This window comes from Acanthopagrus latus, chromosome 9, assembly GCF_904848185.1.
Source record: "Acanthopagrus latus isolate v.2019 chromosome 9, fAcaLat1.1, whole genome shotgun sequence".
Lineage (NCBI taxonomy): Eukaryota > Metazoa > Chordata > Actinopteri > Spariformes > Sparidae > Acanthopagrus > Acanthopagrus latus.
In genome coordinates, this window is record NC_051047.1 from 5899396 (window position 1) to 6118962 (window position 219567).

Genomic DNA, 219567 nt, shown 5'->3' on the forward strand with positions numbered 1-219567 from the left:
TATGTAGGATTCAGGACACAATTGTTAGTCTGGTAATGTTCATGCTTTATGCAGGGTCACCTATGTTCGATTAGATACTTGAGAACAGATTTTATCAAAATGTTTATGTTGACCTGTCTGTGGAGAATCTGTCGGACTACTTCTGCATAGTGACACAACACATCCTGGCCTCTTTAACCTTTTCCTACAGGACTTCCTGTCTCATGAGCCTGAGGCTGTTGCGCTGACCCCGGGGTGTCGACAAGCCGCACCTCCTCCTGCCCTTCTGTCCGTCATCTCCCAGATAACCCCCCCATGCCTCGCTGTCATGTCCGCCTGGCACCTCGTAAAAAAAATAAACGGGACATGATAGCGAGAAAGGTCAGAGCACAGAGAGAGGCCCTCATGTCGGGCCAACAGTAAAATGCTGTAGTAATTTTAACCTTGAGGTTGGAGAGAGAGATGGTGGTCTTCTTGGTGCTCACATACATCTATAAGCATTTTCATAAAAAATGGATAACAGGGCCAACAACCCACAAGACATACAAGAAAGAGTGCCAAAAACATCTGTTATGCATCAAGAATCAAGATTCAAGTAATCTAACATTATACAGCACAGGATTGAAAAACAAAATGATGATCATAGTCCATGTGTTATTCACATATACAAAATGATTTAAATAAATGATTAAATAAGTAACTAAAATACAACCATTTCACTTGTGGAATGCTGAGGATGAGTTCAGGAGTCTCACAGCCTGGGGACTGAAGCTGCTCTGTAGTCTGGTGGTACGGCAGTGGACACTTCTGTATCTTTTGCCAGGCGGCAGCAGGACGAACAGACTGTGGCTGGGCCTTTGGGATCTGTGTAGATGACTCACTTCACCGATATCACTGATGCTTGCTGCAGAGGCCTCCTGTTTATGTAAATGGCTGCTCTGAATCAAATCAACTGGAAGTGTGGGAAAGAATGACATGCTGTTTGTCTAATGTGACGAAGACCTTGTCTCCCAATGTCAGTGTTGGACCTCGCTAGAGCTCTTGTGCAGTGAAGGAATGTAGCAAAGTACATTTACTCTAGTACAACTTTTAGATACCCTTTACAACACTGCTCTTGTCAGTGGATGGGAGTGATTCACTGCAGCTCGGTCCTCTTTTTTGGGGGGTATTTGCATCAACCATCTTCTGCACGCAACCGTGGTGCTTTAAAGGGTCAGTTCACCAAAATCAAAATAGACACGTCTTCTCAGGTCTCATGTTAACAAGTTTTGATTAGTGATTTTCTGCCATCCACATAAGCAAAAAACTTTAATTTAATAACCCCTGCTCATTTTTACTGTTTTCACTTTAAGGACAATAAAAGCAAACAATTAAAAGGAGTCTGGTTAGAAAATGAAACCATTTATTTAACATGACCGTATCAGCAGATCAGCCCACACACATAGCATCAGACTCAAGTCACAATCACTCACTTTCAGTATATACAGATAGGCACATTCACATTAGGCATTAAAGCCAGCCACAGCGACTACTGTAGGTCCAAACCCGTGGCAGGTTTGGTCACTGCCTCGGAGTCCAGCAGGAGAATCAGCCAGGGTCACCAGGGTCCTCTCTTCCTGTGTCAGGTTGAAGTTCCACAGTCAAATTTAAAAGGGGACAGATCTGGTGTCAGAAATCCAGACCTGTCCTCCCTCTAAATCCACTTTGTTCCTGAAATGTTATACTTCAGTTCTAGACCAACAAATGCAGTCAAGTGTACAAAATAATAGAAACACCTGCTCTGTAGATCTGTGGATTCACCTGACCATGATGGCCAGGTGAATCCACTTCACCCAGGAGCAGTGACATGGACCATGCTGAGACATTATGTTTCTGGTGGGTCAAACCCTACATCTGGAGGGTGTTCCTTATATTCTAAGATCTGGTTGTTTGGTGTCAGTTTTAGCCAGCTTTACATCTCATAGTATTGTCTCTATCAAGAGAAAATGATCAAGGACAAAGTAGAAAAAAAAAAAAAAATCAAAAATCTTCACTTGATTTTAACTTGAAGACACTTTCTCCCATTTATTTAGACAATCAGAAAATAAATTCAAATGAAACTCAAAAGGTAAAAAAAAAAAAAAAAGGGGGGGGGGGGAATTTAACCGTATTCATTAAAAAAAAAAAAAAAAGAAAGAAAAAGAAATTAATGGACTGTGTAGCCTGGAAAAATAAATGCTTTAAGTTTGTGAAAAAAGGAAACAAATCAGTCCCAATTCTTAACCACAATCTTGCTAGCACTCTAAAACAGCTGGGAAGAGTAGGGCACATACAGTATTAACAAGTCCTCAGTTTTCAATCTAAATCAATATTAAGTTCAAAAGTAACTGAGAAACACCAGGATAATACGAACACAAGGACAAAAGCAGGAAGGAAACATTCCAAAATTGTCTTGAGTTCTGAACAATCTGTGTCCTTCATGTTAAACAGGATCCTGGAGGATACCCTTTCATGGACCAGAGAGGCAGGGGTGGGTGGGGGGACTGCAGCAGGTTTTCAAAGAATGACGGTTGAGATGGAAATGGCACCCAGAAAAACCCAACCCCAACGTAAACACACGCAAACTAATAAAAAGAGAAATAAATAATCAGTCTTTTTAAAAAGGCTTTTTGGGAGGCGGGTTTTCAAGCTGAAGGTTTCGGTTGGAGGTTTTTTTTTCTTCCCCCCCAAACAGTGTCCCTCTGTGCCGACTCCATCTCAAATGACCGCCTTGTTTCAGAGATATTTACACTTCAAAGCAACCCAATCTGGGCTTAGTATGCATGTAATGCTACATCGCATGAATGATCTCCCAGCACCCCCTAAAGAAATGCAGCATGTTGGTAGGTTGCCTTTACCCCACACCAAAAGACAGTCAGGTCCGTCTGACGAGAGATGACAACGTTTAGTCAGTCCCGACTCCTGCTGCTCTGAGCTGAAGTCCTCTGTGGTGCAGCGGTTTTGCCTGAGAGCAGTACTGACAGAGGAAGAGCAGTGAGCAGGATGATAAGATGGAATGAAAGCAGCCCAGTTAATGGAGATGTGTCATACAGCTGAGAGGAAGAGACTGCTGGTCTTATGCTGCGTTCAAGAGATGTTGGAAACTCCCAACTGGAGGTTTTTTCATTACGCACTTTGACACAGCTAGTACTTTGAAAGTGAAGCTATGTAGGGCTAATGGGCATCAAAATTCACTTTAGACTAAGTTTAACACACACAGTTTACCAAAAGTTGTGACAAAAAATGTTATAACTGTACCATCAGCACTGTAACATGTGGGAAGCTAGAGAAAGATAAATTCTGAATTTTGTCTGTGGGGGGGGGGCGGTCTGTGCATGGCAATCCCATAATCGGTCCGCCAAATTTAGTGACATCAAAGTATTCCCTGCATAAATATGCAGTTCTGTTCTATGAACTTGGCCTACACAAGCCTGCTGAAAAGGGGCGTAATGTAATGTCTCTGATGATCAATAAATATTAACAGCAAATCACTTGTGTCTCAAAAGTGACACTGTTGGTGGTAGTTTAGCCCTGTGTTAATCTAATGTACACATCATCCCCAGTCATGTGAACGCTGACCTGCAAAATTTACTAAAGTAAATATTTGCTAAACAGAGAAAATGTCACTTTTGTGTCAACTGTTCACAGCCCATCAGTGGAGCAGCACTGGACAAGTACATTGTTAGAGATGTGAAGCTTTCCACCGACCATAAGTAGAAGATAGTCATTATCCTTTAAAACAGTTATGTGGAATATAAATTGCCACCATTACCAAGTTATTATTATAAATTATGTCCAAGATGGAATTTCAATCTTCTAGCTGGGAATTTCCAACTTCCAACTGTACAGGAATAGCATCCCCTCCCTCCAAGTAGTGGTTCTGGTTTCATCCAGAACTCCGGCCTGCATTCTTTTTAAAAGGAAGAAACTCTTCACAATGAGCACGCCATTCCCTCCGTCCAATCCACAGAGCGACCGTCATCACATCCTGTCCCTTCACCTGTGTCTGTAGCTCCTCCTTGTAGCCTGCTGGTGGCTGCTGATGACCTTTGCTGAACATGGTACAGTGCTGTTTTAAGTTTAAATATTTAATTAAGCTGCTTTTATAAACACACTAAGCCCTCAGAATGGTTGACAACGAAAATCTTTTTTCAAAATATCATGATAACTGTTAATACACTTTGTTTTCTACCTGATTTAACTTTGTTTGACCAAAGATGACAAATAACAGCTCCACCACCTCCATCTCTTACTCATCGTCCTTTTAATCTGAACATGTCCTCATCACACACCAGGACACATCTGTGCCCATCCCCCTCTTTATGACTGGAGGGGAAATTATTTCCTCTTCTGCCAGAGTACAAGTTCGGGCTGCTCTTTGCCACTCCTCGTTATCATCTCAAGTTCCCTGTTCTGGACGCCCCTCACCAGGAGGACACAGCAAGTCAGCGAGGAGGTGAAGGAGGACAAGACAATAAGACAGGGGAGGCGAGCACACACTAGCTATCCTCAGCTGAGTGTCGGAGCAGCTGCTACTCTCCCCCAGCTGCGTCACCCCTGTCCTCTTCCTCCCCGTCGTCCTCCAGGTGCTGTCTGTCTGTGTAAATGTCCCTGACCAGGAGGACTCTGGTGAGGAGGCTCTCCAGGATCCGTCGCTCCAGCGGTGTGGAGCTGAACCACAGCGGGTCATCTGGACTGCACGCTGGATCCGGCTGAACGTAGAAGACATCGAGGCGCTCCCGTAACAACGCTGGGCTGGAGGGAGGGAGCAGAGACGGACAGAAGGAGGAAGAGGGTGAAAGGAAAGACAAATGTGGAGGGAAAGAAGAAAACGGAGGAGAGTGAAGGAGAGAAAGAAAAGAAGGTAAGTCGATAAGAAAAGGAGGAGAAAAAAAATGTTAATCTCTTGTTTTGATTGTCCTCTTGAATAAATAAAGAAAAACTGACAGTATTTCATATTTCAAGTCCTCATATTTTAATAATCAACACTGAGGTTCAGGATGTGAACAGCAATGAGTTTAATCACAGGACTCAAACAGAATTTCAACTGAAGACAATTTCTTTAAATCAAACTTTCTACAGATGAAAACTGATGAATTATAGAATTTGAGGAAAAGCACTGTTACAGTTATCTAAAAGATACATTCATATCATTAAATGTAAAGTCTGGGAACTTGTGAATGGCATTTTCACCATTTTTCAGTATTTTCGCTCTTTCAGTTTTATGCAATATCACAGACTAAATGTTTCATAATGAACAGACCATTCATTGAGAAATAATCAGTTGCAGCCCTAGTTAAGATATCAAGATAAGACCATTAGATCATTTATTAATATATAAAAATATAAAGTATTGCTGCGAAGAAGACTGTATGTTAGATAAAGTGTATTTAAGTTGTATGTGGTCAGTCGCACCAGTATAGATACTAAACTCACCACTTAGATCTGTAGAGGTCATATAGGTCACACTCGTGCTTCTTAACCGGGCAGCGTACAGTGGAGCCTCCTGAGTCATTGTCTGATTCATAGTCCTGATCTCCGTCCTCCGACTTACGCTTCCTCTTCCTCGACTCTGTTTGCACTGAAGGACCACAAGACAAAATCAAACATTGTTAAACATTGTTGCTAAGATAACAGATAAACACTATTCTTTGAGTTTATTTTTGTTTTTAAGGCTGCTGATTAAAGAGATAATGGCTGGAGAAATCATGTCAACTCAGATTTACATTCTGTTTTTTCATTGTTCTGTCTCTACTCCAACATATAAGATTAAAAATGAAACAATGTTGATGAAACCAAAGTGCATTCTTTCAGGTTTGAGGGTGTAGCTGTCACTGAATTGTGAATGTGTGAATTAAGGGATCTAGATGTGAATTAATGGATCTAAGTGAAGCAAACAAAGTCTGGTGGATTGAGGCGGCTCATATCTATGACAGTACACTTTCATGAGAAGAAAGGGGACTGTTGGGCCTTGGTGTAGGTATTAGCTCTACATAGTGTTGTCAAAGTCATATTTGAGCATTTTAATCACAATCATACTGCTGCCTCAGTTTATTGGAGGAATAAAAATGACAATTAACCCATTCAAAATATATGGGATATGTCACCATATGCGATGGCTGAGGTACATCACATTACATGTTCCAGTATATACAGGTTTTGCAGGTCTCACCATGGTGATCCTGAGAAATGGAAGGCACGCGGATGCAGACGCTGGTCTCCTTGGTGACAGGATGGACGGTGTCAGGGCCATAGACGTTGGCGAAGGAGAGGCGGAGGTGCTGCTCCACGGTGCGCAGGCCGAAGTATTTGGTGTTTAGGTAAACCAGAGAGCGCAGCAGAGCGGTGGGACTCTGCTCCCCGAGCTGCCGGCTGCTCCACAGGCTCTGCTCCTCCACCCGACCCCACAGCGAGCCTGAAGAGGACAGCAACACTATAAAGTACATTCTAGGAAATCAACCACGCTTAGTCTGGCGCTCACACTTCACTAGCGAAGATAAAGAATGAAGAGTATTTTCTCAATTTTATTTGTTCAGGAAGAGTTTGATGACATGAATTTGTTTAAAATAAGTTGCCAGTAATTTTAGGATAAAGAATATTTCAATTCTCACTCATTCTTGTCATCCATTAAAAAACAAACACACATGATTCGGTCAATGGAAGCTCATTTTTATAGCTCAAAATGGACCATTTATAATCTTACTAATGTATCTTAACCAGCAACTCACTAAGAATTAGTTCCAGCTGTTTATGTTGAGACAGTGTCCTCATATTACATTAAAGTGCAATCACAGAGAGTCAGTATGTGAACAGCAGAAGAGTTATAATCATTGGACACTGCAGCACTACAGTCAACAGCCACTGGTGGGCGCTAATAAGCACACATAAGAAAACAGATCCAAACTGACCTGTGATTTTATTTGTTCAATTACTTTTTTGCTGTTGTCTGTACATTGTGTTTCAGGTGCTTTTAATAAATGGAGTGATTTCAAATATGGTGAATCAACGTTTATAGGAAGTCAAATTTGAGGCGAATTTGGACAAAAGCAACAGAACAGCAATTTGGTGTTGAGCAGACTATCATATCAGACCACGTGGCTGCACTCACCATCAGGAAGCACACTGGGTTGCCAGTCCTTCAGGACCTTGTTAAGCTCCTCTCCAAACTGCTGGTAGCATGGGTCACTAAACAGGTCATCCTTGCGGCCTCTGGCGTGGAGATGCTTAAAAACAAATACAAATTTGAATTAAAAAAAAGTCAAACAAACTCAGCCTGCAGTCAGTGGTTTCCCTGAGATTAGACTTTAGTGTCCTCATATCAAAAGATCATCACTGTTTTTCAGGATGTGAACAGCAAAGAGTTTTAATCACTGGACACACATATCTATACATTCAGATCAAACTGGGACACTTAAGTTTTTCTGGCTTGCTGTTAAAAGATCCTCCTCTGCAAAAAAAAAAAATGAATTAGCTTAATGAAAGTTCATGTTTAAAGAGTGGGGGAAGGGCACTGGCAATTTACAGCAGGCCCAGGAAGGTACAAGACATTTTCAAAATGTTTAAACCACATGACCAGATCAAACTTTACACAAATCAATACAATCTTTAAAAGTTCTTACTGATAAAATCAATCTTACGTGTTTCTGTCAGAAAAGCCACACTCCAGAGGCCTTGAGACCATCCTGCTCTCCACTCTGCAGCCATGCTGCTGCTACTGCTGCTGACATGTGAGAGCAGGAGGGAAGGCTGTGCACTAGTTATATTTGTCCCACTGGGAACACTCAGAATGAGATTAGTTCCTACCCCCATTACTTGAGTGGAGGGTTGGCAAGGCCAAAGCTTAAAAAAAAACCATTTACTTTGTTTACATTTCTATATTTCACTGTTGTTTTTATTTGCACTTTCAATAGTCAGTGTTATTTTGAATTCTTCCAAGAAATGTTAATTAGTTGATAAAAACAATGATACACAAATTTGAAATAATCCTGAGATGCCTTCCGTTGTTCTTATTTTCCTATTAATATTGTTATTTTTGAGTATTTTATAGTATTTTTGCTTTTACTTTATACAGACAGTAGTGAGGGGACAGTAAATAAAGGAAGAAACAAAGGAGGGACAGGAAACAGAGGGAGGGGGAGGGTTTAAAAAGGAGGACCACAATCACATGGTGCACAGCACGGTGTCCCATTCTCACAATGAAAAGAGACCCATATTTCTCACTGTGTTCTCCCAGAGTAAATAAAGGCAAGACACATTTTAAAAAAGACAATGACCATTTCACTGTAAATAGACTGTGATGAGTGTTATAACTTCATTTACATTTCTTAAAACAGTGTTTCCTGTTCTGTGATCCCAGATTGCCACATTCTTGATGCTTCACAAGACACAAAGAGGAGAACTGTCCACTCCGCAGGGCAGTACCTGTATTAAAGGACTAACGTTTCAAAACCATGTGCTTCTTCATCAGAGTCGAACAGTGCCCTGCTCTGAGAACACCAGACAGGCTTACAGCGCCACATGAAGTTGTTGAGACACACTTAACTCCGTACTCAGGTCAATTAATAACCTTTCCTTTCTTTACTCAAGATACTAGCTATTGGGTGTTTTTTAAGGAGCTGACAGAGTGATGCGGTCCCCAGCTGGGAGAACTGACTTCATCTATGATGAAAGGTAGATTGGCATGAAATTTAAGAAAGTGCTTTCATTTTAACACTAGAAAATAAATATCTGAAGCAGATTATACGTACTGTATGACTTGTGTTGCAATGTCACTGATCGGTGCTATACCCTTTTAACCTAACTTCTATATCCATGGTCTGATGGCTTACTGCAGAGGTGCTGGTGTTTTATTCTCTAGCTTGGTACCAACCTGCTGGATGCCCAGACAGAGGTAGAGGATGCTGTCTGGAGAGTAGCGCTCCCCGCTTGGCCTGCAGACCTCCCTGACAAACCGGGACAGAGCCATGTTCAGCTCCTCTGAACTCAGCGACAGCAGGTTACTTTTAGTCCGGGCTGCAGGAGCTGGGAACAGACACGGATTGCTCTCAACAAGCACATCCTACATGTTCTCAAATATGACTATCAACCATGGCAGCAGGTTACCTTGTTTGGATCTGTCCTTTCCTTTGGTGTCATCTGACTGGTCAGAAGAAGACAGTGCCCATCGTTTCCAGGCATGGATACCATAGTGGGCTTTGAGAGGCAGCGATCGACCTTCTGACTGTTTGCCTGTTGGATGTGAAGAGGAGGACGAGACTGGTTCGGAGCTCTCCTCGACTGCCAGCCTCTTGTTTCCCTGAAATACAAATACATCAATTACTACACCGTCAACTTAAGTTAACTACTACAAGGTATAAATATCTACACTCTATGTTTTTGTGTACATACTTGTTTCCTGGGCTGTGGTCGAGGTGTTGACTCCGCTGGCTCCTCCTTCTCCTCTGTCAGGACTGGAGGTAGAGAGAAGCCCATGTCTTCATCCATTCCCTCCAGGGCAGGAACAGGTTCCGAGGCTGTGACAGGACACAAAATCTGTACAATCAGTTTCTTATTCCAGTAGTAGGTAACTTAAGATTTAGGGGCTTCTACATTTTGGCATTAGAGACTCACCATTTAGTTAAATGACTTATTGTTAAGATACTGAGTGTGTCAGCATTCAGAGCCTCAGGTAGAGTGACACAGTCATAGTACATTTTTATGCTCCCAAGAGAGCAGCTTATTTAGACAGCCAGCTAATGCAGCTCATCAGACAAAACACAATAAATACGTGTACACCTGCAACTGCTCTAATCTGATCTCTCCTCTACACCCAACCTCAGAGACAGAAGGCATGGTGTCTGCCCTGATTAGCAGCACAGTGGTGATGGTTAAGAAATTAAAAACCTTGTTTGGGAAATCAGATTCATATTATTCACTAACCCTATGATAGAAACTGGTATCTCTTTAAAATGACATTTTAAAAACCTTGCAACAAAAGCAAAAATTTTGCCCATCAAATGGCTTGGTTAATGACTTGATACCCCACCTCTAGACAGTATGGCAAACCTTAAACCTTCTACATACTGACAGTGATGTTGACAGCAGGGCCAGAAATAACCAAACGGAGGAATCTGAATCTCAATTACAGAATTGATCCTTTTAAAACCCATGCAGTCAGATGTTGTTACGCAAGAGCTGCTTCACTGAACAGCATGAATAGAAAGAAAAAAATCACGCAGACTGAGAGAGAGAGACAAATTCAGTCGGAGCATTTCAGACAAATTGACTGATTTGAATTCAGGAGCATTTCTTCATATCAGTCAAATTGAGGTGGCACAGAATAAACGTGATAACATGTCATGAAGAGAATTTAAGTCCTCTTTCAGCAGCTTATCAGGAGTGACAAAGCAAAAAGGTTTATTGGCCTAAGAAAAGAAATGGATCCGTCACCTCGTAAATGGAAGGGCTTAGATTACCAGAAAATGTCAGGAATGACGTTTATGGAGTGCTGCAGGGGTGATGTATTTTTGAAGGCTAATCCCGAAGTTACCATTGCCCTGGTCCCCTCCACAAAAAGCTCATGGGAAATTTTTATTGTGTTTTGGATTATTGCATCATCTCTGTAGATTCATTAGCTACTTGTTAACAGCTGCCTTTTCTTACGATACATAGAAGCTTCAAAATTCACAACTGAGATATTTACTGATGTATTTTTATTCAGAACAAAACAGGACAATAATTTACACGTGTGTTAGCCACAGCCCCTTACATTTAACCAGAAAAAAAAACAAAACACACTGACTTCAAGGTGAAAGATCCAGAAGTGCAAAAATGTTGATTCTTCCACATTCTAGGACTCATTCCTGCTGCACCTGTTCAGATATATTGGTATGAAATGGGTGACATCTGTCGAGTTAACAAATGACTGTAACAAAAGGTGCAGCTAATTATTTAAATATAAACTTTACTGTTAATTAAAAAAAAAAAAAAAAAAGACTAAGTGTTTCTTCTCTGTTCTAGCGAAGTGTAGCGAAATATCTGTTTGACTTTGAACTTCAATCCTGTAAATACCAAACATTGCAGAACAATTATTACTCAGGGCTTTCAAAACCTGACAGTGATGCTTCTGACTGACACTTGGTCATTGGCCTAGTATGGAGGAGTATGAAGATCTAGAACTCCATGTACAGTCGGTATTTACCTTGAGGGAAGTCTGCCTCTAGGTCCAGGTCGGGCTCATACTTGTCATCCTCCTCCTCCTCTTCCTCCTTCTCCCCCTCCTCAGAGCTGCTGCTGGAGGACTCCTCCCCTTTACACTCCTTCTTCACCTTCACCGGCTTTACCTCTGTAACACAGACGGATCAGTCTTGTTATCAAGTGCTGCTTTCTTCACATCTTTTACATCACAACTTGGCTGAAATAAATCCTTAGTAATGGCTGTCATCATTGTTACATTTTGACTTATAGGAACTGGGTTTTCCCTGCAAATTAATTTAAGTAAACTTAAATTTTGCTCGTCGGAATTTCCTCAAGTATGAAGAGCCTTTGGTGTCAGATCTTTTCCTGATTTAAACAAATCCCAGTAAACTGCCCAATTGGTGAACTAGTCAGACACTGTAGCTTACACGGGCCCGTCTTTTTCTTTTTTTTTCACAGACCCTACGTGTTTATCGATCATTAGAGTCATATAACCAGAATAAAGTTTCACATTTATCGACCTTTAGTATAGCAGTCAAGCTAGTAGCTACATACACCACTGCCCCTGGTTGCACTTCACTATTACGGTCACCAACTGTTGGCATCATGAACCCCAAGTGTTGCAGTGTTGATTTGGAGAAGCACACAGAAGTGGCAAGATTGACATTTAATTCATTATAGGCTATTGCGGCTATGTGTTTGGTTAAAATTAGCTTGAGCTTACAAAATGACCCCACTGACAGACAAGTTGGTATTAGCCTACTACTTAATACATAGTGATGGTTTTTATAAGATTCTGTTTCAGTGCCTAATGAAATGTCTCCTAGAATACAAAGTTTCCAAACTTTCCATTCCAAAGCCCAGACTTGACTTTCAGAATCACCTGTCATTAAAAAATCAACTACGATCATTGTCCCTGTGTGTGCTTCTTTGACAGTTTTCAACATTTAGAACAATATTTGTCTCTAGATAACTCTTAGAATTTTCATTTGCGCTGTATTCCAGTCTCTGTGTTTTAATCCAGACACCTAACCCCCTCATGAGGGTACCTGGCTTCTGCTCCTCTGCAATCATCTCAGCCATGGAGAGCAGGTCGGCCTCTAGTGGGTCAGAGGGCACTTTGTTTTTTAGCTCACTGATGCTCTGGATGATCTGCTCCGCCCCCTGCAGGGTGGTGGGCAGAAACACAGGCACAGGGACCTGGAGAGGACAAGATACACAGCCTTTTGGTTATCAATCAGACAACTTTAGATTTTTAGTGTTTAATTTTGCTTGGGTGAGATTTGTTCTTCTGAACATCATACATTTTTCCGGACCATCATTTGTACTGTCAATTACAGTCATTTTAAAATGTATTATAGTAATAGAAATAACATCATCATTATTACTATCATCATTATTGTTATTATTATCATTATTATTGATTTATCTATGTTTACACCTTTGCAAACCTTGTAGTATGGATATCATGTATGTTAATGATCTAATGATTATGTCTTACCGGTACAGGAAGAGAAACTGGAGAAGGAGTGACCTGGGAATACATATTCATTGGCACGGGGATGAAAACGGGCACCGGTATGGGTACAGGGATATACTCCCTCTTCACACCATCGTCTACATCTGTGGACACAGATATGCAGAGTCAAAATATTTGTGTATTGGTGATTCATAAAGCAATAATAAGGACAAGCAGCCAAAGCAAAATAGATAAATGTGCCTCACTATAGCAAACTTGCTGTGCCTTACAAAGCTACCTGTGATCAGATGCTAGTCACTTGGCCCTGCACAACATCTCTGATTCAAGTCCAGCATAATCATTAACTGCATCATATAATTTGCCCTATACTGAGATTTAAAAGAGAAAAACTCTTTTTTTTGTCAATTACAAGCACTCTAAGTAAGATGCTGTCTTCACCTGTCTGTAAATGTTTGCTCTGCATGTGTGGCTTGCAGTATGTCGCCTTGGTCAGGGTGAGCGGCTTGCAGAGCACTGCCTTGTTCTTGACATCTCTCATTAAACCTCCACCTGCATATGCCACAGTACCCTGGTTCACCAACTGTAAAATGGCAGAGAAAAATACATTTAAATACATATATACCAACACACACACACACACACACATATCTATACATACACACACACACACACACACACACACACACACACACACACACACACACACACTGAGCAGGGCTGTAACGATACACTTATTGAAACCAAAATCGCGATACACAGATCCACGAACCACTCTTGCTGTGTGAGAAGGCAGAATTGCAACACAACTTCCAGTCCAGATCCAGCCCTATGAGCTATAAGTAGCCCCTTTCACACAGAGATGCCACATTAACACCACAGCAGTGATTCGCCAATTCTCCACCATTGGTTGTTCACACAGAGCGAAGCACCGCTGAATAAAGACGAATCGCTGTGTAATTCACACAGAAAGCCGGCACTGAGGCTCCTAAAGAGACGTGACATGATGATGGCGTGTGTTTTCAAGGCGTTTCCCTGGTGTCCCCCTCTCAATCTAAACCCATGGATAGTTTATAATCATATGGATGCTGTTTTAATGTGTCTTGATTGAGATCCTGACACACCAAACATCCTGGAAAGTGACAAAGTTATGTTTTTTGCTATAAATTGCATAATTACATAATCGCCATCAGTAAACAGGCCAATGTGACTTGGTCACTCACGAGGACAGAGGCCGTTTTCTGGGGGAAAGTTCACTGAGTCTCAGTCAGGAGGGCCAACCATCGCAGAGATTTTTTTTCATCACAAACACTCGTTGAGTTTTTTTCCAGTGACGGACGCTGTTTTTCAGGTAGAAATGTGACAAGGAGTCGGTAGGACAGGCGGGAGGACAGACGCTTCTCCACGTACAGCTGCGGTATTTTTTTCTTTGTTGCCAAAAACAGTTACAGTTACTATGTTACCTTAGTTTGGTTCTGTAACTTTGCTTTGTGGTACATTTCTCTTTATATAGTTGAGTGAGGGACCTGTGCAGATAACAGACCATCCGATAGACACACCCTCCATACGCGCAGCCGGCTCATCAATTCACACTGGTTCAGTTTGCCAATACTGCGCCTCTGATACTATCAGATGAGTTTCATACACAGAAGTTATTGAAATGTTACACAAACAATGTTTAATTTTTAAAAGTTTGGTGTATCGTTATACACAGGTTTCATTTCAAACAGAATGTGGCTTCAATTGTGGTTTAAAGAAAACAGAAATTAAACTTCCAAACTAATAGGTGGTAAATTGATGACATTTTTGCAGTTACTACAACACTTAATCAAATACAAAGTAAGAATTTATGTCTACTGACTTCAATACAAACTGTATGATACTGAAACCTCCTCAAATTCTTACTTACCCCTAGTTTGGCGCCCTGCATTTCAAACCCTGTAAAGAGGAAAATAAGAAAGATCACATTTTATGTCACAAAGAAATCTAAAGTGACACATAGGGTAAAATAAGCTGGCAAGTTTTTTGTATCATTATGCTGCAGATAGCATCATTCACTCCCTAATACTTGACCCTGAAAGAAGCACTGCATGTTACATAGAACAGTAAGCATGTAAGCGTGTTCAGAATTGCATACTTTTAGTACATACTGCAGCTGCCCTTACAATGTACATACATGTACTGTTGCAGGCAGTATGCATACAAGAGGGACAATCCATTTCGTCATGACAGTGCGCCTTGAACGTCTACCGTCCTGTTCCTATATCCATCACACCCTTAGCTTGAAATTATGGAGCAAAAGAACATAGTACTTATACTTACTGTCTTTGCAGTGTATATCATTGTTTGCTTTGTTTATATTTGTGTGACACACCATGACGTATTTGACAGATCTACAGCTGCACAGGAGGGGACTGTGGGTCAGAATAGCCAGAAAAGCATGCTGGCTTGCATACAGCAAAATGTGACTAGATTTAATAGGACATATTGGTATTTTTGGCACACCACATTTCACATATTTTGTATTTGGACATGCTGAATCTTTTCCTGGCATACTAAACACAGAAAACGTTTGTACCTAGGGTGGTGTTCTCAGGGCCTTTCTGTGTGACCATGATGGGCTCATTCTGCTGGCAGTAGAACTTCAACAGACACTCCTGATCACAGAAATGCTTCATCTCAGCTCTCCACATCACAGACTCTGTCAGGTTACCTTGCACCTTACAGCAGTCACACCTTGCTGCCTAGTGGCCACAAAGAGACAATTTCAGAACATTATTCATTATTTTTTGTACAAAAACATTTGTTTTAAAGTATCAACAATGAACGGACCTTGAAATACCAGTCGTTAAACTTTTTGGCACAGGTCTCGCCACAGAAGTCCCGTGTCATGCCGCCAAGCTGCCGGGTCACGGCTCTCTTACACAGCTGGTTGCAGTGGTTGCAGCTTACACACTTCAGACCCAATCGCCTGATAAAATCCTGCTTATATAACAGCTTACAGCCTGAAAAAACAAACAATAAATTCAAAGAGAATGATGAATAAAGTGGACAATAATTTTTGTTAAGACCTTAGATATACAAACACAAATGACAAACAGATAACATAAATGAAATGTAGCTAAACAACTAAAATCATATGTGAAAGAAAAAAGGCACTGAAAACCAATCAACAGCTAATCAACAATGTGACTTCTTCAAAACTGTCCAGAAAAGTGCTCAGATTTATTAAGTGTCCTTGAGAGGAGAGGAGATAAGTACCTTCGCTGCAGAAAGGTCTCTTGACCCCCGAGAACTTAACAGTCTCATGTAGCGTCTTCTCCTCTTGGCAGTACTCACAGAACGTCACAATGCAGTGGAGCTTCTTGTAGTCCTCACAGCATGCCTTACTACAGAACTGGTAGACCTTATCCTGAAGACAGACACAAAGATAAAACACATTGGGCCCATTCTGATTTATATACAACATGCTCTGCATGCTTTAACAAAAAATAAACATTGCAGAGTGATTTGTGTTTGAATCAAGTTCACTCTCACACACTCTCTCTCACCTGGTAAAATGCCAATCACTTTTTAATCAACTGATTATTCCTTTGGTTACACCATTAAATACTGAAAAATGCCCATTACAATTTCCAGGAGGCAAACATGTGCAAATGCTTTGTTTTATACCCAAAACCAAAGTTAATTTTCTACTGACACATTGTTCAACTCCAGGTAGACTTATCATAGTTACAATCTTTCTTCAAATGACTGTGAAGCATTACTTGTGAAAGGAAAGACATTAAGTGATATCCCACCTCCCACTCCAGAGTTTCGGGCTTCAAGCTGAATGTTCCGCGACAGTAGTTGCATTTCAGCTGGACTGTGTTGTTAGTTGTGGAGACAGGTGTCTGACCATTGGTGGCTGTTTGAAGAGTAGCATTCTGTAAAGAAAGCCATCATGGAGACAATATTAAAAAAAAAAGTTTCAAAAGCCCTTTTACAAGCATTATACTACAGATGGACTTGGATGGTATAATATGTACTAGCATCTTTATCATAAACGCGGTCATGGTAGTTTTCAAGAAAGTCTGTTTTCTCGTTAATATGCAACTTAAAAAAAAAAAACGATGCTATAAAACTAATCACATCATGGACTCCACTGAGGGAACCTGTGGTGTTTAATATTTGTGTTCAGAGCTGGTGTTTTTCATGCAGATCAGTCAAATGAATTGATGGTTTTATTTTCCCAACTTTGACCATCTTTTCAATCAGGAAAAATTACATATTATATAGAGGAATTCGACCACAAGGGTTCTGCTCCATACTACTTCACATTGGAGAGCAGGGAGCATTGGAAACACCAAACCAGTGCTACTAATTTAATCCCAACCATGGAAACGATTATTGCATGAGATTAGTACGTATACCCATTTTCAGCAACATCCTGATGCAAGTTCACAGCAGCTGAGATGCTGCAATTGGATGAAACAATTTGGTGTTTCATTCAATTCTATCAAAGACCTCCAGTGCTTAATAATCCAGAACACATCAGTTGATTACTTTTCTGTTGCTGTGACTGTAGTGTAGGTTTTTTGTAGAGAGGACCTATATTTGTGTCTTCTGGATTGAAATGACGAAAGAGTCCCCACCTGGAACTTGGTAACGCACTGTGAGCTGCAGAAGTTGAGGATGTTTCCCTCTGGCAGCGTGGCCTGGTACTGTGGTAATGAATTCCTCTTACAGAAGTGACACGTGGGCTCTGTGTCTGCACACACAGACATTAAATGTTAAGTCATATGAAAATGCATTTAATACACATGCTTGTGACTTTTTTTTTTAAGGTTTTTTTGACTGGAGTAACTGTTTCTACTTAAGCATTCAATGTACATTCAGTATTGCTTCTTGCTTTGCTGGGATAAAAGAATATGATCAGTGGACAAACAGGTTAACTGGAGCTTTTCTCTGCTGCTTTGTCAAGTCAGTTAGAAATTATCTGACCAAACAAACAAAAACATTCAGAGCGGGACATCATCAATTCCAAACACTAACAGTAGGCTTAAGGCTCATTCATGCTCAAAGATAGGTATATGGATATGGATGAAGCCCTCTTTCCATACACTGCTGATAAGGTCGGTGCAGCAGTGACGCTGATAGTTCAACCACAACTCAAACACACAACAACGAGTTAGGAAAATGGCAGAACTTTTCGAGGAGGGGTTATGTGTGCTGGTGAGAAGTTGGTGAGAAGTTTTAAACATCTGTATGATGTTTCTTTGGACAGGGTTAGGGGTTAGTGACAAACAAGTTTTTACAGTGCCGCTGGGAGGACATTGGAAGGGAATTATGTGACTTGGCGAAAGAAAAAGTAGAGGTCTGTACGGGAAAAATCTGACTGTGAGCGACACCGTCTGTTGGTTGTATTGCTTAACATTCATGCCAGCATGAAGGATGATTAGTGGTTCAGAAAAGCTTGCTTTTAATATTAGTTAGCTCACTTGCTTGTGTAGTCATAGTACTCACTGAGGAAGGAAGTTGTCGTGAGTTTGCCCTTATTCATGCAGGTGACGGAGCAGTAGGAGCCCATGGTGCCACCCGCTCCGAGGCTGTGGAGAACCTCGCCTGTTTTGATCAGTGTTTTGCAAGTCAGGCAGCTTGCAAGTTTACTGTGTGCCTGGGACAGAGAGGGAAAACATCACATCAAAACAGCAGCAATGTAATGTTCTACAAGACAATAAGATTAAGACACTGATAAAGTGAACAGATTAAACAACAAAAAATGTTTAATGTCAACTCATTTCAGTGTTCATGGTCCTTCAACAGCTCTAAAAAGCTATTAGGCCTCTATCAATTAGTTTCAAGCCATTTTATTCACAATACAGTCCACATAGACACATAAACAGAAAGCACTTTCATAGAAAGAAAATATCTGAGCATACATTATTATCAATGGTGGAGGAACAGTGCACCAAAGAGAAATAACAATCGTTTATAATAAACTGTGAAATCCTGATGGACCCTCTTCATTGAAAAAAAGAGCTTTTAATGTGTGTGTTGGGAGTCTGGAGAAATGTCTAACTTTTATTGAGAAGACCTTGATAACATTAACATCAACTGAGTAAACAGCACAAATCTCCTGTGTACTGTGGCCAATAGTCTACATGTCTGCTTTGTGATCCTTTTCCCACTGCTTGGCCATAAAGACACAGAGATGAGACTCTTTATCTGGTAATTAACACAGTGACTAGTAGGAGCAGCATCAGCCCTGTCCATCTATTGTCATGTTATTCAATATGTGTTGGAAGATGTTTTTTAAGGAAAGAATGAAATTAAGACACAAGAGCTGGTCACATACAGAAAAAGCATATTTGTATTTCACTCATGTTGTGATATTTAAGAAACTGAGCAGGCTTGTCTGCGATAGATCATTACTGGACACTGACACCAGCTCACAATGTTACTGAACAATCAGCCTTACACAGACCCCGTCGTTTCTTTCAGTTATTAGTGGAATGTCCAATAAGCTGGTGTTGCCAAGCAACAAATACATTTCCAGGCTTTAATTTCTGGCAAATATTTAATCACAACACAATTTAGCTGCAACATACTCAGTAAAAACTGAATAACGGAATTATTAGAGGTTTAACATCTCAAGGATGAGTGAGCCATATCTCATTAAACCCTGCTTTTCATTAGATGGGATTCATAGTCCGTCTACACAGGCTGGTCCATCAGCCATCATGATCAAGACAACAGCTTCGTTCTGAAAGAAAAACGCATACTGGACCCCACTGTGCAAACAAACATTTGCAGAGAAGAAAACACATATCTTCAAACTAAAATGCTGCCCGAACCATTGTTAATGTGAGCAGTACTTTTGTTTTCTGTGAACATTATGGAGATGAACAGGCTCTGGTTCATGTACTCTGTTCATTAAAGGAAAATTTGCTTTATCATTTGGATATTTTTCATGAGAATGAAAAATGTATTTACATTTAAGTTGCTGAAGAGGCAGTTTCTCATGGCTGTGAGGAGGAGGAGGGTTCACCACAGCTTAATTAAAAGCAGAACATGACTCTGACTTTGACATGATCTTGACGTGACTCAGAGTTCTGGCTCTAAAAGCAAAGCTATAATTTGAAATGGATATGCTTGAAGGAAATAAATGAATCAACCACATAGGTCCCAATGAGGAAAATTCTACACACCTGCGGCCCATAGTTGGGCCTACAGTACCTGTTTGTACTCCCTGATGCAGTTCTGGCAGCAGAAGCGTTTTTGTTGGCCATCGACCAGCAGGAAGTGGTTGGCTGTCGCTCGGCTGGGCAGGTAGTCGCCACACTGCTCACAGCAGTTCATGATCAAGCCGTTGGCCCTGCGGTAAACGTTGAAACATGTATCGCTGCAGATCTTATGGGTCACAGTCTTAAAGCTAACCTCGTGCCGGATCTGTAGACAGAAAAATGCAGAATTAGCAGCAAGAGCCTGATTAACTTAACTTCATCTACCTTTATTTGAAACGGCAAAAGACTTCTTAATCTGAGAGCAGAGTAGTTATGCATCGTAGTAGCTCAGCAGAATCCAACAGTGTTTCTCCATGTAAAAATGGAGGCTTGTAACACCTCCTGCATATATTTGCTTGTACTTTGAAGTTGTCATAGATTAATTAAAAATGAATTAATGCTAGATATAATTTGAGCTTGAACATACAACGCCACTAAAGGGCGCGTCCAACTATTCATTTTAATGCAAGTCAGACACCTCTGACAAACTAATGAGGGTGTAACAGACATTAAAATCATTTTGCTCTGTTTATATCATGTTCTTTGCAAATCATTTTAGAGGAGTTTGGCAGAGGCAGCTGTTGCTTTTACCTCTGCCAAGTAGGTTCACCCATGTCCACTTGTTGGTTAGTTTGTTTGCCAGTAGAAAATCAATAAAAACTGCTGAACCGATTATTGTTTGCTTAATTTCTTTTGACATTGTGAGATAGGGCATATTTCATCATTTTCTGTTATTTGTCCATTATTTTTGTTATTATTATTATTTTGTTGGGAGAAAAAAAAAAATCAGCTGGCTGGTATCTAAGAGCATTCACCATTTGATGCAGATCCAAATAAAAATCTAGATTCAACAGCCTAAAATCTTATTTTATTTGATATTGGATTAGGCTTGATGGAGGAATGCCATTCAACTACTTAAACTAAATCATAAAGGAGCCATAAATAATGATTTGCAGATGTCACAAATGTAGGTAGTTGTGGTTGCTAGGTGACAGTCATATTGGTTAGCTGTGGCAAGCAGTGATACAGGTAACAGCGCCATACCACAGCCTAATACTGAATGTGTGAGCAAGAAAAAAAGCTTGTCAAGTTATTAAATGCTCAGTTCATTTATTTTGGATACCCACAATGCTGATGGAGCAACGAGCATCTAAGGTATTACATAACAAATGAATTCATCACAACCACAAACTAACTAATGCTTCATTGTGAGGAGGGAGGAACACCTCTCAAATTTTGAGACAACTGTTTCTTCAAGTGGTGGTCATGGAGACTGAGGCCTGATTGAAAAGGGCCTTGAGAAGCCACATTGAAATGGAGGGATGGAGAAAACAAAGGACAGAAAGAGTGAACCCGAGGACAGCAAAGGCACATGAGGTACAAAACAGAGATAAATACTGAATGAAAGTGACCTGAGGAGGAAGCCACACAAAGAAAGAGGGAGAGAGGAAATGAAAGAGTGATGAGGGAATGTTCATCATTGAGTCATTGAGGATGAGGACATGTAAATAAAATGCAACAGGGCTTAGGCATGTAGAGTCAATTACTATTACTATCAACATTATCATTGCCATCATCATCATCATCATTATTATTATATAATTAATAATAATAATAATAATAATAATAATAATGATAATGATAATGATAATGATAATGATAATGATGATGATGATGATAACAATAATAACAATAATAATAACAATAATAATAATAATAGTCATTATTATCATAAAACAAAATCCAAGCCATGGATGTAAAAACTGAAGAGAAAATTGAGCCTTACTAGAGTCTACAGCCATGATAGCTGCTCTGATGCTCTTTGAAAGGGGCTGCATTACTCTACAGCCTGAGTAATGTTTTGTGCACCCAAAGCATTCCAATTAGTATAAATATTAGAGACATTAAGCCTTGATCATCCTTCAGTAGAGATGTGGACATTTACAGCCATAGACTTGTATATAGAAAGTAGACATGCTGCTATACATACAGCACTCCTTTGTATAATGCATTTAGATGAATGATATGAAAAAGTCAACAAAACAAAATGGTGTTTGCAATAGCTTAATGAGAAGACTCAAGATAAGGAATATAGTACATACAACATACAATGTATGAAACAAGTCAGGTTTTACATTTTCTGGGGTGTATTAAGTCGATGTGCAGGCGACATATTTTTAATCACGCAGGGCCAAACAAACACAGAAACCATGAATAGACCTTTATACAACCAACATAGGTGTAAACTGATACCCTGGCAAGTCTGTGTTTCCCTCCACTGTTACTTTTTATGTAGTGCTACTCAATTATTCATCCCTTTGATAGGAACATCATTTAGCTGTGAGTCTTAACTAGATTAACATACATGCCATGGACAATGGGAGTGTGATGTTCAGTGTGTCAGACATACTGACCTCTGTGAGCTTGCCGCAGACAGTACATTTGGTTTTGAGACCCGACTTGGGCGGGTTTTGCTTGTTTTCGTATGCACCCAGGCAGCCGGTGCTGCAGAACTCCTGGAAAGACTCACTGGAGTCAACCTGGGCCACAATGGTACCCTTCATATTTGTGATGTCCCTGTAAAACGCAAACACATCACAGGAAACTGAAACATTAGCATCTACAAAAGTAACAGCCATCGAGTTGTATTAAAACATTTTGCTTAGGACTTGCAAAGTTATCAGTTAAAACTCAATAACTGGTAAAAACAAATGATACAAAACCGCATTGCAGCTGACATTCACTCATTACAAGAACTTAACTCAACTCAGCCACAGATTTAGTTTATTGTTACAACCCGCAAAAATTAAAAATATAAAATGTCTCCTGTTGGTAGATACTCACTTTTTGCACATGGTGCAGCTCTTCTTGGGGGCGGGTTTGTGCGAGAAGGCAGACAGACAGGTGGTGGAGCAGAACAGGTGTGTGGAGCCCTTACGCTGGTACGCTGTTTGTCCTTTCTTCAGTGGCTTTTTACAGTTAGCACAGGTCACCTGGTATGAACAAACAATCAAATAATCATCTAGCAGGGCAGTTTTTACAATAGTAATAAGTAATCTATGACTTTGCTCTATAATCTGCATCAACTGCTAGTATCCTTCTGCACGTACATTCTGGTTCATGTAAAACTAAAATATAACAGATACAAAGGCTACAGGACCACTGAATATCTAACTCTGGATTAAAGAGGTAACCTAAAATAACATTCCCATTGGATGTCCCTCTTACTGTATCCACACAGAACCCCAATAAACAGAGCAGATCACCTTGACTGTCCTGGGTTGTGGCTGGGAGCCTGAGGAGGAAGTAGATGAGGAAGACTGGCCAGGAGGTTTGGGCAGGGAAGTGGCGGGTGACGGAGAGTCGACCCCTGTCTGTTTTTGGTTGCGAGGGACTGAAGCTGATTGGGAGATCCACGAGTCTGGAGGGAAAGAAAGACACAAAGAAAGACACTTGCTATCACACTAATCCATGTAGCCTAATGAAACACAGCTTCACACTTGTTGCATCACCAGCCAGATCATAGTTTGTTAGGTTTGTGGTTGTAAATCTGGTTAAGATTCTCTGCATCAAGAGGTGGCTGCTCAAAATCTGATTCTGTTGTCCTGACTTAAACTACAAACATGAAACTTTAAGACATCCCAAAAAATAATCCTCCAGCTGCCAGCAAAGTACCACTGCAGACAACAGCACCATCTGGAGTCTGTGTGGAGCTACACGGGAACATAAAACTGTCTTGGGCTCAGTCCCACTGTCCCACCTCATCAATTTAGTGACAATAAGTCTGTGATGGCTCGGGACTGTCTCACCATGAATTTACAGTGTCTGATGGCCCACTTTGGAACCATTTAATCCCTATATGGACACTCAACAGGTGATGCAAGTCTGCTGATTTTGCTTTTGGGGATTACCCAACACATATAGCTCTGATCTTAAAAACAAGTACGACAGGGGAAAGAGTTGCAAGAACAAGTTCACTGTGTCTGGCTCTTTATCTACTAAGGTATGCTGTCTTATTCTTCAAAGAGTCTACCAAACCCCTCAAACTTCTCTGCTTAGCACACAGGTGGAGTTTTTGCTTTGACAGCAATGTATGACAAAATGTATGACAAAGCCTGCCTGGTTCCTTGCAGTGTACATGCACTCTTGTAAAAACAAACAAACAAACAAAACAAAAACTGTTGTGATATGCAGAAAGATAGATGTGTCAACAAGCATTTTGATCTAGACCAGCACCAAGTTAAAAAGAACACATAATGGGGCTGCGTTGGCTGGGGCGAGACAATTCAGGTAAGACTGAGATGATGAGGCATAACAATCCTGGAAAGCCAGCTTGAGAAGAAGACTAAAGGATCATCAGACACCAGACACTGCACAGTGTGCTATAATTGCACTGTGCTTTGCCAGTTAACATACCATTGTGTTACAGCAAAAGTTAAATTGGTTCAACGGTTTTGCAGCTTTTGAATAAATGAGGGGGCTGTTTTTTCACCTGTTTGTGTTTCTATAAATTGCATTGCCCAATTAGGGAAAGCCTGTTTCCTGTTTGCAAAATCTAATATGTATAAAACATAGCAACTACAGAGAACACTGCTGAAGTTTGTTTGCAGCATCCATTTATGAGTATGTTATTGTCAAAGATGTATATACCAGTCAACACTGACTGGCAACTGATCGGCTGAGCATCATTACATAGCATTCAAGTTCCACTATTCTTCCTTTTCAGTCAAGTCTAGAAAGTCAAGAACCTATATTGTCATCGTACTGCTGTGCAAGAAAACAATACAATGAAATAATAATTAGGATTTCAGTTAGTATGTGTAGCTCTCAGTTCCAAAAGAGCTGGTAAATTAATATTAAAGCTCAACAGTAAACTTTTGAAACAGGACAAAAAAGGTCTAATTTTTTTTTACAAGTTCCAGTTAAAATCTCTTCTTGCTGCACAACAGATTCATTACCTGCTCTGTTGTGAGTCCCTGTGTCTCCATTCTGCACCAGCTGGCCCATGGGGCCTGAGCCCCGCCCAGGGTTGAAGGAGGCAGTTGGTCGACCAGGTGGGGTGTCAGGATTCAGGCTGAATGCACTGCTGATCTGCAGACCGTTTTCCTCTGCCTGGCCTTCACCTGCCTGAACAAATAAGCCACTTAGGTTATTCTTCCTCCATTGTGACTGAACATTAGAGAACAGGACAATAAAGAACCAAAAGGTACAAGTCGTCCGCCATACAGTCTGAATGAATATTGGCAGAAAATATTACTCTCTCTCCACAATCATTACAACAATATTGCATTCAGCAATGTCTACCAGCAGACAACATCAGGAGAGCAAACTTTTCCTGAAACCAATTAGATAGCAAGAACATTTATCATGCTTGACAAAACTAACAAAAAAACAGTATAGATGAATGTCAATGAGACTAAAGCAACAGAAGAAGAAGAGTACAAAATCAGTAAAATCACCCCTGTTTCAGATGGCGCACCACCATGCAGTGATGTCACAGAGGTTATCATCAGGTTCATGTCTGCCTGGATGTCTGCTGGATGTGGTGGAGTATTTGATGCAGAAACAGTGGAGCATTCTTTCTGGCCACTGGAGCCCAGTGTGGTGACACTGGCGATCCTGATCTCTGAATCAGGCTCAGTGCTGCTGAGTACACCTGGCGAGTGGGGGGTGGAGGAGCCTCCAGGGTGAGCTGGTGAGGAGGGGGAAGCGTCTTTCTGTTCAGAGTCCTCCTCGTCATCAATGACAATAGGCTCCACTGCTGTGGTTGGAGGTTTAGGCGGTGCTGCCACCATAGATGAGCTGGAAGACGCAGGAGAACTAATGGTCTTTGAAGGCATTGCTGCTGTGGACATGTCTACAGTTGTCCCGCTAGCAGCTGGCTCGAGGCAGTCTGTGTTGGGTGTGTCTTGGGAAAGTGTTGTGGCAGAAGGCTGGGGTGCCTCCTCTCCAACGAGAACCACATCATCATCAGTGTCCTCTGTGCCACCCTCCTTTGTGGCTCCATCTTCTGTTTCCATGGAAACTGCCTCCCCGGCCTCCTCTGAGGGGGGCGTGGTCTGCTGCTGGGGGGAGGGAGTGGCATCCATGGGTTCCACCTGCTCCCCTGGCTCTTCTGCTACGACAGGGTTTGGTTCTGACTCCCCGTCCATCGCTCAGGCAGCCACCTGGCAAAACAGACAAAAAGGCAGTTAGGAGATGAGCAGGTGAAAACAAATGTCTGTTTTATGATGTCTGACAGGTGTGCAGGAAGCACAAGTATCCCCAGAAGACAAGCCTTCTTCATATAGCTTTCCTATGGCTGGTGGAGAACTGTGCCATTGTTAACTACAACCTTTTCTGGGTCATCATTACCTGATTTCTGGTCATCATTAAACGCTCAGTTCACCAAAAATTTGTAACTCTAGCACTGAATTTGAGAAACTTCTGGGTTTCTCTGACAAGGGTTTCATGTATTGATCCCGGAGATACTTGATGACACACCAGTCTAAGAATTGGTGAAGGGAATTTTGTTTGTGAACCTCACAAATCCACTAAGGTAGCTAGATACCACCTACCACTAGATAGATGGAAAATGTTTACACTTTTTTGTAGTTTGATTGATCTGACCCTTAGAAACAGCCATCTAATTTCAACCAAGCCTGTCCCAGATATGAGCCTTTCATTTCAAACTGTGACCTGCTTCCTCCAAGAAGAGTGTCCAGTTATGATTTTACTGGATGCTTTAATTTTGTGTGGAGTCAAAATGGAGGCAGATGTGAAGCTGGGGTAGTCATGTGACTGCTGTGTTACTTCACTTAGATCAATTCAAATGAGTCTTTTTTTTTTTAAAGGTGACTTACAATAAGCAAACGTGCTACCAAGGGAAGACAAAGGGCAGTGCTGTAAAAATAGAAGCAAGAGAAGGACAACACAAGGATCCCTCAATATCTCCCCACACCTGGTCTGACTCAAATGTGAATCACATCTTGCCAAAAACAAAAACAAATTTGGAACCATGTTAAATTCAGACCTCAAGTTGATAAGAACAAATAAAAGTAGCAGTTACTGTGTTGCAAGTCTCAATGACCAATGACTTTCTTCAGCAGTCTCAGTACTCTTATCAAATAATTGGTAGAACCTAAAATTGAATCACAGGTGCAAGTTCATGCGTTTCCATTGCATTTTGTACTTTTGTTCAGATCAGTCAGCACCTCAAAAAAACTTGCAGCCTTGAAATCTTGAGTTATTCCAAAACCAGCTCATTCTATTTAGTCAAATATCGTCAGCTGATATAATGGTCTAAAATGATTCCAATATTGCTTTTGACAGGTACTATATTGATGGGACTGGGGGATAGTGGTGGGCTTAATGCAACAGTAGAAGCGATGTCTTCATGACTGAACGTAAGCACCCAAGAACTGCTATGTGCCTGCCCAGCAACGTTGGCAACTTTGCTCCTCCTCCTCCACGTCACGTCTCCTCCTCTTATCCTCCTTTTTCCTCGGTTTGTGTTCTCTGCACCTCCTTACCAACCACCCAGCACTCTGCTCCTCCTCCTCTCACCTGCTGCCTCCCTCTCTCCCCACCCCTGCTTGTCACTCTACACAGCTTCTCTGTTGTTGCCCCCGGCAACTGGTGAAGCTACACCTTGGTTGCTGTGGTAACAGTAAGGCCCACCACCATGGGGACTTGTTCTCTGTGCTCCACATCTGGGTGCTGACGAGCTGGCCAACTTAATTTTTAAATTTAGATATCAATCTTCATAATACTCAATAATTTACAATTAACAATCTATGAAGTGCTCAATGTTGAAGTGCATCCAACGGTGACGTGTTGATAGATGTGGGCTTCTGATGTATCGCTATAAATCCACAAGAGAAGAAATAAAAAAAACATATGATGTAGGCCGATCTGGAGCCACACTCAGGATCAAATAATATTCAAGGCACTTTTGGGGATGTCTGCACTTTCTATGTTGATCCGTTTCTGTCAAAATCTCCTTTTCATGTTACACAGCAATGAGGGTGGCTGTAAGCCACACATCACATCGCTGCTGACAGCTGCAGCACAGAAACACACACACACACACACACACACAGAGCTTACAGACTCACTTCAGAGCAGACAACGATCTTTGTAGCTCTGTGTTCTCACCCAACAGTCGCCCTGAACAGGAAGAGCCTGACAGCACCTGAATGCACATAACTGAGCATTCTATGCTACAGAAGAAGCCAAGTCACTGTCTTGACATCACTGCGGCGGCCATTTTGGCCCCAGTGCTACAGGGGAACATTGAGGTTTTCTTTATATTTTACAACCGAAACATAACATGGTTTAAAACTGGAACCGATCATGACTGGAGGAGATTCATAACACGTATCTCCAGATGTCTAAAAGTTGTTTAAAGTCATGTAAATATGAGAGTCTCATTATATATTTCTCCATAATTTTCCAGCATGTGCCATTCCAAAACATCAAGGCACTGAACATTTTCCAAAAATAGAGAGCTGATGTGCTACTGGTTAGGATTTTGACTGTAGTTTACACCGATCAGTCACGTCATTAAAATCCTTGACAGGTGATCTCAGAAACATTGATCATGTTCATTTCATTGCAATGTCCTGCTGAGAAACCTTGAATCCTGGCATTCAAGTGAATGCCACTTGACACACACCACCCACATCCAATGACCTGTGTACCAACTACACTCCCTCATAGCAGCAACACTTCCCAATGGCAGTGGCACCACCAGCAGGACAAAGTGCCCTGCCACACCACAAAATCTGCTCAGAAATGGCTCGACAGACACAGCAAAGAGCTCAAGGTGTCGACCCGACTTCAAGTTGCACGTTGCAATGTTTGTTTTTTTAAATACATACATACACACACAGTCTAGCCATATAATAATTGTAGGTCTGTATATATTTTTATACCAAACCTTACCTATATCTGTCTTGTAGAGTCAGGAGGAGTATTTCCTCTCTGACAGCCAAGCCGGGTCAAAGCCTGACTTTGCCGGTGTGTGGAACTGTATCAGTACAAGGGGCAGGGCTACACTGCACTGGTTCTAGGTTCAGGTTCTATGGCGGTAGGGTTGGTGACGGCATTTCGAGTTGTGACGCGATTTAGTGTTGCACTAAGCATACCTCTTCAACTCAAGGTACTGTCAATAAAACCAGATCCTCATCTTCGTGGCGCATTAAAGTTGGGATAAGCCACACAAGAGAAGAACATTCATGGCTCAGGAATAGAACACATATAATGCTGTGTTCAGACCAAACACAAAGTGAATTATCTGTGTGAACAGTCTCCATGCAAAGTCAAAGTTAAGATGCGCTTAGATGCAATATCGCAATGTGACTGCAGTGGTGGTGCAAAAAGAAAAAAAAAAAAGAACAGAACAAGAGCAACATTGATACTGTGTCACCAAAGCCAATCGTTCACACCGGCATCATGACATCATGCTGATGATGTCTGTACATTGAACATGAACAACAACAGAGAAGACAATAATAATCACTAATCATGGCTGTTTGCGGACCTTCAGCTAACACACCTACCACTGCCGAGACAGGACAACTAAGGAGCTGCAGTGGAGGGAAGTGGGTGAGAAGGTAAAGTTTTGGAAATATGTTAGCACAGCACAGCCCTGATGGAATTGAACTCCATTCAGGGAACAAGCATTTTAAAAGTTTGCTTGTCATGTGGCCAACAAACCTGATGAAGCATGCATTGAAGCTTTATTGATTGCCAACCATTTTAAAAATCAATTAATCATTTGAGTAATGTTTCAAGAAAAAAATACACATTTCAAGCTCTCTGTTTCCAGTTTCTTAAATGTGAACATTTAATGTTTTCTTTCGTCCTCTATCGTAGTTAACTGAATATTTGTGTTGCCAAAAAAACTTATCTGAGGACGTCATCTCGATTGAAATCATTTCCTGGCATGTTACAGACCTTATAAATAATCGATTAGGTTTAAGCCTAACCCCAACCCATCAAGAACAACAATCAAGAGATTAAAGCAACGAAGAAAATTCCTCTTAATCGCAGCCTTATTTATTACACGTCAAGTAAATACTGAAGTCCAAATGAAGTACTCATGCCCATACATAATAAAACATATAACACAAAGAGTGATCATTGACCATTTTCATAGCTGGAGGTGTCCAGTCAGCAGTTTCACCGACATAACTCTGACAATGGTGCTCTGTTGGTAAAATGCTATACTTGGCCAGAGGGACTTTTTTACTGCAATACCACAAATGGCCACTAGGAGAAAAAAAAAGAAGCAATGCTGAGCAGCAGTGCCTCATCCAGCTCTAATAATACATCAATGCACTGAAGCTGAAAGAGGAAGAGAGGTGCTCATGGTGACCATGTGACAGGAAGCACAAGCATGACATTCAAGATCAATAAGTTGCTCTCAATTGTTCAACAACAGGATGAGATTCTGAACCAGTCTCCACAGCCAGTGACTGTGCTGTGCAATCCAACTCCAGCTTGAATCATCGACCATATAACAAACCCCTGTGTGTGTGTTACGGTTCTAACACATCTCTCCATGACCATGGGGTTAACTGCTGTCACTGGTGAGTATTAAGAGGACCAAAGGCACCCCTCTCCCCATGTGCAACACCTCCCTGAAGCCAAGCTGGGCTGCAAAAAATGCATCACAGCTTTTTGGCCTGATATTACACCAACAGAGGGAATCTATGTGCAAAGCAACTGAGTAGTGCACTGAGGGGAAAAAATAGCCTGGTCTAGACTCTGTTCAGACTGCAATGCAGAGCTATGAGCCAGCCTGCATTCACGTGGACGAGAGGCAAACGAGGGCCCAGCATTAATGAGCTCTGACATGCAACCTTTCTCCCCACGTCAACACCAGGTGGACAGAGGTGGGCCGGGCTGGGGTGACACTGTTCAGCAACGCGCTCAGCAGAGAAGCAGTTAAAATCAACAGCTGCGCCAGACCAGCCCCGGCCACATCATCACCTTTCATAGGTGCCCCTCTACCTCTCCAACACTGTCAGTTTGCGCATACAGACAAGTTGACATCATTTTCCCCCGCAGGTCACGAGGTGGGAACATGCAGCTGTTTGCGCCAGTTGCGCAGAGTACGACTCATCACATATTCAAATCAAACGCCTGAGATTATTATATAAAGGCTTATGTCACTGAGAAGTGATGCGTAATGCGCAGCCACCAGAACACCCCCCAAGTCAGCTGATGGGCTAAAATGCAGTCCATTCCGGTTTACCTGGCAGCTCAATCCAAAACTAAACCCGGACTATTCTGAGCTCTGATGAGCCCTCCTCTGAAATGTTGGAAAATCAGCACAGAAGGACAGCCTGTACCACGCTTTCAGGGGCCGCTGGAGTCCCCCTGGCTGTGCCCTTGATTGTTAACACTGGCTAGGAGCTCAGCTCCATGACGAGGACCACCACAGCACCAAATCCGGTCCAGGCACCCGGTTACCGCGGTGACTATGACTCGACCTGATCCGAGCTTCCCTTCCCTTCTCCCCTCTTCTCTTTTTTTCAGCAGTAATATATTTGTCAAACTTGGCTATGGAGAGCAGGTCCAAAACTTTAATCAAGAGCATTAAACAGAACCAGCACTACCTGAGCTGCGCAACTCTTCCATAAATAACCCAGGTAAATGAGGGGGTAGGTTGGCTTCCAAGTTGGGATCCAGAAGAAACGTGGTTCAGGGTGTTCCGTTCCGTTCCGTTCCCACCCCTGCCCTTCCTGGCGCAAACAGCCATTGGATTAGCGGCGGATCGAGGGGAGGAGAGGAGACGCAGACTGCGCCGTTGTTAAAATACCAAGAGAAACACTCACTACTAATTCGCGTCAAAGGCGAGAAAATATGACCAAATGTTACATGGGATACACAGCGTGACACTCAAACACAACCTCTGTGTGGCTGGGGACGGGTGGTTTTTACTACAACACCCTGCTTCTCGTCCAGTTCATCTCGTCCAGCCATACACAGGCCAGGGACACCAAAAGACCCCCGGAATCCGAATAAAAAGCCCGATTTTTATGATACCTGTGACGCTGGGGTTTTAATTGGAAAGTTACCCTGCACGTCCACCCTGGCGCAATCAGTGGCAAATATACCCGACCACCGCCAGGGGCGCCCTCGCGTTACGTATCACATGAACTGCCTTCATTTGTGTCATGCGGTGGTAAACAACGAGGCTCAAATAAAACCAGGCACAGTGTTTACATGAGCCTGTCGGGAGGGACTGTGACCCAAAGCCGGGGATGAACCCGATATTTTCACAGCCAGATAGAATATGCCCCCCACCCCCCCTCCCTCCTCCCCCAGCGGAAAACAGCACTGCCTGCCGTCCGCCATTAGGGAGCCAACTGAACAATACTGGAGACTAGAGGCGGCAGCAGCCACAGCACACAGAGCAGCCAGAGAATCTCTTCAAATTAACTCTTTATTCTTCCCTAAATGTGTCTTCTCGCCCCAGCGTGACTCCTGAGAGAGTGCCCGGAAATCCGCCTGACGACCAGCGCAAGTTCCCGAAACTTTGACTAAGTAGGCGTAAAATTGGAATATAGAAAGCGTCTGTGAGGTTGTCTTACCGGAGTACAGCTCGGAGCGGTGTAGCGCCACTTTTGTGCCTTGATATTAATCCCGGGGAGCGCGTGCGCACAACATAGAACTTTCCACTTTCCGTCCGAAGATCGTCTAATGAGCAGATGACGCACTACGCATGCATCTTATTCGACGCGCCAGTGGTGGGGAGCCTGATTTATTTCTCAAATTCAGCAGGGAAGTTTGTACTAATTTACTAACCCTCATGCAGCTAATTGAAAGTACTATAAAAATATGTATTCATATTATTTTCAGCTTTCAGGGAGTTACATTTTTTTTTAACCAACATCAATCCTGATGATAACGACCGAATGTTCATTCCTTTTCAGGATTTGAACTCTGTAAATGCAAGTTTGTTTACATGGTGCCGCTGTTTTTATTTAATGACTATAAGAAAAACACAAATAATTTGTTGTTCCATTTACTTCATGAATGGTATTTTTGTGGCAGTTATGACATAGAACATTTTTTTGTAATTAATGTGGTCTTTTATCACTTGCATGATGGTTTATCTGATTTATCAAGAGGCACAGCCCCCTGAAGGACACAAGGGAAACAGCATGTAGCATATAGTAAAAATTACAAACACTCATCCAGGACCACAGAATGAATACCTGATAACACTGGATGCATGATTTCATGCCATAATGACAATGAATGAAAACTAGTTTTAATGGATTTTAATGGTTCATGATATGTTCTACATTTTTAGCAGCCTGTCTGTAATATACACAGGGCATTATAGACATATTACATGAGCTGAAGTTGAAATTCATAAGAAAAAAAATACAAATACCTTTGCCCAGATTTTATTTTAAATGTTACATGAGGGTGACATGTAAACAGTTACCAAAGATAATTATTATACTGTATAAACTAAGATGGCGGTTACAAGATAAATCTGAGGATTTAGATTTAGATTTAGGGCATTCAGCAGACGCTTTTGTCCAAAGCAACTTACAACAAGTCGGATGATAAGGATCGAGATGATCTGAAGAGCTAGAAAAGAGAGATAAACAGGAGAAAGAAAACATTACAGCTGCTGATGGCATGACTATACTTTCAAACTGAAGTTTGTTTGCTCTTAGGGAACATTTAACCTATTTGGGACTCAAAAGTTATCCAAATATGGCAAGAAAAATCATTTTAGGGCTATACCTGTCACAGCTAGTAGAAATATGCAAATGTGTTGCCTTGTTATAGGCCACAAAGAGGTTAGGAACTAGTGATGGAACCCAGTCATCACCCAGAACGATACCTTTGATTGAGGCTGTCAACTGCATGATTACTGTGGCCAATCAAATTCATGATAAGGATATTATCCTGATATGTACCAAAATCTGAACAGCTAGCAATCAAATCTATCTGTAACTTTGTTTACTATATAAATCAATTACCCTCAAAATACAAATGTAGGGAGGTTGAGAGAGTCTGTAACCATACTGCAAAAAAAAGGGTAGAAAAATAAGTTACTATCAACTACTTAATTACTAATGAAAATGCTATCAGTTGAACTCATCAACTAAAGATGCACAGGGCTGAACATCTTCGCTTCACAAGATCATGTGTTTTATAAACACAATAACAATATTTCATTTATTAAAATCACAATCATCATGACTACTGTAATATCAAAATGAAATATCCGAAATGATACAACATGTGTTGTAATTTATATCAGAAATATACAGCTGAATCATTCCAAAAACACTGGCATGGTCCTTTAAGCCGGAAGTCCTTCTTGCATATATGCTCACGTTTACTGCAACCGGAAGTGGAGACAGAGTGAGACCTCTCTCATTTATTATCCTCTCTGAACGGCATCCATTCGTAATTTCTAATTTTTTTTTTCGCCACGCAAGCGCACAAGGGGCAATCAGCGGTTGCATGGTTGGCAATTAAATTCACCATTAAGCTGATTTAAGCTCACTGACACGTTTCATGTCTCCGCTGTGAGCCGTGTCCAGTTCAGAGACAAAACACAGAGTTTGATCTCGACGGGCTGCTGTCGAAGAGCCGAAACAAGCTGCCTGAAGTACACAGCTCGGGTCCAATCAGGAGCACGGATCCGGGTTGACAGAGTTCATGTTCTCAGCTCGTCGGTGCAACACCGGGTTTCCTCACGTAATTTCATCCAGACATACAGGAGAAACTACACGGCCCGGAACATGAGTCATGATCCCAAAAGTGCTGTAAAAGGCTTAAACACACCTCGCGTCATGAGAGGAGCCTGAAGGAGAGGATGCTAATGTCACAGGAACATAACAAACAAAGAGCAACGTTACATTCAATATCACTTTTCAACTCAGTCCTGAGTACAACGAGCTGTTCGTGAGTCACAATAAAATATTATCAAAGAGCGTCCTTACGTCAGAGGCAAAAAAAAAAAGGTCGATTGAACTGATGATGACGTTTTTAATATGGCGGATCAGGTGCGTTCAAAGCGTGACATACACCGGAGGAACGTGCTGATCGAGTCACGTCACGGGAGCCGGCGAGACAGACACGGTCTCCATCTGTTCAGCCCCTCACACACGTCTGAAGTCAGCGGGGGGCTGATGGAGGACAGGACGGGGATACATGTCTCAGTCGGTCTGATGAAGTGAGCAGATCTTGTGTCTGTCCGCTGCTGACAGAAAGGTCGGAGGCTTCCACGTCCCGACACGCAATTCATCTGAATTCTGTCACGTAACGTGAGCCTGGATCCATATCTGAGAGGAGATCGACCCGTCCTCACTCCTCGTCAGCGCACACACACACACACACACACACACACACACACACACACAGCCTGTTAAATGAATTTATAGTTTGTATGCTTGTGACGCATTTGCTGATTTCTTATAATTTTCATTAGGCTCTGATGAGTGCACCTGTTACAATCCATCCATTTGCCTCTTTATTCTACCTTTGCACATATTCTGTTCATGGGAAATATATTATTTATTCAATGATACATGAATTATGAATTTATGAATTTCACTTAAGCATTGTACAAGACTTTAACAGTCCAGGAAAGTTTAAATGCTCAAGTTCCCTTTGCTACCTACAGGGGTATCCAGTGATAGTGTTACACCTCCATGACGTCATGGTACCTGCAAGAGACACAGGGTTATCAAAATGAAGGCAGCTGAGGCTTCTGTTGTCTCACTCGTGGGTCCTGGTAGCCTCTGGGTCAAGATCTCAAAACAATTGATTTGACATTTATCACAGTTCAGTATGATAGCATCTTTTGTTAGAGCTGTCCTGACTGGTAAATGTCCATGTGAACAGTCGGAGTACAAGAGCTGATAATTGTGCTTTTGTATAGACAACTGCACTTTTGGTCTCATCCCACAACTTGTGTATGTCTTCCAATAGATGTCATACTTTAACTTGAGATGAAATTGTATGTGTAAATGAATACTTGTGTTGGCACACTTGTCATTTGAACGACAAATGACTGAATCAAAAGTCTTCTAAACACCACAGTCTCAGTTTGTATCATGAAGCTTTCTGTTACAATACATAAAGAGTCACTATGTAAGTTTGACAAGAAATTCAAACTCAGACAATATTAATGAGGTAATAATACAAACTCAGAAATATTTAATTTAACCATCAGTGAATAAATGAGCTGTTCTGAGGGCAAAATATTGTCCCAGATCACTGTTTGAAGCTAGACAGGTGGCAGGGTCCGCCAAATATAAACAAAGTACAACAGTATAAATTGTGTTGTCCTTCAAGGTCAGGTTGTTCATTTAGTTTGTTTAGGTAGAAAAAAATCTTTCTCTTCTCGTTATATATCTCCTCCTCAAAACTACAGAGTGCAGTCTGGAGTTTTTAGAAAAAAGTGGACTTAGCCAGAATATTTGAATGCTACAGCCCCCAGATCCCTCCTCCTTCCTCTCTGCTGCCTGCAGCCCTGCCGTCAGAGCCCCTCCCCACAGAGGAGCCTGCTGTGCACCAGCAGGCTTGTAACCATGGTAACAGAGGATGCCAGATAACCAAGATGGTCCATTCAAAATAACAACAACATAAGTCCTGATTGTTCTATTTCTGATCAATACAATACACAATGATGAGTGCCTCATGCAGATCACTGTAGACATCCCGAGTAACAATCACTACTCCTCACATTGCGGTAGACGAGTTAGCAGCTAATTATTACCCTGTGCAACGCCGTGCTGCCTTTCTGAAGCATAAGTAGCATTATTTCTCTAAATCACTTCAGAGCGCCCTGAACACAAACTAACAGTATAACTGCCTGGTCACTTGAAAGACACTTTTGCTAACCAGTAGCCATAAAGGCAAAACTAAACACCGGAGTTAGCATATGAGCTAACAAGCCAGATTTAGCAGCAAGCTACGTAGCTCGACTGCAACATCATATGGCCATATGTGCTATTGCGAGTAATACTGTACTGTAACCGCTGCCACCATAGCCTTGTGGTAAAAACATAGGATGGAACTTATATCAAGCAGGGGTCCTTACTTGTCCAGCAGAGGAGCAGGTACTGTGCCTGCGCAGTGTTGCCAAATGTTTTCCAATGAAAGTAGCTAGCACTAGCTCCAAAAGTCACTAAAAGTTGCCAGGTGACATCAAACGGTCATTTACATATTGATGACATAATCACCTACTCATTTGCATAATGCTTACTGGTTGTGTCTGTTGCAGTGAGGGGGAGATGATTTTAAGCCATATATACAAAAGGTTGATAGAGAAATCTTTACCAAATATAATCACAAACTCACTACAGGGACAAATGTATTTGAGGTAAAAACAGTAAAGGGAGGGAGAAGATCAAACTATGTGCATTTTACAGGATAGAGGAGCATCCTAATCTGGAGAAAGGGTGAGAGAGAAGATCAAACAAACTACTGGTAGGCTAGGCTAGGTTAAGCTAACAGGGCAGCAGCAGGCTACCAAGATGGGTTCAGAATACATGTATCAGGTTTAGCGTGATGTAGACTCAGCAGCTAAAGGTTATCACCGGTAAAGTACCAGTGGAACCGCGAAAGACTAAGAAGTCAGAGAATTAACAGATCAAAACAGAGTAAACAGCAGGTATCCGGCCTCAAATCCACAGAGCGAGCGGCCATGGTGTCCTCTCCTGCCTGCCTCAGCCAGCCCTCACACACTCAGTCACAAGAGTGACTGACACTTCTGAGACACTCTCCTTGGCTCTGATTGGTTGGATTGACCCGGGAGCAGTAGATTCTTGCAAATCAAATTAGTGCCACTTGGTGGACCCACAAATAGTGGATTTCTACACAGGTGACCTGTATCTTATGCTACTGTCAGATAATAATGACAATTTTAGCAAATATAACCCAAAAATAGTGACATACAGCTTTAAGTTTCCAAGTCTGAGTTAAAAATAACCTGGTGACACCATCAGTTCTTTTTATAAGCACATTTAACTACAGGTGTTTCACAGAACGAGTTCTCCTCATGATGAGTAAACAGTTGTTGCACTTGCAGTTGCATGAAGTACACAGATTTGCAGTTTTGCCAATACATAAAAGACTGGAGTATCCAATTTTCTATATTATAAAACTGTGTGTCATAAGCCTAATAAACAAGACTAGGTTTTTAAATAAAACTTGTTGGGGATCACCAGCCATGTTTGGTTCTTATGCACTCAAGCTTGGCTGATTGTTTGACAAGTTAGCCAGATATTAGATATATCTATGTTAGATAATGGAGTGTTGAGTATGAGTTTAGGACCCTCCCAGACTGGGGAGTGAAGCTGCTCTGTAGTCTGCTGCTATGGCAGCAGATACTTCTGTATGTGTTGTCAGATGGCAGCAGGGTGACCATACTGAAGTTTTTAGCTTGCAAAACAGTGACTCTAATGATACTTGTTTGGATTCCTAGGCATCAGATCTCAGGACAGTATATAACAGCATATCAGATCGCAAAGTTTTGTATTTTTAATCAATTATGGTAACTTTCTATGAAGGTTCAAATATGGCTTCTGTTACAGCAGGGAGGCAATCTAACAGAGGATGTGCCGAGTGTGGGAAATCCCTGTAGCATTATTCTGAGTGGTTACAGCTGTACCTGTTCTCCCCTACAACACGTAGGGTGTATAAAGTGTATAAATGGCTAAAGTCAGAATTCCTTTATTGTAAAGAATCCTTTACAATAATATAAGATTTTCCTCTTCTTACATAATGAGTTTTTTAACCTTTCAATAAGTACATGTTGCTGACAGTTCTTGTTTAATAATTCATTTGAATCCTCTTCCTCATGGCTAGTGCAGTCTGTTTTCGTGTCATGTCTGTGTGAGCTGTGCATGTGAAGATAAAGAAAGTATGTACACAGTATATTAAGAGTGCCATCAATAACATAAAAGTATGCATTGTGAAAGTCTGTGTGCAGGTTGACTTTAAAAGTAGTGGAAACAATACAGAAGAAGCAGCAAAGAAATAAAGACATAAATGCTGCGTAGACATTCATACATGAGGATGACAGTTCATGATAATACATATGTTAAAAACCCAAATCCAAACAAAACAAATTGATCCATTTGTGCCATACTCTGTATATTTAATCCAGTTCATGAGTCAAACGTCTTCAGTCCTAAAGAGAGGAGTTGATCACGTTACTGTCCTCCCCCTGTCCCATGCTTTTGGAGACATAATCAGAGAGCTTTACAATCACAGCACCTCCCTCAATACCTATCAAATCTAAATCCGGAACCTACATTTTTTTTTCAACAATATTTGCCCTAAATCATGATATACAGGACAGTAAAATAGAAGGAATTTCATGCTCCACCACATTTAGCTTTCAGTGTTCACAGATTGTTTCAGCGTCAGGCGCTCCTCTGTATCTGCCTGTTCCAACATGCACTGGCAATATACCACATCTCAACTCTACACAGGGAGATCTCTGACGTTTGGGGCAATTATTCTTAACATTGTATTCACATCTGTTCTTTGTAAATAAACAGTAAACTTGCTCCACATCTCCTCATGCCCATGACTGTGAGCCTTTAGCCCAGGCTCGGTGTTTAAACTCCTCCACCTCCACATTTCTTTAGTGGAGATACTTTTTTTTGGTTTGTTTTTTACAGTCCACGCTCTTCTAATGAAAAAAAAGTCAGCGTAAAATAACAGCCCTCAGGTCAATATTTAGATGGTCCATGCACATCTGGACACTGCAACTTCTAGGCATTTCTTTGCTGTAAAACCGCTTAAGCTCTTATGAGCGGTCAGCAGTTTACAAGTTCTATCACAAATTCTGGCTTCGAATTCAGCCCAGCGACGGTGTTTGTCTATAGTCACACCTGTGTAGCTACAGCTCTTTGTTCTCCCGGGCTGCAGCAGGATTTCCTCCAGCATTTTCTCTGTTTTACTGAATTAATTATTTGCTTGCACCTACACAAACCTTCCGGGGCCTGTCGCAGAGAAGCATCTCCAGAGCATGATGCTGCCACAACTAGGGTTTAATGGTGGAGACAGAGTGTGAGCGTAGCGAGGCGCAGTGCGTGGATTACAGCATACGTACAGCAGGTAAAAAGGTTACAAAGTAAAATCATCTTCATTTGTGGGTGTTGTCTTTTAGTATCCTTTGGGCTTTGTGCAGATACCTCGCTTCCAGAGCGTCCCACAAGCCTTTTGGTATTTGTGGTGTTTTCTTCTGCTACAAAACGCTCACAGCTGAAGTATCGGCTGAACACTGTCATAAGTCTCTCGCTGGCCTCACCCACAACTTTCTAACACAGTCTAAGGATGTCCTCCACAAGACAGATTTAGTTTCTGCTGTCATGTGTTTGATTCCTTTTGCGATTGCTGTACTCTGAGGGAATCGTTCTTGTGTCCCTTCCCCAAAGGTGCTGCTGTCAAAATGAATTTCCCTTTCCAGACCTTTCACATCCAGCTGCACTGGACCAAAAATCAGATCTCACAGTCGTACCTTGAATATGCACAGGTGACCTCAATCCAAAAATAGTGTGTGAATTCTCTTGGCTGCACTAGTGATGGTTCAGGTGGATCATAGGGGAGTGAACACTTAATTATGCAATAATCTGGTACTTCATTTGGATCCATTTGTAGTGGTTTGTTCTCACTGTTTAAACACTGTTCAAAGGTGCTGTATCTGTTATTCTACCAACAGACTCGCCTCAGTATTGTAAACTACTACTACATTATTGTTTATTATTGTTTCTGTATTTTAATCTGTCTATCTATCGTATTCAGCTTAAGATCAGGCTTGACCTTTATGTGTTAATAATAATAATAATAATAATAATAATAATATTGGCTATACTTGCTATAATATATGCACTGTAAATGCATGATAGAAAACTAAATGTGAATGCATTACAGTGAGGGTCTTACATCTGCTAGTTATTGCATTGACCACACAACCCTTTAAAGCAGCTAACAGAGGCTTCCATTTTGTTGATTATGGCGACCCCTGTAGACAAAAGCGGTGTGAGCTATTTTCCTTTTTTAAACAGCTCTTTTCAGGTTGCATGGCGATGACCTTATCTTCCTGTTTGTAGCAATGTAAGATTAATAGCTGTGAGATATAGATGGTGAAACAACATAAGCTTTGTTTTAGAAATGTAACACCAGACTACAGCACAGCGTCTTTTCTCAGGCTGAGACTCATTAGTCTTGATTTATAAAAAACAGTTTTAATTTCATGACTTATCAGACTCAGATATGTGGTATTCCTGTTACTTCTAAGAAATGGCCAGCCCTCTCACAGATGGTCATGGTTGCTTTTGTAGGTCATGTAGGTGCATCAGCATTTTACTGAGACTCTTTCATAACCCCTCAAAAGTTCCTTTTAGTACATTTAATGTACTAACCTAATTTAATGGGGGAAGTTTCTTTAAATAACACTCAGGGATGATGTGTGTAATGAGTTAAAATTAGTGCTGCACGATATATATCGGACAGATAAATTATCTGCAGATGATAAAATTATAGACGATAAATAGAACAGATAATACAAAGCCAAGCCATTTTTGTTGACTTAACAAGTGCAGCATTTACACACAGTATGTGGTGGTATGAACCTTTAAAGTTGGTTTGCCAGCTGCCAATAAACACTGAGAAGAACAACAACGCTGTTGTCACGTTCATGACATAATTTCAGTGCAGACAAGAGCCACACATGTCATTGCTGGAGTGACCTTGAGACAACACATACCGTGCATCCCTAGTTATGATGCATTTTGTTTTTCCACTGATGTGCAAAGCTTTTATATTGCTAGAATGAGTTGAATGATGTTTGTAAGGTTCTCCTGAAAACAGAGTTCACTTAAGATAAATTAATGGAGCAAGACAAGGGAATCACTTTTATACAGGGTGCCAACATTTTTTTAAAAAAATATCTGTTCTGTGAAGTGACCACAGCAAACTAAACCAAAATATACATCAGCTACACACTTTTCTGTGAAAGAATCCCCAGAGACCCTCCTTCTTCATCTCTCACCTCTGGTCCACTCTGTCCAGCCCTTGAAAACAGAGAAAAGCAAAAACCTAGGAAAAAAAAAAAAAAAAAAGATTTTAAAGGACATATCTGCAAATGTACCACTGGATTAAAACCTCCCGATGGATGAATGAATATGGGCAGAGAGACCAGTGTGGAAATATATGTACACATTTTATTCAGGACAGAGACACAGCCTCGGGGGAGGAGCAGCAACTGGCTGCAGCGTCCATACAAACAACATTGAGATAATCCTTTCTCACACGTACATACGTACCTGCAGGCACATTCAGGGCCAATTATTTTCCAACAGCCCATAACAAAGGTGTGTATGGCAGGACAGAAGCGATGGGAATTGGCAAAGAAATCAGGAAATAATGAGGGTAAAAAAAAAAAAAAAGGAAAAAAAAAATCAGCACACAAAGAATCGAGACAAACTTGAACAGCCTCTTCACAAGTGTTAAACTTGACAACACATCTGAAGATTTTTTATTACTAATGAGTCATTCTTGAACGCATGCTCTTAATTGACTTTTCCTTCCTTCCACGTCGCCTGACTTCATTCCTTGTGGTTTACACATCTCAAGAAAGTTTCATGAGTCTGAATTAACAGGAACCAGTCAGTGTGTGGAAAGTAAGGAAAAAAAACAACAACATACAATCTGTGAAGCGCAGCTCAGCGATTTGCAGAATGGCTACTTGTCATCGCAAAGTACATCATTAATGGGCTTTAACATGCAACACCTCTCTTAGAGTCTGCTCTGGAGTCTTCTCAGATCATCTATGGATAGTAAAGAGCAAGTAATCCTCAAACAGCCCTCACAATTCCACAGTTAGGATCTTTGTTGTTTTAAGTCTAACACCACCATCCCTCACTTTCCCATCTTCTTCTGTCACTCTCCACCAGTTCTAACTTAACTACAGAGCTACCCAGATCCTACTCCTCTTCAAAAAACATCCACTCGAACGCAAACTTTTCTGCATACTGATTGGTCACTCTGTCACCAGACATGCAGGGTAGAAGATGAAAATGAAAACCATCTAAAGCCAGTTCTGATGTTGCTTTGGCTGCACTTTAAAGCTCCCCTTCCACTGAACACGGTCACACAGTCACACGAAACTGTGCTGCATGAAAGCGACAAATTAAAGGGTGGCTGTAGTTAGCAAGAGAGACTGACAAGAATATGGTCGGAGAGTGATGGAATGGCGGGAGAGGCTTTTCTCACAATGTACACACCAAAGCCTGTATCTGCGCAAGAGAAACAGAAAGAGATTACATTTTCATGCAAACAGCAGCGGGCGCAGGCGTCCAGACTGTCTCGTCTGGCTACAAGCTCAGCAGTTTGGCTCTTTTTCTAACGTTTTGTGTGTTGTCATTGAGACAAAATCACAGAAGAGGACGCAAGCTATTTAAATCCATGGATTAACAGCAAAAATCAGAGTTAGCGTTACATGTGTGCCACTGAGTTTTTGTTATTAATGTTTTTTTTTAATTAAAAATAACAACAGGGTTTAATAAATTCTTTACTTTTTACCCTTAATGGGAACGAGGAAGAAAAACACACAGTAAAAGTAAAAACTGTAGGTAGGTTTTAAGGCAGCATGGAGAGTCACCATCAGTTTGAAGTTTCTGACAGCAGCGGTGGTTCATTTAACACCGCAGATGTTCAACGCTTTGAAGACATATTGCTGCCCCGAGCTCCGAGTTCACAGGCAATATCACACAGCTAAAATCTAGGCGTGTTTCTCACAACATTTAGGTTCATGTCTTGATGGAGAGGGGCCTCCTCTAATATCCACTACACTTCTCAAATCCTAACGAAAAAGATTGTCGGAGGAGAGCGAAGGGGAGCGCTGACTTTTGATTGGCAGTCTAAAAGGCTTTTCAATTTAAAAACCCAGAACCTTTTATAACAGGGCTGTCGATCTAAGGCGACACCTCTTAGCCCTTCAAAGTAAATCGACACCGTTGCTTTTTACTTACACACTAAATAAGTTAACCCACTCTTACAGTGGCACGGACAACAAAAGCAAAAGTCAGTCATCAGCTGACCACTTTATAACAGTATGCATGTAGGTAAATATTTATATATAGTATATGAATATGTACAGACCAGAAAATATAAACAACAACTCCGTGCATGACAGGCAAAGGAAACTTTTCTTCATTAATTCAAACACTCGACATGATACTTTGAAGTCTTCTCATTCTAATGTATTAACTTTTGGTTTGGTTCTCCGGATAACAAACTGGTCTCCATCAAGCAAATGTGACACAAAGGAAATATCTGGGAACTAGAAAAGTGCACAAAAAGTATTTGCCATTTGTTTTCAATGGAGGACATCTGACATCCAAAGCACATCATAGCTTTAGACAAGAGTTTTGGCCTACTTTTCCACCATGACAGCACTAATAACTTCTTTAGGGACAACACACAAGTTAATACACTGAAAAGAATCCATTACAAAATAATGTGTCACCAAAAACACAAGTGGGAAAACATTAACTTGGTCCAAAAAAAAAAAATAAATAAAAAAAAAAACAGTACTGGAAAATTTCCTCCCTATATTCTTCAAATGCACCCAAAAAACATTCTACACACACAGGCTAGGTTTACAAACAACACACACATCTATCACATCCACTCAGACAGAAGGTGGAACTTGGAGAAAGGCACGACTCAGGAGGGTCTCAACCTGGGAAGTTACTACAGTGAGAGAGGAGAGAGTTTCTGAGTGCCTCCCTCTACCCAGAAGCTGCGTAGCGATGGCATCACAAACGAATGGACGGGCTGCTCGACGGTTACTGGAAATTTAATCGAGCTCACGAGATCCTCAGATTTGTGCTGCATATGCGGGCCAACTCAGAGCTGTGGCCTGGACAAGATTCAGATGTCATCAATGAGCTTCAGTCTTTGAGAAGTTGCAGTGACGTCAGAGGAAGCCAGTGCTTAATTAACTTCACCGTAATGACGATCCAACAAACTTTTCCTCTCTTAGAAGACAATGAGCTTCGGCAGAGTGTTTCAGTGTGTGGTGTGTTTAATTGTGGTTTGCTGAGCAGAGTCGGGATCACTGCAGCTGGACTCTGTACGCACAGATGAGGAGCTTGACCTGAGGAAAGAAAAAAGGAGCTGTTAGCATAATCCACAACCGCTTCATCACGATTAAAGTTCACCTTTTAGCCTCTTACACTTGGTGAGGCAACAATGTGGAAGCTTTGTTTTTCAAAACTTACACTGGCGGGTTCTACAACCCCTATTCCAAAAAAGTCGGGACACCGTGTTAAATGTAAAGAGAAAAAGAATATAACCTTTTGCAAATCCTTTTTCACCTATACTTGATTGAATGTAGTAAAAAGACAAGATGTTTAAACAGGAACTTCAGTGATTTTCCACCAATGTTGTATCACAACAATGTTAACAGTATATGCAGCAGAACAACGGTGAACTTAACTTATTGCCAGCACCCAGAGTCCCCAACTCTATTACTGTCAAATATGCTTCAAATGATGAAAAAAGCGTCATCTGGTGTTTTCTAGAGCTTTGTATAAACTACTGATTGATGTTCCATATTTTTATATGCGTGCATCCCCTTAAAGAGTATAGGCAGATCCTCACGCCCCTCACCTGTTAAAAGAAAGACTATCTCTCTCTGGAGAGAGGGGCGTCTCACCAAACTGATCAAACCTAAAACTGTATTTTATTGTGCTGTTTAGCTGCAATACCATTTGGTTGTTACCAGCCTACTTCCTCACTGTTTCCTGCTTATAAACAGACTACAATCGTAAACCAAGCACCAGCCAGTTCGCAGTCCCTCACCAATCAGGTGCATTCTGGTTGTTGTTGGTTTTCTACCTTTTCAGCAAAATACCTAACCTTTCATTCTGTTCTTTTTTGCACATGTAGCACCAATTAAAAATGTTTGAGTCGTTCTCCTGCAGAGACAGGCCAGTTTTATGTAAGGGCCATATATAGCACTGAAGCACTTATATATAAGAATAAGCAATATATAAGAATTTTACTAAAACATTAAAAAATAACTAAAATCATCACCAGAACGTTAAGAAACAATCCATTTGACATTATTGTGCTGCAGAGATAGTGAAGTTATCATGCTAACCAGTTGGCCTGTCTTGGTCCAAAGCTTCTGTGCTAGCAGTGTAAACACCAACACTTTCCCAGTGTTCTGTGCTCCCAGCCCAGCCTGTTAGCTGCCCAGCTAACAGAGCTTACCTGCTAACAGTAGCTACAGTTAGCTGTTATTCTGGTAATATACTGCCACAGATTGGTTTTGAGGATTTGGCCAGTTCTTTTTTCTGCAAATGTATGTTAATTATGATTTGATGCCTGCAGTATGCAAAATGAGAGGAGGAACATTTCACAACTTTTTGAGAATCAGGGTTTTGATGGTATTTTTGTCATGAAAGAAGAAATGTATAATCTAATGTCAGCTTCATCCTTTAACATGAAGTAAAATCAACCCTCACTGAAGAGAGAAAAAAAATGATGTTAGCGCAGAATCTCGCTTGCTGCATACAATTTCAATTTCAGTGAGAACGACACTTTGACAGATACATTAACTATACTCAGAATTTCTTTACTTTCTTTATACGTAGTAGTATTTATAATTCTATGATTTTACTCAAAGTATCACAGCAGAAAACATCCTCTCATGACAAACAAAGCGAAGAAAACTTGTCTGGCTTATACACTGTATTCCTTAATGACATTGCAGAGGCTGGATCAGGTTCAATTATCTTGCAGGAGGACCCCCACTGTGTAAATGCAGCAGTCTAATTGAAATGAATGAGGAAGCTGTGTTCTTTAATGCAGCAATAATAGAGGGGGTAAGTCACGCCCCTACTGATGGAGCTCATAGGACCATATTTTTAGCAAAATTTGGACAGTAGTCAACAGGGAACATAGTCAATTTGTAATCCCAAAATTACAAATGGATTTGTCGTGTTATCGTGCCAAAGTAGACCTGCTGACTGACGTAGCATCTGTGTTTTTGTGAAAGTACATCACCTTGGCTGTTGGTGCCTCTGCCAGACGAATGAAGAGTCTGTTGATGCCTGGAACCGGGCTGAAGGAGTAGATAAAGTGACTATCCTGAATATTTGAAGACAAGAAAACATACATTAAGAAAAATAAGAATAAAACATTTAATAAAATAAAATAAATTCAACAAACAGTAACACTGTTTGTAAATAAGTTCACATGTGTATAGTTTCCCATTTCATTACTTACACGTTATGACATTCAAATTTGTCTTATATATTTTCTATTTTCATTTTACCCCTCTGTATTCTACCAAGTGTTTTGTGTTCTAATAATCTGCTTGTTTTTGTTAAGAACCAACCAGGAAGATGGGCAGCTGGAATTTGTCGTTGAGCACCACGGCATGGACGCTGCAGGGTCCACAGAGCCTGGCTGTGATTTCATTCAGAAAGTTAGCGTGGAAGATGAAGAGGAGGATGCCTGATCCTAGAGCAGGACGGAGGGACAGAGGTATTGTGGGAGAGGAAGAAAATGAAAGTTAAAAGGGTACAGAGAATCTCAGGAGTCTCTCACAATGTCATCTACATAGGAGAGGTCCCAAACCTCAAATGGGTTAATGACAATGTTATCAGCTCAACAACATGAAACCAAACTGCATCGCTTATGTTATGTGACATGATAAAGATGTTTATCAGCTGTAAACAGAACCGATGAGCTCCAAATCAAAGTTTGTGTTTTACCCTCAGGTTGAGGCTGTGACTTGAAGCCAAACTCCATGGAGAAGTCTGGTCCTTCACATAGCCTGTGGCAGGCGAGAGGGAAGACGGGCTCCAGCAGCACCAGACGAGACTCAAAGTACGCTCGGATGGTGTCCTCCGCCACACTGGACAGCCTGAGAGACAGGGAGATGGCCAGAAAAAAAAAAAAAAAATTCCATTATAAAAATTCCATTATAAGCAAAAATACATGAGGACAGGAACACAAAACACATGTCAAAACACAGGGATTCGATTTTAAAACTGCTGTATAACCTTCTGTTTATTGGTCAGTATTGGTAGTATAGTGCTGTGTTCAATTTACTGTCATCACCTCTGATGATTTCTTACATTTTTTAAAGATTTTTTGCAGACATGCCACACTATTTCATTAATAAAATATTGAAATCTTTCTTTCGCCTCCAAAACACATTGTCTCTCCATCACTAGTGTTGAGTGAGGGCAGAAACTATGCTTAGCACTCACATGCTTATGTGGTCCTTGATGAGGTCATACACCACCAGACTGTTGCTGAGCTTAGCGAAGTACATGGCCGTGTTCTTGTGTTTGGACAAGATGTTGCAGTCGGCTCCATACTCCAGCAGGAGGCGCACTACGTCAGCGTTCCCTCTTTTGCATGCCTGAAGTGAAGGACGGGACACATTAACCAACACAACCCCAGTCCCCTGTACAGATCTGACCGCTGGAAATCACTATAGGTGAGAAACATGAAGGTACAATGAGTGTTTATATCACGGCTTGTCTCTTTGCATTGTTTTATCCCCTGTGAGCGAGGATAGATTTGCTATCAGTCTGAATGGTAAAAGTGTGTCATCCAACCTGGTATTTAACACGACAAGGATGCATTTTCTTCCTCATTAAATGTTTTCATTATGTTTACACGGCAACAGTATTCTTCTCTCCTGCCTCATTAATCCTGGTGCATTAATTAATGTCTTGGTGCATTCCAATTGAGTTCATTGGAAGAGTGTGACACAATTGTTAGGACTGTGTATCTCATTCATTTGTGGTTTAGCATAGCCGTCAACTTCATTTGGAGGATCAGGTCTTCTGTGTCAACTTGTGTGTGAACGTGAGCATTACCCTCATCAGTGCCGTCTCCCCGCCTAATGTCTGAGCGTTGACATAGGAGCCCGCCTCCAGCAGAATTGCAACAGTGGTCAAGAAATTCTGAGAGAAGACAGAAATAAATAAACAAATTAGTGAGGAAACAGGACTGTAAAATGTGCTAAAGTGAACCACCAGTGTTTGTAATTTCAAACCTGCATCAATATTGGGGCAGTTCAACAAGATTTAATAACAACACTGATATATCATCACGTTCTTAAGATATGAATGCTAATGTGTTGGCTTATTTAAAATCTAAGCAGAGGGAAGCAGTATTCCACCATGTAGTTCAATATTTAGTTTGTCTGAGCTGTCTTCACCAACTCCTGAGGGAAGGGGCTGAAATATCTACTCTAAAAAAAAAAGACCCGAACAACATCATGGTAAATTGCAAAATATAAGGTTTGAGATGTCATGTTACCTTGTCAGCAGCATGCATCAGGGCTGTGGTGCCATTCTTCTGCCGCCCATTCACCCTCACCCCCTTCTTTATCAGCAACCTGAGGATGTCGTCCTGGCCCCCCGCTGCTGCGAGCATGCTCAGGGACATACCACTGGCATCCTGTGGACAGAGTGAGAGACATGAAACTACCATGTTACAGATAAATAATTCTGTGTACTATTAAATGAAGAAATAAATGTATGCCATCTGATTTAAAAAAAAAAAATACGTAGACCGATGGGGGAAAATGAGTAAATGAGTAATGCCCCATAGGCCTGATTTTATTTTTACTAACCATGAATTATGTCCTAAAGAAAACACTATTCCCCAGTTGTACATAGTTCTCTTTAAATTTGTTTTTATTAATATTATAAAACTTTATGTGTGTACTTTTGAAAATGACTGTTTCCACACAATTTCCAAAACCAACTGGAAATCTTTGTTATGTGACGTGAGGGTGAGAGTGCTGAGTTGGTTTATATAGTTTTCTCTTGCTATAGAAGCACAAATGACAATGCTGATGTGAATATTAATGATAAGGTGGATCTATAAATGACTTGAGACATGAAGTCATATTAAATGTGAGAGGCATCAGGTGGGGCATTAGTCCTGCACTGTATAGCACATACAGCACTGTATGCTGTATAATCGGGCTGAGGAAACTGGTATCTTGTCACAGGGATGTCCATTCTATCAGAAACACAGTGAAAGTCATAATGCAGTCATTTCTCTTCATTGTTCCACAACCTCAGTTGTGTTTCAGGAAGCAAAAATGTCTGTCCCCCTCAGCAGAAACTGATGTGTGATACAATGTGTAGGTGTTCCTGCAAAATCAGTGTCAAATAATGACTGTGCACAAAAAGCTTTTGAGCAGTTTTGTCGCAGTTATTACCAATATTTTAAATATTCACAATCATTCTGAATTTTGATTTGCAGGCTTGCTGGAGCCAATCTTAGCTGACATAGTATACATCTATACCATGTACACTGGTGCAACCTGAACAGGTCGTCAACACAAACAACCATTCACACAATCTTGTCTACAAGCAATTTAGTGCTAACCCAAACCCTACACTAGGAGCAAACCCACAAAGGAACAGCGAGAACATGCAAAAGCTGACAGGTTAAGACCCAGAATCTTCTGTCAGTGATGTGATGTCCAGTGTATCAATCCTTACTATAGGTTTAGAGGTGAAACAACTTAGTAACATTTGTATTTTGCTGACATTCACAATGAGAATTCACAAAGCTTCAGTAAGTTTAAAAAATTTAAATTAAAAGAAAACACACAAAAAAGCCCAAAACAATACATAGGATTAAAATTAAATGCATCATGGAATAATTTTAGAAAAAACTTTGTATGGTAGTGAATGGATAGAGACAATTAATGTTTTGATCCCATCTGAATTGTGTCATGATTCACACGTTTCTCAATTTAAAAGATCATTTTTCAACTTGAGAAAATCGCAGTTTGTGGGAAAAACCCCCAAAAAACTTTCATTATAAAAGCTACCCAGCCAACAGTCATGTTAGTGATGCTGCCTTGTTGAACGCTCACAGAACTGACCAATTCTTCTTTCACATAACTATAGTTGTCAACATGACCAGATTCATTGTGATTTTCATCTCTTTTAGTGCCTTCTCTGTGCTGAGTTGGTGGCCATGTTGGTGCTGTTAATGTGTAAAGTGAGACGATGTATTTCACTGAGTGCTCCAACACGAAACTAAATATTTAACATAAATTATGACAAACTGAGTCTTGACTAAGAAAATGATTTTTTAAATTGACACACATCTTATGTGTAGTTCATGGCACAATTCAAAAAATATTTTTCTCTCTCCACGCAAGTTTTTTCTGAAATAAGGTCTCATGGGGTTTTGTCGGAAGTGGTGAGACTTCGGCTTGCAATACACTTGCAAGTTTAAATCTACTAAACATAGTTTCCTTTGGCACTTTGTATTAGAAAAAATAAAAAAATAAAAATGCAGAAAATGTGACATTCAACCCTGTAAGAACAAAGAAATAATATATTTTCTTAACAATGCAATGTTTTTTAAATCAAGAAGCATTTTATTGTACAAGCAGAAGTCATGAGTTTTTTTACAATACTTGGTAAGAAGCATTAACTGAAGGCATCTTAATTGCACCAAAATCAACAGTAACACGCACTGTGTGCTTATACAAGAGAAAAAAAGCTATCTACTTTACAGGGGAAAAAAGTGTTTATTTGCAACAACAAACAGCAATGGTAGTGTCTAAATGATCATTTATCATTTGAGGACCTCAAACAGCTTCATTTTCCAAACACTGATTTATCTGAGGTGTAGCCCTAACTACTGTATGAACTGTAATACAGATAAACCCCTTTCACATGGAAGAAACAACACAGGAAAAATCTGTTTCCCATTGATATGAATGAGTTAACATGGGTTATCTGACCTGGTTCTGCATCAGTCAAGATTCTGGGTCTGAGACCAATTGCTTTGGTATGAAAGGGTGAACACTTGTTACTCTACACAGGTTCACTACAGCTGCTACTGACGATAACACAAAAGATTTTGTCCTTGACAAATAGCAGCAGTGCTATCTAGAACTCTTAACCATAACTTCTGCTCCTTTTTATCATAAAAATAAATGAAAATCACTGTAGACTGCATGTTAAATGCAAATGAAGACATCTACAGTGCTGACTGACGCTTCCGAACAACATATGGCCCACACCCCTTGCTGAATATCGAGCATAAAATAAAAGCTGTGGTGTCCAATTTTTAAAACTAAAATGGGACTAACCTGCTTAATCAAGACAACAGTCACAAGTCTTGGACCAAGAATTTACTTAAAAGGGGTTCTATGAAACAATTCCTAGAAATGTGCAGATGGTAACATGACATGAAAAATGAGACCTTCCCCATCTCCTTCAGATGTGGACAATTTGAGTACATATTTTAGTGCTGCTGGACTGTGGATTTCTTTGCAAAGGAAATGTGGTCCACTAACTTAACCAATGTCAGGCTTCCATCACAAAATATAAGTTGCACAAAGGCCCTTTAAGGCCACTGTTAAATGTCTGTTTCCTTACATTTGAAAATATAAAAGGGATGCCATATTCAATTTTTAACATTTTTGATGCTTGTCATATATCAACTGTGTAACAACACTAAAAACAATAACAAAAAATTGTAACCTGTAGGTTTATGGGCCAAAGTGGTAAACAGCTCACAAAAGGTATCAGGAGCAGAATTGCTATGTTTCTGTAAGATGCAATCAACATGAATAGGACAAAGTGTAATAAAGCAAATTATCAAAATAATAAGGCAATCTGATCTTCAAAACTGGATATTAATGTTAAAAATACCCAGATAATAAAAGCTTAAAACAAGTAATACAAATGAGACCAATGCAGCGCATTTTACCTCAAATTAGAGTACATCAAACATGATCAAGTACTAAAATGTTCTACACAGTTGCATTATAGTGATATAAAAATACAACCAAACTTTTCAGCAGTTTGTTAAAAAAAACAAATCTATAAACGAAGATAATGCACATTTATCGACAGAATCCTCAAAAGAACAAAAAATATGTTTTCAATATTTAAGTGAGAGGTATACAAACAGAGCTCCTAAATCTCTAACATCAGCAAGGAAGGTAAGTCATGACTGCTGCAGGCTATCAGAGGCCATCTACAATGTAGGCTACTGGCTAAAGCAAGAATATTATATAATTAGGCCAGGCATTTGAGAATTATGTCAAGCAAGTCAGCACACATGTTGGAGGGACTAGCTGCAAAGATTTGCTGGTAGTTTTTCAATTTCAGTTTTGATTTCATCAAAAATTGATACAAATGCTACTGAAAACAGTACAGACAGAAATATAGATGTCCAAGTCAGTTTTGATGTAAATAAAAGTAAAAATCCCACTCAAAATGTACAGTCACTGAGGCTACCTTTGCCCAGTGCAGGGTGGGGAATGCCCTGTTAACGATGGCTGGGGAGTCCCAGACGATTCTGTTTTTACTTTCACCAGTTTCCCAAATACTGTGTTTGAAACTGTTTAAGTCTATTTGGGTTCCATGTTGGCCAACTGCCAGGGACAATTGTAGCAAATCGCAAATCCTGGCAAAATATTGTTCACATTTACTGAATGATCACACATCTAAAACACAAACATTTCTAGAAATAACCTGTGATGACCTGACAAATTGACAGTGTTATATATTTGACTATGTTACATATGTAGATGCAATCTAATCATACTCAACATTAAAATCTGCTTTTCTGACCCAAAGCTACAGTTCAAACACCCATGGTTCAACCTATTTTGTTTATATTCATGCAACAGCACACCAGGAGCTTGGTCTGATGGACCTGATTCTGAATATTTCAAGAGCTGCTTAAAAAGTGTGACCCAAGGAAAGGCAGGGCAGTTTGTCAACATCCATATGGCTAGTGAGACCAAGGTTCACTGACAGTACTACTCACATCCGTTGAATTCTTGAGCCACATATAATTTGAGGCAAAAGCCACACGTATCACACACATAAAATCTCACTGACCATGTATTGTCTTCTAACAAGTCCTTTTTACAAATATTTACAGGGATAGATAAACAGGACCATCCCACTCCGTGTTGGGATTAAGAGTCTCTGGTTCCTGTCCAATACTTTGTTTGGAGGCGACTGGATGCCCTCTTCTTTTCATTGACTGAATTGAGTTATGTACATAGTATTTGACTTCCCGCCATGTTCTGTTGTTCAGGGCAGGTTCAGCAGCTAAACATGCATCACAATCCTTTTTGCCTGGCACTTTGACCAGTTTACAGAAGTCTCCAAATTGACGCCTCACAGCTGCCTGTTCCTCCTCACTCCATAACCTCTTGATTCTCTTTTGAGGTTTGGCAGCTGAAGTCACCGCAGGGGACAGTTGTGAACTTTCCTGTGCCACACGTGTTCTGTCAGGAACACTGGGTCTATGGACTGTTGGGACAACCTGTGCAGTTGGAGGGGCCCTCGGTGGGTTCGCTGGGTAAGCTGGTGCACTTGAATGGTTTAGAGGTGTGAATGACGAAATGATAGCTCTAGGATTTAGAGTTGAGAATGCAGGGACCATTGGTGAGCTTGGAGTATTCAATGGTGTGAATGTAGACACCATTGAGGTACTTGGTGCATTAAGGGCGCTAAAAGTAGGAATCATTTGTGAACTTGTAGTGTCCTGTGGTGCATACACAGAAGGGGGCAAAATACTTGTGGCATTCTGTGTGTAAGGAGGAGACATTGGCATCATCATGTTCTCTGATGTGTATACAGGAGGCATTAGTGCATTTGTAGTGTTGTGCGGAGTAAATGTAGGAACCACTTGTGTATCAGTAGCATTCAATGGCGTGAAAGTAGAAATTAATGGTTGACTGGTATGGACCATGTCTGTACTAGTTGAACACAAAGTAGCATAAGTTGGAGTCAACTCTGTAGGGAATGGTGTTGATGATTCTCTCAGGTTGGTTTGTGGTGCCATTGTCATGCAACAATTTGAACTTAGGTGATCAGGATGCACTGTTGTCAGACTACAGACAACATTCTCGTCTTCCAAATCTTTCTTTGAGGTTTGAACTCCAGGCTTTGGACTCTCATCTACAGTCAGCTCAGACTTATTTCTCCTCCGTATTGTCTGTAGTGTGTTGTGAACATAGTTTTTGACATCTGTCCAAGATCTTCCACCAAGATCTGGTTCAGCAGCTATGCAAGCATTGCACTCCTTTTTGCCTGGAACCTTCATTGTTGTGATGAATTCACACAAGTAACGCTTCACTGCAGCCTGCTCCTTCTCACTCCAAGGTCTTCTCCTCAAAGCTGACTTCTGTGCAGTTCCTAAGAAGATAAAAGTGTATTAAATCATCATTTTATTGTAAAACACAATCTTCAATAAAATTACACTGCAATTCACCCTAAATTTAAAAAAATCATACAAAATGTAAACTGTTGTGTTTGACAGTTCATTTTTGACCATGGAAAAAGCTAAATTTTGTTTTGTCAGCTGCTATTTGCAAGACAGTTTGAAATTGTCAAAAAATCCTGAACAGACAATTAAGTGTATCTAGAGTGGGGACTGTTTGGCAACTGCCATTTCAAAGATCAATAATAAACTGTCAAGTCCTAAAAAGGTTTGGATAATGGTAAGTTTAAACATCTATTGTTCCATGTCAATGATAAAACTGCATCTGCTGATTAACAAGCAATTCAGTGTGCCTTAGTGGAGATTGTTAAGTAAAATTTAAACTATACTTTGAGAGCACTGGCTATTTGCCATCCAACCGTTGTAATCAAAGAATACATTAATGCAAAAGGATCCATAGGAGCAAAAGGTAATCACCGTCTCTAGCAGTACTGGGTGGACTTGATGGCAGTGTTCGATCTATCTTGAGAAGTTGTTTGCTCACTTCCTCCAGCTGTGATGCATTTTTTGAGAGCCTATAACACTCCTGGCTGCTCCTTCCGACCAGTTTGGCCACTTGATCCAATTCGTGTTCACTGAGGCTCATTATCTGCCAGCAGCTGGCAATTTGCTCTCTTAATGATGAAGACAGAAGTGCTTCTGGGTTTTTAACTCCACATTCCATTGCGGCCCGTCGGAAACAGTCCAATCCTCTAATGAAGGATGGGCCTTCAGTCCTTGCAAACAGGTATGGGTTATTTTTGGACACACCTGCTTGTTCTCGATTTTCAATGAGTAAATCAACTGACAAAACCATCCTTTCTGTTAGCAGAACCAGCATGTTCCTTCCATACTGACCTTCAAGTTCCAACCTGGTGAAATTGGCACCAAGGTCCAGCTCCAATTTAGTGCATTTCCTTATTTGATCTGCAGAGGGCACAAACGTTCCCCGACTCTTTTTGAGAGTATAGGTTTGCAAGAGTAATCTACCAATATTTCCTACCCTTCCTCTGTTAAACAGACACACATCTGCTAGAGTGGCCTCGCTGAGCTTTTTCCATGTTGACAGACTAGGACTTTCTCTCAGCTCTTTTCTCGCTTCATCTTCTTCCCTTGTGATAAACCTGTGGAGTTTTATTAAATCTTCCGTCACAGTTGATTTGTCTACTTCCACTTTTTTGACCTCTTGCTTGAGAGATAATGCAAGTGCTTTGCGTGAAAAACTCTCACTCCATTTTGTATCAAGAAGCTGTATGAACTTTTTCACTTCACTTTCAGTCTCACTGTCCTCCGTCATACGACTTTCCCCGAAAGCTATTTCTGCAGCTCTTTTCAAAGAGTAGCCAATCTTCGAGACAAGTGAAACCGTTTTAAATTTACTGGAACTGGGATCAAATCCACTCACTTTTTTGGCCCCTTCAACGGCTAATTCAAATCTGGATGGTAGACATACTTCATGCAAATACTTAACGCTCTTGTCAAGCTCATGTACAGCAAGCACAAATCTACCCAGTTCCCTCATCTTTTGTGCAATATATGCAAACTGAGACTTGTCATGGTCATACTTAGCAGACAAGGCATTGCCATATTTACAAATAAGTGGGTCGTTTCTGATATGCCTTGAAATGTCATCTTGATGCATGATGTGTATGATTTCCTCACAACGTTCAGTTAAGAACTCTGACATTGGAAGCAGCCGAGAGGCGGCACTGTGGACTCCGCTTCTTTTTGTCCTTTCAGATGATTTCTGATCTCCCTTTCTGGCTTTACATGACCTCTCATGTCTCCATAAGTCAGTTTTGCGATAAAAAGCAAAGCAGTGCTGACAAGGCAGGAAGTCACGTACTGAAATGCTGGGATTTTTCACCAGCTTCTTTGTGACAATTTCCCCCTCACCACTTTTGAGAACTTTGAAATTATGTTCATAGTCTCCTTTATTTCGGATTTGGTCAAGCAAAGTCTGTCTGACTTTGGAACCTTTGGGAAAGTGTATTGCATGAGCGACATCTGTCTCTTCTGCATGTTTCCTTTCCAAATGCTTTGCAAGTTGGGTAAAAGCCATTTTGCAATATAAACAGAAGTGCTTTTTGAATGACTCTTTTTTCTCATCATCCACTGGGGTTGGTTTTGTTTCAAGCACTTTTTTGCAGGTCCTTAAACTGGATCGCGTGGGTTGTTTCTTCTCCACAATTTTCCTGCGACGCCTTGATCGTCTTTTAGCAATCCCCTTTGTTTCTGACTTTAACAAAACTTGTTCTGTACTATCTGACAGACCTGCCACAACATCCTCTGCCTCACCACCTGACTCATTTGCTTTCTCGGGGGAACTTTGTATGTTAGCTACGCCATTTTTTTCTGTTTTGTCACTGTCCCTTGTCAGCATCCCTTCTGCATTTCTGGCTGGATTTGAATGATCAAAGTTCAAACTCATTTTACTTGATAAACCACCTTTTGTGTTGTCTGAGATCTTGTCTTCTTGTGCTTGCTTCTGGTCTTCCTCTCCTTGACTTTCCTGCACGGTAGCTGAATCACAAGCAGTGTATTGAGATTCAGTTATATCCCTCCCACATGTTTGGATCATTTCATGTTCCTTCACCATCACTTGCTCAGTGTTTGTACTGGCAGGGCAGCTTGGAATTTTTTCGCCATCATTTGGGCCATCCAAATCTTGTGGGATAATCTCATTTATTGATGGAGTACCCTCTTCTTTTTGTGCACTGCCAAGGTTAGGGGTCAACTTAAGAGCATCACTTGAACTCCTCTCTTCAATCAAGCTCCTCTCTCCTTCAAATGACTTCGTCTCACCAATAGTACAAGCCTGCAAAAGAACAAGTATATGTAAGACTCATCGCCAAATCAGACCTCATGAATATTTTGATTTGGTGAACTTATAAGACAGATCCATTAGAACATAAATGTGTGTGTATGTGTGTGTATGCGTGTGTGTGGTGAGGGTGGTTTGACTTTTGGTTGTTAAGCGGTGGTGATAAGCTATACTTTTTTGCTACTGCCTTGTCAAAATCCTGTGCACATTTTTCATTTGCTGTTTACACATCAGCACCTTGGCAATGCCCCATAAAGATTCAGGCTCATTCAAACAGAAGTCAATGTGATGGCCACACATCACCTTTTAGCCCAACGTCAGTATCAGAAGACCCCTGACAATTCTCGGATCGCCAGTACAAAAACCACATATGACCCATTCAAGAATAGTTAATGGCTTTATTGGATCAAGCAGCGTTTTGACATTGTAATTGTCTAACCAAGTATATGTCGTCATGGGGTGTTGGATGAAATGCTACATGGAGGGAACATAATAATATGCACTGACACTAGACCTACATTCATGGCTTGCAATCAAAACAAATTATATTACTTTTGATGGCACGTACAAAATATTTCAACTAACCGTTGCTGTGTTTTACAGTGAAATCTATGAAAGTGGTGATTCAAGACAACATGTCTTCCAAGTGGCTTAAAAATAAATGAAAAAAAAAAGGAAGAAGTTTTTATATTATATCATATAAAAAAACTAAAAAAATTATAAACCATTACAGATTCCAGGACCAGGCCAGGTACAAATGGCAAAACATGGGAACATTTTCATTGTGTCTGGCCATTCACAACATTAAGTTTTTCTTTTGGTTGTCATCTATGCTTTGAAACTTTTAATTGTAAGGTAAAAATGAAATAAAAATCCTGAATACATGGAAAGTTACTGTCGATGGGAGTGCACATGTTGTTCTATGATCATGATTATGATACATGTTCTGAAAGCACAGTATGTACCTGCTTCAAAAGGGTTCATCTTGTCCTGTTACTTCATGTGTTCAGTATCTTCTTCCACTGGCTTGTTTTCTGCAAGGTAAAATGACACCACAGTCTCTAATGTGCAATAATTATAATGAATATACAGCATGATGAATTCATATTACATTCAAGTTACGAATGTACACACAGTTACACCTAAATAAAATTTATACAATGACCTAGCTTAACTTAAGATGCTAAGAGCAATGAGTAAACAGAGTGGTGAGCATCTTAAGTCATCCAGAGAGAAGGAGTTAGATCTCATAACAGAACTCTGGTGGAAATGTTTATTAACTTTTCGCAGATTCTGCCTACAAACAAACATACAGATCAGGTTAAAATTAACCTGAATGGCCCTTTAATTCTCAATACATTACAGGCATAATTTAAGACTAAAAACTTGTAATTACAACACAGATTTTAAGCCTTAAGCAAACTAAATGACTGCCAAACAAAATATTTACACCATTACATCACTGTTGCTTAACAAATATATTTTTGAGGTCACACTCTTACCTTTTTGTAGAAGCAATGGTGCTTTGGAGTTGGACAAACATCTTGATGCGTTGAATTATTAGTAGGCATGAAGGATTTAGAGGTAGATCTTGACGAAACAGATTCTTTGGTGCGCAGTTCTATACTACATTTTATCATCTAAGTGTAGTATGGGTTAAATATTAAGGTGCTTTGAATGTGATAGAATATAGTCTTCTCTGTCTACATCATGTAGTCCTTTGAGCGATTCCCCTCATTTTTACTGTTCAGTATTTTCCCCTCCTGCTGATACTGATGAATAACTTGACCATTTAACTCAAGGGTTTTCTAAGATACCTTTGAATTAAATGAAGTACTTCCAAATTTGATCCAGTCAATTTACAAACAGATGATTGTATCCTGACACAGAACATTTCTCTACAAGCATCTTTTGTCTCACAATAAGTACCACCTTGACATCATTGTAATACGTCTGAAGACTGTGCTTCAAATTGTTAAAATATTTCTTGGGGAGACATTCCGCATGGGACAAAAGCAATTTCTGGATGACCACTGTTTATATCAATGCCTTTCAAATATTTCCAACCACTTCCACAAGACAAAGGATTGTTTTTCACCAGATGTTAGTTCCTGTTTATGAAATGCAGAGGATCCGGCTGGGCAACTATTCAGTGCTGGTGTAATAAACAGAACCGTGTGACACTTGTTATCCCAAAAAATTTATGTTTTTTCATACTGGACTGCACAAACACACCCATACATACACACTGGGGACGACCAAGGTGCGAGCTATTAAATATGTGTAATGTGTTTTAGAATTGAAAACTTAAGAAGGCTTGATATGGCTTTATAAAATGTACTAAAAATTAATGTTTGGAAGGGGACTGAACATACCTCCTGGTCCAGATTGTAGTCCTCTTTGGAATTAAGTGCCAATTTTACAGCCATGTAATTTCCATTTTTCACAGCATCCCGCAACTCACCTAACAGAAACAAAGTGAAGTGAAATGAAATGTAAAGAATGTATGTTATAGATCGCAATAACACATTCTTGAAAATATTTTTTTATTTCAATTTAAATTTTGTAATTGTTAAAATACACAGTACAATAAAAATGAATATTTTAGAAAATGTTATGTGTCCCTGTGTCATTTGTGCTGCATTTAAGGATGAATACATATGTACATTCATCAAATCACATAGGGATTTGCAGCACACTGCTTGTCAAAAACAACCACTTTGACTGTTAGCTTGTGGCTCATTGGAGACAGCAAAGCAATATCATGGGTCAGACCTGTGTGTGTAGATGCCTGTTGATTACATTTTAGTAAGACTGTGACTGTGATACAATTAGTTAATTTGATTCTTGTTTCCTACTCACCTCCTCTTGATTTAAGGTGAGGAGGTGTGGATTAAAAGCCAAATGTCCTCTAAATCCATATTCTTTCATAAAGGTTAGCCATGCCTATTAATTCAATCCAAATCCCTCACATCCTTATATCTACCCCACATGTTTGGAATTGGCCACATTAAAGTCAGGTAGTACATTTTAATGTACAACCGTGTGCTTTTTCAGGTTATTTTGACAAACTCAGAATTCTACTTCAGCTACTTCCTGAGAAGCTTCTAGATAGCAGTAGTAGTTGTAGACAAAAGTTGGCCATTTGTCTTCAGTGTGAATACTCACTGGGTGATAAAGGTGGAGCTGACAGGATCTCATCCTCCCCATTCAGATGTTTCTGGAAGTCATCCAGAGTCATCCAGTCCAGGTTGAGGTCCATTCCTAGACTCAAAGTGGCTTGGCCCTTGTCTGTAAAACATACAATGCAGAGAAAAATGCTGATTTAGTTGACAGACTGAAACCCTGAATACTGCAATCCAAATGACCTCTTCTTCCAATGTCTTGCTCAAATTCATCTTTCAAACCTCTGTTAATGTTGTTTCACTTAGGTCATATGTTAAAATGATCAGATATCAAGCGAAATGCATACCTTAATATGAAACAACAATCTGATATGCGGAAGCAGTGAAGATTAGCATGTGCTTAGCGGCTGGTCAGAAACATACCGGATTTGTCAGCGCCCTCTGGGGTGTCCTGGGTGTCCTGATTGTCATCACAAGCCATAAAGAGTCTGGGCTCACTGTCCTCTCTCCTCTTCCTCCTGTCATCTGTTGGGGTTCTCCTCTCCCAGCCGGGCCGCTGAGTCTCCTCTTGCCTCTCCCTCCGCTCCCTGGGTTCCTCTCCAGGCCTCTGCTTTGCTGCAGGTTCCTCTCCTTCCCTCTCCTCACTGTCCAGGTTGAAACCATAACTCTGGCCAGGCCTGGGGACTATAGGGGGAGTAGACAAACTGTCATATGAGACCCAAGACAGCTTTACATCCTCCATCACAGTCATCCACCAAACCTATAGACAACAGCAGTTTGTTTTATTTTCATGGTTGCCATTCACCTTTCCTGTTTGGTGAAGACTATACTTTCTTTGTCGTTTGTGTGTATCTAAATTAGGTAATCTCTTGAAGCAAACAACAAACAAAAAGCATCCATTATGCCTTTTTTCCACCTTCACGTGTGGCACCTAACAGGCCTAAGAGAATCAGGTCTCTGTGGTGTACTGTGACGCTACCTTATTGCAATGATTGTGCTTCACCTTCTGATTGTGCAGGAAACAAAGTCCCAACAGTCAGCTTTTAGCTACACTACAGTGTGATTTACCACTCACAAGTTGACGAGGAAAAGATGAATATTGCTACTGCTGATACAACAGTACTTACACTTCACAAAGACACACACAAAAAAGAGTAAGTATATGAGCCTTAGAAATGTAATAACTTTGTAGGGAGGAGGCAAAGCTTCTGTCTGATCGCTTTTCCCAGAGATAAAAAATCTGCCTCAACACCTCTGCCAAACTTTTCTATTTCATGGTTTGTGGGAAACAAAATAGCCCAAATGCAAAATTACTAAAATATTGAATCTCTCATTATGTAACTGCTCTCTACATTCACTACAGATGCTGTGTTGATGAATGAGTAGTCTGGACCACAAACACATCTGGGGTGATGAACAAACCAACTGAATATTCGACACAATCACGCATGCTGTTTGTTGTGCATTTCTTCTAAATTTTGCTTTGTGAGTATCTTGTTTCACGTAGCACCGATACAGATATTTCTATCAAAAAAATAACTATTTGGTTACAGATGCACTCAGTTAATATACAGGATTTATTTTCTTCTCTGCTTGTTACAACAAATGAAAATACATTAAATAAATATAAATAATCATCATTTGGTGTGTAGGACACAAATCCTCCACACTGGCACTGCCTCCCCTTTGTCAAAATGAAACTTGACAAAATATCAATGAAATTTGACAAATCAAACAATGAAACTTAGTTAACAGTCAACTTAATATCTCAATTAAACCTTTGCAGTCTCCACATTTGAATCAGTGTGATATACACTGAAGTAGCCTAGTAGTTGTATCAATGTCTGCATGTAATCAAGAACTGACTGTCAAATCATTTAAAGAAAGAACATATAAAAAATTTGACAATATTCATTGTCACTTAACATTTAATGATATGGATATATAATATTGTAGATATAGAGAGCGCTATGTTTAGTTAGTTAGCTGTCTTCTCTACCTGTGTTGCTCACTCGTCTTTCCGTCTCTCACTCGCTTCTCACCTCTTTCGGCTGTCTGTATTCAGAGTCGCAATGCATATTGCATGGAATGCACAGACATAATTGGCTGAGTAGCATCACATGGGATGGCTTATCCCAGATGCAATTGGTCAGTAGATTTCCTGATCCACTAAACCAGTATCGTAAAATTTAGAAAAGCTGCACCCCGTCAAAATTTCAAATACATCAATAAATTTAATGACTATAGGTCCAGGTCTGTATATGATGGCATCTGGGACGGGACCTGGACTGTGGTCTGCTTGTTAGCGACCTAGGCCCTAGACACTAAAATCGAAAATGACAAGCTGCCCTCTGATCACGGTCTTTATTTTTCATGCAATGTAGGGCCAAATGTAATAAAGTGGGATCAGCGCCTGTTATCGGTGAATTTTTGCGAGTGCGAGTATATGAGCACAGTATTGGCCTGATGCCCAACGCCAGTATCTGCATCTGTGCATCCCTCCTTTCTCTATTTGATTTATTTTCACCCGTTGTTGCTCTTTGGCAGAAGTCAGTCTGGGATGAGGTGAATACATGTTCAAATTAAGAAAATCAACAACTACATGTTTTATACATGTGATGTGTTGTGCATTAGTATCTTGCATACCATCGGATTGCTTGTTCTTCTCTGACTTCTTGGGCTCTGGTTTCTGCCCTGGAGAATCTTTGTTTGTCTTGGGGATCTTCTCAATCTTTCCTATTATCTATTGTTAGGGAAAAAATAAAAATGTTAAAAACCTTTGCTTTTTTCCAGGCAAACCACTGAGCAGCAGGGTCCATCAAACAGAGCAAACAGTAATGCATTTGACATGGTCATTCTGAAACAAATATGCATTCTGTTGATGTGATCATGTCATGTCCTGACTTTTTTTGATTTCCATCAATTATCTTTTATTAGAAATTAAGCATTCACATCATTCTATTTGATAAACTAAAATAAGTAAAGAAATTACAGCAACATCTAATCATATTCTCAGAGGTGCTTGCAGTTGCCTTTGGTGCTTTTGTGCAACTTCTTGAACATTTTCAGTTGAACCCAGACAGACATTTTTCATTTTGCAAAGACTGAGACCTTGAGTCTGGGTATCACAACTGCATAAGAGGAAAACTAGAATTACTGCCTTGCGATCAGCAGCCTTCACCAGCCAGTCAAGTTGCAGTTTACATACATGTTTGTCCAGACAGGGATAATACATGTAGTTAAGACTTTGAGGGAATATAATAGAAAGTATAAGGTGTATTTTTTAGGCAAAATGGAAGTTATCACTACATTGACATGTAAGTTTAATTTCTATTAAACATGCTGTCTTCACTTACAGACTATTTTTACAGGAGAGTACAGAGGACTGATAGAGAGCTTCATCACATGGTGCAACGACAATCACCTGAGGATCAATATCAGCAATATGAGCTTGCGCTGGTTAACAATGCTTCATATATTAATGTTATTGCAAAGAAGCTACTTATTCTGAAACACAAACGCTTCACACACATCTTCAGTCCGGCAGCACAAAAGATCTATACAGATTACAGAGCTGAATAATGGTCAGAAAAGTGTTTTTCAGATCATTATGTCACAGTGAAGTTGACTATGAACATGTTGTGTATGAAACCCTTCCCTTCTTCCCTTAATTTCATCCTGATGGAAACTTGTGTGAAATTCTGTTGCATGGGATAAGGGAAAATAAAACATTTTTTGAGGTCACAGTGAGCCAGCTATTCAGCTACTAAAATCGAATTAGTTTATCCGACAAAATGGGATTCCACTACTTTTTCTGCACTTTTGGCGAGTTAAATCAACATGTATCACACATTCAACTCCAACACATTATTGTCACACGATGCAAAAAATAAACACTGCACTAAAACTGTACCTTCGTGGATTTGCTGCTGCTCTTTTCTGGGGTGGGCTGATGCACTGGCTGCCTGCGGGGGGCGCGGTCCTTCGCTTCACAGTTTAACAGGAACTTTTCAAACAGGTTAGTGGAACCTGTGGCATCCTTCTGTCCCAAAACCTCCTCTTTAGCCACCTCTTCCTCCTTACCCTTGCCGCTGCTAGCTGCTGTGACCGAGGATGAGGACGACGAGGATGTGGAGGAAGACGGGACTTTGGGTGGCGCTGATGAGCTCTCCTGCCCTTTGCTCTTGGCTTTCCTATGTAAGGTGGAGCTATCGCTGGAGTCCGAGTGTGGGGCAGATTCATCTTTGCCTTTAGAGGTGAGGCTCTTTAGTTTTTGGAGGCTGATTTCTTTTGTAGCAGCGTCTGGCTTTCTGCTCTTTTTGTCATGGATGAGGTCCTTAATGCCCTGCAGCTTTACTTCCCATTTCCCCCTCTTTTGCCTGGACTCATCCAAACGTGCCTTATCAACTGACTTTACTGCAGCTTCCGTTGATGCAGTCACGTCCATTTGGGACTCTGATGGGCCGTCACTCAGGTAGTCTTCCAAAGGTGCAGCGGCCTCATCTTCTGAGGTTTCAATTTTCCTTTCCTTCTTCCCTTTTTTTTTCTTCCCCTCCTCTCCTTTTTCTTTCCTATGCTTTCCTCCCTCCTTTCCCTTGTCCTTCTTCTGTTTTTTGGAGGGAACAGGCTCATCTTCCTCCTCATCAGAGTCAACCACCCGCTTCTTTGATTCAGTCTTTTTCTCCTTTGAAGGAGAGGGTGGGGTTGGCGGTCTCTCTTCTTCTTCTTCTTCTTCATCATCTTCTTCTTCTTCTTCTTCTTCATCTGTCTCTGGTGCTGGGAGGGGCCTGATATCTTCCTTCCGTTTGTCTTTATTCTTCTTCTTTTTCTCCTTTGGAGGTGGTTCCTCTTCCCGGATCTTTGTCTTTTTCTTCTTCTTTATGGGTGACTCAGTTGGACGGTCTTTGTCACCGTCACTCTCCGAGTCGGCATCAAACACGTCGTTCTTTGTAGGCAGCAGTTTCTAAAAGGGGAACGGAACACGCATGGTCACACTTTTTTTGGGACTTAAAATACTTGAGCAAATGTTTTAAAAAGGAAGGAGAGGCACCCGACCCCGTCTGTTTGACCTCAAGGATACACACACAAACTGGTTTTGATGAGTAACACTGAACTTTGGCTTGTTTACAATAAAACTCTACCAGGTCCCTTAAAGTCTAATGGTCAGTTTCTCATTTAAAATCCTGGTGCTGTTCTCAAACTAATTTTCCCTCCTCATTCTATTACTTACACATATACAGATTTGACTATAGCATCAGTAATATTGGACAGGGTTTGCTTAAAGTTAGCCTGATGGCAAACTGCAGCATCAGTCTCATTATAGAGGACAGCATGGAAAACTATGGCTTGCATCACTAACAGTTCAGTTGATTAAACACAGACTCACTTATGGTTAGCCTTGGGGCTGCACAATACAGTTAAATATTATAATGCCATTATTCTGAGAGATGTTAGTTCAAGCTATATTCATTCATTCACAATTAGCATGAATGTTTTTGCCAGTGACAGTGGTTGGGGTCTGTAACAAAACAAACATGTTGCCTTACATCTTGTGACAAATTTTGTAGGCTGGGGCCTCTGCTGCATTACAGGTCTCCTGTTTTGTCACAACATTTACCCTTCAAAAACTTATGACTTCTGTTATTTGGATACTGAATCTATCCATCTTTACAGAGAACACTGACTGTGTTAGTATTATGAAAAAGATAGTATCTTGTACACCGGTATTATTGTTTTGGAATAAAGTATCACAATTGTTATGTATACCTGACTGTCACTTCAACTTACCACGGCCTTCTTGGGTTCTGCTTCTTTCTTGGCCTTTACTTCAGCCATGTTCTTCTTAAAAGACAAGAGGACCTCGCGACAGTCCTCCAAATGGGCCTCTGGCTCCCAAGTGTCATCGTCAGAACAGTAATTCTTCCAGCGGACTCTGTAGAGCACTTCACCCTAAAAACAGACAAACGAGATATGAGGCTGATGCCATCACCAGCCTGACACAGTAGCTGGTAGCTTTCAGAATTTGGCTGAAGGCTCTTTCACTAGCCAACAAAATCTGTTGAGCAATACAACATTTACATATAATAGCTGCCTGAATGCAAACGTAGCTGATGGACGAGATAAAATCAATAATAGTAGTATTTTGAACGGTGCACACTTTCTTTTCTTTCACATGTTGTATTCACAATATATTACATATTACAAACAAGACAGCAAGAGTTTATTAGGGAGAAGAAGCAAAAAAATAAAAGCTACATCATAAAACTACTGGCAAAATGTGAACATCAGCAACGCTCATTGCAGGTAAACATGTTACCTGACCTGAACCATGTTGTAATTATTTATACATTGGAAAACAAATGTAAGAAGCTAGGATGCATATGAAAGCGATTTAATAAAGCAGCTGCATCATCAATGTCTAATTGGGAGCTTCAGTGTCTCTACAACAACTACGTTTAAAGGACAGACTTCAAGACAACAAAGCAATACATATATACATATATACATATACATATATACATATATACATACATGAATAGCTTCTGTAGTTGGGACATTATTTTCATACAAGAGAACTTGTGTGAAGAGCAGTCAATGATTCCTGTGGCTTACATTTAACAGGTGGATTTGGTGGATTTAAAGAGGAGTGTTTTCATACAAACATTTGAAAGTGGCCAACACTTGAAGTCAAACATGCAGAAATAATAACAGGAAAACTGCACCAGTAACAAAACAGGTATCTGCAGCATTAGTATACGTGTCACAGTTACACAGTCTCTCCAGTACAGAATTTATCAAACAATACTGGCACTGTTCTAGTTCATTTAAATTCACGTTTCGTATAAGAGAACTGTTACTTTAAAGACTTGACTGTAATAGTGCTTTGATAAAGTTGAGACAACCGTTTTTTTTTTATTGTGGAAAAGTGAGGATAGCACTGTAGCTGGAGATTATTTTATTGTCAGTGTGAATTCGCCTTGAAACAGCTCACTGTCCAGCTAAGGAAATTTAGCAATTAAACCTTTGATGGGAAGATCATTATATTTATATGCATCTTCAGTATGTAAAAAAACTAAATTAAACCAATTAAATAATAATAATAATAATAATAATAATAATAATAATAATAATAATAATAATTCTCCATCATAAGTTCACCTGTATTAATCAGAATCAGAAATCATTTAACGTCCTGCAGTGGGGGAAATTTGTTTAACTCAGTGTTTCTGAATCTTAAAATCTCAGAAATAACATTAAGAGTTTCAAAAGCTAGGGTAAAATCTAATTACCTAATTTGATGTAAACAAACCAAGTGAATGTGAAGCCTGGCACTCAAAGACCAAAACAAACCCGACCCTGCAACACCTACTCTCTCACACACACAAAGGCACTCCCTCCCAGTCACTCACGTTAAGGACTAGTTATTATTTAAGTGTGAAAATGTGGTACCACCTTGGGATAAGGCATTACTTTGTAAACACAAATTAAGAGTATTGGGGGGGCTTTTCTACAGCTCGTCTGTTTAGTGTCCGGTTTAGTTTTTTTTAAACGTTTTTTTTCCTATGCAAGTTTTTATCTTTTTTACGCATCGAAGTGAAATCCATCTATCCTACTATTATATTTCTGTGAGTGATCTGTTTTTTTTTTATGTGGGTGAAATTTGTATGTATGTTTAAGCTACTGGATGTCTAAAACTTCCCTCGGGATGAATACAGTATCTATCTATCTATCTATCTATCTATCTATCTATCTATCTATCTATCTATGCAGGTAGCAGAGCAACACGTTACAACTGCCTTAAAGTGTGCTCACAGAGGCACAGCGTAACTTAAAACAATTAAAACCAACTGCAGTTGACTTTTATCCTCTACGGTATTTCTCTATTGATGCACAGAATTGTAAAATACAGGTTAGTCGGTCAAGTTTCTGTCATTTAAAATTATGGCGGCCACAATGGTAACACTAGCAGCCTTCGTACTGGGAATTAACTACGTTAACTGACTTTGTTTATCATCAGGGAACCATCAACCATACAATCTGTTTGATGCACAATGTGACTGGCATTATTTTACCCTATACTTGTTTGATCTAGCTATGCCGCTGGTCAAGAGCACCCGTGATATAAATATTTGCAGGTTTGCAAAGCGTCCGTCCTTGGCCCCAGCAGGGGAGAGGCGAGCGGACATCATGGGAGAAGTTGTACAGCAAACGATGCTGTGTGTGCACGAACAGTGAGCCCAGTCAAAAGAGTAGTGTCATATGACTGGTTAACTGACACAAGAGCAATTCGCTGCACCAAAATACACTTGAAATACATTGCAGAGAGGCGTTTTGATGACGGAAAGTGTCTGGGCATCGTTGTAGGTGGGCTATGCGTCGTGGGAGTGGAGTGAAAGCAATGCCAGCCATGTTTGCAAAGCTAGCCAGGCGGCTACGTAGCATATAGCTAGCTTTAACGTTACCTCTTCCACTCGCATGTCAATGATCCGCTCCACTTCGTATACATCTTCTTCCTCGTCTTGTTCACTGTCCGCAGGCTCTACCTTATCAGTCTCAGCATCCATGGCTGCGGGTTGGTGCTGGTTTGCTAAAATTAAGCTATTCAGTTACAGCACTCGGTAAGGCCGCTTTGGTTGCTTGCTCACCGAGGCAGGACGCTAGCGTACCTGGCCGTAGTTACTGCACTAGCGCCGCAGACCAGCTACCGCCCGCTCTTACAATGCTGCATTCACATGCTGCTCCCAGCCTCCCATTATTCTACTTCCAAGTCGTATTCACGCTTTTCATCAATTTTTAAATGTCGTGGTCGAAGTTTGTAAGCGGCAAAACTAATCTATGATTTACGGTACGCAACATTGATAAGATAACTTCAGTAATTCAGAAACACGCCATACTAATCAACACTAAATAGCGAACACCGGTATATTGTTTCAGCCTCCGGTATCTGATGTTTATTATGCCCGTTTCGAGTTTCTGCGAAAGACTTGTATTGACTATTTGGATGACGTTAGACACTATTGTAAAAAAAAAAAAGATTTTCCAACGCGTGGATGCCAATACTACTGTGCGTTGTTGTTTCAGATGTGAAAACCCACATCTCCGATATTCAGTAAAGGCAGCATGGACCCTCAGATTTTTTACGTACCGAGCAATGTAAATATGGCGGATTGCTCAAAGCAGACAGTCAGAGCCAGAAGTCAACAGATTAATCTGGTACAATTTCATACGCACTTATAATTTACAAACAGCATTCGAGTTATCATCCTATGCATACAGTTACTTTTAAAACATGAAACTAACTCAAAAACAAGTTTTTGTTTAGCCAGTGAAGGTAGGTGACAACGATTTATGTGTATTCTGAATACCTTACCTTATAAAGAGAACATTCAGTGTCCAATTTATATTTCAGATAAATAAAAAGCATGTTCAAAATATCAGATGCATGCATTCTTTTGTAGTTTAATAGTTTCTTAGCAGCGACTACTTCTGATTGCATTAAGTTTAATTCAAACCTGCCTGAGAAAATTTAAATAATGGCTTAACCCATTCCCTAACATTTTGAATTGATAAATCATTTAACTGACAAAGCAAAGGACATCATACATATTTACATATTCAATTATTACCTGCATTTATTTAAACATGAACACACATACAACAAAATAAAATAATCAGGTGAAAAAAAGGGGAAAAGGCAAATATTTGCTTCACTCCAATAATGAGTAAGCTACCAGAAATTAAAATAACTATGACAGAGGAAAATCCTCTTTAGAACAAGCAGCACAAATACATTGTAACATTATCTTAGATTTACGTCATTAATTACCTCAGTCTGATAAGATACTTCAGACCAACAACCTGAATTTTAAAAACTTGTATGAAAGGCTGTAGCTGTGGGCTTGACAGTGCTCCACAGCGTCTTCAGTTCTCTCCCATCTCAGACACCAAAAATGATTCTGAGATCTGCCAGAGAGAGTTTGGTGAAGGTGCTTCCTGTTCCTGACAGCACATTCTGAGCCAGCTCCTTCTTCTTCACCTGCAGGGTGGAAATCTTCTCCTCCACTGTGCCTTCACACTCAAACCTGGAAACACACACAGAGGTGTTTGGTAAAATTAACTAACAATGAAGATGAATACAGCTTAAGTTTTGTACAGTTTAATTTATTAGCCATTGTTGAACATTTTCTCTCATGAGTCTTTACATTTGTTGTTTCACTTCCACTACATAGACATTTGAATTGGATCTCCGTTTTAGGCAACTTTAACTATCTCAGTACTGTCCTTCTACAACAATATTGTATGATGAATACATAATAATAGTAGTACCCACACACACACACACACTGCAGCTTTTTACCTGTGGATTGTGACATCTTTAGTTTGTCCAACTCTGTAGATTCTGTCACATGCCTGATCCTCCAAGGCCGGGTTCCTGTTTTGAACAAAGTTAAAGCGCACATTTTTGCTGAAATTTGCACTTGGAAAACCTGTAAAAAAGGTTATAATGTATCTAAATAATGTCTTGTTAAATGTTCAATGGTAATAAGAGTCGAAACTGAAGCACTGCAGTGGGTTGAAGTGTCAGTTAAAGTGAATTTCAGTTGAAGGTAAAAAAAAAAGAAAGAAAAATAAATAAATAAATAAATAAAAAGCAAAATCACAAGAGTTAAAGGCCCTTTAACAACACCAGCAAGGCACAGCAGCACACAAGGAATAAAAATAGCAATAATTCAGACAAAGGACATGCTGTTTATACAAGTGGCGACATCACGCAGAGGGAAGCAAACACCAGCAATTATTCTCTCTTGGATTTTGCATGTCAGTGTGCGTCTCACCAGTGCAAGTCTATGAGAAAGAGGTGATTCCCTCCAATGAGATTGAGTCCAACACCTCCGGCACAAAGAGACACCAGCATCACCTTTGGCAGAAAATCCGAAAATTATATTTAGTTTAATGTTACACTGGTCAAAATCCACTTCTGGAGATTGACTCCGAGCAGCACTGTCGGAGGTCTTAAGTGCTTTAAATAGTGCGACAAAACAATGGAGTTCAAGGCATATTTCTGAACTTTTTCACGATATAGATTTGGAAAAAAAACAAAAACAAAACAAGAATACAGGTGTTTGTCAAGTGATCATTAGTGAAAATACTGGCCTGTTATACACGCAACAACAGGACACTTAACATTTTAATAAATCTTTGTGTTGTTGATATATGCAGTGAGCTACTAGCAGGTTTCAGTTATGTATTTTGTTGACAAGATTCAGTCTGAGTTTTACCTGAATTCCTTGAGAGTCAGTGTTGAATTCTTCGACAAGGTCCATGCGGCGTTTTGGGTTGACAGTCCCATCAATAACACCATATTTCAGGCCCATCTGCCGCAGATGAACTGCAACAATTTGGAGCATGCTGGTCCACTGGGACACGATCACGCTGCACATTACCAGAGGGGGTTAACATGGATTACACATGTGATAGCAACATTTAAACTGTTGTTGTGGGTCGATTAGGGTGACCACTTCCAGGTTAAAAGATGTTAGCAATTTACTGGTGAATGAATGTATAGTCCTATGAAAACTGCATCTCTATCTGGCGAGGAAGACTGTGGGACACAGTTGAGAGCTTCAGAATAGACCCAGGATTAAGAAATAAGTCAAACTGAGGAAGATTTACAACTCAAATGGATGAAAAACTGTTGAAGTGACTGAGATTTTTATATTTTACCTTTTCTGATCATCACTTCTTTGTTTGATTGCCTTCAGCTCAGAGATAATAGCAGATATCTGGAAAAAATGAGGTAGAGGAATCAACTCACTTGCGTTTAAAATGAACATCATTAAAAGCAGTTATACAGGAAAATTTGAAGATTTGCATCACACCCTGTCATCACACATTTCTCAACAAACATGTACATTTCCACGGGCTCTTGTCAACAACATACTTGAACGCATGACTTATAAAAGTTACTAAGATACTGTTACTGTGTGTGCAGTAATTATAGCTGAACTTTATGTCCAAAGGCACTAGCGTGCTCATATGCTGTCTGCACTCACCAACAATTCTTCTCTTCTCATACTTTTTCTCAACTTTTCTCAAACGTGTAATGGCGAGAGAAAGGCTAAACCAAGGTCATCCAAACTTCTGTAAACATCCTGTTAGACTTACTGACCTCTACAGAGGTCTAAAAACCACAGTTCTGATACAACCATTTTTATATCCAGCACAAAAAGAGAGTAGTCTCTCTAGTCACAGTAGAATACCAACAGCCTGCTGGACACATTCTCACATTCAGGGGGTTATTGTGGTGTTAAGGTGCTGAGAACAATGGTTGCCCACCTTGCTGCTCTCACTGGTTTCCTCAAACAGCTTTGAGGGGAAGCGGGTGCCATTAAGGGCCACAGTGTCTTTGGGGTCAGGGCCCGATGACGAGGAGTTGGAGGAGAGTGACAGAGCGTTGAGCTGCTCCTCCAGAGACAAGACGATCCCATCGCCCTGCAGCTCCGAGGAGTCGAGAGTCTGAGCAGTGAGGGGACAAGAGAAAGAAGGAAATCAGTGCTTGTGTTGGCTTGTGTGTATTTCAGTGTGTGATAATGCCAAACCCAGTGAGTCTTGTCAGAGCATGTGAGTGTGTGTGTACCTTCTTAAGGAGTGAGAGGTGACAGCAGCACTGTCGGAGGCGCAGCAACAGAGACAGGATGTGGACGGTGCTAGACGCCTGTTGGGGCTGCTGGGAACTCGACACATCAGGGTCAGCCTGGGACATACCAAACTCTTGGGCCACTGGGGAGCGAAGACAAACAGAGTTTCAGCACACACCAATTTGTTTCAACAGTACTGATTGCAAACCAGGTTTCATTTGAAAGGCACAGAATCTCTATAAAAACAAAAGACGAAAAGAGGACTTTTGTGTCAGTAGCCTGGATCCAGAGCACCTTTCAGCTTTAAATCAACATTTTAGTGTTATTTATTTTTGTTGAGTCCTGTGAATACAATGTCTATATTGTTTGTTGTTTGTATGAGTTGATTTGGTGGCAAATGAGTTTCTACATTAGGGATTAATGAAGCTGTCTAATGTAATCAAAATGATTTGTTTGTGTAATAATTTGTCAACAAATATAAATGATGTGGTTGTAAAACATGTTTGTCCATGCTCGAAAATGTCTAAAAAGCATGCTCAGGACCGAGGCACAAATATCATTCCATATAATCATAGCCACACCTCTCACAATAATGAGGGCTGAATTCATGACAAACTGCCCGATGAGGACTATAAAAAAAAATCAACCAGCTAATACCTCACCTTTGTCAAAGGGGTTACTACTGGATTTGTTTCCCTTGCTCACATCATTTCCTTCATGTCTCTTCAGGTAGTTCTGCAGGGTAGATCTAGAGGAAAAGAGCAAATCACCAGTCTAGTGTCTTTTTTTTATGTTTTTAATGATCCAGTCAGACATCTGGCATTTTGTCTCTTTTTTAAGCAAAGACACATTTAGACCTTGGAACTGTTGTAAGCATCCTTGATGGTAGTTAGAGTCTAGTTCAGAGGGGAACACTGGTTAGTCTTTATTTAATTCCTAGCCTTTTTTCTCCACACACTTAATGGAAAACATGATGGACAAAAAAAAAAAAAGAAAAAAAAAGATATAAAGTTGTTGCAAACCCTATCCCTAACCCCAAAACTTGATAATCATTCATCATAAATGGCCAAATTGTGTCTTTAATAAATTGACAAAACAAGGAATGAGAACATGTTAAAATCTTCTTTTCTTCCTTTAAGAATAATCCAGTGTTTCTGAAGCTAAAAGAGAACAGAACAGGAGGAGTGTACAAATTTTTCCACAGCATTTTCTTGTATTGGGTTTGAAACCAAAGAATTAAGTGAGTACACTGTAAAAGACAAACAGAGGATACAGGAGATGATTTCTCATAAAATGATTTAAATGGAAAAATATGACAGGTTGTTACGTTACCTGGATTGGGCAAAGACCACATCATACACAGCCTGTTCATCCTGGGACAGTTTGAGTTGATGCACCTCGATGGTCCGATCAGGAAGAGACACCTGAAACATTCAACATTTCACTTCAGCCTGGATCCACAGTGAGTGTTGATGCTTAAATCAGAACACCTCATTTGTAGATTGCAAAGAGTCTGATCTTTTTGTCAGAACAAACCAGCCGCACATTTTCTTTGTGGCCCTCATTATGAATGTCCTCAACGTGATGCTGCCATCCAAGGTGTGTGTGCACCTACCAGTGGTTTTCCTGTGGAGTCCAGCTGGTTTTTGGTCCGTCGGAGCAGAAGACTCCTTGTCAGGAGGTTGAGTCTCTCTCTGCCTCTCTTAGAGCCGTTGTCCACCTGAGCTTTCCAAAGTTTGTACTCATCAAATGGAGAACAACGCAGAAACCTGAAAGACAGACGGAGACAAACAGTGAAGAAACACCGTCGCATTTTATTAATGAATCATGTGGACTTCACTTGACAGTGAAGAGGTCAGTAAATTTGAAAACCACTGAGGGCAAGAAACCTGTTCTGTGCACAACCAGGAGAAATGCACCATTGCACTCAACAATATTTCTTTCTGCAGTGGAACAAGATGTTAACTCAGGGTCTTCATAGTGCCAAACAGGTGTACATCTTTAAAGCTGAACTTTGTCTTTCTCTAACTCTGAAGTTAGCACCAACCAAGTGATGATTCTGTTCCATTATATTTGGTTGTTAGTCTGATATTTCAGAGCTGAGTACTCAATAGACAACAGACCTTGAATTTCCTCCGGGATCAATAAAGTATCTATCTATCTATCTATCTATCTATCTATCTATCTATCAATCTATCTATCTATACTTCAGTGGAGTTTCTTAAGTTGAGGTTGATCTATTGCGCCATCTTGTGGCCACTTGTGTGGCACTCTTCATTTATAACTCCTGATCAGCAATGAAAAGCTTATTTTTCCCCCAGATTGTATAGGAAGATGGATCCATCAGATAAAGTCAGGAAAATGTCCACATTAATGGATTATAAATTGATTATCTAAAAATGCAAGCAGCTTCCATGGTTTAGTTTATTCTGTTATATTTTCCATTTCATTTTTTCCATTTACACTGATAATCAGTGCATCTATTATAAACAAAATGAGCATAAGAAATTAAGTCAACATAAATCTTCCAGTTGTAATATAAAATACTTTATCACACTTTAAGGTCAATAAAACACACTAGTTTCACTGGGAATAAAATACTTATATGTCAATCATGCAAACAAAACAGAATAAGTCTCTACCAGGTAAGATTTTTAAAACACTTGTATTTACTGAGTTTTTGGCTTACTTGAGCAGTGAGTACATGTCCAGCAGGTTGTTCTGGATGGGTGTGCCAGTGACAGCCCAGCGGGCACGAGCCCTCAGCTTACACACAGCCATAGACGTCTGCACTTTTGGGTTCTTGATGTTATGGCCTTCATCCAGAACCACCCGGGCCCAGGCCACTCTCAGAAGAGGAGCCGAGCGTGGTGGCTGAGGGGAAGCAAACAAACAACATTTGAGTTTTTAGTTTTGGTGCCCAAGATGATCATTTATCAGTTTTCAGATTGTACAAGAATAATTTTAAGCTATAGCACTGAACTGATGAAATGTGGTTTTACGTCATGAATAAATATTTCGCACCACATCATCAGAATCTTTGGTGGGTGTCTCAGCCTCCTCCTTCTGGACTGGGATCTCTTTAGAGACCAAACTGTATGTGGTCACCACCACATCATAATCTGCCAGCCTGAGGGACAGAAAGAGAACACTTCCTTCAGTTTGATCACATGTGCTTTAACGATCCTGGAATAAAATGATAGAATGAGTGTTAAAGATATTAAAAGGTCCGATCTGTAAGAATTCAGTTTTTGACTTTCAGTGAAAGGATCATGCTCTGTTGTTATTTTATACAATTATTGAATAATAACAAGACTCTTCTGGTGTTAATTGTGTGGTTATTTGTTGTGTGTAATACACGAAGTGGGCATCGTCTCTGCAAGGTTTTATCCAGTGTTGTTCAAAATTGCTTAGAAGACAGGCAAGTCGACAGCAGACCTGTGTGGAATGTATTTCATGGCATCTTTACAGATCTTTTTAATATTCAAATCAGACATAAAGGCAAATGTACCAAACACAAAACTTCAACACAGGAGGCGTTCCTTTGTGCCTGCATGCTGAGTAACAGAGACACAGTGTAGGAAAGATAAAACAAGAGTGGAGTGTATGTGTGCATGTTCCCCTCACACTCTGGCACTTTTCTCGCGGTTGGGGCCGTGGTACAGGTACACAGTCAGCTTGCCTGTCTTCACATGTCTGTCAATCTCTCTCTTCCAGTGGTGGATCAGCGAGGCGGGACAGATGATCAGGGTGCCTTTAGAAACCACCAGGCTAGAGTCTTGGATGATCAACAAACAAACAGAAATCAATCAAAGTGTGCTTCCTCTGAATAATCAATTTAAGACTGACCTCCAGAATTCAGACAAAACAAGAAGTTTTGATCCAATTTAAATCTGAATTGCATGCACACGGATGTTGACAATGTTGTCACCATCCGTGTTTATCAGACAAACCGAACGATTGAGAAGAGGTTTCATTTACCAGTTTTGGAGATCCAGCCCTCCAGCTTCTTCTCTTCCTTCTTTTCATCTTCCTCTTTTGCCTTCTTCTTCTTGGCCAGTATGAGAGCAATCATGGTCAGCGTTTTCCCTAGACCCATGTCATCCGCTAAATCCAAAAAAAGAGCGACACAAACAGGAAGGAGAAGCAAAGACAAAAAACAATTATAATTTGAAGCTGCTGAAACAGCATTTATAATAACACATCTATCTCACATTCCTGAAGATTCTTAATCTGTCTTTGTTTTTAATCTTTTTAATAACAATCATGTAAAAATAAAAAAGACGAACATACCCAAAATTCCTCCACATGGATTCTGGGCCTCTCTCCAGAGCAGCCAGGCCAAAGCTCTCCTCTGATGGGCCAGGAGCGTTACCTGATCAACCAAGAGGACAATGGCATTATTAGAGTAACATAGTAGACCTATCAAAAGAGTAGGTTGCTCTGTTTTCATAGCCAGTTTCAAGTGAGAACTTCTTTCTAAAAATAGCAAATACACTATGGTCAAAAAAAATGGTATGTGGACACCCAAAGGCTTCTCCCATACAGAATTATTCATCTCATGCTGAAACTATGAGCATCAATCTGCTCTTGTAACAGCCTCCACTCTTCCTGTTTCAGACTGTACACCAGATTTTAAGGTTTGGCTTACAGTCAGACTTTTAATTCATCCCACAGGTGCTGGACCGGGTTGAGATCAGGACGATGTGTGGACCAAGTTCTTCCAAACTGAGAAACCTGTCTCTTTATGGACTCAGCATTAAAATGCTACCACAAAGTTGAAAGCACAGATCAGCTCCAGGTCAGGTTACATACCAGCCTGAGTGCATGGGCGTCCACATACTTTTTTCATTATAAAAATATATTAGTATGAACAATGGATGAGTAATTTACTCATAAAGTAGTTTCAAATATTCTAAAGGCCTGACGAAAACCAGACTAGTGACTGAGGGGGTATCTAACCTTGATGCCTTTGGGGTCTGGAGCCTCGTCCTCAGGGTGAGGGCAGGACTCCAGGGATTTGTGGAGATGGTCGATGGCCTCACAGGTGGCATTTTTCACCGCCAGCAGACGGTCATCAGTCATCCTGCCACCGTAAAAAGCCTGGGCCTGTGGGTTCGCTGGACAGAGAAATGACTGAGAGTTCAGGGGTTTGCATGAGTGATAAATTAAGAACGAAATCCTATCACACAAAAATAAACTATAAATAAATGAAAAATAAAATCAAACAAAAAAGTAACAGGGGAAATATAGATGCTGGAAAGTCACATATTGCAACAAGCTAGATAGAGTCAAACAAAACTGGAATGGCCAGACAGAGTTACAGAACTGTTTCCATGCAAGGCCTACCTCCATACATCTGGGTGTAGCCCTGGCTCAGCTGGAGCCCCAGTGAGCTGCTGGAGGCCTGGTGCTGGGAGAGCCCCGGGGCAGGAGGGGCCGGGAGCAGGATGGTGCCACCCTGCCTGCTGAATGGGTTAGCTTGGCTGCTACCTGCACTAGCGTCACCGCTTTTCTGTCCAACCTGGGGCTCTGAAAGTCATTAAGACATAACAGCTGTAACAATAGTGTGATTTCTCAATCAAGCTCTCTTTGTTAATGAATTAAAACTATGCATTCATTTCTCCAACATCTATATATAATCTTCCTGCTGCACAGTGAGTTACCTGGCTGAGAAGCAGCAGTGAGGCTCAGAGACTCCAGTGCATCCTCCAGCTCTTTGACCTGAGTCCTCAGCCTCTCCCCTTTATCTGGCAGAGCCGCCACATTCACCACAGACAGAGTGGCCTTAACAGGAGAGGACAAAATGGGATGAGAGGATAGACAGAGAGATACATATGAAAATGGATGTATAGAAACGACAACCTAACTTTAAAGGAGGACATCTATTTCATTCATTTCAAAGAATTGAGTTTGTACCAAATTTTCTATTGCTGTGGTCTGTAGTACTAAACACGGTAGACTGTTCAGATTTCTTAAAGGTTTCAATAATTAATCAGCATTGCTTGTTCTGTTTTTTAGGTGGTTGAGACTCTCTCCCTGTCTAAAGAGTCAGAGACTAGATTAAGGCAGTGATACATCATTTCAACGTATTGTCACAATGTTTCCTTTCTTATTTTGTTTAAGACACAGGCCAGTTGTGGTCTCAGGTGTCGGGAAGCAGGGCATTCAGTTTGACAGTTTTGGAGTTAAACTATGTAGTAAGCTTATTGATGGAGAAGAAGAAGAATGGAGCAATATTCTGATTTTGATTCAATGATGCACACTAGAAATACATCATCATCATAAATATGTGCACATTTCCACCTGAAACCACCCTTCATTTCTTATGGAGACTGAGTTTTTTGACATATGCAAGAGCATCGTGTTCATAGCTTATCAAGCAACTATAGTCAGATGGCTAGATGAGGTATATTATGAGATTTTACGGCTTGTTTATCATTATCTAATTAAGCAATAAAAATGTTTTCTATGTGTCCGCTGTAGCAGTTACTCTCAGTTTCCATCAGATTGCAGCAGACAGGACACAAGACTGTGGCACTGGAGTCCAACATTACATCAGCATGGTTCAACATATCAGCTGATTTCAGCTTTATAATGACATTTACGTGTTTATGTGCTGACAGATCACAAGGAGTTGCAAGTAAGAAATGCTGAAGATATGTTTGAGGTGCGTATCTTGATCAGAATTCTTTATAACAATATGACTATAAGCCTAAAAATCTAGTATTTTTATCCCAATCGAATTGCTCCCAAAAGATCCAGCCATATCTGATCCAGCCATATCTGGCCAAACAGTCAGTCATGTCTTTGCCTGAGTCACTTACTTACCTTTTTCTGTTGGAGCTGAGCAGTGAGCAGGCTGTGAAGCCCTTGCGGATCTCCCTGCTGAGGTTTGAGCTTAGATGCTGGCTGGAAGCCAGGGAAGGTGGTCAGGGTCTTCTGGACAGTAGAGGCAGGAGGAGTTTTCTGAGCAGCAGGTTTCACAGACACCATCACTACATCGTCGTCATCACTGTCCTGGTTGTTTTTGGATTGACTGGACGCTGTGGGTTGTGTTGGTTTGTTAGAGGTGTTATCAGAGTCTTTGGAAGCATTGGTGCTACCACTCAGTGCAGATTTAGAGACACTTTCCTTTACAGTTTGTTCCGCCACACAGGTTTCACCATTGGCTGGTTTCTGGGTTGTGTCCTTGTGAGGATCCTGTGAGGTTTGATGTGTTCTCTCAGGATGAGCAGCCTTGACACTGGAGGAAGAATCTGTTTTCTCTCCTTCTCTTGTTTTAGTGTGGTTCTCTTTAAACTTGTCTTTCACGTTCTCTGTCATCTTTTCCACAGCGTTAGTTTTGAGACTTTTTCTCTCCTCATCTGAAACTCTCTTCTTTACCTTCATCCCTGCTGGAAGTTGTTTACCTCTGTAAGTATCAGATGAATTCAGCTTCCCCTCCTCCTCCCCCTCCTCATCTTTCTCTCCTGCACCTTTGCTCTTCACATTTTCTTTCTGATTACTTTCTCTTCCCTCAGCCTTGAGACTCGCCTCACTGCTTCTCTCATCACCTCCATCACTCTGCATCCTTCTCCTCTCAGAGTCTTTGTCCGTCTTGCTGGGAGCCTTAAAAGGGTTTCGGGAGGTTGGCAGGCAGGAGGGCTGCAGCTGTGCATCTGACAGAGGGTTTCTCTTTTCTTTCTCCGGCTGCAGTGGTGGAAGACAACAGACATTTTAAAATGGGTTAAACAGTTTTCCGCAAAAAGGAATATAAAAAAATCATTGACATTTATTTATAAAACATGGGAAACTATTTACACAATTTTACAATATATTATTAAGGGCTACATCTAAAATCTATTATAAAATTGATTGATTGATTACTTGTTTGGTCTATAAGACATCACAAGACAGTGAACATGTCATCAAATGTATTCCTTTGGTTTCTGTTCCATTTTGATTATTCTATGTTCTAATGTGCTACACACAATTTATTTGTAACATGTACAATATCCATTTTTAAAGTTCAGAGCAATGCATTTGCTTAAACTTTAAATAAAACATACTTATTTGCCTACTAAATTTTTGTTATTTTCCTAAAATGACGATCAGAGTATTCAATGAAACTTGTAAATCTGACACTATAAAAGTTAGAAAAAAAAGAATTCAGCATAAATTTGTGAACATGAGTGTTTGACGATTGAGAGTTGGACAAATAAAAGTGTCCCAGTGAGTCCCAGATCTGGCTTGTGCCAAAGGAAGAGAAATAAATGGTGTGCATGGTGCCTTACTGAAGTCCAAGGCACATATCCACACCACCTCTGGCCTGCTTTTTTCCCCACAACACAGCGGTAGAACAACCTGGAAAAAAAGAACAGCTCAGAATCAGACGTCCGATACAAGCAACCAGGTGTCTAATATAAATCTAAAGCTGGCAACAGGAAGATTCATGGTTCAGGGTTCAGGGTATCTTTATTGCCCCTGCAGATAAATTGATTAGCAGCCAGGATCACACAAAAACAAACAAAACACAGGGACACTGGTGGACAAACAACAAATTCCTTTTTGTTCTGGACCATAACACAATCCACCTGCACACCCACCTGTAGCACTGCTGCTGCTGAATGTAGGTGAGAGCTTGAAGTTCAACCGTTGAGTCTTCATGATGGAGGCAGTGGGATGGTGGGACACTGGAGGAGATGATGATAATAATAATAATAACTATAAAGCGGATCATAAACAGGATTGTGTAAAAAAAATAACAAAAAACACTTGCTTTCTCTTCAGAACCCAAAAGGAGAAGAAATGTGAAATTTGCCTAACAATTTAACTAGCATGCCGTTCAATAGCGACAGGTTAAAATCACATTTTCTTTTTACAATAGCAATTGACGTGATCAGATCCAGTGTGTATGAAATAATGGTTGATATGAGTGGAATAAAATTGGATACGAGTATGTAGGTAATATCATTATGTGCCACAGTTAAGACTTTGGCAAACCAAACTTATGAAACTGTATATATTTCATAAGAAAATCACATAAAAGTACAAATCTAACAAAAAGAGGTTTCAGATGTTTACATATAAGAGAGTGGCTCAGGGTTAGAGCCAGTGTCTTGTTATCGTAAAGTTACTGGTTCGATTCCCCTGGGCTGCATGTCAAAGTGTCCTTAAGCAAAATACTGAACCCACCCCCACCTTTGACACACTCTCTATAGACGACTGACAGGGACAGAAACAGGGAATCACTGAGGAAACGATGAAAATACCTGGCCAACTGACTGAAATCACAGCCTTGCTTGTCAACGCATACGTAGAAGCTCTTGCCTTTATTTGGTCCTTCCTTTACGCCCGTTTTTAGCATACATACGCTGCCTGTATGTGGATACAGAGAACAGGGTATTTAGTGAATACACATAATTTCTATTCACAGCAGGTTAGCAAGGGTATGAGTGGAATAAGTGTGTTTGGTGAAATCAAAAGTGTAACAGACCACGGAGAGAAACTGCCTTGTCATGCACAATGAAAAGGAATATCACACAGATGTGACCTCTGGAAACTCAACACAACATCTAAGTTTCTATTTAACAGCAAACTATAGAAGATCATTAGGTTAGTGCGACTTACCATGGACATTACATACAATCTTTTCCATTGTTCCGACAGTCAGTTCAGTGTCAGTTGCCTTAACGTGGAATTCCGTATTTTCGTATTAACCAATCACAACCTTCAGAAAATACATCCGGTGCCTTAATTTTCAGTATAAAGGTTCTTGGCCAAATTAGTCAATGAAAATTAGGTATATTTAGTACAAATAAAAATACATAATATAATACAAAGTAATATTACTTGGACTACATAAAACTGAATTGCGCAAAATTGAAATTCGGCGCTACACAAACTTCTCCTCGCTCCATGACCTTTATTGTGAAATATTTTTGCGAAGGACTGTTTAACCGGATGTAATTCAAAGCTAGTTCTTTTAATTGAACAGTCTTTCTGTCACTTTTACTGATTTAAAACGTCTAGTTTGTGCACATAAACTATTATATTCGTTATATTATATGACACAAAGAGCCACATTTAAAATAAGTCCGCGAAACCGATGGTTTAAAACCCATGTGAACTGCATTACCCAGAATGCATCAACTGATTTGTCGGTTTGTTTTACTCTCGCGGGCTTTGTTTTGATATGGCGGCAGGCTTCGAAACTTTTGTCTGTTATGGTTCTGTAAGGCTCGCTATCGCTCCAGTAACACTGCTTTTCGCTCATGTTACAGGTAATTCACATGTGTTATGACACTTTTATAAATCTTCCTAACTTGTGTGTCTCGTCACTACAGTGTAACGCCTGTTAAAAAAAAATGTATTCTGTCTCAAGTAAAACGCAGCCTGCTAACAACAGGCAGGTATCACCAATTCAGCCAAGCCTTTAAATGGCACGTAAAACTGATTGATGACACCAAAGTGTCTAACTATATTATAACGTTAGCAAACTCCATGAGTTGAATGTGGTCACTCTGTCAATGATTGAGCCAGGCTGTTTTCAGAAGCCCCTGTGATTTAGTTAACTGTTGCTAACCAAACAAACGCTCATTTAAAACCGACATCATTCTCTCGTGACATGTCAAGGTCTCACATTTAACCGGTCCGAGCAGGTAACCTTTCTTAGAAAACAAGATCATGTTACCTCAGCTTAAACCGGCTTCTATATATAGCTTTCGTAGATCTTTATTCGCGGCGTGATTAACACTTAACCTGTCACCATAATCTGTTCACACAAATCCTGGATTAGGGAGCCGCTGCTTGAGTCAGTGCGGTCAACATGTCATCTCCAGCCGGGCCTCACTTCTCCCAGGCGGACTTCTTGGCGCGGTGGATGCCAAGTAGCACCAGAGCCGGGGTTATCCTCAACCCCTGTCTGGACTTGGCTGGCTCTTTCCGGAACACCACTGCTGTGGAATCCCCGTCCCTGAAGCCAGACGACTCCTTTGCCTCAGACTTCAGCCCTCTGCCCGCCTCCGCAGACAGCAGCTGCGTCGGTGTGGATGGATATGGCCGATTACCAGGAGGAGAGATGCCAGTGAGCGGCCTGTCCCCTGAGTCCCCGAGAAATTTAGATGGAGAGCTGGACAGTTTGGATGAGATGGCAAGCAAGTCCGAGGATCTGCCTGTTAGGATGAAGCTGGAACAGGTAGGAACAACAGCGCATTTTACAATCTGGTTGTGAAAATGAATACAGCAAAGATATTTTCAGTAAGGCTTCTCCCGAACAAGTATCTGACAGACCTCACCACACCAGCTGAAATAGACAGCTCTTCCCACTTCCATGTAATCTGTCGGATACACATCTGCCTTAGAGTTTAATCAGTGTTTCCATACCTAAACAGATATTGTGATATGTTCTATCAAATCCTCTAGCTGTTGCAGTCTGTGGCTGAGAGAACACCTTTAATTATTTTAATGTATATGCCCAGTTAAACAGCTCAATACATCAAACCAAATGGAAACAGGCAATGTATTCATCACTAATGTTATCTGTTGATGTCCTGAAAATGGTCTTGTGTGGACTCCAGTGCTGATTAAATCAACTGTTCCTGTTTGCTTAATACCCTCATCTCATTCACACTCACTCATCTCCACACCCACACACCTTGCGCACTTCCTGCTACTCTTACTGTTTTTCCCTGAAGGCTATTTATGACCGCAAAGACTCAAACAATGTCTGAAGCGTGAGTGCATGCAAGTCAGTTAGCACGTTTAATGTCATCTTAAGGGTATGTGCAGTGTACCCTTGTCGTGGGCAGCCACAAATATAAGAAAAAGGAAGAGTCTTGCTATATCATGAGGTAAAATCTAATATTGTGTGTCCGAGCAGTTGAGACAGTGGCAGCAGCACATGCAGGAACAGCTTAAATCCCATCAGCTGGAGGAGCTGCTGCGTCTGCAGGAGGAGCAGCAGAGGCTGCTGGGAATGATGAATGGATCACAGGACTGCACAGGAGGTAAAAAAAAAAGAGAGAAATTACTAGAATAACTGCAAATGTAGAGTTGTACAGAGGCCAGCAAAGGCTACCCATACTTCCACCAGATTGTTGACATGATTGGGAAGATAAATCAGTGTATGTTTGGTGTATGTTTCCTACAGGCATGTGGAACTCCAGAGAAGATGATCAGGATCAGAGTGTCGACACCAGCCATTCTCATGAGCATGATGACATGGTTATACCAAGCAGTGGTGTTGGTTTGACTGAAGACAACAACAGAAAAAAAGATGCAGTCTCTGACAGGTAAATACTGTGCATTTTATCAAGCATTAAAAAGAGACTCTCAAGAAGAGATGAACTAAGCATGTCATGCAACGTGCACTTACGAAGCTCTGTGTATATCTGTATTTCTTGACAAACTTGTCTGTTTGCATACATTTGCTTTGTTTGCTTTCTAGACCTATTGAGGGTCAGAAGAAGACATTTGAGGAGTTGTTGGAGGAGCAGCTGAGGCTGGAGGAGCAGAGGCTGAAGTCTGCCCAGCAACAGCAGGTCAGAAAATGTAACAATGGCCTCTAAATGAACAGTAAAGATTAAAAAAATCAATCAGTACGGTAACACCATATACAATGTTCAAAGCTGGAGAGTTTGAAAGTCAAAGTTCTAAAGAAAGCAAAACTTTTAATTATGAGACATTCATTTAATTTAGCACAGCATGGTGATATTGTGATATGATAATGTAATTGCAAGCAGCAGAGCATCTCCATATTGGTGCATTGCAGGAAGCTTTGTGAGCTTAAGCTCTGAAGTTGCCAAAATTTATTTATTTTTGAATGCAACAAATATCCAAATTCACAATATGTCTCCTCACCTGAACAGGGCCAAGATGGAGCTAAAGCAGTTGCCAAGCGGACCTTTCTGAAGCGAGGCGAGGGTCTCTCAAGATTCACCAACAATCGTAAAGCCTCGTTGCCAAAAACAGAGGTGAAAAAGGACCCGAAACCACAAGTCCAGGCCAGAGGAATGTCTCGCAGCAACTCAGAGCCTGCATCTATCCAGAGAGGGAGCACAAATGCTGTCCAGCGGCTTCCTGTCCAACGGAAAACTGCCACACTCAACAAGGAGAACCGGCAGAGAGGTCTCATTTCGCCACCCCAGGATATTAGAGTTGAGAGTAAGACAGCTTGGACAAGAGTTTTGGGAAGTCATCAAAGGCAGAACACAGAAGGATCAGAGCTGATTCAAACTGACCCAGGGGGTGGGCAAACCAAACAACATCAACTGGGGCAAGTAAAGGAGCAGAATAACAAGAAAGCGGCCCAGTCAGCTCAGGCTGCAAGGAACCCTTGTTACAACACACAGCCCAACCCTGTGACCAAACAGGTGGGCATGGGAAGAGGGCCAGAGAGGGTTGAAAATGATGCAGCTAAAGAGTCAAGAGTTCCACTGGATTCGTTTGAGTCGTCATTCCAGGAGAAGCTCCGGCGCTGGGAATGTGACCGGCAGTTGGAAAGCATGGAGCTGGGAGAGTTTGAGCTTCTGGAGCAAGCTGCCGAGGAGCTGTCATTCTCATCCAACTCCTCCTTTGTCATGAAGGTGCTTTATTCAACTCATTTAGCAAGTATTTGCATAAAAACTTAATGGTACAAGCATATTTTCTGTGTTGGAATACAGGGATTACAGAAAAGAACCAATTGGACTTGAATACAGAAAAGATAGATAGAATTTCCAGTATTTACAGACTTGATTGTGTGTATTTTTGTTTCTGTGATGTTCCCATTATATTCTACCTGTTGACTGTAACTGTGTGGTTGTAAAGACTCAGTTTTGTACTTGCAGGTTCTTCAGATGGACCGGCTGCAGCCTGCCAGGGGGCACCACCCACGGCGGCTCTCCTCCACCCCTATTAAGTCACCTCCTAAAGTTTCACTTCAGAGGTGCAGTAGTGTTGGTAGTATTGGTGATTTGGCATGTAAAAGCAGTTCCATGAACTCAGAAGCATTTGTGATGAAGATCAGAGACAATACACATAATAACAAAGTGAGCATTGGTGATAAGAACGAACAGGACAGTGGGAGAGAAGTCGAGCACCTGAACTCTGATCTGTCCTCTTTAAGTGGTTCGGAATCTGAAGACCAGGAAGTGGCGGTTAAGCCACATTTGTATCTCAGAACTCGTTGCTTTCCTGCACAGACTAACCCGCCATACGACAAGCGGTCATATCAGGATGAGGACAGTTTCAGGGATTCAGCTTCAGATGTGACAGGAGTTGATGAAAAGGACAATGACAGCATCCTCAGCGCAGCTGACGAGTCCACTCTGCTAGAGGACAAAGATGGGCAGCAGGGTAGAGTCGTGTTTGATGACAATGACACGTGGAATGACCTGGAGGACACTGTCGGCAAAGCCAGTAACAGTAGAGGAGCTTATTCAGTTTCGAAAGCAACAGCCAGCGGAATCTCACCACCAGAGCGAACTCTATCGAGGAAGGTGGCAACAAGCAAAGTTGTGGAGCTGGATAAGGGCACAAATATTGTCTCAGCTAATCAGGAGCCAGATGTTCCTCCTCCTGCCTCCCAGCTCATGACAAGATTGTTCCCCTCCCTGAAGCCGAAGACCCAGAGTGCACCTCTTCCACCGCCTGCTGCTCCGCTTGCTCCTGAGTCCAAAAAACCAGAGGTGGAGACAGGTGAGACTTGTAGTCTTTTGAAGGTTATAGCCTCCACCAGTAGTTTTACTCTCAGACAGAAAGCATGTTTTTGTGGCTGTTCACACATGAATTAGATTTTTCACTGAGGCATAAAAACTTAATGATACTTCCTCTTGCTTTCATTAGGATATTTTTATTATTCTTCAGTTAATGGATTATTCAGGTTTTAAGATATTCAGTTTGCAGCGCACCCAGTCTGATACTGGATTTTAATCATGAATCAAAACAATTTTTTGTTGATCAGCTAATGATTCCAACAAAACATGTCAACACCTTCTTTCTTCTTCTTTTCCTTTGTGGTTTGAAGTTTACAGAACCCCAATACAACAATACCTTCTGTATCTTTAAATAAACTGCACATATTCATGGACAGATTCTAATGAACTGTCACTATTGTGCCATTTAAAGTACATTTAATCTGAAACTATCTAATCCCATAAAACAACACTTGTGAATTGTTTTGAGCCTTGAGGCCACATCTCAAAGGATTGTGAGAAGAATCATTTTGCTGACTGGTGATTTTTGCCACAGCAGAGTGTGAAACAGATGTAATGTGTGTATTTGTGTGTGTCCTTCTCCACAGGCCAGCAGGTCCAGTCTACACGGCTGAGGGAGAGACTGGTTGAGCTTGAGATTGAGATCGAGAGATTTAAGAAGGAGAATGATGCGCTTGCCAAACTCAGACAGGAGAATGAGAAAAAACAGGAAAATCTCAGGTGATACATCCGTTTACACTTTGTGTGTGTGTTTCGTTCGATATTTTTTTTAGAATAATTTTGTTTAACACCCTTTTAATGTACTTTCAAAACAGGTAACTTCCTGTTTGATGCTGTTATACATTATCTATATTTTGATTTTAGTAATTTTATGTGTGCCAGCTTTATTTTGAGGTGAGGTGATCCCTTACAAATCAAAATTAAAATGTTTTTGGCAATCCCAAATACTTCTTCCAAGATTCATCCTTGGCCAAGTATACAGTTGTGTTCCAGGTTCAAAGGTTCCGAGATTTCTGAATGAGTTATGCCAGCATTCTACAGATCATTAACTTTGTAATAGTTTGCTTACACTGAAGAGTTTGACAAAAATATTATGTTACACAAAAGATGGTCACAAAAAAACAGTCATCCTGACAACATTTTAGGAGAGTCTGAAAGATGAATACCATGTTCAGATGTACATGCACTTCTTTATTTTCTTTAATCGTGTCCAGTTTTGGGAACAGATATTTTGATGTATAATGCGTTTGTGTCTACTAGGCTGTTTGATTGCTGTCTGCTTTATCATTGTTTTTGTAGGAAAGAGCTTTTGGAGTTTGAGCAGATGAAAGCAGAGGAGCTGGCCAAGTTTGAGGAGTACAAGAAGGAGGAGAACAGGAAGCTGCAGAAGGAGCGCAAGCTGTTTGAGAAGCATGCGTCAGCCGCCAGAGCCATCCCCGACAAGAAGGAACGAGAAGAGATCCAGGTGACCCAGGATCAAAACCTGCACCATATCAGCAATGTATATTTTAATAATCAGGAATAATAAAACCAGTGAATTATTTAGAATTACATCTATGTGCACACAATGTGAAAGGTTTCGATGATCAGTTGACTCATCACTCCAAAAATGAATTTCATTTCATAGTATTGCTACTAGGTATTGGTATAAATCAGAATTGCAATATTGTTTAGTGGCCAATAATTCATATAAGATCCTTAACGAGGTTCCAGTTTTACATTCCTGCCACATTACAGGGTTTACAGTGAGTTCTACAGCACAGTACAGACTTTTGACCTCTTTTTTTGGAATTATTTTCCTAAGAATCACTGTGTGTTTACCTACAAAGTAGCTGACCCCAAAAAGAAGCTACTATCTGTGAAATCTTGAAAAAGGTTGAACTCCCCTTGAATCTGTGCTTGTCCTCCCTGCCAGGCGTTGAAGCAGCAGCTGCTCTCCCTGCAGGAGGAGGTGAGGGGGAAGGAAAGTCGCTGGGCCTCCACACAGAGCCGTCTGAGGCAACAGATCGACTCCCTCAGGCAGGAGAACTCTTCTCTCCGAGGCGAGGTACCCACCTGACCTCTGACCCTTTCACCCCATTCACACCTGTTCACATTATCTGGCCGTGCATGTGTTGTGTTTCTAAGCATACCTTCTCTTTTAATTCAAGATTCAAATGATGGAAAAGCTCCGCATCAGTGCCTGGAAGAAAAACCCTCTCAGTGCAGAGAAGGACAAAGAACCCAAAGACAGTCCAAGAATGTTTGAGAACAATTTGTCAGCTGTGACCAAAGGAGTAAAATTCGCTGTGAGCATGTTAAGATCTTTTATTTGTTATATTCACCTTCACTGAGTCACATTTCTCAGTTGTATAATAACAAAAATAAATATGCTCAGTCTTAACTGATTGTACTGAAACTGAAATCAAACATTTCAATTAAGTATGACTTGGACAATGTGGAATGGGTCCATAATAGTTGTTTATGATTTTTGTTATCTTCACACTTCAAACAACTCATGATGTCTCTTTGGTGGGCCCCAGTCTTTCATTGACCAAATGTCACTTCAGTATCTATCTTCAGATTTTTTTTTGCATCTTTGTATAATAATTGAATCACTAGTTGTCTGTCGTTGTTCTCAGAGTCCACTTGACTCCAGAGGATGCAGCACAATCAGCAGCAGCGCTCCACAGAGCAGCACTGCTGCAGCCACGAGAAGAGGCTCCAGGGAGAACAGTCAGGCTGCTTCAGGTACGGTTTAAATTCACAAGGAGATTTCTACTGCTTAAAATAATGGACACATGGTTTTGGGAGTTAAAGGTTTTTGCAGACTTTGAAGTACCTATCATAAATATCATAAGACATCACATAATCACATTCCTGAATGTAAAAGGTGTAGTGCAGAGAAGTGCGTGCAGTGAAGACCCAACAGAAAATTATCATCCAACTCATTAGTTCCCCTCAGCTTTATCGAACATCATGGTGACTTTCAGCTCATACATTTTGATTTTCCAACTCACCACTTCACCATTTTGGTTCACTCTCACTGCTCATGGGGTATAATTTTTCACTGCAGCATGAAGCGTTGCTCAGTAACAAAAGCTGTGATTAACCCACTGTACACTACCTGCTCTGCACCAAACTGCAGCCAGACACAATGAAAAGCCAGCTGATGAGCATTGTGGAGCATTGGACAGCTAACAAGACAGATATTTCCCTTGCGAGTAGGTTTGACACCAGAAAGGGAGTGAAAGGAGAGTATGTGCCTGGACAGGTGGTTGGACTGGACGCCACTCCAGATCAAAGATAATGTTAAATAGTTCGATAGATGAGCTGTTAGGTAACACTTCACTCTTTGATAATATGTCAGTGTTGAACTCACTGCATGTTTATTTTACTGCCCCTTCCGTGGAGATACTAATCAGTCACTGCATGGCTGATTTTATAATGCCTGTGGAAATAAGTCCTCTGGTTTTTAGGAATGGGTTCATTTATGTTGGTGTTCAGTGTTTCCTGACGTTTCTCTCAATCAATCCTTGATTTATAAAAGTTTGATGTAGGAACCAATGTTCCAATACTTGAAAGTGATTAACATTTTTCTGTTTTGTGTGGACTGTCAGCAGGGATAAAGAGCAGCCTGAGGAGGCCAGGCTCCTTCTCCTCAGCCTCCTCTTCATCCTCATTGCCTGACAGGAGGACAGAGGAGAAGTCGACACCCGCCAGCAAGAGTCAGAACAAATCTCCAAACCAAGAACACCCACACAGCTGCTCTCCGGTGAGAAATGCTTTCAGTGCTGTTCTCTCTGGCGTAACAAATCTATACAAATGTATTATAGATGTAATTTGCACTGGAAAACTAGCTAAAGCTAATTTACAGCTCCTGATCCTGTTCAGAGTCTGTTGACAGTGATGTGGTGGTCGGTTCAGCCAGTCACCATGTTTATTTCACTTCTTATTCTGTTCAAGCCAGAGGGCTGCTGGAGACTGGACATGCTGCTGTCTTTCAGGGCTCAGTCACTCCAGCCGTCTTTAATTCTCTGCTGTTTGTTTGACATATTATAATTGTAGAAAAGCGATTCTCCGCCAAAAGAACCAGCATGCAGTGAGACTGAAGAGGCAGAAGCAGCTCAGGAGGTTATCACTCATCCTGATGGGAAGGTGAGAGAGTGGAAATTTGTCATTGGACTCAGTCAAAATATTCTATAGTGTGTTTGCTCGTGGCAGTAAAGGAACATGTCCCCCAGAGCAACAGTGTGGCTCATTGATGTTTTTTTGGCATCAGTGGAGGACTAGAATAAGATTTATCAGGCTTCAAATGTACAGAAACTCTTGTCTGATACATTTGGTGGTTTTGGGCTTTTCACTTTATTACCACTGAGCAAAAACACATCAAAGCGACTTAAACTCCAGGTCTCTGCTGACTTTGACAAGACTTCCACTGGTCAGTCAGCATGAAAGTTTTTATGACAGCCGGATTTTAACTCCATGCGGAAAAAACCCGGGTAGGATTCAAACTCCATGCAGGCTAATGGCTAATGTTTCCAAAACATGATATTTAACAAAGCTGATAAATAGCTGACCTGATGACATGCATGTCTCATGCAGGCTACTGAGGTTGAGGCTGAGGGTTCAAATCCACTCTGTAGCTTTTGCTGCATGGAGTAAAATTTGGCCGTTATAAAAACTTTGAAGCTGAAAAGATGTCTAAAAACCTTCATTTTGAACCCTGTGAGGATGTCACTTGGACATCAATAGTAAACATTGAAAAGATGTCAGAAGAACTTTGACTCTTGCTCTCCAGTGGAAGACTTTTTCAAAAGATGTTGAAATGCCTTCTTTTGGATGTTTTTGCTCAGCAGGTTTGTAGTAAAACAGAGAATAATCCAAGAAATACAGCAGAGTTTTTTTGCTGTTATTGATAGTAGTAGATTGCTGATAAAACTTGGCCGTGATCCTTCCAGATAGAGAAGGTTCTGGCTGGCGGTGATCGTCTTATTACCTTCCCCAACGGGACCAGGAAGGAGGTGTCAGCAGACGGACTGACGGTCAAAGTCACCTTCTTCAACGGAGACACCAAGCAGATCACAGCTGACCAGAGAGTGGTGAGACGTTTACATTTTGTCCAGTAACTGCATCCAGCCTCCATATCCAGACAAATAAGTGAGAGTGTGTAGTGGTACAGTGAACGTTTGCTGAGTGAGATTTCTGATGAAAACATTAACTGTGTTCCTGGGAGCTGTTGGACATGATGCACCCTGCTCAGAGGTGGAATTGTTGAAGGAGGGGAGGGGCTGTCTGACTAACCTTGTTAGATTCAGATTTTCCTGGATGAGATTTAAACACAGGAGAACCAGATGGAGCCAGTGAAGCCTGGTTGTGGTTCGATGTGCACACCACCAACTGTCTTTGCTGAGATTTGAGCACAAATATGTTTCTTGTTTAAATAATTAAAAGGTTATTTTGAATTTGTTCTTTTGAAGTGATTGAAAGCACATTGTTAAAATAAATTGTTGTGCTTAAAGGGCAGCAAGTGTCTTTAGTCTTGAAATCACGATTAAATCAATTTACGTAGACAAAATATTTTACATTTTCTAATGAGGCTTATTGTGTTATGTTGTTGTTTTTTAAGACTTTATTATTATTATTATTATTATTATTATTATTATTATCATCTGGAAATGTGTTTTCAATGTCAATAAAGAGAATGTTGCAAGCCTATAAATAAAAACTCTTGGCTGCAGCGTTAATGTGGACATTGAGTTCAGCTTAAATTTGAATTGTATTGAATTCAATTTGAGAGCTCGCAGTTGAATTTGAGCGGTCTCCTAAACATTTGGTACCCATCTGAGAGTATCTACTGGTGACACTTTAACACGACTCTGCTCCTTGTGCTCAGATCTACTACTACGCTGAAGCCCAGACGACACACATCACCTACCCAGATGGGATGGAGGTGCTGCACTTCCCCAACAACCAGACAGGTGAGAGCAGACGCTCACTCTAGAGCACATCTGTAAAAATGGGATCATGGATAGTTTTGGACACCGGTCTGGTTATCATTGTGCCCTATAATAAATAAGGAGTGATTTTGCAGCAGTATAAGAAGAACTCCTTTATACTTAACTAAATTTTAAAGTCATTTTTTGATTGTATTTGGTTTTGGTAATTTGAAAATGCAAAGTAAATACTGCTTTCAAACAAACAGGTCGAAGTTCAACATTTCCCTCTCAAATGTAATGTAGTAGAAGTATAGGAAGAATGCTAACATGAGAGTAAGTCAAGTACTTGTACCTCCAAACTGTTCTGAAGTTTCGCTCATCATTGGAGTTTGTCACAGCACAGTTATCAGGAAGTTTTATTTCACTTAATTAATCCAGTTGACAAGCGGTTGGAAAAACAAATATTTTATACATGTCCGGGCTTCACTTGGACTACACTGAAAATTAAGTCAAAAAACAAAAAAACGATTGCTGCATGGTCATGATTGCACTGTATGGTACGTTACACTTTGTTTCATTTCTGCTCCAGAAAAGCATTTCTCAGACGGCCGTAAGGAAATCACCTTCCCAGACCAGACAGTCAAGAACCTGTTTCCCAACGGCAGAGAGGAGAGCGTGCTGACAGACGGCACCATCATACAGGTCAACCCGTAAGTAGAGACCACAGCGCTGGCTCGTCTTTCTGCCTCTCGCCAAATCCAAATCCACCAAACTACCAGGGGGAGAACTGTACTGTACATCAGCCGTTGAGGAAACATGATACTTTTGATTTAAAACTGCTCACTGTGGTCCAGTTTTGCTGCTTCCTGCAGGCAGAGACGAACAGTGGTGAAATACTGTAATGATACTGTTGCGAGCTGTTTGTCATGTTTCAGATGGCTGAGTCACACCACAGGGACATTTACTCCCTAAATTTCCAAGAACTTTTCCTTTAAATATCCCACAAAAATCTGAGAAAAGAAAAGACACATTTATGTAGCAGGACTGTTAAGCTGGTAACACTCTGAATTTAATTCTATGTTCAAGTCTCACCTTGAATGAAAACTAACTGGGTGTGACTGTGTGCTGCCTCTCCCAGGGACGGCACCAAGGAGATCCTTTTCAACACAGGCCAGAAGGAGATCCACACGGCCGACTACAAGAGGAGGGAGTATCCAGACGGCACCGTGAAGACAGTCTATGCCGACGGCAAGCAGGAGACGCGCTACCCCAACGGACGGCTCAGGATCAAAGACAAAGATGGCAACGTCATCGTGGACAACAGAGCGTAGAGACACCGTGTCTCACAGCAAATTAAAGGTTTCAGGATCCTAAGGCTGATCTCTGAACTATGATTTCCAAAGACTTGCATAAAGTCTCAAACAAGTCAGACTAGAATCACGTGTCTCTCTTGCTCCCCTTTAATGTTATCACCTGTGTTGGTATGCAGGGCTTTTAAAATCACTCTCTAGATGGACACATCTCCACTGCTACACCTACATTACGTCCATCTGTATGGCAGCTGATGTGTCATTAACACCTTTTTAGATTACATTCAGTGAAACACGTCACGTCTCCTTGACATTTGGAAAAATTTAAAATGCAATTCTGTTCACTTAAATTATTTACTCGTTTATGTTTATTTGCACATTACCACCACCGAGTTACGAATTGAGTTATGCCAAATAGTTGCAGACAGAACAGAGCGCTGCAGGGCTACTAGTGGTTAAAAACTCCACATGGACGTTCAGACTTCTTACATATATTCTCGTGCACAAGTCGCACAGCCATAAATGAAATGTAAGCAGTGTATCAACAAACGCAGGACTGCTGACACATTAACATGGATGTAAACAATATGGATCTCAAACTGGCTTCACAATGTTTTATGAGGAAGGAAATGCATTCATTATATTCACTTCACTTCAAAGACACAAACAAAATTTTTCCTGAACAAAAACTTTGCAAGAAAACTCAACGAGGCACCTTTAATGTATCTAAGGGTTGTAGGATTGTTTCAGGTCTTAAAAGGTGTTTAACTTTTGCAATGATGTCCCTTCTTTATTCTGTTTGACAGTGTTTGTAGCAGGATGTTTTAGCACATTACCAACCACCAGACCTCATTCCGTCCTACTGTTTAAATGTTCACATATTCAATGTTTACATTTTCAGTGAAGACCGGGGAGGAGAAATGCTGAACAGAAACAAAATGTCACCTGTGCAGCTGTGTTTTTCTGTTCTAAGTGTTTGTTTACAACTATTTTAATTTGTAAAAATGTTAAATACATATTTATTTTCTTAGCTGACTGTAATTTTTTTGTAAAATAAATTTTAACCTTTTTTCACACACTGAATTAAGTTTTCACAGTGTTATAAACCACAACGAACGGCACGAACAGTAAGATGTACAGTCGGATACAAAGCAGGAAAAAAAACGTTGCCGCTATTTATATTCTTACTATTATAGTAATAGTTGAATCCTGAAAGCTGAGATGAATTGAGGTTTCTTCTGTTTTTATGCATCCACAATCTCTCCAATCACCTTATTCGAAGTGCCAACTGGTTTTTCCCATCTCTTTTTGAAATTAGTAACTTAACTGCATGTATTGAAAAAGATCTTTCCATACATATTGCTTTAAATCTTGTAAGCATTTAAAATTCTGACCGTACATTTTGCCGTTATGCATTTTTGTGCCTATTCTCTGAATGTTGGGTCATGCACCCCCGGCTTAAAATCTGAGTCACACTCGTATCACCACAGAACACAAACCCCCTGCTTTAATTTGTATTTTTCTACTATAAAATTCCATATTTGTAGCATTAATGCTACCATAGGGTATCTAAAAGCCCCTATTAGACACTCGCCAACCAGGATCTGGGTCTGGTAACCCAGTATCTCCCTTTCCAATGAGACTCATAGTCAGGTCTACACCAACAGGCCAGATTTCCAAGTTGGGCTGCGTAAAAATATTCTGCAAGGTTGGTTAAAGCCATTCCTCCCTTATTTTTCAACAATTGAAGCGCTATAAATCCTTCTCTTGGCTTTTACTATTCCAAATGAATCTAGACATCAACCTGCACCAGGCAATGAGTATGTTTTTGGGAATATTCATTAGGAGAGATAAATGTAGTAGCTTAAGTAGGATAATCATCTTAACTGTTTGTATTCTGGCACTAAAGTCTAAAGGGAGGGTAGCACACCTCTCAACATCTTTTTGAATGTTTTCATACAAGTTGCAAAGTGTTCAAGTTAAGTTATACTTCATTGTTTCAAAACTTCCATTTAAAGAGGTAATGTTAGCCTTTTTGGGGTTTAACCTTTCCTGTATTGTATTAGGTTGCATTTGTGTGCATGTAGAAGGTCTGCCAAATGAAGTCTACATTCCACACCAAAGGGAGTTACTCTCTCCCACAGAAATCACTGCTCCTGCACTGCCTGAAAAGCCTAGTGTGGAATCAAGCCTTTACCTCCGTTACTTACTACTGCGTCACTATGTAAATGTTATTATATAGAGTTTTATATATGCAGACATACATTTGCTACTGCTGCAGCAGTGTTATTTTAGATCACACTACCTTGCTCGGCATGACCATCCCTACTCTGCCTCTGATTGGCTGCATCCTCGCCATTAAGTAATGTGCATATGCATCTCTCACCAGTGATTGAGCTGCTCACTCTGTAGAAAAACGGGGTGTTCAAGACACAATGTGTAAAAGGGAGGCTGCAGCAATGCATCATGTGAGAAAAATAATGTGAACATTTAAGTATGAACCTGAAAATTACTGTAAAATTACCTCTTTATTTAGTGTAAACTTTGTCAATAATATAGGAGTTCAGTGACTCTGGGTATGTGCTCAAATAGAAGTGAACACAAAAAAAACATCTGCAAGAGTACCTGTGCCCTGTTACTTGCCTTGCTCAATGTCTGAGGCAGTATAAGGGCATTTAATAAGAATGTGTATGCACTGTGTGGTTTTATCAGCAAAAAACTTAACAAGCATAGTAGGAACATGTATGTAATATAATGTGTCCTGCAAACAATGAGGCTATAATATAGATGACACACTGCAGGGGCTAATTTCAATTTATTGGGAACTCGAAAGTATACAGTCATCTTCTTGTGTCACTCCACAGGAAGTCCAATTTGAACCTTTTTCTAAATTTAAAATGATGAATCTTTGTTTAATAATACATTGTCCAGGAGCAATTCTGCAACAAGACATGTTATTGAGCTTCAAGAATGTATTTACAAAAAAAACAACAGAGACTCTAGAAAGCATTGGAAGACTTTAATCAGAACCTTCATACAGATAAGTCTGTCTCACATGAGTCACATGACTAGAAAACAAAGTGTTCAGCCAAACACAAAATAGCCAAACTTCAACTAAATCACTGCTCTACTGGAACACTGTCAAAGTACAGACTACTGTAAACTCTGCAACAACAGCAGTCAGACGGCACAACAGAATGAAATCAAGATGTTTACTATACAGGACGTCAGCGCCTAAACTGGAAAAAGATACAACAGGGAACTTATTAACTGTGGCTCAAATTTGTCAAACTACTTTTTCTATGCGTACTTTTTTATAAAGATCAATTGTTAACTCTATAAAATGTCAGAGGCTATGTTTGGAATTTATGAGCAGTGATTCATCTTGTCAAAGTGAAAAATATGAGGACATAAAGTGATAAGAGGTTTAACAAATCAGACTAAATTGAAATTCAGAGATAAAAAAGCACTCTGTCTAAATGTGTTTATTTTAATACCTGAAATAAATCTGAAAACATACATGAACTGAACCTTGTGGGTTGAGGAGCTCCTCTCCACTCCACTTCAATCGAGCTCAGCCAGTCCGCTGCTGACCAGAGGCAGATGGACCAACTCTCCGTTCTCGTCGTACAGCAGCACTGTGAGCTCTGGTTCCCGGGCCTGAACAGACAGGAAGGTCACATGAAGGTGGTGAGATGCTGACAAAAGAAAGTTAGCAGCATGTTCGCCCTCATGTTCGGTCTTAAGTTTAGATCTAGTATGTGAGCACACGTGTACGCAAGTGACAAACAGTTGCACGTATTCCACTGATCTAAGGATGGCAACAACATGCCAACAGATGCAGTGATGTGCCAGCAAAGGCAGTGAAGAAGAAAAATGCATGTAAACAAAAACAACAAAAAAATAATAGGGTAGGGAAAAGAGGAGGGAACTTCATTTATCACATCATCATTAACAAGATTAAGATGATGCATTTTGGTGAGTAACACTGGATGTAAATATAACTTTTGTTTATCTTTTCGGGTCTGAAACAAATGACAGTGAAAAATACATTTATTTATTTCTTCATTCTTAAAAGTTGTTGTGTGTTTCTTACCACAACCGAAGCTGTGATGTTGTTGTGTAACAACTCGATCATTTCCCTTGCAGCCTTCACACTCCAGGCTGGACTGTAGGGCAGCACGTCTTTCTCTCTGTTGACGCTCGGAGCCTTGAAGCCGGCCACTTTGACCTTGAGCGCCCGCGCTGGAAATCTCAGCAGCTCGGCCGGCATCTGACGAATCCTAACAGGTAGTGACAGAATATCCCAAAAAACAGCAGTGTAACCAGAACACCTGTACATCAGCTACAATCAAGGGCTTTCGTAGAACATGAATCCAAATAACAAGCTCTTAAACTCTGAGGATATTAATGTGACCACAAATACTAAACTACTGAGAGCAATTCACTTTTACACAGAATCATGAGGTCTCAAATAATCTCCAATGAGAAGTAATTTGAGAATCTTTTTACTGACCCGTGGAAGCTCATGAAAACATGGCTGTGTACATGTATACAGTACGATACTGTGTTGTCATGATAGAGATTTTCACTATCTACACTAAATGATGATAATAGTTTTCTTGAGATCACAAATCGCAATTTTAACCAATATTTTAATCCTAACAATTTACCAGAAACACAAATTCAGATGAGTATGTTGCTCACTAGATTCTGGATGTGTAAATAAGCAACTCAATAGCCACTCAGTGTTGTGTAACAACTTTTTTCATTTTTCACCACTAGCAAGAAAAAGTCTTCACGTTTGGATAAATATCCCAACATCTGATCAATGAATTAGCTTGATTTGTATATGAATTCATAGTTCACAGACTTTGGACAATAACTGAAACCACCATTTTTGGTTTAGGTCAAACTATTGGATGTATTGCCATACAATTAAAAACACTTTTTTAGCCATCCAATACTATGCTTTAAGATCTGCAACACTAATGACATTCCCCTCAGCCTCAGTTGCACTTGGTGTTTGAAATGTAAGCATGCTAACACACTACACCAAGATGTCTATCATATTGCAGCATGCTGACTGAATTTAGCACAGAGCACTGCAGTGCCTGAGTCTCTCACATGCTGGGCACACTGGATTCCTGTGTACTGTGTGGCGGCTGTATTACTGAGTGGTTCATTCCTGCCTGCCCTACCTGTTTACATGGAGTTTGCCTTTAATAATTATCAATAAATATGATGACTTGAGTTTCCTTAACCCCACTGAAAGATGAAGGGGGGGGACGAGAGGGAGCAACGGAGAGAAATTCAAAGTGATTCTACACATACACTAAAACTGGTGTGAAATGCTGCCATGATTTCCATATGACTGTCTGCAGGTCATTTTCAGTTTGTTTTTTGCCGAGAACTGTGAGGGAAAAACAATGGACAGACTGGACTGTTCAGCTTCCCAACAGGTTTTTGGGACCCTTATTTACAGTGAGACTGAGCAACATCTCCACTTTTAAATTGGAGTGAAACCATGATTTGATCATTTGAAAATAAATCCTTGGTGCAACTCAGTCTAGGTGTTCATTCAGTGTAGATTGAAGTTCAGTTCTGTCTACTGTTTCAATACATTTAAACTCCTGCAGTGTGTAGCTCATACTTGCTGGGGGGCAAAGTGTCGTCAGAGCCAAAGTCGACATGTCGGACCAGGATCTTGACGGGCTCCACGCTGGTGAACTTGATCAGCTTTGCACGGTAATACTGCCCATCACTGTACTCTGCCAGACACGGACTGCCTGGAAACCACAAGCATAATAGTGATTCTCAGCAACACATACACAATACAACATGACCTATACCCCTTTCACACTGGCCAAGAACCAGATCATTATTATTATTATTATTATCCTAGGTGAAGTAACCCTGCAGTGGTCACAGGCTCGACTCAGCTGCGGTGTGAACACAACACCCGGGTGAACATGGTGATTTACTCTCTTAGTGGCAGGATGCTGTGATGTGTTGAAGTTAAGGCTGCTGGCTTGTTAATGTCTTTCCATTTGTGTCTGTTGAGCAGCAATAGAACAGCGTTCAGTCTGTGCTCATTCAAAAGTAACTGTTGTTGTTGGATTCTGTGTGGTCTTCAATTCAGAATATTCTTGATTAAGTCCTTTTCAAACAAGTTTACGCTTTTTTGTGTTCCCCACTTTTCCAATGACAAACCTGCATATACAAGCTAATTTCAGCATAAACGTGGTATTAGCGTCAAGATGACTGCAGAGGAAGGAGGGTAAGTTTATGCACATCATTTAAAAAAGAATTAAAGAATTTTTTTAAAGCTTTTTTGTGTTTGTGACTAGAAACACAGACAGTGAAATGTTACCATAAGGGAAGTTGGTGAGTTGTGGCAGACTGCTGATGTTTGCATTGATTCTGTCGAGAGCCTCAGCCAGAGTCAATCCATCCACCTCCATCTCAGCTGCTCCCTCCACAGGCCACAGGAAGAGCTACAGGACAGACACACAGGATCATCTGTATTATCAGCTTCAACATCAGTTTAGCTTCATTTGGAGTTAATAACTGACTTAACATCAACAATAATAAATGATGAAAATACTTGTACATACAGTTGTAGGTAATTTAAACAGTCTTGTCATCTGTATTTGAATTGGTTAGTTCACTGATGAGACTATTTTTACATCAGTTATTTTATACATAATGTTATCTGTGTGTTCAGTTGCTACCTCCTTAGGGGTCAACAGGTGCTTGACTCTGACTTCAAACTGCTGTCCCTTCTGTGGTAGTTTTGGGGCGATAAAGGGCCCCAGCATCGGCTCCTCTGGGCCCCTCAGACCCTGGAGACACATCAGTCTTACATTTACTTACCCTGCAATGTCTGCTAAAAAACCTCACAACCTGAAATGTTTCACAAGTCATCAAAGGGTAGAAAGACACCAACTTTTCACGCCATGTAGCACTTAAAATATCAGGCTCTCCAAATACCACCATTATGAGCTGCTAGGATTCATGCTGTCACTGTCGTAAACTTCAGTATTGAAAGTGCTGCTTTAAATATTTACCTCCTTCCCTTCTTTTCCTGATGGCTTCTGTTTGGAGCCACGTCTGTAGTGGTTTTGCTCATTACATTTTGCCTATGCATACTATCTTCCCATCACAGTTCAGCTTGTAATTATCATGGATAACATGTGTGGGCAAAGTGCCTAAACATAGCGAGGTAACAGTTTGTGACCAAAATATTACAAGACAGACTACATTTATAGTAATTACATTACTCTTTTAGTATTGTAATTCAAAATTCTGTTCCATGTCATTCATATTGATATAATTTTTTAAGTACAAAACAGATCTGGGCTCCTCTGCACTAGAGGGAGGGAACATACCAGCAGTGGTACTCATACCACAGTTTAAGAAAAGTGTCACTTAATTTCCCACATGCTAAGGAAAGCTGTTTGCAAACACTTGCCTACTTTGATATACAGCAGACATAGAGCAACATGAGCATCCCATGTCTTTGTTTTGGATAGATCTTTCAGCTGTGGTTTGGTCTCCAACTCCTAAGAAGTATATCTGAGTCTTGAGCTGCTTGATGTTCCACTTTCCTCACCAACTACTTGCTTACTTCAGCTCTCTTAATGCATGGAAAATATTCAGCAAGCCTGTTTTCTGCAGAAGGTTGCTTTTTTTCTGTGTGTGGGGAGGAAATTCATGTCACAAATACTAAAAAAGCTGCCATGTTGGGTGTTCTCAGTTTCCTCAGAACCACTCCTATTGTTTTCAAAAATAAACTACCTCAGTGTCAATGTCCCAATCATCCAGGAAGGCAGGAGACATCACTGAGTGTCCCTCCTGAAGACACAGATATTCCTGAGTTAATTATGGCAGACAAGCTTGATCTTGGGAAACAGAAACCAACACAATTCAAAACTTAGACCTTCTGTGCTGAGACAGTCAGGTTCAAGGAGGCGTGTTCGTAGTGACAGAGGATCCTGCTGAGGCTCAGCCCATCAAGGAAGAGCTCAACTGTGAGGGGTCCCCTTGGGTCAGTTGGCAGCTCCTACCACACAAACACACACTCTTATAGCCAATATCTCCAGATTCACTGCAGTTAGTGTGTAAAACAACCATTTTTGTATATATTCAAGTGTAACTTACCATGACTTGTATGTCTACACAGCGGTTCAGCAAAATCTCCCTCAGCAAAAACACGGCATCCCCCTGCCACTTACCACCAACCTGAAAATACAGTGGAAAAAAGGGAAAAAGAGAAAAGATTAAATAAGCATATGACCAAAAAAAAATCAGTTTACTCATTCAATCAAATGTTTACAATCAGACCAATCTTCTGTAGCTACGTAGCTTAATATCACGTCAGTTTACCAATGGGTTTTACAGACTGACAGACAGACTGAAGCCATAATGTAATGAAATGTTTAGCTGGTACATTCACTTTAAAGGGGGTTTCTAGTATATTTATAAGTAGGCCCAGCGATTACATGTTTTGGTGTGTAGTGGGAATGGAGAGAAGAAGGGAAAGTACTCTCTCTTACAGGGTTGAGGCCGTGCAGCTGGCAGGGCATACACAGCTGAGGAACATCTTCAAACAGCAGCTTGGGGTACACATGGACCACTGGGATGTTCTCCACCAGCCCATAGTCCACATATTGTACCTGGAACCATGCAAAAAAAAGATGATCAACTATGTCAGAGATAAAACTGCCCCATCAAACTTGACCCAAGAGTCTACTTGTATTCGTCAGTCAAATCACTGCATTTTTTGATTGGAGCATTCTACAAAGAGAATTGCAGGAGCATCAGCATGGCAGGCTTTAAATGTATATAAATTGAGTCTCAAACCATAAACCATACAGCAAACCTGAGACAGAAGGAGAGAAAGGTCATGAGAATGGAGAGCAGTGGACTTGATTGTGCAGGCTGTTCTATATTTCTGTTGTCAGCACCAGTGCTGAATGACAGTCAAGTTGGCTGTACTGCTTTTGAACAAAACTGTGGCACAACCTCCTTTACTGTCATCCAGCGTGACTGAGTGTTGGGCTGACAGTGCGTTCAGCAGCAGTTCCATGTGCTGACACTGAGTCTATCATTTACTGATAAGTACAATACAGGGTAAAGTGTAGCCAGACAAACTTGATTTTAAAGGTCCAGTGTAGAGAGTTTCTGGAGATTAAGGGGTAGAAATGGATTATAACATTCATAATTACGCTTTCTTTAGTGTGTCATCAACTGAAAATAATAACAGTTGAACTCTGGATGACTCTTTTGTATCTACAGAGGGGCTGTGTAATCTTTCATGAAGTCCATTATGTTGAGCCGGGTTTCTAAAGCGGACCAGAATAGACAAACCACATACTCTTAAGGAGGGCCTTTCACATTTTTATTGGCCAATGTGAGCTGAGTGCTGTTTAGTTTGTTGCAATCTGAAACCACACTGTGAGATTCCACTAAACCCTACACAAAATCCTCCACCCACTGCCAGCCACAACTCTCTTGGTTTCACCTCCTTTGCTGTCTGAAAAAGGCCGTTGTCTCTTAAGATGAAACATATATACATTTGTCTCTGGTGTTTTATTGTAACTGGTTGTAAATACACATTTAATGATACAGGGCAAGTCTTCAAAATAACAAAGCATGTGTGTCTTCTGACCTTCACATGTCCTCCTTGCACCTCCAGCAGTTGTCCGCGATACCAGAACATATCTGGTCCGATGACGGCACAGCCAAGAACCGACTTCCAGGTGTAAGGCTTCTGTCTGGGCAATGTCTTCATACTCTGATTAATCCTCTCCCGAAGCTGCTCCAGCTGACAGTCTGGCACACACCAAACACGTACAAACAAAACAATTATTTTTTAAATCCTCCTCTCAACTGCAATTTTCCTCCCCGATCGAAACATCTGAGTCAACATAATAGAAAAGACTGTGTGATTTCAGAGCAGATACAAGTCTTTTGTAATTTTTAATTCCAGCTGTTTAATACAATTGCAGTCAAAATGAATAAAGCAAATGAGCTGCGAGCTATCATTATGATCTCATTATTTCAAGAGAATGTCGGCTTTTGTCATGACTAAGAAATATGGGGGACTGAAACCTTTTGATGTCGCTTTGTTTTACACATACAGGTAGACATTATTCACTGCTCCTCATGTTTTATATTTGTTTTTTAATGACTTTTAAGGACTTTAAGATGGACAGATTATGTTTCCAGTCAAATTTCTATAATAAAGATGAAAGGTTAGCATACAAAGGTTTGTAGTATTAAATAAAATGAGTCGGTGTCAGCATTAACTGAGTGATGATGCGCTCTCGTGTGCACCTGCATTCTGTGTTCTGACGTAAATGAGTCCGTCTTCTCCGATAGCAGAAACACTTAACTGGATGTGACCGAGGCATGGCAGCTCTGGGGGTTGATACAACTGAGTCTTTACCTGTAGACACACACACACACACACACACACACACACACACACACACACACACACACACACACACACACATAAACACATACACACGTGCGACCAATGAAGCTATGTTTACTCTATGTTGATGGTTATATTCAGTACATAGTCACGATGTCTCTTGAATGCCCATCTTTACATGTCAAGACAGTCCAAGTTTATTCCAATATTACCTTTCATGAACTATGCATTCAGTGTTCTTTACATAAGACATAAAAAGAATTAGAAAAAGACACAAGGCTTGATTTAAAAGAAATGAGAGTTGGAGCAGACCTCAAGTTTTCTAGGGGCAATTTGCCTGTGTTGGAGAAAGGTCTGCATTCATCATTTCCAGTGCCTTTGCAGAATATGATTGGTGTGAATCTGTTTCGGTGGAACATTTGCAAGTGGGGAGTCCAAAGAATATGTACTACTAGCTTGTTTAGGTTTGTTCCATACGTGACCAGGTTAGGGTTAAGGTAGCTTTCCCATTTCAGCATATAGGTTGCTGGCTGTGAGGTTGTTTCCTGAAGAGGAAAAACACCAACATGCAGACAGCAGAAGGGGAGGAGAATACCAACTGAAACAGTCTGCTGGACTCATAACCAGTGTACAACTGGGCAGACTAAGTGGTGTATGAAAACAGAATTCTATTTCTCCCTGTTTAGTTATGCCTCTAGAGGAAGTAGGCAGACCTCCTCCAGATGATCTTAGAGGTCTAAACAGTTCAGAGGGTATATCAGTATTTGTGTCATGAAAATTCTCATTTCCTTTGGAACTCAATAAATTGCCAAAACAGTATTAAATTGTCTCCAAGTTAGCTTCAGTGGCTGATTCTTGTAGTCAAATCACGGTGGAGCAAAACAATTTCTTGTCCAGACTGTGGTCATCTGTATTCTCACCATTTCAGCAGACATAATGGTGCGGGGGGCTGGTTTTGGAGGGTTGGTAGTGGAAGCGAGGGGGGTCAGGGACGGTAAAGGAATTGCAGAAGTGTTTTTTTGGTCAGCATCAGAAACATCAGTTTGTGCCTCGCTCACTGGAGACTGTACATCAGTTTCTTTGGGTTTTCCAGTGACAGCTTCTCTGCAAGTGGGCAAAAACAACTGAAGATTATAATGACAGTCAAAAGTAAACATAAGTAAAGAATAAGATACAGTTCAATCAGTTGCATTCTGGGTGTGATAATGTTGATAAGAAAGAGAAATAGTCAGAAAAAAATATATGGAGACCTGTAAATAATAATAATCAAACACATACTCCCATGCATGTGACACATATGCATACACAGACCTCGGTTTTCTTTCCCTGAGGGCGAGGCCCTCGCTGACCAGAAAGTCTGCAATGCTGACATACTGTCCCATCTTGTTGGAGCAGAACAGTATGACAGGAACTGGACGCTCATCTGTCAACTCCTAGAAAACAGGGAGGAAAGGAAGACAAAAACTGAAAATAGGTCTTCACAGCAACAAAGAAAATTCGAGCAAGGTGAAGAGCTAAAACTGAAGAGTGAGACGCAGTGAAAAATGTTACCAATAATAAAAAAAAGCTAGAGCATCTCTGAAGTTATTGAGCTATTAAGCAGTTATTCATCTTTACAAATTACTGTATGTAGACAAAGAAAATGTTGGCAAAAGACCAAAGAGAAAGAACTTGGAGCATGAGGAGAGAAAATGAAAGAAGAACCTTGATGGTCATAACAGCTGATGCTCCGGTCAGATAGAAAGAGAATATATCGCAGGCTGTAGCCGTCCAGGAGGAACGACCTCCTGCTGGCCTGAAAGAGAGAACAGAGAGTGAGAAGGATGTCAAGGAGAGAAAAGTAAACCATGAAAGTGTCACCCAAAACAAAAATATGAAATTGATGCAGCAGCTGTCGTAGGAAAGCAGGTGCATAATCATACACTGTATGACACTCTGCAAAGACAACAACTGTCAAGTATATAATGAAGATGAAGTTTCCAGATGATAAACAGTTAGTGCTTCTATTTCAGCATCACGCACTCAACTCACATCATTTTGAAATGATGAGAATAGTTCAACATTGTGACATACACCATTACCTTCTGTTAATGTCTGATGTTCAAAACACACAGTGATAAAAAACACAAACATAAAAAAAGAATTGATACATGGTAAGGATGGGTGATATGACCTCAAAATTAATAAAAAAGTATTTTCTCTTTTTAGACAGTGATGGTGTTTTTCTTTTTTTATTTTCTTGGGATACACATTCCTGTCCCTCAATGTAAATATCTTATCAAACAGAGACACTGAGTGAGACCATATTTCTGAAGCACCCCTCTTAACAGTTTGAGGATATTTTTGGTCATCATTAAAATTCAAAGTAAAGATACAAATTAAAAGTAAAATAAATACAAAATGTATATTTCTAATAACATATGTAGAAATAAATCAAGCCATAAATAAACTTAAAAGAAAATTATATTTATAAAAACAAACTTAATTTACAATATATATATACATAGTTAAACGTAAAATGCAAAAGCTGAAAAAGACAAACATTAAGCTTTTATAGAATATTGCCAATCAAATCAAGTGGTTGACAAAGGAATATTCTGCTAATTTTGTCACATGAACATTTAATTTCCATAAATTACAATCATTAACTCTACCACTGAGTCCGTGTAACGGATTAGCCACATTTGTGCACCTTGACCGGACAAGGTCCAGCTATATACTAGGTTTTGACCCATTCTTATTTATTCTAAATCTATCACACCAGTGAAGACTATGACACCTCTTACTCCTACTGCATACTGTATGTGTGTGTGTGTGTGTGTGTGTGACCTGATGTCAGTAAGAGTGCATTCGAGAGCAAAAGAGCCGATCAAGGAGGGTGGCAGTGGCCGCAAGTTGCTGATATGGAGCTTCACTGTGTTGCCATGGTCACAGCGCATCACCTGTTACCAGTCAGCAGAGAGACGGGGAGACAATCATCATTATCAATTTCTAACCAGCTTCAAGCTACTACATTGTTTGATGAATGCCTTTAAATATTGTTATTTACACCATTATGGAACATTACTGTAAACATTCAAAGCTTATTATCATTAAATATGTTTTTAGACCTCTGCAATGTTGCTGGATGTGACGTCAGAGCAGATCTGTCCTCTCTCCCAAGCCCCAGTAATGAGTGCAGCGCAGTACATGTCTGCCTTCCACACCACATCTTTGGGCTCCATCAGTGCACACTCCTGCTTCACCCTCTCACAGATCCTGAAAAACACAACAAGATATAATCATAGAAATAACACTATACAGTAGTTTTGCAACATTACATAACTAATGGAAACAGCGCAGAATGTGAGCTGGTAACAGTGTTTCACACTTTTCATACACTTCTAAAAGTTTCTACAAAGAAACTTAGGAGATGGATGCATCAAGCATCAATGCATGCATTTGAGGAAAAACACAAAATAAAAGAATGTGACTGATTTTTAGACATTTCTATAGACAGGAAAATGACAATGATCGTATCTGTTAAATTGAATCTGCACATTAAATGGATTGGAGCACATCTTATGCGTATCTAAAATTACACAAAAATCGCTGCACCGGTGTTACCTCCTACAAGCAGTGCATGAATATAAAAAGAGAGAATCAGTAAATCTTTTCATATAAGAGGCTGGGACCAGCAAACGTTTTTGCTTGATAATCCTCTTTCAATTAACTAATTTATTGGCAATATTGTTGATTAATAGACACGTTTACTGACAGAAACTTAGAATAATAGTTTCAACAAGTGGAAGGGATTGTATTTCTCGAAGTAGTATTGATAGCATTCTACACAACAGTACAGAAAAATCTGAAAATGTTTTGTTTTGTACCAGTATTTGGTGTATTTAAAGGACTTTTAAACCATGGTCTGGCTGCTGACCTTTTGAACTGAGGGTTGTTCTGCGTGAGCTGCACATAGAAACTGCTTGGTGAGTTGACGTGGCTGACTTTGACTTTCAGGTCTTTGAGTTTGGCAGGGAGCTTCAGCAAAGGCTGAATCTCCAGCAGCTCCTCGTTCAGTTCTCTTACGACTTTTTGTTTTGCATCACCACCCTCCAGGACCGAATCAAGCTCGAGTGGGGTGTCCCATATGTCAGAATCCTCTCCAGGGAATGTGGCACCCTTGGACTTGACTCTGCAGACAGGCAGGAGAGAATGGGAGGAGATAGTGGGGGCAGTAAGAGAGGAATTAAAATAGCACACAAAAAAGAGGAGCGACAGCAAGAAGTGGAGGAAAACAGTGTGAGATTAAAGATGACAATATGATATAATAAAGAACACGAGGAAAGCTGAACTTAGAAAAACTTAAGGAAAAGACAGCATGACAGATTATATCACCAATCAGATATCAACTTCTAAAAGAAATGGTACACTTTAATCACACATCAGATATTAATGCAGGAATTATTCACGTTGAATATCGTTACTGATGTATATCCGTATTTCCCACACATTGATTCATTTTTGGCGGTGCGCCACAGAGTCAACACCGACCACGAAATATTGCATTTTTTTTTTTTTTTAACGGTACTTATCACAGCGTATTCATTCGGCTGCATTAACTTAACTTTGCTTTCCCTCCGTTTCTCTGTCACTCATGTGTCTCAAGCACACAGTCCCACCCCTCTGTGCACACCGAGTGTGTCTCCATGAAAATGAGATCATCCTTTGAAGTAATAATGTGGAAGCTTGATATTTGGTGCTGACGACTGACACGGAGGTCTGTGCCTCCCCAGAACTCACCTCACTGACCCACCACCAAACCGGTCATGCTCGATGATGTTACAAGCAGCATAACATTCACCATGGCGTCTCTGGACTCCGTCACGCCTGACACTTGTGCTCAGTTTGAACCTGCTCTCATTTGTGAAGAGAGCAGGGCACCAATATAATTCTGGTTTTCTCTCATGAATGCCAAGTGCTGGGCTGTGAGCACAGGTCCCACCAGAGAACATCGGGCCCTAACTGATGCCCTCCTAGGGAGCCGTCCACACCAGCCCGGTTAATTTTATGTTATGTTCCCAGTTTTACGTTCTGTCCACATGCAACCATGCTTTTGTGGTCTTTTGAAACCGGGGTCCAGGGTGAGTTTTTCGGCCGATTCGGGTTTCAGCGGTTGCGTGTGGATACAACAACCGCGAATATTTCCGTTGCTTGCGTCAGAGCTGAGCGCGTGCCTTTGTAAATATTGCACGTGCAGCAATGTAAACACAGCGTAAGGACAGTTAGAAGGTGGTTAGAGGTTGTTAACAATCTAGAACTAACACTAGTTAACCAGCTCGGTCCAGACAAAAGATTCCCCATTGCGAGCGGCCATTGTTGTTTATGTTTTGGTATTTGCAACGCTTTCCCGTTCTGGTTTTAAACTACTTTGACTGGTTAAAACAGCCTTCCCGTTTTACGTTACATCACCACCTACTGCCGTGGCATATGTATTACACGTATATTGCATCACTTGGTGGCGGATTTACGGTTGCGTGTGTGCAGAGTTATTTTATCACATCCCTCGTGTGGATGTGGTTTTTTTATTTAACAAAACCTTGGTTGCAAAATTAACCGAGCTGGTGTGGAAAAGGCCTAAGGCCCTGGTCAGCTCTCCTTATGTAACAGTCGGTCTCCTGGTATATCCTCCTCTATGCTCTTGACACTTGGTGTTACACTGTGACAATTAAGTGTTCCCTTAAATTTTTGGAGCAACATTATTTTCAGTCTCACCCCTCTTTGAAGTGAACGAGCTCCTCTTTAACCAGTAGCTCAGCTATGCTGGCAACTGGCCCGTTCAGGCTGCTCTCAAACAGCTTGATTGGCAGAGGCTCAGTTTTGCGCACTTTTCCTAGAAGGGTATAGAGAAAAGGAAATGGTGACAAAGACACAGTCCACAACATGTGATTTTGGTGGCAAGTAAGAATAATTATTTTCTTGTTTAATTAGATTTTCAAAAATGAAATAACTGCATTCAAACACCAATGCATGTACCTGTAGCCACAATAGTGACGAGTTTCTGGTCAGCCAGACTGATGAATCTCTTGGTGCAGGCATCACTCCACGTCTCTCCATTGAGTGGGACCACATCTGACAAACAACAGTGGATTGCCTAAACAGTGGAGGATACACTTCCTGTTAACTTAACTCAGAACTCTTCAAGAGTGTACTATTTTTGGCTCTTTCAGAAAGTATGTCCAAAACGTAAGCCCAACTATTAGATGAAAATATGCATGTAAATTGAATCAAAATGTGTTCTAAAAATTGCAATGAGGAAACAGTGCAGGAACTAATCTTAAAAAATCCTGAAAAAAAAAAATATATAAACCATTTATTTATGTTATTCATTTATTTATGACAGAAGTTAAAAAGTAAACATCAGTTGATCAATCAAATGCAGTATTCTCACCATAGAAGGAAGAGCAAAGAACTCATCCTTAATCTTCCTCAAGTTGCTGACTGACAAAATGTCCTTATTGCCAAAGTCCACATATCGCACCTCAACTTTTCTGCCCCCTGGATGACCTGCTTGCGGACACATACACACACACACACACACACACACACACACACACACACACACATCCCAGAGAAGCATCGTTAAACAGCTGCTTTGCAAAAACCAAACCAAACCAAACCAAACAAAAAAAACAGGCCGTTTCTAGTGAACATTCTCATAAAACTTGAACTGGATTTAGATTTTCTTGTTACACAGCATTTATGTTACACATCTGAAATAACCACCCTTAAAACAGAAATGTATTGAAACTGTGACATGCACATACAGACATCCTCACCTATGACCTGTGCTCTGTACCACAACTTGTCATCATAGCGGGCAACATAGGCCTGTCCTATCACAGGGCAGTAGACCCTGAGGTCATCTCCCCCAGCCACTGTGGCATTGTAACAATCCTGCAGCTTGGCTGAGAGTAACATGGACTCCATGTTGTCAACCTGGTGGATGGAAACGGTGAAATTAAAGAAATTAATAATTGTAAAAAAAACCAAAAAGACCCCCCCACCCCCTCAAAAAAAAAAAAAAAAGTTGGACCTGGGATAACTTTTATTAGCTCCATTTTAAAACTACCCCAATGAAAACTATACATAAGCCACAACAACAAAAGCAGAACAAAAATACAAGGAACGTACTTTCTCCTAGAATATATCCATATATGCAGCGTAATAAATAATGCTAAAGTTGAAAATATATGGGTTATTGCACATAGTCTTAATTATTGCACAACAGAGAGAAAACAAAGCGCCCAGAGTCCTCTTATTGACTCAGAGTGTCTGACACACAGAGTGACGAGTTTCATAGGAATTACAATATATATGTGTGCGTGTCCGTGTGTATGTATACATTTATATGCATATTTAGTACCATCTGGATGTAGAAGTCCGCAGGATTGTTGATGTGGGACACCACAGCATTGAGCTCTGTGTTCATCTTGGGATAGACAGGAGGGTAGTACTGCAGGGGCTTCCTGCCCAACGTCACTGGAGAATAAAACCTTTTTTGGAAGAGCACAGCCAATGTTCAGCCACTTCAGTTATGTGGCTCAACATTCAGCTAGAATTAGACATTTAATCCATTTGATTTCAAAATACCACTTTGCTCATCAGAATTTTTCCTGGCTATTTGCACATGCACATGTACCTGGCCACTTCAATGAAAACAAGGAACTCTCTGACAGAGATGGGTACATCACTGGATTGGTCCATGGGCGCTTTCCTCAGGTCCACCAACAAATACTCTCTGTCCTGACCCAAAGGCCGCATCTCCACTGCTGCGGAGCCAACCATATTCTGGAATTCTACCTGTGCCTCTTCACTCCAACCCTTTGCCTGAACACGCACACAATGTGACAATACATTTTACAAAACAAATAAAAACACTCTAATATAAGAAATAAAGCAATAAAACCTTGATAGATTATCTGTTGCCTAAACAGTGCATGCAGAATTTTGTGTATACTGCAGTAAATGTTTTATTTTCTGGCTACCATTTTTATTTACACGAAGGGCTACCCTTCTGTTCTGCTCATTTGTCCACTCAAAAGTTTGTGTTTCCCTCTTAATTCATCATAAACAGCACACATACTAATTTGTGTTTGTAAACTTGAGGGTCACCATATGATATGCTTTTACATCCCTTATAAGAGAAGGGAAATGTCATTATTTAGGCTAAACTGATACTACTATATATACACTTAGTGGCCTTACCAGATCATAGGGGACAAGGTCCTTGAGTGAACATCTGATGGCTTGTGGAGCAAAGTGACCCAGCTCCATGTTCATCTCCTCATTGACCTTCCTAAGGTGGTTGTTGACCTCTTTCAGTGAAGACTCAGTGATCCTCTCCTCACTGGACAAAAGGTGTCAGAGAAGAGCTGAGGATGTACTACAGAAACCGTGTGCAATATTCTACTGAGTAACTGAAATAAGGCTTCACATTCAAGACATCGATAGTTGGTCCGTTAAGCATTTAGGACACACAAACAGTATATGTATCAAAGTACACTGATTAAATAATTCTTTGCACTGCTGAGAAGCTGCAGATGCTGAGATGTTTTATCGATGTACAACCTTTTAACATAATAGAAAAGTTTGCATAGTTTAATAATTCAGCAGACAGTGAAAAAACCCTACTCTGGATCACTGGCCAAAATATATTCAGTCTGTGGGAAACACTGATATGTACACCTTCTGTCTATTTACGTGTGTACCTTTGTATGGTGATAATCTTGGTGAGGCCATAGTCGGGGAGGAAGACTCGGATGCTGGCCAGCTGGTAGACCGGGCAGGATTTTACAGCCTCCACACATTCATTCTGCACCACTTCAACTACATTGGCCCTGCACCACAGCTCCGCTTTCCACTTAACAAAGACCACAGAGCCTAAAGTGGAGAGCCAAAACAGAAACTAAATCAATTGACACTCTTAGAAAAACAGAATTGGAGACAAAACGAAGGAGTTGAATAACATTTTCTGTTGATTTATTATCACTAAAATAATTTTGTAATGAATAAATAGATCATTACAGTCACTATAATGCTCTTAAATGGACATTAATGTGTACATGGACCAACTATTTAATATATCATCAGGAGCAGCACAAACTTAAATTCTTCTCTAATTTGCTCAACATTAATTTGTCAAAGATATTTCCTTAAACCTCTAACAAAGACATCAGCAGTACCTTTCATGGCTACATGGAATAGACTTTAATCAAAACTGAAAACTAAAATTCCCCTAATTTCTCCACACACCGGTCTCCACTGTGTCATTGGAAGTGAAGTGACAATTATCCCTGCGGACGAAGCTGTTGATCCTCTTAGATAGGACCTCATGTTCCCTCTTCTCTGCCACATAGCGAACGTAGAAGTGACTTGGATTCACAACATGGGTTACCGCTACCCACTGGATGACTAGGAGAGATGAGCAAGAAAAGAGAAAGAAAAAGAGAAAGGTGATAGTATAGGGATAATATAAATTAAGAGAGACCAAAGAGAAGGATGAGAAAACAGGAACATTGGATTGCATGGGAGAGAAGTAGAATGGCAAGGAAGGTCAAATGGAAGTAAAGGTATAAGGGAATGAGGAAGCAGGAGGTGAGAATTTTGTGAGATTTCCAGATTGGATGAGAGACAAAAGGATGATGGGATGAAGATGTGCAGGAGAAGAAAATAGTTCAGTAAGTATGCATTTTCTATAGGTTCATGTTGGATTTTTTGCCACCATAATGGCACAAAGGAAATCAGTTATTTGCTAGCTGAAGGTGTTCACTGAGTGCTCTACAGTAAATATGCACCTGACAGTTTAATTTGTGTAGATGTCACACAAAAAGTGTCACAAACTGTCAGTGACTAGACATGAAATATATATGGATAATATATAGAAGTATATGAATCCATTGATTCTTTTTAAGATAGTAAAAATGACTTACAAAGTTCAGTTTATGTGCACTGCATTTTATTAACTAGAAATGAACTGAAAAGATTTTTTTCCCACATTTTATTTCAATGTGACAGCAAATATAAAAGATATCCAAGTCCGTGTATATGCTCCAGTTGATGTATCAATGTCAGTTACTGTACCATTTCTCCTATTGTCAAACAGACTCTTCCTTCTCCTCTGGATTCTCCACTTATCATTAGCCAGCTCAGGGCCAGTGGGTGGGAGAGCTGCAGAGAGATACAATATTATTGTTTAACTGTATTGGCCTAAACTTTATTAGATCTGACATTATTTAAGTGAACAGCGACTCGAGAGAAAACCACACACACACACACACCGTGCTCTTGTCTTTCATCGAACAGCTCCTCAATAATTACATCTGGAGTTCCAAGATCTGAGGCTGAGCTGTGGCGAGAAAGGCTTGACCTGTGACGAGGTCTTGGGTATGGAGAGGAACCCCGTGATGACAAACCAGGGCTCTCCTTGTCCTGTTTATGTGGGGTGGGGAGCTTCCTGCCAGTTGGTGGGGTGCAACTACCATGCCTGCCCTCTGAATATTGCCTGGGGGATATTCTGGGAAAGTTGCCTGGCTGGTGGCCTTTAGGAAGAGACTCGGAGAAGCTAAAAGCGAACAGAACAACACAGATACCATATGAATAAAAAGCAATACAAAGAGGAAGAATGTAATTTGACATAATTAAACATAATACTGTGTGTAAGATTCTGGTTTGTTGAGGTTTTTACTTTGCCAGAATCAAAGAGATAGAACCTCTTAGCAGTTTTCATCCTCACACCAAAGTAAACAAAAAGACACACTGAAAGACTCACCACTTTGGGTCACTGTGTTCCATCTTCAGTGACAGTGACAGACCCTGATTCAGACTTTCTGAGTGGAAAACACAACTAGAACACAAACATAGCCATATCCAACTTTAAAATCAAAGGTAATAGTCAGAGCCTGCAACCAATGTTGGGCAGGTTCCTTTGCTTCATGCATCTACAGCACAAGAAAAGCAGTAGCAAAAACATAAATATTCAAAGTGTCCCTTCTATTCTGGGAATTATTGTGAACACACTGGGTACCAGCTACAGTGGCTGCTGCATCAGAGAATCCATTCATAACACTTCTATAAGGGTGGGTAAAAAAAAAAATCGATGCACATAAGAATCAAGATTATAGCATGCGCATGCTAGAGCTATCTTGAAATTCATCTACACTAAAAGCAACAAGCATAAATTTGCAAGACAAACATTAAGCAGGCCACATGTTTGTGAGTACTTTTTATGCTGTCACAAGATGTTATGATGTAATGTTAATGGAGCAGAGCCGCAGTCAGCAGTTATAAACAAAACCAGCTGACAACTGAAGAAAATAACCCAAAGCTCACTCACTGCTGATCTTAGAAATTTAATAACACAACCAGCACACTCCTTATTTTGTTATCCACATATATGCATGCTTTTGAATTAATCATTTTGTTGATTATTGCTGTTAACTCGTTTTAAATAAAAAAGCTGCAGAATGTTTATCTTCAATTAAAGTTGTGTTTCATATTTGTGTTTTAGCAGATTAGGAACCCCAATTAAGGGTACAGCACTATTAGAATGAAAATAATGCCCCCTTTTCTATTCATTTAATCAATAATACAAATTTTAATTACAATCATTTTGACAATTGAATATAATCATGAGCTTGTCAAAGATTCACATCCCTATTGTAGTATATTGTTCTGTATTATTTACTTATTGTTAGGGGTGGGAGAAATAATCGATTCTTAGATGCATCGCGATGCGGACAATTCTGAATCGATTTACAAAAGTTAAAAATCGATTTTCTAAATGCTAATTAACGACATAATGTTGACAGAACACATGAGGCGGAACTCGTAATTTTGGAAGTGCAGCGTCCGGCAACGACTTGCGTCTGTATTCACTCGTGCGGGTTTTCTGATAGGAGAAGTCTTATTCTTCTCTTTGACTGGGAGCAGCTTTTTCTTTAATGACACATAGAGAAGTAAAATTAATCTCTTTATTTTTTATTATCAATGACCAAAAGCAGGTCCATAATGTGTTGAAATGCAAGCTGCATTGATTATTGCATTGAAAGCTTTTTTGTCTTTATATAGGCTATAGTATACTGTTTTACTCTCAGGGATATGCTCATTGCCTGTAACAGGAGATTCTGTGTTCAAGTCAAATCTGTTTGTTACAAAGAAAAGCCTTTTCTTTAATGAAACATTAAAATAATTAATTTAATGATCACCACAAAAGTAGGAAGTGATTAGCAAACTCAGATTTGATTATTATGATATGATTATTACTATTATTACTATAAATCATGCATGGAAATGTACACAAAAAACTGTTGCATTAAGATGCTTCAATAATCGGTTTAGAATCAAATCGTTGACCTCAGAATCCGAATCAAATCATGGGGTGCCAAAAGATTCCCACCCCTACTTATTGTTGTTCCTTTGTGTTGTTCACATACTGTTATATGTACCACAAAAGTAAAATAGCACTTGTTAAAACAAGGCAGAAGGTCCAACATAAAACAGAATCCAGACAGACAGACTATACAATAAACATCAGGCTAAAAGTGACAAACCTAATTCCAGAATCCAAAGTAAGGCATTTTGTATCAAAGGACTGAATATCCACAGGATCCTGCAATGTCTCCAGAACCTGACACACACACACACACACACACACACACACACACGGGGGAGGAATAAGGACGTTGTTGGAATCAAGTGCGCAAGCTGCTACCAGAAACTATCATTTCCTTATCGGTGGTTCTATAGCAAGACATCACACAAAAGACGAACTGAAATCCTCCTCTGGACGCCTCTGGGATGAAAGACAATTTGGCATTTACGAGTAAATATTGCTTAACAAACTGAATCACGCTTTACTAATTTTAGAGAGTCTTGCATAGCCAGACTATCTTACTAAGCCCTAGTTGCTATAACTGGCTGGCTACTCAGCCTGAAACTTAACCGGTTGTTGTTCTGGTGTATGATTTCCTGTCTGCTCTATGCTGAATTCGGCTGGATTGCTGAGGCTTGCTCCAGCATCCAGCAGCCCGACTGGACATGTATCTGGGGGAATCTAGCCATAAGGGAGCTAACACATTATATGCTGTGATGTACATGTAGATATAGACATAACATTTCATACCTTATCAAGGGTACAATACTGCCCCAGAATGGGGACACGTCGGACTTCTCTGGCCATCTGCATGGCAATGTTCAAGGACTTTATCCTCCCCTGGACACAGCACACCTGCACTTGAGTGGTGGAGAATCGTGCCTCAAGTTTTGTCAGCTGATTAATCTGTGCTTCTTTCCTGTTGAGAAAAAAATTACAGGCATCAGGATACATATCACTTTAAAGACCTTCTTCAAAAAAACCTTAAACATTCCTATTCCTGATACTAGTCTCTGATTTGGTGAGGATAAAACAATCTAAAGAGAAAAGCAACCTGTGTGAAATCCCATGTGAACATGACATCTCAATTTACCACATTTATTTTCTTCAGTAAATCTATTTAGACAATTTTATGTCCCTACCACTTTTGAACAGCATGTAAAGCTTTGTCTGTCGCTTGCATGACCTCCATCCCAAGCCGAGCTCTCTCTCTCTTCACCTGTTCTGCTAGACCAGTTGTCAGGGTCTGCACAGTTGAAACGCAGACATGAATCACAATCACAAACAAAGTGTTGAGATTTTTTTTTCTTTTTTCATTCTGATGTGCAAAAATTCAACATTCTTCCTGTTAGGAACTAAATAATGTCTACAATCATCTTTCACCTCATGGATGTGTTCCAGCTGGGCAAGATTTTCTGCAGCCTGGGCCAACGCCTCATCCACAGTCTGCTCAATCTTCTCGATAGCAGCTGGCTGAATAAAACATAACCAGAATTTAAACCAGTTTAATCTGAATAATTTAGGTCACTATACACCATCCCTTCCAGTTAGGTGAGTTTAAGATAAAGGCAGATTAAAAATGTATGTCATTATGCAGACACTCAAAGTATAATTGCATTTTAGTAGAAGCTTGAACCCTGATCAGATATTCTGGAACACAAGTACACCTAATTTAGCCATTTTTTTAAACTATTCTCAGAGTATCCTTACAACATTTTCACAAGCCCCAACTTCTTGCTACACTAGTGAACCCAAGATATTCCCAGGAGAGTCAGGATATATAAAACTTTAAGGGCGCATAGGTTCTATTAATATACATTTACATATATATATATTCATTTATATATTATATTTACATATTATATTTTTAATATTTATTAGACCTATTTGCACTTATTTTTCCAAACAGGTACGGTCACACATGTATCACAGCAGCTACACATATTGTTGTTTACTGCTGCTCAATTATTAAAAGAAAAAAAAAGAAAATATTTCTAAGGCACTGTTTCAGATCACACTGCAGAGACAGCCATGAGTGTAATTAAGCACTTAAAAAGTAGATTTTTCAAAAAAAGAAAACAAATACTTTATTTGAGTAACCTGTCTTATTTCTCTTTTGTATGTTACTATTGCTGTTTATAAAGCAAAAGTAATTTAATGAAAATCTGATTACTTGCAAGAATAATGGGCAAAATACTTGAATACTAAAATAATCGATAGATGCAGCCCTACTGATGTGAAATTTTTATTCCCCACCTGTAACCCAAACATACCTGATCCATATCCACTGTATTGGCATTCCTATCTGTAGAAGTTGGTAATTTGTTTCTTTTGCGATTCCTGGATCTCTCTATCCGGAGGCTTCAGGAAATACCACATCAAAGTTATTATCAGTGGGACAAAAGATGTTCAAATGATTACACGTAAGTACACGTGGCTGTATTGTGCTTGAGCTTAACATTTAGAACTGAAGTTTTACCTTTTCATCTTGTTCATTTTAGCAGTGTAGATGAGGCCAATGATTCTGCTGTCCTCCTGCAGCCCATACACCCCACCTTTAGGAATGCTTGACTCAACCTGCAGAGAGTGGGCTTGTTTGTTCACTGACATCCTCCCACTTGAACATTTGTAGCGGTGAACATGATGCTATTCACAAATCTGACAAGCAAAGCAAGATTAAACAAATGGCCAACCATAACAACCAGGTAACCCAGATTATAATGTGTGAATGCTGCAATTTCATTCTGCTACTACATCAGCATACGCTCCGCTAGAGAAACCGTCCAACTATCAAAATGTTCAAGCTCTTTCTGCCCTGCCCTGTAAATCTTCAAATCCTCTTCAAAACTCATCGACTTTCAATCTCTTCCTGTCCTTCATACTTTGAGCTACAGACACCATTCCAACTTTTAAAGAGTTCCAAGACTTTGAACTATTGGGCATGTATTCAGCTTTTTCAAATCTTTTAGGCTTTTAAAATCATCACAGTTTTAGTTTTAAGTTTTTTGTCCTCAGATTTTATAATGTGTGTGTATTGTGTGAGCTAGAGTGGGTTACATGACCGCTAGAGTGGAGAGCAACTGGAAAAACTGGAGAAGAAAGGTCTCAATGGTCTTATTTCAGATGTAGGACTTAAGGCCCCCCACATACTGCCAAGACTCAAACCAACAGCCGACTGCCTTTATCCGACCGCTCTGTTGCCTCGTCAGACCCATTCTGCAGAAAGCTGCATTGAACACACTGCTTCGACATGCTGCCAGCTCCACAGTAGTGTGTACGTTATGCACTTACGTGAGATGCAATAAGTGGGTGGCGCTACAAGAAAACAGGAAATGATGGAATGGAGTGAGTAGACAAACAAAGCGCACACAGTATTCCATCCCTCCCACACACCGCGCCAATTCCCTAGCACACCACCAATCAGAATGGTCGTACAGCTGACACACAACCAATCAGAGAATCCAATGGCTCAGATGGCTGAAAGCCAACCTCTGCAGACTTTGCACATTAAATCAGAGCAGACAATGTCCACGCGGTTCTGAAAGCTTCCAACGCAGGTGTACACACTGAACAAATTCGTTCCCTACCTCGTCCAAGTTTTCAAGCAGCAATGTCAGCTTCTATTCTATCACTTGTCTCATGTCTTAGATTGATTCGGAAAGCTGTTTTTTTTTATTTTTTTTTTATCTCACCCGTAATCAACTTTTAAAGGGTTATTTAAAAAAAAAAAAAAAATCTTATTAAAAAAAAAAACAAAACAAAACAAAAACAAAACAATTATTGATATCTACTGATATGAAACAATTACACTACCGTTCAAAAGTTTGGGGTCACATTGAAATGTCCTTATTTTTGAAGGAAAAGCACTGTACTTTTCAATGAAGATAACTTTAAACTAGTCTTAACTTTAAAGAAATACACTCTATACATTGCTAATGTGGTAAATGACTATTCTAGCTGCAAATGTCTGGTTTTTGGTGCAATATCTACATAGGTGTATAGAGGCCTAGTTCCAGCCACTATCACTCCAGTGTTCTAATGGTGAAATGTGTTTGCTCATTGGCTCAGAAGGCTAATTGATGATTAGAAAACCCTTGTGCAATCATGTTCACACATCTGAAAACAGTTTAGCTCGTTACAGAAGCTACAAAACTGATCTTCCTTTGAGCAGATTGAGTTTCTGGAGCATTACATTTGTGGGGTCAATTAAACGCTCAAAATGGCCAGAAAAAGAGAACTTTAATCTGAAACTCGACAGTCTATTCTTGTTCTTCGAAAAGAAGGCTATTCCATGCGAGAAATTGCTAAGAAATTGAAGATTTCCTACAACGGTGTGTACTACTCCCTTCAGAGGACAGCACAAACAGGCTCTAACCAGAGTAGAAAAAGAAGTGGGAGGCCGCGTTGCACAACTGTGCAAGAAGATAAGTTCATAAGAGTCTCTAGTTTGAGAAACAGACGCCTCACAGGTCCCCAACTGGCATCTTCATTAAATAGTACCCGCAAAACACCAGTGTCAACATCTACAGTGAAGAGGCGGCTGCGGGATTCTGGGCTTCAGGGCAGAGTGGCAAAGAAAAAGCCATATCTGAGACTGGCCAATAAAAGAAAAAGATTAAGATGGGCAAAAGAACACAGACATTGGACAGAGGAAGACTGGAAAAAAGTGTTGTGGACGGACGAATCTAAGTTTGAGGTGTTTGGATCACAAAGAAGAATGTTTGTGAGACGCAGAACAAATGAAAAGATGCTGGAAGAATGCCTGACGCCATCTGTTAAGCATGGTGGAGGTAATGTGATGGTCTGGGGTTGCTTTGGTGCTGGTAAGGTGGGAGATTTGTACAGGGTAAAAGGGATTCTGAATAAGGAAGGCTATCACTCCATTTTGCAACGCCATGCCATACCCAGTGGACAGCGCTTGATTGGAGCCAATTTCATCCTACAACAGGACAATGACCCTAAACACACCTCCAAATTGTGCAAGAACTATTTAGAGCAGAAGCAGGAAGCTCGTATTCTATCGGTGATGGAGTGGCCAACGCAGTCACCAGATCTGAACCCCATTGAGCTGTTGTGGGAGCAGCTTGACCGTATGGTACGCAAGAAGTGCCCATCCAACCAATCCAACTTGTGGGAGCTGCATCTGGAAGCGTGGGGTGCAATTTCTCCAGATTACCTCAACAAATTAACAGCTAGAATGCCAAAGGTCTGCAATGCTGTAATTGCTGCAAATGGAGGATTCTTTGACGAAAGCAAAGTTTGATGTAAAATCTTATTTCAAATACAAATCATTATTTCTAACCTTGTCAATGTCTTGACTCTATTTTCTATTCATTTCACAACGTATGGTGGTGAATAAGTGTGACTTTTCATGGAAAACACAAAATTGTTTGGGTGACCCCAAACTTTTGAACGGTAGTGTATATCGTGATGCACTTTTCAGCCATATTGCCCAGCCTTACTAGAGAAACTGTTCAGCTATCAAAAGCTTTTTTAGCCCATTCAGGCTATTAATTTTCAGCCCTTTTCTGCCTTTTCAGCTTTTGAAAAATGTAGCTTTTTCTGCAAAGTCTTGACCAGTCATTAGTGGTGCTGTGCTCCACAGCCCACTATTGACCCCTCTATAGCAAAGCTATACTGTTGTTATTGCTCATGCGTCGTCTTCTTATTATTCATCCTCCGTCATTTTTTTGGTCGCTAAATCTTCGACATTTGTCAAACATCTCCTGCTCTGGGATACATTCACCTAGAAACACCATTCAAACTTCAAAATGTAGGCACAAGTCCTGTGTATTTGAGGTGTCTTCAACTTGTTTCCTACATTGTGTAGTTTTTGAATGCTGACCCTTTAATCATTGTGAGTGATTTTGGAAAAATTCAGAGTTTTCAATGTTCGTGTGTGGCGGAATGTTCGTGCCAGCACAGCAGGTGATGTCACCGTCAGAGCAGGGGAGACTCAAAAAAACTCTCAGCAATGTTCTCTTTACATGACGCTCCCAGCCACAAATTTCACTCTACAACAGTGATACTGTCCAAAGTTGTAGCCACATTTGTCTTCTTTCTCACAATGTGTCTACTTTATTGGCAGGATTTACATTTTTAAATTTTTTTTTGCCTCTAACCGACAAGAGTAGTTCTCAACTGCTTCATTCACTCCAATGTAAATTGGAGAGAGGATTTTCGGAGAAAAGCAGAAAAGGCACCTTTTTTTAACTAGCTCCAAATACCACATTTTTGAAAATAGAAATACTGTTCTTTAAGGCCTTGTCACTTGATAGTAAAAAAAATTTGCCGATATCATGTTTGTTTTTTTGAATAAATAGCAGTAGTTTGACGTCCCTGAATCGACTATTAACGAGACCATCTGAGCAGCTGTGTGTGTCAGTTAAGAACAAGTTTGCACGTCCAGCGAGGGAGCAGAGAGGAAAGGGTCTCTTGCCCCCCCGCCCCCCCTCTCCTTGTCTCTCTCTTTCTCTCTCTCTCTCTCTCTGGTGTAGGGATGAGGGAGTGGAGAAAAAAGGGGTGGAAGACGAAGACGCAGGACGAAGACCAAAAAAGATGAAAAGAAAGAGGAGGGGAAGGGGTAAGGTTGAGGTAGAATAGAGGTAGATGAAGTAATGGATGGAAGGATGGAAGTATTTCAGCAGCCTAACCCTAACCCTTCCTGATGAGAGGTTAGCCATATCTTGACGATTCAGCATGGCAGCCTGACTACCTCCGGTTTAACACCGTTTGATGGTCAAACCATGAAACTTTTTAAAACTTTTTGTCAACTTGACTGTTACCATCTTTACCATGAAGAGCTGTTGACCCCTGGGCCAGATTTAAACATAAACACTGTCTCTGCCTGCCTTCAATCATTGCCTGAATTTAAATTTGGCTTTGATTTTGAATTTTTAGAACTTTGAGAACTCCCGTTCCCAGTGAAAATAACCTGGTAAGATTTTCTCATTAGACCTGAGGAGACTTTTTTCAGCAGTGTGCCTCTTTAATCCTGCATAATATTTGCTGTTATTTCTTCATATTTTGTCTGACGCTTAAAACCTTAGTAAATCAGTAAAAAGCATTTTCATATAGGATTAATTTAATGCATCATTTATAATTTCTTGTATGAGCCATACTGGGAAATACATTACCTCTGACATGTTTTGATGAAACTGCTTCTTAAAAATGTTTAAAAAGTTTTCATAGAATATGATTTTAATTACTTGAAAGTATCAACATGTTGCTCTGTGTGTGAACCGCTTGTTGTAGACTACAGTAGATTTTATTGTGTGAACAAGTGCACAGGTTTTCTTCCCTGTGTATCCAATTTCAGCAATAGACTGTTTGACTGACTTGTGTGTTTCTGTCTTTCAGCCATTGTCAGTGCAGTTTGTTCCTGCCAGTAACAGCCTGAACATCCTGGCTGCTGTACAGCTGAGGACTCATGAGCAGCCCCCTCACCCAGCTGTTCAAGGACTAAGAGGCTGTGTCCAAAATCACCCACTCATTTCCTGCTCCCTAGTCACTACATAGGGAGTCCAACATAGTGCACTATATATTAGGGCTGCCCGATAAATCAAATTCTCATCATCATCATGATATGAACATAAATAAATGCGATAAACACTAAAATACTGCCTGGCACGATGAAATAAGAAAAATCATTTTGTTTACATACACCATGCATGCACCTTGAGCAACATTTAGTCTATCAGCCGGAGCCCTGGATACAAGGGCCAATCAGATGAAGCCCCAGCTAGCCATTAGCTTCCCTGACAAAATTAATCATAATAGTGTGTTGTACCGCTTCAGAATCAGATCTTTTCTGTAAAGTTTAAATAACACTGTTTTTCTCTTTTCAGGAGCTCAATACCAAACTACAAATCAGGAGCAGATGTTGACCAGCAGGCAGGCGGAGGTGAACCGCCTGCAAGAGGAACTTAAGGAAAAAACTGGTTTCCTCAACAGGGAAATACAAAAACGTTGGGCAAGAACAAACGCCCACATAGAGACCCTGCACCAGCTGTCTCTCAAAGAAATCCAGATCAACAGGGTTGAAGGACAATGGAAGAGCAGGTGTGATGCTCTGGAAGAGAGCCATGTCTCAACTCCACCCAGCTGCATGTAAGCTTCTACAGATCACAGAACTCAACACCAAACTGCAAGAGCAGCAGCAGGTTTTGACAGGAAGACAGGTGGAGGTGAGATGCCTCAAAGAGAAACTGAGCCACAATAAACAACTCCTCAAGAAGACCATCTGGAAGTTCAACACGAAAGAAACCCTGGACCAACCGGATCAGGAAGAGCAAGAGCTCAGAAGCAGCAGGTGTGACACTCTGGAAGAGAGCCATGTATCCAACTCCACCCAGCTGCAGGTAAGCTACCTCATATCATCACTTTACTTCACAATAATCTCTTGTTGGATTCTAACAGCATTGGACTGCTTCAGAATCAGGTGTTTTATGTAAAGTAAAAAAAAATATATACATTTGTTTTTCCACGGGAAGTCACCAAACTAGCGGACCAGGAGGAGGAGAAAAGGAAATAGGAGAAGATTGAGAAGAAAAGAGAGGAAGAGAGTGCAAAGATGGAAAATAACATGGAGGAGATTAAGGAGGGTGAGAGTGGGGGGAGAAAGGAAACTGACAAAGGGTTGGAGCAAAAGGAGAGCAAGAGGAAGAAATTATTGAAACGCTCAGTAGCGGAGAGGAATGGTTGGACTCCAAACTGCCTCCTACCGCCTATCTACCTCACCCTCTCCCATGTTACTCTTTCCTACTCTGTATCCACAACAATCCTACCCTTCCTTCTTCCTTCTTATTCTACTTCTTCTTATATCTAACATTTATTTTTATAGTTATATTTATATTTAAATGTTTATGTATTATTATTATTATTATTTTATTCTAATTTATAATCATTTTTATATCTAAATTTATATTCATATTCAACAATTAAAAAAAAATATTTCAAAAATAAATATTGAATTCTCGGTCTGTTTATTCACACTCACACACAGTGTAACATTCGGTCTCAAGGCCAGCAGTCCCTCACTCATATGAACAGATTCTCCAGAATCTGTCCATGTTGCTGCTTGTGAATCGAAAGGCTGCTTAATTGGCTGCTATGACATGGGAAGTTAGATAAAATGATCAGGGTGAGGATGGGCAAATGGGCTTCAGGTTGAGAGGGTCACCTGACAATAATAAAATAAGCCGAAGCTAAATTTAGGTCTTCATAGGTCTAGATTTCATAGCACATGGAAAACTATATTCATGAATTTACTTGAATATTGTGAACTACAGTAATAACTGAAGATTTACAGCATTTACTTCGGACACTGTGAGCTACATTTCAGCATCTTACTCATTTCTTCTATGTATATTTTTTGCCGCACCAAAAGCTTAATTGTCAAATTTAAGAGACCCTAAGGAAACTTGGCAACATTTATTCATGATTGCTGCCTGATGGTAATCAAATTAATAACAAGAACCAGAACAAAGAATCTATCATTTTCAAAGATTCATATATGCACTAGTTTGTATATAAATATATTTATATCAAAATATGTTTTACAAAAATCAAAAGTTATATTAATATCATATTGTTATATTACTCCTTCCACAATATGATAAAAAAACACACATCACAGGGTTCAGTAATGTCTCCTCTTACTAACTGTAGAATTATTTTGGCCACAACAAATTACACTTTTTTCTAGACTTGGAGTTTGGGAGGTCTTTTCCATTTCATTCTCATGGGGGCATTTTCAACTTTGTTTCTGCTGCTGCTCCAGCTTATGTGCAGATAGAGAAACCATTAAGCTATCAAAATGTTCACCTTTTGAGATCTTTCAGCCTTGTACTTTTCCAAATAATAAGCTTTCTGCCTTTTCAGCTTTTTCAAATATTCAGCTTTATCTTCAACTAGAGAAACCGTTCAGCTTTTGAAAAATTCCGCTTTCAAAAAATTGCAAAATCTTGAATCATTCATTATCATAGATTTATGCATTTCAGTATTTTCCAGTACATTTAGCAGATTTTTCAAAATCACTTCAGCTGACAGCATTCACACTGTATTTTCACAGGAAATGCAAATGCTTCTACTTGAGCCTATGATATTTTGTAATGTTAACATTTTTGATTGAGACATTTATGTTCAAAGACCTTCTTTTAAATGTTCTTCTTCATTTGTTCACTTCCTTCATTTTCCACTGATCCTCTTTTCTATGTTGTTGCCTTTGTTATTAATGGTGCGGATGTCATTAAAAATATAAATTCAATTAGTACTGTAATACAGTTCATGTAGTGCAATAACTCGGTTCTCGCTATCTATTTAATAATGTTGCAAAGTCTAGTTGATGGAGTGTATTTACCGCAGTAGTGTTAAATTGGTAAAGACCCATATTAGTTATTAGCCCATTCAGACATTCAGTAGTCAAACTAAAGGATACATTACACATGCAGTATTTCTAGTCTCACTGTGATCTGTTTATACTGCAGCTGGATTAAATCCCATGCAGCAAGAGGCTGCTTTCATTAACACTTAGTTTTAACTCTCAACACTAAGGACAAAACTGATAACTAGGTCTTGATCAGTTATGCAGTGAAAATGTTGATTTACTTGCTTCACCTGTTTACCAGTTTTTCTTCACATATAATTTTAAAATCACCAATCAAATAAATCACAGTGGATAACATCCAGGAACCTATAAAAGTTTGATAAACACATCAGTTCTTTCACTCTCTAGTTACATGAGAAAGATCACTGGTAATTTTACCTCACACTCCGGACATCTAATGACACTGTCATACTGAATGGACATCAGGCAAGATGTGCAGTAGATGTGGCCACATGAGAGCACACGAGGCAGGTTGCTGTCAACTTCATCCTCCTCTAAAATGGAAAGAAAAGACAAACACAATATACAAGCAGGAAGAATGCAGTGTCAGTGTAAATGAGAAGAGAGGATATCATGTACACTTCTGTTATCAAAGTGAATAGTCACTACACACCTTCATTTAATTCAAAAGCAAACTTCAAAGCAACATTAAGGGTTCTCTTGACTCGACTGCTACGTGATTTAACAATGTTAAGGTTTGCTGCCATTTGGTCAAAGATTCACAAATAATGAATGCTACGGATGAGTATCTGTTCGACCAAATAAATTATCTGTATCCGTACTGGGAATGGACTTGAACAGTAAGTAACCCGGAAGTTAGAAATGTCAGCCTGAAATTGATATGGGTACATCTAAAATATCTGTTCTTTATCTATTAAAAGATTATGCAATTGAACTTAAAACATATTTGATTACAAGAAAGAAACTATTCACAGAACAAGATATTTATGAACATAAATAAATAAACTTTGGCTCCTATAGGAATGAGCCGGGCTATGGCTCCAACACCGTATCCAGATTTAATATTCTTGCATGAAAGGTACATTTACCTTGTGAATTTCTCTGGTTTGAACGTTATTGAAAACATTTGGAAATTTAAGTACACAACTCAACAACACAGAGCCCATAACAAAGGTCTGGTTATGGTAATAATACAATTTCACACCATACTTGATTTCTGAAATGTAGCATGAACAAAAAGAAATTCCAGTAACTATGACAAACTTAGATCATGTTACAAACATAACTAATAATAATAATAATAATAATAATGATAATAATAATAATAATTCCATAAGTAATATTCCTGTAAGCAATGCCAGCAGACATAAAGGACAAAGCAGGCAGGTTCATGGTAATGACCCGGTCGTCAATTAAAAAAACTTTTGAGAGACTAGCTTTAGTGCTGCTTTCTGATACTGTGAAGTCAGTCACTTGAATCAGTGCCTAAACGTCCAATTTGCTGTTGCACTGAATGTCCTTCACCAGAATATTTACTAGCAAAACATTCCTGCATCACATGTTGAGTCGTTTTTGATAGGTGCGATTGACTGATAATTAAGCTAACTTTGGTCACTACCACCTCCTAGACTTAATGACAAACCCCTTGAACCCCTGAAAAATATTCATTTATATCATTAGCTAGTCGCTTTAGTCTTAAGTTTAGATAATAACACACTTTTTAAGACTCTAAAGGACCTAAGAAGACGTTAAATTTGTTAACTTTAGGTTAACATGGCCGCTTCCACTTGCTAGCAAGACGGCACACTTGTTTTAGCTAATGATGACTTAATTTATACTAAAACACGGTGTAACTGAGCGTTTAACTGCGAGAAAAGGGGCTCAAATATCCTACCAGGCAGAGAGAATGGGTCTCCACATAATTTGCAAATTACAGCGCTGGAGTTTTCGCCTCTTTCCATCATTAACATCTTAATGAAAATGTTTTTTTCTCGTGTCAAACGCAACGGTGTGGTGGCTTGTGCTTGTCACGTGACCACACAGGTGCGTTCAAGGCCCGAGGACAGGAGTCATTTAGTTGTTGAGAATACCGTAATATGTGGTAATAGACAGCTGTTCAGGCTTTTACGTTCTTGTGTTTTTCCTTATTGCATAATATTGAGCTGTAACAGACTTTATCGTTAGGCTATACTTTTTCCTGCAGAGATACCAGTAAGCTCAGCCTACTTGGACTAGCATTCCTATCAAAATGATCAAATAATTTAAGAATGACATTAGAAGCAGGTAGTCTACGCATAACTTAATGCATTTTTTAAAAAATAAGTAAAAGTGGTAAATTATGTAACAATAATAGTGACAATAATAACAGTTTTTCAGAGAGATTTAAAAGAAGAAACAAAGCCGGCCTGAATTCCTCCAGCAGCTTACCTCAAAGTTGTGGGGCCATAACTCCAAAAGCTCAGTGTCCCTGGGTTTTTAGTCTTGGATCTTGGATCTACCAACAGTCCTCGGCAGGTGGATCACAGGCTGTGTTCAGGCTCATAAGGGTTTATTAAGTGTGAGATATAATCATGGGCCAACCCCAAATATGCTTTAAAAGTGACCATTACATGGATAAAATGAATTCTAAAACGTGTAGCTAACCAATGTAGATATGCTAAAATAGGTTTTATGTAGACTCGTTTGTTGTGTTTTGCAAATAGTCTCGTTGCAGCATTTATGTAAGAGGTTCAAAGTGAGGTTTGTAAAATGTTCATTGATAAGTTATACATGAATAATCTGTGGGACAACCCCCCCCCCCCCAAAAAAAAGATGCTATTACTGTTTGCAGCTGTCTCTGTTCTAAACATAATTTAAGTAGGTAAAACTGGTCACTGATTTCATGAGTCCTAGACATGTAGTGTTTTTCTACGGACACTTGGAGGCGCCAGAGACTAAGGTATACACCGGTGATATACCCTAGAGCTCCTTACATGAGCAAATAGTCATGTTTATGTACTTTATTGATATATACTATGTGAGATAGAGATGTGAGATCTAAAAAGGGTTAATATTTATCTCTGACATTACATTTCACCCTTGTGAGCATCTCCACCTGTTGGAAATATTGGCATCCCTTTGTCTTTGCATGTCTGGGTTCAGCATTACATGTGCTTGGATATCTTTGGGAAATACCTACATAATGCAAGGAAAGCTCATTGTGTACCAGTGTGTCTCTATAGGCTAAAGCAGCATGAAAACCATGCTTTTGACCTGTTGTGTCTTTGCTCTTTGTATGTTCTTCATAGTTTTATTTTTCACATCCTTAATCTGCAACATTATACATTCCTCTTGTATTTTACATTGTATGATATATTCTTTTGTTTTCCCTTGAACCAATTGCAAAGCTCCACAGCAGATCTAATGGCAGCATGTCAGTACTCACTTCCATCTGAGCGCAGCTGCCAGCAGCGCTGCTGCCTGAGGACAATGGCCGGCTACCTAGCGAAGCAGCAGTAATTGGGAGTGACAGCCAATGGAGGGAAGAGAGGCACAGACATCAGATGGTAAAGGTAAATCATCTAGAGTGCAACACAACCAAAACTTTAACCTTCAGAGAGCGTTCATCTAGATCCCTGGAGGGTGAAAGAAAGTGCAGCACATCAAGGGGTCTTTCTATTTAGAGCTGGCAGGATGCAGCCCCAAAGAACAACTTGAAATACATGTGTTTTAACAGTACAACTCCCACCTCTGCAGAAGTGTCCAAATGAATACAGCTCCTGCTGTTGATCTGAGGGGAAAGTAGACCACCTTGGGGGTGTCAAAAGGCCTGCAGGTACAAAGTACACCTGTCTGCTAATGGGAGGCAGGAAAACATCCAAGATCAGTTTACACAGTGGCCCAGGGATCTTTAACACCTCAAATGTATCTGACACACCCTCTTGTGTTTTTCTGAATTAGGGAAATACATACAAATACAATTAAAAGTCTCAAATAGTGTAAAAACAAAAACAAAAACAAGACATCAACGTACAAAATAAAAGAACTCTGTAAATGTATTGTTTGATGTAATTCCCGTATTATCTTCCTGTTAAAGTGTGTGTAGAGAAACCTGTGGAGCAAAAACCATAAGTTCACATCTGAATCTGCATCTTCATTATTTGGTTGCTTTGGTAATTGATTGGTTGAGAAGCTCACGGCTGCAGAGCTAATGGATGGTTAAGAAAGACAACATGTGCAGTATGTTCTAATATACATTTTCATATACATAGTGAATTCTGTGGATGGCATTTGTAGTAATTCAGGGTCTCTTATATTAACTGATGATATTTGATAGGACAGGTCTAAGATGAAATGCAATATTTGTCCTGTTTCCTGGTGAAATTTACAGCATGTGTATCAATGAAAAATGGCCTTTTGTTTTAGATTTGTTTATTTGCCTCAAGAGATTTTCCTTTCCTTTTCTTTTCTTTTCTTTTCATTCCTCCATCCTGCGCGTTGAATTCCAGCAGATGGAGAGAGTGTAGAGTTATGTAGAGACTGAAGGAATCTGGACATCGGTCTTCACCAGGGCGGGATGATTATAGACAGTCTGGAAGGGGGGCAGGGTAAGTATGTATGTGTGTATGTGTGTACCAGGGTGGGGGGTAGTAGATGTGTTTACTATGGGTAATGAACCAATCAGCAGGCTGCCCAGGGGGGGATGTGGGGGTGCCTGTTAGCCGAATGGGGGTTGCCCCCCATCTTTCCTCTCCCCAAATGTGGGTCACTTCCTTCCTCGGGTGATTTTCCTCGTGTTTCCGTAAGAACAATAGCCCTCCTTGCACCCCCCTAAAAACCCCTATCAAATCACTTACTCATTAATGATGCTCTTAATTAAGCTCTGTTGTCTCATTAGCACTTTCCTGATGTCTCATATTGGCCTTATAAAACCATCCGTCCGCTTCATTGCCGTTATTTCCTGAATCACTAATTGTGGGTCATCTCTTGTGGCGATGATGTCTATAGGAAGATATCTATTTGTGTGCACCTCAAAGGTCTTATTAATAAACAACCTCCCTTCTATTCCTTGCACCCCCACCTGCCATCAGATGTCTCCTGGGAAACTTCAGAATGCAAGCAGATGGGCCATAAAATACATTAATAATACAAATTTTAACCTTGATGCCACGTCAGCTCATCTCTGACATACAGATTTTGTTTTTCAGACTCAGATTGAAAACCTTTTTATCATCCTTTGAATCCATTAGGAAGCCCTCCTGACCCACTAGCTTTGTGAGGATGGTGTGGTAACAACCTCTTGCCTATCCTTTGAGGTTGGGTCCTTACCGTCTGAAGAAAAATAACAAAGCAAGGAAAGGTCAGCAGACATGCGAGGAGATGCCAGCAGACTCGTGGATTGGCTTTAAGTGGTTGCTCCCCCCGAGGCCTCTTGGTCACAGCATGAAGAGAGCAAGGGCGATGGCAAATGACATCCGCTTTATACCTTCCCTAATCTCTTTGTCTGGTCAAAGAAAGACCTGCCATCAAACAAGGACGATTCATACTCATTTCAGCCTAGTGTAAAACAGCGCAAAAGCTGACTGTTAAGTAAGTCGATATGGGTAATTTAATTTGATCCACATGTTTCACAGATTTCTATATTTTTCTGCTTTAAATCTCTGAAGTGATTTTAATTGGCTGATATCTGCCTGAGAGTAGTGGCTATAATTAGATCCAGGTCAGCTGACACAAACACACACAGGACTGCTCTTTTTTCTTCTTTTTTTTTTTTTTTGCGTGTATTGGCCACATCAATACACATGATGCACAATGATGCTCATATTGGGGGTTGGGGATGTTTCATATTTGTTCACAATACAATCAAAATGGACCCATTATATCCATAGGTTACAGATTTCCATTTGACTTCCTCGAGTGTTTTTAAAGCCTTGGGGCTCTTTAGTCAGGTCTCAGCCTGTCCAACCAACTGTAGCGAGGTCGAAAGCGTGTCCCAACATACTTTGATTTCATATCTTTTTCTGTTTCTAGATATGCTAATGGTGCAATTTTGGGCATAGCATAATCAGGATCTGTATGCTGTAATGCAAAATAATATTCCTACAGAAACTAACTTCCTACCTAAACTGGTTCACATATTCATTTGAAACTACTACTTGATGGCTTAATGGGGGTCCAGCCACAGATACCTACATTAAAGTGTCTCTCCCACTTTGTTGTACCACTGCAGCACTAGACGAAGTAGGGAATGTAATCAGTTCATACCATGCTTTAATTATGTTTACCCACTGTAACGCTCTTCCATTTGCTTTGTGAAATGAGTGATGGTGAGCCTATCTTGTTTTATTACTGAACATGAGACCTTAATTAAAAAATGTGGGTCATGGTGAGCACTGGTATTGCCGTAGAAAAAGGCTCTGTTAGGTTGTTGTTACTAAGAAGACAATATAAATTCCTGATGTGTTACTTCCACAACCACTACAGCCCTGACGTGTAGTTACTAGGGGTGTGACAATAAACCAATATGAAATTGGAAATCCGTTTTAAAGTAAAAGATACACTACTGGACCTCTAGTTTGATCTGATCCTTCAAACTCTTGTAAAAGTTAGAAGGTCAGCTCTGGTAAGATTTACAATGCACCAGCAAATCAAATTTTTTTTTGGGGGGGGAGGGGATTTGGATTTTTGATTAGTAATGCTAACACGAGACAAAGACAAGGAGTTTTAACTCTTTTTCCAGCCACAACTCGGTGAAGGCTAGCATGTTACTCTCACTGGCTGTATTCTATGACTGCTGGTTATACTGCACACTGTTAACTGTCATTGTCTGATTACATTATGTACTGAACTAAATCATACTGCACAATGTTTCTTGTCTACTGACAGTTGCTTTTGAGTTGGTTGTCAGCAATAATACATTTTGTCTGATTGTTAATTATAGGTGTGATTTTATACGCTGATTATTATTAGGAATCAGAGGTTACAGACAGTCAGGGACATCCAGCTCAGAGAGGTCCAGTGCTGACAGATTCCGCTCAGAAAGACCTCATGAAGTTCCAGACAACAAGATAGTTGTTCCTCTGATCCAGCATGAAACAACAGGTGTGTCTTTTATACACTAAAGTATAAGCTGATTAATATACATACAGCAGCACTTAGACGATTAATTAATTTGTTTTCAACCATTAAATTAATTCCTACCTTTTTATAAACTCAGTTCATCACTTTTAGTCAAATTTAAGAAAAACGTCCAAATCATCAGATTTCAACTGCTCACATGTGAACATTTTCTGATTTGTTTTGTCCTCTAGGACTGCACTACTTCCATGACATGGATAATATTTGTGATAAACATCATCATCTGAGTCACTAGCATAGCAACGAGGATATTATTCCTCACCGGCTTTCTACCAACCAACATGACCACTTGTATTTACTGTACTACAAAACCAGTTTGGAGAAACTGGCACCAGGGATCAGTCTGATTCTCACTCTGAGACTTGCTGGGAGATATGTTTAGCTAGAACTGAATTCATCGCCAGATGGGTGAACAGTTTGAATGAGTGGAGAACCACACAGAGGACTTGAGTCCTCACTGAATGTTTTAATGTAAAAATAATAATAATCACATGGTGTTTGTATGGTGGCCTGTGGGTCAAAAGAACAGTATGTCAACAACATTTCACAATTTCATGTGTCCAGTTGGACAGAACTCAAGGCCCGGGTTACAGTTCAGTGTTATATCCTGCTGGGTTGGGACGAATAAACGACACAAATATGTGAACATTTGATGATAGAAGTAAGCCATCAACAGGTCTGCCATCCTCATGAGTAGTGATGTGATTTCTGTTTTGCACAACACGATTGGTTGATGCTCTCATTCGCATTGCAAAAGCACCGAAAAATGTACCTTGTTCCTCAAAACAATTCATGTCACCTTTACACCTTTTTATATTCGCTTTCTATGCACAAACGCTCAAGTGAAACAGACACCTCAAGTAATTGAAGTCCCACCATCCACTGTATAACCTACAGTGGATGGTGGTTGACACTGCTTGAAGAAGCAACAGGAGTATCGGTGTTGGAAGCTTAACAGTGCAGCAAAACACATTTGAGACACCTGCAAGACCCAACAACAAAGATCTACAGCAGTTTAAGATGCACAGTAGATATGAAATGTGTTTCACACAGGCACCATCTATTACGGGACTACATTTCCTTTACAGATGACAGAAGCCTCTGCTTTTCTGGTCCCTCACTGTGTGGTGGTAGTCCTACAACAGACTGGTGCCAGTGCATACACCAAATCTGAAACTAGGGCACCAGGCCTCAGCAGCTCCTTCATTAGAAACAACCCAAAGTCAGTCATGATGGCTGTAAGGCCTTTGTACCCTCAGTCCCCCTTCCCTTCCCTCCCCTCCATTTTTCCACATCCACGCAGACCTACACGTACATTCACATGTGGTTGATCACTTGAACTCATTCACATGTACACTCAGTCACACTTCCTTGCAAGCCTTAATTCCTCAGGTTCAAAGGCGTAGTTGCAAGGCGGAGGTGGCAGCGGCGGTGGAGGACTTAGTTACCAGTCGTATATGAACTCAAAAAGCTGGTGTGTTTGTTAGAGCAACCTCGCCACCTCTGTGACCTAATACCCGTCGAACATCACACGGACCCACATCAAGGGGAAGGATCTGGAGAGAGCGGGAGATCAGTCCAGTCAGGCAGCTCGTTAGCCGGCTCACTAATCGCTCTGTCGCTGAGCATTTCATGACCTGTCCATCCAAAACGCGATCGGCTCGCCACCACTGCCACTCTGCCATTTGCACCAGAGGCCACCGCATTTGGAAAAAGCAGGTTGTTATGAATGTTGTGCGAGTGCAGAGGGGTTGGGTCTAAAGGGGGCGGGGCCTGGCTGATTGGGGGGGGGTGGGGGGGGGGGGTGGTGAGGGTTTGGTGGGGGGGGTGTTTTAATAATAAGCCAAGAGCAGTCTATGTTGCAATTATCCCACTTTGCTGCACTCACAGAATGCTTGACCTGCTTCTCAGCATTGATATGGCACATTTCTCAGGGCGAGGTGGGGGTCGGCACAGAAGGTTCAGATCTACGTGGGAGTGTGTGTGACAGACAGATACTTTTGACCGTGTGTGAGAAAGAACATGTGCAATTGTGATAATGTGTGTGCAAGTTTTTTTTTTTTTTTTTTTTTTTCTTACCTGTCATCTGCCCTGTGGTGGGACTGAGGCCGTGAGAGCCTCCTGGGTGGCCGATAGGAGGGGTGAAGAGGTTGGAAGGAAAGCAAAGTTAGTGTTGGCTGATTTATGACTTATCACAAGACCCAAATACAAAAACACCTCCAAAAAAGACCATTAGTTTAGAAGCAGGATACAATTCGCACTCATACTGCAATAATACACACAGCACATTGCTGAAAAATATATAAATATAAATATATTTATTTATGATATATTTCCTCAGTCATCAGATTGTGTTTAGTGATTATGGGATATATGTTTTTGACGGCTACCCACCTGAGACTCTAACTAGGTCAACATCTCTGCAGTTTGAACTACTTCTATTTTCTAGTCTCGTCTCTTTTAAACCTTCTCTTTTTATCCTATTTCTTAACTTGTTCTAATGGTTTGTCTTGTCTTCGTAAATGTGTTTTTAATTCAATTTTTAATTTCTTTTAATGTTACTTGTATGCCCCTGTAAAGCACTTTGAGTTGCCTTGTGTCTGAATTGTGCTACACAAATAAACTTGCCTTGCCTGTGTATCTTTGAAAGGCATCAGTAAAATCTAAAAATCAATCCTAAATTGGACAGGGAGTCATCTTAGACTAATAAAACCCAAAGAAACACATTGCTAGATAGATACCAAAATGGATTTAGTTGTAACTGACCTTTAACATACCTGAGTGTTAGAAATATATTTGGGATCCTTCAAAGACTTGTCTGTGGTGCAAATAGATAAAAGCTTCCAAGTTTACCAAGCTTATTTGTCAGTGGTCAAAAGACAGTTGTTTGGGTTGCTGGTCTTGGTGCTGTTGGTCACAAGTAAAAACTTCCCCCATTTAAGAACAACAACCTGTAGCCCAAAAAAGCTCCTGATGACGCAGGTATTATTTTCACTTTGGGACACAAATTCATAAAAGCATCTCTCCTCCCATCCCTCTGCTCTCTCGTTCAGAACGTATGTTTCCTTCCGAGCTTTGCCACCTGACTGATGGTACTGCTGGCAGATTTCTGTTTGTCAGGGGGTGACATCTGTCAGGAGACGTGATTCAGCTGACACGGTTCACTCGAGGAACTGTTTTCTCACCTTCATCGTTCCTGCATGAATAAGACGGAGGAGCAGCTGCTCGGGTGACTCAGCTGGAATTTATAACGGAAACATTTGAAAAGACTCTTCTTCCACCATGCGCTGAGGAATCACTTTTGGTTAGCTGAAACATGACTTTGTCCCAATCCCAATACACCCCACTGCCCATACCACTTAGTCTTGTTTTATGTGTTCATGCCATGGTGAAGGGATCTCGTTGGGATAAAGGGGCAGGCTGTAGTGTTGCGCCACTGAGCACAGGTTTCTTAGAGACACACTACAAACTGAGAGTTGAACTGTCGTTTCAATGTATCATGGCCATTTTCTAAAACAATCACTTCTGGATTCCTGATGGCTCTCTAGCGAACCCGCTAGCTGACAGTCCAGCATTTTGATGTATTGCAAAATTTGCTTCCCTCCTTTCATATGACCCCAGGAATTTAACTCAAGTCCAGCAGTGTCCAGAGTTGATAATATTTGCCTGGAAAGCACTGCTAGTGGCCAAATAATGAAGCTTTGTTACTTTTTTTTATTTAACGACTTGATTGATAGTGTGTTGTTATGAATGAATTGTGAGTATCTGTGCTGTCAGTCTCCATCAGATAAAGGGTTAATGGCATCAACCATTTAAGGAAATGTTATTGTTGAAAACTGGTAATGTATGAGGGTCCTTAAAGGTTGTCTCATTTTATAGGGGGAGATTTCAACGACTGCCCCTTGTTACTCTGCTCTGAGGGGCAAGAGTGCCTCTGTTTTACATACATGTCTGATTTTCCTCATGGATACCAGAGAGACTACCAACAAGCTCATGGGGATCCAAACAATGACTGGAGAATAAATGTCCTAAGGGTCAGGATTGATATTTTTCATGAAATAAATGTACCTCATTAGTAAAAATGTAGCCTGGTTAAAGGGTATGTAAATGATTTATTGGATGATTTAAAACTAAAACTAAAGAACTGTACAACAGAGAAGACTTATGTCAAATAAATATCCTCTACCAAATATCAACAATAGGAATCGAAAGAATAAGAATTTCGATTCCCCAGGACAAAGACATACATTTTAATTTAAATGTTTTTGTGAATTTCTACCTGGAACGGTATCCGTTTAGTTCGCTTAGCTCCCAACTGTCCAAATATTGTTCCATAAATTCATTTTAGGGAGATGAAAAATATTAAGTGAGAAAAATGCCTTATAAGAAGTAGCCTCCATCTACTGTGAGCAGGAGCTGTTGGCCTTGATTACTGGAATTCAGGAGTGGAGATGAATCCAATGCTTTCACCATAGCTACAGAAAATATTGGCTACAAATATGAGTGATGATCGCTTCCACACATCATAAGCCAGAATCAGCCACAAGTTCACCTGCCTTTCTTGGGAACTGGGGCAGAAGACACACACCTGGGCTTGTTGGCAGGAATCAGCAGTTACGATTTCTTTCCCTGCAAAGTAGTGAGCTGCTTCAAAGAGCTGCTTGGAAATGTCAAAAGCGTGACAGGTGCACAAGAAGAGGCTGTTTAAACCACTATTTGTCTCTTAAGATCTGCTTTCCTGTGAACTCGAAGCACTGAAACCCTGTTAATCATCAAATTGTTGTCTCAAATAGCCGGGGATTTACAGTAAACACTCACACATACTGTACAGTGAGACACACACACACACACACACACACACACACACACACACACACACACACACACACACACACACACACACACCTGGTCCAAAAGGCAGGAGTGTGACAGTTATAGCCAGAACTGAGGAGACAAATGAAAGGAAAGTTGGCGTTGTTTATAAGAAGCAAGTCTGAATGCTCGAGGGGGATGAGTCTTTTCTGGCTTCCATGTAGGCAACATGAAATATGTTGTGTGCTGCGGGATTGTGAAGGAGGATTCTCAGTGCTGATCCGTCATGTTCATGGATGAATTACTTGCTTTTTCCTCAGTGACATTGGGGCTTTCTATCATAACTGCATGGTGACACGTGACGTCGGAATGCTGTTTGGGTGGACGTCTCCAAAACATCTCACAGCTCTGAATGGAAAGATAGAAATAGAAATAGAGATCAAAGCTGCAAGCAGCGATCAACGGGCCCTCGCAGTCCACGCGCGTCTCTCTCTTTAAAAGTTGGAATGGTGTCTGTAGCTCAAAGTATGAAGGACAAGAAGAGGTTGAAAGTCAATGAGTTTTGAAGAGGATTTGAATATTTTCCAATTTATTTCCATTCGCACTAATTAGACTGACCAGATGATGGTTTTGCACAAACTGTCATCAGGCAATGGAACACAATTATGAGTTTTTGGTAATCAGGCTGTATTTTGTAAAGATATGCAAGACTCTCTGTTTTCCCCACAATGTGCAGGAAATTGTTGTTTTAGATTTTTGAGTGTTTTTTGGATTATCACAATTCTTTTGATAACTTTTTGTCATCCATAGAAGCTACATGCAAACTTTGGTGCAAATCAGTCAAATCGCATAGGAGGTGTTCGTTTTTCAAAAGAAGGTTTTTCATTGTTCGCGATTTTGCGAATGGAAAGTTTTGTGAAGGTGGGGGTGGCCTACAACACACAATTCAGCTGAATTCAGGGAACAGGTAGATACAAGGTTTAAACATGTGTGAGTTTCATGGGCCACACCTATGAATTTCATTGACATAAGTGTTATGGTGTGGGCACAGTGCCAAATATTTAATTAGACCGCCACCAGAGTGCCACCTAATGGCGGATCGGTAAGTCCTTGATCAGATATCCTCAGGAGGCCATTGGAAATAATCAGCGTGAATGCTAAAGGCATTCAAAAAATTATTTTTTTTTAATGTGCGACAAAGTATATGGGAGTTATAAGGCAAATAGCACTTTCCTTAATTATCGCTCCACCTAGTGGTGGAAATTTTCACAACAACAATAGATTTTAACATATTTTGGCAGGTGGGACCTATATTCCTATATTTCATATTTGAAGTGTCGACCATGAAAATCTCTGGTGTGTGTCCAGCCTTTGTTGCTCACGGCCTTTGCAATCTTTGTTTCTCAAAGAATCACTTAATTCCCTGAAATCCCTCAGTGAATAATGATTAATATATAAATAATATGCAAACCTGTAGCCTGTGAATGAATGCACTGGCTTCGATCTGAGAATAAGGAAATGAAAATCCTTCCTCTGCAGCAGGTTTCGGCAGCATGGCCATGCTTGAATGAAGCAGGATTCAAAAGATTATTCAGACAAATTCTTTCCTGGACCAGAGAATGTTTAAATATCCTCACCTTTAATCAAATTTCCATGTCATTGGATATGGTGTTTCTGTATAAAACAAGTTTGTGTATTTGACTTTACATTGGCTCCAAGGAGATTACAGCCATAAGCTGTGTTTCCATCCAAAGTATACAGAACCTTTAGAAACAGAAGGAAGGAACTAAAAGCCCAGAAGTTAGGCACATTTGTGAACTGGTGTATGAAAGACTGGCAGCTGTTTAAATGTCATTTTGACACCATACAACAGTGAGACCTTGACCCCATGTTGATGTGTTGAAGCATGGAAAAATAACTGGTTTGTGGCACTGACAGTATAAAAACGGGGGAGTTTCCAGGTCTGTAAAAGTGGGACCAATGGTGAAGTGCTTTTAAACTGTTAGAGGATGACCTTACTTTCCTAATGAGTTCATGGTCTCAATCGCTAGTCTTGATTCTTCTTCAACACAGCATGATGCCATTTTATAGATGATGAGAAAAAAGACAAGAAAGCAGGATATGGTTTTACATATTCTAAATGACTGTATTAAGATATGTTTTAGGTTACGGCTACCCTAATATTCAGAGTCAGTATTGGCTTCTGCTGTACTATAACAGGGACATCCTTTTCACGCTGACTCGAGGAAGTCTAACCCAGAGACTTCACACGCTCGTCTGCTACTCATTCAGAATGTAGCCGGCTGTTTGCGCTGTCCTGCACTGGCTTGAGTTGCGAGCTCTGAGTCTGCTGCTGTCTTTCCGGCGCAGCCTCGCGAGTTACAGCATTTCTGGCATTGCAACTTGTGAGCTACGAGTCTGCTGTGTTTCCGGGCTCAGGCTCGCGAGCTACTGGCATTTCTGGCATTGGGGCTCATGAGCTACAAAGACGAGCATTTCCAGCATCGGCTCGCGGGCTTGTGGCCTACGAGCTTGCTATGTATACGGCTCTGTGTGACGCCATTTATCATTTTAGATTTGATTATAATAGGACTCAAGTGATTTGAGATAATGATACAAGAGATTCACGACTCACAGGTTATTTACAAGACCCAGATTAAAGATTCGGATGAGTCACGATTCATACACCTCTATGACTAACTCTCTTTTCTCATCACTGCAGTTGTCAACATGTGCAGATTCATTGTGTTTTAAGTCTTCTGCAGTAACCTTTCTGAGCCCATTTGGCGATTATGTTGGTGTAGGTGACGTGTGGTGAGTGAGACGATGTAGTTCACTGGTAGTTTTACTGGAATTATGACAAACTGAGACTTGTTTGACTTGCAAAATTATCATGTTACTTGACAAATATAATATGTATAGATCATGGCACAACTCATATGTGTTTGACTTTTTCTTAATTATTTCTAAAATAAGGTCCCATGAGGTCCACAGGAAGGGGCGTGACTGCGGCTCTCTATGGCATCCCAGGCGCCAACGTCTCATTCAAATATGGTCACTTCTTGTTCCAAAAAAACAAGATGGCCATGGCTCAAATGCCAATCTTGAGATTTGGGTGATGTCACACTGGCTACGTCGACTATTTATGACGCAGCCAACAGTTTGGGGCAGCAAATGAAATGAAATACTACAAGTTCTCGATCAATCAGAAATGTTAAGCACTACAAACCCAACCATTTTAGTTCTTTTAGTTCCTACTTTTTGGGGGGTCCCAGGAACACAATTTTGACCCTGGTACCTGTGGCGGAAACACACTTAATAGTCACCTTCCTCCAATGGTCCTTTGTCTCTGGAGAAAGTTCCTGTGATGGTAATGTGGCTATAGTTTCAATATTTTGGCACTGAGCTTGTCTGCACTGTCTTGACTGAATTTAGTGTAGGTTTAAGAGACACACACACACGCACACACACACACGCACGCACGCACACACGCACGCACGCACGCACACACACACACACACACACACACACACACACACACACACACACACACACACACACACACACACAAAAACATCTGCACCTATACATTACCGGAATTCTGTTGTTTTTTGCTGCTGTCATCTCAAACACCCCTTTGTTTGTCAGCTCTCCTCCTCCTCTTCCGTCTTCACTTTGGCAGACAGTAAGTCTCTATTATCACCTCTCTTCTCTCTTTCTGTCTCTCTCTCACTGCTGTGTGTCACTGTAGACAGACAATGACAGCAGTGCCATCAGCTGCCAAACCCACAGCCATAATTACACCCCTAACAGCAAGTCAGACCGCCCTCTTGTCAGTCAGAGCCACAATAAACCATGACAGGGACTGTGGAGAAACACCTGGGTGAATGTCTCGGAGGTGACGAAAGCTTTATGTGGTGCTGAAGTGTGGCGCCGTGCCACAAGTACACACATTGGCCCTGTAATCTGGGGCAGCCGGAGGAAATAACTGACAGAATGACTTCCTGTAATGTTAGATTTGCACTTGTATCATAAATAGGGTTGTCTCCTCTTTCAGGGCCGGACCACGTGAGACAGCAGCCACAGTCTGGTCGGTATGAAATAACTCAGAGACGATTGTTTTAAATGTTAATGTTTCCAAAAAAAAAAATGGGTGATTAGTTTATTGAATAATAATACATTTTTCTCTGGTGGGAATATGTGCAATGACTATAGGTAAGACTTCTCAGTCCAAAGTTTTCTCCAAAATTTACATCTGTGATTTTTGACAGTGCATTTGTTTCCCCAAAATCTCCACTGATCTCAGAACTATAAAGCAAGCGGACCCACGTGTGGAGGGTTTGTCCAGGCCGATTCCAACATGTGGCTCTTTGCTGCACGAATGAATTTTACTAGTAGCGTTTCGGTACAAAGACCTTTATTACACATAACCTGATGAAGGTCTTTGTGCCGAATCGTTGCTATTAAAATCCATTCCTGATTGCAAATGAGGTGAGCAGTGAGCAGGAGTTCTCATCCTGATTTTGTCTGCCCTTGGTCTCCTTCCATGCACCACACCAGAGGTGTGCAAAAGTTTTACTCTGTGTTATTTTTTTTGACATAATGACCTAAGCTGATCAACTGAAGCATGTATTTATGATATGACTGACACATTGCTTCACAAACATACATAGTTATTTAAGGGAAAACAACAGGTGGGCTCTTAGTAAGATTATACCCACACTTCTTATAATAATCATAAATGTTAGATCGCAAACTTGCCCGCTCTAGAAGAGAGGTGCACAGTATCGGAATGCTTGGAGGCAAACATCTTTTAAATTTAGGGACACAGAGTCAAGTCAAGTCTGTTTTATTTATACAGCCCACAATCACAAATCAAAATGCTGAGGATGCAGTCAGGAAAAAGGTTTTGGCATGGAAGAACATGGAGGAAATTACTGGCAGAGGACCCACAGACTCACTTGTATGGAACAGACCAACAAAAACACAAAGTTAACAGATTACAGTGACTACATTTCTTATACAAATAGATGATCAGATAAATGTCAGAATACAAAGGTAGGCAAATCTTGATCACTAAACATGTAGACTGTAAGACTAAAATGATCCAGGTCCAACACCTGTTTGAGGTACCGACAGCTACGTGAGCGAGCAGAGAGGAGTGAAAAGAGGAGGAGGGAGATCAGCATGAGAGGAGGGGAGAGAGAGAGAGGATGACCATCTGACCTTAATCCTATAACTCACAGTGGTTTAGGGGTGTTGGCAGCAGCTTAGCATACAGGATATGTCCATTATCCAGTATAAATAGCGTAGTGTTTATAACTGGGGTTTAATATCATCGTGCTCTCATTTATATAAATACTAAGTACCTTTTTCTGTATGTCCTCTATCTGGTGTCTGCCTGCTGTAGCAGCCCTCACATAACACTCGACAGTTCTCTGCACTGCCTCTCTTTCTCTTCTCTTCTCCATGTTATTTCTTTGTCTATGATTTCTTCAGGCTCCCAGTTGACCCTCCTGCCCCCTCTGTCTATCTCTCCCCTCCCAGAGCTGCTCTCTGCCAGTCACATTTCATATGTTTCCATAAATGGGCCTTCATTAGCCACCGGCACTGGCGTAATCACTAACATGGTTACCATGACTCCAATAGACGTCCTCTCATGTTAATTTCAGCGTGCCGTTCTTGTGTTGCCAGCTTCGGGCTCTGCACTTGCTTCTTACTTTGACGTTAGCTACATTCGTGCCGAGGCTCACGGCCGAGGAGGCACATGCTTTGCTGCATGACATCAACGCAAGCACTGACGCACATGTGCGCACACAGTCAAGCATGTGTGTACTTGTATATTTGACTCAGAGGGATGGAAGTCAGTATAATGAAAAGATCAACACTCGGATAGTGGACGTGGTAAACAGACACGGCTGTCTGTTTGATAAAATGCCTGTCAGGTCGGAGCCATTCCTGCCTCAGTCACTTCGTGCTGGGAACGTGTTGCTTCACAGGATATTGCCACAGAGGTTCATCCGGATCAGCGCGGGCCCTGTAAAATGAACACTGAATTTATATTTTGAGAATCGCACATGTGCTTCAGAATTTCTTCCAGAGAAACCTCTCAAACACCTCTTGTTCCATAGCTTTTCCGCTGCCTGTCTATATGCTCTCTATTACTAATATATCCCCTAAAAAATGCAAAGTGCACAGTTTTTTATTTGTCACTGGCAGTTATTTAGTACACATCTTTCACACAACTGCTATGCGTGTGCTCATGTCATGATAATACGTTTGTTTATACAGCTAAGATAAAAACGTATGATAAACTTGAAGTTAAAACAAAAAGAGATAAAATGAAAAATGAATGAAAGCCCCAAGAGAAAAGAAAATTATTTCTTCTGGTATTCCATTTTCTGTGGGGGAAAAATAGTTTTTATTTTTACACCCATTTTCACAGAAAAGGAAAACATGTTTTTCCATTGCCAAAACTTTTCTTCCCACCTGTTTCCATCCATCCATCCATCCATCATCTGTACATATTCTATGTACGCCGCTTAATCCTCTGCAGGGTCGCGGGGGGGCTGGAGCCTATCCCAGCTGACTTAGGGCGAAGGCAGGGGACACCCTGGACAGGTCGCCAGTCCATCGCAGGGCCACACATAGAGACGAACACTCTCACACACTCTCATTCACACCTACGGACAATTTGGAATGATCAATTAACCTCAGTATGTTTTTGGACTGTGGGAGGAAGCCGGAGTACCCGGTGAAAACCCACGCTTGCACAGGGAGAACATACAAACTCCACACAGAAAGATCCCAGGCGTCCCAACCGGGACGCAAACCGGCGATCTTCTAGCTGTGAGGCAGCAGTGCTAGCCACTGGGCCACTGTGCAGCCCCCACCTGTTTCCACGTAGGAAAAAAAAAAAAAAAACCTCAGTAAGAAATGATCCTGGAAAAACATTTATTTTTTACCTGCTTGTTCTCGCGTGCTTCTCAGAGCATCTGTAAGAATGTCAATACAAATAAATGACTAAATCATATTCAAGATTTTAGATTCAATCCAGGCTTCTGCGGTGGGATGTGAGGCCCTGCTGCAGTTTCATTGCTCTTAGGGTCATTCAAAGAGTATAACGGATTTGGTTTGAAGTATGGCATGCTTATATGTGCCTGTAGCAAGTCCAAACAATCATATTTGATCAAACAATGCACTGTTTTAAGAAAGAGACAGTATGAGCATGGACCTGATGGGATTGATCGTGTTAAGAGTGAAAAATTGCAACATGTGCATTTAGCCATACTTCGGTCAAAATATGAATAACTGGAACACACTGAACACATCAGGACAGATACAGAACAGTTTGGGGTTCAGTATTTTGCTCTGTCATCTCAGAACACGGTCTGCCCTTCTAGTGCAACAGCTCGATCCAAGATGAGGTGGTGGAGGCAGGTCTCTGTGGGCACAACAGTCTCTGAATTCACATTGTTTCGCCAGCCTGAGTCCTATTTTGTCCATTTCTTTTCCCTGTGACCAGACATTAGCCAGGAGCAGCCTTAAACCAAGATGGATTAGAATCGTGGCTCTTATTCTGACTCTCTTCCTCCCTCGGGCAGTCCAGTTGGATGGTTCAAAGACGCCGTGGGCCTTGATGGTCTCAAAATCCACTGCTTTTAATCTGAAACTCCTGCTTTTCTCTCCAGTGATGATGACAGCATTTCTGCCATAGGCAGCATGTGTTCAAAAAATAAAGCAGATGGTGATGATGGTCAAAATGATTATAGCATAATCTGGAGGAGCTACCGGCTTCTGCATCTTCATGCGCTGTATTATAAAAGCAGCTGCTTTTCCTTTTGACACCAATACACGCTTGTTGTTCTGACCTGATGAAGGTCCAAGTACCAAAACATTGTTGTCAATAAACTTAACCGCAAGTGAAGTGGAGGGTGTGTGGGAGTCTTTTTCCTGATTTTGTTCTTGTCAATGAAAGTTATTTTCATCATTTAGACAGTGAACAAAGCCATTGTCAGTCATTGTGATAATCTGACACTTATAATAAACCCTAATCATAGGACAGTCCATCATCTACTGTAAAACCTTTGATTGCAGCAGGATGATTCCTGTGATGTTACACAGACCTCAGGCTATTCTTCCTCAGGAAGTAATGTGAGTCGCTTGAGTTTGCCATGAAGTTCAGCTAAACTCTGCTAACTTCACACTTCTTGACGAATACACTTGTTGAATTTGCACACCATAGGGAGCCTCGATAGCAGCATTGGGTTATTTTTGGGATTAATGGTATCCAGCGTGCAGAATCAGCTGGAATTCTTGCATTAGTTAATCCGTCATGAATTTTCCTTTATTTTCTTCCAAAGCCTTCACTGTCTATTAGCCTGAGGATAAGCACGAGCCAGTCGGCTCACGCCCACACCCTCGCTGTTTACACCGACACTAATGACTTGTCCCTCGCTCGAGCTCCGCCGCAGCCATCCACACATGGAACTAATTCTATCTGTGCACAACAGCGGCATCATCCTGTAAAACAATCTGTTACTAAGGCAACAGGTGGTGTTGGAGACATCCGTAGTTTAACCAGGAGCAGGAGTTGATTATAAGCGGACTGTCACTGAGAAGGGAGCGCAGGGCCAAGGAGAAACACAGTAAGGATGACATCAGTGCCCACACGTGCACATGATCTCGAAATAGAGTCATTGTGTTTGTCTTGGCCGGCTTATCTGCGCTTGCTATTACTGGGCTTTTGTTAAAAGCTTATGTCAAAACGTGAGATGTTGCAGATATCATCTTGCACTTGCCAGGAAAACTGTTTAGAAAGAGTTTAATGAGTGTAAGGTATTAATGCGTTTTAAGGCTCATTCCTGTCAAGTTAACCTCGCAAAATCAGCAAGCTGGCTTAGTATATTTTCCCAGTAAAGACAACAGGAAAAAAGAAAAAAAAAACAGCGTTGGAAAAACACTGTGTCTGCTATCGTTAAATCTCCACAGCACTCTGTGAAGACTGTCGCTGTTTGAATCATATTGTAAATATTTGAGCAGAGCGTTGTTTTCTTTTTTCCTGCTGTGTCTTTACTTTGCTTCACTGTGTGGAACGAGGAGCCACATGAGAATCCGGCCCGTATAATGTAACGTCAGATTTTTCTACCGTCTCGCTAAATGTAGGTCAGGAGCACTGCCCGACGAATAGAGCCCGTTTCACAGGGTTTAATACAAACACTTTGGCCCAATCGGTGCCTTGCGCGACCACATTCCTCAGTGCCAGAACCCTCACGTTCCTTCTTAGCCCACGTTTCAACCTCAAGATGCCAATAAAACCCCAAGCTGTGATTCACCCGTGCGTGCCCGACATATTTAACATGCCTTTTGAAAAGAAGAATGAAATGGTTTGTGACTTCTTCTTCCACCCCTCATTGTTTGGAGGATCTTTCTTATGTGCGATCAGCAGTGATGCAATCACGACTGGTGCACGCTGCACACTGAGGAATTTTATGCACAAAAAAGAGTTGACTTTGGCTTCAAGCTGTGTTGATAACTAACATGAAGAACTAGGTGTGACTGTTGATAGTGTGGGATTACAACACACCCGATCAACACGAACACAATAGGCATTCCTCATGTGTGTTTAATGCTTAACTCTGCTGTAAATAGAGATATAGACTGGCCTGAAAAGGGATTCTGGTGAGTCGCGGCCCCATGTCTGAGGAACAGCAGAGCCTTGTGATGTTGAGGGGACTCGACGGTGTAGCAAACGCCACAGGATGTAGACCTCGAGATGAGGTGGAAGCAGATTTCTGACGTGGAGGACTCATCCTGGAGGGTCGGTTGGTACGGCTGCCCAGACTCTTGGGGAGAGGGGGGGAAGATGTGGAGTTGTGGGTGGACAGATCAGCCGACCGGCACAGATTGCCTCCGGACTATTCTGAGTGCCAGCATCCAGACGGATGATGATTAACCAGAGGTGACTGGTGCTGGCTGGGACTGAACTGAGATCAAACCGGGTCGTCCAAAATAGAACCTGACTACCTTTTCCTTTCAAGTCTCACCTCCCTCCCGGCCCTGCCTCTGCTCTTTTTCTGGCTCCGTCCTCCTCCCTTGACTTCCTTCCTCTTTCCAGACTTGGTCCTTCCTTTCACCTCTATTCCCCTCTCCCTTTCCACCTGTCGTTTTTCCATCCTCAATCCCCCCTTTTTTTCTTATTATGGTGAGTTCTCTGTTTCACAAGCTCTTATCTTTGTTAATCTAATAAATAGAGAACATAAACTGACAGAATGTCAAGAAAATAAATATTCTTACACCTATTTTCCCTGAAAAACACAACAGAACACAGCCTGAATTGACGTTTCATAGCTATCAGAGAGCAGCAGACGTTGGTTACCATCGCGAAATGCTCCGCGCTGAATATTTTGGAGCTACCCTTGAATTCTGGCAATATTTTATAAATACATCTTCAAAGCTAAAGTAATTTACAAATCCCTGTAGTAAATTCTTCATCTGTATTTAGTCCGTCCTTAGTATGATCCTTACCACTCATATAGTGTTCTGTCTGTCGGCGTCATCATCCTGTTCGTAAAGCCTCTGAGTGTTTGAGCTCAGCATGCAGCAAGCAAGACAACTTGAACTGTCCAGCACTATTCATGCAGGGGAATTTGAGATGATTTATAGTGAGGCAACAAAAAAGAGCCAACAAGTGAGCTGAAACTGGTAAAAGTAAAAGACAGAAAAAAAATCAATACAATGAATGAATTTAAGTAACTTTAAGGTTGTTCATTAAATTGTAACACTGTCTTCCACTTGGTCTAACAGTAACATATTTTCTATTAGCTTGTTTTTTTTATGACTCCATGTTCTGTCAGATATCTTAAACGTCTTGTACGGTATTTCAAACACATTTCCTCAAAGTTCAGCCTGACACAAACATTAAAGCTGTTTATGGACACGGTTGAATGGTCATTGTGAACATATTAGCTTGCCAACATTTGCATAGTCCAAAGCACAGCTCTACCAATATGTGTACAGCCTCACAGAGTCACAGCTTGCATGGCTTTTGATTTTCAGTCTTGATGGTTTGAAATCTGCGCAGCATGGCAGCTAAAAGCAGCTAAAAGCAGCTAAAAGCAGCTAAAAGCAGCTTCCCCCCTGTCATTCATCAATGAAGTACATGGTGTCTTCAGAGGAATGATGTGAGTAAGTACCCAGATCTTTGTGGAAGATAAATGCTGACTGGGCTTGTCTGCATCTCACGTGTTCTTTGCAGAGCAGTGATGTTATGAGGACAGACGAAAGAAAGGAAAGCAAAGTTCCTCTCTGATTATTATAATTGGTTATAGAGTGAATGACTGCATATGCCTGCCGGCACCTTCTGATGACTGATGATGCATACCTGTCTTTGTCATGCTCCTGAGGGGATGACAAGGCTCAGGGACATGCACTGGCACAGGACCAAGCTTGTGATTGCGTGTTGCTGGTCAAAGGGAAGAAATAGACCGTAGAAACTGTCACTGATTTGACCTATTTATATAGAGGATGGATGAATGTCAGAATTCTAAGTCACAATGATGGTAATCCTAGGAGCTGTATCCTAGGCAACTGACTTGTTTCAGTTTCTTGAAGACGTGTCACCGCTCATCCAAGACACTTCTTCAGGTCTAACTAACTGGAGGGGAGTTGCAGGCTTTTAAACTCTGTGTGGGAGTGTCCTTACTGAGTAATCAGGGACACATGTGAGCTCTGAGTTTCAGAGTTGTCATGGCCACTTGTGGGTTGTTGACCCAATTGGCCTTCACGTGGGTTGCTAGGGCTAGGTGAGCCCAGGTGTGAATGGTTGTAAAGCTGTCTGGGGAGGGAAGTCAGTACTGATTCATTCATAATGTGATACATTTTTGTACTTTTAATACCATCCTTTTCACAATTTATGATTTCACAAAGATGATCTTAAACCAAACACTGTCTTTAGAGAGGGCATTTCAAATGTTTTAGCAGCTTCTCTTACATACTTGGAAGAGACCCAATCTGATACGTCACCACTAGTTGCCACTAAATCCTACACGCTGCTCCTTTATTTTTATGCTCACATCAGCACCGTCACATAAGACCTTTTCTTCGACATGACAGAATTTTCTTTTTGACAGCTTCAACCTTGAAGTTATGAACAGGTGATACAGGGTCTGGTCTCACGACTTGTCATGAAAACAAGACTGAAGTTATATTTAATCTGTTCTGTGGTAACAATAGGTTGACCTTCAAAGCTTCATTTACCTGTGAAAGTAGGATGTCCATGGCAACGTGAGCAAGACACCGCATTAGAAAGTGAAATGTGTATTTATATCCATCCAGACGATGTCTTCTCCAGGGATGTCCCGACACACTCCAGCGAGACAACGCCAGGCTGCATCCTGTAACTGTTAGAACAGTGTGGCTTTGTAGTTCCAGAGTGCGGGTGTGGAACTTCACTGTCCTGCCTTCAGTCCAGTCTGCCGCTGAAAATTTGCGGCACATTCTGAAGCCCAGAATAGGACGGTGGAGACCCTGGGTGCCTGAGCAACTGAAGTAGTATATCAAATGAGACTGATGAAGAATTTCTGTCCTCAGCTCTCTAACATTTACTGTGTGCTGCTAAAAGAAACAACATATAATAACACAGCAAACATGCTGCTGCATCGACTGTTTCTAGAAATGTGTTGCACACTCAGAATGAGTGTGTTTTTATGTAAACAAAGTTTATCAGTTTGATATTCAAATATCTTGACATTGTATTATATTCAACTGGTCCAAGAGAATTCACTTCACGTTTAATTCTGTTTTTATTGATGTTTTACGCAGAGCCTCGACTACTTGAAAGGGTCATTTGGTTACATTCTAGGAACATTTTGCAAAACCACCTGCAGTTGGGTAATGTGTAGTTGAGTCATGTGTAGTTGGGTAATGTGTAGTTGGGTACGGTGTGGTATGCTCAAAGAACAGACATCCGCTTTAGGGGCAGCCTCATGTTTGATAAACACAGCGAGGGCCTGTGTGCTGTCAAAGGAACACAAACGTTTTGTAAGCGGTTGTCTTGTCTAACTGCCCAGCGCTCAAAGTTACATCATTCTTATCAAACAGCCAAAGAACATGACAGAAACACCAGGTGATGGTTGAATAACCCTGTTTGACAAATGCTTTACAAATAATGAATAATACACTGTATCTTTGACATCGTGAGTACTGTTTTATATCATTTATGTTGAGGTAGTAGGTCTCCTCCTCCTCACCATGTCTGTTAATTGATATTTTTCTTAATTCTATTTTTACTTCAAATAATATGAAAGAAGAAGTAAAAAGTATCTGATCGGTACACAAACTACAGAGCTGAACTGACAGGTGGCTGCCTGGCACAGTCATCCCTTCTTTTCTATAAATTGTGTTTCCCTTGGAAGGCCGTCTTGGCTTCGATTTCATTCTGGGAAAGATGAATGGTTTTCTGATCCTAATAGAATTATCAAAAAAGGAGAGAAACCGACATCATTCTCACCAGGTGGCCAGATGTGCACTGATCAGTGCTCAAAGCAAGTGTAAGGGCCCACAAGAACCACACCGACATCAAAGAATTAGTGGCGACTGTTGCCTCATGTGCCTGAGTCTCAGCCAAAAAGCTGCACTTGAACACCCTGCAAAGACTACAGCCAATGGCCAACTCGCACATTCTGGCCTGCGTGAGAGGATATAACTTCCCATACCTTCAGGCAGTAGGTGAAAAGGGAAACTGGGGGACTCACGACTGTGGGTATACACACTTTTTTTTATGACCAGTCCTGTTTTTTGTCCTTTTCTTTTTTTTTTTTTTGGCCTTTTATGGCTTCATTTGACAGGATAGCTGAAGAGGTGAGAGAAAACGGGATGAGAGAGAGGGGGAGTGACTCGCAGCAAAGGGACCCGAGCCGGAAGGCGAACCCAGGTCCGCTGCAAGAAGCCTCTGTTCATGGGACACCCGCTCTACCAACTGACCTTAACAGCGCTCCAATATCGCCACTTCTTATCAAGAATACGTCAGATAAAAAGGCAAAAAATAAGGTAGAAACTGCGCTCAGTGGGTGAAATCATGGCTACTGAAGCGACAGGTTTCTGTTCCTCTGCACTGATTAACTGAATGACCAATCAGAGTGATTCCTCTCGCCTACGAGCTCTGACGCTTCCACGGCCAAAAAGACATCAAAAGGGCCAACTAGTGCCGGCGGTCTGCCACAACCAGGCCGCAGATGCTCACTTACTGACACATAGTGGAGTCATATTGCTTTCCCAGACATAGTTGTGTAATGTATTTCAGTACAGCCTTCTGAAAGCTCAACTGTGTTCTATATTAAACTTTAAGATAATGCTGCCATCATATTTTTTATAATAACTGTGTCATGACACCTTTGTCTGCTTCTGCTGTCTGGATGTGTGTGTGGATCCTGTCAGGAGTAAAATGAGAGGCATCTTTGCTACCTCCCACATAAAAGTAAGGTCAAAAGGCAAAACCTGAAGATCAGAGAGTCAGAAGGAAATATGGAGACATATCATCCTTTCTCCTGTCAGGCTGCATGGTAAAGGACTTGTGTTAACATATGGGTAATGTAATATCACTGCAGTTGTAGGAAAATACTGCATGAGTTCTTTTTACTGACACTGAGGACAAATGTTGTCATCAGTGGGAGTCTCTTGTCTGAGGTCCATCTGCCAGCACAAGCGGAGCTCAGGAATCTCACTGCAGGTAATGAATAAGACATCACTTTAAAAGCTATCATAATGTGTCTGGTTGTAAATTCCCTGTGCGACTAATTATGCTGCCTCTCGCTAAATCCTTGCACACATCCCAACTGCCCAGAGCAGCATGGCCAACAAAAGCTCGCAGGTGCTGAACCTACGGGCCCTGCTGCCATCCTCCACCCCCTCCCTCTGTTTTAGTCGACGCTCCAACCTTGTTATCCAAAACCAGCCAGCCTCTCCATCCTCCTCCTCTGACGCTCTCTCCCTCCGTCCACCCAGCCCCGCTGTGGTTACTGAATCCGTTTTGTCTCTGTTTGGATGAGCTCATAGGAAAAAGATGTGCAACAGCTCCACATTGTCTTTCATCTTCCCGCCTGGACAGAGACTTGGACGCACACTGATGCTTCCCAACAAAACAGCTTGGATGTATGTCCATGCAGCAGAGTTCTGGTGCGGCTTTGAAGCTTTGTCTCCGGTTGTTTTTGTAATGAATCAGGTGAAGACTGGAAAAACACCTCTTCTACAACTGCTGCAACTTCATTTGAATATATCAGCCTGCTGGGTCCTGGTCACCTTAATGCTGAATTCTATCTCCATCTATCTGTTTGTCCTCCAGACAGTGGCCATAATTAATGAAACGTCTATCTTTAAAGGATCAAGTACTTCTGCCCCATAGCCTTGAAATGAAATAGATAGATAGATAGATAGATAGATAGATAGATAGATAGATAGATAGATAGATAGATAGATAGATAGACAGATAGATAGATAGTGTCACATCTAGTCAGAAGACCTTCATCATTATATTTACTTATTGCATTTTATCTAAACTGAACTGTGTTTAAAGATATGCCACACATTAGTATACTACTGTATTGCATACAAAAAGGAAAAAGAAAATTCCTCTCAATCATCACTAATGACCAATAGATGTGGTGGTGCCTGCCCTCTGCCTGTGCTTTCACCTTATGTTTTTTTTTCAGAGCCATTTCAGTGTAAGCGATTCTGAAGAGAGATGATTGGTTGTTGAGTCACAAATACCAATGCTTGCATGCCAACCCAAAGTATCAGCCATTAGGAATGAGACTCAGCAATCAACTTTGAATGGTGTGTTTACAGAGCAGCAACTGACTAATCCTACATAGCACATCTTTTGATTTTCAAATTATTAAACAAATGCACACAGTGCAAAAACAGCCATGTCACAGAACAGAAGTACTAATTACAATACCTCCCGCCCACCTTCCAAGGCTCAGTAAGAGAGGAACAAGAAAACAAAACTTGATGGGGTCCCGTACCACTATTCCATGTGTTGATTGTAGTTTTTGAGAACATTATGGCACTATGCACAGCTGTCTGTTTAAATACTGTTGTTACAGCCAGGGTGAACAAAACATTTAATGAAAGAGAGAGCCTTCAGTGAAGGGGCTCCAAGTCAAGGCAAAATGTTTGTGTGTTTTGCCTGTATCAGAGCTTTTCTAAAGGCAAAAAGAAAAACATGTCCTTTATCCATTGCAAGAAAGATGGGGCCTCATTTGACCTCCAAATAAATAGGATAAGCTTTCGAGCAAGCAGTGATGCAAATGCCAAAGCATTCACTTGTAAATCTGTAAACCTACAATTTGGGGCTGGTATGCCAACTATGGCTGTGTGAAAATCAGTGGTTATAGTCTGTCAACGAATGTGGGAGAATACATGTAAAATATGTCCCAAGTAACTTCTGAGAGAGTGGCATGTCCTCCCTGGGCTGGTCTATAGCCACATCTTGGATCTGCAGTGGGAAAAAGTTTGGTTGGCTCGTCCCTTGAATAGTGAAAACAGTGAATTAACCCGCGATGCAGACACATCGAGGAGTATGTATGTAGTTAGGCTGTCCTGCCTAGAAGACCTTAAATCAAATCAACACAAAGTGATTGTTTCCAGGAAGTATTATTGATGTCCGGCCAAATAAGATAGTTGTGTACGTTGAATTCGATTCACTTCAGTTCAAGTACAGGTGCACAGGTATAAATATTTAGAGCGCTGCCTTGCTGCAGCTTTCATTTTCTGGTTGGGCTAGTGCAGAGTTGTGTGTGTTAGGGATGACAGCCAGAGAGCTTTCCTGGCTGAGCAGTTAGCACACTAACGTCCATATGTTAGTAGAGCACTGAGCCACTGGGCTGCCAACCCCATGCAATTATACACTTTAATGGTAATGTGGAGATCCACAAATATTTTTCTGAGAAACAATCAGTCAGGTAGATCCCCTTACATTCTCACCTGAGAACATTTAGGTAACATACAGATGATGTTAGTCTCCTCTGAATATAGCTCTGGAAATGAAACTGTTTAAAACAGCCACTGTTTCTTTTTCAGTTTCTTGTATTAATTAGTGGTTAAATTAAAATCATGCTCCTCCATGACGAGCTACCAGGGTCCCCTGGGAGTCTTCGTACCCAGTTTGGAAATATTTTTCCAAGGGGTCAGAGAAAAAAAAGCCCTTTGAGCACTCCAAATCCCTAGACTAGCTGGGAAAATCTATGCAGAGAGAGTGAGGTGGGAACTGTGTTGTAGCTGCTCAGTGGTGAAGTTTTGTAGTCCACAAAAGACTTCAGGAGCTTCGCAGCACAACAGTGTTGGAGCATTCTCCTACACAACTGAAGTACATCAGGTCAGCCGAAACAAAAGACACAAAACGGCTCCATAAAGCTTGTCCAGCATGATCCAAGATTAAATCTGTAACAAGTCCCCAGCTACTTCAGTTGTTTAGGAGAATGCTGCACTGCTGTTTTGCTGTGATGCTCCTTAATTCTTATGTGGACCACTTTGTCTTTGTGACTTGACTTTACCATCGGCATGGGGTTGAGGAGATAATGATGTCTTATTTTTGGGTGAACTGTTCCTTTAAGCTCAAGCTGACAAGACAATCTGAAACCACCCTTTTAATGAAATAACATGTCACAGGGCAGACCACTTCATATCAAGATAAACAACAATTAATTCTTAAAGAAGTGATAATCTGTGATAACTTAATCTGAAACCCGTCATGGGAGATCTAAAAGTCACTTCACAAACATTTCTGCTGCTCTAACTACATCTGAGACTCGAGGCCTTGTCAGTGTACCCTCTGACATTTTTCTCACTTGCCAGACCTTTGAAAATGTCAATCTGGCTACTTCTTTCCCTCCAGCACTTGACACTTTAACAGTTGTGTTATTTTTTCTCTCTAGTAAAAGTTGTAACATGTATGCCCAGGAGGCCATTTGTGGACCGCTGAGTGGATTTTCTGCTTGTTAAAGCAAATTATGAAATGTATCCCTTTAATCAACTGCAGTATTTAGGTGAAACTGTGAAATGTATACTGAAAATTACCTACCGGATTTAGGTGAAAACGTGAAATGTAGCCTCGCAGTCCATCATAGAATTTAGGTCAAGCAAGGAAAAATATTCCTGTAATTAACTTCAAAGGTGACAGTTGGACGAATGGGTCATTTACTGTCAACCAGTGTCTGAGTCAATTCTGAACAAATCAACACTTTTTTACAGTCAGAAGAGATCATGTAAAGCCAACCTGAACCCTGTTTGCAGACAGATGTATGTAATTACCAGCCTAGACTGGTATTGTACTGCCAACAACAGTTAGACCTATGTAAAGATGCATAAAGACACAGCTGAAAGAGAAGAATGACGAAGGATGGATAAGAGGAAGATTTAACAGAGATTATGACTCAGGACAGAAGAATGAAGAATGGTGTGTGTGTGTATGTGTGCGTAGTGTGTGTGTGTGTGTGCGTATGCACATTTGTGTGGCAAAAAAACAGCAAGTGAAAAATGCACCCAAGACAATGAACATTGTACAGCCTTGTCAACAGAAGTTTATAAGGGATTAAGTTGAATGTTGTTATTGTGCTCAAAGAGACTTAATATTTACAGAGCAACCATTTATTTATTTGATCAATTTGATGTACTGTTCACATCTGTAAATTAATCATCTATTCAAAAACAGCTATAAAAAAATAGTTTATTGATGAGATCACATGGCAAACTAGTCAATAAGGGACCAGGATTTATTAACAAGCTGACAGACTCTGTCTGATAGATAGAGGCATTTTGTGTGGGCAAAATGATGGGTTTTAAATTTGACCTCATTTTTTTTTTTTTTTTTTATATAATATGCATTTAGATATATATAGTGATTGTGGTGTTGAGTGTAGGGCATTTGCTGGTCACCAAAAAGAGACAGACAGATCACAAGAATGAAGTCATGATGTTGGATGAACTGATTCACGCTGACAGTCTGTGAAACAGTTTTAATAACGACACACTCACCCTAAAGCAGATTCAGTCTGCGTGTGTGTAAATATGTGTGCATATGCGTGTTATCAGCATGCACATGCACACACACACACACACACACACACACACACACACACACACACACACACACACACACACACACACACACACACACACACACACACACACACACACACACCAGGGTTACTGAGTGTAAATGTTGTCAACATGCATTTCATCACACACACCACACACACTCTCTCACACACACAGTGAAAGGACTTACATTAATTCCCTGGAGACCTTCTCTCACCTTAACTGTAACCTTAACACTACAGTCTGGTGTCTGACTTTGTGAATAGCAGATTTCTGTCTCCAACAGTTGCACATTTTGCATCCCTGTCTCTTATTTAGTAATTGTTGCACCAGTGATGGAGCACCACTACATTGTTCTAACACTGTTTGATGTTGGACAACAGAAATCTCCTTGACTTGATAAGACGTGACACTGCAGCTCCTAAATGAAGTCAGGCAGGACGGGCCTGTGAAGACACAAACATCAAGCAGCAGACATTCTGGCTCGAGGGGGAAGTATCAGCTTGTGTAGACATTGTCTGGTCTGAACCAGCGTTTTTTACAAGCCGAACAGACAGAGAGTGAGAACAGAGAAACAGAAGAGAAAGGGATAAAGAAGGTGAGGAATATTCACTACACTCAGCAGGGCTGCATGAGTAACATGGGCCATCAAAACTGATTAGGATTTAGAATTTTTTGAAAGAAGAGTGTTCATAGTACAAGTGAATGACAAGAGCTACATTTAATCCTTTTGCACCATATATTAAATATTATGAAAAAAAGTTGCCATTTCCCTATTCTCCAGATTTCCCTGGTGGATCAGCGCTCAATGAGCCAGAGGCGAGCTGTTTTGAAATTGATGCTATTTAATGAAACAGCAGTTACACAAGAGTCATGGGAGTGCATCTGGGTTGTCTGAGCATCACATGACAGTTTGTGATGAGAGGGCAGAGGTGTCAGGCGAGCTTCTTTGTTTTGGGATGAGGCCATCCTGACCCTCATTCCCTTCCAACATCTCTTGAGGGGAAAGCCAAGGTTGTTAAATAAGGCAACCTGACCTGAAACAGGAGGAGGGCTTTGTAGCCTCCTACAGTAATGGCTGCTGTGTCAAGGGTGTGTCATTATTAAAACTCTGTGGTGTCTGTACCTTTATGGTTGAACAAATTGAAACCTTCTGTGCGATTTATTGGAGTTTTCTGACTAAGAAAATGTTACAGATTTGCACGAAAGTAGCAAATAAAATTCAACTCATCCAGGTTTTGTCCAGTGTTTGGCGAAAGTGAAAACTGCATCATGCACACAAAACACAACATTTCAAATATCGTAACAAAACTAGTTATCTGTTCTTGGAGAGACAGCGAGATCTTCCCAGTGACATTGGCAGGTAGTGGCACCACAGTGGCAGTCTGTGGCAACCTGTGGCATCTCCGCTCAGCAGTTCAGAAACGCCAGAATAATATAAACACAGGGAAAATATAATTTAAACATATATTTAGATAATATTAAGAAGCGCAAAACAAAGCGAAATTAAAATGTGTAAACAAGTAGAGATGCCACGGACATGCCACAGGTTGATGCAGACTGCCACTGCCTTTATTGAACAGTGAGAGGTGAAGAAGCAGGGGAGAGACAGAAGGGTATGAAATGGAACGAATGTCGACAGATGGAATGACGTGCTTATATGGCATGCACTGTAACTATTCAGCTACCAAGAAACTAAAAAATGCTTCTTCAGCCCTTTTATGTGCCTGCTTTGGCAATCTTTCCCCATTATTTAAATGGTCATTCCTCTTATCATTTTTTGAGGCGAGGCTTGACAATACACATTTGGGTACCATTGCCTTGCAAGCCCCATAACTAAAACTGATTAATCTGTGTTGTGATACAACACATTCTTATTTTTGTGTTTTCACAGGGTTTCCCATCTCATTGCTGTGTAGTTTGTAGGTTTCCAGCTTCATGCGGTTTGTCAGTAATGTGGATTACTGTTCGGTTTGGAAATTTGGTCGCTGTATGGCATAACTGTTTTTTGATCCCAGTCCATCACTGAGTGAGGCACCAGACTGACCTAATTCAAAACTCTTTAAGAATCACGTGAAATGCCTGTAGCTACACTTAATGTAGTTTGTAGTAGTTGATTGTAGTATGTGTCCATAAGCCCCTGCTCTAATTAACCCTTACACTAACTTAACCAACTTCATGAAGCCTTTTGTGATTAACTGCCTCAGATGATGAGTCTACAAGTTTAAAATGAAGAAAGTGAAGAAGTGCAGTCAGAACGAATTACTGCCACTGGGCTTCTGTTGGTTAGCTACATTTGCAGCTACATGTGTAACAAACCTGAATCTCTGACCACTTGGGTAGCATTATGGGTAATTTAGGCATCAAGCTTTGATGGAAATTAATATTTGAAAAAAAAATAAAATAAATAACAGACATCTCTGGTTCTGCTGCATCTATTTTGGCCTTTTTGTTGGTGAGTCTTATGATGTTAGCCTAATGCAAGCAATGCTAACCTGGTGGAGGAGTCTTTTAAAGGAGGAGTCTCAAATTACTCTTCATGCGAATGTTCAAAGAATCCTGTTACCGTAACACTCAGCCTTCACACACTGCTTCTTAGAATAAAATCATTAATGTTTAGATGCTAAAGGTACACCAAAATGATTGCTTTACAGGGAGGAGTACTCGCCCCAGCCCTATCAAGTAAAGTTGCTATTATTGTTGTGTGTGTGTGTGTGTGTGTGTGTGTGTGTGTGTGTGTGTGTGTGTGTGTATAGACAATTATGACTATTAGTTAGTTTGAATAGGTTCGACCACCAACCAGGTTGCCTCCAGAGATTCTAGCACACTGATGCCATAGCTACATCGTTAGCATTTAAATAAATCTTATTGATATTTCCATGTAAACAGTTTCACAAGCAACCACTGAGAGGTTTGAGTGTGCAGCCCTGAACTTCCTCACTGCTTTATAAACCTTTACTGCTGTTAATGTACAGTGTATTATAATTAAGACTGATGTATAACACTTGAATTCCATTTATGCCCACACAGAAAGAGATCTTATAAACACTGTAGACATACTTCACTCTGAAAAGGTACATGGTAGAGCCACCTACTTATAGTTATTATCATGTGGATTGATATACATATTTTTTTCAATTAACCAATAAATAAGTGTTACTGTAGCCAATGTAAAGTGACATACAACAGAAAAAGAGAGAAAATCGTCACATTTGAGAAGACATAACCAGAGAATGTTTTGCGTTCTTGCGCATTGAACAGGTTGAGTAATTGATTATCAAAACTTAAGCTATTTTGGCTCATTTCATGACAATCAGCTAATCATTAAGACACTAGTATTCACATTTGTATTCACTTTTACATTGTTTAACTCTATGGATACAGTGTGTCAGCCTTGGATCTGGATCAGCTGTTAGCACAAGCATCAGCAACACAACAGAGAACAACAACGTGTCTGTATGTCTTTGTGTGTGTGTGTGTGTGTTTGTGCTTGTGTCTTAGAATCAAATAAAAAGAATGCTTGTGTCTTTGAATCAAAGCAAAATAGAGCCTCCAGTTTAGTATAGCAGGTCTATATTAAGCGCAGGTTAACAGGGCAACATTTCTTTAGTCCAACTCTTTGTCAGCCACTTACACGAGCGTGGTGGGGCGGAGCCTGGCTGGGGCTCCCCTGGTTGGGGTCAGGTGTGGTGGTGGGGCGGTTGGGCCTCCAAAGGCACCGGCCTGGGGGCCGAGACTCCCAAAGTGGTTATTTAGCTCGTAGTTGTTGTCGCAGGGGGAGGAGTAGGTTTATAGTATGTGATGACTTGGATACCCTGCCACATCCCCTGCCAATAATAATAATAATAATCCTGTTTTTCAATCCTGTTTTTCAAAAACAAAAAACGATTTAAATGTAAACATGTTGCCAATAACATTGTTTTTTTCAAAAAGTATGAGAAGGAATCAGGAATCGGGGGAATGTTGATATGGCATAAGTGATAACTAGCAAACTCAATAGAAATAATGAAAAAAGGGAAGTATCACATTTGGTTGAAATTGAAAAACAATATAATATCCAGTGAGAAAAAGGGTTGGAGAAACTATTTTTTCATGTGCAATTTATATTCCCCCAATGGAATCTCCATATCTCAATGAGGAGATTTTCTCCCCTATAGGAGAAGAGATCAGTCATTTCCAGGCCCAGGGAACTGTGCTGGTCACTGGAGATTTAAATCCTAGAACTGGTGAGAAGCTAGACTTTACAGTACTAGTACTGAAGGTGACAGTTACATCACTGGAACTAACCTTAACTTTCCTGTCCTTCCCGCCAGGAATAATTATGATAAAAACACAAACAGGAGTGGAAAACAAGTCTTACAGCTTTGTAGAGTGTTGGATCTGTACATCTTCAGTGGAAGGCTGAGAGGGGACTCCTTTGGACAGTATACGTATTGTTCAAACCTTGGCAGCAGCACTATTGATGATGCTATAACAGATTTTGACTAAACCTCTTTGAGAGCCTTCACAGTAAACACATGCTCTCAGCCATGTAAACTGTACAAAATAAAGAAGCGATGCAGATGGGCACAAAACAGCCTGGCACAGTACCAGGACGCAATGGTCAGTGAAGAAATCCTGTCTGAGCTACCCTCAGAATACAGACGGTGTAGAGCTGTGTCTGGTAAACATTAGCCACATATTCAATCATTTGGTCTCATTATCGGACTTAAAATGCCAAACAAAGACATGGTTTGATTCAGACTGCAAAACCATTAGGAAGACATTAAGAAAAGTCTCAAATCAAAAACACAGGAATCCAGACAGCCAGAAGCTCCGCCTTAGTTACTGTGAGACTCTAAAACAATATTGTTGTTATTGTTGTTACTAACAATGCCCACAGAGGGCAGGCTGTGCTGTCATGCTAATAAAGCCTATTGAATTGAGAACAATTTAGTTGAATAGTATGTGTTTGGGAGTGGATGTGTGTGTTTGTGTGTGTGTGTGTGTGTGTTCTCATGTTATTTTACAGCACATCAGAGCCATTAAATACATCAAGCCTGTTCACACAAAACATGCTTCTGGGAACTGGACCAATTAAACTGCATCACCATTCACTCTTACTGAAGTCGAACACTACGTGGTGAAGTTACTGAAGTTATGAAACACAAGACGTGGCGCACATGGCTCAAGGATGAAGTGACATCCCTATTGGATACAAGTATATAATACAATAACAATCTGATAGTTGTGCCATTGTTCACCATCTTCAAAGGAGCAGGGCCACCTTTATATATCTTTCATCCACTCCTAGTGGCAATGGTTTTGATTGATCTGCCAAGGTTTTCTGATGAATGCATCTGTCAATAAAAGTGAGCGGTCTAACCGTATTTATGTTTCATCCAGAGCACTTGCCTCTTTTTCCAAGCAGACATGGCAGAGAGCTACTTTGCAAGGTGCTGGCCTGACCATCACGAGCAATATGGGATTCAGTGTCTTGTATTAACAGGAGGAACCATCTTTGCAATTACTGGAAAACCTGCTCCATCCACTAAGGCGCAGTTTTCGATAGCAATGCCTATAGATTATAAGGGATGTTGTTTCAGGAAACAAGGTATTAACAAAATTCAGTTTGATCTCCACTGACACATAAACTATGAGCTGATGACATCGATTTAGAATACCTACTGTAGGTGCTCTGTTAAGGGATGGTTAAGAGTCTTTTACATGGTGTGATGCCCTAATCATATCAATGCAGCAGACTTCACCCGTTTGTCAGATGAATAAAAGCAGAAGCAGACAGGGCTATGCTATGCAAAACACAGTTCTAATCTGTTTCTTTTAATGAAAATGTTTTAAAATTGACAATTATAGAAAAAAAATGAATACGTTTTGTGTTTCCAGGTAATCATAAACTAAAACCTGGTCATTTTTAACTGCTTTATTTGCGTCTTACTGATTCAACAAATGTTTGATCACCAGTTGACTTTGTCGTGCATTGATTTTAGTGTATACATGTTAAAAGATTTGTCAGTTCAACTCTTGCGGCCAACTCAACTTGGTTTAGGCACCAAAATTTATTGATTAGGTTAAGGAATGGATCAAACTTTGGATGTAAATAACTCTGCTCAGTCTTTTAATGTACAGTAATAGAAGGCAGTTATGTAAGTTCAAGTACACAAGTACATCACTGATTGCCATGTATGTTTGTTAACTTACCAACATAACATAACTTTAAAACAAATGACTTTTGGGCATAAACCCTGGTCCCTGGAGGTAAAGTCCATTGTATGACCCATCCAACTCCCTAAACCCCCCGGACATGGTGTTTTCTCACTCTTTACACTACTACAGGGGCACTTCAAGTAGTGACAGTAGAGGGGTAACATCTGTTGTTTTCTTTCCTTTTAATCATTGATTATACTTTTATGCCACTGCAGCTCACAAAGACAAACTTACAAAGTGTAACACACTCTAGTGATCACTCAAGAGTCCGCTGGTGACAGTAGGGACCTGTTAGACAGTGAATGGCAGGGATAGGCAATACCTTAAAATCCTTGACCCAATTCAAGTTGAATAGCAGAGGGATTTAAAACCAGGCTCCACTGCCTCGGCTCAGATGCCCTGCGGTGAGATCTGACAGAAGAGGCATTGCTTTGGATGTCAATGTTTTGAATTTTAACATGTTTTAAAATGTCTCTGCTCAGTGAACGATTCACATTTTTGTGTTATTTGTTCATTTTATTCTTCAAGTTATAATGAAGACCTTCACAGAAAGACTCAATCAGTGGGTCTTAATTTTTAACAGATTTCTCCTTTTTTCTAACTCAAACAAGTGGTGGCTGGGCTTTCCTCTGTAGGGCATTAAGGAAATGTGAAACATCACTGACCCACATATATTCCACATCCACCATCTGGTTATAGACACAACAAACACAAACAGCCGGCCCAGTTCACCCAGCGTTTGGTTTGCTTTTCATTTGCTTTGTGTGTCCTTCAGTATCTATTCATATAAATCCCAATTCCAATGAAGTTAGGACGTTGTATAAAATGTTAATAAAAACAGAATACAATGATTTGCAAATTTATATTTAACTGAATACACTACAAAGACAAGATATGTAATGTTCTAACTGCTTCATACTACGCCACAAATTTTCAATGGGAGACAGGTCTGGACCGAGGCCAGGCTAGTCTAGTGCCTGCACTCTTTTACTACTAAGCCACGCTGCTGTAATATGTATAATGTGGCTGGGCATTGTCTTGCTGAAATAAGCAGGGACGTCCCTGAAAAAGACGTTGCTTGGATGGCAGCAGATGTTGCTCCAAAACCTGTATGTACCTTTCAGCATTTATGGTGCCTTCACAGATGTGCGAGTTACCCATGCCATGGGCACTAACACACCCCCACAGATGCTGGCTTTTGAACTTTGTGCTGATAACAATTTGGATGGTCCTTTTCCTCTTTGGCCCAGAGGACATGACGTCCATGACTTCCACAAACAGTTTGAAAGGTGGATTCCTCAGCCCACCTTTCCACTTTGCGTCCATCCATTTCAGAATGTGCTCGGGCCCAGAGAAGCCGCTGACATTTCTGGATGTTGTTGATATAAGGCTTTCGCTTTGCATTGTAGAGTTTTAACTTGCACTTGTAGATGTAGCGATGAACTGTGTGAACTGACAGTGGTTTTCCTGAGCCCATGTGGTAATATCCTTGACAGAATGATGTCAGTTTTTAATGCAGTGCCGCCTGAGGGTTCGAAGGTCACAGGCATTCAATGTTGGTTTTCGGCCTTGCTGCTTACATGCAGAGATTTCTCCAGATTCTCTTTCCCAGTCTTTTGTTGCCCCCGTCCCAGCTATTTTGGAATGTGTTGCAGGCATCCAATTCAAAATGAGGGAATATCTGCACAAAAACAATAAAGTTGATCAGTTTTAACTAAATATCAAACTATATGTAATATAATTTAAGAATTTAAAAGTATTTGCAAGTCATTGTATTCTGTTTTTATTTACGTTTTACACAACATCATTGGAATTGGAGTTTGCAGCATAGATAGTATTATAATATCAACGATAGTATATGTGACTGTAAACATGAACTGTGTCGTTGGAGATGTAAAAGTTTTAGTTAGATTTGTAATTTCAGCTGCAGTGGATGACAAGCTTAATGCCCTCTACCAAAGCTTTGATGTGTGTGTGTGTGTGTGTGTGTGTGTGTGTGTGTTGTGAATAATGTGATTACATCTCATTGGTTGATATATAAACAATATGGTGCACAAAGAGTTTAGCTAACCTACGGCTTTTTTCCAGCTTCCATCAGCTGGCATACAAATGGTTTGACTTTGACACTGGAAATTCTGGTTCTATTTTCATCCCAGTCAACTTTTTTTTTCTTCTTCTTTTTTTTTTACCATGATGCGGCAAAAAAGGGAAAAGAAATGGAAAGAAGACATTTAACTGCACACACTGCACAAACAGTTAGGTAATTCAATCAAAGTAAGCACTGTGTTTTGTGTTACAGGTTATAACCATCACCAAAGTACAGAAACAGCATTGCTGTCACGTCTTTCTATAGAGTTATAAGTTACAAGTTATTGTTAAATATTCACGTAAAAATTCTGTTGGTCTAGTTATTCAAACTTCTCGACTATAGACCATTTCACTGCAGATATGTTGATGTCTCAAAGTGGGAAAAGCTAGGGTGTGAATAAAAACAATGATGATGACTCCATTACATTGTTTGTCATGGACTGAGTTTTTGATTTTGATGTTTCCTGTTTTATTTTAAAGTTCTGTCATCATGTTTCATGCTTCGCTCTCCATTTCCTCCCTTTGTCTAGTTTCCTGCTTGTTCTGTGTTCGCCTGCATTTTGTTTGTTAATTTCACCTTGTGTGTTTATGTGCCTTGTCTTCCCCTCTATCTTTGACAGGTCGTCTTTTCTGTTTTGTGTTTCTGTGTCTTCCTGTTCCATCTTGCTGTCATGTGTGTCAGGCTTTGGTTCCGGATTCCTTGCATTATTCTTGGTTCATAATTTGTTGAGCTTTTGTCTTTGGTCTTTATTTGTTTTTGATCTTCTGTTTTTCTTTCTGGACTGAAAGCATTTGTGCAGTTATCAGCCTGCCTGTGTGTCTAGCCTTTGTAGCAAGCCATGTTAACGAGTGAGCATGCACAATACCAGAGCCCTGGCTCACCTAAATTAAGTATAGTCATCATTAATATTACTAATTCTAACTGTGACAAGTGGGTAAAAAAAGCATGAGATGGAGAGGCAGATAAAAGCAGCATTAGCGGTTACAGTATGTAGACATACCAGACCGTTGTGGTAAAGAGTAAACTGAACTGGAATGCAAAGCTTTTGATTTACCAGTCGATCTATGTTCCAACCGTCACCTATAGTCATGTGCTCTGTGTAGTGAGTGAAAGAATGAGGTCGCAGGTACAAGCAGCCAAAATGAGTTTCCTCCACAAGGTGATCGGGGTCAGCCTTAGAGAGGGCGAGGAGCCTGGACGTTAGGAGGGAGCTCGGAGTAGAGCCTTCATGTTGAAAGAAGCCGCCTGAAGTGGCTTCATTGGTGCTTCCCTCTAAAGGTTTTGAGGCACGTCCAACAGGGAGGAGACTCAGAGTAGACCCAATATCTGCTGGAAGGATTCCATTTTTCGCCTGGGTTTGCCATGGGATCCCTTAGGGAGGAATTGGAAAATGATGCTGGGAAGAGGGATGTCTGCAACACCTGCTTACCCTGCTGCCACCACAATGGTTGGATGGCTTCGACAAGTCAAACTGTCTGCTGTGAAAAAATCCATGTCTGTAAATGTTGTTTAAAATCCACACTTCAGTTAAGAAAAAACAGTAGGATTTGATGCAAACAACAAATGGTTGATATTTCTGATGTTAATCATTTTCTAATGTGTGAGCGGTGCAGAAAAGCCTGAGACCAACAGCCAGAATGCCCCATCCAACCCTGCATAAGTGCACACAAATCTCAAGGCATCCCAGCATCTGGCTCATTCCCTGTCCCACTCCAACAACAGCATGCACCCGAGATGGCACACACCCACAAGTCTGCGCAAAACCCAATGACCCAAACCATCACAGCACAATGCAGAGTGCCCCCTGCAGATCCCTGTGATGCCACAGAGCCCTCGGCCATGAGTGTCCAAATGTGACTGCAGAGAAAACCCAAGACACCCAGAACAAAAAGCCAGATTTAGTATGATAATTGCATGATTAAATGTTACTTAACCTGTATATTTGTGGGTGTGTGTTTCTGTATGTGTGTGTGTGTGTGTGTGTGTGTGTGTGTGTGTGTGTATGAGTCAGTAACACCATATTTATAAATAAATACATTTAAATACTATAAAGGAAGACAAAGTGATAGTGGCCATGATAATTGTTGGCATAACAACCGACACCCAACCACACATGAACCATGAGTCTTGTCTCACTGCTTAGAAGCAGCCACTATTTTGTGTCCGTCCCATTTGCCCCGAGGTTTATTTTATGAGCTGGTAGGTTGTATGTGTTCGTCAGGTCAAGTCAGGACAACCTGCAGCGCTCACCTGCACCTGAGGAATAAATGCCGACACACACTCTCACACACACATACACAGATGCTGCTTCATGCAGCTCAGGTGCTGTGAAGCTCTGTAAACAATGTTTTATATCTTTCTCTGCAAGCCTTACGCAGGTTGTGTATAAACAGACTTGTGTGACAAGTCTGTTTGTGGTGCCTGAGCCTCTCCTGACCTGACATGACTTGAATACATTACCATCCCTCTAATGTATGTAAGACACCTGAATGCAGGTGCTTTTGATCAGGCCGCGAGTGGTCACTGAACAGCTTGATGAGGAAGAAAATGATGTGAATAAAACGGTGTGCTGTGGGCTTCACACTCACAAGGGTCGCACCAGTTATTTGTAAATTAATACAATACAAAGTTGGTGTGAGAAGTCTCCCCTAAGGTCTAAGTTGCTAGAAGAAAAAATAAATTAGGGCTTTATTAAATCAATCTGCACCATTAAAAATGCTTCTTCCATTCTGAACTGTAGAAGCCTCTTGATGGGAGGTGAAAATGTCTTCAAGGAACTGAAACAAGTCCAGCTGCCTATGATATAGCACTTAAAATGAAAGAAATAATGTGCTGAGAGGAAACTGCCCCTCACCTGTTCGTGTTTGACATATTCTACACATATAGACATTTAAACTGTAGTGAAATGCTGCTATCCATATGACTATGACAGGTTGTTTTCAGGTTGAGAACACTGTGTGTGTGAGATAGGCGAGACTGAATCTCCAGATGACGTGAGGCAGCGGCCATGCACAGTTCACAGTGATCCAAAATGTCTGTTCACATCCTGGACAAAGGCAAAACAACCTAAACTTTTTTTTTCTAACAAAGAGAAAAGTGTTAAGGAGTGGGCTTTGTCTTTACCACACTGTTTCCTAAAATATAATTCTATGCTTTATCATCCAGATTTGACTCAATTTCAACTAAGTGGCCTTGTCTAAACCAAATCAAAGCCTCAAACTAAAAGCATAAAAAAAATATGGTCACTTCAGTTTTCATAATAATCTTTTTTCATGTTTATTGTCTCACAGTAGCACAGCTTGAGTTGGGGATCCCTTGGAAGGATCCTGACTGTCACGTTGGGTACCATATTATACAAACCCCTTGATAAGCATCAAACTAAAGGAAATCAGAATTTTTGCTTAAACCTTTTCCAAAAGTTCTGTTCTTGTTGCTCTGGTTCACTTACTACCTCTCTCTTTATGTACATCTCACAGATGTACATAAAAGAGGCTTTAATAGTCAGATCACTATCACAGGAATGGGACTTGAAGTAGGCCGCATATCCGTTTACATGGGGTCACATTACTCCCTCACAGCCTTCGTAAACCCAAAGAATGTCTTTTAGTTTGCCGTCCTCAAGCCTTTTATAATAAAATCACACAACAGGAGAAACACATAACACATTCATTCTGCGCTAGCTTTTACCCACGGTGCCTTGCAGTGCTGTGACTGGATACGTTTTTTCATATGGGCAACCCTGGTGGGAATCACACTTAACACTGCCGATGTTATTGCAGCAACTGACCCAATAATCTACACCTTAAAATAACTTTAACACTAACACATTAGAGCCGCTGGCCTGTGTCTTAAATCCATGTGTGATCCAGAATACCCTATCGGTTGTGAAAACAGGCCTCCACAACAGACACTTTACAGCCAGGTGATGTAATCACAAGTTGCCTTTTTTGATCATTAGTTATGTACTAAGGGCTGCTGGCAGGAAGCAGTGTGTTACATCATAGCGCAGTCAGGCCCCTTTGTAACAGTAGGGTTACAAAGGCTTAAAGTGTGTCTCAGTAACAAAGAAAGAACAGGGTCATTTGAAGTGAATGCCCAATTAAGAGTTGTTGGCAAATGTGTTTTTACAATTTTGTGCATGTAAAGGATAACTTTCTACAGGGTCAGGAAACATTAATATAGATCATTCCCTATTAACTTAGGAGTCCATGGCAGACAGGGCTCCCTGTTCTTGCGAGGCTTTGGGGTGTTTTAGGGTCAGTGTCCTTCTCATGTTAAGGCTGGACCAATGATTTCTGAGTGGCTTTGCAGGAGCTGCTTGCCCAATGAGTAGGCTGGACATTCTGTGGCATCGTGGGATGCTGTTGGGTGTTACTGGGCCAGTGGTTGTCTGGTTTCATGCCGGGTGCTAGGACAGTCTGGGATGCATGTGACGTGCAACTTTGGAGGATTCGATTTTCAACTTGGACTGTTGTTACTGGTTGTGGAGAGGGTGGTGTTGGTGCAGGATGGAGGTGCTTTGAAGCGTGGTCTTAAGCCAGTGAGCCTACGCATGACCCCATTAAAGTATAATTTAAAAAAAAAAATGCATTAATGACTGTGTTATCTCTGTATTGTATTCATGTATTTATTCATTTATTTCTAAATTTCCTTTTCTTTTTATTGCTACCTGTGGGGGTGCATTTTAAAGTCGTATGAAAAGTGCTATAAGAAATACATTTTGATTGATTGTCATTTTTATTATATTTAGTGGGCCAAATCGAATCTGCAGGCCCCATTTTTTTTGTCCTGTGGGCCCTACTTTGGCCTGCCCTGATCTGTAGCAATACAAATGTGATTTTCTAAGATTCTAATCCAGTAGTTGATAATATCTAAACCAAATAGTACAAATATTTTAGGATTACCTGAGACAGTGATTCAATTTCAGCTTCAGTAAGCTGCAGCGTCTTATTAAAGATCTCTACTATAAACAGGCGCTCCTGATCTCATCTCCCAAGGTTCAGGGTGATATATATGAAATTATACAACACAAGGTTGGATAATGAAATGGAAGGTTGTGACTCCCTCTTGCTACACAAACATAGAATATATGTACACAATGATTGTACATGTTGCAGCAGGCCATCACTTGACAAATTGTATTGTATTGATCTACAGAGGACACTTCTGTAGATCTAGAGTCTTTAGTATTGTCTAGAGGAAATCGGCAGGACCAATTCCACCTCACGTCTGCTCTGGAAGTATTCCAGCTGTCAACTTTCAGGCACAGGAGATCCGCTGTCGTCTAAATAGGAGCTGGGTGGGCATGTTGTCGTCAGAGCCGTCCTCTGTAGCAGAGACCCTGCCCTCAGCCTCACCCTTGTGCTTTTTAAAGTTGGTTACTTGAGAAAGATTAGAGAGATAGAGCCCGATCAGGGTTACAGATGTCAAAAACAGGCAGGCGCTGACCGATTCATCAGTGCTATTCACAAGGTATGACAAAAATGGTACTTTAACTAAATTTGCTCCATAGCTGATGAGCCTGTTTTGAGGTGCTAGCTTCATCATGCAGGTCCTCATTAGAAATGCATGTGGCTGCCTGTTGAGTCCTTAGTGTCAAGCAGTCAGTGAGAAAATAGAAAAGTCTTTGTTGTGATGCTGTTAAGCCATCGTTGCAGCAGAGTTTATCTGGGAGCTAAGAGAAACATGAATTTGTTCATGATTGTGGAGCGTAGCAAATTAGACACAGCAAATTATCTTACAGGGAAATGTAATGACGTAAGGGAACACTGTATGTGCAATCTGTGGTGTTGAGGGGATGCTGTTAGATATGAGACAGGAGGAGGTTTAAGTGCTCTGCTAACTCCTCTCCCCGCGGGGCGTAGCTTCAGTCGCTGAGCCCCGGCCTTCAGATTTCATTTAGTGAAGGAAGGAAGAGTATCTTGATATGTCAGAGCCTTGCCGAGGGCTTCTCTCAGCTGCCCCTGCCAAGCTGGACGGTTGTGTAATGGCAGGATGTACGTCTCAGTGCCGTTCATCCAACTATGGTGGGGTTTCTGGGAGGGCACGGCCTTTATGTAACTGGGATGTGAAAGAGGGCATGGGAGGATACTGTACCCTGCCATCTGTGTCTATCTTGGGCCGTGGACGCTGAGAGTTCTGGCAGAGAGAGCGACAGACAGAGGACGTACAGGGAGATATATGGGGAACATCTGCTGGTGACCGTCCAGCAAGGCAAATGGGAAAGACATAACAGGTTTGGATGCTGTGTTTGTAGGCTGCTGCTGTGTCTGGTAACTGCATACACTCACACTGTTGTTCTGTCCTCCAGTGATGCATTTGATGATTGGACTGGTTCTGTCCTATCAGATTGGATGTTGAGTGTAACTGAGTTAAAAGAAGTTTCAAGTGTCTGCTAACCCAGGTATATCACACACCAGAGAATGAATGAAACCCTTGAAAAGGTATGTCAGGTAGCCAAATGGTTACAGCATATGTCAAGTAACCCCCCCCCCCCCTTGCTCTCTCCATCTCCCCCCATTTCCTTCTGTCTCTTCACTGTACAACTATCAATAAAGACAAAAAAGAGAAGACATTAATATGATTTAATGTAAACTTGATTGAACATTGTTTTTTTTTGTTTTTTTTTACATTTCTGAAACAGAGAAACCTTGACTGCAGAGTATTTAGCTGTGACAAAATTCTGGTTTACATTATTTGGAATAAATAGCCAAAACGTGCGAAAGCACCAGTAGGAACCTTAAAGGGATAGTTCATGTTTTTTTGAAGTGGGGTCATATAAAGTGCATATCTATAGTCGGTCTGTTCCCTACTGTAATCACCGATCAGCGCAGCCTCAGTTTGGAGAAGCAGAGAGATGCTCCAGCCCAGACGCTCAGCTTTGTACTGCAGTGAACGGGGTCCAGAGAAAAAGCAAAATAAACCATCTAAAACTAGGCTCACTTTAAAAAAATCCCTAACAGTTTAAGTGTAGGTTGTATAGGGGAAATTCACACCGCTACATCGCCGTCACACTACCGTTTCTTTTGGCACCACATTTTTGTCAACTGTAGAACCTCTGTATCCCTACGCAGTTGCGCTAATGCATAGGGATACGGAGGTTCTACGGTCTGTTAAGTTTCGTTTTTATCGAAAGCAAACCTCTCGTCCAGCAGCTGGGCCTCACACTGTATTTTGCGCTCGCAGATCAGCTGTTGCCCAGTTGTGCTAATGTGTAGGGATACAGAGGTTCTACGGTTGAAAAAATGTGGGTGCCAAAAGAACGGCAGGAAGATGGCGATGTAAATCCCTCAGATATGTACTTTGTATGACCCCACTTCAAAAAACATGAATAATCCCTTTAATTAAACACACTAAAAGGGTAAGAAAATAATTTGTCCCTCATCACAATTACAAATCTGCTCCTTGCATAACCATATAACCACATACTGCTCTTTATGTGTTTGTTCTTACGTCATAATTCATGTAGCCATCATTGCTGAATGAACAAGAAACTAGTCTGCACAGGGAGCAGGAGGTGCTGGATGAGCAGACCTGGCTGTCTCTCTCAGTGGAACCATTTATTTTATCAAAATGTTGACCCAATTAGTTTTAGAACATAGTTGACTTATTTATAGCTTTTGTTTCAGTTTTCTGACGCTGTTAGGCTGGCTTTAGGCAACAAAAAAACTTGTGATTGTTTAGAAAAAGATCTTGGTTTGGGATCAAATATGCCCTTTCACAACCTTAACCACATGTTAGACAGGATTAGTTCTCCCATGAAGGTCCTGGAGCAACAGTATTGATGATACTGCACTGTAGGAACAACACCAAAATGTTAATATAACATTGTGCATTCTCTGAGCTCTGCAAGAAACTGTCTTTAATGCATTATTACCATCTCAGGAACTCCAAAAGTTTCCTTAAGTTGTCTGTCACTAGACGCGGGTTACACTTGATGTTTTTCGAGTTGAACCGAGCCAAGCCGTGCTGATTTACTTTTCCATCACCAGTTTTAATGCACAGAGTTGAGCTGAGTCGGGCTCCCTCCCCGCCTCCAAGTGGGTCGTGGCAACACCTCACAGCTGCAGCAACAAAACCCTAACAAGCACCCTCTACCTCTCAGATCGATACTCAGCTCATGTCAGTGCAGGGAACCTGAAAGAAAGATGTTTTTTTGTGAGTCAGTGTGTTCAGCTCTCAGTCCTTTTGTGGCTTCTGATTAAACCTCTTTAGTTTCTCCTATCCTGTTTGTACTTTTAATCTGCTGCGTTTTACAGTTTCATGTGTTCACTTTCATCCGTTCAGGAGTCATGTTTAGTTAATGCTGATGAACACACCAATCCTATTATGCTGCTTCATTATAAATCTTTTAAATTACAGGGGGCTTTTACTGTGAAGAGGTTACAGAAAATGAAACGTGATGAACTGAATTAATGTGTAAGCGGTGATTTGCCGAATAGTACTGCGGGGTCAAGACAAACCTTCAAGCATGTCCTGTGTTCTTAACCTTAGCACTGAAATCATAGCACCACGTATTAAAGGTATCCTTAATAAATAGCGGCTACTATGCTCAGACCAGGGCTTGAAAATTGTTTCTATTTTCTTCTTTTTTCCTTTATCGAATGTCGTAGTTTCTCTCTTGTGACAAATGTACTTATTGTAAGTTGCTTTGGACAAAAGCATATGTTAGATGACCCTAAAGTAAATGTAAATATAAGCAGGCAGTCCAGCTGTGGTGGAGATGCAAATCCCTGCCACGCTGAGTCAAACCAATAGAGCTTGCCCAGCAGATGGCCGCCAACATGTTCGGTGTTTTCCCACATTAGCTGACTGAATTTATTCATTCCTGATGGCATTTTTTTCCTCCAAGACTTGGTCTGTGGTTTGGTTTTAGTGAGCCGAAGTAAGAGACAACCAAACACTTGGTCTAAATGACACATTAGTTGCACTACACAGATTAACTGATTTAATATCAGGATACGTTGCTGCGTTTTTCAAATGTGGTGTGCCACTGAACTTCAGTATCATAAAAACACACCTCCCCATGATTAAGCACCACTCTGAGAGCGCAGCATAAACATCTGGTGAAACTCTGCGTTGTTATGGACTTTCCAAAAGAGAAATACATCTTGTTTGAAGGTTCAGTCCAAGTAAGAAATGCCACAGACCCACAACTTGTTTAAAATTTTCATTAATTTGTTGTGGTACTATGACAAGAAATACTGTTACGTTTGCAGAAAACATGCTCACTGATGTAACATAGGTGATGTAGAGTAATAGATAGTTCACACAGTCTTCACAGACTGAAGTATCTGGGCTGAATATAATAATGTTCTTGCAGTACTTGCAGTATAGACAAAAAGGAAGAGAAAACTGTTTTATCTCCTGCTGCAATTCATTTATTTTGGCTATCAAACACACACACACACACACACACACACACACACACACACACACACACACACACACACACACACACACACACACTATAAATATTCCGGGAGGAATGTTTTGACGTCAAGGCTCTGCTGATGTTATGTTTTATTTGTTAAGTATATAGGCAGAAGGAACATCTTTGGCACTGCAGAAAAGTGGAAGATTTTTGTGCTGAGGGATTAGAGTTAAGAACAAGATGCTCCTACTAAATCATCACAGAAACACAAACATGGCAACACAAACACCCCCCGAACAGCAATGCAGACTGTTTACGGGTAATAATGAGACGGAATATGGAATTCTTCTGGTAATTGTTGGTGATAGGTTGCAGAACAGCCTGCAACGATTCATTATACGACAGCTCAATACATGGTGTGGCTCGGACTGACCTTTTCTATTTCAGTCTTTCAGTTTCTAACAATTAATCTTAGTAACTGTTTTTGTTCTTGAGGCTGATCGCCTGCAGACTCCATCGACAGACCTGCAGTTGCTACTAAACAAACAAGTCAAAATTGAAACTGACTGAACGTTGTACAACAAGGAGCAGAAACTGGGCAAGACCAAGCTAATTGTTGCCGCTGGGTTCGTCATCGTCTCATTCTCCAAAGGACAACAATGGCTCATGTTGGCATGAAGAGATTCTACTAATCATGTGTGTAGAGGGCATTAACTTTCCCGGTCAACAGCACCAGTTTACCCAAAGATATTCCTGCTGGAAAGATTATCGTGTTGTGACTGAATGCACAGTTAAACATTAAATGCACATAAGAGTCTAGAAGTAAGAAAAAGTTATTTTCCCAGTCTGCATTCTATTTTATGTATACAGTAAGCTCTGGAGTTCTCACAGTACTGTTCCTCAGATGAGGTCCACCTTAATGTCAGTCCACCTTAAGTTGGCCTGGGTTAATGTTGTCACTGATTCCCTGACCAGCCCTGTTCACTTAAATCAATAGGATGCGACTGAGAAACAGCTTGACAAACTAAACAGTCCAAACTATCTTGTCACAATGCTTTGCTTATACTCTGGTTAGGTTTAAAAACCCACTTGTTTGGGGGTAAGAAAAACATCACATGGTTTGGCATAAAATACTTATTTTGGTCACCGCAAACATGGCTACTAATTGTCCCTCATCATCAGTGCTGGCCCAAGCCTTTTGGTGGCCTTAAGCAGAATCTGATTTAGGGCCTCCCATTTATTTAATATGTGAAAAAAAAAAAAAAATCATTTTCTTTTTCTCACTAAGTCATAAATAACCAGCAGTTTCACACTAAGAAATGCCATAATGCAGACTCAAACAGTGTATTCCCAGTTGGTGCCTTTATCCCCACCCCCATCACCTCCACACGTGATGTATATGATCATCATGGTGGGTGGAGTTTTTATTGAATGAGCACCAGGTTTGTTATTGGTCTTAGGCACGATAAACAGTAAAGTTACTGCAGAAATACATCATTGTTATATAAACGCCTGTAAATACACTTAATGTGTTGCTTCTGAGTGGCATGCTTATGAAGGCTCTCCCATCTGCTGCTAACTAATGATGGTTAAATTTGCTCGGAGCATGTCCTGGCATCACAGTTAGACTCAGAGACAGGCCTTTGCCTCAACCCTCCCCCTTTTACAGACCCCCGCCAATAGTCAAATCCTCTTTTGTTGGGTCTGAATGATGTGGCTGTAGACCACATCGCCGAGGCTCCAACACAACAGTGATTCACACCAAATGAGTCACACAGTGTCGCTGCTTAAATCATCTTGCAGTGCTCATTTAGCCTGTGGTCCCATCTCTGTCACTGAGACCCTCCACTGTGGCAAAAGCCTTTGGAGGAGGATGACTTGAATGCGGCTGCTGTGACACATAAAATCATACAGTACCAATTTATTTTCCCACATACATATTAATTTTATATAAATACTTCCATCCAACTTCAGTTATTAAAGCGATCTTTATTTTGTTCAACAGTTTGTTATTTGTTTGGTCAGAAAATGGTGTGACTGGATCTTCTTTAGGTTTGAAACATCTTGTCAAACTGTTTCTGTTTTTGAGTCCCCATTCGAACCCATAATGCCCGTCAGGAGATAACTGATCCTCCCTCAAAAAGTACCTTCATTCTACCAATCTGAGGGTTATTTTTATGCTCTCTTAACCAACCAGAAGCCTCTCTCCAGAGCGACCACATGCTGGCTTTCATGGAGAAGTCTGGGATTGTGGTTATGTTGATTAGTGGCTTAGGGACGTATGTGGCTATATATATACTTCAGAAACACACCCAAAATACAGGCCATTCTGGAAAAGCGGTGGGGCTGGGGTGGAGGGGGAGAAAGAGATAGAAAATCAGAGGGAGTGAGAGAGCAATAGAGAGAGAGAGAGGGAAGAAGAGAGAGAGGGGGGATAGTCCCCAACATACCACAGATGTTTCTGCAAACCATTTTTGATCCACAGGGAACTGAAAGAAAAAAAAGTGACTTCATTAAGCTCTTGAATGATTCCTCATGTGTTTTTTCCCTCTACAGCCAAACTACAGGTCCGCCTCAGACTGTAAACATATTCTTTCGGCTAGTAGTGGTAGTGATTATTTCATGAATCCTGAAACAAGCTAAGTTCAGGATGCATACCATGACAGTACAGACTTTAGAGGACTGAAGGCTCCAAGCCTGCCAACGACTTCCTGAATTAGATAGTTTAAAGAAGATTCATCATACACTAGCATTATGGAGTGATTGGCCCACACACAGTTTTTAGGGATTCAAAACAATCGCATTGTATTGTATTAAGGGATTGTAACTTATAATACAGTGCATGACCTTCCTCTACTTTCTTAAGTCAGCCTGCATACTGATTGGGTCAGTTTCACTGAAAAAATCTAAAGGATGAAAAGTACCTGGCTTCTCTTCAGTTCCCCCATAGAGCCTGCTAGTGTTAGCTTGGAAATAGAGTCCAATAACATCAACAAACGACTGGCACCCAGCACAACAAAGAGTCTAACGCTCGGCCACGTACAGTAAGTATGTTACTTGCTAAGTATGGCGGATAGGTGAATAGTTGTAAGCCTGTGTGGCCGAACAGGAATGTGACCCACATCGGGGTTACAGCAGGCTCACCATCAGCAGGACAATGATTCAAACCACAGTAACAGTGTCTCTTTACTTTCCGCATGTTGTAGATGTGTTTTTTGTTCGGCTCCACTGAACTAGTTGTTTGAACGTTTTTCGTCTTGTTGTTTTAATTTGATTGAACTTATGTTTTCCAGATGTGCATTTAGTCGAAATCAGTGATTAAACTTGCAACGGTGAAACTCAGGATGATATGTGTGTGAAACGCAGAGGAGTGCTGTTGTTTTCACATCATGACCAAAACCAAACATGCTTGACCACACGGCAAACATTTACAACTCAGAATTGGATCGAACGGATAAGATGTGCTCGCCGTGAAACGCGATTGGTTTGTACTCTGCTCCCTCTTCTTGGAAATAATTGCTCGAGTGTAAACAAAGCACCTCAACCTTCAGTCATTCCTATTCCCAAGAATGTAATGTATCATCACACTACACTGGAAATGTGAAGCGAACTCCTGAGTGCTCACGTCGAAGGTGGAAAACAACACCAGGTAAAACACAGAGTGACGGACTGACACATTTCCTGATGATGACATTGCACAGTGTTAGTCATCTCTGTTGTGGGAACAAATCCCCGAAGGCATCATTTCCAAGCATATCTGAAATGTGTTAGTCAACTTAGTTGTAATTCTGTTATTATTTTCTCAGAGCTGAATACTTCAACAGAAACCACCCTGAAATAGAAACCATATGGGCCTATTTTTCCATCAGTATTTGCGAGGATCAACAACTCTCTTGGAAAATGGAGAGAGGAGGAAGGTGTTAAGACTGAACTGACAAACACAACAAGGATGGTCTCTCTTGGTTTATTTAGGATTACGATTCAAGTTCACACATCACCAGAAAGGCTAAGATATAGATACCAATAGTACAACTCTGGATCATTTAGTCAGAGTTTACTGTTAAGTCGTGTCTGGTATTAATTTGAGCTGGGCAAAGTTTGCGTTTGTGCTTCGGAGGTCTTTAACTGTCAAAGTTGCAGCAAAAACCAATGACAAAATAAAGCCCACATTCAGCACCCAAAAGCAATGGTTAATCACCTACATTCACTCATGTGGCTGTGCCTTAAGGTTGATGCTGGCATGTTTAATGCAAATGGAGTTACTGTAGCTTAATACATCTTCCTAAACACAAACATATACTTAATAGGACATGGATACCTGACCTGAACCTAGCCAGGTCAGATTTGGACAGAAATTTGGGCTCAATCATGTTATTGACAAGGTGCTCAGAAATTCTTTAATTGAAAATAGAGAGTAAAACACAGTGTAGGAAAAAGTGATAAGTGAGATTACGTGAGAACTTTTAAGAAGTTCGACTTACTGTCACAGTCACTATTACATAAACAACTCTGTTGATCACCACGGTCATTTAACACATGCAAAATAGTCCCATGAACGTACCTCCACCTAGAAAGGCAACCTTGTGCAGCAGTAACTGCTGTTTGCTGTGTGTGTGCCTTGTGCTAAAGTTGGTGTTGAACAAATCTGTTGCTGCTGCAGCTGCTCTGATCTTTGCTCAGGGACTGTGTGCCATGTGTTGTTAGCTGCTGAACAACAGTCTTAGGGGTTGTGTGCCATGTGCTGTTAGCTGCTGGACGACAGTGTCAGGGGTTGCTTACTGTGAGCACAGTGCATCGTTGTCATCGCGAACTGTATCCAATCACCTCATGTCTCACTGTAAGAAAACACCTAATATTATCATTATGAATGTAAACACCAAACATGGCTATTGTTAGCACTTGTGAACACAGTGAACACTTCACCGTTCCACATGCTGCAGTGCTACAAAGAGCAAAACAAGTTACATGTAGGCATGAGGGACATTTTGCATCTGACAGCTCCTGTTCATGTCATCACTGCTAAAGCTAGTGCTAGAAGACACAACTTCCTTGCACTTCAAAATAAAAGTATTGCCTGTGAACACTGTCTACAGTAATGAATTACCATTATCTGCAAAAAACATTATATTGTATGTTTAAACTGTGAATTTCCCGCAGTCACTGTACATTGTGTAAACAGCCGGCTTTAACAACACTGTATTTTATCATTTCTTTTAAAACTGTTTTTCAATTACACATTTCACAACAGACGTATGTAGACAAGCAGGTAGGCCTTCCAAACATTTGATTTGTGTATCCCTTTTTACATAGAAAAGGTGGCACATTTGCTCCAAGGTAAGGGCGGCAATGTGCTGCCCTGTCTTTCTAAAGCCGAGGCGTAATATTCCTCCTTTTCCAAAAGCCGCCACTGAGGTAGGCGTAAACATGTGATGTGCGTGAAGCATAAAGTTGGGTAGTGAACAGTGACAACGAATCGCACAACAATGCACGTCATCTCCGCCACATTGACGCCTCATCTTTAGATAGCACTGGAGGCGGAAATAAGTGTACCCTCCGAGGCGGCAAATTGGCGGACCAAAACAGACCCCCAATTTGCCGCCCTCTGTCTAAAACTGCGGACTGAGACGCAAAAAAGACGGCCAATAAACGGCTAATAACTCTGTTGGATGGGCTTATTAGAGGCTCGCAAGAACCACAAGCATCAGATAAATTTTTTTCTCAGCCTATTGAATTTATTGGTCGGTCTTGGTATGTTAATAGATTTTATACAGATATAACAATGCTGCTAAAATAACTACCTAACCCAAGGTTTAACAGTTTGATTAACTGTATTGTTGAAGTGATTCTTCTTGTTTCTTGTTTCCATCTCTGAGGTTGAGAAACTGTTCAACATCACACAAGATGAAATCAGCGTAGCAAGACTGGGATTAATGTGTGTAACAATGTTTACCTACGGTAGGTGAAGAAAGAGGTCAGAAGTGATGTATCTGGCTGGCATGTTTCCCCTCTGAGTCACCCAGTGAAACACATTCATTTTCTTTACGAGCCGCATCTCTGGATGCTTGAACAACTCCTCATAAATGTCGTATTAACGTGACGTCTCCCTTGTAAAGTATAGCGCCTGTACACCTTAACAGCTCAGTATAATTCAGGTCATTGACAAAATACGTCTTCACCGAGCCACACTGACAACGCACCATACATGACTTCATGTGGTACTTTCTGCTTGTTTACTTTTCTGTTGTCATCTATGGACAAATGCATACTTTTGCTCACCTCACCTTTGTTTTTGTCAGAGTTAGTGCTCATCCTTATATCCTGCTGTTGTTGATGCTAAAAAGTGTACAACTTGCTCTGCTAGTTTGTTGGAATTCTGATTTTTTTTTTTTTTTACCCCATCCCCGCTCCTGCAGAGCAGTTGAGCACTTTGCTAAAACAAGGAAAAGCTAAATCTGTCCCTGCCTTTGAAACCCAACAGAGGACTGATTAACCAAGATGCTAAGCTTGCTTTGCATAGCTTGGTTTTCAAGATTTATTAAATGGTCCAACAATGGCAAAATTCAAGAATTGATTGCAGTGAGGACATTTTGGAGAAAATGTGCTGAAAAAAACTGCACGCTCAGTTAAAATCACAATGAAACTATCATTGTGGAAAAAGTTTTATATCAAAATGCAGTCAAAGTACATTTTTTACATTATAAGTCGAAAGGGGGAATCTGTCCTTTGCTGTCCATCATTCACCCTCCACTCGAATGAATGACCGCCAGTCTCCTGTGTGGTGTAGCTGTGTGGACAGAGCACTGAATGGATTGTTGGTTAGTGGGGGAAAAGTGACTGATTCCTGCTAAATGAACATTTTCTAACAATATAATGACACTCACAGGCCTGCTCATCTGACGGGCCAGATGGTGTGTTTGCACAAATATTTTGAAAGATGCAACTAGAAATGATTTAATGCAGGGCAGACCATTAAAATATGAATAAATAAAATACTCGCCATGTGACTGAACAAACCATTTTGATTTAGTCAATCTGATTAACAGTGGGAGAGCGCCGCCACTAGGGGAGCCAGTTGGCAGGTCAAACTTTTTTCAGTCAGGAGAGGAGCAAAAACACCTTTTCCATTGAACAAAGCCTCCAGTGTTGCTCTTCTACAACAGCACATCTATGCTAAACTCTTCAGGAGCTGCCATTGTTCTTTTTAAATAAACAGTCACCATTAGTTTTTCACAGACACTTATTAGTTCAGATTCTGCCAAAAGTACATAGCTCGAGGTAACAGGTCTGCAGTCCTCAATAGTAGAATTCTTCCTCAGGTGGCATTGTTAAAACGTCTCCTGTACATCGGACACAGCGGGGGCTGAGGGATCACCATGCTGACTATGTATACATTGGACTGCTGCGTCACCAGTTTGCATCCAGCCAGAGACATTTGTTGAATGTCATTCCTCACGTCTTTCTCCCCACATTTCCGTTCATCGCTCTATAGTCAGCTGTCCTGTAAAGGCATGACGAGTCCAAGATATAATTTAAAAAAAAAAAAAAAAAACATCTGCTACATGTCACAGTCACAGTTTCTGCTTCAAGATTTACACAGTTTATAAAGCATCTACAAAGCCTGGCCAAGTGAGCGTCAGAATGGTCAGACAACATCGGCTAAATGTATGGAAGGTAATAAGATTCTTCATTTACATATATGGTTTATGTCTCACCCCAGTCTTCTGGAAGGACTCCACATCTCCAGGACGACTGCCTTGGCCTTTTAAATTGCAGTTTTCCCAAATATGCCAGGAAAAGTATGTGAATAAGGACGTCAGTCACTTAATGTAAATGTGTATTTCATTTCACAGTAATTGTAAGGCTCAGTTGTTTGGATGAAAGACATCCATTGAACTGCAAACCCACACAGCTGCTATGACAGCTTCTTTGAGTATGAAAGAAAGAAAGAAAGAAAGAAAGAAAGAAAGACAGAAAGAAAGAAAGAAAGAAAGAAAGAAAGAAAGAAAGAAAGAAAGAAAGAGAAAGAAAGAAAGAAAGAAAGAAAGAGATACATTTTGGCTTTAAGCACAGCTTTCTGAGAACATGTTCAAGGTCACTGGGAGGTGTAGCAGAGCGAGCGTGACTGAAGCATTTTGTTTTTTTGGGAGTTTCTTTGAAGTGGACGGGGAGTGAACTGCGGCTCAGCTTTGTGCCAGTCCCCGAGGGATTTCAGCTGTGTGCCCAGTGGGATCGTCCGTGGCTCTGCTGCTGCCAGCGACCTCGGCCCCTCGTTCCCCCAGACTCCGTCCAGATCTGAGACTTCTGCTTTTCATTGCCTGTGTGTGAGGTTTGCCCTCTGGATGCTGCAGTAAGGCAATACCGCTCTAATCTGGAGTGTGGGAGTCAGCGTGTATGTCTGCGCTTTCTTCACAGGCATTCGCTCAAAGCAATGCTTTGTATGATGTATACGTACAAGTAAGTGTGTTTACATGTGGATATGTAAAACTGCAGTCAGTGTGTGTAAGTATTTATGAGAGCCAGAGCAGGGATCAAACTGCTCCAGCAGTGACTGAAGAGTCCTCACTGCCTTGTGGGAGTGTTTCATCAACGAGCATATCGGTTATTCCTGCAGCTCAGTAGGTAGGGATTAGGGATTTATAACACAGACACACATATACGGCGTCAGCATAATGACAGATGAACAAGGTGATGTGTTCATGACCATATTTGGCTCAGGACGACTCCCTCTCTTCCTCCAATAAAACAGATTAAGTATTTGGGCCACAGCTGCATTGTCTTCGTCACTTGTGTGAAGAGTTATTGGACAGCTCTTCCACGAGCTCTCCACAGGAATGCAGCTTGTTTATCAGTTTTTACATGACGTTTCATGATCACCAAAGCTAATAATGTCAGGAATGTAAATGTTGTACTTACAGTATTGATCCATGAAGAGAAATTTGCTGCTTCCCCAGGGGATCCAGAGGTCAGCTGCGGAGCAGCAAGCGAAAAGCTGGCAGGAATTTCAAGTTTTGCTCAGGGGCACTAAAGCAGAGCAGAGGCATGTCCTTCTCGAACCTGGAAGCCAGCTGCTGACCCAGAAATATTGTTTACTTGATTCTTTGCATGAAGAAGTCCAGCTCTGACAAACATCACTTTCAGCAACTGCTGCATCATTCTTCGCAGTTGCTTTTTGAGGAAAGTGTTGGCTGAGTAAGATTTTTTTTATGAACTGTTATTAACTCAAATAAATGCTGTTTTGGCTCGGTCTCTTGGGGGTTTTTGTGAAATATGAGATAAAAACAATTTATCAGTGAGCAAGTTTTTATCATAACATCAACATCAATAACTAATTACCTAATTAGTTTCATCTCAGTGTGTCTGAGTCATGGGACACAGAGCTCAATATAAATTAATTACAGAGTACAGTCCCAGTTTGATACATCATCAAGGCTGTTGATTTTGGATATGATGTCTGTTTTTGACTGCAGTATATCACTGGATACACCACGAGGCTCTCTGCATCATTCATCTTCTAAAGTGGAAAAGTTCACATGTTTTGGGAGGGTCCTCCAGAAACTGTTACCTCTGATGTGGGCCTCTCTCCTCACGTGCTGCGCTCGAAGCAAATTCACCTGTTTTGACAGAGATTAACTCCAAATTAGTCACTTAACTCAGATAAGATCTCGGGGAAGTATTGCTTTCCCCTGCCTCTCGGGGAAATATTCCCCGTAGCCATACTTCAGTGGGTCTGGTACATGCCGTGGGCTGTCAGTAAGATTTAAGAGCAGCAGGGCACTGAGATGCAATCGCTTTCAATTTGTGATTACATAGAAACACTGTCAGAAGATGTTTGCATGGCAGTTTTGTTTTATACTTGTACTGAACATACACACATTTTCTATCATCACCCAACAGGAAGTTGGATGACGGTGACACACAACACCCTTTTTGAAAAAGGTTAACAGACACACACACACACACACACACACACACACACACACACACACACACACACACACACTGAACACATTGTCATTCATACAGGTGCATGTGGACTAACATGATGATTATGCATGCTACACATATTGGAAAATCTTTAACACATAGACTCAGTGAAATGATGCAAACTTCTTTTGTTTTACATGGTGGAAGTCTCTGCCTCATCGACTTGTCACGCATCATCACAACAAAGTGTGCATTTTGATTCTTTTTGTATTCATACTGCATTAGGATCTGCTAAAAAATGACTGATATGAGAGATTTATGATTTCTAGAGGTAACTGCTGTGCTCAACATCACATTCTCCCCTCTCATCAACATTATCAGTTGTAATAAATGTAACTGAGCGTCCTTACCCTGCCCACTGTACCAGGCAGCTCTGTCTGTATGAAGCAGAGAGATGTTGCAGTTCCAGTGAATAGGTCCCTTTGTTCAACTGGTGATTCGCCAAATGACATTTTATTTGTTACAGTCCTGACCTCTGATCTTTAGTTTATTCGTTTCTAAGTGTTTTATTTCACGATGGACCTAAGAGGTGAGAGTTGTGCATTCAAAGTGTGAATTCAAGATGCTCGTAACTGAATTGGGCTGTTTTTTGGCAGTTCTGCTCTAACCACATCTTGTGACATCAAAACCATACAAACACACACACACACACACGCACACACACACGCACGCACGCACGCACGCATGCACGCGCGCACACACACAAACACACGCACACACACACACACACACACACACACACACACACACAAACACACGCACTCTCTCTCTCTCTGTCTCATACACACTCATATCTGTGCAGCCAGTGAGCAGCTGAGCGGAGGGCTGAGAGAGGCAGAGGAAGGGGGTAAAGCAGGAGAAGAGGATAGTTACTGACAGTCAGAGTCCCAGCAGACTTGAGTCATCGACTTCACGCCTCCCTGCAACTGTGTGTGCTGCAACTGGCAACCCACACACACACATACACAAACACACACGCATACACACACATATATGAATCACCCCAAATATGTACACACACAAACCTGCACTTTGTCTGCTGAGGGCGAACTCAGATCCAGGTGTGGGAGTGTGAGGTCAGCACATACATCAGATTCCATCTCCCCTCTCTCTGCCTAAACTCAGCCTTTAATCAACAGCTTCACTTTCACTGCCTCGGGTCGACACGCTCCTTCACTGTTAATCATAAAGAACGCGGTCACGTGCAGATGTGAGAAATGCATACACTGGATCGGCAACGGGGCTGATACTGACCTTATTCAACAGACATGACTGATCCTCATGAAACAATGTGTCTTATGTCACTTTTTCTTATTGAAGTTGTAACAACAAAAGAAAATACATTTAAATGAAAATGATTATAGTAGAATCACCAACAAAAAATTGAGGACAGAGGTTCCCCCTCAGAAGAGATATATTTTCCCATCATTTTTGACACCTGGATCATTGTGGTAAAATGAAAAAAAGGGGAACTTTCTGCTGTGAATCAGGATTTCATCTACTCTACAACTGCAGCTGTTTAGTTTCTTTCTTATTGAAGTCCATTTCTACCAGTTAAAGATAAAACAAAAAAGCCTTAACTTGACAAATAAAATATTCCCATGGTAAGTGATAATAATCATGAGAAAAAGTCATAATTGTGAGATTATAAGGTCAAAAATATGAGAAAAATCATTATTATAAGGTAAAAAGCAGAAACTATTAGAAATGAATAATTATGAGATAAAAAGTATAAACTATTTAATCAAGTTTTCCTCAGTCTTTTTTGTTTACCTGCCAGAAATGGGCTTCCACATGTCACGCTTCAGAAAGGTTTAATAAAACCATTCACCCAGAATGTGACTGTGGCAGACATACTGACACTAAACTGGACACAGCTCAATGATAAACCAGCTGTTTATTAATGGCCAATGTGGGTGGATCACTGCTGCGCTGCCAAAAACAGCTGCGGCTCCTCCCAGCTGCTAAACAGAGATTTACTCTGAAATTATGTTTTGTTATCTTTGACATTCTTTGTTTTTTCATTGTTGTTTTTTCATTCAGTCTTCAGCCTCTTAGAGTCAGCTTAGAGTTAAGGTCAGTGTAATGGAACATTTCACTAGACGTGCCTGTTAATGGCTGGCGATACAGTCTCGCCGCCATCATAATTGTTTATTGTCCATAAACGATCAGAAAAATAATGAGAAATCCCTGTGACAGCATTCCAGAGCCCAGTTTGACGTATACAGAATCATTTGCAATAAGACAGATTGGAGAAAAAAAAAATTAAATATGCATCAGTGAACATAACTCTTGCTTGATAAATAATGTAAATTATTTTAAAGAAAGGACTCTTCTCTTTTCCTCTCAGTAGATGATGTAACCACCATTTTTACATTATTTTGACATTATTTTGCAGAAACATCTCGTACCACAGTGATAAATACTTTCACACCTTAAAGGAACAGTTCGCATGTTCCCCACTTCAGAAGGTGTGTGTGCTGACAGATACAGATTCTGGCTTAATAAAGGGTGTAAAGGAGGATTCTCAAGTCAATTTCAGATCTAAGGGCTCCTGGAGACTGTATGGAGCCAATTTATGGTTGTTGTTTTTTTTTTATATACTTTAAGGTCCCCAGCTGCTTTAGGTTGTTCAGGAGAATATTGCAACTCTGTTTTGCTGCAAAGCTCCAGAAATGTTTAGTGGACTGCGACATCTTACCTGACTCTCCATCAGCATGGGGTGTGGAGATAATGACTGAACTTTTCCTTTAAAGCCGCTCCGTTCCATCCATTGTACCACCTCCACTGGAGCTGAGGGGTTGATTCCCCACCTGGTTTTCAACTTGTCCTTGATTCAAACAGCCTTTTTTTCAGCTTTTCATTCCTAACCCTGACACGCTGACCCTCACTTTGATATTCTTATTGTTAGTCTTGAAGTTCCAGTCTTTCTTTCCCTCAGCTGGTCTTCAGTAGCTTTGCACTTGGAGCATTTAGCTGTTAGCACTGAGTGTTATCAAAAACAATATTTAGCCTGGCTCCACACCAGAAAAATGGGCCTCATTAGCACTCTGAGCTAACTGTCCTAACCTGGATAATACTCCATTGGCAGAGAACCAGAGAGCTGGCTAATGCTCACACAGTCGGAGCCAGAGTTAAGTTGCAGGGTGATGATGGCCACAGTAAATTAAATTAATGAGGCTCTCGATCATCTGTCGGCTCTGAAACGCCTAGTGTCCAACAGCTATGAATCTGCTGCTCTTAGAATGAGGTCAGAGGACTGTGTAACACAACACTGTATAGACTGATAATCAAACAATGTCTAGTACAAAACCCATGTCCATAAATTCCAGCAGAGCTTTTATATGATGGAAAGTACGCCAACTGGGAGATATAAAGTTAGAAGTCAGTGGATTATTTCTTGATGTATATTCGTATGACCACTGCTCTAAAGAATATGGAGGATTTCCAGCGAGAGGTGTGACTACAAGGCAGTCTGCGCAAGTGTAGAGCACCCACGGGTGGCAAGGAGAAAAGGAGGAGCAAATCCAGATATAGGGCATGGATGTTACTCTGAATCACAGCCTTTCAAAGTCACACTGCCTTTTTTTTTTTTTGTAACCCACTTACACTGATTACACATAAGAGTTATTACAGTACCCTTGTCAACACTGTTGTTGGTAAGTCAGTTCATGACTCTCGCAGTTACTCAACAGTAGACATCATGAGTTACATTGATCCTTCCCCGTCCTCACAGTTAGTCAGCGTGGCTCTGTGAAAGGTAACCTCTCACGACTTAATAGCTGCCATACCTACTGCTCCTGTCATCTTCAGCATGTTACGTGTACAGAGAGTAAATAAGACACTGTCATATAACAAACACTTGACACTGTTGGAGCCATTTTGCATTGGTGACTGCATGCAGCAGCCCAGAGGTAACATCCTCGCAGCCCAGAGGACTATGTAAATAAGTCAGCTGGTTTCTAGACTGTCTCTTTTGGCAGAGGCCAACTGCCTCCATGTGCCCCACTCCAAGCTGACACGTGCCACAGGGAGGTTGAATTTATGAAGCGTTTACTTATCCATATCTTTTTGTTTGGTTCAGTTCACAGCCACAGACTATGTCGTTTATTCTCTTATTTCTAAGGCGAGCAAGCAAATCATTGTTCAAATGCAGTCTGTTGCTCGTTCAACCTGTTAAGTTCGGTTCAGTGTAAAAGTAGGCTCTGAATGAGTCATCGCATCATGACTGTTTCACTGACTTCTGCTGACTTTCAATACATTTTTTTTATGAGGAAGCAGCGCACTTTGTGTCATGGCTGAGTGGACAGCGGTGCTCTCAGTCACCAATAAGAGGAGCTCACTGAACTCACAGATTTCTGACAGATACTGACTAGTGGCAACTGGAATTCACTAAAATCAGTTGAGCTTTAGGATCAGGTGCTTTGTTTATAAAAATGTTCACAGATTCATACTTGAATGTAGTGTTATTTTAATTCCAAACAGTGCCGCAACAGATGCTGTGCATAGAAAAACGTGCAGGTTCTAAGAATCCCATTTTTAACTCAGCTCCTGTGATCTACAAATCTCACATCAGCTTAAACTGACAGCATCTGCCTCGTGAATTTCCCTTATGTAATACAGGCACATATAAAGGTTTAGTCAGAAATAGTCATGGATCAAAAGAGAAAATCAGACTGTTGGTAGATGAGTTCACAGAGATAAGATGGTAAAGCAGGCTGAAGCCAGGAAACATGTACTATTTGGTGGGCTAAATAAGTGATTGGCGAACACATCCAGATGGAGCTTGCGAGTGTGTCACTACTGCACAGTGTTCTTGAAGCGCCACCAAAGTTCACAACAGGCTTGGATGCATATGTGTCCCATACTGAAATACCCCTTCATAACCAGTGGGACATCACCCCTGTTGAGTTTAGAGTTTGATCAGATCATTTCCATGTCAAAGGAAGGTTTTATAAATAACTACATGGTGTACTGCTCAAGTCATACTGAAGATGGTAAACTGGCCGTAGGTCCCCTTAATTGAATTTGAAATCCATGGGGTTTTCTAACAGCCTGCTGGTTAAATTCATACCATGTCACTGCTCTGACCCTCCCTACTCCCTCCTCAGGACGGGAACTTGCTGCTGCTGTCACCCTGATCTCTCTCCTGATGTTTCCTTGCCGTCTTCACAGTTACAGTCAATAAAAGAGGCTGAAATGCCAAAAAGTTAACATCATGGAAAATAGAAAACAAAATCACAAGCCTCGCACCAGTCTTTATGGAAAAAGTATTCATATTGCTGTCGCCCGTTACAACACCCAAGTTTGTAAGTATTGTGTTACTGTTGACAGTCTGAGCTGTCTGAAACATATCCAGATGATACTTCCCATTGATTATTATCAGGTTTGTCATAAACAATGGAACAATGGGCACGTTGTCTGGGAAGTGTCCCGTTTCGAGTCACAGCATGGAAAGATTCGCTAATTTCTCTTTTATTTCCTGACTTTTATTTGCACCTTGTTGTATTCTGGATCCAGACATCCAGCACCACGAGCAGTAAAACATTCAGACAGAGAAGAGTTGTGCATTTCCCTCTGAAACTGAGCAAGAAAATTGTTTTGCATAAATCAAGTATAACAGCCTTTGGCCTTGACAGCATTCATCCTGCATCTGTCTTGTATCATTTTTTTTAATTGAAAGCTGCACAGCAGGAATGAAATCAGTATAAACACTGAACTCAGAATCTCCCATAAACTTCTTATGAAGCATCTTTTTACTGGGATGTTTCTTTTAAACTCTGACAGCTGAAGGAGGAAGATGCAACGGCTGCTCCCTGCAATAAAAGCGTGAGTAATATGGCCGAAAGAGTTTATTTACTCTGCGTTAAGTTAAAGTATGCTGGTAGAATTCAGCAGTCACAACTGTTGAAGCTCAACACTCCCCTCGCACAGGATCTGTAGAAGTTTATTTCTAAGAGATAAGAGGATTTTGTTTTTTTTCTCATGCAGCCATCTTCAGAAGTTTGGCTGCTCATGCAGAAATAAAGTAGTACCCCCTGTATCAGGCCTAAAACAAGCCTGTTTGTGGATATTTCTAATTATAAATCAGTAACTTCCAGGAACATGCTACTCCACAGTTTGAACAGCAGCAGCATAGGTAGATAAAATATTTTGACTGTATCCCTCCACTGAAGGCTCATCTGTCCTTGTTTTACGCAGGATCCATATTTCTTGTCTCACCTCTGACTTTCTTCTCTCTTATTAAAAGCTCCCCTGAGAACAGGAATAATTCAGCTCTTTATCTCAACAATAAATATCCTGGGATTAGAAGCGAGATGGGGGTGAGATTTAGGTTTTCGGGAGAGTGCGCGTGTTTGGAGTTTATGTGTGCGCTCCTTACGCGTGGACTTATGCGTGCTTGCGGGTCTGTCAACACCGCTATTCTCGGACAGGAAAAGGAAACCTGGCAACCTCAGCGCTCACCTCTTCTGTCTCTTTCTCCCTTGAGCAAAGATGTGAGTGTGAGATTAGTCTCAGCTTCTAAAATAATACTGCGTGCAGCCCGATATGAGCCCAGCAAAACCTCACTCACCTCCAAGAACAACACTGACTCTCCAGTTTTCAGAAATCCAGTCACGTGCTGATAAGACCTGTGTGGCATCTCAGAAAGAGGCTGCGGACCGGTCCTATCTGCTCCATTCATCACTGTGTCAACACTGTCACGGGCGGTGCGTCAGTCATGTAGAACACACCATCACAATGAGGGTTTGCAGGTTCAAGTCTGTCTTTCAATATCTCGAAATATGTATGGTGACATTCCTGCATTACGGGCACAGTACCGCACATTTACCAGTGTATGCAAATCAAATTCTAGCAGATAGTTCCATGACAACTTTATTTGCCTGTTTTGCGTCATATGAAACCTAAATTTCACAACTCCAGAGGGAGTTGGCTGAATAAGTTCACTTTGAAGGATATCAGATTCTGCACAAACCCTGAGTTATTTCACATGTTTGCACAGGTCCAGCAGTAAATATACTGTGTTGGAATCATGCCAGGGGAAGGTCTCACGCCCTTTACTTGCACTGACACAAGAAAACAAAACCTTTTCAGCCATCTCAACTGTACAGTGTGGACGTCGCCTGAATATCCCAAAGAAGCAAACCAATGGGAGCAAATGATCACCCGAGTGCTGCATCAGCGGACGATTTTGAATGAAGCGTTACGGATAAAGGGAGAGACACAAATGAGACGCGGTGTGATGTCAGGATGAGTTCATCTCTCCGGCACGCGCTCTAATGACTGTGTTTGAAAATGCAGCCTGGTTTACTTTGGTAATTAGCCCCACCTGCGCTCCGAGTCTATTAGCCCACTCATGAAGACACCTGTGAGGTCTTCTGGATGAAAGCTTCCTTCAGCTGCAGCACAGCGACACAAACCAGAACCCTGGCCGCGGAGCTGCTGTGGTTTCGCGGCATGCTGTGTCTCGGAGGGGAGGATTATCTACTATTTGTTTTGAGATTTATGATAACGGTGACTGGCATGAAACATACATTCTTTAGATATACCACTTGTGTGTTGGCTCATGGAAGCGCAAGTACTCTACTGCGCTTTTTGTTTCACTCATCATAAGCATAAAATTAGTTATGAATTATTATTTGGCATTTTTTAGGTTGTCGGATGTTTTGCTCTTTGTGTTTGGTGACTTTGCAGTATGTGGTGTTTCTATTTAACTGCTGCTTCATGTGGTGCGTCTGATATGAGCGTGTTGTTCCAGGACCCTCATTTTGATTCACATAACAGCGTCTAACACCACACCTGGGGAAAAGCCCTCATGTTTGAGTGGGTTGTGTGCAGGACTCTCACTCAGAGTTTGTATCCCATCTGCAAAACATTATAACACTGTTCACTTATTACTTTTACAACAAGTTTTCTTATTATTTTCCATTTCTTCTCAGTTGTTCTTTGTTTGTTTAGGTTCATGGAAACATGGTTTTGGTCAAAATAGACCCTTTCACGATGTTAAACACGTGTTAGAGAGGATAACTTCACCCATGTGTGTATTTTCACTGCTTTTTTTTCCCCCCATGTTGGATAGCTATGACATTACAAAAATGTAGCTGGTCAGTTTCAGTGATCTTTCCTGGAGCAAAAGGAATTACGGTGTTCCAGATCAACACCAACACAGGGTCACAGTTAATAAAATGAAAAAGTGCAGGTTACAAAACAAAACCTCTCTGAAGGAGGGAAAAAGAACGATTATGATAAAGCACAATCATCTTCTAAATTGAATTTTAACTTAAAACTAAAAACACATGCAGTAAATGCAAAAAGAGGCCTAAGTAAAAACAAAAGAAAATGAAGCATTTATTTTTCTTCTCTCACTTTTTAATATAATGCTTCATGCAGTCCACATCCAAAATCACAGTACTGACTAAAATGGCACTACAGTGCAGTGCGTTCCTCTGTCAAGGCCTTGCAGTCCCCATTTATTCAATCAAGCCTAATCCAGTATCAAACAAAACATATTTAAATCGGCTGAATCAGGGCTATTTATTCTTACCAGCAAATCATACTCACTTATAGATACCAGCCACATAAATACCCCTGATACTTTAAAGATCCATTCATTATTCTGTATCTTAAAATACTGAAGAAAATTTCTGGACCCACACCAAAAGTTAATGTGGTCTATTTTGGGCTGAGACTCATCCTTCCATCCAGGTTTCATGGTAATCAGTTCAGTATTAGAACACAGAGAAAAACAAACAAAACATTTGTTCCACATTAGTTCCCCTTAGCTGCGACAGTCATTTGATTCATATTCACCCTAAATTCTCCAGTTACTCTTATTTTGTTCTTTCTGTTTGTTGTTTTAGAAGCATTCGTTTCAGGTTTTAATTTCTAGATTGTGCTGTTCCTGGACCAGTCTGATCATTGCCACAGGACTTAGACGTAATACCATGGAACATTATAACCACAGAGAACACCAAATAAATGAAGACAGGAAAAATATTATTATCATCAATGAAATTACAAACGTGAAACATGTGTTAATGAGAACAGCCATGTTTCCATAAAATGTCAAGAGAATTTTAAGCAAACTTTAACCAAATATTCAAAATAATGTAAATGTGAATCTGGTGTGTTTCCGCAACTTTTTGAAAATGTAAAACCTTAATTTGATTTCTTTTGTTCAGTAGTCTAAAAAGGTTCCCATCAAAAATGTCTCTGTTTTCTTCATGTTTACAGTCTACATCAACATTATACATCCAGTCATGTGATGAGGTGCACCATGAGTGCGCCTCCATCCAATGCTCAAAGAAACTTGGTCGTCTTCATTTGAAATGTGAAGAGAGACGACGGACGAGGAAGGAGATGGAGCAAATACATGCAAGCCACCAGCGCGAAAAAAAAACAAAAAAAACACTATTTACAAACCTGTAAAGTATGAAGGAAAAAACGCATTGGAAAGCCACGCAAAAACAAAAAAAGCATCAAGGTGTCTTATCAAACAGACAAAAACATGCAGCCATCACAACTTTTAGGCAGTCAGCATCAGGGGTGTATTTGTGTGTGTGTGTGTGTGTGTGTGTGTGTGTGTGTGTGTGTGTGCATGCGCATTTACCTCATCCCAAGAGTTTATGATTGCAGTTGTGTTAATACAACAAATGTATTAACACGTGATTAAAATGACTGTGCATCTGTCTCCTCATGTTGATTGATTGTTGACCCCTCCAACAGCATTTGGTTGATCTTTTTCTATCAAGTATTTGGTGCTTTAGTTCTGATTTGCAAAAAACAACAAAAAAAAAACATTTGAAGCATGCATGGAAACATTTCTTTGTTCCGAGGAAGTTATTTTATTTTATTTTTTTTCCGAATTTAACCTTTCCATCATACTTCTAATATGATATTTGTCAAATTTCCTTATGAAGACACAGCTCGTGACAGCAATGCGTCTGTAGCATCTTGTTGTTCTGCTTCCACCTCGACCTTTGATATGATCAAACTAAGTTTCTGAGGGACAGGTTTCCCTCTGACTGACAGCTTACATACTCAACTGATGAATGGCTTGACTCCTCCCTCCCTCCCACACTCACACTCACACAACACACACATCAGCCAGATCACACCTCAGGAATGTTTACCTGCTGGGAGGCGTCTATCCAAGCTTGCCTGACCATCTCTGTCCTCCACTCTGAGAGCTCGAGGTCAGCCAGGAGTTCGTCTCGCATTCAAAAGAGGCTCTCACATTGATCTGGCAAAATAATGGACAAGTCTGCATTCTTGCAACATGTCAGTCTGCCTTTGTCCTGTGGCCTGATGACAGCGTGACTAGATATGACAGTCGGAGAGAGGCTGCTACTTGTACTGATATATGGGCAAAAACAGACGTAATCTTTATTTTGTCTGCCTGCGCTGTGTGCGTACACGTGACACGAGCCCAGTGAAAGCAAAGCCACCTCCGGGCTGGCACAGCCTGTAACTTCTCTGTGCCTGCACTCGGTGTCCTTGCTTTTCTCTCACGTTGCCTTTACACTCTGCTCTGCAGGTCTGGTGCACGTCGGAGTCAGCCAAACAGATCCACACCAAACAATGAGAAATATTTTCGTATCTCCTCTCCTGCTGCCAGCCAGCACAAGGAACTGCCAGGAGCATGGGAGCTGGAGCCAGGAGGGGAACTGGAATTTTATCACAGCACCTTTTTTATTTTGTTTAGCAGTCAACTGTTACTGACATTTTCATTTACCAGATGTGAGGCGCCCACAGAGGACACCTTAAAGGCACTTGCAGGGCCTGTTTATATACATCAGTGCAATCATTGTTGTAATTCATAATTTTTTCAACAGAGGTCAAGAAAGGTTAGACTAGCTAACAGACAACAGGTCCCTTGATGAAATCACCCAATCAGAAACCAGCTGCAGTTTGTGGTCAGTTGCAACATATATACAGTAAAGCCTACATGCTAACTGTGTAAACTCTGATTACCTCAAAACAAGGCCTCTTTCTCTCCGTGTGTTTACTCTCGCTCAACACAAGGTTGAGAGTAATTTTGCTTAATAAGCGCTGCAGCTGACTTACAGACCGAGTGGACTGCATGTACCTCATAAGTACTCGGACTGTCGGAAAGCTTTGAAATAGCCCCAAATACACAAACATCCCTCTGACGTGGGGTGGGGTCCAGCAATTTCTGTAACTTTCCAAAAACTTGCAGTCAGACGTTCCCGCACTCTTCAGTTGACGAGGCAGCCGGTCTCGAGCTACAACCTTTCATTTGTTACATGACAATTTGTGGCACTTATCATGTGAGCGTGCACCATGACCGGCTGACTTTTTACTCCACCTTTGAATATGTGATTGTACTGATTTGAACATGTAATTCAAACTAAGTGTGTAACTTTTGGTCCACCTCCAGCTCCGCCATAAAATCAGGTGCTAAATGCAGCCCACTTTATGGGAATGATAACATTCATATGCTAGAATGATTTATGAATGTCATTTTTTTTTTCCTTGAGTCATCTCAGTCGGAGGGAAAAGTCTAAAAAATGAGGCATGAAGTGGCTAAAAACAGAGAATACATTTTGAAATCTTTGAGTGAATGTCTAAAAAGCACGTCCTCTCTCCTGTGACTCATGCACACGCTCAATTGATTACATCGTGCCCGACTGCATCCCTTTCTGTGTTGCTGTCCACCCTTATCTGTTGTATGTGCTGTGTGACTCACCTTTAACCTTTTGTCCCCCCCCCCCCAGAGTGACACATTGCTTACAGCACAGGCATAATCTCTCCACAATCAACGTGCTTCCCAGCACACAACAATTATCATCTGGTCTTCCTTTCACCCACAGATCCTACTGCACCCTTTGTTGCTGGCTAAATGACTGTGATCATGTTCAGAGACCCCAAGGCTAACATTAGGGGAGAGAGGGGGAGAACTTGACAGCTTAGTTGACATCCCAGTTACAGAGTACATTGGCGCATCTTAAACAGTAGTTCAGACGAGTTGGGGGTTGTCAGTCAGATTGGTGCAGTGTCAGCAGTGTTGTCATTTAACCTGTCTTTCATAACCTTCACTGTTTTTTCACTTTTTTTCCAATCGTGCCTGTGGGCTACATCATTAACATGGTGCCACTAAAACCTTGGCAGCTCACGTGGATGTGTGTCGTTTTGCAGGATCTTTCAGTGCACGCTTCAGCAAGCTCCATGACCTTCTCAGCCCGTGCTCTGAGCGCGCGTTGTATAGTCTCTCTTGTAAGACATTTTCTGTGGCCAGACAAGAAGTTTTTTCTGCCGCAAAGCCCTTAAGAAGACGGGTGATGATGGACAAAGGCTCTTTTCTCAGCATGTTGTGCCAGATGACAGACACGACTTCTGTGCAGATGTGTCCCATCTGTGGTTACATGTTTTTGATTTTCATATTTTAGTGAGTTTATTGTTTTTTGTGGGGGAATATTAACAAATATTCTCAGTTGTTGTCACAATTTGTTTAGGTTAAGGCAACACAACTACAAATAAATACGTTTTGGAAATAGATAAGGCAATAAATAAATACATGAATAACTTAAATGGTAATTTGAATTGGAAAGTAAATAGTAGAATTAATAGAATTAATTAAAAGGTTAATAAGTACAGAGGCAATTTAAAGCTGAAATATCTATTTATGTGACATTCTATTTATTTGTAAATGGTAAGATTTATATTCTATATTGTTTCCAGTGCATTGGCTGACATATTCATTTATTTATTGAGCTATTTATTTCATTATGTATTTCTGATTTTGTCTTGGTTCAGTCCTCTGTACAAACCTAACCTTGTGCAGTCTGCTTTACTGCAGAACCAACATATGTGCCCTTTGACCTTTTACATCTGCTATCAGAGACATTACCAGAAAACTATTTTTTAGAGTTGGAATGAGATCAGAGGTGTGTAAAGTCATGTTTGGTGTAAATGTGCTGCAAGGTTAACAGTTGTGATAGAACAGAGTGACGCATCACCACCTGAGCAGCTCCTCGTCCGGGAAAAACATTAACACCAATATTTATTCTTTAGATCCTGATTCATCGAAACAAAAAAACTCTTTAGGGAGTATCTGCCTGCATTTGTCTGTGGGTGGGCAGCTGTCACTTTAGGTTATAGAATGGCTCAGTTCAACACTTGAACCACATATTTCCACTGCATATCATTCGAAATGATTCTGCAGTGTGGTCAAATGTGATGTGAGGTCAGTGGAAAGAAACCATCCCTCCCCACAGGGAGAGATTTATGATTTACAGTTCTCATTAGAATGGACATAAAATATCTCAGATGGGTAAACACACTTAGTGGAGGAGACAGGGGTGAAAAAAATGAAGATTCGACTCGGCTTTCATATAAACCAGACTGAGAGGGGGGGGTTTAGATGAAGAGGGTGAGAGCCTGTGCGGAGGGGGGAGCGAGGGAGATGGAGAGGGTGTGAGGAGAGCAAGGGAGACGGAGCGAGGGGAGGGAGGGGTCCTGAGGCTTCACGCCAGATGTCCAATCACTCATTCACATCCTTTGGCAGAGCTGAGAGCTCACTAACTAACTGGAGGTGGAGAAGACATCAGCTGTCAGTCAGCGCTGTCTCCTGCTCACACTTGGGGCCAATGAAGAGTTAGCATTCGGAGCTCCTTTCCTTATATGGGCATAGCATTCTGTTTGATAAGATGAGCCAAGCTGGCGATTTGTCCAGATTTAATAGGATGGTGATGGGAGCTTGATGAATGTTCTCGCTTTATTGCGGAAATTTGTACTTGAATGATTTGTACTTACAGGGAAGCTCACATGGCCGAGATAGTGCTACAGCAACGTTCAAGCATGTACTGCTGCTACTGCTACTGCTGCTGCTGCTTTAGAGAGAAGAGACGGGGCACCAGGGAGAGGGGACGTGAGGACAGTAAAGATGGCAGCACCGACAACTCATCAATTAAAAAACGTCTGTCAGCAAAAAAACTTGAGGCTAGAACATGTTTATCCAATAGCCAGCATTCAAGTTTGGAGACATTTTTGTGTATTTCTATAGTAGTACAGATTTTTTGTAGCTTATATAAGAAAAAAACATTCAAGTATAATCTGGCTCCTAACAGGAGCTAGATCAACCAATCAGTGTGCTTGCATGAAGCGAGGTATGTTCATGTCGGCTCCTCATGACACAATCTCACTCACCAGATGTGGACTGTTGGTATAAGCATCCCACTGGCCACTGAAAATGGCAAGTTACCCTAACCCAAACCTCCAGAGTCCACCGGGACTGTCACGGCCGCATTACAGCTGCAATATGGCCGCACTACATGGTGCTCTTGTTTCCCCCGGCTGTGCCACGGCATGTTTCAGCAGAATTCCAAAATCAGCTCTCTGCTCTGCTCCTCGGAGGAATACGCGATGAGTCAATATTTGACGCAAGTGGACCGCAGATGCATCAATGTACACAGAGCAGACTGAGCCAGACAGGAAGTCAGGCAGCAGATATAGTGCATCAGGTCAATTTTCAAAAAAAGCCCACTTTCGGCTCTACAGCACACAAACAAATCATCACACTTAATAGGACAATGACAAAACAATTGAACTATGTAGCCTACTTAATCACAAAAAAGGCACAAAAATCAAGAAGAAATTATGAAATAAACACAATCTGGGCTAGTCGACAACATCCAGCAGGCATGATGCTCCACTTCTGAAACGCTCTCAGTGGGAAAGTTGTGTGGAGGACACAACAAAACAGCGCTGCACATGCCAGGTAACAGAGACGTGCGGGTTTGAATCAGTTGGTGAGCCATTTTAATGACAGGGGTGTTTTTTCTACTACAGCAATTCTAGTGAATGCCGCGGGACCTTTCTTCAGTGTTGAGACAACTCTGTGGAGGCAGGTCTGGCTTTGTGAGGTGACACATTACACTTTTCTCTGTAAAGCGAGACCTTTGTTTGTATTTTCCAAGTAACTGTAATTCCAGGCTCGTTTATGACAGATGATGCGATTGGGGGCAACTGCAGACAAGCTGCACGTGTTTAGTAATCTTGAGGTTGTTCAGTATTTCTTAAAGATTCCAGTGCTTATTAGTTTGGCAACTCCCATCCTGTTGTCCGAGGTACTACAGCACGTTCATCGGACAACTCCAAACCTCACAGTGCTTGTCCAAAGCCAACAGTCAGTGCCAGGAGGTAGTGAGCCCTGTGCCTAACTCTTTGGAGGCTGAGACTGGATGAGCATACAGGAGACCAGAGTTTTCATCCCATCACAGACTGCAGTCAGAGTTTTAACTTTGTTACTGTAACCTCAACCAAGTGCTTTGTTTCCATGAAGAAATTATCAGCTCCACTGTGGGAATAAGAGAGAGGGAGGATGCATTTTGGTGAGGTTGCAACACCTGTGTTTGATTAACAATAACCAGAGTTCTGTTTGAAGTGATGCGCAGCAACCACTGGGCGCAGCAAACACGGCTGGAACAGCAGCGCTGCGAGGGTTGCATCAGAAGAAGAGTGACCTTGTGTCTGAGTTTAAGTGCATCCAGACAAACTGTGAGGAATCATCGCATCACATCGTTGTGTAATGATGATTTAAGAAAACTGTCAACAGCATCATCTGACACGGCTCCTCTGAAAACATGATTAAATGTCATGTAGTTGTCACGATGAACAAAAATGTATTACTTTTCTGTTCATTTTGTCAGACCCAACCTGACCAGCTCTCACCCCAGGAAGGAAGACAGGAGGGGATAAGAGCCATCCAGCGTTTATTTAAGGCTGCTCCTGGCTAATAGCCTGTTGCAGGAAAATAAAATCGACAGAATGGTTCTCAGGTTGCCCAAACAACAGTATGTCAGAGACTGTTGTGTGCACATCTTTACAGAGACCTGTCTCCACCACAATGACTTAGTTCAAGCTGGCGCACTTGGGCATGAGGAAGGTGATCTGAGCCATCAGAGCGCAGGACTACAGTGTGACGAGGAGAGTTGGACTCTGTGTTTACGTCATTGATTTATTTGTTTACATGTTGAAATGTGAAGATGCCAAACACTTTACTGTCACCAACCCAGACACAGATTTGGAAAACACCACTGAATTATTTCCTGGGTACAGACTTGTTCATTTATACATGTTTATAGCCTAAATAAATGTATATATGTTCTTTGTTTGTGTAGAACCAAGGAGTTACAAACTTTCATTACTCAACCTGGTGGTGTATAATGACAAATAAATCACATGTGTGCATGTGTGTCTTGCACGTCAGTATGTGTATGCATCATTTTCTGTGAATCCCCAGTACAACACAGTTTGAATTCCTCGTTCTCAAAATAATTCAATCATGAAATAATAACTAAACTCTCTACTGATAATATAGTAATAATGATGATAATGATCATATCGTTTTAAAAGTATTAATCCCGATCTGATACAAATACAGTGGAACCGTGGCTTACGAAGACCCCATTTAACGAAAAATTCAAGTTACGAAGGCACTTAACGGCAATATTTTTGCCTGTGGTACGGCAAAATGCCCGCGTAATGAAATCCCACAAATACAGGAACATTCACGTTAATTTCAAATTTCCCGCGACCCCCTCTATAAAATAGAAAAATTTTAAAAAATCCTAAGTTTAAAAAAATGTTTAAAAAATATCTTTGCACAGTGTACGTACGTACATTAATTAACGTAAATGTGAGTTTTAGTTTTAATGTTTAGAATTAAATTCCATAATGTTATGTACATGAACATGTACGTATGTATGCATGCATACGTATGCTTTCTTCAGCCTCCGCCACCTCCGCCACCTCCTCCTCCACCAAGAACTTTGTCTTCAGCCAGCATCGCCTCACTCAAAAGGTACATACATAATTTATTTTATTGATATTTATTAATACATTTATCATTTATAAATTATTTTCTTCATTTAGGATTGTATTTTGGAATATTCTTAGTGTTTTTTTTTCTCAAATATTAAGTCATATTTGTAGAAGAAATACACGACTGGTAGGGGGCTGGAACGAATTAGGCTATTTATAGGGAAAAAGGTGCTTCGACTTACGAAAATTTTGACTTACAAAAGACCCTGTGGTACGAATTCATTTCGTAAGTTGGGGTTCCACTGTAATGGACAATCATTCATCAGGTGGCTTAAAGTAAGGCATAGCTGACCGCCACGCACACGCTAATTAGACATCTTGTATTGCTCTGCCTACTTTAAACTCTTTGTCTGGTTGTCTCTGTCAGCTGGCCGTTTGGCATTATAAAAGCTTGAGTGAGCCATGATCCAATTAGTCAAATCCAGGCCCAGACCAAAGGTTGGCCAGTCACTCAATTCGTTGGGCTTATGTAAGATTGTCTTCTTTGTATGGAGTCAGACAGCGCGGCAGTCGGCAGCTTTGATTGGATAAACCAGCTACCGTTCCTGAATGGACGTTTTCATCCCAAGCACCTGCACTGCATTTCCATAACCACTCCAGGTCTTTAAATGCATCGTGGGTATGAATATGTATGACCCTGAACATTGTCTCCCACTCTGATGTGTGTGTGTGCAGGATTAATGTCATTAATTTCATTTTCCAGACATGTGATGACATTAAAATTTGGAGATTTTTTTAGGGACTATCTTTCCAAATTTTAGGACATTTGTGTGACAACAGACAGTGTACCGTGGATATGTAAATGTCTCTCCGGGTTTTACGGATACGTCGTTCTTTCAGCATGACGGCAGCAGGCGTGTAATCCTTACATATACATACACATCGCTTCTATAAACTGCTGAAACCGGAGCACGAGGCGAACGACAAGAACCTAAACACACGGAGGGAGAGAGTCCAGAGACGGTATTAGGCTCGGGTTTGAGAAAGAGTCCAAACAAGCCATCACACGCTGTCCAAATATCTTATCTTATCTAATTTTAATGCCTAGTCTCTGCAGTTTGCAGCTCGTCACCACAAGCGGGATGCTTTTCAGGGTTGGTGGGGGGTGAAACAGGATAAGCATGGGATGGGAATATTTTTTTTATCTATCGTACAAATCTGCCATCATATTTATTTATTTCTTTTTACTGTAACCTTGTTGGGCAAGGGTTAGGGTTGCCTTTTGCTCATGATACTGTAAAATGAACACCTTGCAACCTTCCTTCCTGTGGGCTTATTAATCAAGCAATCAGCCTGGAAAGAGAAAATGAAAACCCTACCTCATATGTCAGAGATCATAGTTCTGCGTTTGTTTATGTCTGCAATTTGAGGTTACACTGCATCTTTGGGGGGGATGTGAGCCAAACGTTGGCTGCGAAATACTGACAGAATATTTAAGGGAGAACAGAAGGTTTCCATGAGTGATGAGATTTCCTGTACAAATGGTTTCCAAGTGAGATCACAAAATTGAAGACAACGTTTAAAGGACCCTATGTAGGATTTATGGGGGTCTATTTGCAGAAATTAAAAAAATATTCCCAAAATATTCATGATTATGTTTTCTTACATGTAAAAACTTTACACGCTGGGGAAGTGACAAATAAACAATAATGAAAAGGTGAAATACTCGCCTGAGAATATTTCACATCAAAAATATTCACTTTGGCTGTGAGGTGAGCAAAAATAAATTTGCTAACAGCTATATTATCACTTACTTCCCTGCCCCAGACCAGGGCCCCTGAAGTCTCTGGGGTCACACTGGTGAGAGGCTGTATTCTCCAGGTTCATCTCAGTGGCCTGGCCTCTGGATTCAGTCCACTCCAGTCTGTTAAAATGTATTGCGTCATAACAGCAAAGTTACAAATGAACGTACCAACGGCAGAACAACAACTCCCAATGCTCACAATGACAGTGGCAAACACAAACTACAGCAAGGCTGACGGGACGTCATCAGTTCCTATAGGTTGTCAACCAAAATATCTGATAGACAGAGAAAAGATAAAGATAACAGTGTGAGCATACTGTACACAAACAGCCTCTTCCTGTTCAAACGTGTGTATGTGTGTGTGTGTGTGTGTGTGTGTGTGTGTGTTAGGGTTTTGTGGCTCAACAGAATGACGTCTACTGTCACATAAGAATTTGAATAGCAAAGACTAAAGGGGCAGCCATGGGTGGGGGAGAACAACACCACTGGTGGTGCGGTATCTGTTCTTCGAGAGGAGCACAGACACACACACACACACACACACATGCACACAAACCAGTATGTCTGGCTTGTTAGCTGATTTGGGTTCACTGTCTCTCTCTTGTTTATGTTCTTCTTCTCTCATTACAGTTTAGCATATTTCAGTAAGCTGTGAGGATCCCCCCCCTCTTCTCCCTCTCTTAGATCCCTGATTGTTGTGTTTAGTTTCATAGTTCAGGAAGAGGCTTGTTGCTACTGCTCTCTTGTTGACCCCTCCCATCCACCTTGGGACAGTAGAGAGGAGGTGAAAATCAACTGGACCCCTTGTCCCTCTTTTTCCTTCTCAGCTCAGTTGAATACTGTTGATCATTTTCTCCCTCCTTTTCTGTCTCTGTGACAGTTTGGGGGACGCTGTCAGTCCCCTCTATGACCCCCCCTTCATCCATTTCTGTATACCTCCTCCTCCTCCTCCTCCCCTCAGCCCCTCCTCCTGTTTGCCCCATTCCACCTGACTAGCCAATGGGACCAGACGGGCTTGTCTGGACATGGAATGACTGGGGAGTGGAAGGGGGGCGGGGGGGCGGTCACTGACTGGACAGGACCAAACACCTTGCAGTCAGGCAGCAGCAGAGAGGCTGAGAGTGTGAGTGTTTATCCGAGTTAAAGACAGTCAGATTTTTCTCGCTTGTTGATGGACAGATTGTTTTCAGCTGAATGAAACTTCTCTGCATGCTGTTTCATCTCAATGGATCTCTATAGCTGTAGGTGTGGAAGAGGGGGCCTCTGAACCTGTTACCCCCAAAGAAGACCAGCAGAAGAAGAAGAAAAAGAAGAGCAGAAGATACACAGAGGGAAAAGAAGACAAGAAGCAAGACTCTAAACTCAAAGAGGGAGGACACAAGCCAAGCACATCTGACTCAGACACAGACACACACCCACAGTCCTGCACGATGCCAGCAGGAGGACAGAGGTTTTCAGACATGGAGATGTTAGTAGGGATGGAGGACATGCAAGTGAACACTGCCAGGAGCAGAGCCGGGAGCTGTGTGGAGTTTTACAGCATCAAAGTAAGATTTCTTTGTGCGCTTTTCCTTTGCAGTTGAACAGGAAGGTAATCAGCTTCTTATAATAAAATCTTCCTGAGATTCCCTGATCACTTTACAGGGCTCACAGCAGAAAGTTGTTCTGCTGGTTGCACCTACTTGTTGCATTTGAGTGTAAAAATGGTCAAGTCAGGAACAAAATACTATTTCTTTCTTTCTCACAGAAAATTAATGATTAATTAATTAATTTTTATGAAACTCATTATCATGTGTGATGATGTGTATTGGCTATTCAGCATTATTTTGAAAGATGGAAATAATGAGATGATAGCACCATCGCACCATTGATAAATATTACTAGTAGTTTTCAAAACAGTCAGAGCGTGCTTCACAAAAAGACATACACACACAGAATACTGCGGGCCGCAGGCTGGAAACCAGAGCCAGAAGTGTGCTTAATCCTCGTTTCATAACCGTGGACTCTGTGGGTTTTCATGCTGATACAAATCTCCACAATACAGTAAAGTACACATAATGTCGGTGGTATTTAGGAGGATAAGTTCAACCGTTATTACAACCACTTCACTGTGCCTCTGTGAAAGCCAGCAGACCAAAAGAGATTTGTATGTGATTGCAAAGAGCTGAGCTGTTCGAGGAGGGTCTGAGCCTCGCTGCCAGATGCTCAAAACGCTCAGCGTGGTGTTTTTTTCCCCCCCAGTTCTGCCTTGGGTTGTCCTGCGACAGGTCTGTGCTTAATTAGCAGAGAGGAACACTGTTTGTGTTGGGTGACACTTACTTTACTGCTGTATGATTAATGTGTGGCTTCGGATGGATCCAACTCTTCTTCTGTGTTGGAGGAAGGTAGACTCAGATTTTAAAATGTTAAGCAAAGTGCTGAACATCCAGGATATCACACGCATCTCACAGTGCCGTGCATTAAACAGAAGCACAATTATATAGACAATATGTTCAATCTTTTATGTAACGCACCGTGCTATCTGTGAGTCTACAGGACGAGAGCAGACTTTTGAAGGGCTTTTTTATTTTGTGTTTGCTACGTGTGTCCTCAGGGGAACCTGAGCAGGTGCACTGTTATAAATTGCCACTATAATGTTGAGGATTTGCTGGCTGTTGAAACACTTCACGGCAGTCAGTTGATGCACGGCTGTTAGAGTCACCAGCGGACTATGAAAACAAAGTGATACCTGATGTACTGTAGGTTCAGACACGTGTTTGGCCCCTGTGGAAGAGATACCACTTAATTGAGTTCAGGTGCTTGTAAAGATGTCTGCTTATGATTAACACTGGCAGCAGTCAACCAACACTGCTCTAAGACCGGCCAGGCAGCCGTCCAACATTAATGCATCTGTCCATCTGATTTCCTTTAGAAGGAAACACTGGCAATCAAATGTTTTTTTTATGTTTTGTGGTTGCATATAAAGATTATCCATGACTGTGATTAATCATAAACATGGAATACCACAATGCTCCCTAAAGGCTTTACACTGATGTAGATATTTATCAACTTACAAAACCCTAAAAGGTATTTGTGTGTTTAAACACACAGTGTTTCAACAGGCCAGCGGAGTTCAGGTGATTCTGTAAAACTCTGGATGTGTTATGTGCACACACGTTAAATGTGGACTGATGGGATTACAGAGGTGTAAGTGTGAGTCAGTGTGTACAGTAGGAAGTCAGGTGGCATCACGTGAGGTGGCTCACAGACCGGACAGACACAGAGGAATGCTGTTTTTGTGTGGTGGGAGACCGCTGGGCCCTTTGTTCAGAAACCTGGCTGAGAGGCTGCTGCTGCTGCTGCATAATACATTTCTGTGAAGCTAAACGCATTCATATTAGTTAACAGATGGCACATATAGATGAATTTGGTCTTTCGAAAGTAAAAATAAGCAATCATTAATTAGTTTCGCAGAATAATTCGATAATTCCTTTAGCAGTAGCCGATAATACTGATGTTGCATCACTTCACCTCCTACTTCCACTTTCCACCGTCTCAAAGTTTGTAAAAGAAATGTTAAAGATCTTTGTCCACATGCATTTCTAGTTTTATATATTACAATTTTTTCACCTGTATATTTTATTTTCATTGAGAAATATATTTCAATAAAATGTGACTTTAGGTTTTCGGGTGAACTAGTAGCCTCATTCTGGCAGACCCACTGTTGTCCTTTGTCTAAGCTCAACAGGTCAGTGCTGTAGAGGAGCACGGGCGCAGCCGGCAGTGGCATGCCCTCAAAGTGCCCCGCTTGGCTGTGAGTTCATTGTTTTTAAACTCCTCTCTAAAAATGACTGGAGGTCCCGGGCCATAAATATCTCACACCTGAAAAAAAGACGCGCTAATGATCTCCGATGACTTCATGTGCCCCAGGGTGGAGCACACAATGTCCGCAACAATCCACGGCTGTGTTGCTATCAGAACAAACAATAAAAAAAAGACCACAACTAATCTGTAACAGATCTGTGGAAACTAATAACTCCCATCCACTGAGTGCATAATTTACAATTAAGCACAAGTTGGAGTAAGTGATTAGCTTCTAACAGATGTATTGGTTGGCTCATATTACATTTTTGTTGCCGATATGCCCAGATGGGAAAAATTATAATGCAGAAAAAGTTGCTCAGGGTAATTTATGATCATTACATTCTCAGTTTAGTTTACTTTCAGTCCACAGATGTAATTATAGACGATAAAGTTTATTGTTTAACTGTAAAATATCCTGCCTCCATCACATATCATGGTCACGAGTTTGATGGATCATTGCAAAAAATCCCCAACAACGATACCAGCAGTGCCCTCTATAATTTATCCTTCTGCCATTTTAGCTGCCTGCCACTAACTGAAGCAAATGTAGTCTTATTTTGGGGCATTGATATTGTCATTGAATTCAAATGTTGTTTTTCTCTGTGTTTTCAGCTCCAAAAGGCAGGAAAAACTGTAGACTGATTCTGACCTGGCCCATGATGGATTCACTCTTTTGCTAATATCAACATTTCGCCCAACCACTATGAAGCACATGCAGCTTACATCACGGTTTAATTGTTCCAGTGAAATTTGAAAAAAAGAATTAGCATGCTCTCGAAACTCGTTTAAGTTCTGTAAACCATTTAAATCAACAGGCAGTCTGCATCTTGTCTTCTCAGGAAGCACCATGCCAATAACCCAGACTTACACAGCATTAGCACACAGCAATAAGGTAGCAGCGACAAATGTCAGCTGAAGGTTTATTGTAATGGATTACCAACCAAGTGTCTGTTTGCTGATTTTTTTACACTGTGAAGTAAGTGTTCAAGCAATTGCCACCTGGACGTACGCACGATTTGTAGATAAGGAGCTCAAACTTTAATACTCTCACTTCAAAATATTTGAGCAGGTAGAGGAGGAAAAAACACGGAGAAGGTTGTGTGACTCAGAGGTCAGTGTGTGTGTGTGGAATGATGGTCTGTTTGTGTTCAACACAGCCCAGTGATGGTATGAGCCTCGGGTCTGATGCTACATCAGATATACAGCCGTCAACATGTGCGCGCGCACACACACACACACACACACACACACACACACACACGTGCATTAAGAGTTTGAAGTTCAGAAGCCGTGAAGCTCAGTATATCATTAAAGTTATCTCCTGAGTCTTCCAGGTATATCATTACTGCCCCTAAGTCATAACAGATCAGGCCATACTGATGTATATGTATTTAGACATGTATGGTGCCTCTGTATATATTCAGCCCGGTGTGTACTTGTGTGTGTGTGTGTGTGTGTGTGAGAGAGAGAGAGAGGGTTCAGGGGTTAACAATCATGCTATATGAGGGTATGTGATAGTTTTCACGTGACTGATTTAATACATGTACAGTGTGTGTTCGTATGTGTGTGTGTGTGTGTGTGTTTCCTCTGAGGATTTGATGTTTTATCTCCCCACTGTGTCCTTGTTTGATGGGGAATCCCACCAGAGTCTTGAACAAAAAAAAAGAAAAAAAAGAAAAAAGAAACAGAAATCAAGTCACATCTTAGAAAACTGTGACCTTCAGATGTTTCAGAGCTAACGCTTGGTGCGCTCGTTGGGAAAAGATGGAGGGGGGTGGGACAGTGTTTGATCTCGGGGGGCTTTGTGTTTTAGCATCAATGCTGGAGGGTGTTTATCCGAGCTGCTGACTGAGACTTTGGACTCAAGTCATTCTGAGGTCACACAAATTAAGACTTAACACTTGACTAGAAATCGACTGCTGTAAGACTCGACTCCCTAAAGACTTGAGAACAAAAACATTTTGACCTGATGAAAATCCAAACAATGAATAAAATGTCATCAGGCAGGTCTTGTAAAGCCGTACACCTCACTTAGCCTTTTAGAGGGCTTTGTAATGTAATATAAAGCGATTAATTACGGTACTTCAAATCTATCTTAAGACTAGCCTTTGTAAGATTTGCTGTGGAAGATGTCAGACTTGACAACTAGAGACCTGACTTGGACATTATCTGGCAATACTTGGGACTCTTTGAAGGCTTGAGACTTATTTCGATATAACTTGAGACTTGACTTGGACTTGTCATCGAAGAGTAAAAGATCCTCGTCGGCTGCCGGATCAGTACAGTGTTGAGAAAAAGCGAGACGTCTCATGCCTTAGCATCTTCCATCATCAGCTCTGGAAAAAAACAAATGATCACACAAACATGTTTGTCCCGCTGCTTTCTATTGTTCCATGGTTCCCCTTGCAAAAGAAGTCAATTGAATACTTTTTTCAACCGTTTAACCGTTGTTGCAAAACCTGCCAGACATCTGGGAACTCGTAAATGTTGGTGGTGTAACTGTTGGTGTAAAAACAGTATCAGACTTGGCCTTAAGTACAACACTCACTTTGGCCGATGTGAATTTCCCCATTGTGGTCAAAGTGGGACCCAGCATTGTTAAACCACTGAGGATACATTTCAGATCCAGGCACTCCAGATCAACTAGTGTTTTTCTCTACAGTTTCTCTCAGCTTCCTCCCTTCATGGGTGGCCATGATGCCTCGGTGAACCCTCCTCGCCTGTCATCATCAGAGCTTTGCTTCCTCAAGAGCAGGGGATTCAACGTCAGGGTGCTTTAAGTCTCCACGTCTTCAGTCTGCGGTTATGACACGACGGGTTGTGAAGTCTGAGACGTCAGGGTGGCGGCAGAAGGTATTAGGCCAGCTGTAAGAGGAGGGATTATGTCCTACTGACCCTGGGTTCCCAGGTTAGAGAGCAACAGGAGGAGGAGGAGGAGGTGACGCTTCAGGGTAGAGACAGAAAAAGGGAGGAGAGGACGAGGTTAGTGTTGGTAGTTAGGGAAGGGAGCAAGGATAGGATACAAGGAGGGAAAGGGATCAAGTTTTTGACGAGATGGCATCTGACAGGTTTTGGCCAACCCTCCTATAACTTTTACAACTACGGAGAGAGAGGTAGCTCCCTCTGCTGCTGTGTCCATGAACCGATTCAGAACAGCCTGAGCAAAAATGGACAGACTGCACCTTTACTTTCTATGAAACATTTAGTCACAGTTACAGTGCGTAACATATTGAGTATGTAGCGGCATGTAGCGGTGAGGTGTTAGATCGCAAAACTGTGTATATGGTAATGCAAAGAAATTATGGAGCACTGTGAAAAATATTCACATTCACATTTTTGAATGAGCAGTGATGAGCAGACTTCTCTGAGAGGCACATTCTGAGGCTACTGTGCCAGTGTTTAACATCATACGTACTAGCCTTACTTTTCAGTGAAACTAATGTACTGCTAATTAACGTTATCTAAGTTCTGTATCATTAGCAGCAAGGGGAAATATATATTACAGTAGGCTGTAATCTTTAACATTACTCACCTGTCCAGCAGGTAGTGTCTTACAGTTTTCGTTTCTTCAACAACTGTGATTTCTCTTACATACCTACTGCCACTTCTCACAACACAGTTTGTTTGGCAGGAAACAGCGGCCGCGCGCTCTTCTTCTTCTTTGTCTTCCAACCTGGTCATTTCCGGCGGCCGCACAAAAGATGAAAAGCACTCACTTGTGCCAGGATTGTCTGTTCAGAGGTACTTCAGCAACAGGGCCGCGCAACATAGCGTCCTCTGTGGAAGGGGACTGGCTCCCTATGTAGATGTAAGTCGTCATTCTAAGGTAATGAAAACTAGACTCGTGGAGATACTAAAACTTGTATTCATTTTTGGGTGATTATGCACTAATTAAAACATACCTGAGAACATTATATTCCATTCCTGCCAAGTCTGCTAGATGCCACTACATATTACACGCTGTACACTGTAAAACTTACAGAGAACTTGCCCACTTAACCCTGCTCATACCATAGCTGTCCACAGGGGCCGCCAGAATCACCCCCCAAAAAATGACATACTTTGAGCAGCTTTAAATAATTTATGATGGACCCGCCTGATGATCTACTCATGTTTTAAACCCCCGCAGGATTACAAGACCTTCCTCTCTGTTCACTTGTGTGCTCTCTAATAATGTCGTTGTGGTGCTTGTAGGAAACTTGTGTGGCTTCACAAGTGGCTTTGTGTGGTCTTACTGATAAGGGCATTACCACGCATGAGGTGCACACATGTAGTTCCCACAGTCTTTATCATACCAGCAGGGTATTATTTCTTTACTTGTAAGAGCGGTGTGAAGCAAGACTTTTAGTTTGACATAGCTCCATGGTGACTAGCAGAGCAACCATTATTCCTTGTACATGTGTCGGAGGTGTACTTTTTCTGCATCACTGAGGTGGCGTGTCTTTTGACTTGTTGGTTTTTGCATGCAGGGTTTTGATTCTTTATATGATACAAAACCAAGAAATGAAAGGGTGATCAGTAACCACAATGTAAACTTTTTTTCATTTAACAAAACATTTTGTCATCCAAAGGAACACGATGACTTTACCGCAAAAGAGGGAGCTGCAACCTGCATGTATGACTGAGTAACACGGCTATTTTCACAAGAAGCACTACTGTTGGTAGAACATCTGCATTGGCCAAGTGGTGTTTTGCTTCTAATCTAGGACAAAACTACTCATTATTAACTATGGCGGAGAACGACACTCAAGCTACAAACCGTTTTGCCTGGAGACTGTGGTATGTTTCATGTATCCTGCAGCCACCAGGTTCAGACAATATCAGCGATGGCATAGATGATGCGGTGACTGTGTACGCTTGGCCAAACAGTATGTCACTTCCTGTTTCTATAGCGACGCCACCAAATACAACTGCTGTCCTATCAGCAGCTGATCTTCAGAGAGTGAGAGCCTTGAAGCTCTGCAGCGGATGAGCTCGTCCTGATTGTTTCCAGAGTGTTAGAGGGAGATGGAAGACTTAGATTGGGCTTTCGCTTTGTTGTCGTAGTGTGCAGGTATATGTGTGCATGTGTGTGCATGTGTGCGTGGAGGGCACACTCCTAAGCCGTCCGTGAAGTAATTCGATCATTAGGCTGGGTTATTATTATGGGTTTTTGAGGGTGACCTAGTGTAAAAACATGCAAAGCTCTACTTTCATCCATGCTGTTTGAGGTCTGCACACACACACATATACAGTGCGAACACAGTGTGTGTAACCTGATAGCCTTGCAGGTCATAGAGAAGATAAGAGCAAAATAATACACCAGCAGAGTTTCTGTGAATTTTCTCCATAGGAGGTGAGAAAGAGTCTACTACAGACGGAGAGATGGGGTCTATGTAGAGGACGGAGATGTGCGGGGTGACCAAAACAGACAGAAAAAAAAAAAGAAAGAAAAAGACACACAGGAGAAAGTGATTCATCTGTAAGCCTTTGCACGATCTGGCTTAAGAATTCTCAGGGATGGATTACAGCAGCGAGAAGTAAGGAGGGAAAAAGACGGCGGATGATATATTTTATTGCGCTCAGGAAAATGTGGCAGAACGCAGCAGGAAAAATGTTTTTATAGCAGGGAAGGGTTTAAGTCAGACGCTCTCAGACAACACAGCAGAAGGGTTTTGGAAACTTGTAAACACTTTTCGTGTTGCTACATGAGAGATCGCAGGCTTTGGTGTTTACCTTGTAACATTCGAATTTTGGTTTGTGGCGTTTACAAGACAATCAGCTCCAACAATCTGTGGTGCTGTGGCATTATGTGGCGCTGCAGCAGCTGCAGCTGATGTGTGGCGTTATGCATCGGAAAAATCTTGAATCTGTTTTTTTGTCCTGTTGGATCAATACAAACGTTTTAAAGATCGCCTTGCCAGAGCGCGGAAATTCTTGGCTTCTGATCTCAATTTCCAGCCCCAAAAGCGATTTATAAATTGATAAAGCGTGTTATTGTTCCATCAGTCAGAAAGGCGATACATAACCTCTCTAAATGGCTGCTTTTGCTGGATTGCTGTCCTGATTAGCTTCCTTTCTCTTCTTGTTAGTCAGAATATTTCAGCAGAAGGGTTCACTATAGGACAGACCTCTGCCACCACACTTCATCATGGCTGTGCAGTTGCTGAAGTGTTTAAGACAACAACACGCTGCAGTGGGTAGATGAATATTGCAGGCTTTCTGATATCACATATGGCTTCCTGTTAGACAGATGTCTAATATTGGTGAGATGAAACCAAAGGGCTACTGCCAGTCTTTGCGGTGGCTGTCTTTGTTCTGATCAGAGAGATCTCCTTTGCTCACATCAAAATGTCACAGCCACAGCGTCTCTGTGGGGACACAGACAACAGTGGCAGCTGATGAGTTTTGCTTGATGAATACCACAGATTAATCTGGTGGTTAACAGTGCTGCTGACAGGAAGGCTTTAGAGAACACGGATATCGTCTGCAAAAAGATGCGCTGCATTGACTCTGCAGACAAGTCCAAAGGGAATGAGCAGATGAATGTTTTGCACCTTTGTTTGCTCAGGGGAAGGTGTCTGCGCCGTGTCTGCTCTTTTTCCATAATGCCTCCCAGTGCAAACAGAGTCATGCGAGTGACTGCAGGGTGTATTGTGTGGTACACTAGGGCAAAGTTGACTCATCTCCAGATATTAAACCAGATTATAGATCGTGTCAAAACCAATTAAAGTTTCTCTCGGTCTTTCTCTTTCATTTCTGTTGAAGCCGACCTCTCTGGAACACAAGCGCAGATGATGGAGCGAGAGAAGATAGCGGCTCTCCACACGTTGATTAAGAAGGGTTGCTCGGTGAGAAGGAGCGAGGTTGAGATAAAAACAGAGAGAACGACAAGTCGCTCAGTTCATCTGAGCTATTTTTAGTCTGGGGCTTGTTGCATGATGCCACCACATCTCCTCCACAGTAGCTGGAGCTCTGCTATGGCAACACACGCTTTAATGACTTATGGGAATACTTACATTTGTAGCTTTTGTGTGTGCGCGCGTACGTGTGTGTGTGTGTGTGTGTTTGTGTGTGTGAGTGTCCCTTTGTCCCTTTATGGAGCACTGCTAAGAAGTAAACACAACTATCCATTAGTCTCCTCTGTATGACCGCCTTCAAAGAAACACACCAGACTTTCTCCGTCTCTCTCTCTCTCTCTCTCTCTCTCTCTCACACACACACACACACACACACACACACACACACACACACACACACACACACATATATTGGTTAAAACACATGTTTTTTTCTGTGAACTTTGATTGTGAAATGATCCCAAGTTTGAAGTCAGAGGCAAAACCTGGTGTGACTTCCAGCTAAAAAGTTCAGCTGTGTTTAAAAAAAAAAAAATAAAAATAAAAAAATTTGGATTTGTTGGATTTGGAAACCAAAAGCAGGTGGGATGTACAGGATGCTTCACACCGTCCATAAGAAAGAGATTCCAGACACTCGCTGCCTTCAGCACTTTCCTGGGAAAAATTCCTCTGGTGCAAGGAAGTGATGCATTTTACACCTCGATTTTTTTTTTTTTTTTTTTTTTTCAGACAATCAAAAAGCAGAGGAAGTGTTGGTAGTCAGTACAGGGCAGTGACAGATGTCATGGTTGAACACAAAAAGAAAAGTAGCACCACCCACAGAACTCGAGCTATTCTGCCTACTAATTAGCAGTTTAAGGATGCAGTGTGTTCACACTGTGGCATAGTGTCAGTCACTAAACTTGAACGTCTGCGTTGTTGCCATGATCTCAGAAGTGGGTGCATTTTGTGTGTGGACCCTGTGAAGCATGAACCAAAACCCTGTTTCGCTCTCCTCCCACTATCTTCAGAAGGCAAACATATAAATGGAATGTAATGTCGTTACCAGCGTAGGCTGCACATTGATCTGTAATGCATTACTGTTCCTAAATTTTGTATTTAGATTACTGTTACTCAAACAGATATGTTGCTACTTATGAACCAATCTTTACACCTTGATATGAACAAAATGGAAAGTTAGAGTTTGGAGATTTAGTAGCAGTGTTTGTAAAAATGCAGGTCAGTTACCATCAAAAGTCTTGTAATAGAGAATATAAATAACAGCTGGATCTGCTGTATATAATGCTATTTTTCATGTCCTGTACCTCCATACTACGGTTCACTGTTTCCACTCAATACTTTCCTGGACATAGATCACACTGTTTCTGGGATTTCTCACCCTTTAATTCCTTTTTTCCCCCTTTGGCTTAAAAACAGAACTGTGTATGAGTAAACAGAAAATGGTGCTGGTCATTCTTTAATATTCAGTTGTGATTATGTGACGATATTGTGGATACAAAATGCATTATTCAGCCATTTTACCAGCATTCAAACTAGGAGCCATCCACATTCTTTGAGGTAGAAAAAAAAGCAATGGCAACTGTACAGAATATTGAGGACGATCTGTTGGCTGCTGACTATATTCGATCCTCTACCTGTTGAATGCTGTAAACTCACAAACAAAACAGAACAATCTCAACTGTCTCTTATTTTAGATGCTAACATTCCTTCAAAATTGACAATGATGTCATAGTATGATGTATGATACAAACCCCCCCACACACACACACATTCAGACATACACACCGATGCTGACACGGAGGGATGGTTGTGTGTCCAGTTATGTACAGTTGGCTCCCGCCTGCTGCTGCATGTTTCTCCGCAGCTTTGTTTTGACAGGACACATGACTGAATGTGCAGCAAAGAAAAAAACCCAAAACGATTACAGCACCTCCCGGCTCCACAGAGGTTCTACGGCGCGTTTTAAAAATAGCAACAGGCGTTCCCTGGAAGCAGAGAGGGAGAGAGTGTGTTTCTGTGCACCATCAACACATTTTTGTGACTGTGAGTGTGTGTAGGTTCAGCATGTGATTACTGGGTTTGCGGCTGTGTGTGTGTGTGTGTGTGTGTGCAGCCATGTGTTCACAGTTTGTGTGTGTGCTCCTAAATTAAGGCGGGTTAATTGTGGCTGGAAAGTGGAAAAAAAAGTTCAACATTGCAATTCTGGTCCAGATCCTGGTTTATTTCTGGAAGTGCACAGCCAAGACGTGCCATCAAGTCTCATTTAGACACACACACATGCGCGCACACACACAAACACACACACACACACACACACACACACACACACACACACACACACACACACACACACACACACACACACACATGCATCCTTGCCTTTTAATAAAATCCAGACCGTGCCTTCCCTGTTCATGACGGGGTTAGTGAAGCCACAGCGGAACAGGATCCCGTCAAATTACAATGTTAAGGAGCCGCTCCCTCGTCCTCAGACCAGCCTCGCTCTTGCTGTCCCCTGTCAAGCTGCCGAACAACCTCCGTCCTCACTCAGTGTCAGTGCTACAGACTGACAGTTTGACTCATTTGTGTTATTATTAAACTTACTTTAAATTATAGTAAAAGTCAGCCATGTCAATAGCACTGGAGCAAAACTCTTAAAGTATCTGATGTTGATAAATGTATTCAAGTGAAAAGATGATTTTCAGATAATCAGAATCAGTGTT

At 40.9% G+C, this 219567-nt stretch overlaps 5 protein-coding genes and 3 long non-coding RNA genes across 14 annotated transcripts; 3 read left to right on the forward strand and 5 right to left on the reverse strand.

Annotated features, from left to right (window-relative positions):
- Positions 1-1364: 1364 nt before the first annotated feature.
- Positions 1365-32632, reverse strand: zmym2 (zinc finger, MYM-type 2). 2 transcript variants are annotated; one of them, XM_037109435.1, is made up of 25 exons: positions 32499-32632; positions 25374-26081; positions 24873-25041; positions 23181-23335; positions 22759-22907; positions 22329-22491; positions 19868-20080; positions 18155-18305; positions 17284-17399; positions 16450-16575; positions 15911-16061; positions 15482-15654; positions 15228-15393; positions 14559-14587; positions 13091-13232; positions 12674-12795; positions 12222-12372; positions 11177-11320; positions 9385-9509; positions 9100-9292; positions 8867-9018; positions 7106-7220; positions 6170-6412; positions 5434-5578; positions 1365-4752 (listed from the first exon to the last, which is right to left on the reverse strand). In XM_037109435.1, exons 2-25 carry the CDS (start codon positions 26064-26066, stop codon positions 4530-4532), a joined length of 4209 nt encoding a protein of 1402 aa, XP_036965330.1. In that variant the 5' UTR covers positions 26067-26081; positions 32499-32632; the 3' UTR covers positions 1365-4529. The 2 variants fall into 2 exon arrangements, with proteins under 2 accessions (XP_036965330.1, XP_036965332.1); XM_037109437.1 differs by lacking the exon at positions 32499-32632 and adding an exon at positions 31521-31602.
- A 1679-nt stretch (positions 32633-34311) lies between these two features.
- Positions 34312-37098, reverse strand: LOC119025891. Its single transcript, XR_005076954.1, has 3 exons — positions 36986-37098; positions 35562-35606; positions 34312-35247 (listed from the first exon to the last, which is right to left on the reverse strand). It is a non-coding gene; the product is annotated as an uncharacterized LOC119025891 (long non-coding RNA).
- Positions 37099-42102: 5004 nt separating this feature from the next.
- mphosph8 (M-phase phosphoprotein 8) lies at positions 42103-70025 on the reverse strand. Of its 3 annotated transcripts, XM_037109244.1 has the most exons (14): positions 69615-69987; positions 66940-67101; positions 65066-66115; positions 63799-63895; positions 61576-61836; positions 61196-61318; positions 60403-60491; positions 49255-49395; positions 48810-48896; positions 48192-48346; positions 47691-47842; positions 47312-47436; positions 46978-47061; positions 42103-45061 (listed from the first exon to the last, which is right to left on the reverse strand). In XM_037109244.1, exons 1-14 carry the CDS (start codon positions 69714-69716, stop codon positions 45020-45022), a joined length of 2670 nt encoding a protein of 889 aa, XP_036965139.1. In that variant the 5' UTR covers positions 69717-69987; the 3' UTR covers positions 42103-45019. The 3 variants fall into 3 exon arrangements, with proteins under 3 accessions (XP_036965139.1, XP_036965137.1, XP_036965138.1); XM_037109242.1 differs by lacking the exons at positions 42103-45061; positions 46978-47061; positions 47312-47436; ... (2 more) ...; positions 48810-48896; positions 49255-49395 and adding exons at positions 51324-55139; positions 55642-58021 and having other exon boundaries at positions 69615-70025; XM_037109243.1 differs by lacking the exons at positions 42103-45061; positions 46978-47061; positions 47312-47436; ... (2 more) ...; positions 48810-48896; positions 49255-49395 and adding exons at positions 51324-55139; positions 57652-58021 and having other exon boundaries at positions 69615-70017.
- A 731-nt stretch (positions 70026-70756) lies between these two features.
- Positions 70757-83520, reverse strand: ttf2 (transcription termination factor, RNA polymerase II). The gene is made up of 23 exons (XM_037110725.1): positions 83403-83520; positions 83045-83150; positions 82379-82465; positions 82067-82136; positions 80622-81482; positions 79457-79577; positions 79140-79322; positions 78753-78910; positions 78084-78165; positions 77772-77897; positions 77418-77568; positions 76815-76920; positions 76480-76664; positions 75406-75559; positions 75123-75214; positions 74453-74538; positions 73790-73932; positions 73489-73668; positions 72877-72935; positions 72432-72585; positions 71988-72070; positions 71510-71584; positions 70757-71234 (listed from the first exon to the last, which is right to left on the reverse strand). Exons 1-23 carry the CDS (start codon positions 83428-83430, stop codon positions 71090-71092), a joined length of 3435 nt encoding a protein of 1144 aa, XP_036966620.1. The 5' UTR covers positions 83431-83520; the 3' UTR covers positions 70757-71089.
- A 297-nt stretch (positions 83521-83817) lies between these two features.
- On the forward strand, positions 83818-96779 carry cenpj (centromere protein J). 2 transcript variants are annotated; one of them, XM_037110400.1, is made up of 18 exons: positions 83818-84055; positions 84571-84969; positions 85654-85780; positions 85924-86065; positions 86221-86314; positions 86642-87358; positions 87602-88451; positions 89056-89188; positions 89768-89933; positions 90384-90515; positions 90619-90756; positions 91090-91198; positions 92071-92222; positions 92516-92605; positions 93409-93549; positions 94344-94428; positions 94976-95096; positions 95525-96779. In XM_037110400.1, the coding sequence occupies exons 2-18, from the start codon at positions 84601-84603 to the stop codon at positions 95715-95717; spliced, it is 3759 nt and encodes a 1252-aa protein (XP_036966295.1). In that variant the 5' UTR covers positions 83818-84055; positions 84571-84600; the 3' UTR covers positions 95718-96779. The 2 variants fall into 2 exon arrangements, with proteins under 2 accessions (XP_036966295.1, XP_036966294.1); XM_037110399.1 differs by having other exon boundaries at positions 83819-84055; positions 92068-92222.
- A 1915-nt stretch (positions 96780-98694) lies between these two features.
- rnf17 (ring finger protein 17) lies at positions 98695-130941 on the reverse strand. 3 transcript variants are annotated; one of them, XM_037110323.1, is made up of 38 exons: positions 130795-130941; positions 129318-129433; positions 121032-121129; positions 120826-120913; positions 119936-120025; positions 119695-119798; positions 119303-119471; positions 118731-118807; positions 116951-117025; positions 116460-116743; positions 116263-116349; positions 115435-115593; positions 114891-115062; positions 114388-114529; positions 113822-114009; positions 113546-113675; positions 112959-113118; positions 112571-112686; positions 112156-112273; positions 111895-112012; positions 110060-110314; positions 109251-109398; positions 108970-109082; positions 107845-107935; positions 107452-107573; positions 107061-107244; positions 106038-106149; positions 105370-105533; positions 104255-104374; positions 103860-103940; positions 103639-103761; positions 103497-103553; positions 102431-102541; positions 102070-102193; positions 101350-101485; positions 99793-99979; positions 99228-99356; positions 98695-98935 (listed from the first exon to the last, which is right to left on the reverse strand). In XM_037110323.1, the coding sequence occupies exons 1-37, from the start codon at positions 130868-130870 to the stop codon at positions 99261-99263; spliced, it is 4791 nt and encodes a 1596-aa protein (XP_036966218.1). In that variant the 5' UTR covers positions 130871-130941; the 3' UTR covers positions 98695-98935; positions 99228-99260. The 3 variants fall into 3 exon arrangements, with proteins under 3 accessions (XP_036966218.1, XP_036966217.1, XP_036966215.1); XM_037110322.1 differs by having other exon boundaries at positions 99217-99356; XM_037110320.1 differs by having other exon boundaries at positions 98695-99356.
- Positions 130942-132292: 1351 nt separating this feature from the next.
- On the forward strand, positions 132293-134566 carry LOC119026279. Its single transcript, XR_005077096.1, has 3 exons — positions 132293-132451; positions 133391-133486; positions 134129-134566. It is a non-coding gene; the product is annotated as an uncharacterized LOC119026279 (long non-coding RNA).
- A 28944-nt stretch (positions 134567-163510) lies between these two features.
- Positions 163511-165292, forward strand: LOC119025830. The gene is made up of 2 exons (XR_005076926.1): positions 163511-164149; positions 164237-165292. It is a non-coding gene; the product is annotated as an uncharacterized LOC119025830 (long non-coding RNA).
- The last annotated feature ends 54275 nt before the right edge of the window (positions 165293-219567 follow it).

What these genes read in the sequence shown, in the direction of transcription:
- zmym2 (XM_037109435.1), bottom strand. Translation starts at nt 26,066, where the DNA reads ATGGACGGGGAGTCAGAACCAAACCCTGTCGTAGCAGAAGAGCCAGGG. An exon ending in AGCTGCACCATGTGCAAAAA is followed by an intron (nt 22,492 to 22,758) that starts GTGAGTATCTAC and finishes TGCGTTTTACAG; the next exon opens with GGACATCACAAATATGAAGG. An exon ending in AGTGCGTTACCAAGTTCCAG is followed by an intron (nt 16,576 to 17,283) that starts GTGGGGACTCTT and finishes CTTTCTTTACAG; the next exon opens with AATGCTACTCTTCAAACAGC.
- mphosph8 (XM_037109242.1), bottom strand. Translation starts at nt 69,716, where the DNA reads ATGGATGCTGAGACTGATAAGGTAGAGCCTGCGGACAGTGAACAAGAC. An exon ending in GCAGCAGCAAATCCACGAAG is followed by an intron (nt 63,896 to 65,065) that starts GTACAGTTTTAG and finishes CCCTAACAATAG; the next exon opens with ATAATAGGAAAGATTGAGAA. An exon ending in GAAGAACAAGCAATCCGATG is followed by an intron (nt 61,837 to 63,798) that starts GTATGCAAGATA and finishes CTCCCCCTATAG; the next exon opens with TCCCCAGGCCTGGCCAGAGT.
- ttf2 (XM_037110725.1), bottom strand. Translation starts at nt 83,430, where the DNA reads ATGGAAAAGATTGTATGTAATGTCCATG. An exon ending in CTACACCCAGATGTATGGAG is followed by an intron (nt 78,911 to 79,139) that starts GTAGGCCTTGCA and finishes TTCTCTGTCCAG; the next exon opens with CGAACCCACAGGCCCAGGCT. An exon ending in TAGTAACCCCTTTGACAAAG is followed by an intron (nt 73,933 to 74,452) that starts GTGAGGTATTAG and finishes TTCGCTCCCCAG; the next exon opens with TGGCCCAAGAGTTTGGTATG.
- cenpj (XM_037110399.1), top strand. Translation starts at nt 84,601, where the DNA reads ATGTCATCTCCAGCCGGGCCTCACTTCTCCCAGGCGGACTTCTTGGCG. An exon ending in AGGAACGAGAAGAGATCCAG is followed by an intron (nt 89,934 to 90,383) that starts GTGACCCAGGAT and finishes CCTCCCTGCCAG; the next exon opens with GCGTTGAAGCAGCAGCTGCT. An exon ending in ACCATCATACAGGTCAACCC is followed by an intron (nt 95,097 to 95,524) that starts GTAAGTAGAGAC and finishes TGCCTCTCCCAG; the next exon opens with GGACGGCACCAAGGAGATCC.
- rnf17 (XM_037110323.1), bottom strand. Translation starts at nt 130,870, where the DNA reads ATGTTAATGATGGAAAGAGGCGAAAACTCCAGCGCTGTAATTTGCAAA. An exon ending in TCTTTGCTCTTCCTTCTATG is followed by an intron (nt 112,274 to 112,570) that starts GTGAGAATACTG and finishes TCCACTGTTTAG; the next exon opens with GCAATCCACTGTTGTTTGTC. An exon ending in CCATTATGTCTGCTGAAATG is followed by an intron (nt 106,150 to 107,060) that starts GTGAGAATACAG and finishes GTGTGTCTACAG; the next exon opens with GTAAAGACTCAGTTGTATCA.